This window comes from Dryobates pubescens, chromosome 34 (assembly GCF_014839835.1).
Source record: "Dryobates pubescens isolate bDryPub1 chromosome 34, bDryPub1.pri, whole genome shotgun sequence".
Classification (NCBI taxonomy): domain Eukaryota; kingdom Metazoa; phylum Chordata; class Aves; order Piciformes; family Picidae; genus Dryobates; species Dryobates pubescens.
In genome coordinates, this window is record NC_071645.1 from 978275 (window position 1) to 1247871 (window position 269597).

Below are 269597 nucleotides of genomic sequence, written 5' to 3' on the forward strand. Positions count from 1 at the left end.
CCCCAGCTGCGTCCTGCTGTGCCCTGGGGAGGGACCAGAGCCCTGCTCAGCAGCTGGGGCTCCTTGCTCACAGCAGGGCTGGGCAGGAGCCCCCTGTGCCCAGCCTGGGGCCTGCCCTTGCTGCTGCTGCAGCAGCTCTGCTGGGCCCCTGGCAGAGCAGGGCTCCTGTGGCCTGGCTGCTGGCACCTGACTTGTACCCCAGCTGGGGCTCCCCTGCAGAGGCTGCAGGCAGGGGGCAGCAGCTGCCCCCTGGGATGCTGGGAGGGGGCAGAGGGTGCCCAGGAGGAGGGGCTGGGGCTGCCTGCTGCCGAGGGGGCAGTGTGGTGTTTGGTTCTGTCTCCTTCCACCATCTGATGCTGGCCCCCTTGCCCTGTCCCCTGCCTGCTTTTCAGATCCCCTCTGCAAGAGATCCACCTCCCCAGCCCTGCTGCTTGGAGGCTGCTGCTGCAGGAGGCTGCTGCCAGCTGGCTCTGCCCCCTGGGTGCTGCTCAGCAGGGCTGGTGCTGTGCCCCCTGGGTGCAGCAGGGCCTCCTGTGCTGCTGCCTGGGTGCTGGGAGCCTGGCAGGGGCTGTTCCCACCTAACAGAGATCTATTTTTGATGAACCTCTCCTGAGAGTCTGTGGAGGATTTGTTTTGCTGCTTTGTCTCGGTGCTTGCCCAGCCTCTGTGCCAGGGCAGCCTGAGCCTCCCCTCAGGGCCCTGCTCTCCCTCCTGCTGGCTGCCAGCAGAGCACCAGCAGCCCTGCAGGCACTGCCCCGGGGGAGGAGGTGCTGCCGGTGGCCCTGCTGAGGCAATCCTCAGCGGCTCTGGCCGAAGGGGCAGGGCTCAGCTGCCTGCAGGGGGTGGTGGAAGGCCGGCGGAGTCCCGCTGGAAGCAGGAGGGATGGAGCCAAAGCTGCTTCCCCAGCTCCTGCCGGCAGGGTTTCGCCTGCAGCCTCCTGGCTGGGGGCAGCTGTGGCTCAGAGGAGCCTCTGGCAGCCCGCTGGGTGCTGAGCCCCAGCGGCAGGGGGGCAGAGGGCTGCCTGCTGCGCCCCGGCTCGGGCTGCAGCTTCCTCCCTGTGCCTGTCCGGGCCCCGGGCGCAGCTGTGGCTGCTGTTGTGCCCCAGCTCAGCCTGTTCTGGGGGGGGGTTGGGTGTCCCCCCCGCCGCAGCCCTCAGCCGCGCAGGCTCTGCTCCCCCCTCGCCTCCCCGCAGGCTCTGCTCCCCCCTCGCCTCCCCGCAGGCTCTGCTCCCTCCCCGCAGGCTCTTCAGTCTTGCCAAGGTCGCTGCGGGCTCTGCCCGGAGCCCCTGGCGGCCGGGGGCTTGGTGCCCATTGTCCCGTCGAGAGCCTGGCCGGGGGAGGCAGCGGCAGGGCAGAGGCTCCCGACCGGAGCAGCTCTCGGGGAGGCTTTCAGCCGGCAGAAGGCTTTCGAGGTCCTGTCCTGCCCTTCCTCACGGAGCTGTGACAGTGGTTGGCTGGCTCCGGAGCTCCGAGTCGAGGGCAGGGGGGGCTGCGTGCTGGGGCAGCCCAAGGCCAGCCCGGCAGGGAGGGCGCTGGGGGGGGTGAGGGTGCTGGGGGGGGAGTGGGGGTGAGGAGCCCTCCCTGGCTGTGGGGCATGGGTGGGGGTCAGGGCTTTGCCCTGGAGCTGCTCCCCAGCAGCCTGGGCTGTGTCTCCAGCTCTCTGGGAGCAGCTGGGACCCCCCCAGCCGTGTCCCAGGTGCTGCTGCGCTGTGCCTGCTGGGGTCCTGCCGGGAGCCAGCCAGGCTGGGGGCTGTGCTCTTCTCTTCCTCTCCCAGCAGCCCGGGGTCCAGCTCCGGGGTCCAGCTCCGGGGTCCAGCTCCGGGGTCCAGCTCCGGGCTCCCCAGGGGCACAGGGAACTGCCGGAGAGAGCCCAGCAGAGGGCCACAGGACGGAGGGGGTTGGAGCACCTCTGAGCCCCTGGGGCTGTGCAGGGCTGGAGAAGAGCATCCTGAGAAGGGATCTGCTCAGTGCTGAGCAGTAGCTAGAGGGTGGAGGTCCCGAGGAAGGGGCCAGGCTCTTTTCCGTGGTGCCCAGGGCTAGGACAAGGGGCAGTAGGCACAAGCTGGGACCCAGGAGCTTTCCCTTGAGCTTGGGGAGCAGCTTCCTTGGTGAGAGGCTGCTGGAGGCCTGGAGCAGGCTGCCCAGAGAGGCTGTGGAGCCTCCTGCAGCCCTGCTGGGCACCGTGGTGCTGGGCACCGTGGTGCTGGGCAAGCTGCTGGGGCAGTGCCCCTGGGCTGGAGGCTCTCCAGGCTGCCTGCGAGGGGCTGCTGGGAAGCAGTGCCCAGCAGAGGAGCCCTGTGCCCGCTGCAGGCTGGCAGGGGGAGCCTGGCATGCGCAGCAGCCTGCGTGGGGAGGAGAGGATTTGCTTTTCCTGGCGGCCAGCAGTGCCCTGCTGCAGCCAGGCTGATTAGAGAGCCAGGGACAGGCAGCAGGGCTTGGCCAAGAGGCTGCCCAGCACTAAGCTCATTAAGGGGCTTGGCCTCTGCCTGCCAGGGGCACACTCTCCAGTCCCTGCCTGCTGGGAGCCTGCTGCTCCTTCCCCCAGAGCTCTGCCTGCCCCTGGCACGGCCCAGCCATGCTGGCAACCCTGATGACAGCTCTGTTCTTCGTGGTGAGAGCCTTTGGGCAGGTGAGTCTGGGCCAGCCTGGCAGCAGGGGGCATTGGCTGCTGCCCACTCCCCTTCTGGCAGGGTGGGGGGCACCTTGTGAAGGGGGTGAGCCAGGGGGAACGTGGGCTTGGCTGGGGGCTGGGGATGCCCTGGGTGCCCAGGGCTGTGCCTGGCAGGTCTGGTCCTGCTGCTCTGTGCCCAGGGCTGTGCCCAGCAGGTCTGGTCCTGCTGCTCTGTGCCCAGGGCTGTGCCCAGCAGGTCTCTGCATCCCCAGCAAGCTGCCCCTGGTGCTGCCTTGGGGGCATACCTGGGGTCAGCAGTGCCAGGGCCTTGGGCTGCCCAGCCTGGTGGGCAAGTGCCATGCCTGTGCAGACCGAGCCTGGGAGCACAGGAAATGCTTTGGGGCAGGGAGGGGAGGCAGAGGGCTCTGCTTGCCATGGTGTGGCCCTTGGTGCCTCCCTGGGCAGCAGCTGTGGGCTCAGCCTTGCCCCTGAGCTCTGCTGCCCAGGTGTGGTGCCAGGAGGCTGAGCACCCCCAGCTGGCACAGCCGCCGTGGGTGGTGGGCAGGGGGCTGTGCCCAGAGGAGCAGCTCACTCTGGTGGTCTCTCCTCTCACCTGCTGCAAACCCTCTTGGTGCCAGCTGGGCACCAGCCTGTTCCAAGAGGAGCCTCTGCCATACCTGGTGTACCAGCCCCTGCCCTGGCAGATCCAGTGTGTGACACAGAGCCGCCGCACCAGCCGGGACAGCGAGGTGAGGGGGGCAGTGCCAGGGGGCAGGGCAGTGCCAGGGGGCAGGGCAGTGCCAGGGGGCAGGGCAGTGCCCAGCACAGAAACCAACCCCCCCAGCAGGCCTGGACCCCAGGAGCTGCAGCTCCATGGTAGGGACTGGGGCTGAGGAGCTGAGCCGAGGCTGGGTCCCTGCTGGCTGGGCAGTGCCCATGGGCACCCCTGGCAGAGCCGGGCTGGGGGCACAGCTCCCTCCTGCCTCTCCTTGGAGGCTTTGCCCCAGATGCAGAGGAGACCTCGGGGCTCTGGAGTGCTCCTTAGAGGAGGATCGGTTGGCAGCTGCCCATTTCCCACAGGAGAGGGGGGTGAAGGCTCGGGGGCACCAGCCCTGGTCCTCCAGAGCCTGCCAGCTGGCCCAGGAGGGGCTGTGGGTGCCACCTGTGCCCGAGGGCTAACCAACTCTGCTGGCTTTCTGTTCCCTGCCTTCCCAGAGGGGCCGCAGCTCTCGGCACAGCAGCATCCACTCCCTGCCGGGAGAGACAGGTGAGTGTGGGGCTGGCATGGCTGTGGGCCCCCCGCGGGGGCTGGCATGGCTGTGGGCCCCCCCCGGGGGCTGGCATGGCTTGGCCCCCCCCGGGGCTGCCCCAGCGGAGCCTGTGCCCCCCGGGGCTGGCATGGCTGTGCCTCCCCCCCCCCGGTCTCCTCCTGCAGCACCTCTGGCCCTGGGCACGGCGCCTCCCCCCCTGCCCCCCCTGCTGAAGCCAAGGGCTCAGCAAAGAGGATTTGAGCTCTGCTATTCCGGGCAGGGCTCTGCAGCCGGCAGGTGAAGCAGTGCCCTGGGGCTGGGCTCTGACCTTCCTGCTCCACGGAGCAGCAGCCCTGGCTGGCCTGGGCACCTCCCTTGGGGGCTCTGCTGCCCTGTGAGCAGGGCACGGTGCCCGCGGCTGGTGGTGCTGTGCCACTCTGCTGGGTGTCCCTCGCACAGGGCTGCTGCCTGCCCCAGCAGCTCCCCAGCCTCTGGTGGTGGTGGGGGGCAGGGCTGGCAGCCAGCAGTGTGCCAGGGCAGGAGGCAGCAGTGCCAGCATGGGCTCTGTGTGGCTCTCCCGGTGCCATCTCTCGGGGGGGGGCTCAGCAGGGCTGCCCGGGGGGGGCTCAGCAGCACAGGCTGGCTCCCAGCAGCACTGCTGAGCAGCTTTGATTCAGCTCCTCTCGACCTGCACAGCACTTCCCTGGGGCCGGGGGGGAGGGGAGGGCTCCCCCTGGGCAGCTTGGCTGCTGTGTGCTGCCCAGCTCTGGGCTGAGCCATTCGTGAGTGGGGAGGGGAAGGGAGCAGCAGCCTGGGGATGGGAGGGGGGAGGCTGAGGGCTCGGGGGGGCAGAGCTGTGTAGAGAGAGGACTTAGTGCTGCGGGGAGCCTGGGGCTGAGGGCCCTGCAGAGCTCTGCTGAAGAGGTTGGTCAGGCTGGAGGGGAGAAGGCTGCAGGGAGACCTCAGAGCTGCAGGTCAGTGTCTGAAGGGAGCTGCAGGCAGGCTGGGCAGGGACTGCTCAGGAGGGCTTGGGGTGGCAGCAGCAGGAGCAATGGTTTGAGACTGGAGCAGGGCAGGGTTAGGTTGGGCACCAGGAGGAAGCTCTGCACAGGGAGGCTGGGGAGACACTGGCACAGGCTGCCCAGGGAGGGGGCTGAGGCTCCATCCCTGCAGCCATTCAGGCTCAGCCTGGCTGTGTCCCTGTGCAGCCTGCCCTGGCTGGAGCTGTCCCTGCTGTGGGCAGGGCTTGGGCAGGATGCCCTTGGAGGCTTCCTTCAAGCCTGCTGCAGTCTGTGACTCCCAGCTCTGGAGCTGTGGTTTCACACTGTGCACATCCAGCCCCTCACCTCCACAGCAGAGGGAAGGCCTCCTGCCTGTGGGTGCTTCGTGGGCAGGCTGGGGGTGATGCCAGAGCCCTGCTCTGCCCAGTGGAGCCTGCCCAGGGCTCGTTGTGACGCTCTGGTGTCATCCCAGGCAGTGCCAGCCCTGATGCCAGCAGCGAGACCAAGTTCCTCAGCGACCCCTCTGAGAAGGCAGCGCTGACCATCCAGAGCCACTTCAGGAGGTACCAGCAGCAGAAGCAGGAGAAGAAGTAGACACAAGAGCCACCTGTGCCCTGCTCTGCCCCTCCTCTGCCCTGTCCCCCCCAGATGTGCAGCCCTGGTGACTCAGCCTGTCCCTGCTAGGTAGCTCCTGCTGTGTGCAGCTGTAGGTCTCTGCCCTCTGTGCTGCTCAGTGACCTCCTCCCGGGCCAGGGCACAGCCAGCCTGGGACCTCAGCACCCAGGGAGGACACAGCCTGCCCCCCACTGGGCCCAGCAAGTCTAAGAGCCCCCAGCTGTGTGGCTGGGAGGAGACCCCCACAGCTGAGAGCCGTTGTGGCTGATGGCTGCCAGCTGGCACTTGTTTGGCTCACTGATAGCCCTCTGCTGGGCCACCTCCATTTTGTCTCTGGAGCTGGGGTGGCAGGGCTGCCTCTGTGCCCTGCTCCTGGCAGCTGGGGACAGCAGGAGCTGGATGTCACCAGGAGCATGTGCTGCAGGCAGCAAAGGGAGCAGGAGGTGAGCCATGAGCTGATCTTGGGGGGGAGGTCGCTGTGTGGGGAGCCCTGGGCTCAGAGCAGGGGGGGTGGGACCCTGACTCCTGTGGCTCTCTGTGCAGTCAGGCTCCTTCCTGAGACAGGCCCAAGGCTGTGGGCTTTGGGTTAGTGCCACTGCCACCCACTCCTGGTCTTTGGTCTGCTCCCAGTCTGGCAGGGGCAGGAGCCCAGCAGTGTCTGGGGTTTAACCCTGGATTTTGAGTGCTGGCTGCTGGAGGGTGCAGGGAAAGAGAGCCCTGGGCCAGCAGAGGAGCAGGAGGAGGTTAGCTGTGAGCAGGGGGTGCTGAGAGGGTGCTGTGCTGTCCCATGGTGGTGAGCAGCTGCTGGCTGTGGACAGTTCTGCTCTGACCCCTGGAGTGTGGCTCCTGCAGCCTCTTTGCTGGGTCTGATGCTGGATTTCTGGTGCAGAGCTGCTGAGCTCTGCCCCTGCAGCCCTTTGTGTCCTCTCCAGCCACAAATGTCCTCAGCCCTCTCTTCCCAGGGCTCCATCCTGCCCTGCTTCAGCTTGCAGGTGCTGTGTGTGCTGGCTGCCTGTGCTCAGTGACTGCTGCTGCCTGGGGCTGGTCTGTGGGGTGCCTGGGGAGGGCAGGGCTGCTGCTGGCAGGGTCTGTGAGCTGCCAGGCTCTGCTGGGGCAGCCTGAGCTGGCTGGCAGCAGGAGATGGAGGTCACAGATGAAGCAGAGCATCGTTGTGGCTGGAAGAGCTCTTTCCTGGGCTGTTTGCCTGGGCAGGGCTCTGCACCAGCCCTAACCCCTGCCCTGCTCCTGGGGCTTCTGAGCTGCTTGGGGTTTCTGCACCTTCCCATGCTGGTGTGGCTTGGCTGGACTGCACTCCTGCACCTCCTGGGGGCTCAGCAGCGTGGGCAGAGCCCAGTGCCACGGGGAAGGGGATGTGGGTGGGGGTCTGGGGGGCAATGGTGGCAGCTGGGACTGTGACACTCTGCCAGGCCAGGGGGGTGCAGCTGCTGGGGCTGGGAAGGGGAAGTGTTGCTGTCATGCAGGAGGGAGCCTGTCCTGGGCACTCACAGATGTTCAGCTGTGCTGAGTGCTCTCCTCCTGCCCACCCCCTGCTCTCCCAGCTGAGGCCACTCCTGCCCTGCCCTCAGCCCAGCCTGGGGTGGGCATTTTGGAGGTGCTGGATGGGTGCTGAGCTGGGGCACTGCTGGGAGCTGGGCTGGGCCCTTGGCTCTCTGCACCCTGTAAAGCTTTTTGCTCTCTGATCTGCACTGAAATCTTGAGGCAGATGCCTGAGGAGTGTCCCTGTGCTGGCCTGGGAGAGGGAAGGGGCAGCACTGGGTTTGCTTGGCTTGAAGGCAAAGCTGCATGAGACAGCCCTGAGCTCTGGAGGAGCTGAGGGGGGCTGTGCTGTGGGGGCCTGGGTCTCCCTCAGAGCAGCCAGAGGGTCCTCAGTCACCCTGCAGGAGGGTCAAGTGGCTGTGCAGCCAGGAGCTCCCCAGGGCTCTGGGCTGGTGCCAGAGGCTGAGGTGTTGGTGAGTGCTGGTGCTGCTCTCTGGCCGTGGGGATGTGCTGCCCAGGGAGGTGGTGGAGTCCCCAGCACTGGGAGGGTTTAGGAAGAGCCTGGGTGAGGCCCTTGGTGCCGTGGTTCAGTTGGTGAGATGGGGCTGGGGAGGGGTCTCAAAGGTCTTTTCCAAGCTGGTTTATTAGTCTGTGTTCTGGGTTTGGCCTCCTGGGAAGCAGCAGAGGGAGGGAAGGTTGCCAGCCCCAGGTGCTGGCTGCTTCTGCTGCCAGCTGTGCAGGAGGAGGATGGAACTGGTGGTTGGTGCCAGGCAATTGGTTTGGCCTTGGATTCCTCTTGGGCTCTGCTGGTTGCTTTGGTTTTCTTACCCCCAGCCCTAGCAAGGAGGGTGGCTGGGCTCTGCCTCACCACACTGCTGTGCCCCTGGAGCTGTGCCACGGCTCCCTGTGCCATGCTGTGCCACAATTCACCATGCTGGGTGGCAGCTCTGGCACCATTCCTGGCACTGGGCTGGATTCAGCAGGCCTTGTGCCTCACCCTGCTGCTTCCCAGCTCCACTGCAGCAGAGCAGAATGGTGCTGGGCTTGTCCTGCTGCTCCCATGCAGTGCTGCAGGGTGCTGGGGAGCTGTGCTTGGCCAGATCCAGGCCCTCCTGCAGCTGCACTGTGCTTACCTGGTGCTGCTGGAGCTGTGCCATGGCACAGGGGGGGCTGTGCAGTGGTTCCCCCTTCCAGCCAAGCTTGATGTGGGTCCCTGTCCTGCACCGAGGTTCATCCTGGGCTGGACTTACCTGTAAGCAGTTGTCTGCCACCTGGGGCAGTGGGTGCCAGGCTGCCCTGCTTGGTGCTGCCATTCAGAGAGTGCCCTCCAAGGGCATCCTGTCCAACCCCTGCCCACAGCAGGGACAGCTCCAGCCAGAGCAGGCTGCACAGGGACACAGCCAGGCTGAGCCTGAATGGCTGCAGGGATGGAGCCTCAGCCCCCTCCCTGGGCAGCCTGTGCCAGTGTCTCCCCAGCCTCCCTGTGCAGAGCTTCCTCCTGGTGCCCAACCTAACCCTGCCCTGCTCCAGTCTCAAACCATTGCTCCTGCTGCTGCCACCCCAAGCCCTCCTGAGCAGTCCCTGCCCAGCCTGCCTGCAGCTCCCTTCAGACACTGACCTGCAGCTCTGAGGCCTCCCTGCAGCCTTCTCCCCAGCCTGAGCAGCCCCAACTCTGCTCCCATCCCACCCCAGTGCTCTGCAGGCTGGCACAGCTCAGCCACATTCCCTTGGGCTCCTGCAGGGGGGCAGCTCTGGCACCACTCCTGGCACTGTGCCGGATTCCCCAGGCCTTGTGCCTCACCCTGCTGCTTCCCAGCTCCCCTGCAGCGCAGCAGAACGGTGCTGGGCCTGGGGGCTGCCCTGGCTGGCAGCACCCCCACCCCAATAGAACAAACCAGGTTGGAAGGGACCTTCAGATCACTGTGTCCAACCTATCATCCAACACCCCCTAATCAACTAACCCATGGCACCAAGCACCCCAGCAAGTCTCCTCCTGAACACCTTCAGTGATGGTGACTCCACCACCTCCCTGGGCAGCCCATCCCCAGGGCCAATCTCTCCCTCTGTGTAGAACTTCCTCCTAACCTCCAGCCTAAACCTCCCCTGGCACAGCTTGAGACTGTGTCCTCTTGTTCTGGTGCTGGCTGCCTGGGAGAAGAGACCAACCCCCACCTGGCTACAACCTCCCTTCAGGGAGTTGGAGAGAGCAAGAAGGTCTCCCCTGAGCCTCCTCTTCTGCAGGCTAAGCAACCCCAGCTCCCTCAGCCTCTCCTCCTAGGGCTGTGCTCCAAACCCCTCACCAACCTTGTTGCCCTTCTCTGGACACCTTCCAGCAAGTCAACCTCCTTCCTAAACTGAGGGGCCCAGAACTGGACACAGGACTCAAGGTGTGGCCTAACCAGTGCAGTGTACAGGGGCACAATGACCTCCCTGCTCCTGCTGGCCACACTGTTCCTGATGCAGGCCAGGATGCCATTGGCCCTCCTGGCTGCCTGGGCACACTGCAGGCTCATGTTCAGTCTACCATCAACCAGCACCCCCAGGTCCCTCTCAGCCTGACTGCTCTCAGCCACTCTGACCCCAGCCTGTAGCACTGCCTGGGGTTGCTGTGGTCAATGTGCAGCACCTGGCACTTGGATGTGTTCAATCTCCTGCCCTTGGCCTCTGCCCTTCTGCCCAGCCTGTCCAGGTCCCTCTGCAGAGCCTCTCTGCCCTCCAGCAGCTCAACTCCTGCCCCCAGCGTGGTGTCACCTGCACATTCACTGCTGCTGGACTCAATGCCCTCATCCAGATCATCAATAAAGATGTTAAAGAGGCTGGGGCCCAGCACTGCTCCCTGGGGCACACCACTGGTGCCTGGCTGCCAGCTGGCTGTGGCACCATTCACCCCCACTCAGTGGGCTCAGCCTCCAGCCGGTTCCTAACCCCTCGCGCACAGCGCTGGAGGTGGAAGGGTTTTGGGTGGTTTTTTTCTTCGTGTTGTTAGGGGCAAAACACAAAAGGTTATGAACACAGGGAAGCATTTTGCAAATGGAAGCAACTCCTGTTGGTATCAGAACAGTCCAAAAAAAAACCCCCCACCCCCAGCATGCAAGCTCCTCGAGACGTTTCCCTCTGCCAAGCCACCCCCGAGAGCCAGGGAGGGAGGGGGGGAAAGAAAAAAACCACCCCAAAACACCCCCAAAAAAAACCCCAAAAAGATAACCAAGGCAAGGGGGGGGTGGGGAACCCCAAGAGAAGGAAGTGGCTGAGTCTTTGCGTGCCCCTTCCACAATGAGCTGAGATCTCTCTCTCTCTGGAAGTCACATAATAGATTATATTTGTAACTCTCTCACAGCAAACCTCTCGGTGCCCCTGGGTGCTTGGGTGGGTGATGGGTGGGGGGTGGGGGGGGGTGGGTTTTAGGCTCTTTTTGTTTGTTTGTTCCTTTTTTTGTGGGGTTGTTTTTTTTTTTGTGTTTGTTTGATTTTTTCTGTTTGGAGAAGAAGAAGAAAATAGCTTCATTTATACAAAAGAGTTCGTTATCTACAAGTTTGTTAATTAAATAGAAACGGCGCCGGGGAGGGGTGGTGCTGGGGGTGGGCGGTGGTGGAGGGAGGGGGGTAGGGACGAGCAGGGTCCGTGCCAGGCCCCTGCTGCAGGCCCCCTGCCTCCCCTCCCCCAGCCCCCACCCCCACCCCACCCCCTACACCAAGGTGTAGGACTTGGAGTAGGCTCCTGCCCCCTGCTTCTGCGCCCTGCCCACGCCCGACGTGCTCATCTCGAGGAGCGAGTCCCTGGAGCCCCCCACTTTGGAGTGCGTGGGCACCCGCGGCTCGGCGCCGCTGCCGGCGGGGGCGGCCGGGGGCTCGGCGGCGGGCACCGGGGCGGCGGCGGCGGGCACCGGGGCGGCGGCGGCGGCGGCGGGGCCGGGCGCGGCGCCGGGCACGGGCAGAGTCCTCTGAGGTAAGGTGGTTGCGGCGGAGGCCGGGGGCGGCAGGCCCAGGGGCTTGGCGGCGCCGGGCTCCAGCGTCAGGTGCCGCGCCGGCGCGTGGTAGGCGCGGGCCAGGTTGCGGATGGAGGCTTCCCGCGGCGGCACCACCGGGCACGGCTCGTGGGCGTCCGGCTTGCGGAAGAAGGCCTCCGACTTGACGTAGAGAGGCAGGTTGCAGTAGTCGCCTGCCGGGGGGGAAGAGAGGAGGCAGCTGAGGGGGTGGAGAGCGCCTGCCTGCCCCCCCAGGACCCCCTCATGGACCCGTCTGTGTTGGGGGGCACAGGCCGAGTGCCACCGCTGGCGGCTGGCAGAGCCTGGGCTGTGGCATCCTCTGGCTGCCTCAGAGGGAGGAGGTGTGGCACTGGGTGGGCACGAGCTGTGGATCCATGGAATGGGGCGGCATGGAAGGGACCTTAGAGATCATCCAGTGCCAACCCCCTGCCAGGGGCAGGGACACCTCCCACCAGCCCAGGCTGCTCAGGGCCTCATCCAGCCTGGCCCTGGACACCTCCAGGCAGGGGGTGTGGGAGTCCCTTCCAGGCTGGGGAAGGATCTCTGCAGATCCTGCTGCAGTCAGGTCAGGATCCCAAGGGAAAGCCTTACAGGAGCCCCAGGGAGGCAGACGGAAGCTGCTGGAAGGGTGGGGTGGAAGAGGAAGGTGCTTTGTGCTTCCCCCTTCACAGGAACCATCTCCTTGGGTGGCTTGTGCCAGGCAGGGACAGGTGGGCAGTGCCCAGCCCCAGCCTCCCTCCCCCTTCACAGGAACCGTCTCCGTGGGCGGCCTGTGCCCCGCAGGCAGTGCCCAGCCCCAGGGGTACTCACTCTTGCTGGCACGGTGTGGGATGGGCACGGCCACGGCCTTGCCCCGCTCGCTGTCCTGGGGCTTGGGCGGGGAGGCGGTGAAGCGGCAGATGCCCGGCTCGGAGGGGGTGCTCATGGAGGTCATGCTGTCGGCGTTGTCCGTGGTGCCGGTGGTCATCTGGTCGGAGGAGCTGTCGGAGATGAAGCACTCCGTGATCTCGAACTTGGCGTGCTGCAGCTGCTCCTCCAGCTTGGCGTGCTCGTAGGCGCGGGCCAGCTCCTCGTAGGTGGAGGAGGCGCTCTCGGTGGACACCATGCTGTTCCGGCCCTTGTCTGCGGGGGCACAGCGCCTGTCACCCACCCGGGCGCCGGCCCTGCCCTCCCTGCCTCGCTCAGATGCCTGCAGCCCCCCCCCCCGCTGCCTGAGGAGCCATCCCCCCACCCCACCACGCTCCTGGAGGGGCAGTTTGGGGCTCCCCAGCTCAGGAGGGACAGGAATCTGCTCGAGGGAGTCCCACAGAGGGCCACAAGGATGCTGAGGGGACCTGGGGCACTGAGAGCCCTGGGGGGGGTTAGGGGGGAGAGCAGAAGGCTGAGAGGGGATCTAATAAATGTCAATCAATGTCTGGGGAGCAGGAGGCAGGGGACAGGGCCAGGCTCTGCTCAGCTGCACCCTGAGGAGCAGTGGATGGAAACTGCAGCGCAGGAGGTTCCCCCTCAACAGGAGGAGGAACTTCTGCACTGTGAGGCTCCCAGAGCCCTGGAGCAGGCTGCCCAGAGAGGTTTGGAGTCTCCTTCTCTGGAGGCTTTCAGGAACACATCTAGATGGGTCCTGAGTGACCTGTGCTGGATTCTGTGGTCCTGCTCTGGCAGGGGGCTTGGACTTGATGATCTCTGGAGGTCCCTTCCAACCCCTAACATCCTGTGAGGTGAGAGCAGAGCCCCAGCCCTGCCTGCACCCACCCCCAGGCAGCCTCCTCAGCTAACCTGGAGCTCAACAACTCCCACAGAATGGTCAGGGCTGGAAGGGAGCTCAAGGCTCAGCCAGCTCCAACCCCCCTGCCACGGGCAGGGACACCTCACACCACAGCAGGCTGCTCACAGCCACCTCCAGCCTGGCTGCAAACACCTCCAGGGCTGAGGCTGCCACCACCTCCCTGGGCAGCCTGTGCCAGGCTCTCACCACCCTCCTGGGGAAGAGCTTCTTCCTACCATCCCATCTCAATCTCTCCCCTTCTAGTTTTGCTCCATCCCCCCCGTGCCCCAAACTGGCAGCCCCCCGCTGGGAGCAGCCCTGGCAGCGCTGGCACACCTGTGTCCTGGGAGAGGCTGGCACTGTAGCTGTCGCTCTCGGTGACGGTGATGCCGTGCTGGGACCCCACTGTCCTCCAGTCCGAGGTGAGGGTCCGGGCCGGGGTGGAGGCCTGGCACTTGGTGAGGGTCCACTGGCTGGAGTAGCGGTTGCGGGTGCTGTGGGCAGACTTCACGCTCTTCCTTGACACGGGGTCTAGGGCACAGAGGTGGCACAGTCACAGCAGGTCGCTACCAGGGACAGCCAGGACGCTGTGCCAACACTCCCCACACTCCTCCTGCCTTACCAACAGCTGCTTTAGGGCATGGCCGGCGCTGGGGCCCCAGCACCCCGCTGGCAGGGGACACAGAACCACAGGATTGGGCTGGAAAAGGCCTCCAAGCTCATCCAGCTCAGCCAACGACCCAACCCCACCATGGCCACCAAAGCATGGCCCCAGGTGCCACGGCCACACCTTTCTTGTACCCCTCCAGGGGTGGTGACTCCAACCCTCCCTGGGCAGCCTGTGCCAACCCCTGCCCCCTCTGGCAGCACAGGAATTGTTCCTCCAGAGAGGGCAGGGACCAGCCATGCCGCCCCTGCGCTGCCAGGGTGCCCGCAGCTGCCAGGGACCAGCCACGCCACCCCTGCGCTGCCAGGGTGCCCGCAGCTGCCAGGGACCAGCCACGCCGCCCCTGCGCTGCCAGGGTGCCCGCAGCTGCCAGGGACCAGCCACGCCGCCCCTGCGCTGCCAGGGTGCCCGCAGCTGCCAGGGACCAGCCACGCCGCCCCTGCGCTGCCAGGGTGCCCGCAGCTGCCAGGGACCAGCCACGCCGCCCCTGCGCTGCCAGGGTGCCCGCAGCTGCCAGGGACCAGCCACGCCGCCCCTGCGCTGCCAGGGTGCCCGCAGCTGCCAGGGACCAGCCACGCCACCCCTGCGCTGCCAGGGTGCCCGCAGCTGCCAGCGCCCCCCGCCGCCCCCAGCCCAGCCCCGCTGCTCACTGGTGCCAGGGCGGATGTCGGACATGTCGATGAGGGGCCCTGTGTTCTGGATCAGTGCTGGGTGGTGCAGTGAGACCCCCGTGCAGAAGCTCTGGGGGTTCACCGCCTGGCTGAACTCCGTGTCCGTCACCGGGATGGTGGCTTTGTCGTCCCCTGGGGGAAGAGGTCACAGCTCAGAGCTTGTTCTCCAGCCCGTGCTCAGCACCCACCCCGGGATCCCTGCTGCCAGGAGCTCCACCAGCACCCTGGGACCTGTGGGGCTGGAACTCTGCCTGGCTGCTCTCCACTATCCCCCACCCTGGACAAGGAGATAGCTGGGGGGCTGCCAGCATCGAGGGGAGCAGGACCCACGGGGCACAGCTCTGCGTCCTCTGCCATGGGGACAGCCTGGGGACACTGTGGGCTTCTTGGGGCCGTGCTGCCCCACATCCATGGGGGGTTGTGGAGTCTCCTTCTCTGGAGACTTTCAAGACCTGTCTGGGTGTGCTGCTGTGTGACCTGTGCTGGAGTCTGTGCTCCTGCTGTGGCAGGGGGCTTGGATTCTGATGACCTTCAGAGGTCCCTTCCTAACATCCTGTGAGCTGTGATCCCTTCCCTGGGCAGTGCTGCTGTGGCCAGGGCTGGGCCCCCAGGCTGCGTGGTGCTTACCCAGCTGCTTGATGCCTTCCTTGTCCTCGATGAGGAGCTGCACCCGGGGGATGTCGATGTGCAGGCGGGGGCCCTGCGGGGGGCCCTTCACCGGCGTGTCGAAGCTGCGGTTATTCTTGCTGTGAGGCGAGAGGGGACGCAGGCCTGGCCATTACCCCAGGCACAGCTGGCTCCAGAGGAGCCAGGGCTTGCTGCCAGCCCCCCAGCTGAGCAGCACCCCCCTTGCCCCAGGACACCTCCAGGTTGGGTGCTGGCACCCTCCTGGCAGGCATGAGCAGCCGGCGGCACCGGAGAGCCCAACACAACCTCCTCAGGTCTGAGCCCAAGGAGGGCTGAGCCTGAGTGAGGGCTGGACCAGGCTTAAAAGCACCCAGGACCACCTCCCCATCATCCTCACCCCTCAGGGACTCACCTGATCAGCATCTCAGCCAAGCTCTTGGCATCTGTGCAGGAGACAAGAAACAACACAGGGAGGGAGGCTCTCAGGAGAGCTGCTCACAGCAGAGCCGAGCCAGCAACGCGCAGCTCTGCCGCCTGGCCCCCGTCTCACCTCGCAGCCTCTTCAGCCTCTTCTCCTTCCTCTTCTTGCGGATGATGAAGAGCAGAGCCACCCCCAGCGTGGCCAGGATCACAGGGCAGGCGATGGTGAAGAGCTTCTTCACGTCATCGCCCTCCCCTTGGGCCGACTTGATGGGGGGGATGGTGCCTAGGGCAGAGCACGGGCGGGCGGTCAGCACTGCTGGGCCGGGGGGTCCCCGTCCCCCACCTCCCAGCCTGTCCCCCGCCGCCCAGGCCACCCCACTCACTGCCATCGTAGTCCAGGGTGGCAAACTGGGCGCTCTCGTTGCCGCAGCCGGCGCTGTTGCAGGCCTTCATGCGCAGCTCGTACCAGGTGGCCTCCCGCAGCTCGGTCAGGAAGACCTCGCTGGAGCTGTTGGTGCGGAGGCTCTGCCAGCCCCAGTTGCCCTTGGGCCTGTACTCCAGCAGGATGGCAGTGATGGGGCACCCCCCGCTGCTCCAGCCCTGCAGGTTCAGCCTGGCGTGCGTGGAGTTGATGTGGGTGAAGAGGTGCTGGTCCTTGCTGAAGGAGGGCTCTGCGGGAGAGGGGCCGTCAGGGCGGGCACTGCCCGCGGGGGGCAGCGCGGGGGGCAGCGCGGGGGGGGGCTCACCTCTGCCGTGGGTCTTGGCCTCGATGATCTCGCTGATGCGGCCGGCGCCCACGCTGTTCTTGGCTGCCAGCTTCACCTTGTACCAGGTGCCGCACTTGAGGCTCTCCAGCTTGAAGGAGCGCTCGGAGGAGCTGATGAAGACGTCCTTCCACTCCTCGCTGTTGTCCACCGAGTACTGCAGCACGAAGCCTGCGGGGCAGGGGCAGGGCGCTGAGCGGTGCCCGGACAGGGCGAGGGAAGGGGGTGCCACCAGTGGCTGCTCTGAGCACAGGAGGCTCCACCCCGACGTGAGGAGGAACTTCTGCACCGTGAGGCTCACAGGGAGCAGGCTGCCCAGAGAGGTTGTGGAGTCTCCTTCTCTGGAGGCTTTCCAGCCCCATCTGGATGTGTTCCTGTGTGACCTGTGCTGGATTCTGTGGCAGGGGGGTTGGACTCGATGATCTCCTGAGGTCCCTTCCAACCCCTAACACCCTATGATCCTGAGCCCACCCTGGGGACATCCCATGGGCAAGCTGTGCAGTGCCAGGGCACCCAGCTCACACTGGTTCCTGCCCAGCTGCATGTGAGCAGTGGATCCCCCTCCACTGGACAGTTTGGAGACCTTGAAGAGCATCCAGCTCCAACCCCCTGCCACGGGCAGGGACACCTCCCACCAGCCTGCTCAAGGCCTCATCCAGCCTGGCCCTGAACACCTCCAGGGAGGAGGCAGCCACAGCCTCCCTGGGCAGCCTCTTTCCAACCATTCCACATCAGCTCCGTGGACACCCAGCTCCAGCTCTGGCAGAGCAGTGCTGAGGGAAGGAAGCTTTCTCACACCTGCAGAGTTACTCTGCAGATGGAGGGTGAGGGTACCAGAACCTTCCTGGGGTGGCACAGCTCTGCCCACAGGGCACAGGCCGTGCCCAAGCCCGCCCTTTGTACCCTCACCCTCCGCCCCTCCCCGCGGTGCCTGGCTGCCCGGTGCCTGCCGCTGGTTATTTGTTTGGTGGCTGCAGCATGTTTTTAATATTTCTAATCCAATTATGACCAAATTTATCAACAGAGTCCGCTGGAGTGAGCTGCTGCTGGCAGGGGAGATTTGCTTCTAATTACTTTCATGCTTTTAATTAATTGTAAGCGAGGGCTCCTTCCCCGCTCCCCGCACCCCGCTCCGCGGGCAGCTGCCGCAGCCTCTGATCCAGGAGATGAATCAGAGCAGAAAGGAGGCTCTGCAGAGCAGGGATGCTCCAGGAGCCCTCAGCCTGCCAGGGACAGGGGAGGCTGGGGGACAAGGGGACGAATCCTGCCCTGTCAGGTTGCACCAGTGCTGGGCTGCGGCCGGAGCAGGGAGAGCAGCAGCGCAGGGAGGGGATTCTGCCCCTCTGCTCTGCTCAGACCCCACCTGCAGCACTGCCTCCAGTTCTGGTGCTCCCAGCACAAGAAGGACCTGGAGCTGCTGGAGAGGGTCCAGAGGATGCCACAAAAATGATTAGAGGCTGCAGAACCTCCCTGGAGCTGCTGGAGAGGGTCCAGAGGAGGCCACAAAAATGATTAGAGGCTGCAGAACCTCCCCTGTGGGGACCAGCTGGGAGAGCTGGGGCTGATCAGCCTTAGGAACTTAGCGCAGCCTTCCAGTACCTGAAGGGGGCTACAGGAGAGCTGGGGAGGGACCTTAGACAAGGGCTGGGAGTGACAGGATGCCGGAGGAGGGCGGCTCTAGCCCGGAGCAGCTGCAGCAGCCATACCTCGGATGGAGCTGCCCCCATTGTCCCCGGGAATCCAGGCCAGCGTGATGGACGACGCCGAGGTCTTGGAGACGGTCAGGCGGGGCTGGTCTGGGGGCACTGGGGAGGAGCAAACAGCCTGTGAGCACCTCCCAGGCACCAGCCATGCCCCCCAAATTGTGAGACCCCCCTGCCCAATGAGAGCCCCTGACAGGGGACAGACCCCACGGTGCTTCACCCCACCAAGGGTGGGGACAAGCGAGCGCCCAGGCTTGCTGTGCCCCCTGCCCACATGAAGCAGGCCCAGAGGTGGGTCCTGAGGCCCCCCCAGCACCCCTCACCTTGCACCAGCAGGTTGATGATGATGGTGTCAAAGCCCCAGGTGTTGGTGGCCGTGCAGGTGTAGTACCCAGAGTCCTCTGCTTTGACCGAGCGCAGCACCAGGGTCCCGTTGGCCTGGATCAGCCGATGGCCGTCCACGGTCACAGGGATGGCAGAGTCCTCGCTGCCCAGAGGGGAGAGGGGACGTCAGCCACGGGTGACACAGCAAGGGGAGCGCAGCCAGCCCTGGCCCCCTCTCAGCACCTGTCCTTGGTCCACTTGATGGCAGGGACTGGCTCCCCAACAGAGTTGCAGGGCAGCCTCACGTCCTTCATCCAGGGCGTGGTGACAGTGCCTCCGAAGGAGATGATCTTGGCAGGGGCTTGGGGACAGGGAGGAGGTCAGAGGTCAGCCTGGCACCAAGCCTCACGCACAGCCCCCACAATGTGTCTCAAGAGCTGAGACCACCTGTGCCCTCCCTCCTCTGCCCTGGTCACCCCGGCTGGCCCTTGCTGCGGGCTGAGAGACAGCAGCCAAAGATCCCCGAGGGACAGGGGGCGGCAGGGGCAGGGGGGGGTGTCCCTGGGAGCCGGTGGCCTCCCCCTACCTTTCCCAGCAGGCTCGATGGTGACTTTCTCACTGATGTTGCCGCGGCCGGCGGAGGTGACCGCAGCCACCCAGAGCAGGTACTGCTGCCCGCGGTTCAGGTGGGCAATGCGGTAGAAGAGTTGGTCAGGGCTGGTCTCATACTCACTGGGAGCCTGGGGAGAAGGTACAGCCAGTGTGAGACCCTCACCCCCAGCATCCCCAGCTCAGGTGCCCCAAACACCCCAGCAGCAGCGAACCAGAGGCCAGCACCGTGCCTGGGCTGCCGGCAAGGAAAAGCTTCCTCTGGTCCAGCTGCCCGGCCCTGGGCATCCCCAACGCCACCATGTCCCAACCCGGGGCACCCCTATGCTCTTGCCGGTTGGCAAAGGAGACCCACAGCTCCCCATCACCCAGGAAGGATCCCTGGGGAGCTGCCTTCACCCTCCCAGCCACCCCGGCAGCCACCTCCCCGAGGTGCTGCGGTTCGCTCCGCGGCAGCGCTCCGGCCCGCCCCCGGCAGCGCTCCGGCCCCGCTGCACATCTCCAGTGCCGCCGGGAGCCGGCTGGTGTCGTCATTTCTCCAGGGAGCCGGCGCCCCGGAGCAGATGGCTGCACGGTTTGTTCCCTGCAAAGGACACTTCCCCGGCTGCCTGCCGAGCCCAGCGGGCACTGGGCACGGAGGCAAGCCCTGGGCAGCCGCTCAAACCCCTCTGCAGTCACAGCTGCAGCCACAGGGCCCCCAAAGCCCTGCCTGGGCTCACCTCCCCCATGGGCTGCCCCCATCCCAAGGGATGCTCCTCTGAAGATCTCTGGCCCACAGCCACGCAGCCAGGCTGGGCACAAGCCTCCATCACATCAAAACCAAAGCCAAGCTGCCTGGCACCTGGGCTGCCCTGCCGGGGCCGTGCCGCCGCGCCGGGCTGGACGTGGCGTCGGTGAGCACCGAGGCGGCCGGGCAGAGGCCTCTGCGCTTGTGGGGCTGCCCAGGTGGAGGCAGCCCAGCAGCAGCCACCTCTGTGAATATTGCCTCCTGTTCATCACTTCCCCCCTCCCCAAATGACAGTTTTGACAAGATGCCAGGAAAACAATATCGGATCCCAGCGGTTCTGCGGTCGCTTTGATGAAAAGATTATGTTGCCCTGGAAACCAGAGGCTCAGATAGTGAAATGAGTTTGAGAAGGAGCTTTTGATAAGCACCAGGCTGCAGCCCTCCCATCAGCCTCTCCCTGGCGCAGGAGGGATGGGGCCAGGTTTGACTCCTGGGGCAGCTGCTGGCACCTTCCCCCTCCTGGAGCCGGCACTGAGCTGGGCAGATGCCAGGGGAAGGGCTCAGGGGTGCAGAGTGCCCATGGGTGCCCTTCTAACCCTGCAGGGCATGGACAGGGCGATGGATACAAGCTGCAGCACAGGAGGTTCCACCTCAACATGAGGAGGAACTTCTGCACTGGGAGGCCCCCAGAGCCCTGGAGCAGGCTGCCCAGAGAGGTGGTGGAGTCTCCTTCTCTGGAGACCTTCCAGCCCTGCCTGGATGTGTTCCTGTGCTGGATTCTGTGCTGCTCTGGCAGGGGGCTGGACTGGGAGGTGTCCAGGGGTCCCTCCCAACCCCTAACATCCTGTGAGCCTGTGACCTGGCTTAAGGGACTGTGTGCTGCTGCAGCCCAGCAGCAGAGACCTTTCCTTCTCAGACAGCTCCCCACTCCCCTGGCACATCCAGCAGTTCCCCAGCCTCATGCCACCCCCACTGCCCATCCCTGTGCCCATCCCATACCGGCTGCCCCGAGCCGGGGCTGGAGCAGAAGATTGTGTACTTCCGAATGATGCCGTTGGGCTTGGCTGGGGGCAGCCAGGACACCACCACACTGCTGGCAGAGGAAGGGACAGCCTTGATGCCAGCTGGGGGACCTGGAACTGGAGGAGGGAGAGAATGGCAGAGCACTGGGCAGGAGCAAGTGGAGGCAGGTCTGCAGGGCAGCAGTCACCCTGCCCTTGCCCCACTGCCCTCCACGGGCAGCTCGGGTGCCAGCTGAGCCCAAGGCAGGAGGCTTGACTGCAGCCCAGGCTCTGGTCTAGAAACCATGAGTGGCTTTTAATGGCCAGCTCCTTAATCTGCCCAAGTGGCTCCTGGCTCAGCCTTCCCCTGCCCAACTGAGCCTCCCCAGCAGCTGGTGCTTCCCAGGACGGGTGGGCAGCCATGCCAGCCCCCGGGCCGGGTATCATGCTGCTGCCCAGCTAATGGCATTAAAGTAGGGCAGGCAGGGGTGTAAACATTTAACCATCTGCACTCAGGGGAAAGAAAAAGAGAGGGAGGGAAATGCCCTGCCCCTGGCTGCCCTCAGTGGGGTTCCTCCACAACCCCACAGCCACCTCAGCTCTTCCCCAGTCAGAGCAGCCACAACGTGCTGTGGCACCAGCCAGTGCTCCTGGAACCCCAGCTGCTGGCAGCAAGACCAGCAGGGGCTGGCTCAGGCTCTGCCACCCTCAGGAGCAGCTGAGGGCTGAGCACACAGCTGGGCAGCACCAGGAGCCATCCTCCCACCCCAGCTCCGGGCACTTGCTGGGCCCCTAAGGGCTCCTGCCCAAAGCTCCACCTTCTGCTGAGGAGGTAACTGAGGCAGGCAGGGCGAGGGGAGGGCAGGCAGAGCCCCTGCTGCCCTGGGCAGCCTCACTTACTGTCCTCCTTGGTCTGGATGTAGAGCACGCTGCTGCGGACGCCGTCGCCAGCCTGGGTGTACGCCAGCACCTGCACGCTGTAGTTGGTGAACTTCTCCATGCCCCTCAGCTCCACTCGCTCCCGGGTCGTGGTGATGTTCTGCATCTCACCCCACTCTGCAGCCACGTGGAGCCCATCAGCCCCTGGCCCCGCCCCCCTGGGCCCCCCACCCCACCTCACCTGCTCTGCACATCCCACCCTGGCACCCCACCTCCCCTGCTCTGCACAGCCCACCCTGGCACCTCACCTCACCTGCTCTGCACAGCCCACCCTGGCACCTCACCTCCCCTGCTCTGCACAGCCCACCCTGGCACCTCACCTCGCCTGCTCTGCACAGCCCACCTTGGGCACCCAACCTCACCTGCTCTGCACAGCCCACCCTGGCACCTCACCTCACCTGCTCTGCACAGCCCACCCTGGGCACCCAACCTCACCCGCTCTGCACAGCCCACCCTGGCACCCAACCTCACCTGCTCTGCACAGCCCACCCTGGCACCCAACCTCACCTGCTCTGCACAGCCCACCCTGGCACCCAACCTCACCCACTCTGCACAGCCCACCCTGGCACCCAACCTCACCTGCTCTGCACAGCCCACCCTGGGCACCCAACCTCACCCGCTCTGCACAGCCCACCCTGGCACCCAACCTCACCCACTCTGCACAGCCCACCCTGGCACCCAACCTCACCTGCTCTGCACAGCCCACCCTGGCACCCCACCTCACCTGCTCTGCACAGCCCACCCTGGGCACCCAACCTCACCCACTCTGCCCAGCCCACCCTGGGCACCCAACCTCCCCTGCTCTGCACAGCCCACCCTGGGCACCCAACCTCCCCCACTCTGCACAGCCCACCCTGGCACCCAACCTCACCCACTCTGCACAGCCCACCCTGGGCACCCAACCTCACCTGCTCTGCACAGCCCACCCTGGGCACCCAACCTCACCCACTCTGCACAGCCCACCCTGGCACCCAACCTCCCCCACTCTGCCCAGCCCACCCTGGCACCCAACCTCCCCCACTCTGGCCAGCCCTCACCTCCATCCATGTAGAGGGACCAGAAGATGACTCTGTAGCCCTTGAGCACGCCGTTGAGGGTGCTGCGCGGAGGCTCCGACCAGGAGATCACAGCCACGTCCGAGGTGATGGAGATGGCTCTGACGTTCTCGGGGGGCTGGCTGGGAACTGAGGAGGGGATGGGTGGGGAGCACAATCAGCAGGAGATTCTCTATGCAGAGAGTGGCCAGGCCTTGGAATAGGTTTCCCAGGGAGGTGGTAGAGGTATTCAGGAAAGGTGTGGCCATAGCACCTGGGGACATGGTTTAATGGCTGGGGGATGTGTGGGGGGTGCTGGTGGGACTGGATGGTCTCAGAAGGCTTTTCCAACCCCAAGGGTTCTATGCCAGGCTGAAGGAGCTGTGTCCCATGGGCCAGGCACTGCTGTACCCACACAAGACCCCAGCACGCTGCTGCCCACTCTCCCAAGCTGGCCCTGGAGGCAGACACAGAGAGGTCAGGGAGTGATAGGACTGGGGGGGATGGAGGGGGAGATTGAGATTGGATGTTAGGAAGAAGTTGTTCCCCATGAGGGTGGTGAGAGCCTGGCACAGGTTGCCCAGGGAGGTGGTGGAAGCCTCCTGCCTGGAGGTGTTTGCAGCCAGGCTGGAGGTGGCTGTGAGCAGCCTGCTGTGGTGTGAGGTGTCCCTGCCCATGGCAGGGGGTTGGGACTGGCTGAGCCTTGAGCTCCCTTCCCACCCTGACAATCCTATGATCTATGCTCTGCCTCCAACAGGTGGTTTGGCTCCTCCTGGAGCAGGGCTGGAGGTGTGAGCCCTGTGCTGCTGGGGAGGGGGAAGCTGCCGGTCCAGGCTGAGCTTCCCAGCGAGGGGGGATGTGAGGTAATTAGCTGCCGTTGCCCCTCCAGAGGTACCTCTGGGTCTGAGGAGCGTTTAAGCGCTCATAGATCAGCCTAACGAGCCCCTCTGACAACGATTATTGTTTCAGATTACTTGGGTGCAGGAATGTAAGCACCATGTAATTAGGGGCAGGCTATAATAAACTAATACAGGCAGTCCGTTTGAACAAAATTAAGGTAATATAATTATGGAAAAGACACTGCTGCTAAAACAGGGGCCCTTGAATACCCCGGGAGGAGTGCTAATGCAGCCAGGAAACGAGCCTGCTTTGACAGGCTAACGAGAGCCTTAATTAAGGATGAAAAACTGCAGAGGGAAGGCTCTGCAAAACTTTTTTCTTCTCTCTTTTCCAACCCACTGAGGCCACCAGCGAGGCCCCCCCGGGCAGAAACCTCCCTGGAGTGTCCAAAGCCCACCTGCATGGCCTTCTGGTGGTAGAAAGCCAGTGCCAGGCGTGTGCTGGCATCACGGTGCCCCCACAGAGTGGAAGGGAGCTCCAGAGGGCATCCAGACCAACCCCCTGCACTCAGCAGGGACATCCTCCACTGGAGCAGGTCACCCAGAGCCCTGCTGAGCCTCACCTGGAATAGCTCCAGGGCTGGAGCCTCAAGCACCTCCCTGAGCAACCTGCTGCAGTGCTCCAGCAGCCTCCTGGTGCAGGACTTGTTCCTCACATCCCATCTCAATCTGCTCTGCTCTCATTTCAAACCATTGCCCTTGGGCCTGTCCCTGCAGGTGTTTCCCAGCAGTCTCTCTCCATCCTTCCTGTAGCTCCCTCAGGTCCTGGCAGGCAGCTCTGAGGTCTCCCTGGAGCCTTCTCCAGGCTGAACATCCCCAGCTCCCTCAGCCTGTCCTTGTAGCAGAGCTGCTACCACCCCTCCCCAGGGCAGCTGCTGGTGGGACCATGCAGCCAAGAGCCAAGCCACACCAAGGCTTGCCTGGGCTGGCTGAGGGTGGCTGGGTTGGGGGCCCCTGGGGTGGGATGTGGCAGGAGGGAGCAGGGAAACCGCCCAGCCCACGGCCAGGGCCAGCCTTACCATCCTCCAGCGTGGTGGCGTTGATCTCGCTGGACGATGGCCCTGTCCCTGCGCGGTTGAAGGCCTGCACCACCACCCCATACTGGGCAAACTTCTTGAGGTTGTCCAGAGTGTAGACCTCGCTGTCCCCCGTGGCCTTCATCTCCACGATGCTGTACTGCCCGTTGCTGCCGGGGCTGTTCTCCCGGTACCCGATCTGGTACCCCCGGATCACTCCGTTCTGCAGCTCCTTCTTGGGGGCCTGAGGAACAGGGGTGCAAGGTGCTGTCACACACAGCAAGCTCGCCCCAGGAGGCCTGCAGGGTCCCTTGTCCCCTCCCTGCCTCCCCAGTGGCTTTGCTCAAGCTGCTCAGTTTGCTCTCCCCCCAGCAGCGTTGGGCTGAATGCTCTGAGTGGCAGAGCAGGGCTGGGGAGGAGCAGCTGGGGGAGCTGGGGGTGCTCAGCCCGGAGAAGAGGAGGCTGAGGGAGACCTCATTGCTCTCCACAGCTCCCTGAAAAGAGGCTGAGTGAGGTGGGGCTTGGGCTCTGCTCCCTAGTCTCAGGTGACAGAAGGAGAGGAACTGGCCTGAAATTGTGCCAGGGGAAGGCTGGAGCTGAGGAAAAATGTCTTTGCTGCAGGAGTGGTCAGGGACTGGCACAGGCTGCCCAGGGAGGTGGTGCAGTCCCCATCCCTGGAGGTGTTGCAGAAATGTGTGGCTCTGGCACCTGGGGCCATGGCTTGGTGGCCACGGTGGGGCTGGGTTGCCGGTTGGACTCCATGCTCTGGGAAGGCTTCCCCAACCCAAACAAGTCTGTGGTTAAAGAAGGTCCTTTCTGGAGGCCACCAGACAGGAAGGTGCTGCCTGGGCACATCCTGCTGCCTTCCACCCCAGCAAGGTCTCCCAGCTGGAGCAGCTCAGCAGGAGGAGGGGGAACCCCCCAGGGTGTGACAGCCTTAAGGAGGCAGTGGCGGGGATCGATGCTGAGCGCGCTGCCGCGGAGCACGCGGCGATCGATCAGGCCGATGGCAAATTTATGCTGGCCAGCCCGGGTGATCCATCTGGCTGCTGCACACTCCAAGTGGAGTGACTTATCTCACCACTGAGGCTGATTTGCCATTAATCTGCTTTCCCAGGGCTTAAGGGGAGTCAGGAGGCAGAAGTTGGAAGCCTCAGTTTATTGACTGGCCGCTTGGCTCCCAGCTCCTAACTTCAGGATCAATTTTGGTTTTCATTATGCCCCTTTGGCAGAATAAATCTGGTTCCAAACCTTATTGATCTCTGCTCTCACACCTTGCAGCCCAGGGCCTCGGGTTTTATTGCCTCATCCCCTCGCCCCCCGTGGACACCTCATGAGATAAGGATCTGGTTACAAACTCTGATTAAGGACTCCCTGTGATGGAGCTCAGCTGCCCACCTGCCCTTCAGGTTTTCATTTTCAGCTCACTGAATGGTTTGGGCTGGAGGGGACCATAAAGATCATCCAGTTCCAAACCCCCTGCCACAGGCAGGGACACCTCCCACCAGCCCAGGTTGCTCAGGGCCTCATCCAGCCTGGCCTCAAACACCTCCAGGGAGGGGAAATTCTGCCTGGAAATTTCTCCCTGGGTCCCAGGACAAGCTGCCAGCACAGAAGCTTGGGATGGTCTTTGGTGCTGCCCAAGCTCCTGTGGGCAGGGGAAACCCAAGAACCAGCCCAGCCCCACTCACCTTCCAGGTGACCTGGATGCTCTGGGACGTCATTGGCTGCAAGGTGACATCCATCGGCGGCCCGTCAGGAGCTGCGGGGAAGAGAGGCAGGGAGCTTGTTGAGAAGCAGCAGGGAGAGAGGGCTCAGCGGGGAGAGGGGCTGCAGAGGGGAGAGGGAGTGCAGAGGGGAGAGGGGCTGCAGAGGGGAGAGGGGGCGCAGCGGGGAGAGGGGGCGCAGCGGGGAGAGGGGGCGCAGAGGGGAGAGGGGCTGCAGAGGGGAGAGGGGCTGCAGAGGGGAGAGGGGGCTCAGAGGGGAAACACTCAGCTGAGGATCCCCCAGCCCCCGTGGCCGAGCTGGGGCAGCACCTGCTTCCTCGGTGCTGATGGTCAGCTCCTTGCTGGGCTCGCTGCGGCCGATCTTGTTGAAGGAGTACATCCGGATGCTGTAGACAGAGGCTGGGTGCAGGTCCACGATGTTGGCCTGGTTGATGGTCGGGGAGATGTTCCTTGTGGACTGCTTAAAATCCCAGGAGTCTGGAAGAGCAGCAGAGCGAGGCAGGAGGCTCAGCACCCGAACGCCACTGCGCTTGGAGCAGGCCCAGAGGAAGGCAAGAGAGCTGGGGAAGGGTCTGGAGAAGAGAGCTGGGGAAGGGTCTGGAGAAGAGAGCTGGGGAAGAGCAGCTGAGGGAGCTGGGGGTGTTTGGTGTGGAGGAGGCTGAAGGAGACCTCATTGCTCTTTACAGCTCCCTGAGAGGAGGCTGCAGTGAGGTGGGGGTTGGGCTCTTCCCCCTGGCATCAGGTGAGAGAAGGAGAGGCAATGGCCTGAAATTGTGCCAGGGGAGGCTGAGGTTGGAGATGAGGAACAATTTCTTTGCTGCCAGAGTGGTCAGGGACTGGCAGAGGCTGCCCAGGGAGGTGGTGGAGTCCCTCTCCCTGTAGGTGTTCCAGAAATGTGTGGCCATGGCACTTGGGGCCATGGGTTGGTGGCCATGGTGGGGTTGGGTTGCTGGTTGGACTCAATGAACTTGGAGGCCTTTTCCAAGCCAAACACTTCCATGACTCTGTGATCATGGGGTCCAGAGGAACAAGGAGGCCACACTCAGGCAGGTGAGGGCCCCAGGCTCCTCCAGCTTTCATCCCCAGCCCCCGTGGGGTCTTCCCTCTCCTCGCTGCAGTTTGGTTTTGGCTTCTCACAAATATTGTCTCCTTTAATATTCCCTTTCAGAGGCTCCCACCCAACAGAAATTAACATATTTCATTACTGCTGCTCTCTCCTTCCTTCATCAAAGGAGCTGGGAAGCAGAACATTCCCTGGGAGGCAGCCCCGCACCTGCCCACGCAGCCCAGCCCGGGGCTGCAGCGGCCGCAGCGCAGCCCCCGGCCCCAGCACTTGCCAGCAGCTGGCACAGGGTGAGGAGGAGATGCCAGGCATCACCCACCTGGCTTGTCAGGGCGAGGAGGAGGTGCCAGGCATCACCCACCTGACTTGTTCTTGTACTCGATGTCGAAGCCGGTGATGATGCTGTTGCCGTCGAAGCGCTGCGTCCACCGCAGGTTCATGCTCCGAGCTTTCACCTCGCGGATCTCCAGCTCCGGCGGGTCAGGGGGCTCTGGGGGCACACAGTGGCAGGTCAGGGATGAGAGGCAGAGAAGCCCCACCCTGGGAGCAGAAGGATCCTCGTGGCGAGGTTGCAAGGTGTACCTTGGACGGTGAGCTGGATCAAGCCCCTGTCCTCCCCGTAGGAGTTGATGGCGTGGCAGGAGAAGAAGACAGAGTCCCCGCGGTCCGCTGGCTTCAGCTGCCAACGTTTCAGGGGGAGGAGAGGAACCACTTCAGTCTGAGCTGCCCTGAGCACCATGGCCTGAGCACCATGGCCTCACCTTCCCCCAACATCCCAGCCTGCTCCCAGCACTATGGAGCTGTGCCCATGGGGCAGGTCACCCTCCAAATCCCAGTGCTGAAAATTGCTTCCTAGGGACAGCCCTGCAGAACCCCTTCACCAGCAAGAGCCTCTCCTGCAGGCAGCTGAGATGCGGTGCAAGATCCAGGGGCTTGCCCCTGCCAGCAGCCGGTGGCTGGGTTTTAGCTGGGGCCATTCAAACCGGAAGCCTGGCTCCTTGCAGGGGCCCAGGGCAGCGCTAACTCCTACGCCGGTTGCCAAAGCCCAGGCGCTGGCCAGGTGCTTCTCCTGGCCGCACTGCAGCCTGCTGCGCTGGGACAGACACAAGCAGAGCGTGGCGGAGCTGCAGCTTCCAACAGCCCTCCCTGCCAGACCTGGCTTTGCCACGCTGGGCTCCCAAGTGCAGCGCCAGCCTGCGTGACGCCCAGCGAGGGCCACCCGAGGACCCCCACCCCCCCTCTGCCCCCCACCTCCATCAGCCAGGAGAGGCAGCCTGGGGCTGCAAAGGCCCCCTGGGGGCGCTGACCTTGAGGGTGGAGATGACCTCGTCGCCGTTGTCCTTGGTGGTGATGGCGTAGCGCATGTTGCGGTCGGGGTCGATGACGGTGTCGCCCTTCTCCCAGCGGATGATGATCGGCCGCTCCCCCCGCGCCGTGCAGTTCAGCTCCTTCGTCTGCCCCTTGATGGCGATGGTGGTGTTGGGGTGGGAGGTGATCATGGCCGGGACTGGTGGGGAGGCAGGAGGTCGTTGCAGGATGTTAGGGCTTGAAAGGGACCTCTAAAGGTCATCCAGTCCAACCCCCTGCTGGAGCAGGACCACAGAACACATCCAGACAGGGATGGAAAGGCTCCAGAGGAGACTCCACAACCTCTCTGGGCAACCTGCTGCAGGGCTCTGGGAGCCTCACAGGGCAGAAGTTCCTCCTCATGTTGAGGTGGAACCTCCTGTGCTGCAGCTTACATCCACTGCCCCTTGTCCTGTCCCAGGGTGCAGCTGAGCAGAGCCTGTCCCTGTCCCCTCCCTCCTGACCCCCAGATATTGATAAACATTTACCAAATCCCCTCTCTCCAGACTGAGCACCCCCAGGGCTCTCAGCCACTCCTCACAGGGCAGTGCTGCAGTCCCTGGTAGCTCTCCCTTGGACTCTCTCCAGCAGATCCCTGTCCCTCCTGAACTGGGGAGCCCAACATTCCAGGTGAGATCTCACCAGGACAACGTGTGCCCAGAGAGCTGTCTGCCACCCATGAGTGCCCAGAGAGGTGGCTGCCCAGAGAGGTGGCTGGGTACTACCTGTGAGTGCCCAGAGAGCCAGGTGCCACCCATGGCTGCCCAGAGAGCTGGCTGCCCTGAGAGCTGGCTGGGTACTACCCATGAGCGCCCGGAGAGCCGGCTGCCACCCGTGGCTGGGTACCCCCCTGGCCGCCCAGCCCCGGCAGCGCTGGGGGTAGCTTCCAGCAGGAGGCGGCGCAGCGTGCCCGGAGCAGCAGGGTCCTGGCTGCGTCAGGGAGCTCAGGATCATGAAATAATGAAGCAGATAAATTTTCTAATGCAGAGCATTACAGCAGGGCAGACAATAAAGCGGCAAAGACAAACAAGCCGGCGCAGGCCCTAATGAAGAGAGAGGCTCCAGCCGGGGCCGCGCAGGTATGAATTATTGACTAGGGCTTTACACTCCCGAGGATGAGAGGAAGAATGTTTTCCATCACTGATTTGCATAATTCACTCCCAGAAACCTGGGCAGAATATAGAGTGGGATTGCACAGCGGCCAGGCTGCCTCCGCGCTGCAGATGCCACAGACCATGGAATCGGCCAGGCTGGAATCCAGCTCCGGGCTCCTCAGCTCAAGAAGGACATTGAGAGACTTGAAGGTGTCCAGAGAAGGGCAAGGAGGCTGGGGAGGGGTCTGGAGCACAGCCCTGGGAGGAGAGGCTGAGGGAGCTGGGGTTGCTTAGCCTGCAGAAGAGGAGGCTCAGGGGAGACCTTCTTGCTCTCCACAACTTCTTGAAAGGAGGTTGTAGCCAGGAGGGGGTTGGTCTCTTCTCCCAGGCAACCAGCACCAGAACAAGAGGACACAGTCTCAAGCTGTGCCAGGGGAAGTTCAGGCTTGAGGTAAGAAAAAGTTCTTCCCAGGAAGAGTAATTGGCCACTGGAAAGTGCTGCCCTGGGAGGTGGTGGAGTCCCCATCCCTGGAGGTGTTCAAGAGAGGTGTAGCCCTGGCGGGGTTGGGTTGCTGGTTGGACTGGATGCTCTCAGAGGCCTTTTCCAGTCCAAACAATTCTATTATTATCTTGTTCCAACCCCACGGGCAGGGACACCTCCCACCAGCCCACCTTGCTCAAAGCCACATCCAGCCTGGTCTTTAACACTTCCAGGGATGAGGCACCCACCACTTCTGTGGGCAAACCATTCCAGTGTCCAGCTATGTGCCAGAGGATGGTGGGGGGAGGCCCCATGCCATGCTCACCGCCCACCTGGGCTGCAGCACCCACCATGGCCACATCCCAAGCAGTGACTGCAGCACAGCCTTGGGGCACCACAGATTCCCAGCTCGCAGTGTGCTGGAAGGGAGCCTCAGAGGTCATCCTGCCCAGCCCCCAGCACAGCAAATCCCTCTTGCCGCTGGCAAACACCCCCAGCCCTGCCACCAAGCCGCTCGGGCCAGCAGCTTAGCCATGGCACTGCCACGGAGCTGGGTGCCCAGCCAGTGTGAGAGGCAGGCTGGAGGGGCAGGGGCAGGCTGGGTAAGGCAGAAAGAGAGAGAGGGAGAGAAAAAAAATGCAATGCATAAACAAACAGCAGCGCCGAGTCCCGCGGTAATGTATGGTAATGACAGCCCGCAAAGGCAACACACGCTGCTCTAATGGGGCACCAGAGGCTCTAATGAGCTACAGCTCCATGCCTGGCACTGCCAATGTAATTCAATTAACAGCCAAGGAAACCTCCTCCTCCTCCTCTGGAGCTGCTGCAGTTAGTGGGGTGCAGGGCAGGTACCCACGTGGCATGGACAGAGTGGTGGTGCCCAGCCCGGCTGGCAGCCCTGCCCGGGGGGGGAGCATGGCATAGAGATGGCAGAGAGGTAGGAGGTGGGAGAGTCATAGACACAGAATGAGTTGTTTGGGTTGGAAGGGACCTCCAAGATCATCAAGTCCAAGCATTAACCCAAGAGCAGTGCTCAGATTCATGGTGTGCTGCTGCTGACATCAGCAAGGCTGCCCCTCGATCCTGGGGTCAGTCTTGGGACCCTCACTCCAGGAAGGACTCTGAAGGGCTGGAGCAGGGCCACAGAAGGGCAACAAAGCTGGGGAAGGCCTCAAACACAAATCATGTGAGGAGCAGCTGAGGGAACTGGGGTTGTTTAGCCTTCAGAAGAGGAGGCTGAGGGGAGACCTCACTGCCCTCTACAACTCCTTGAAAGGAGGTTGGAGCCAGGTGGGGTTGGTCCTTCTCACATGCAACAAGTGACAGGAGAAGAGGAAATGGCCAAAATTTGTGCCAGGTTGAGTATTAGGAGAAGTTTCTTCCCAGCAAGGGCTCTCAGGCACTGGAACAGGCTGCCCAGGGAGGTGGTGGAGTCCCCTTCCCCGGAGGGATTTGGAAGCCACATGGATGTGGTGCTGAGGGACAGGGTTTAGTGGCAGTGCCTCAGTAGCAGTGGCAGCATTGTGAGCTCTAGGGGAGTGTTGGGCTGGATGATCTTCCAGCCTCAGCAGTTCCATGGTTCTATGAGAGGCCACCTGCCATTCAGCACCTGGGGACAGGAGGCTGCTTCCCTGCATTCAGCCTTCACTTGCCCCAAGCTGGAAGCTTGGCTGTGGCCACAGCGGCCGAAGGGCCAGCGGAGCCCCACAGGGCTGCAAGAGCTGGGGGGCATCAGCCCCCTTCCTGGCAAGTGGCAGCCCCAGGAGTGGAGCTGCTCCACTGCAGGCTCTGCTCTGCTTGAAATGCAGTTATTGATGTTTGATTAAGAGCAGCTCCCTGGATGTAAACATTTCCACTTCTCTCAGCTGCTGGGTCCCAGGGGAGCGGCGTGCGGTCCGCAGCGGGGGGAGCAGCACTGCAAGCCCGGAGGAAAGCCCAACCAGCTGTGCAGACAGTGCTGGTGGGGCACAGAGACAGCACCTCTGAGTGCTGCCACCCAGCACCTGCTCTGCTGCTTGTGGAGGGACAGCATCGCTGGGACTGACCCTCCAAGGGCTGCTGGGGGCTGCTTCAGGCTGCCCCAAGCCCCCCAGCCTGGCTGCAGAGAAACCAGGAACACCGGCTCCTGCCTGCCAGAGCACCAGCCAGAGCCCTGCTGCTGCGCAGGAGAGCCTGCCTCTGATGCCTTCTGTGCCTGCCCATGCTCCCTGTGCCCAGCCCCTGCCAGCACTGTGCCACACTCCCCCTGAGCCTTGTTAACAGGGCTCTGACACCAGGCTGGTCCCGCTTGCTGGGCACAGATAAGGCTGGTGACAAAGGGAGGCTTGGCATGTTCTGCCATCCCACACCTGACTGGGCCACGAGCCGCCGGTGACAACTGACTGAGAACGGTGACAAGGGCGACAAGGGCTGTGCCTGCCTCCCTCACCCCCTCCTCCTCGCTGGGAGCCAGCTCTGTGATGTTAATTTGATTGCACCTACTGCAGCTTCCTTTCTCTGCTGCTGAGCTGAGCTCCACCTGAAGCAGGAGCTGAATTCCCCTGGCATGGGAGCAACCAGTCCAGAGCTGCCACACAGCCTGTGCCCCACCAGCGGGCAGCTGTGCCTCTCTGCCAGCCCCCTCTGCACACCCAGGCCCCTGGCCACGGCAGTGCCAGGGAGAGCTGAGCGCTGGTCTCCAAGTGAGCGCTGCCCCCCGTGCCTCTGCGTGCCACCACCCCAGCAGCCCCAGCACAGCCTGCAGGGCCCCCCAGGGATGTGTCCCTCTGCATCCCACACTCCCTGCTCTCGACACCCGGGTGGGTGTGCAGCCATCTGCTAAATGCCATTTATCACGCACCGGTGGTGCCCTCACCTGTGCCCACCCCCCGGGCACACACTGCCGTCCTCCAGCATCCCCTGGCTTCACGGTGCCCCTCACCAGTTCCTTTCCAGAGCAAGGGTGGCCATGTCCCCATGGCAGGGCAGGGAGATGCTGCCTGCACCCAGCCAGGCAGTGGCACTGAGGGCTGAGCAGAGGATGGGAAAGCCCCAGGTGTGGCTGCACCACAGGCATGGGACAGGCACAGCTGAGGGTCACAGCCCCAAGCTGGTACCAGCAAAGCTGGGTGATTTCCCTTGCCCCCCACCTAACAAAAGCCATGGAGCTCCTCCTGGCACTAGGAGGTCCACAGATCCTCGGGCCAGGACCATGCACACTGGTCTGCATCGCAGCTCCCTGAAAGGAGGCTGCAGCGAGGTGGGGGTTGGGCTCTTCTCCCCAGTGTCGGAGGATAGGACAAGAGGAACTGGCCTGAAACTGTGCCAGGGAAGGGTCAGCTTGGAGAGGAGGAAAAATGTCTTTGCTGCAAGAGTGGTCAGGGACTGGCACAGGCTGCCCAGGGAGGTGGTGGAGTCCCCATCCCTGGAAGGGTTCCAGAAATGTGTGGCCATGGCACTTGGGGCCAAGGTTTGGAGGCCACGGTGGGGTTAGGATCTTGGAAGCCTTTTCCAGCCCAAACGATTCTGTAATTCCATGCTTCCACCACGAGGCCATCTCGGCCCCCGGAGCCCATCGTGGCGCTGTCGGGGAAGGGGCTGCAGGCTGCCTGCCCTGGCTGCTCCCCTTGCCCACATCAGGCTTTGTTCGGGCTGTGATTAACTTTCCCTTCAGCCTGTCTGCAGCGCTCTGACTTTCCAGGAAAGCCGGCGCTGATCTGGCTGTAATTGGCTGACATTTCACTAAACAAACAACTACCCCCCCCCGAAACGAACCAAAACAAAGAGCTCCGCATCCCGCTTAATTGGCTGTGGCGCTTCGCCGGCACCGATTCATCCCCAACCTTTTCAAAGGCTGCGAGGTCTCCAGGAAATGGAGAAGCCCGTGCATAATAAGGTTACGTGCTCTTCAAGTCAGCAAGCAACCTGTCCTGGGATGCAATTAGGGCAGAGAGCAGGGACACGGCAGCAGATCCAGCTCCCAGCCCGCTGCACGCTCGCCCGGGATTAATCGCCTCGACTTTGTACCTGGCCCCCTTGAAGTGCCTTGTTTGAAGTGGCTCGTTTGGATTCATCAGTCGGTGGGAGAAATTAACCAGCTGACAGGGAGGGGAGCGGAGCCACGGGAAAGCAGAGGCTGGCGGGGAGGGGGAAGCAGCCCTCGGAGAAATGCCTGCCGCTGCCAGAAACCGCAGCGATGGCTGGGGAGGGGAGGAGGGGAGGGGGCTGCCTGAGCGGAGCTGCTCTCCTTGTCTTGTCCCAGGTGAATCCCCAGGTGTCAGACCCTCACCGGCACACAATGGCACCTGGGGCAGGCTGTGCATCCCCTGCCCAGGGGGCAAACAGGGGGCTCCCAGGGCTTCATAGAAAGGTTTGGCTTGGAAGGGACCTTAACGATCATCCAGTTCCAATCCGTGGGCAGGGACACTGTTCACTAGCCCAAGGTTGGTCAGGGCCTCGTCCAACCTGGCCTTGAACACCTCCAGGGAGGGGAGACACACAGCCTCCCTGGACAACCTGCTCCAGTATCTCACCACCCTCACAACCAAGAATTTCTTCCTCATCTCCAGTCTTAATCTGGCCTCTTCCAGCTCAGATCCATTCTCTCTCATCCTATCACAACAAGCCCTTGTCAAAAGTCCCTCCCCAGCTCTCCGGTAGCCCCTTCAGGTACTGGAGGGCCTCTCCAAGGTCTCCCTGGAGCCTTCTCTTCTCCAGGCTGAACAGCCCCAGCCTGTCCCACAGACCCCCTCCGGTCCCACTCCAACAGTTCCATGACCTTCTTGCATTGGGGGTCCCAGAATTGGACATAGGACTCCAAGTGGGGTCTCACCAGAGCAGAGGGGGAGAATCACCTGCAACCCCCACCCACTGTGTCCCCACCACCACATCCCATGGGACAGGGCAGAGTTTAGCCCTGCTGAGCCCAGCCCTGCCTCCAGCCGTGCCGGAGCTGCCACAGGGGAGCGAGAGGAGGCTGGGGCCCTCTTCGCCACCCCCTTGGTGAGGTTTGAATGCTCCAGTCCTAACGACGGCGGAGGAGGAGCTGGGGGATTATGCAGCCTGCCGATAGCCGCGGGAGAGGAATCCAATGAGCAGCGCAGTTCAAAGGCGGCGCCTGACAACACTTCCCAGCCCGGCCCCGGCAAATTAGCCCTGCGAGCTCCTTCCCTCCCGCACGATGTCCATTGATCGCTGGGTTTATTAAGGACAAAGTGCATTTAATAGCAAAAGGGAAGCAGGTCCCTGGAGGAAGGGGATCAATGCCCTCCCCGTGCCCTGCTCATCGATCCCAGGGATGCGCGGTGCCGAGGGCAGAGCCACGCTGAGGAAGAGAGGGCTGCACCGGCCCAGGGGCTGCACCGGGCCAGGCTCTGCTCACAACCTCCCCACCCCGCAGCCACCTTCACCAGGTCCCCAGCCCCTTTGCCACCGTGGCATGGCCCTGGCTACTTACTCTTCACGGTGAGGAACATGGACTTGCTGATGTCTGTGCCCACGCCGTTGCTGGCCTGGCAGAGGTAGTAGCCAATGTCCTCCTCCAGCACGTGGCGGATGAGCAGGGAGCTGTTGGGCAGGATCTGGATGCGGCCCGTGAGGGGGATGGGGTGGTACTGCTGCGGGTTGCCACTTCCTAGGAAGGCACAGAGACACGGAGCTCAGCCAAGGCAGAGGAGCCCTTGGGAGGCTTGGTGCTGCCATACCGGAGGGGGCCTGTCCCCAGCCCCGCGGGGGTGCCCTGCTGCTGTGTCTCATCCCTACCTTTGGCGTGTTTCCACATGACTTTGGGAGGGGGGTACCCATCAACAGAGCAGTTCAGCACCCCAGCTTTGCCATAAATGCCATCTTGGTTGTTGGGTTGCACCACAAAGCGAGGAGGCACTGAGCAAGTGGAGAGAGAAGACAATCACCAGAGCGAAAACCTCACCAGCTCCTCACAACTCCTCCCTGCCCTGCTGCTCACCCTCCCAGCCTGCTTCATAGGATCACAGATGTTAGGGGTTGGAAGGGACCCCCGAAGATCATCAAGTCCAACCCCCCTGCCAGAGCAGGACCACAGAATCCAGCACAGGTCACACAGGAACACATCCAGACAGGGCTGGGAAGGCTCCAGAGAAGGAGACTCCACAACCTCTCTGGGCAGCCTGCTCCAGGGCTCTGGGAGCCTCCCAGTGCAGAAGTTCCTCCTCATGTTGAGGTGGAACCTCCTGTGCTGCAGTTTCCACCCATTACCCCTCGTCCTATCCTGCTTCTGAGGTGCTCCTGCAACGGGGGAGCAGCCTCCTCTCCCTCCCTCCCTTCAGCCTTGAAGTTGCCGCTGCTCCCTACCGTGCTGCCTCTCCACCACCCCCCGCCCACCCCCCGCCCCGGGGCCGGCCCGCACCGCGCACGATGAGCTGTCTCTCGCGGCTGACGGTGGCGGCGTCGTTGCTGGCGATGCAGGTGTAGTTGCCGTTGTGCTTGAGGGAGACGCTGGAGATCTGCAGGGAGCTCATGAACTCCTTGCTCTCGATGGTGACCCCGGAGCCGGAGAGGATGACGTGCCCGTCCTTCCTCCAGGTGATGTGGATGGGCATGTCCCCGGAGGAGACCACACAGGGGATGTAGAGGAGCTGCCCGATGGAGGCTGGCGGGAACTCGAAGGGCTGGATCAGCGGAGGGACTGTCGAGGGGAGAGGCGGAGAGCACGCTGGAGGAGCCCCATCCAGGGACAGCCTTCCTCCAGCAGGGATGGGCTGCGGAGGGGCTTGGGGGAGATGCTTCCCAGGAGGAGGAGCAGCCCAGAAATTAAGGCTGGCTTTTGTTTCCCCCAGGAACACAGCCGGGGAGAGCAGAGAGGACAGTGGGAAGACATCTCCTATCTGGCAGGGCCACCACACTAAGAGCAGGGTGGAGAAACATTTACCTCCCTGCACTGGGGAAAGCCCTGGCCTCCCCCCACCCAGCCGAAATTCCACCTCAGCATTTATCTGCTCGTGGAAAAGCAATTATTAGATGGATGCTTCTCTTAAAGGCCCCGGATTCCGAACCAGCCATTATCTTTCTGATAACTTAATTAGGCAACCGCAGCCTCTCTCTGGCAATGTGGGAGGGGGAAGAAAGTGGAGATGGAGACAATTAGCTTAACAAGGCTCAGCACCTGGTAGATGAGATCCTCTTTCCGCAGTCTCCGTAATTAAATTAGCAGGCTGCCAATTGTCCCCTCGGCAGAAACGAGCTGCCCTCTGCCGCGGGCTCCCTGCACCGCCACGCACGGCCCTGGGCCGCCCTCTCCCGCGGGCTCCCCGCACCGCCACGCACGGCCCTGGGCCGCCCTCTGCCGCGGGCTCCCCGCACCACCACGCACGGCCCTGGGCCGCCCTCTCCCGCGGGCTCCCCGCACCGCCACGCACGGCCCTGGGCTCCCAGCTCCACCCCGGCGCAAAGGGCTCCGTGCCAGGGCTCTGTCCAGCTTGGGTGGGAGCTCTGCGGAGCAGGGGGCAAGCTGCTGGCCACCCCCTGAGCTGCTAACCGCTGCAGGCAGGGCTGGCTTGCCCCTTTGCCAGCCACAGCGACGTGGCTCGGGCTGCCGGAGCCATGGAGCCAGGCTGCCTGTTTTCCATAATTAATGAATAATTAATCGGCAATGCACTGCAGTCTATTGCAGAGCAGGGCCGGGCTTGTGGATCCACGCCTCTCCAACACGCCCCATCGGCCGCCTCTGAGCTGCCAGCAGAAGGACACAGAAGTCTTCCTCCCACAGAGGAGCTCTTCCCTGCCTGAGCTCCCCACAGCCAGAGCTTGCTGCAGCAGCAGCTGGCACCACACAAGGATCTCGCTGCCCATGGTGCCCACCACATAGCCCAGGACAGCACCAAACCCACATGTGGTTCATCAAAACCATGCCCCCGAGTGCCACGGACACACATTTCCTTCAATGCCTCCGGGGATGGGGAACTCCACCACCTCCCTGGGCAGCCTGTGCCAATCCCTGACCACTCTTTCCATGAAGAAATTTCTCCTAATCTCCACCTCACCCTCCCCTGGCACAGTTTCAGGCCACAAGCTCACGGGGTGGCCTGGCACATGTGGCAATAAAAGCTTTGTGGGGCTCCACACCCCCCTGCCCTCCTCTCTCTCCACAGCTCCATCTACTTGCTCCTCTCCACAGAGCTGGCTCTGACTCTTCAAGGGCCTTGGCAAACCTTTCCCACAGGGTTTTTATCCCTGCAGCTAGGCATAAATCTCCAGCAGCTGTGCCAGGGGTGGGATGAAGACATCTGGCTGTGGCAGAGCAGCTCCAGCCGCTCACCTTCCCCATCCTGCCACCGGCCACTAATCACCGCAGTAAATCCTGGCTGGGAAGGGTTTGCTCATTGTTGCCTCCCAGCACACAAACCTCGGCTGAGCTCCAGCAGCCTGAACCTTCTGATGGCATCTCCTGGCGCTTCAGGCACACACAGCCCTGCAGCTGCTCTCTCCACACCAGCCCTGCCCATCTCACTCATCCCAAGGACAAGAGCAGCATCGAGTCATGGAATGGTTTGGGTGGGAAGGGATCTTTCAAGGTCAGGTGGTCAAAGCCCCCTGGAGTCCAATGGGAATGTCCCCAGCAGCACCTTGTCCCCATCACCCCTTGTCTTCTCCAGGGGACTCCTTGCCAAAAGGGAGTCTCCATCCTCCTGGCAGCCTCCCTTTATGTCCTGGTCCATGCTGATAAAGTCTCCTTAAGCCTTCTCTTCTCCAGGCTGCACGAACCCAGCTCTCAACCTTTCCTTGCATGGAGACCCTCCGTCCCTCTGACCAATCTCCAGGCCCTTCTCTGCACACTTTCCAGCCTGTCCACATCTTGTTTGTGGACCAAAACTCACTCACCTCCTCCTTTTGCAGTCAGCAGAGCAGAGGTGGCCATGCCCTGCCCTGCAGACCCAAGGGGAGAGAAGCCCTCCCCAGCCACCCTCAGGTTATCCACAGCCTCCTCTGCTCAAAGCCTCGCAGAAGAGCCTCAGCTAATCAAGTGGTGGCATCGATAATCAGCTTGATGTGCTCTCTTGCTAACCTCGCTCCTAATAAGGAAATGGTGGCTGGAAGGGGAGGGGAGAGGGAAGGAGGGGATCAGAGGAAAATCCAGCCCAGAAATACCCTGCTGGGTGAGCCCCAGACAGACAATTGGGCAGCTCGGTGCCTGGCGTGGCCACGTTGGGCAAGATCAGATACTGCCCACACCACGCTGGGGACGGGTGGGGGTCAGAGCTGGGCATGGGCAGAGGGGAGCAGGCAGGACTGGAGATGGACAAAGAGGAGCAGGCAGGACTGGGGATGGGCAGAGGGGAGCAGGCAGGACTGGAGATGGACAAAGAGGAGCAGGCAGGGCTGGGGATGGGCAGAGGGGAGCAGGCAGGGCTGGGGACGGGCAGAGGGGAGCAGGCAGGGCTGGGGATGGGCAGAGGGGAGCAGGCAGGGCTGGGGACGGGCAGAGCCGAGCAGGCAGGGCTGGGGATGGGTGGAAGCAAGCAGGCAGGGCTGGGGACGGGCAGAGCCGAGCAGGCAGGGCTGGGGATGGGTGGAAGCAAGCAGGCAGGGCTGGGGACGGGCAGAGCCGAGCAGGCAGGGCTGGGGATGGGTGGAAGCAAGCAGGCAGGGCTGGGGACGGGCAGAGCCGAGCAGGCAGGGCTGGGGATGGGTGGAAGCAAGCAGGCAGGGCTGGGGACGGGCAGAGCCGAGCAGGCAGGGCTGGGGATGGGTGGAAGCAAGCAGGCAGGGCTGGGGACGGGCAGAGCCGAGCAGGCAGGGCTGGGGATGGGTGGAAGCAAGCAGGCAGGGCTGGGGACGGGCAGAGCCGGGAGCACTGCTCGCTGCCAGCACAATCTCAGCCAGGCACTGGGAGGGAAAGCATCCGGCTCAATTCATTAGGACTGATAGCTCCCTCAAAGGGGCTGAATAATTGATGGCCTCCAGAAGCTTTTAAGATGTTCTGTGTGCTGCAAGACCCAGGGTATGATTTTTTTAAAAGCCAGCACACAGAGCAAAACACAGCTGAGGGTGATCCGAGCAAAGGTTAGCTGCTTTCATCCGCTGTGTTTACAGCGAGCAGCCTTGCTCCCTGCCTTGTCACGGGAAATGGATACGGCCCGGCACGGGGTGGCTGCGGGTGCGTGGGCAGGCCCAGGTGCAGCCACTCTGGCAGGAGCTGAGCCAGCTCCCGAGGGCTGCCCTACCGCTGGCACAGTGTGCACAGGCACTGTCCCCTCTGCCACGCTCCTCTGCCTCTGTCCCACAAAGGACATTCACACATTGCACTGGGTTGGAAGAGACCCTCAGAGGGCATCCTGTCCAACCCCCTGCCCACAGCAGGGACAGCTCCAGCCAGAGCAGGCTGCACAGGGACACAGCCAGGCTGAGCCTGAATGGCTGCAGGGATGGAGCCTCAACCACAGCCCTGGGCAGCCTGTGCCAGTGTCTCCCTAGCTTCACTGTGCAGAACTTCCTCCTGATGCCCAACCTAACTCTGCCCTGCTCCAGTCTCAAACCATTGCTCCTTGTCCTGTCACTCCAAGCCCTTCTGAACAGTCCTTCCCCAGCCTCCATGTAGGTCCCCTTCAGACACAGCAACGCAGCTCTAAGGTCTCCCTGGAGCCTTCTCTTCTCCAGGCTGAGCAGCCCCAGCTCTCCCAGCCTGTCCCCACAGGGGAGATGCTCCAGCCCTCCAGTGCCCATGGCCTGGCTCCTGCTTACCTTTCACGGTGACGTGGACGCTCTGGCTGATGGAGAGCTGGGGCTGGATCAGCACGCTGCACAGGTACTCCCCTTCGTCCATGCCCTTCTGCACGTCCATCAGCTTAAGGGTCCCGTTCTCAAAGACCACTTGGCGGTGGTTATCGGGCAGCAGCAAAGAATCCTTGTACCACTTGATGGAGTAATAGGGGTAGCCAATCACCCTGCAGTTGATGAAAGTGTCCCTACCGGCTACCGCCGTGATGTTCTTCATGGCTCGGATGCTGGGGGGACCTACATATGGGGCAGGAAGGAAGAGGCAGGCTAGGTTAATTCCGAAGGGCAGGCTGCTTGCATGCAGAGCTGCTGCTACTCCAGAGAGAGCTTCGCAGGCAAAGGAGGCGACCAGAGCAGCCGGGACCCAGCCTGCTTTAGGGTGAGGAGCGGGCTCGGGCTCCTCCCTGAGCCTGCGTGGGGAAAGCTGCTCAGCAGCTGCACCCTCCAGCTCCTCGCCCGCGCCTGGGACAGCTCCGGGCGGCGGCCGTGGCCCCTCCGCGGCGGCCGGGCTGCAGCCAGCCCCACCCTGGATCTCAGGGGCAACCTCGGCGCTGGGGAAGCTGCGCCTGCAGACACCACTGCTGCTCCTCAGGGCAGGCTGGATGGTGTCTGGAAGCGTCTGTGCGGTAGCAGCCGTGGCCATCAGGCGCACCACTGCGGCCAGAGGAGCTCTAGAAGAGATGGGGAATGCTCCCCCCAGGCCACAGCTGCTCTCTGCCTCTTTCAGGAGGAAACTGCCTGTGCTGTGCCAAACGTCCTCGACAAGAGCTGCTTTGGGAGCCTGACTGCTGTTGGCAAACGTATTTCACCTCCCCCAAAATACACCTTCTGCAGCCTCCTGCTGACAAGCCATGCACGGCTGGAGAGCCAGACAGTCCCTGCGTTCTGGCCGGCTCCAGTGCCGGCTTGAAGACCAGGAGAGCGCTGCAGGTGAGGATCTCAACGAGAGGTTTCATGCATCAATAATTACATTGTTCTCCCGGAAACAGCAAACTAATCTAAAGCTTAACCCTATCTTGACTCCTTGACCCGAGGGTGAAGCAGGGTAACAGCTTAGCAGACACTCAGGGTAAGCTGATGGATGGAGCTGCTTGTGCTGGGACACGTTTAGAAAAGGAGCAGGAGAGAAGGAATTAGCATCTTGCTCTGCAACCCTCTCTTGGGCCTGTCTGAGAGACTGCTGCGTTCCAGGGATAAAAGATCCTGGATCTTATCTAGCGACAGCCTGTCAGGAGCTGAGAGAGGTGGAGGGGAAAGGGAGACAAGGGCATGTCCTGCTCTGGCTTCTCCGGGCTGAGGGATGAGCTTGCTCCAAATTTCACAGCAAACGGCAGCAAAACGCAGACTCTCCTGGGACCGCAGCCAAAAAGCCACCAGCTCCGTTTCAGACCTGAGACACAAGCACAGCCCTTCAACCCTCGTTCTCAGGAGACAAATCCACGCTACCTCGGCTCTTGTCTCGCTCCCACCTGTAAGCCTGGGAGCTCTAAGCGGTGGTTATTGACGGGCAGGGGCTCGCACCGTACCCTGCGCCTGCAAGCGCTGCCTGCAACGCAGCCAGCAACACGCTGGCGCCGCAGTAACGCGGTGATTAACGCGGCCATGGCTTTTAGCAGACAAAGAAAACACAGACATGACAAATCAAAGCTCATTCGCCACGATTTCATCTGCTGCCTCATCAGCGTTTGTCATGCAGATCCCTCTGCTGCAGGGAGCCCAGCTCCGTGATGGGACTGGGGGGTATTTGGGAGGCCATGGGGGGACCGGGATGCTTTTGTTGCCACCACCAGTGCCTTCTCCAGCTGTGGGGTACCTTGGGGAGGCTTTTGCCAGCCCACGTGGGGGTTCTGCGGGGTGAGAGCAGGCCCTGATGTCCTTTTGCCCCTGCAAAGCCGAACTGCAGCTCTTGGAGGCCACAGGGCCTCCTAGCTGTTGGCAAAACTCAGATTCACAGATTGCAGCAGGGTGGAGGGGACCCTCAAAGGGCATCTTGTCCAACCTCCCTGCAGGCAGCAAGAACAATTCCAACTGGATCAGGCTACCCAGGGCCACATCCAGGCTGATCCTGAATGTCTCCAGGGATGGAGCCTCAGCCACAGCCCTGGGCAGCCTGTGCCAGTGTCTCACCACCCTCACCGTGCAGAACTGTCTCCTGCTGTCCAACCTAACTCTGCCCTCTGTCCTATCTCCACAGGCCCTTCTGAACAGCCCCTCCCCAGCTGCAGGTCTCATTCAGATACTGAATTGCAGCTCTGAGGTCTCCCTGGAGCCTTCTCCTCTCCAGGCTGAGCAGCCCCAACTCTCTCAGCCTGTCCTTTTCAAGTGGTGGGAGGCTCAACGCTGTGAGCGAGCAGGGCAGGTGTGGGGAGCTTGGGGACCGGGTTTGGGGCAGCTGGGAAGAGAAGGAGGGCACATGGGGGGGGGGGTGGGAGGGTGTCAGCTCGGGGGGGACCAGAAGCAAACCCCAAAGCCCAGTTCAAAGTCCTATTCTGATATTTAAAAGTAGACAGGCACCTCTTACGTTTATTCGCGCTTGGTATTCGGCGCTGCCCACCGAGTTCCGCGCGGTGCACCGGTACACGCCGCCGTCCTTGATCTGCGGGCCGGTGACGTTCATGTGGCTGACGGTGGTGCCGTCCGACATGGTGTACTGGTTGGTGCGGTGCCCCCCGTCCCGCGGCACCGGCTCGTCGTCCAGCGCCCAGGTGACGGTCGGCGGCGGCGCCCCCTTGGCGGCGCACATCAGGGAGAACTGCTCCCCCGGGTTGACGACCTTCTCGCTGAAGGAGGAGACGATGCGGGGGGTCCCATCTAGGGGGCGGCACCCAGGGGGAGGGGCGGTCAGGGAGCGGCAGCCACAGGGCTGCAGCAGTCGACCCGCTGGCAGAGATGGCTTCGAGCTCCTACCCCGGCCCAGGGTGGGGGAGGCCCAGCACGGGCCCTGGTCTGCAGCGTGCGCCCGCAGCCCTGCAGCTGGGACGCGCTGGTGGATGTGGAGCTTGGCCTAAGGGGACACCTGGCACTGCAGGAGCCACCCCCCTTCACCAAACGTCCAGCGAGCTGGATCAGGATGGGGATGCCCAGCGAAAGGCAGTGCCTCAGTCCAGGGGCTGGACAAATCAACCCTCACCCTGGTGCTGCATCCCTAAGCTGCTTGCAGAGGGCTGACCCCCAGCCCAGGCACCCCCCAGCGGGTCTCACTGCCCTCCAGCCACGCATGAAGCCTCCCAGCACAGCCTGGGAGCGTGTGGCTCGGAGAGGGGCAGAGGAAAGCCCCCAGCCCCAGGCAGCCAGCTCACCCTCCAGCGTGATGATGGAGAAGTCCTGTGCTGTCTGGGACTTGCGGGTGGCAAAGCACTGGTAGGCCCCAGAGTGGCTCTTCTGGGCGGCTGTGATGAGCAGGGTCTCGTTGCTGATGCCCCGGATGGAGATGTAGTCATCCACCACCACCAGCTCCGTGTTGCGGTACCAGCGGAGGACGTACTCGGGGGAGCCGCTGAGGGCGCAGGAGAGGATGACGGTGCTGCCGATGCCGGTCTTGAGCTTCTTTGGTGTCAGGGTCACACGCAGAGGGTCTGTGCCAGAAAGGGCAAGAGGGGGACAGGTGTTGGCAGGGCCAGGCAGAGGCGGGAGGCATCTCGGTGTGGCTGGGCTCTGCCTCCCCTGCCCTGGCAGTGCCAGCCTGACTCCAAGTTAAATGTGGCCTGTGCTCAGCTGGGGCTGTGCCAAGCAGGCTCCCAGCAGGCTGCTGGTGCCCAGTCAGTGATGTTCAGACACTCACAGGGTGCCAGGTGGGAAGGGACCCCGAGGATCACCTGCTCCAACCTTTCCAGGTAATGGCAGCGTTGCAGTGAGCTCTCCCAGGACCCTGCCAAGCTGGGTCTTAAATCTGCCCACAATGGAGAGGACTCCACTGCTTCCTTGGGAGAGGATTCCAATGTCCAGCTGTTCTCATGGGGAAACACTTCTGGATTCCAGTGGGAATCTCCCCAGCAGCAACTCGTTCCCACCACCCCTTGTCTTTTCCACATGCTCCCCAGGCCTCTCTCCCTGCCCTGATGGGAGCAGTAAATCAGGAGGATAAACCTCCCGGGAGTGCCTCAGACATTGCTGCGCCCTGAGGCAGCAGCTTCCAGGCTGCAAGGCAGTGCTGCAGAGACTCTCCAAGGCTTCACGTTTCAGGAGGAGCTGGCAGGACAGAAGCCTCCCTGCCGCCCTGCCCTGCTGCTGCCCGCGGGCACTCACCTATGACAGTGAGGGTGCCGGTGACCTCTGCGGAGCCGAAGGTGTTGGTCACCTCGCAGATGTAGGTGCCGCTGTCCTCCACCCGCAGGTCGCTGATGGTCAGCCCTGTGATGCGCTTGGCCCAGCGGCCGTCGGGGGGCAGCGGCCTCCCGTCCTTGATCCACCGCACGGCTGGGTTGGGGTAGCCCGAGGCTATGCAGGGCAGCTCCACCAGCCTGCCGGCCTTCACCTCCCGGGACTGGAAGCTGTCTAGCATCGTGGGGATGGACTCTGCTGGGTCTGAGGGGAAGGGGGAAGGAGAGGAAAGAGGTTCACCTGGTGAAGAGAAGGCAGGGAGGTTCCTCCTCTCAGGGGCACCAGGAGAGCCCCTGGCATGGTGACCCTGACATCGCTGAGCCCAGTTGGTGATGTCCCTGTCCCCATGAGCTGGTGGCTGTGCTGGGCAGCAGCACAGAATCACAGAATGCCAGCTTGTAAGAAGGACCCCAAGGATCATTTGGTCCAACCTTTCTAAGTGATAGTGTAGTTGAAATGAGGTGGCACAGGATGCCAGCCACATCCTCTGCTGGCCATGGTGGCTCAGCACACCCAGGATGGGTGGCACACAGCCCTGGGGTGGAGGAGGTGGGTGGGAAAACACACCTCAGTTGCTGATGGGACGAATAGACTCAGCCCCAGAGGAATTACTCAAGGTGACACCTAATTGGGTGCAAAACACACAAATTCTGTGGCACATTTCAGAATTTACAAGCAGAGAGGCCCATCAGGCAGCTGGCAAAGGAGAAAATTAATCACCAAGTCTCAGGCGTGAAATTAAATTCCAGGGGAAAAAAAGCCTCTTCCCCTGCTCCCCAGCAGAAGGGAAACACCAGGAGTGTACAGAATGAGTGACCAGGGGAGCACCAGGCCAGAGCCAAGCACATGGGGAGGGCACGATCCAGCTCTGCTCCTCAGGGGCTGCCTGCCATGATGGCCACCAAGGGTGGGACTCAGGATCCTCAGTGTTCCAGAGGCTGGGCAAGGTCTGGAGAGGCTCAGCCTGGCAGTCCCAGAGCCCTTCCCTGCTCTCACAGAATGGGACAGGTTGGAAGGGACCACTGAAGAGTGAGTCCAAGCCCACTGCCAGAGCAGGATCACCTAAAGCAGGTCACACAGGAACACATCCAGGAGCTGGAGACTGCTCCAGCCCTGGAGCCCTGGCAGAGCCCTGCTCCAGGGCTCTGCCACCCTCAAAGGAGTTTCCCCTCATGTTTAGGTGGAACTTCCTACGTTCAAGTTGGTGCCCATTAAGCTCTTGTCCTGTCACTGGGCACCAGTGAAAAGAGTCTGTCCCCTCTCTCCTGACACCCTCCTCTCAGATATTTGTAACTCTTTTGTAATCCAGCCCCCCTAAAGGGGCTCCAGGAGAGCTGGGGAGGGACTTTTGACAAGGGCTTGGAGTGATGGGGAATGGATTTGAGATTGAGGAGGGTGAATTTAGACTGGAGATTAGGAAGAAATCCTTGAGAGTGGGGGTGAGGAGACTCTGGCACAGGCTGCCCAGAGAGGCTGTGGATGTCCCCTCCCTGGAGGTGTTCAAGGCCAGGCTGGATGAGGCCTGGATGAGCAACCTGGGCTGGTGGGAGGTGTCCCTGCCCATGGCAGGGGCTTGGGACTGGATGATCTTGAAGGTCCCTTCCAACCCAAATCATTCTATCGATCTCTGAACCCCCTCCACGGCGTTAATTGTGGAAGCCAGGCTGGCAAAAGCATCGGGCAGGGGGTGAGCAGGCAGGCTGCAGCCAAGCAGTGAGCAGCGGCGAGGCTGAGTCGAGTGAACTCCCTCCCGAGCGGAGTCATTTGGGCAGCGAGCGGAGCCGGCAGCGCCGCGGGACAGGCGGCACTGGGGACTGCACTGCCTGCGCCGCAGTATCGTTTGCGTCTTCGTCACATCGCCTCAGCCTGCTCACATCGCCGCCTGTCACATCGCATCCCCTTGCAGCCTGTCGCCTTCCCGTCGGGGTGCCGCGCAGCGCCGCCGCCCGCCGCGGCCAGCACCGGGGGGCTGTGGACTCGGGGGTACCTGCCAGGCAGCACCAACACCCTGCACAGCCCCGACGGGACCCTCCCTCTACTCCCCGATGGGATTCAGAGGTTGATAGAATGGTTTGGGTTGGAAGGGACCTTCAAGATCATCCAGTCTCAAGCCCCTGCCATGGGCAGGGACACCTCCCACCAGCCCAGGTTGCTCATCCAGGCTTCATCCAGCCTGGCCTTGAACACCTCCAGGGAGGAGGCATCCACAGCCTCCCTGGGCAGCCTGTGCCAGAGTCTCCCCAGCCTCACCGGAAAGAATTTCTTTCTGATCAACTAATTTCTTCCTCATCTCTAAATCTGCCCTCCTCAAGCTTCAATCCATTCCCAATCCATACAGTCTGGGGGGTAGCAACGCCACTGCTGCCTCCTGCCCGCCTGGCAGACGGGCACCGTGGTGGGTGTGCTGGGCACCACCATGGGTGCAGGGGAGTGGCTCACCTGAGACGGAGAGCCTGGCGCCGTTGCTCTGCCGCGTCTCGCCGCTGTACTTGTGCTTGGTGATACACCTGTAGGTGGACAAGGCATCTTCCTTCTGCACGTCAGATATGTACAAACCTCCGTAAGAAGTAATAAAAAACCTATTTTCTGGAGACACAAAGGGAGGAGAGGGGTGAGTGAGCCAGCCAAGAGCCAGCCAAGACCCAGCACCTCTCCCAGGCTCTCGGCATCTGGGGCAGGCAGAGCTCCCACACGCACTCCAGGCAGGAGCCAGGCAGGCAAAGTGAATCCCTTCCTCCCTCTGCTTGCACTCCAGTTGCAGCAGGTGAAGCCTTTTGCTTCACCTTCAGGGCTGAGTTTCAGGCAAGCTGGAGAATTGAGCCAGAAGAGGAGAGCAGCAGTCTCCTGTGTGCACCAGCAGCCCCCATGGTCATGGCCACAGCCTGCCTCCACCCAGCACCCAGGCACAGAGCTGGGCTCAGGCTGTCCTTGCACACAGCTGAGATACCCAGGGGCACCGAGTAGCTTGGCCACAGCCTGGTGCAACCAGCTCTGGCCTTGGAGGGGCTGCAGAGGGTGAGCAGAGCGGGTGGCACGCCGCTCTGTGCCGCGCTGCTCCGTGGCACGATGCTCTGCCACGCGCTGCACAGCAACCTGGCAATTAAAAGTGAATCTGTCCTGCTGAGTTAATAATTAACTTAAGTTACTTAGAAGCACACGAAAACAAATAAGGGCTTGAGATGCTGTTTGAGCCCTTGGAGGGGGATGGCAGGCAGCAGGCAGAGAGCACAGCCCCAGGCAGCTCCTGTCACCCTACCCCAGAGCCGGAGCTGACAGTGACTGCAAGCTTTGGCCCCATCTTCTGTGGGGCTTCTGGGGTTTGTTCCAGCTCCAGATGCCACTGAACCTCATCCTGGACTGGGTGGTCCATCCATCTGCCCGGTGGCACCACGTCACCAGCCAAACCATGGTCAAACCCATAAGTGCAGGAGAACCACAAGTGGAGTGCAGGAGGAGATGCCAACCTGAGCAGCCTGGCTGTCCTCTCAGGGCAGGACCACACGAGCCTTACTCTGTGACTGCTCGAGGGGACAGACTGGCAGAAACTGGGGCTCCTCACCCAGGGGCTCAGAGCACATCCCTGGCACTGCCCTGTTCCAGCTGCAGCTCAGCTGGAGGCACTTGTTCAGCTCCAGTTGCTTGATGGGAGACTACTGGGGACTCCAAACAGCCAGGAGCCTACAGAAAATGAGAGCTGGCTGTGGTTAGCAGGGGCAGAGGCAGGCTCACCCTGGAAGCAGTGGGAGTATGAGCAGCAGCCCCATGGGGTGCCACGGGTGCCAGCCCCACACCTCCAGAAGCCTCCTACAAGCTGCAGCCCCCCAAGACATCACAGGATCCACACCTCCATCCCTGCCCGGAGAGGTCCCCAGCCAAAACCTCAGGCGTGGTTTAGCCTCCACAGCGCAGCAGGGCCGCCCCAGTGCAGCAGCACATCTCTGCTGCACCAGTATGCAACTGGGAGCAGATGTGCAGCAGCCTGAGGCTCGGAGGTGCCGAGGGAGTGACACGAGGGGGAGGGGGAGCGGTCCCGCAAGCGCAACTGGCACAAGATGCAAATCAAACATTAATTTTTCATCTCCCATCAAACCAGTAAGCGAGGAATATTGGCTGCACTGGAATTTGAGATGGGGGGAGCCAGTTTCCATGGTAACTGGGCTGTATTTTGCAGAGTGCTCAGCAGCCCCCACCGGGCTCCCCTCCCCACACCCTCACGCACACCCGTGCATGGTGAACCGCAGCCCCGCGCTGCTCCTCTGCAAACAAAGCCCTGCCACAGCTGGAGGAGCCCGAAGCAGGGGTGCTGGGTGCCCCACGGACCTCTGGCAGCAGCAGCAGGGCCCACAAGAACCAAGCCCCTGCCCCGCAGTGAGGCCAAGGGAAGCAGAACCTCAAGCTCCTGTCTGGGCAGTGGGAGATGACAAATCCAAGCCCTGCCTGAACCCACAACCCTCCAGCCTGCTGCAGCCCCTCAACTTCCCCAGCCTCTGCAGCCGAGACGGAGCCTCTGAGCTGGGGCTCCAGCCAGAGCACCCACCCCAGAGACAGGAACGGGCAGGAAATCTGCAGCTAGCAGCAGGCAGCCCTGTGCCGCGCGGCGACGGGAAGCAGCTGTCCCCCGCACGGCGCAGCTTCAGAGCTGCCGTGACAGCAAACGTCAGGGCGACACAGCCTGACAGCACAGCTTCCTTTTGGGTGTTTCTTTTCCTCCCCCCCCGAAAAGGGACAAGTGACTCTGCCAAGGAGTGCTGCGCTGGTTCAGGGGAGAGATGCAGGGCAGCGGTTGATGTAAACGGCTGCGACAGAGCCCGCGCCGGAGTGACTTATTGCTGAGCTTGCCAGAGAGATTAACATCGAAGGTCGCCGAATAAAATCAGATCTTTCTGCCTGCCAGGAGGTGGAAAAGCTTTACGGGAAGCAGAGGATTAAGTACATCTGTGGCCAGGCTGGAGCGATGTGCCTCTCATCACTCTTCCAGCCAGACCTGAGCCGGTGCCTTGGGGCATGCCTGGCGAAGTCCCTCACGCCCAGCCCCGGGCAGCCCCTGGGAGCTCACCCAAAGAACAGCAGCAGGGGGAGAAGGGGGTGGCCACACACAGCAAACTTTGGGAGGGTCTCTTACCGTGTGTGCACACCCACAGAGATGTGTTCTCTCTACTGGAGAGTCCAGCACAGGGCCACGGAGATGCTGAGGGGATTGGAACATCTCTCAGATGAGAAAAGGCTGAGGGAGAACCACTGCACTGGTTTGGTAGGAAAAGCCTTCTGAGATCACCCAGTCCAACCATCGCCCTGACAGCACCGTGGCCACCTCCCAAAGTGCCAAATCAGGCAGCTGGGTCTGGAGAAGAGGAGATCTCATCCATGGTTACAAATATCTAAGGGGTGGGTGTCAGGAGGATGGGGCCAGGCTCTCCTCAGTGACAGGACAAGACGTGATTGGCACAAACTTGAACATAGAAAGCTCCTTCTAAACATGAGAAGGAACTTCTGCACCGTGAGGGTGGCAGAGCCCTGGAGCAGGCTGCCCAGAGAGGTGGTGGAGTCTCCATCTCTGGAGTCATTCCCAACCCAGCTGGACATGTTCCTGTGTGACCTTCTCTCGCTGACCCTGCCTTGGCGAGGGGGGTTGGACTCGATGCTCTCTGGTGGTCCCTCCCAGCCCCCACTGCCCTGTGATTCCCTGCCTCGCCGTTACCGACAGCATCTCCTGCCTCCCCGGCACGCAGCGGCCGTGAAACTCCAGCGGCATTCCCAAGGGGCTCCCAATTTCCAGAGAAAAATTGCAGCCCGTCCTGGCTCCCAGCAACTGCTCCATCCAGCAGGGATTTATAAAAGCAATGGGGTCAGGGCTCCAGCAGAGAGCACATTTAATAGTTCATGAGACTAATGAGATAACTTCCCCTCGGTACTCCGGGGCCGATATTTCCTCGCGCTCTCTGATTTAACTGCGTGGGAATCAATAGGTGCCAGCCCTTATGAATTAGCCCTGCGTGGAGCACTGCATCCCAAAGCATCCCAGGCAAGCCCAGGAGCGGCTGGCTTCTATTCCTGGCCGCGGTTAAAGTGACAAACACCTCCCCTGGGGTGGGGAAGGCACGGAGGGGGAAGCCCCAAAGAACAAAGCCTGGGATTTTCCACTGCTGCTGCCTCAGCACTTTGCTGCTGTGACTGGCACAGGGTTGGCCTGGGCATGAGGAGCCTCCCCAGGGTGGGCCAGCAAACACACCCGGCTGGGAATCTCCATGGCACAGCGTGGCACTCCTTGCCCTGTCTCCCTGCCATTGCTGAATGGAGCAGGGTACCAGGATGGAGTGCCTGGCTGGGGCAGGGGACATGAGGCATAGGAGGGGACTGTCTGAGCTGCTTCTTGTCCCAGCAGGCTGAGCCTTGCTTGGTGCCACAGCAAACACCAGGTGTGGTGGCTTGAAGTGCCCCCCAGGGCAGAAGGGACCTGTGGTGGGTGCTGAGATTAAAGATCCACCCCAGAGGAGCCGAAGGGGAGCTGCAGCTTGAGCCCAATGCAAATTTAATCAGAGCCATGTGACACCCAGCAGATTTATGTCCCTGTTTGCTGCCATCCAGGTTCCAGGGGAGGTGTGTGGCACTCACAAACCTGGTCCCCGGAAACTGTGTCTGCAGCAGTCCCTGCCCTGCTGCATCCCAGGAAGGGCATGGTGTGGGCAGCTGCCTGCCCTGGGATATGCCTGTGCTGTCTTTCATCCTGGGGACCTGGCTGCAGCCCACCGCTTGCTGCTGCAGGCACCAGAGAGGCTTTGCTGACCTGGAGACCCAGATGTGAGCATAGCCTCCTTGGAAGGCCCTTCCTGGCTGGCTGCAGGCAGAGGGGCAGGCAGGGAGAGGCAGGAGCACAGGCAGGGACGAGAGGAGCGCAGGCAGGGACGAGAGGAGCGCAGGCAGGGACGAGAGGAGCGCAGGCAGGGACGAGAGGAGCGCAGGCAGGGACGAGAGGAGCGCAGGCAGGGACGAGAGGAGCGCAGGCAGGGACGAGAGGAGCGCAGGCAGGGACGGCAGCCACACTCCGCCTGCTGCTGCTGCTGGCAGCTGCGGAGCCGGAGAGGGGGAGCGCAGAGGAGGGCTGGAAGTCGGGCAGCCGTGACGAGCTTTCCGCCTCCCCTCCCTAATCTCCTTTGTACGCAGGGCTCCATCTCCTCCCGTGACAGGATTAGTGCCGGGCTCTCATTCTCCTCTCCCAACAAGATTTTATTTCTAATTACGCTGTAATAAAGCCGGGCGCGCTCCCAGGGCTGCTTCCAAATGACTTGTCGACACTCGGCGAGATTGGATCCCAGCCGGGCCGCTGCCTGCGCGCTGCCTGCGCTCATTAGCCATGCATGAGGGAGAGGCTTTCAGAATGGAATTACATTTAAATGGCTTGTCTGAGAGGGAGAGGGGAAACAAAACAGAGAGAGAGAGCGAGAAGCAGAAGGCAAGGTTTAAAAGGAGGATATCACTGTCACCTCCCTGTCACACTGCTGCCTGCCAGCCGTGGTGCCAGGTGCCCGCTCCTGGGTGCCCCAGGGACCCGGTCGTGGCTGGTTCAGCTGGGGATGGGATCCGTCCCCCCTCTGCTGGCTCACCCCTGGCAGAGCCCAGCCAGGCACTGCTCAGCACCGGCTCCCTCTCCAGTGAATCGGCTCCGAACGCCTCACGGAATTGCTGGCAAGCCCCAGCCGGCTGCCAACAACTCGGCACATCCCAAAAGGAAACCGTGGGGGGTTCTGAGCACCGAGGCTGGCTCTGACCTCTGGACTGACGGCTGGGAGAGCCACCTTCTGCAATAGCTGTGGAGAACAGCGACCTGCAGCTGGCACTGCTGGATTGCAGCTCCTGCCCGGCACGCAGGAAGGGACGCAGCTCCCGAGCCTGGTCCCCTCACCACAGCACTGCCAGCCTGCAAGACGACAACAAACAGCACCGAGCATCTCCACCCTGCCCTGCTGAGATGGGTGCCTCGGACACTGAGGGCTCCGGGCTGGGACAACGCCACGGCCAAGGGACACCGACAGCAGCTGCAGTGGTGGTGGCCAGGCTGAACAGCGCTGCCAGCCCCTGGAGCCAGGGACTTCCTTGGTGGGGCTCAGGAAAACGCACGCTGAAATAATTGTGGGACTGGTAAATCAGCTATCCGTGTGGCAGTCCATGGTTGGAGGCAGCCTCAGGAGCACCACAGCCAGACCACCCTTTCCAGACCTCTTCCCAGCCACTCCGGTGCCATCCCCACGGCCAAAATGAATCCCCAGCAGCATGACAAAGAGTTGGCAGCGAGCAGAGGAAGGGAGCGAGGGGGTTCAGGGACACACATCACAGGGAGCAAAAGTCGGTGAATAAATCCCTGCCCTCGCAAGGGATCTGCCGGGCGGGAACGGCCCTGCTGAAGCTCCTGCCCCGTGCCTTGCTCTCCTGCTCCCACAGCAAGCGTTAGCCCCCAAAAGCTTCCACTCCACCTCACAATTAGCATCTCTGTCACTTTCCTCCCGCCGCAACGGCTTCACCATCTGCATTTCTCTCTCTGGGCAAGGAAAGCAGGAGCGAGAAGGTCCCATTTTGTGCACGGGAAGATTTTGGGGGGAGGGGGAAGCAAAGGACTGCGTGAACACAGCTTCAGGAAGTCACAAACGTTCACTTCCCTCCAGCACGCCGAACCCTTGCTGCATTGCTGCTCCCACACTACTTCCCCGCACCCTGAGCAGCGGCTCTGGACCTTCCCCGCTCCACTCGCAGCCTGCAGTCGCTGCCGCCTTGGATGATGCTTCCCAGATACAGGCTCGGGAGTTGGAGGACTTGGGAAAACCACCGTTAGGGAAGATCTCTTCCCATTAACTCCCTCAGAAGCCAGGCGTCCTGCGGGGCTGCCAGGAGTTATTAAATCAAGGGGAAATCACTGAGCAAAGGGCCAGGCTGGCAAGGAGCGTTCCTAGAAGGAAATCCAGGACTACGCGACCCAGGGAATGGGATTCATGCGGGCACAGAGGAGAGCAGGGCTCTCCTGGCTGGGTTTTAATGCACCTCCGAGGCCCCAGAGCTCTTTGCAGACACAGGCAGCGAGAGCCATGCGTGTTTGGGGACACTTCGGCTTGTTTGTGGACGTGATTTTGAAACTGACCCACTTTCCCCGGAACAAACCGAGCAGGAGGAGCTCTCCCGGGTGAAGGGACAGCTCCGCACCCCCGATCCAGGGCTGGCCCACAGAGGGGTCCCTGGCACTATCCCAGAAGGAGGAGGAATTAATCTCCCGAGGTGGTCCGGAGCCGTCTAATACCAGCAGAAAATTACAGAAGAAGCTGAAGAGCATTACAAAATGAATAGGAGGGGACCAGAGATTTCCATGGCTAATCCTGTTAACGAGACAATTTCTTATCAAACTCATTATGTGGCAGAAAGCAGGGGGGGAGGGAGGGGCTGTGAAGGGAGCCTGGGAAAGGGGGGGTGGGGGGGGTAGTGACGGCAGGCAAAAGGCATCCCCAGCACGGGGCTGGCAGGGGAACACCGGGGTTGGCAGGAGGGCACTGGGGCTGGAAGGGGAACGCCGCAGCTCTGCACTGGGCGCATCCCTCCGGCGAGGACTGCGTTCCCCGTTCCGAGGGGAGCTGCAGGTTCCTGGAGTGACATTTAGCACAAGCCAGCTGCGCTCGCAGCCCTCTCCCGGCGCTGAGCTGCGCTGGGCACAGACGACAGCAGGCACCAAGAAATACAAATAAATAATGATAAAAATCCACCGGGATGAGGCTCAGCACACCACAACAGAGCATTTTTTTAACTGGCGTAGTTCTTTTTAACCTGTTAGGACCAGCCTCATTTTCCAGGAGGAAGCAGAAGGAAAGGCTTCGGGCTATGAGCTGATCGTGTCCTGCCTGGCCTCTGCTGCAGTGTGGGCTGGGAGCTCGAGGTGGCATCCCAGTGGGGCTGGGGATCTGGGCAGGGGCTCTGCCCACCGGTCCGTCCCCCCCCCCCATGCTTGCAGCTCTGCCTGCCTGGCACCCGCGGAGCTGGCGCCTGCCTCCTGCTCAGCCATGCAGGAGCGAGGCAGAGCAGCCTGGCACAGCCAAGGGACGCCCGAGGAGGGACAGCAGGGTCCCCAGCAGCCCCTCCGGCTCCTGTCCCCGCCGGTGGCAGGGGCTTCGCCGTGACTTTGTGCGCAGCGGTTAATTCTTTTCCTTAATTTGCTATTTAAGAACCCGCGGAACTCGTCAGATTTCATGCTAATGAGAAGAGAATCTGGATCGAGGACTGTGCAAAAATTTGCATCTCAAAGAGGAAAACAGGAAGTCGCTAAGAAAGGAAAATCCAGCACCGAGGTAGCTCGTAGGGCCATAATTAGGCTAATGCTGCCTCTCCTCTGTCAGCTCATTTCCATCAGCCCCAGGGTAGCAGGGGACAGCAGCAGGCTCCCTCACCACCCTCGCCGCAGCACCGAGGAGCATTTCCCCACCGTGGTACCCAGCCCTGGCACGAGGGGTGCCCAGAGCCAGGCTGGCAGCGTGGGATGAAGCTCAGCGCGGGGAGCAGAACAGACCCACTCCCCCAGGCAGGAAGAGGATGCACATCTGGAGAGGCTTCTCCAACGGCACCACCAACGCCGTGGGTGCCAATTCCCACCCGAAGGAAGACAATCCTGCAGCCCCCTGGCGCCGCCTCAGCCATTAACCTCCTGGTGACTCTGTGCCCCCCCAGAGCAGCCCTACGAGGCGCCCAGCCCGGGGTCACAGTGAAGCCACGGCTCTGCCTGACCACCTGGGCGCCTCCCAGCTGCCTTCACCCTGCCCACCTTGGCACCAGCCGCTGAGCAGAGCCCAATAACCATTTTGAGTCTCCCCCATTTTGAGAGTTTGTCCTGATTCGTGGTTGGGATTTTTTTCCCTATCAATTCCTCCTTCCCCCCCTTTTTCTGTTTTGTTTTAATTGGGTTGTGTTGCTGCTGCAGACAGCACTGTGCAGACAAACTCCAAAGGGCTCTACCCAAGATATTTGCTCATAAAGAATCCATCACGGACGCCAGGAATGACAGAAATGGAGAACACCTAATGAAAACAAAGGGGAAAACAACAGGTACTCCAGTCCTTGGCCATCCATCAACAACCCTGGGTTATTAAAGATACAGGAGGGACCCAAAACCCTCCCATCTGCAATCAGATCTGGGAGAGACAAACACCCTCAGCGGAGGAAATTCTTTGCCCCCACTTCAGCCTGCAGGAGTTGTGGTGGAATTATAATAAGAGTCAGGCTGCAGGATAACACCAGAATTATTTTCCCCACTTACATTGTCAAATGATCATTTTGCCCTGCAGTGAAATCTCAGTAATTATAATGCTGATCCATGAAAGAACAAAGAAATAAAGGGGGGGAAAAAGGCATAAAAAAAAAAGCAAGCTGTGTTTTCTTGCAGGGAGGCAGGGGAGGGGGGGGGGGGGAGAGGCCTGAGCACAGGGTTGGAAGTGTGTCCTTCCTCTCATTAGCCTTCCCAGGGCTGTGCATCCCTCAGCCCAGTGGTGAGAAAGCCTCATCAGAGGGGTGAACCCCTGATATACTTCCACCAGATGATGGGGAAAGGGAGAAAGCATCTCCTGCCCATCATGACAGGATCATGGAATCACAGAAGTGTTTGGGTTGGAAAAGGTCTCTGAGGGCATCCAGTCCAACCAGCAACCCAACCCCACCATGGCCACCAAACCATGGCCCCAAGTGCCATGGCCACAGGTTCCCTGAACACCTCCAGGCATGGGGACTCCACCAGCTCCCTGGGCAGCCTCTGCCAGTCCCTGACCACTCTGGCACCAAAGGAATTTTTCCTTCTCTCCAACCTAAGCCTCCCCTGGCTCAATTTCATGTCACTTCCTCTCCTTCTGTCACCAGATGCTAGGGAGAAGAGCCCAACCTCCACCTCACTGCAACCTCCTTTCAGGGAGCTGTGGAGAGCAATGAGGCCTCCCCTCAGACTTCTCTTCCCCACTGAGAGATAGCATCACCCCCACCAAGCTCTGCAGGGACTTCCTGGCACAGGCTGGGATGGAGGGGACATTGGCTGTGCAGTGAGAGAGAGAAGAATAGGATAGAATAGAATAAACCAGGTTGGAAGAGACCTTCAAGATCACCAAGTCCAACCTATTATCCAACACCACCTAATCAACTAAACCATGCAACCAAGCACCCTATCAAGTCTCCTCCTAAACACCTCCAATGACAGTGACTCCACCACCTCCCTGGGCAGCACATTCCAATGAGCAATCAGAGAGAGAGGAGAGGAGAGGAGCAGAGAGAGAGGAGAGGAGAGGAGCAGAGAGAGAGGAGAGGAGAGGAGCAGAGAGAGGGGAGAGGAGAGGAGCAGAGAGAGGGGAGAGGAGAGGAGCAGAGAGAGGGGAGAGGAGAGGAGCAGAGAGAGGGGAGAGGAGAGGAGCAGAGAGAGGGGAGAGGAGAGGAGCAGAGAGAGGGGAGAGGAGAGGAGCAGAGAGAGGGGAGAGGAGAGGAGCAGAGAGAGGGGAGAGGAGAGGAGCAGAGAGAGGGGAGAGGAGAGGAGCAGAGAGAGGGGAGAGGAGAGGAGCAGAGAGAGGGGAGAGGAGAGGAGCAGAGAGAGGGGAGAGGAGAGGAGCAGAGAGAGGGGAGAGGAGAGGAGCAGAGAGAGGGGAGAGGAGAGGAGCAGAGAGAGGGGAGAGGAGAGGAGCAGAGAGAGGAGAGAGGAGAGGAGCAGAGAGAGGAGAGAGGAGAGGAGCAGAGAGAGGAGAGAGGAGAGGAGCAGAGAGAGGAGAGAGGAGAGGAGCAGAGAGAGGAGAGAGGAGAGGAGCCGAGAGAGGGGAGAGGAGAGGAGCAGAGAGAGGAGAGAGGAGAGGAGCAGAGAGAGGAGAGAGGAGAGGAGCAGAGAGAGGAGAGAGGAGAGGAGCAGAGAGAGGAGAGAGGAGAGGAGCAGAGAGAGGAGAGAGGAGAGGAGCAGAGAGAGGAGAGAGGAGAGGAGCAGAGAGAGAGAGGAGAGGAGCAGAGAGAGAGAGGAGAGGAGCAGAGAGAGAGAGGAGAGGAGCAGAGGAGGGACAGAAAGCAGCGTGGGGGTGAAGGAGGAGAGGGAGGCAAACAGAGCCGACAGAACGCTTGCTCCACAGCCCTGGGCTAAATTACAAACCGGTTTAGTGAGGTGGAAAGCTGCAGTGAGCTGAGGAGGAATATGTGGAAACCATCTGCAGCTTTAAAAAGCATCTCCTTCCCGATCACCCCCCGAACATATTCTTCTGCGGCAAGCAAATAGGATTTGTTGTTGTTGTTTTGTGCAAACTGTGAGGGAAAAATTACTAGAAACATGCAGGGGGGTTTTGCCTTCTTGAGTACTGAGAGGCTAAATATGCCCTTCCTTCTGTTGAGAATAGTAACAGTCATCTTAAAATTAACTTGGGCTGCATCAGAGCCTCACAAACAGTTGCGAATCCGAGGCTGCAGGAAGCAGGAGGAACCTGCGCTGGGGCTCTCCGCGCGTGGAGCTGACAGATGTCTTCCTACATACAGTAAATATAGGTCGGCTTTTCCTACCCAGAGAACTGTGGATCTTAATTAACCAGGCCACTAGCAGCATATGGAATCATTTCTTGCTTTTTTTAATTTTCCTTCTCTCTCTCTTTTTTTTTTTCCTTTTTGCAGCTTGCTTCACTAACCCTTCCCTTGGTGAGGTGGAGGGAGAAGGGGCACGTGCGAGGCACCTGCCACCTCCTCCCCACCTGCAGTTCTGGAGCCCTTGCTACAAGAAGGATCTGGAGGGGCTGGAAGGTGTCCAGAGAATGAGCAGGGGGCTGCAGCTCCTCTCCTGTGAGGACAGACTGAGAGAGTTGGGGTTGTTCAGTCTGGAGAAGAGAAGGATCTGAGGAGAACTCATTGTGGCCTTCCAGTGTCTGAAGGGGGCTACAGGAAAGCTGGGGAGGGACTTTTTAGTGTCTCAGGAAGTGATAGAACTGGGGGGAACGAAGCAAAACTAGAAATGGGTAGATTGAGACTGGATGTCAGGAGGATGATCTCCCCCATGAGGGTGGTGAGAGACTGGCACAGGTTGCCCAGGTTGGTGGAGTCCCCATCCCTGGAGGTGTTCAAGGAACCTGTGGCCATGGTGGTGTTGGGTGGCTGGTTGGACTGGATGAGCTCAGAGGACTTTTCCAACCCAAACAAGTGCATGACTGTGTGCTGGCAGTGTGCCCCCAGCCCTGGGGCTGTCAGGAGAACGTGGCCAGGAAAGGGCCACAGCTTTTAGCCTGTTGGTGAAGCCTGGAGCCGCTGCTGTTATCTGGTGCTGCAGGATCCTCCTAACGAGGTCCAGAGGGCACGGAGCTGCGTGCCTATGGCCCTGCCCCAGCCCTGGCTTTACCCAGGGCAGCCCGAGGGGGTTATTAAAGCTTTGCAGACTGAACCACACTCCTCCTTGTAAGCCACTTCTGGATTAAATTATCTCCTGGCTGCGAGCGCCAGAGACAAACGAGCTAATGAAATTCATGCTGCATTATGATAAAGTCCTCAGGTAGGGAGGAGGGGAAGAGCTGGGGGAGCTTGGGCAAGACAGCAGCCCTGCAACACCCTGATGAGGGCACTGGGGGAGCACCTGCCCTTCACGCTGCTCCTCACACAGGGGAGGCTCTGAACACAAGAGCTGGGCTGTGAAAGCCCTGAATTGGAGGGATAGGAGAGCAGAGCCCAGCACACAGCCTGGAGTCTCTCTCAGGCTGCTACTGTACAGCCACAGTGCAAGAGGAGTGTGAACAGGTGGTGGGGATGCTCTGGCTCCCCAGGAATCACAGAGTGGATGGAAGGGACCTCCAGAGATCACCCAGTCCAACCCCCGTGGCAGAGCAGGGCATACAGGAACACATCCAGATGGAGCTCCAAACCCTCCAGGAGCAGGAGACTCCACAACCTCTCTGGGTGGCCTGCTCCAGGCCTCCAGCACCCTCACACCAAAGAAGTTTCTCCTCATGCTGAGATGGAACTTCCTGGGTTCCAGGTTGTGTCCATTGCCTCTTGTCCTATCACAGGACAGCACTGACAAGAGCCTGGCACCTTCTCCCTGCCCCCAACCCCTCAGACACTGATGCTGCTGTGTGACAGCAGAGCGAGTGAGAAGCTTCCTGGAGCTCCAGGAGGGACATCCCGAGGGCGCAAAGCTCCCTCTGCAGCACAGAGCACTGCAAGAGAGCTGCAAACCCCTGCCCTACCCTGGGAAAGCCAAGGCCTTGTTTTGATCAGCTGAGAAAACCCAAAAGCCTCACGAGAGGAGCTCTAAAAACTCAGGAGTGCAGCGGAAGGATCCCCCCCTGCCGCTCGCCGCCACGGTCCCAGGCGCCGGCGCAGAGAGGCACAGAGCATCCCCTGCCTCCTCCCCTCCTCCCCACTCACCAAGGGAAAGGGAAAAAGAGATAGGGGAAAAAAAAACCCTCAGTGAATGCAACTGGAACAAAGAGCAGAACTTCCTCCCTGCTCATTAGTGCTGCAAAAAGCAACAGAAAAAAAAATCCCCAGGACACAACCTCCTCTGCAGCTCTGAAGTCTGAATGGCTCCGAGAGGCTGCCTGTGTCTGTGCCTTGCCTTTCCCCTGGCTCAGAGCTGGTCTGCAGAGCCCACACCAACGAATTCACCCCAAATCCTCCTGCCCTGCACGCAGGCTCTGCCTCAGGGCAGGCAGATTGCAGCACATGAGTCCCTCCTGCCTGGAGGAGCAGGGAGTGGAACATCTCCAGAGCCACGGAAGCTCCCAGTGGGCTGCTGTGAGCCCTTCTCCATTCACCCACAGCCAGGTGCTGGGAAGGCTCAGGGAGCAGCTGAGGAACCAACCCTGGTGCTGCCTCTGCATTGCTCCCATGAGACTGGAAGGCAGCAATCCACTGCAGAGCACCTCTGGGGAACAGGGAGGCTGGGAGGGGGAGCAGCCCCTTCCTCCCCCCACATCTTATCAATAATTATTAAGACAAGGCAAATGTGGTGACCTAGTTAGAGGCCCAAGAGCAAAGCCAGCCAAGGTGGCTTTGGTTAGCAGCCCAGCAGCTGTGACAGAGCTGTGGTTGCTGTGGGGTCTCAGCATCAACATCTGCACCGCACAAGAAGCAGCAGCACCCAAAGCACCAAGGGGCAGAGGGGCCAAAGGGGCAGTGGTCCTCAGAGTGCTCCTGCTGCAGACCCCAGGAGAGGAGCCTGCACGTCAGCGGATGCACAGGTTGCCAGGGGAGCCTGGGAGAGCTCTGGTACCTGCTCATCTAGCAGAATTTATCTGCAGGCATGGCACCTGGACCAGAAATTGCTGCTACACTGAGCACTCACTGGCTGGGAGCACTCACTCAGGAGCCCTGGCAGCAGGAGCAGCGGTGCCCTGCCCCCCTCGGTGGGGTCTGAGCACAGCAGTGCTGGAGAGCCCTGGGAGCCCTCTCCCTGCCAGTGGGGACCCCCTGCTCCCAGCAGAAAGGCAGCCCAGCAGCTGTCCTGCCGTGGCATCAAGTGGGGCTCCTGACCAGGATGCTGTGGAGGGAGCCCAGCAGCCGAGTGTGTGCCAGGCCCATGCTGCCCTCGGGCAGAGCAGGACAGAAGGGAGCTGAGAGCCAGGGAGACGGAGCTGGGGGACTCTAGGACCACACTCACTGCACACCTCCTGGCTTGCAGCATCTTCCTCAGGTTGCTGTTTCCCAGGGCTCAGCTTAGACTGGTAGGAAATGGCAGCATGCCCACCAAGTCTCTGCCCAGCACTGCTGGCTCCTTACCAACCCTCCAGACACCTCTTAAAATCCTTGCTGATAAACTCTGGCAGGTAGCACCGAGACTCACAGCAAGGAACAAGCAGGGCAGGAGAGCTCTGCTGTGACCCCAGCAGCTTGCCAATGCCATCAGGCTCCACCCAGAGGCTTTGGATTTGGGGAGGTTCAAGACCCATCTGGATGTGTCCCTGTGTGGGCAGCTCTAGGGGACCCTGCTTTGGCAGGGGGGTCAGACTGGATGATCTCTAGAGGTCCCTCCCAACCCCACCCCCTACCCCCCCTTATCATTCTATGAAGACAGCACCAGGCCCCCAGCAGGAAAGCAGCAGCAGAACCCCAGTGATGGAGAGGGGCAGCCCCAGCAGGGAGCTCCCTCAAGTCAAAGCAAGAGGAGCACTGGTGAGGAGTGAAGTGGCCCCACAGCCATCCTCCCAGCTTGCCCAGGGCACTGGGGACACAGAGGAGAGGAGAGCCAAGGGCTGAGGTGAAAATGGATTCAATGAAACAGCCAAACTCACAGCAATGCCAACAGGAAGTGCATGAAGTGATACTCAGCCCAGGGAGTGCATGGCAGCCGCAGCAAGCAGGAAGGTTCCTGGGGAGCAGAACGGGGAGCAGGTCCCTCCAGGCATGGGGGAAGCAGGAAGAGGAGGAGCAAGAAGCCTTCTCCTCCCCACACTGCCTCCTTTATACCGAGCTTGCCATTTATGTGATGGGATACACCTGGAGCCAGCTCAGAGCAGCTGCCCTGGCTTCTGCCCTCCCAGGTGCAGCTCCTGGCTGACTGCTAAGGGCCTGCAGCCCCTGGCTGGCCCAGGACTCTCACCCAGCAATCCCAAGGCACACAGAGCTGCACAGCACCCTTTGCACCCACCCTGTGCACCCACCCTGTGCTCTGGGTGCTGGGGTCCTGGCAGCTGGGACCCCATAACTGGCCAGCAGCAGATGTGTGCAGCCCCCCCCAGCTTTATCTGGGACCTGAGCTCCTGCCACTCCTTGCTCCCCTGCAGTGCCCCCCAGGATGGAGCTCTTCACCTTGTGCAAGTGGGAAAGGCTCTCAGAGGTGCCCACCCCCAGCCCTGCCAGGTCGCAGCAGTGCTCAGGGCAGGGGACAGGAGGAGGACAGCGAGGACGCTGTCATCACCAGCCTGGGGGGACACCTCCTCAGCCACTGGCCTTCTGCCCATGGCTCTCCCCTGCTCTGCACGGTTCAGTGCTGCCTCTTCAGCATCCGTGGTGCCAGGACAGCCTCAGGCCCCGGTGCCAGCTCCAGCAGGCACTGCTGGCCTCGTCCGTGCCGGCTGCTGCAGAGAGGCAGCAGCCCATGCTGGGAAGCCACCATGGCTGGGGCACCCCAGGAGCTGTGCACAGGGGGGTGCAAGGGGAGAGCCTGTGGCACAAGCTGCAGAGGGGCACACAGCCCCCAGCCTCACATGTCTGGCTCCAAAGGTGACAGACCAAGGGGCACTCCCTGCTCATGAGCTTAGTGACAGATCCCCACTAAAGACCTCCTTCACCCCACCCCCCAAAAAACCCCAACCCACAGCCCTTCTGTCTGGGGCAGGGACACAGCTCTCCATCCCTCCCCAGCCTGGCAACGCTGGCACTTGGGCCCTGGCGCAGCCCCTGCCAGCTCTCACCTCCCAGAGCTTGTCAGCCCTGATGGGTGCTCATTATTCACCCCTTCAGCTGCTCTTCAAGCCTTGCTGGCCACTGCTCCCAGCAGCTGCTGCCTCACACACACATCTGATGCTGTGCTGGAAGGGTGATGTGGGGAGCAAGCAGGGGCAAATAGCTGAGCCCCCAGCCCGGGGAGGGCTCCCGATGCTCCTCACTGGCAGGCGACAGCAGCAGGGCCAATTCCCAGCCCCTCCACAAGCAGTTTCCTCTTAAATCACTGCGAGGTTCACACACACTCACTAATTACTCAACCTGCTCCTCTGTCAGATGAATAATGAGGGGAAAAATAATCAGCAATTTGTTCAAAAGCAGAGGGAAGGCTTTATTGCAGGGCTCTGCTCTGCATACTGAGACGGAGCCGCTGCGTCCTGCCCAGCCCTGCGCAGAACAGCCCCCGTGGCACACACAGGAGCAGCCTGCGCCGGGTGCCCATCGCCCAGGGGTGTGGGTCAGACCCCACCGGGACAGGGAGACCTGCTCTGACTCACGGAGCTGCTCGTTGCAAACCAGGTTTGCAGCTGGGTCCAGAGCAATCAGCTTCGAGCTGCTGGAGGTGGAAGGGTCAGGCCAGGCCACAGTGCCTGGACACCAGGAGGAGGAGCTGCAGCTCCTGCTGACCTGAGCTAAGCTGCTGGACAGGGCAGCATCAATGTCTCTTATGGAGCTCGGACCAGAGCTGCCAGCTCGTCCCTGCAAGGCTCCTGCACCCCCAGCACTTCCAGGGCCCATCAGCCACAGCCCCCTCAGCGCTCACAGCAAGCAAGAGATGAGAGCCAAGCAAGCCCTGAGCTGCCTCCTTCCAGCTCCTCTCAGCAGAGCACAACGACTGCAGCAGAGCCCTGCGCAGGACATCCAACGTTCAAACCCCTCCAGCAGACCCAGGGTGGAAGCCAACACGATGCCCTCCCAGGCACCATTTCTGTGCCCACTCCTGATCCCACACAAGGAGGAGAGGGGGCAGAGGGTGATGGGGCTGGCTGAGAGCTCTGTGTTCCCCTGCTCCTGGGACAGCTGTGCCTTGGAGGAGGCGCACTGAGGAGCTTCCCCCTCCTCGGAGTGCTCGGAAGCCCAGCCAGGCCTCGCTCTCTGCAGTGCTGCTAATTACCACGGCGCTTCCAGAAGGCAGGAATAATTAAGGCACCTTCCTGTTCCCCAGAGAGTGAGAGCAGGGCCTTGGTGGATGGCACAGGGAGGAGAAGCCATTTCCCAAACCTCTTTGCTTTCCTTCAGATCTGGGGGCACAGCGTGGTGCCTGAGAGCAGCAGGGAGGATGCTCCGCAGGGGCTGCTGCTGTCAGCATGCACCCAAATCAGTGAGGAGGAGAGAGGGAGAGAGGGAAAACCCTCTGGCATGAGAGGGCTGCTCAGGAAAACTCTGGGTCTTGCTTGCAGAGGCTGTGAGGAGCCAGCAAGCCTGCTCCTGGGGAGCCATCTCAGCCAGGGCATCTCTGCCTCTGCAGGGTAATTATGGCAGAGCAAATCAGCTACCAACAGAGCACCAGAGAGCACCAGCACCCTGCAGCCCCAAACCTCCCAGCACACTGTGGCACCATGGGGCTCTGTGGGCAGCTGTATGGACAGGGCCACCAAGAGGGAGCTCCATGGCCACCAAGAAGGAACTCTGTAGCCACCAACAGAGAGCTCCATGGTCACTGAGAGGGAACTCCATAGCCACCAAGGGAGAGCTCCACAGCCACTATGAGACAGGTCCATAGCCACTGAGGAGCTCCATGGCCACCAAGAGCTCCATGGCCACAGCTCAGGTCTCTGCCCAGCTCCACCTTCCAGACAGGGGCTCCACACCTCCAGCAAAGTTGCAGAGCAGCCTCAGCCTCTCTGCATGGCAAACCTGAGTGCAGGCCTCTTCTGGAGCATAATTAGAGAGGTGAGGGGAGGATGGAAACAAAAGGCAGCAATAAATCACTGCCCTGCTGCTACCCGAGGAGAGATAATTAAGTTTCTGCCTAGAGTGGAGTTGCTGCCAGCAGTCCTGGAAGGAGATAAACATAAGGTGGGAGGCCAGGCTGCGAGAACAGGAGCAGAGAGGGGCAGGGGCTGGGGATGCTGCTCAGTGAGGAATCAATCAGAGAATTGTTCTGGGTCAGAAATGGCCTCTGAGAGCATCCAGTCCAACCAGCAGCCCAGCACCTCCCTGGCCCCCAAACCATGGCCCCAAGTGCCATGGCCACAGAGTTCTTGAACCCCTCCAGGCGTGGGGACTCCACCACCTCCCTGGGCAGCCTCTGCCAGTCCCTGACCACTCTGGCAGCAAAGAAATTGTTCCTCATCTCCAACCTGACCCTCCCCTGGCACAATTTCAGGCCATTTCCTCTCCTTCTGTCACCTGATGCCAGGGGGAAGAGTCCAACCCCCACCTCACTGCAGCCTCCTCTCAGGGAGCTGGAGAGAGCAGTGAGGTCTCCTTCAGCCTCCTCCACACCAAACACCCCCAGCTCCCTCAGCTGCTCCTCCCCAGCCCTCTTCTCCAGACCCTTCCCCAGCTCTGTTGCCCTTCTCTGGACCTGCTCCAGCCTCTCAATGTCCTTCTGGGAGTGAGGAGCCCAAAACTGAGCCCAGGATTTGAGCTGCAGCCTCTCCAGTGTTGAGTGCAGGTGAAGTGTGTCCTCCAAAGCTACAGGGAGGAGCTGTCAGGGTTCCTAAACGTTGGGCACAGGATGGCACAGGGCACCAGTGTGTATCCTGAAAGGGCTCTGCCAGCCTCATCCCCAATGCTCCCTCTCAGGGATCTCCCTCTTCCCAGATCCCCACCACCATCACCCATGCATGGTGCAGAGGGTGCAGAGCTTCTGCTCCTCAGGTACCTGTAGAGGCTCCTCTCTGCCCTTCCCCACAGCGTTTCGAGGCTCTCAGGCAGCACTGTGATGAGCGCTCTCCTGAGGGCACTTCCACAGCTCTGCTGATGCCGTCCCAGGGGACACTGCCCAGTGCCACCCCCGCTGAGAAGTCAGACTGCAAAGCTCGGGCCCAAGGGGGACAGCCCAAAGCCAGCCCAGTGCTGGGAGGGTGGTGGCTGAGGGAGAGCCTCTCCTTGTGCCCCAGCCCGGGGCAGACCCTGCCTGCCAGCACCACGGTGCTCGGTGTCCCTCCTCCCGCCTCTGCTCCCTGCCTGGCCAGGAGGAGCCTCCCAACGCCGGTGCAGGGCCGGGAGCCCCCAGCTGCCATCTGGCCGGCTGGGGAGGAGTTCTTTTTCCTTTTTCCATGCAGATATGGAGGAGGGGGTGGGGGAAGGCTGAGGAGAAACGAGGCTGCAAAATGAATTCAGCAGCAATTATCCTCAAATGTGGCTGGGAAGAGAGGGGAAGGGCTCCAGGGCCGCGTCCAGCTCCGCTTCTGTTCGCTCCCAGCTCCAAGGGGCGAGCAGGGGAGGGGGCAGCAGCTCCTGCCTCGCTCCCCCGAGCATGAGGCAGGCCAGGGGGGGACAGAGTCGGGAGGGAGACAATGCTGCATATTAAAATGCCACAGATGGAGCTTGCTGCGGCCCTTGCAGTCTGCTCAGAGCTTACTGCTGGGCCATATTGTATTAGGAATGGGGGCTGGGGGGCGGCGCTGGGGGTGTTATTTATTTCATTTCTGAAACACATTCCATCCCCTCCTCGTGCAGGATGGGACCAAGCCAGCTCTTGAGCTGCAGCCAGCTTCCCCCAAGCAAGCCCACACGGAAAATGCATCTTCCTCAGTACAAACTGCTCGCAGGAGGTGAATTCCTTCTGCAAATGGTGTTCAGATGAGGCGAGTGATGCCTGGCAGTGAAAGCCCTGCCCGGGGTGAGGTGGCACTGCCAGGTGAGGGCAGCTGGCTGCAGCAATGAGACACACAAGGGAAGAGCTGAGGCGAAGCTGAGGAGGGGTTGGTGGCTCTCAGGCTCCTGCAGCCATCCCAGGATCTCAGAGCAGGATCTGTCCCCATGATTACCATGATGTGGAGACACTGGGACAGGTTGGCAAGGGGGGTTGTGGCTGCCTCCTCCCTGGAGGTGTTCAAGGACAGGCTGGATGAGGCCTTGAGCAATCTGGGCTGGTGGGAGGTGTCCCTGCCCATGGCAGGATGATCTTTAAGGTCCCTTCCAACCCAACCCATTCTATGACTCCAGAGCTGCCTGGTAAGGAGCAGGAGGAGACCCTGTGGCCCTTCCCATTGCTGCAGTGAGAGGGGTGAGGGTCCCACCACACAAAAGGTGCAAGGGGACTGACAGAAAGCTGCCCAGGGAGGACTGCCAGCCCCCTGCCCTCTCCAGATGAGAAACAACCCCACCTGTGACCCCCTGTCCTCACGAGTTCCTCTCTTGCTCTCAGCCTTTCCACATCTCCTTTACCAGCCCCGGCTCCAAGTGCCTGCTCAGGGCAAGGGAAGCAGAGATCTATAATTGATGGGGTGCTGCTGTGTGCAGCCCAGCCCCAGCACCCAGCCAGCTGCTCTGCACGTAGCCACGCTCAGGTGCTGTCACGCCACATTTCCCCCGGCGTGGCAGAGCCTGGCTCCTGCTGCCAGCGTGGGGCCAGCCCCAGCACCCTGCAGCTCGGGGTGCCAGCAGCTGCAGAGCTATCACTGCAGGAGCTCCTGCCTCTCCCTGTGACTCTCCTACCTTCTCCACCCTGCCCTTTGGGCTTTTTTTTTTCATCACAGAATGGTTTGGGTTGGAAAGGACCTTAAAGACCATCCAGTTCCAAGCCCCTGCCGTGGACAGGGACACCTCCTACCAGCCCAGGTTGCTCAGGGCCTCATCCAGCCTGGCCTTGAACACCTCCAGAGAGGGCACATCCACAGCCTCTCTGGGCAGACAGTTCCAGTGTCTCCCCACCCTAATTAGTTCTAATCTCCATTTTAAATCTGCCCTCTCTCAGCTTCACTCTGCTGCCCCCCATCCTACCACAACAAAGCCCTTGTCAGAAGTTCCTCCCCAGCTTTCTTGCAGGCCCTTCAAGGTATTTGAAGACCTCTATAAGGTCAAGTGCTACAAGGGTGCTACTTCCACAGCCTCCTTGTCCTCCTCCTTCTCTGGAGACTTCGAAGCCCCATCTGGATGTGTTCCTGTGTGACCTGTGCTGGATTCTATGCTCCTGCTCTGGCAGGGGGGTTGGACTGGATGATCTTCGAAGGTCCCTTCCAAGCCCTTACATCCTCTGATCCTATGATCCCACCCCTTGTTGCTGGTGAGCCCCCACCCAATGTCCCCAGCTGTGGGCCTTTGGGATGCTAGCACCACTGTCCCCTCCTAGCAGTTCCTCCTACACCTGCAGCTCCTCTCACGCAAGTCGACCACCAGCCGCCAGCCTCCTCCTGGGCAGATGTGACTGCTCAAAGCCGGGGCCAAGCTGCAGCCAGGGGGGAGTGAGGCCTTGGAAGCACGGGACCCGTGCCAGAGGGATGGGAAGAGCACAGCAAATGTCAGTCCCCACATTCACCGTGGGGAAGCGGGAGGCAGGGAAGGAGGGGGCTGCATTTCCTAAGCGCCTGCCGCATCGGGAAACAAAGACTGATAACGACTCTTTTAGTCACCCCTTAATTACACATTCCGGGTACGTTAAGAAAGGAGAAATGCATCTCAGGTCACTGCCTGTCACGGTGACAAAGGCCCGTGATGAGCTCTGTATTCAAAATATTTGCAGTAATTATCAGTGCAGCTCCCCTTCGGGGGCGCGGGGGGGAGGCTGCTGCTTCGCCCGGGGGGAATCAGCTCGCAGCCTGCTCCGGCTCCACCGCACTCCAGATAAATATACTCGTGCCTGGGTGTATTTTTACCACCGTGCCCGCACATGTATCCATGGAGAAGAACCTATAAATGCCTAGCACTCATCTTGGGGGGCTGGAGAGCGGGAGCAGCGGCACAGGGGCTCTCTCTCCCCCTCCCCTGCCAGCGCTGGCAAGAACACCCTGGTGGCTGAGACACGATGGCCTCTGCCGGATTGCCGAAAGTGGGAGCGGGTCCTCTCAGCCCGGGGGTGAGTGCTGCAGCCGCGGCTTGGTCAGATGGAAACCAGCCCTCTGCCGATGAACAGCCCAGGGAAGGAGTGAGATGCTCTGCATGCAAATGGAGACTGACCTTTAATTAGAGCATGAGCGTGCACGAGGGGGAGAAAACCACCAGGGCTTCCCTAGGCACCTTCCCTCTCTCCAGAGCAGCAAGAATCAGTGTCACTACATCAGCAACTCGAGTTTTCCAGGGGGAGCTCCCACAAAACATCCTCTTGCCCGTGCTGCTGCTGAGCCCACCTCCCAGGAAGGCTAAGAGGAGGAGGATGGGTGGCAAACACTGTACCCAGGCTCCCACCGAGGCTGCTGGCAGGACCTGATTGTGAGCGAAGCAAGAGAAGGGCCAAAGGCATTCAGTATGTGCTGCCTGTCCCCCAGAGTTGCTCCTGCCAGCCAGCAGGACACAGAGCAGACCTCCTGCCTGTGAACATCCTCCTTGCTTGATGCAAACTAACCTGTGCCAAGAGCCAAGCAGAGCAAGCCCCCTAAAGCCTTGCTGCCACTAAGGCACACACCAAGGTGCCAGCCTCGTTGGACCCTGTGTCGTTTCCCCCTGGCCAACCTCCCTTGCTGCACGGAGCCCAACACATCCATATGCTGCAGGGCCACCCCTGCTCCTCAGCAAGCATTTAATCTGACTGGACAGGAGCAAAAGGATGTAGATATAAATGGGGCAAGGAGAAAATAGTATTGCTTGAGGTTCCTGGAGAAAGCATCTGGGAACGGGAGACTTATTAATAAATTCTTCTTTGTTCTGTATTGTCTGTGATAAATAGCCACACTCAGCATCAATAACTGCAAACATCCTTGGGAAAGAGAGAGAGGCAGAAACCCATCAGGGCTGCTGAAAGCAGAGAATGGATTCAATTTCAGATTTGAAGGCAAATTTCACCACAGCCCTAAACAAAATTATCCAAGGGGGGGGCCGGCTGCGGCCACACACAGGCAATAAATGGAAGGGTTATGGCTTGCCAAAGCCAGGCAACACCTCCCAAGAGTTGCAATAGCTTCAGCTAAAGGACAAGGCAAACCCCCCCTGCCCCCAACCAACCCAACCCCGTTCAGGAGGATGCCTTTGGAAGAACAACATCGCTGCTTCCAAAGAAAGAAGGTTTTGATTGAGGGAAAGCAGCGTTATGACCCCAGAGATTGCTCAAACTCCCACCCCTTTGCTGGCATCCAAAAAAGTGAACCTCCACGAGATTTTAAGCGCTGCTGAGGCCTCAATAATTTTGGGGGGTAGGAAGGAGAAGAGAGCAGCAGCAAGAGGCATTCCTGATGGCGAAGACGTGGAGAACGCAGCTTTAGGTTTTGATGATTGCATTAGATTGGCTTCCCCCCCCCCCCTTCCTTGTTTTTTATCAGAGAGATGAAAAATGAGCAGCTACCACCTCCTAATTCGCTGCCTGGGGACTGGATTCCTCTCTGCTGCTGTATGAGGAGAAGCACTGAAAGCAGCAGCGTGCAGGAAGCCAGTTAGGTTTGGGGAGAACCCTCCTCACCGTGGCACCAAACAGCAGCTGAGTGCAAAGTGCAGGCACCCAGGGCTCCAGAAAGCCTACTGCCGTCCCCGGGCACAGAGCAAACTCCACGTGTCCAGGTGAACGGCTCTGAAGGCGACACAAATCCAGATGAGCAACTGCACAGCTGCCCAAAGCTGTCGGCCAGCACTGCCCGGCCTCGCTCGGCAGGGATGGGGGGAGGCAGGACCCCCGGGGTCGTGGCACGGGGATGGAGCTAGGGCGCAGTTACACTCCATGGGCTGGGAGAGGTGGACAGAACCCCAGGCCTCAGCGTGGGCAGGGTCTGTTGCGAGCACCCTGGGGCCGGTAGGCAGCCACGAGTCCTGCGGGTCGGTCAGCACCGTGGAGAGCGGCTCAGGACCGCCGGGCGGGCCAGCACCACGGCCAGCGGCCAAGGGACGCAGCGCTGGTCAGCGTCGCGGCCAGCACCACGGCCAGCGCCTCGCCCCCACCCCCCGCCCTCCTTTGAGGCTGCGGGGTTTGGGTTCTTTCCCTGCACCCCCGGCAGCAGCGGGGCTTTCCTGCCCGAGGTGGTGGCACCCTGTGGGCTCTGAGCCTGACGAGGCAGCAGCGGGAGGGAATTCAGCCTCCCAGCTCATCCTCCCCACAAAACCCTTCCAGCTGCCAGGCATATTTCCACCTACGGATGTAGAGGCTTCCCTGGGAAGCTCCGAGGAGTGGGAAGTGCCATCCAAGATGGTCTGAAGAAGCAGCACAACCACCCAGCACATGCACTGTGGATGGGAGGAGATACAAGCAATAGTTTTCCTTTCCCTGATCAGTTTCTCCCCCGAGAGACCACCCGGCCATACCAAAAGCCCACCAACAGCCACAAGCCAGCTTTGCACCTGAAGGGACAGGAGACCTTTGCTCCTGCCCCTTGGCTGTGGGACAGAAGGAATTTGTGCAGACACCTGGGATTATTGGCCAGGTCCAAGCAGAGCAGCTCTCTTCCAGCAACACAGAAAGCTGAGGGCTGCTGCTGCAGCTCCCTTTGGGCAGCACGAGCAAGTTTCAGGCTGTTGTCACAGAAACGAGCACAGCTTGCTGGAGTTCCACCTGACTGAAAGACTAAAGGAAGCTTTGTGCCCAGCAGCCCTGGAGCAGGGCATCCCCTTTTCCTTCTGTGTCAATCCTCTTGCTCTGTAACCACTTTCCCCCCCCTCCTCATGCTTTAACTTGGAGCTCCAGGAGTTCAAAAGGATAAAGTGCATTAAGAGTTCTAATGCTGAGGAAGATAGCAGCCTGACATTTTAATGACACTAATGCTCTGGAATTTGCAGAATGATCACTGTAATGCAGATCTCAACACCACTCCCTCCCCTCTGACTAGAGCCAGCTCGAACCACACAAAACCCCACAGGCTATCCCCTTGCTCGGGGTGAAGAACTCAGCCCCTCCCGTGGTGTCCAAGACAGACACTGATCTCCCAGCACCGTGTCCAGAGACATCCTAGGGATTATCACCTTCTCCCCTATCAGGTCATAGATGACTGCTCCTCAGCCTCCCCCTCCCAAAGAGCTCAGCTGCAGTGACAACTCAAGCAGTGGTGTGAAGACATAAAGGCAGCTTCTAAGGAGCTTGGCTTTTGCTTTGTCTCTGTGCAACACCAAGCACTCTCAACACCACTTTCCCAGTTTGCATCCTGCAGGATCATTCCCAGGGCACTGCTTACACATCCCACAGCTCTGACTGATGCTGCTCAAGTGACTTGGTTCTTTGTACACATCAAGCCTGATATCCATCCTCAGACAGTGCTTGTAAATCAGCAAGGACAGGACACTTGAGGTGGTGCAGGAAGGGACAAATAGGAGAGACATCCTTAAAAACAAAGAGGACAATTCCTGTCCACAGAAACAGGCTGGCAAGATATGGGCAGCAATGAGCTCTGCTGTGATGGCCACATCAGCCCCTGGCACAGATCAGGCTCTGCAGGCCCTGGTTAGCTGCAAGCCTCAACAGCCAGGAGTACTGCAGGACATTTTGGGAGCTCGTGGAATGGCAAATAGCTGTCCCATCCCTGCATGCAGGGCAGCTTTGTGAGCTGGCAGCAGCCTTGGCTTCACCTTCCCCTCCATCCTGTTCCCACACCTGGTGTCCAGCCAGAGGAGTGGCTAAAATCATCTGAGGACAGAAGCAGAGAAAAGCACCGAAGGGAAACACTTGAGTTTGCCACTGAAATGTCCCCACCTGCACCTTCAGGGGTTGCTGCTCTCAGACATGAGCAAACCTCCAGCCACTAAGCACCTGCTCAAGCCACAGAACACTCACTCAAGCCCCTGCTTCTGCTTCCTCGGGGGAAACAGAGTCCTTGCGCTTTCTGCCCCCCTTCTTTTATGCCCAAGTTGATAAAAACCCCTGGATGGGCCACGACCATCAACCCAGCTGGATGTAAAGATTCAGATCTATGACAAAGCTCAGAACTCTGTCAAAAAAAACCCAGAGCCAAAATGCAGCCAAAGCCAAGGCAGTTGGTGAAGTTCAGACCTAGTGATGGGAGGGAAGGAACTGCTTCCCTCTCAGGCTTTGAAACGCGCTCACGCTGCTGCGCAAAGCTGAATGGCAACAGGCACCAGGGTCCTATTCTGGCTTCCCAACCCCTCTCCTGTGCCTGCAGCCCACACGCTGGGCCCGGGCTTAACGAGCAGGAATTTGAAAGGGGAACTCGACAGAGGCTCAAAACGAGCTGGAGTTTGGTGTGCAGAGTCAAAGGCAGCAGTAACTGAGTGGCAGGAAGCCCGAAGAGTAAATGAGAACTGTTACATCTTGTGTCTAATGAGTGACACCAGGGTAACGCTGGCAAATTGCTCACCTGGAGACAGCGGTGCTGAGCTGCTGATGGATGAACAAGCTCTTTTTTTTCCCCCTTCCCCCTCATCAGCACACATCACAGTGAATGATGGAGCATCTCTGCCTGGTGGTGCCCGAGACTGGCACAGTCACTTGCTAAATTCAGTCCTGCTGGTGAGAGCTTGGTAGAAGGGCAAACAGCACCAAGTCAAACCCTCTGCTGACAGGCTGGAAAAGCTCTCCAGGGTGCAGCTGACACCGGGTGTGGGCCTCCCACCTTCGGCTTCTGAATGAAAATCATCAAGGCAGGCAGGATTCATGGAATCATAGAATGGTTTGGGCTGGAAGGGACCTTGAAGATCATCCACAGGGACACAGGCGCTGTCGGGCAGGGACGCCTCCTACCAGCCCAGGTTGCTCCAGGACTCATCCGGCCTGGCCTTGAATACCTCCAGGGAGAGGGTAGCCACAACCTGTTCCAGTTCCTCCCCACCCTCACCGTCCAGAATTTCTTCCCAATGCCCAATCTACATCCACCACGTGAGTGAGGACACGGCAGCGCCAGCGACGCCAGCGGGCACCATCAGAGCGCCGAAGCAGCTCCGAGAGGGATGGTGTGGTGCTGCAGAGCAAGCAGGTCAGATTTAGGTGAAGGGCAGCAACATTCCGGGGGTGCTTCCCCTCCGAGCCGGAGCGCCCTGAAAGCAGCACCGCGTCCTGGATGCGTGCGGCTGGCACCGCCGGGGCACGGCGGCCGGCCCGGCCCGTGCCAGGCAGCCGGCGCTGCCCGTCACGTGGGGAAGCCTCACGGCTGAGCTGCGATGCGTAAAAGGATTTACAGATGTAAAGCCACATCTCGATAACGCTTGGAACAAATCCCTGACATTCTTCACACAGCTCTGCACTAACAGGTTGGGCTCTAGCAGAGTGGAAACGGCAGCTCCCCGCTAGCTCCGGCGGGGCCGGCCCCCGTTTAACCCTTTGAGGGCTTCTCCCCCTGCGGAGAGCGAGGTGGAGCCGATGGGCGGAGGCAGGAGCCTGGGTGCTGACAATTATTCTCTGCTCAGGACTAGCCATTTGCATGCAGTTCATTTGTGATGCAGAAAAGCTTGAACCTGTCATTACCGCTTGGCATCAGCGCGGTGCTGTGAAAAGGCACCGCTCGGATCATGCGCACAGCGCTGCGCCCCGGCGCCTTTAATCTAGGCTAAAATGACAATGAGGGAGAGCAGGAGGGAGGCAGGCAGGGAGAGGGAACCGTGGAAGGCATCTTTGCCATAAACAGGAGTGAGATCCTCCAGCAAGACAGGCACAAGTATGGTGTTCAGGGCTCCCAGGGCCTATGCGGGCATGATGGGGGCAGGCTGGAAGCGAGAGGGTGTCACAGAGCAGATGACACTGGCCCGGTCCCCTCTGGGCAGCTGGCATCTGCCCAACAGAACTATCCCCCAGAAAGGCTCCAGGAGCCACCATTTTGCTGTGTGTACACAGGCCAGCCAGGATGCCCAGAGGTCCACCCCAACAGCAGACCCAGCACCTCCTCCTCCCCCCCATCCTCCCCAAGCACGGTGAGATGGGGATGGCAGCAAAGGCAGGGGAACAGATGGAAAGCAAAGCTCTGCTCCCCATGGCTATCTTCTGCTCCTCCCAACAAGCAGGGCTCACAAATGCCTCCTTGGCCAGGCCAGGCTGATTCAGTGAGCAGGGAGGTGGCACTGCCCTCCCAGCACCCAGCCTCCCCAGCATCTCTTGCCTCTGCCCATGTCCAGCACCTGGCCCTAGGCAGGGGAGCACAAAAGGTGGCAGTGTGGGCAGACGCGGAGTGACCCTAGGGGCCAAGGTGCAGCTGAAGTCCTGCCTGCAGCCAGGGCTTTACCAGCTCTGAAGGCACTCAGAAGCTGTTCTTGCTCGGCAGCACCTCCCTGCTGTGTCAACATCCAACTGCTCTGGGCTAAGAACTCGACCTGCACGGCTGCCTGTGGCAAGGTGTGCCAGATCCTGACCACGAGTGCTATGAAAAAAGCACTTCCCAGAGCCCATTCTGAGCACCAGAGGAGACCTCACCCTCCCCACACCTGTGGGGCAGCCTCCTGCAGCCCAGCCCAGCATCACTGCGAGGCTCAGGTGATTTAGGAGCCCAGATCCCATCACGATTCGTTGCCAGCAGGGAATCCAACTCCCTCGTTACCTTTCAAATGAGCGGAGCTACACATGAATATTAAACACCACCTCCTTCTAGTCCCAGGGAAAAAAAAAGGCAGGCTTTGAGCATCCCTCATTAAGATGCACTGGCCGCCTAGCACAGGGAGCCCAAGAGCCAATTAAGCAGGCCTGGAACAATCCTAAACCGAAGCTGTGTGCCCAGGTCGGCTCCAAGCCGTCGGCAGCGCTGGTGCGGGGGTGCTCCCCACGGTGCCCGAGCCCCAGCTGCTCCCAGGCCCTCTCCCAGTCCATCCCAGCTCCTGTGGCTCTGTGCTACACCATCACACACCACCACTGCTTGCATGAGCTGCTTGATGCCTCCCTGCCTGGGATGGGTCTCTTCCCAAACCTGTCCCTTGCCTGCCAGCCTCTTGTCTCCCTGCTCTGCTTCCAGCAGGGAAGAGGAGAGAGCCTTCAGCCAGGCTCCTTTGCTGACTTCCAAGTGCCATTATTTAGAATCATGGAATGCTTTGGGTTGGAAAGGACCTTAAAGATCATCCAGTTCCAAACCCCTGCCATGGGCAGGGACACCTCCCACCAGCCCAGGTTGCTCAAGGCCTCATCCAGCCTGGCCTTGAACACCTTCAGGGAGGAGACATCCACAGCCTCCCTGGGCAACCTGTTCCATTCTGTCTTCAGTTGAGAGAAAGTTTCCTTTCTCCTCATCTCTTCTCCTTCCTACAGATCATTTGATTTTCTACTGGAAAAGCAGCAGGAGGGGAAGGGAGAAAGACCCCTCCTCATGCAGGCTGGCAGGGTCCTGTCTGGAAGACCCCATCCACCCCCTCTCTTCCCTGGGAGGATTCCACCAGCTCTCACCTGAGTGAGGTTGTGGGCTGGGCCAGGGCGAGGAGCAGCTGGCACTGTGAAGAGAAATGGCCAAGCAGGCACCTGGGAAGGGAAATGGCCTTCCAAAGCCAGGCAGCTCCAACCCAAATCCTCCTGGGCCCAGCAGAGTTTGTATCCACACACAGCAGGATTTCAATCCCAGGAGGCAAATGAGAGGAGGAGGTTGGAGCTGTACGTGCAGGAGGCAGCCTCAGCACAACTCCACTTGCTGTGTGTTAAATAACTCTTCCAGGGCATGAGTTAAATGGCAGCAGAGAGCAATCAGGGGACAATAAATCCCTGGCTGTAAATTCTGGCATTAGGCTGTAAGACTCCAATCATCATTCCTGGTTGGCAAGTGGCCCCCAGCTCAGGGAGGATGTGGGGCAAGCCCAGAAGGGAGGAATGTCCCCTTGGGTCCTGACCCCTCACTGACCATCTTCCAGCCCCACTCGCACTCCCCAGAGGCTTCTGTTCATTTTGTGCCCCACTTCAGAGGCTCCCCAGCGTCACTGGGGCCCCACAGGGTGTTTCCAGCACAAGGAGTGAGGTTTCCAGGTGAGTCCATAGCAAAGCCCTGGAGGCCACTTCCCAAAGCAACAAGCAGCTCTCAGTGCCCTGCTGCCTGCAGTGCTGAGAGCCCTGGGGCTGTCTAGTCTGGAGAAGAGAAGACTGAGAGGAGATCTTATGATTGTTTATACGTATCTGAGGGGTGGGGGGCAAGCAGCAGGGGCCAGGCTCTGTGCAGTGCTGTCCTGTGGTAGGACAAGGGGCAGTGGACACAAACTGGAACCCAGGAGGCTCCACCTCAACATGAGGAAAAACTTTGGTGTGAGGCCTGGAGCAGGCTGCCCAGAGAGGTTGTGGAGTCTCCTGCTCTGGAGACCTTCAAAACCCATCTGGATGCTGTCCTGGGTGACCCTGCTCTGGCATGGGGGTTGGATCTCTGGAGGTCCTTCTCTGATCCCATACCGTTGCAAGGGCAACGAGGCTGGGGAGAGGCCTTGAGCACAGCCCTGTGAGGAGAGGCTGAGGGAGCTGGGGTTGCTTAGCCTGGAGAAGAGGAGGCTCAGGGGAGACCTCATTGCTCTTTACAGCTACCTGAAAGGTGGTTGTAGCCAGGAGGGGGTTGGTCTCTTCTCTCTAGCAACCAGTACCAGAACAAGAGGACACAGTCTCAAGCTGCACCAGGGGAAGTTTAGGCTGCAGGTGAGGAGAAAGTTCTTCACTGAGAGAGCTGTTAGCCACTGGAATGTGCTGCCCAGGGAGGTGGTGGAGTCCCCATCCCTGCAGGTGTTCAAGAGGGGATTGGACGTGGCACTCAGTGCCATGGTCTAGTCATGAGGTCTTGGGTGACAGGTTGGACTCAATGATCTTTGGGGTCTCTTCCAACCTCGGTGATGCTGTGATACCTCACCCTCCCTGCAAAGCCAAGCCCAGGGCCTGCAGGATCTCCTGAGCCCCAGGGCAGGGCGCTTCCAAACTGCTTTAGGGGCAAGGGGGGTGGGAAAGGGAGGCAGGGACCCAAGGTGTCAGTGAGGCACCTTGCAGCGGTGCAGCCCTGCCTGCTGGAGCTGCTGCTGGAGCTGCTGCTGGAGCTGCTGCTGGAGCTGCTGCTGGAGCTGCTGCTGCTCTGTGGGACGCCTGTGATATTTTATAAAGTTAATAACTTTTTGTTAATTGGCTGAGCTCGCAGAGTCGTGTGAGCAATTAACAATAATTACGTTTAAGACACTTAAATTCCAGGATGCACCACAAACACTGCAGCATTCAGCTATAAAAACCCTCGATTGTACATTCAAATTACATTAAGGGCCTGTTGGAAGGAAGAAGCTCTCGGTTTCAAGAGCCCCAGCTCTGCTCTGTTTACACAACGAGGTTACATCAGACCTTGCTGCAGCAGCAGCAGCAGCAGCAGCCCCTTGCCTGTCCCTTGCTCAGTGCCCCTGGGCGCTGTGCAGATGCCAGGCCCTGCTGCCCTCGGCTGACCCTGCCTGGCAGCCCTCAGGGAGGTGACCTCAGCCTCTCCGGCCACGTGTGGGCAGGCAGCGAGGAGCAGGGACTGGGGAGTCACAGAGTCATAGAATGGTTGGAAGGGACCTCTGAAGATCATCCAGCCCAGGCCCCTGCCAGAGCAGGGCACCCAGGGCAGGGCACACAGAACACATCCAGGTGGGGCTGGAAAGTCTCCAGAGCAGGAGACTCCACAACCTCTCTGGGCAGCCTGCTCCAGGCCTCCAGCAGCCTCACACCAAGGAATTTGCTCCTCATGTTGAGATGGAACTTCCTGGGTTCCAGTTTGTGTCCATTGCCCCTTGTCCTATCACAGGACAGCACTGCACAGAGCCTGGGCCCTGCTTCTTGCCCCCCACCCCTCAGATACTTACAGACATTGATCAGATCCCTCTCAGCCTTCTCCTCTCCAGGTTAAACAGCCCCAGGGCTCTCTGCCCTTCCTCCTCAGACAGATGTTTCAGCCCTATCATCATCCTCACAGCCTCTGTTAGACACTCTCCAGTCTATCCCTGTCCCTCTGGAACTGGACCCAGTCCTGCAGCTGTGGTGTCACCAGGGCAGGCATGGTGTGGGGGCTGGCTGCAGCCTCGGCCACCACCGTGGCCCCGGCACCGCTCCTGGGCAGGCAGTTTGGGCCAGTGCTGCTTTCCCTGCAATCAGCAGGTGCCAGAGTGAATTATTGATGCCAGTTCTCAGTGACAGGTGAGGCATTTTATCTCTGCAGCGTTAATAATGCAGCAGTCATGATCCTCCACTCTCAAATGTCAAGGAATTCTCAGGTTACCCTCTCCACGCTCAGAACTTTCCCCCCGGCCTCCCCTGCCTTGTGGCGCCGAGGAACTCACCACCAGCTTCCCACCTGCTCCGTGGCAGATGGCACTGGGCAGCACCCCAGAGCAGGGTCATCCTGCCTCCCCCATGGGACCCCTCCAAGCCCCACCAGCAGCACCTGAGCCAGGAGCCTGGCCAGCAAGTGTCAGACAGCAACAAGAGCAGAGGAGCGGACGGGCAGCCAGAGCTTGCCGCTGCCTTCCAGAGCAGCCCCAAGCACCTCCCTTGCACACACCCCTGCTGCTGCCTGGGGGCTTGGCACAGCTGGTGCCCCTGCTCACGGCACAGGCTTTGGAACTAGATGGTCTTTCAGGTCCCTTCTAACCCAAACCATTCTGTGGCTCTTTGCAAACACCCTCAAGAGGACCAGAGCCACACAATATTGCCCTTAGGGGGTGAGCTGCCATCCTCTGCCCCCACGGCAAGACCCTCTGGCTCCCTGTGCACCACGCTGGACACACACGACTTGTGGACCTATTTCATGCACTCTAGGCACAGAGAAGGACCCTTTCAGAGCCAGGAGGGCATTGGGCTGAGGAACAATAGCAGCCTAATGTCTCCATTTTGAGCTGTGAAGGCGCAGCTGGCGTGTGCCTCCGGCAGGCAAAGGACCTTCCTGGAGCATGGGGGAAGAGCAGGCTGTGCTCACCCACAGGAACAGCAAGATCTGAGCATCCCCAGCACCCCAGAGGGACACAAGCACTGTTTGGCAGGGGCAGCTCAGGAGCCACGACCCCCAGGATGGCAAATCCCACCCAGGCCAGGCTCAGGTAGGGCCAGCCTCCACCAAGCAGCAGAGCCAGGGGCCAAGCCTGGGCGACACAAGGCAGCAGGGAATGTGACAGCCAATCTTGCCCAGTGCCAGGGCCAACAGAGCCCTGCCAGGGGGATCCATGCTGGCCCCTGCACCCTGTCCTGCCCCCAGCTCCTCACTGCCCCATGCAGGGCTTGCTCCAGCCTCTGCATTCCGATGGCACAGCCTGACATTTATAGGGGGAAGTTTTATTCCTGCTGTAAATAACCTCTAATAGTGTAGGTCATTACACTAATTACAGCAGATAATTAATTCTCTGGTTCTTGTTAGACCGCTGCATGCTGCAGGAAGGGTGCAGTTCATTATTCCCCCCTGCAATTATGGCCTCCCTTGCCCTGCCAGCCCCACCTCCAGGATCTGAACACTTCCTCCAAGTTGTTTATCATGCAACCATCGAGCTGCTGCGAGGATGAGGAGGTGGAGGGGCTCTGGCTCTTCCTCACACCCCATTCACACAAACCAGGAGCAGCTTGTGCTGCAGAAGCTACCCCTCTGCCTCACACAGATGCTTTTTGGCCATGGACTTGAAGGGAGCTACGAGAGAGCTGGAGAAGGACTGTTTATAAGGGCCTGTGGTGGGCAGGAACAGGAGCAATGGTTTGAAGGCAGAGCACAGCAGGGTGGGTTTGGGTTGGACATTAGGAAGAGACTCTCTGCTCTCAGGATGGAGAGACACTGGAACAGGTTGCCCAGAGAAGTTGTGGACACCTCATCCCTGGAAGTATTTAAGACCAGGCTGGAACAAAGCCAGCCCAGAGGCAAAAGCCAGCCCCAGGTGCCACTCAGCTAGAGCCAGCCTGGGCTATTCCACCTTGCTGAGCACTGAAGCATCAGCTCACACCCACCCTGATGGGAGCATTCCCATTGCCTCACAGTCAGGGTGAGGAGACACTGGCACAGGGTGCAGAGGGGGTTGTGGATGCTCTTGCCCTGGGAGGTGTTCAAGGCCAGGCTGGATGAGGCCTTGAGCAACCTGGGAGGTGTCCCTGCCCATGGCAGGGAGGTTGGAACTGGGTGACCTTTAAGGTCCCTTCCAGCCCAAACCATTCCAGGATTCTATGACCTGCTTGGCTCCTGCTGGCCCCAGCCATGTGCTGGGTGTGAGGTGAACACACCGAGCAGCATCACCACGGGACTGGGAGCACCCTTGGGGGCCTGCAGCATGTCCCCCAGATCCCAGTGGGATTTTCCAGCGGGCAGGTAGGGCATGGCCCCCATCAGCAGCAGGAAAGCTCTGCTCAGTCACCTGGAAAACGTCCCCTCCAAGAGCCTGCCCTGCTGGTGCCTGTTCACGAGCAGCAGATTGATGATGGCTCCGGCTCCCCAGCCCAGCCTGTGAGCAGGAACAGCTGCAGGATCTCTGGCCGCCACGTACAGGCATCTCCCACCTCCTGGGCACAGATGGCAGAGTAAAGACAACCTGGCACCCGCAGCTCTCGCAGCTCCCTTGTCCTCGGCCTGCCCGGCCCCGTCAAGCGCTGCAGTGGAACACTTGGCAGTGCCAGAGCTGCAGCAAGGGCAGCGCTGAGGGAACAGCAGCTCCAGGGGCTCTGCAGCGCTGGCAGGGCTGGGAGGCAGCTCCACAGCCAGCTGGGTGTTAGACTGGAGATGAGGAGGACGTTTTTGACAGGGAGGCTGGGGAGACCCTGGCACAGGTTGCCCAGGAAGGCTGTGGATGCATGTTCAAGGCCAGGCTGGATGAAGCCTTGAACAGCCTGGGCTGGTGGGAGGTGTCCCTGCCCATGGCAGGGCGTTGGGACTGGGTGATCTCGAAGGTCCCTTCCAACCCAACCCATTCTATGATAGACTCAGCACCAAAAATCCACGGTTGGCACAACCCTGCCTGCCCAGCACCCTGCCAGGGCGTTGAGGGAGGCTGCTGCTGCCAGGCACACAGGTGAGCTGTGGACCTCGCTGCAGCAGGATGCTCGGCGGGTCCCAGGGCACAGCCCAGCCCTGGGGGGGCCTGGGCAGGGCCGGCAGAGCTCACACCTGCTGCTGGAGCAGGGAGAATGAATTTTTTAAAGGCCCATAAACCCCGATGCTTGCAGGCATCAGCTGAGTGCTAAGGAGGATTAGGAGGAACTATCTCCTGTGGAAAGCTTATTCCACATGAATTCCACTGAAGGGATCCTTTCATCTCCCCCTGGAGCATCTCTTCCCCTGGCCTGATGCGCCGTGGCACTCCCCGAGCTCAGATAATGCATCTGCAGGCGGCGAGGCGCCCGCGAAGGCTGACAGCTGTCACCGGCACCGGCTGACGCCGGGCTGACAGGCGGCGGGGACGGCAGGACAGCGACCCCCTCCCGGCGGGACGGCAGGACAGCGACCCCCTCCCACCAGGAAACTGATCCCTTCCCAGCAGGACAGCAGGACAGTGATCCCTCCCCAGGACGCACAGCCACAGTGCCCAGCAGTGGGAGACAAGGTGGAAACCTGTGTTGCTCCCAGGCTGGGTGGCACAACAGGGCTCTGAGTGGCACTGCCAGTCCAAAGTGCAGGCACTGATGCAGTCCTGGGATCAGAGAATCACAGAATTGTTTGGGTTGGAAAAGACCTCTCAGATCATTGAGTCCAACCCCACCATGGCCACCAAACCATGGCCCCCAATGACATGGCCACAGGGTTCTTAACCCCTCCAGGCATGGGGACTCCACCACCTCCCTGGGCAGCCTGTGCCAGTCCCTGACCACTCTCGCAGCACAGAAATTGTTCCTCATCTCCAACCTAAGCCTCCCCTGGCACAATTTCAGGCCATTGCCTCTCCTTCTATCACCTGAGACTAGGGAGCAGAGCCCAACCCCCAGCTCACTGCAGCCTCCTCTCAGGGAGCTGTAGAAAGCACTGAGGTCTCCCCTCAGCCTTCTCTCTACAGTACATGACCACAGGTCCCTCACCTACTCCTCCCCAGCTCTAGTCTCCAGCCCTTCCCCAGCTTTGTTGCCCTTCCCTGGACACCCTCCAGCATGGAGCATGGCCTTGGAGCTGGCAATGGCTCTGGGGGACAGCAACCTGCCATGGACATACCCCCAGCAGCTTTTCCTGCCCAGCACATCTCAGAGCATAGATTCACAGATTGCACTGGGCTGGAAGGGAGCCTCCAAGGGCATCCTGCCCAACCCCCTGCCCACAGCAGGGACAGCTCCAGCCAGAGCAGGCTGCACAGGGACACAGCCAGGCTGAGCCTGAATGCATTCAAGGACGGTGCCTCAAGCACCTCCCTGGGCAGCCGATTGCATTGCCCAGAACCTCTTGAGGAAGGGAAAGGGTTAAAGGGCTGCCATGTCCCCTTCTCCTTTGCCTCAAAGAGGAGAAGCAGGGAGTGCATTAAAAACTGGGTTAAAAATGGCTCTGCTCTACCTATCTTATCTGCTTTGTACTAAAAGCCCTCCAAGAGCGGCAGGTTTTCACGCAGCATTTCCCCCTCTAATCCCCTTTTGTTAGCTCTGATACTGGCACTGCAATGCCAGCCCTGGCCAGGGTGATTTAGGAGGGATTACAAACCCTCAAATCCCACAGTCTGCTGCAGGAGAAAAAAATAAATAATAACAACCATAAAAATGGTTCCTCAAATGAAATTTTACACAGGCAGACACAGGAGCAAAGCACCAAGCCCTGCCCTGGGGGTTTCTGGAGGGAGCCCAATGCAGGGGGGTGGGAAGCCACAGGAGACAGCACCCCCCAGCTCAGTGCCACCCTCTTGACAGTGAGGGTGAGGAGACACTGGCACAGGCTGCCCAGGGAGGCTGTGGCTGCCTCCTTCCTGGAGGTGTTGGAATGAAGCCATTGGGATGGGCTGCCCCACTCCAGTGGTGGTGGAGTCCCCATCCCTGGAGGTGCTCAAGAGGGGATTGGATGTGGCACTCGGTGCCATGGTCTAGTCATGAGGTCTGTGTGGACTTGATGATCTCTGAGGTCTCTTCCAGCCTTGGTGATTCTGTGTTCAAGGCCTTGAGCAACCTGGGCTGGTGGGAGGTGGCCCTGCCCCTGGCAGAGGGGTGGAACTGAATGATCCCTTCCAGGATCCCAACCAAACCAAACCAAACCAAACCAAACCAAATCCAAACCAAATCCAAACCCAACCCAAATCCAAACCAGATCCAAACCAGATCCAAACCCAACCAGATCCAAACCAAATCCAGACCAAACCAAATCCAAACCAAATCCAAACCAAACCAAATCCAAACCAAACCATTCTATCAGTCTACAAATCTCCATGGGCCTGGCACCATGCCCACTATCTGCACCATGGCTCTGGCACCCTTGAACTCAGAGCATGCCAAAAAGAACCCCAACCCAACTTGCAACCCTGGGTGGGGGCCTTGTGGCTGGGGAACAGCAGATGTGCAGCAAAAGTAGCAAAGTGGGGACTGAGGGAAGCTTCTCCTTGCCCCCATCCTGTGCCATGCTGGGTGTGAGGCATTGGAATAGGTAACCTAGGGAGATGGTGGAGTCCCCATCCCCGGAGGTGTTCAGGAGCGCTGTGGCCATGGCACCTGGGGCCATGGTTTGGTGGCCATGGTGGTGCTGGGTTGATGTGGGACTGGATGACCTTTTCCAACCACAGCAGTTCTATCAGCCTTTGATCTGCAGCAGGGCACAGCAGTGCCACCAAAGCCAGCAACAGGAGGGCAGAATGAGACTGGAGATGTGGAATAAATTCTTTCCAGTGAGGGTGGGGAGGCACTGGCACAGGCTGCCCAGGGAGGCTGTGGATGTGCCCTCCCTGGAGGTGTTCAAGGCCAGGCTGGATGAGACCTTGAGCAACCTGGGCTGGTGGGAGGTGTCCCTGCCCATGGCAGGGAGGTTGGTACCGGGTGATCTTGAAGGTCCCTTCCAAGCCAACCCATTCTGCGCCCCTCTGAGTAACTCTTGTCTCCCCCCTGGCCAAAGGGGCTCTGCAGGGCTCCTCCTGCGTGCATCAGCCTCGGTGCTCCCGATGAAATATTGCTGGTGCCACTCCTGGTAATATACATGTCAGAGATGCAACCTCATTGTATTGATCTCTGGCTGGCTGCTGGGGTATCCATAGTGGAATTAATCCATCTGTATTGCCAGGAAAGGGGGGGGGGAAGCAAAAAAAAGCTGGAGAGAAGGTAAAGCTCATCTGACAGCTGCGATTAGGGCTGCGTGAGAAGCGCTTTGCGCAAGGGGCCGAGGCCTGGCGGGGAGCGGGGGGCAGCCTGCCGGCAGCGGCTGTACGCTCGCATCTGCCTAACTGAAGTGATGTCCTACAGGAACTGATGGAGGCCAGACCCAAGCTGGGGCTCAGGATGTCTCTGGCTTCCCCCCCTCCCCCACAGCCTGCCCAGGGCTGCCTGGCGTTGCCCTGGCAGCGGCGCCCCGGCGCCCGGCACAGCGCTCGGGGAGGTGCTGGCAAAGGGGGCAGGAGGTGCAGCCATGGAGGTGGCACAGACCCCAAGGGTGTTGTGGTTCCCCTTCAGAGCATCATAGAATTGTTTGATTGGAAAAGATCCCTCAGATCCTCCAGTCCAAGCAGCAACCCAGCACCACCATGGCCACCAAACCATGGCCCCAAGTGCCCACAGGGCTCTTGAACCCCTGCAGGGATGGGGACTCCACCACCTCCCTGGGCAGCCTGTGCCAGTCCCTGACCACTCTTGCAGCAAAGAAACTGTTCCTCATCTCCAAGCTAAGCCTCCCCTGGCACAATTCCAGGCCATTTCCTCTTGCCCTATCACCACTTTTTGGTTGGAAAAGCCTCTAAGGTCATCAAGCCCAAGCATGACCATTAAATCACATCCCTAGGCGGGTTCACTTCCCTGTCAGCTCCTCAGGCTCCCAGCAGGGATTCACAGAGCTCCATCCTGCATGGCAAAACTCCTTCCTCCACTGCCCAGCAGCCTGCCAACAGCCTGAGCATCACCAGCCCCTCCACTGGGCACCAGCAGTGGGAGATGCCCAGGGGCACACAGCTCGCCCCTCCCCAGGGACCTGCGTTTCAGGAAGGGGCAGCAGGGCACAGGAGGCCCCAGGAGTGTGGCACCTGTCAGGCAATATTAGAACCACTTCTGTTGGCTCCTGCCAGGCCTGTGGAGAGCTGTGAAATATTCATGGTCTCTGCCACTCGCAGGAGGTCTCCTTGGTGCTTCCCTCCCTCTCCCCAGCACTCTGGAGCAGAACCAGGGAGGGAGAGCTGCCACCTCCCTGCCCTTCCAGAGGCTCCAGGCTCAGCAGGCTCCCCAAGCACCCTCCAAAGGCTGTACCACGGAGCCCTTTGGATCCATCCCACTGGATGGCTCCGTGCCTGCCACAGAGCTGTGGGGCAGGGTGGGAGCCCCGGAGGAGCAGGGCGTTTGGGGCACCCCTGCCATAAACCTCTCATCCAAAGCCAGGTCTCCTGCAGCTGGGGATGTGGAGTCAGCTCATCCTCATCTCACTGCTCTCCCCAGCCCCCCGGGTTGGGGCCAAGCTCTTCACTCCACCACGAAATTAAAAGTCATGTGTGCAGCTAAATCAATTAAGATCTTGTTTGCAACACCTACAGATAAATCCCACCCAAGCCGGGGTCTGGCCAGCTGGCTGAACATTTGGCTTGTTCTCAGCAGGATGCACAACAACACAAAGTGCTTAGGAGCACTCATCTCCCAGAGAAGTAAAGCCCCTTCCTAATCCACTCCCTTCCCCCCTCCTCCCCCTCCCCTCTGGACCATGGGGCTGGCTGAGCCCCCCAGGAGAGGGGAGAACATCCTGCTGCCTGCCCCAGGAGGAGGAGTGGTGGGAGCTGATGGGGGCACCTCTGGCAAGCCAGGAATCTTTCAAACCCAGGGTTCCTCTTTGCTGCTCTGGGCATGCCTCACCTTCAGCCACCTCCTGCCCCACGGCACATCTGCCACATCCAAGCTGGCACCACGGGCTGCCACACGAGCTGCCCTGAGGTGCCCAGCCCCTGCCTCTGGAAGGCTGCTCCCGGCCAGGAGGAGCATCGCTGCTGCTAAGCCACTGACAAGGATTGATTGACTTAGTTCCACCAGTTCCAACCTCCTGCTTCCCCCTGGCAGCAAGTCCCTCAAGTCCCCCACGTGAAGCTTCCTGTGTTGGACTGGAGGCTGGGGGAGGAAGAAGGGGAGGGGGGAAGGGCAGGGAAGGAAAAAGGTAAAACAAGCACACAAAAAAACCTTCCACAAAACAACAACAACAGGAAAAAAAAAGGCCCTCAACAAACTCCACACCTTCTGGCAAAACCCAGAGCACCACTTACACAACATCTTCACTCTCTCCATTATTTATAGTGCAACTGAAACATTTATTCCCACACGGAGCTGCCGGAGCGGCGACGACTCCGCTGCAGCCACCCTGCCGGCGCCTGGCAGCCACCCCGGCCCGGCCACGGCCACCAGCAGGGATGTGGGAACAAAGCCAGCCCAGAGGCAACCCCCAGCCCCAGGTGCCACTCAGCTAGAGCCAGCCTGGGCTGTTCCACCTTGCTGAGCGCTGAAGCATCAGCTCACACCCACCCCGATGGGAGCACTCCCACTGCCTCACAGACAGGGCAGGGAGACACTGGCACAGGGGGCAGAGGGGGTTGTGGCTGCCCCCTCCCTGGAGGTGTTCAAGGCCAGGCTGGATGAGGCCTTGAGCAACCTGGGCTGGTGGGCAGAGTCCCTACCCGTGGCAGGGGGCTGGAACTGGATGACCTTTAATGTCCCTTCCAACCCAATCCATGCTGTGATGGAACTGAGCCCAACTTTGCAGCACAGAGATGCCCAAGCGACAGCAGGAGTGTGGCTGTGCAAATCCTCCTGGAAGAGGTTCCTCCAGTGGGCATTAATGATGCTGGCCAGGAGCTCTGCCCTACCCCAGCACTGCCTCTTGCTTCAGTCAAGGAGAAGAAAGAGAAGCTGCACAGAGCAAGTCTCAGCCCTGCACGGGGATGGAATTACAGTTCCAAAGCACAAGGAATAAGGTTCCAGGAGCTCCCATCCAAACCAAGCTGATCCCAGACCCTTGACCATGGTATGGCCATGACCTGGAGCTGGCCCCAGACCTCTGTGCTTGACCCCAGCACAGAGCAATCCCTGGCTCTGCTCCAGCAGACACAACCCTTACACTGTGCCCAAGCCTTCACCACAGGCACAGCTCTGCCCCCAAAACCCCAAACCAAGGGCTCAAGCCTCTTGGTTTGCAACCATTCTCAAGCTCCCCTCCCAGCTAACTCTTATGGGTACCAACTCAGACCTTCTGGGTGTAAACCACCTCTGAGTGAGTGGGAAGAGCAAAGCCTGGGGGCTCTGTCATGGCCCTGTCAACAGAACCAGCTGGTGGCACCCCCAAGACCCACAAACATCTTCTGATGGCAAAGGGCTCTCCTGGCAGGAGGAAGTTAATCACTGGTGGATTATAGGTGGGCTGAAGCCCAGCTGCCTGAGAGCCATGTAAAGCTGATCAACAGCTGATCAATAGACTGATCAATCACCTCCACCAGTAAATACATCTCAAGGAGGCCCCAATCCCATTAGGTGTCCCTGCAGTCAAAGCCCAGCGCCGGGGTGCAGGGGATTAGGGGCAGTGCAATCTGCTGTTGGGAGCACCCAGCAGCCGTGCCCCTGCCAAGGCTGGCAGCTGGGGCCACCCTGCCTGTGAGTGGGCAGAGCTGAAAACCAGCTGGAACCAGCAGAGGCTCGCAGCCAGCTTGGGTGGGCTGGGTGAGGAGGGCCAGCTGGAGCGCTGCACCTGCACGGGACAGGGGCACCCTGCCTGAGGGACACGGGCACTGCCACGGTGCCAGGCAGGGCCAGGGCTGTGTGCCCCTGAGGGACAGTCCCAGGGCAAGGGTAAAGGCCACGGGGCAGTGCTGGCCCAGGACCAGCAGGACACACCATGTCAGCACGCTGGAGGTGCTTCCCCCTCTAATAGGATCTGTGTCTGGCAATCTAATTGCTGGGAAGCAGCAAATGCAGAGCGGCTCTGGGCTGCAGCAAGGATTAGCTCCACAGCCCCAGAGGCCACCTCATTGTTCAGCTCCCTGGCAGCAGCTGTGCCTGTGTGCAGCCAGCCCTCTCCAGCCTGGCCTTGAACACCTCCAGGGAGGGGACATCCAAGACCTCCCAGGGCAGCCTGTGCCAGTGTCTCCCCACCCTCTCTTCCAAGAATTCCACCCTCATCTCCAGCTCCAGGCTGCCCTCCTCCAGCTTCAATCCATTCCCTCTCATCCTATCACTCCCAGCCCTTGTCAAAAGTCCCTTCTCAGCTTTCTTGTAGCCCCCCCTTGGCACTGCCATCTCCAGCACTGTCAGAGAGTGGGCACCCCTGGCGCTTGGGGCTGGAGAGAGCCCCCCAGCAAGGTCCAGAGGTGCTGGCAGTACTCAGAAGGGTTTCACACCCCAGCCCCGGCTCTGTCCTCTCCCCACGAGATGAAATCCCAGGAGAGGGAAGGGGTGGGAAGGTTTGAATGGCACCAGGGAGCCTCTGAGCAAGAATTGCTGGCAAGGAAGTGTGAAGCTTTAGGAATTAGAGCCCTGAGCCACCAGGGACAGAGGCATATTGACTGAGGCCAGAGCCTTTGATAAGGCTGCTAACAGCCTTGCTTTTACATTCATCCCTGCTACAAGCTGAACAAGCCCAGGATGAGTTCAGGCTCCAGCACAGCACTTGCCTGGCTCAACTCAGGGATTACACAGCCTTGTAACTACAGCTCACCTCCTCTCCCCTTCCTTCCCTCTTTCTGTTCTTCCCTGGTCTCAGGTCAGAGCAGCTCTTCCCTCTCCACCTTTTGTTTTGTGCTTTGCCTGCAGATCACACAAGTACCTCCAGGTCCCTCCCACGCTCCATGCTCGGCCCCCTGCCCTCTCCTTTTGTAGCTGTGCAGGAGCAGGGCACCACAACCCTGCTTTGTTCCACTGCTCTTAAGGGATTCACGTACATGGTGTCATCACACACAGCCAGCCCTGGAAAGCTCTGAAATGCAACCACCACCCACCTGCAGCTGCCTTCCCACACACCATTTCTGTGTACAGAAATGCACATTCAGGTCACCTTCAGATGGTGACAAGGTCCAGCATGGGTCAAGGGGTGGCAAAGGGCAGGAGGAGACGTGACATGGAGAGGAAAAGAGGCTGCAGTACAGGAATATTACCCACAGGCTGTTGGCCAGGTCAAAGAGTCTCCAGCATAGAATCATAGAGTGGTTTGGGTTGGAAAAGACCTCTCAGATCATTGAGTCCAATCTTCAACCCAACCCCACCATGGCCACCAAACCCTGGCCCCAGTGCCATGGCCACAGGTTTCTGGAACACCTCCAGGGATGGGGACTCCACCACCTCCCTGGGCAGCCTGCTCCAGTCCCTGACCACTCCTGCAGCAAAGAAATTGTTCCTCAGCTCCAATCTAACCCTTCCCTGGCACAATTTCAGGCCATTTCTTCTCATCCTATCACCTGAGACTAGAGAGCAGAGCCCAGCCCCCCACCTGGCTGCAGCCTACTCTCAGGGAGCTGCAGAGAGCAATGAGGTCTCCCTCAGCCTCCTCTTCTCCACACTGAACACCCCCAGCTCCCTCAGCTGCTCCTCCCCAGCCTTGTTCTCCAGACCCTTCCCCAGCTTTGTAGCCCTTCTCTGGCCATCTTCAGCCTCTCAATGTCCTCCTTGGAGTGAAAGGCCCAAAACTGAACCCAGCGCTCAAGGTTTGGCCTCACCAGTGCCCAGTACAGGGGGACAATCACTGCCCTAAATGCATCCCTCAGCAGGGGGGCATAGAATCACTAAGGTTAGCAGTCTCTGAGATCACAGAGTCCAGCCATCAGCCCAGCACCACCGTGCCCAAAGAAGTGGATCCCATCGGGATGAAGCCAGGCAGTGTGGGATGCCCTGGCTGCGGCTCGGGACCAGGGGCTGCCACGTGGAGACAGCAGCGTCGGGAGCTGCGCTGGGGGGCAGACGGAGGCCAGAGGAGAGGGAGGCAGCAGCGAGAGCCCTGACCCGTGAAGGAGGGGCCGCAGGAAGCCCCCTGGGCTGCCCACATGCTCGCTGTCAGCTCCACACGAGCCGCTGCCCTGATGCCTTCACCTCCCCCCCGCACCTCCCCGCGGGCAGAGCCCGGCCCCGCTTCACAGCTGGAAAGGGGAGGGCGATGCCCGGGCACGTTGGCACCGACACCTCCCCGTGCCCATAGCCCTGCGAGCACGCAGCGGGACGCGGCCGGCAGCTCCAGCCGCGGCTGCGGGCGCCTGCTCCGGCGGCAGCAGCAGCAGCAGCAGCGTTCGGGCTGCGCTGAAATACAGCGGTGGGAAGTCCCCTGCTGCTCCCTGTGCAGCATTTTATCTTAATAACATTTTATCTCGGCTGACAAGCCTGTGTAATGCGGTTTAAAAGCCACGGCTGGGCTGACACCAGAACGGGGGAGAGGGAAGAAAGCTCTTCCCTCCCGCCTCAGACATTTGCTGAGGTCACAACTTTGCAACCTCTGGGCTCTATCTCGCTCGCCAGGCTGGGAGGCTGCTTTGTAGCGAGCTCGGCTCCAGCAGCAGGAGCTCAAACCCTGCTCCTCCCTCCCGTTCAGGGCTCCCGCAACAAAGGCTGCAGCTCCGGCTTCTCCTTCGCAGCTTGTGCCGGGGGAGAGCTTTTTCTCTCCCCCTGCTTCGTGCAGCAAGTGCCAGAGGCTTTGAAGGGGGAGCTGGGAAGCTTTGCCTCGTCCCGAGGCTGGCAGGAGGTTGAGCCCCGTGGAGCCACCTGCCTGTGCTACCAGCAGGGGGGCAGCAGCCACGCTCAGAGGGACAGGTGAGCCCCAGCCACGGCACAACCCTTGCCTGGATGGGCTCCAGCGAAGCCACCTGCACCAGACCCAGTCCACCCCAGCTGCCACCATCTCCAGGGATGGTCCCAGTGCCACAGGTCACTCTGCTGGCTGCAGGCACTGCTGAGCACCTCCAGCCAGAAACAAGACTGGAACCAAACCAAACTTAGGCTGGGTATCAGGGAAAAATTCCTTAGCTGCCAGCGTGGTCAGGGACTGGCACAGGCTGCCCAGGGAGGTGGTGGAGTCCATGTCCCTGGAGGTGTTCCAGCAAGGTGAGGCCATGGCACTTGGGGCCAGGGTTTGGTGGCCATGGTGGGGTTGGGTTGAGGGTTGGACTGGATGACCTCAGAGGCCTTTTCCAGCCTGAATGATTCTATGAAATCCAAGCCAGCAGAGCAGGCCAGAACCCATCCCCTGCAGCCAGCACAGCAGCCCCCAAACCAGACTGTTCCACCCCTGGGGCCACTGAGGGTCAGGTGGATTGAACCCCTCGCAGCAGCCCAGCCCTCCTCAGAGCAAATCCTGCAGCAGCCCCAGGCAGGAAGCCACAAGGGTTAAGCTCTTCCTGCAGGAGCTAATTTAAGGTCAGACAAATCCTGCTGACAGATTATTTTGCACCTAAAGCGTGGCTTGGCCACCACAGCCTGGCAGGACCTGGGGGGCAGTTGGAGGAGCTGGTGGCAGCTCCCTGACCCACGCTGGAGGATGGAGCAGCCCTGGCCCAAGAGCAGGACCGTGGCAAGCATGGAGGAGCTCTGCTCCGTGCCAGGTGAAGCTGCTGAGATGCAGGCAAGGGCCCACCCTGTGCATGCCACAGGAGTCTGCCCCCTCCCCAGCCTGTCACTCTGTCACCTCTGCTTTGCTGTGACAGACAGACAAGCCCCAGCTCCCAGGACCATCAATTATTCACTGCACCATTTCTGAATATTGATGTTAAAAGCAGGCTCCCAGCTCGCCCCTGGCCTCTCCACTGCCACACCACAAACCCCTCCACAGCTCCCACAGAAGTGTGGGGGGCAAGGGGGCACCTCATGTGCCACCAGCATCTCCAGTGCCCTCAGCTCTGGGCTCAGCAGGGGAAACCACCTCAGCCACGGCGTCGCCTGGTGCCCGCCCTGCTCCCGCGGGACTGATCCTGGCACACAGGGAGGAGCCCAGCAGCACGGCGCTGGCAGGGAGGAAGGCTGATGGAAGACAAGGCTGTGTTGGTGGAGACAAAAGCAGCTTGCTCCCTCCTCCCTCTTTCACCAGAGGATATTTGCAAATAAGCATTTCCTGCCTCTGTTTATACAACTTCAGGAGACTTCCAGCAGCAGCCTGCTCCCCACACTGTGTCATTACCCTTCATTAGTGCAATTTCCCAGGCTTTAGGTGGCTGGAGAAGGAAAACAGAGGATAATGCACCACTCTGAGAGCTGCAGAGAGGAGGAAAACAGGGAGGGGAGCAAGGCTGACTTGCAGCCTTCTGGCCAAGGCATTCCCAGAGCTCCAACATCTGCTTTCCTCCTCTCGGCACCCCGCGGGCACCTGCAGCTCCTTGCACCCACCCGGAAGGGCACCGGCTGCCACGGGGCATCGGGGGGCTGAGGCTGTCCAGCCACAGGCAGCATCCTCAGGGGACACCTAAGACCCTCTAGCAGGACGAGGGCACCACCAGCACCATGGTGTGGGGGCTGCTGAGCCCAAAGGGTGCTGCCCACCCCTACCCAGCAGCGGTGACGCTGGGCACATGGGCATGTGGTGGTGCTGGCTCTGCAGCTCCACCACAGCATCCTCAGGGTAATTAGAGGCTGAGCTCACAAACGAGGTGGATGTCAGCACATTTCCATCGTGCTCCTGCTCACTGCTGGGCAAATTAAGCTGTTTCCAGCTCTGCCAACCTCCCTGGCAGCACCGGGAGCCCCTCAGGGCAGAGGCAGAAACCCCTGCAGGCCAACCCCCCTGTGCCCAGCACAGCAGCTGGCAGAGCAGCGTGTGCCCCCCTAGCCAACATCCACCTCTGCTCTCCCATACCAGCCCTGCAGCTCCCACAGGGACATGGAGCTAGGTGCAGACTGCCAGCGTGCCCCTGGGGCAGGCAGCAGAGCACAGCCCCCCCCCGTGCCCAGGGCACAGGGGCTTGGGCACTCTGCAGGGCACTGAGCCAGGGCTTAGGCAGGAAGGGTGAGCCAGATAATGAGGGGTTGAGCACTGCTGGCTTGTTCAGTAACCACAAACAACCCTCCAGAGGGACTGGAGCAGCCCTGCTACACCACACAGACAAATCCTGCTGCTGGGTTTCAGAGCAGGAGGGCAGCTCCGGCTCTGCACACCGAGGAAGAGCAGCAGAGTGCCGCAGGAACAGGCTGCCCAGGGAGCTGGTGGAGTCCCCAGCCCTGCTGATGTTCAAGAAACCTGTGGCCATGGCACCTGGGCACATGGTGTAGTGGCCATGGTGGTGCTGGCTTGAACCTGATGGTCTTTGAAGGCAGAAACAGTTCTGTGATTCCATGATGCTGGTGGAGAGAGGATGCCTTGTGCCCCCCTCCCCAGCCCTGCAGCAACACAGGCAGGGGGCTGCACAGAGCTCCCCCAGAGCTCCACATCCACAGCCCAGTCCCAGAGCAGCCTCACTCCACAGACCTCTCAATCCCCCACCAGAGGCCTGTGAGGGGAGGAGTGTCCAGCACAGGTGGGCAGCTGAGGCTCCACTGCCTCACTCCCATAGAATGCTGCAGTTGGAAAAGCTCTCTCAGACCACCCAAGTCCAACCAGCAGCCCAGCACCACCCTGGCCACCAAACCCTGGCCCCAGGTGCCATGGCCACAGGGTTCTTGAAGCCCTCCAGGCATGGGGACTCCACCACCTCCCTGGGCAGCCTGTGCCAGTCCCTGACCACTCTGGCAGCAAAGCCTTTTTTCCTCCTCTCCAAGCTAAGCCTCCCCTGGCACAATTCCAGGCCATTTCCTCTCATCCTACCACCTGATATTAGGGAGAAGAGACCAACCCCCTCCTCACTTCCAACCTCCTGGAGCAGAGCCCGGTGCTGCTGTGCCCGCTGGAGGTGGCAGCTAGGGAACGAGATCGCCAGAGAGCGCCCAGCTGGGCACAGCTGGCACCTGCCCCCCCGGTGCCCACTCCTGCTGCAAGAGGGAAGGGCTCCCAGAAAAGAGCCCTCGTTTGCAGATGCTCTGAGACCTGAGGCAGGTTTTGGTTTGCCTCCCTGCTTCACACAGCCTGCTTTATGGCCCCGATGATTCCTCCTGCAGCTCGGCCCCGCCGCGGCCCCTCCCCAGCTCACGGCGAGGCCTCCCTGCCCCTCCTGGAGAAAAACCTGGGCTGAAATTGCAGATTAATTAAAAGCTGTAAATTGCAGAACCAGATGTGCTAACTCACAGCCTCAGCCTGCCACGAGGAGGAGGGAAGAAGGGAGGAAAAGAAAAAAGGGGGGGAAGGGAGGGGGGAAAAAAGGGGGGGAAAGGCAGGGGGAAAAAAGGGGGGGAAGGGAGGGGGGAAAAAAGGGGGGAAGGGAGGGGGGGAAGGGAGGGGGAAAAGGAAAGAGTAAAAAGAAAGTGAACAAGGGACAAAGAAGAAAAAAGAAAGGGAAAGAAGAACAGGGGGGAAAAAAGGCTACTGAGAAGATGAAGAGCTCTTGTTTGAGAGTGTGCTCTGTCCCCCTGAGATGTCACATCCAGCCCAGAGCCACGTCACTCCATCCTCACTGTGACCCAGCCAGGACTCCCAGCCTGGCCTTCCAGGCCCCCTGAGATGCTTCACACACACCAAGGAATCACAGAGTGGAAGGGGTTGGAAGGGACCCCCTGAGCTCATCGAGTCCAACCCCCCTGCCAGGGCAGGGCCCCCCCAGAGAAGGTCACAGAGGAACACATTCAGGAACACATCCAGGAGGGTTTGGAATGGCTCTGGAGATGGAGACTCCACCACCTCCCTGGGCAGCCTCTTCCAGGGCTCCCTCACCCTCCTTGTGCTCAGATGAACTTCTGAGGTCCCAGCCTGCACCCCCTGCCTCTTGTCCTGTCCCTGGGCACCACTGAGCCATGCCTGGCTCCATCCTCCTGACCTCTGCTCTTGAAGTATTGGTCAGCCTTGAGGAGAGCTCCCTCAGGGAGCTGTTTGCCCTCAGAGCCCTGCCAGCCTTGCCCTCCCATCCCAGTGCCAGCAGCTTGCTCCCCCAGCCGGGGCAGTGACACTGCTGCTGCTCAGAGCATGCCAGCCTGCTCACACCATGCTCCAGCTCCACATCCACATGCAGGGAGGGACAATGCCATGGAGGACACCCTTCCAAAGGTGGCCTGTCCCTGCCCTGGGGCTGCCCAGCTCCACCTGACCAAGCTCTGCCTTCCTGAGGGCCAGGGCACTGCCAGGGGGAGCGGATCCCACCCTGCTGCCCTGCACAGCTGTGCCAGTCCGGGCTCTAAGAGGGGACAGATGTGATGCCCCCCGGGGCTGGGGACACTGCTTTTGGTGCCCAAGGACATTCAGACATGTGTGACCACCATCTGCTCCTGGCAGAGCAGGAGCCAGCTCGGGCTCCAGCAGAAGCACATTGCCCAGAGCCAGTGTGGGCACAAGGGTCACACTCTGCCCCCTGTGCTGCCACTGACCTGCCCTGAAGGACACAGATTCATGGACTGGGTTGGAAGAGACCTTAAGCATCATGCAGTGCCAAGCCCCCTGCCATGGGCAGGGACACTTCCCACTAGCCCAGGATGCTCAAGGCCTTGGACATGTCCAGGGAGGGGGCAACCACAACCTCCCTGGGCAACCTGTGCCAGTGTTTCCCACCCTCACTGTCAGGAATCTCTTCCTCACCTCCAGTCTCCATCTGTCCTCCTCCAGCTTCAATCCATTCCCTCTCATCCTATCACCTCAAGTCCCTTGTCAGAAGCCCCTTTCTGGCTATCTTCCTGGCACTCCCCACACCCCTCGAGATGACCCTGGTTAGGACAGGGAGAGGTAATTTGCTCCCTCCAGTGCTCCCAGCTCCACTCTGACAGCTCTCCTGCTGGCACAGTACCTGCCCTGCCCCGTGCCCCCTCCTGCTGCCCTCTTCCCATCTCTCCCCAGGCAGGCTACCAGGAGAGGGGCACAGGCAGCAGCCTCCCTCCCTTCTTGAGCACCTCTTTGCTGCAGATCTCCTAATGCATTTCTTGGCCAAGGGTTAGGAGATTAAACACTCCAGGGAAGGGGAGCTGACACGAGCTGACAGACCTGAGTCTCCTGCACATGCATAAGTGCCAGTCCTCATCACAAGGATGCTTATTTGCCAGCCTCGTCCCTATCACTTTGGCTGGGAGTCAATCTAAATAAAGCAAATCCACTCCTCCTGATGGGGAGAGGCAGCTGCTGGGCTGTCAGGAGGTTGAACTCGGCTGGCATCAGTCTGGAGTGGAAGGTGCTGCAGCAACGCTGCACGTGGCACTTGCAGCCCCTCCGGGGCAAGGGGAAGGGATTCTCCTCTGCCTCGAAGCAGCTGTGCCAGGAGGCAGCAGGGAGCCCCACAGCCTTGCCCATGAGGAGCTGGGCTGCTGAATCCTCCCTTCCCTCTGCCCTGCTGAGACCACAGCTGCAGGATTGTGCCCAGTTCTGAGCTCCCCAGTTGCAGAGGGACAGAGAAATACCAAAGAGTGTCCAATGGAGGCTGTGAAGATGATGAAGGAGCTGGAACATCTGTCTGGGGAGGAAGGGCTGAGAGCCCTGGGGCTGCTGAACAGCCCCAGAGGGGATCTGATCAATGTTTATAAACACCTGAGGGGTGAGGGGCAAGCAGCAGGGCCCAGGCTCTGTGCAGTGTCCTGCCCCAGGACAAGGGGCAGTGGACACAAACTGGAACCCAGGAGGTTCCACCTCAACATGAGGAGAAACTTCCTTGGTGTGAGGCTGCTGGAGGCCTGGAGCAGGCTGCCCAGAGAGGCTGTGGAGCCTCCTGCTCCGGAGACTTTCCAGCCCCTCCTGGATGTGTTCTGTGTGCCCTGCCCTCGGACTGGGTGATCTCCAGGCTTCCCCTCCAGTTCCCACCATCCTCTCAGTCTATGATGCTCTCTTCCTAGGGGATAGGACTGATCCCAGCAACCCCACACAGATTTTTTTCCTCCATTGCTGAGGACCATCAATGCCAACAGACCTGCACAGCTGCCTGGCAGTGCCCACCCTTCCCCAGCACAGCTCCCTGCCCACCCAAAACCTGGCACTGCCAAATTTCCCACCTCTAACCTCCCTCAGCCACAGCCCAGGGCTTGCCCATCCCCTTTTCTCCTTCCTTCCTTCCTACCCCTCCAGCGCTTGGCTTCGAGGATTAAGGCTCATTTCAAACGAAGTTTCCATTCTTCTTCCCCCCCCTCCTTGCTCTCCTTCTTTATTCCCCAACTCATTTGCATCACAAAACCAGAAAATTAAACAAAAGCTGCTTTCTGAGTCTCCACTCATTACTCCCTTTACATTTGTTAACATCATTATCTCCAGCTGAAGATGGCAAACTATTATCAAATGTTGCAGAGCTTTTGTAGACCTCTTGCTATATTACTCGGGAAAATTGCTTTAATGCTGATGCTTTCAGAGGGTTGGGGTTTTTTTTTTGCATCAGAAGCCAGAGAGGAGATTGAGCAAGCCCTACCCCAGCGGCAGCCTTGGGTACTGAGGGTGGTTTGCCCCCTTCACATCCAAGCAGAAACACGGTGCTGGGAAAGCAGGGGGAAAGGAGGGGGGGGGGGGGGAAGCAACCACAGAAAGCTTTTCCTCCACCACACAACCTCCCTCTGAGCCTGGGATTCACCAAGCCTCCCTCCTCAGCACCTCCTCCCTTCCCTCAAACACTTTCCTGCAGGAGGAAGGATTGCAGTGGAAGCTGGGATGGAAAAGAGCACCTGGGGAAAAAAGCCTCAAACTGAGCAGTGCTTGGAAGGCTTCAGCACAACAGCTTTGGCTTCACCAAGGATTCAAGGACCTTGGAGGTCCTTTCATAGAATGGTCCAGGCCAGAAGGGATCTCCAAAGGTCATCCAGACCAACCTCCCCACAGTCAGCAGGGACATCCCCAACTAGATCAGGCTGCCCAGGGCCTCCTCAAGCCTTACCTTGAATATCTCCAGGGATGGGTCCTCAACCACCTCCCTGGGCAACCTGTGCCAGTGTTCCAACACAAACAACTCAATGAGTCCAAGGGGAGCCATGGCTAAGGGCTGCAGCCAGGGGTGCTGAACCTCTGTCCTGAAGGGGGGGAAAGAAAATGTGGAGTGCTGGAGCTGCTCAAGGGATCACAGAATTGTTTGTCTGTCACTCACCCCAGGCCTTTCCAGCCCCCAGAGCTGCTCTCACCCAGCACAGCAGCCAGGCCTGTGCCCAGTCCCCACTTGCAGCACAGGAGCTGATTTATGGTGCCTGCAAGAGAGGTCAGGGCTCCACAGGCTCCCATCCACCACTTAATTAAGCTGAAGCAAAACAAACAGAATGAACCTGAAAGCTAAGAGCATGGCTTCAGCTGCATCTGCAGCTGAGAGCTCCAGTCCAACCCTCCCAGCACCTTGAAGAGGCTACAAGAACTCTGGGAAGGGACTTTTGACAAGGGCTTGGAGTGAGAGGGAATGGACTGAAGCTTGAGGAGGGCAGATTGAGACTGGAGACTGGGAAGAAACCCTTGCCAGTGAGGGTGGGGAGACCCTGGCACAGGCTGCCCAGGGAGGCTGTGGCTGCCTCCTCCCTGGAGGTGTTCAGGGCCAGGCTGGATGAGGCTTTGAGCATCCTGGGCTGGTGGAAGGTGTCCCTGCCCGTGGCAGGGGCTTGGAACTGGATGACCTTTAAGGTCCCTTCCAACCCAACCCATTCTATGGTTCTATGAATCTCCTATTGAGCCAGGACTGGGCTCAGGCAGGAGACCAAACCAGCTCTCTGGAGTGGGCAGGGTGGTGACATCCTCCCTGCAGCACTCCTGGTACCACAAGCAGCAAAATGCCAAGGCTGAGGCAGCAGAGAGCAGCCAAACCCTGCCAGAAAGCTCTTAGGAGGTTCAGCTCTCCCTAGGCAGAGTGCTGGGCAGGGCTGAGGGCAGCACACGAAGCCTGGCACGGGAGTGACCTGCTCTGGCCACCCACAAAGGCAGAGATCTCAACAGCCTGAGGGTCACACTTGGTCAGCCGGCCCCTGGGACCCACATGCTGAGGTTGAGCTGACTCCTTTGTTTTCCACCCGGCTTTGGGTGTTGATTTAAAGCTGCCCAAACAAATAATTACAGCCTTATCTGCAGCAGGCAGCAGCATTAGCTCCAATTCATCATTTTTAGCTCCTTTGTATCATACATTGTGGCTAAATAAAGAAGAAATTCAGCCATTCACACTTCACAGGGCGCTGGCACCGCAAGCTGCTCTGGCAGCAGGGTGGAGATGGGCACTTGGGCAAATCTGGGCTCCACTACAACAGAAATGCAACCTCCAGAGGACTCTTCCCTGCGGGGAAGGAGAAGCCCAGGTGGGTTTTGAACAGCTTCTGGGAGGGAGACTCTCAGATCCGCAGTGCTCGAGGTACAGGAGCGATGCTCAGCCACAGAATGCTTGGGAAGGGCTGCCCCAGGCTGGACCACCACTGAGCTGGGGAGTAACAGCCCTGCACCCAGCAGCAGCAGCCCCCTGCACCCAGCAGCCCCCTGCACCCAGCAGCAGCAGCCCCCTGCACCCAGCAGCAGCAGCAGCCCCCTGCACCCAGCAGCAGCAGCAGCAGCCCCCTGCACCCAGCAGCAGCAGCCCCCTGCACCCAGCAGCAGCAGCCCCCTGCACCCAGCAGCAGCAGCAGCCCCCTGCACCCAGCAGCAGCAGCCCCCTGCACCCAGCAGCAGCAGCAGCCCCCTGCACCCAGCAGCAGCAGCAGCCCCCTGCACCCAGCAGCAGCAGCCCCCTGCACCCAGCAGCAGCAGCAGCCCCCTGCACCCAGCAGCAGCAGCAGCCCCCTGCACCCAGCAGCAGCAGCCCCCTGCACCCAGCAGCAGCAGCCCCCTGCACCCAGCAGCAGCCCTAACTAGCTCAGGTTGCTCAGTTAAATCCTGGGGACAATAATCCTTGTTTTGATCACTGCCAGGTCTGACACAGGCTGTCCAGAGAGGTGGTAAGAGCTCCATCCCTGGCAGCATTCCAGGCTGGGGTGCATGAGGCTCTGAACAACCTGCTAGACACTGGCACAGGCTGCCCAGGGAGGCTGTGGCTGCCTCCTCCCTGGAGGTGTTCAGGGCCAGGCTGGATGAGGCCCTGAGCAGCCTGGGCTGCTGGGAGGTGTCCCTGCCCGTGGCAAGGGGTTGGAACTGGATGATCTCAGAGGTCCCTTCCAACCCAAACCATTCTATGATCTGCTTGCCTGGTCCCAGGATAGCACCTACAGCCCTGCAGGCAGTGCCCAGCACTGGGCACCAAGAGAAACATCTCCTCTGTGAGCCTAAGCTGGGCACTGCCTGCACTGGGTACCCCGGGATGGGATGCCAGGCACCGGGGAGAGGCTGGGGGGTGGTGCCAGCAGCTGAGCAGGCAGGGAAGCAGCTGCTTGGGACATGCAAACAACAGGCACGGCTCGGCCACGAGGATTGACAGCTTCAGAGCTGCTTTGGGTGGAGAGAGACCCAGAAGAGGCAAGAGAGGCTCTGCAAAGGCAGGGATAAAAGATACTGCTCCAGAGAACACACAACAAGGCTGAAACCCAGCGTGGTGCAGCCTTCAGATGCGATGGAGATGAGCTGCCAACGAATTGCTCCATCCAGAGGGAATTTGGGCTCTTTAAGGTGGGGAGGGAGGGCTGGGGTGGGCAGAGGTGTCCTGCCCGGTGCCCAGGACAGCTCCAGGACCACCAGAGTGGCACCAGGCAGAAAGGTGCAAGGCAGGAGGAGAGGGAAAGGCTGGAGCCTCGGCAGTGCGGCCAGCCAGAGCGACCCCCCGCCTCACCCCAGCTCTCGGTGGGGTCCTGCCCAGCCCTTTCTGCTCATCCCGCTTCTCCCTGCCCTGTGGTGGCACAGGAATCTCAGCTTCCAAGTTAAAAATAGCCCTGGTGCCTAGCCCTCCAAGGTGCAGGCAGGAGGTGACCTCTCCCCAGAGCCGGGAAGGCAAAGCTAAACGAGTCCCAAATTCGTCTGGGCTGTAAACGTCAATTTTCTCCCTGAAAGAAACGAATGTTTGTGATGAATGTTTTCTTCAGTGCCTGCTTTTGGCAGTGCTGCCATCTGGGAGGGGAGGGGAAAAAAAAAAGGGAAAATTAAAAAGAAAAGAAAAGAAATCTCTGCCACGCTCTCCCTATCGAAGATTTTTTCCTCCTCTGCAAGAAGAGTTCCTCCTCTGCCTCTTAATAAATGGTTAAAAGATTGCCAGGAGTCCAAGGGGCCAGCAGCTTGTTTACCACAAGTGGCTTCTGTCACCAAGTAAAGCACCTTTGACTGATAAGCTTAGAGCCCCTGCCAGGCCACATGCAGCTTCCTCCGCAGCCCTCTAACAAGCAACATTTTCAGAAGCACTTTAGCTATGTTGGGCACTTAGGAGCCTAATCCCTATCGACTCTCAATGAGATTTATGCTCCTGAATGGCTGGCTCGCTTCTGAGCCAGGGCTCTGGGTCATTCAGAGCCTTGCAGAGATCTCGCCCGACGCCCCCAAGTCATTGATTAGCCTTTTAACACCATCCATCAACAACAAAGCTCCGAGTCTCAGCCCCCAGCGTGGGTCCCGGGATCCAAAAGCCTTCCGGAGGGGCTGAGGGTGCATCCAAGAGCCTGGTTCCCGAGAGATGGCAAGCCCCAGCAGACAGCCCGGGGGGGGGGGCTGAAGGCAGCCCAGCACTCTTTAGGGGATCATTCAGAGCCTCGCAGAGATCTCACCCGACACTCTCCCACCCCCAAGTCGCTGATTAGCCTTTTAACATCATCCATCAACAAGAAAGAGCCAACCCCCACCCCAGCAAGCCCCCTGCCAAGCCCTCAGCGCTGTGCACGGGTCCAAAAACCTTCAGAAGAGGCTGAGGAGGCATCCAACAGCCCCAAGCAGTGTGGTCCCCAGGAGGTGCTAAGCCCCTGCTGACAGCCCTGGGGTGGCAGGAGGCAGCTCACCACTCCTTGGGGTGCAAACTGCAAAGAAGTTCTTTCCAGTGAGGGTGGGGAGATGCTGGAGATGTCCAGGGAGGCTGTGGCTGTCCCCTCCCTGGAGGTGTTCAAGGCCAGGCTGGATGAGGCCCTGAGCAGCCTGGGCTGGTGGGAGGTGTCCCTGCCCATGGCAGGGGGGTTGGAACTGGATGATCTTGAAGGTCCCTTCCATTCCATCATGGAATCACACCACATCTGTGTGGAAGAGACCTCCAAGCTCATCCAGTCCAACCCTCAACCCAGCACTGCAGGGCCACCACTAAACCACCTCCCTGAGCACCAGCTGCAGACGCTGCTCTCACACCTCCAGGGCTGACAACTCCACCAGTGCCCTGAGCAGCCCATTCTGATCCTCGAGAACCCTTCCAGGGCGAGGAAGATTTCCTGAGGCCCAACCTGAATCCACGGATCTGAGGAGCTGCCAGGCCCGGGGACAGCGCCGGGGGGCTGCTGCTTTGGTGCTGGGGTGGGTGACTAACCCGAGGGGAACAATCAGATCTTTTTCCAGATTTGGCAAAACATCAGCACAACAACAACAAGAAAAGAACCTAACTAATTACATGCTTGAGCACAGGCACCAGAGCAGTGCCCTCCCTGTATTTTCTCCTAATTGTTCTCCAAGCCTTACAGAGCCACATTTAAATAAAAATGAAGCAGTTATTTAAACTGCAATTAAAGATGGAGAGGTTTTATTTTTAAACTCCAGCTCTCGGCAGCAGAGGAGGGGAAGAGGAAGGGGAGCTGTGCAGGGGACCACCCCCCCACCGGCACCATCCCCCGGGGGCCACCCAAGCCCCACGGTCAGGCAGGCTCTGGAGCCGGGGCACAGCACCCAGCGGGCGCTGCCCCCAGCACTCCCCAAAGGTTGCTTTGCTCTCCGTGCCTGGTGCTGGCAGCTGGCACAGCCCTCAGCAGCTCCCCAGCTGGCACTGACCCCGTGCCAGCAGCCCCAGTGGCTCGGCGCAGGTATGGGCAGCAGGGTTTGGGTTGGGAGCCCATCAGAGCCCTCGCCCCGAGCAGCTCCTCCCAGCAAACGCTCGGCCGCGGCCCGGAGCGTGCGGAGCTGCCTCTGCGGATCCCTTTGGGGGGAGGCACCGGCACGGCTCCGCTCACCAGGTGCCCACCACCACCACGGCCCAGGGTGCCCGCCAAAGCCCTGCCCTGCTGCCCCTGCGGATGTTCGGGCCGGCACCGCAGCCCTCGTTGCCCAGCCAGGTGGGCACCGGGCAGCGTCCCGTGCCCGGAGCGGGGAGCATCCTCTGCCGGGAGGGCGGCTGCTGGGAGCGGGGCTGGGGAGGGAGGAAGGGAGAAGCAACCACAACAAAAACCTCACCCTCTCCTTTCAGGAGGCAGCAGAATTTATCAGCCTGCAGCCCTTCACATCTGTCTGCTCATACAAAATGAAAGAGGCTTTGAAAAGCAGAGGAGATGAAATAAAGCTGTCTGTGTGAGCGAGCTGGCATCGCTGCCGCTGCCACCGCCGCAGCAATAACGACCCTCATTGTTCCTGCATCTGCCTGTGTGCGCGGGGGCACGCCGGGGGGAGGGGCGTGCACACCCTCCCCCCCAACACCCCCCCTCCCCACGGGCAGGCACCCCAGCCCTGCTGCCTGCTCAGGGGAAGCTGGGCACATAGCTGCCAGCCTCCCCAGGGGGCACCGTGGCAGTGATGGCACAAAGCAGCTGTGGCTTCAGTGCTGGTCCCTCTCCCTCGACTGCCCATCAGGAGGCCCCAAGGGCAGGTGGCTCAAGCTCATGAAAAACCTGTGGCTAGCAAAGAAGTTTTGCCCTGTACCTGGTGCCACGTCACTTGGGTTTGCTGCAGCCATCACTGCCAGGCTGCCCTGGTAGGCAGAGCTCCCCTGGGGACACCAGGAGCAGAGCCAGCACTGCCTGCACTCTGGTAGGTGACAATTAAATGGGAGAGTATAAAAGCAACAAGATCTGGGGCAGGGAGCAGAAGCTCAATGTGTCAGCAACCAGCTGCTGGAGGGAAGCTTCTCCCTCCAGATCCATCTCTTGGGCTTTTCCAAGGGGGATTTGGTGCTTTCCAAGCCCATCGAGCTGGTGTCAACCCTGCAAGAGTGCTCCAGGCAGAGGAAGTGGCTCCCAAGGGTCCCTCAGGCAAGGTGGCTCAAAGGTGGCCCACAGCTGAGCATGGGCTGCAGCCCCTGTGCCCAGCATGCACACAGAGTGGGCACGACAGCGCCAGCCTGAGCTGCTCCAGTGCCCACAGGGACTCCCAGCCCAGAGGATGTCACCTGCCCTGCAGCAGGGAGGTCTTGGAGAGGCACAAAACCTTACAGTTCAGCAAATGCCTTGTGAGCAGGGGACAAGACCACCACAGCCCTTCTAATTCAGCAGGAGCTGTGTCCCCTGAGCTCGGTGATGCTGGCAGCAAGGAGCAGCAGACACGTGGAGCAGGAGACCTCATTATGCAGCTCAGCTCCAGCACGAGCTGGGCCTGTAACCTTCTCCAAGGGCTGAGTCTCAGCAGAGAAACCTCTGGGTGATGTGAGCCCCAGGGTCTCCAGGCTGCCCCAGGCAAGCCCAGCTGGCTCAGGAGGTCAGGAACATTTGTCAGCACAGGAGGGCAATCAGCCCTTCTGAACCCCTCCTGCATGGGTCACTCCCCTTCCCTGCACGCTGCCAACGCTCCAGAGGATTCTCCTCTTGTTCCTAACTTCTGTCCAGTGTCTTACAAACCCACAGTCTGCAGTTCCTGAGCCCCCAGCAGCTCAGGCAGGTACGGGGCCAGCTGTGCAATACAGGAAACAAGCCTCTTGCTAGGTCTGCATTAGGCACCAGGCAGATACTTACAGCCCACCTGCCTCTGCTCCCATCCATCCCTCCCTCCCTCCCTCCCTCCCTCTGTGTGCTGTTTTGACCCTCCCCTGGGTCACAGCTGTTCCTCAAGGTGGCTGAAGTCCTGCACTTGCAGGTACACAGAGATGGCAGCTCCAAGAGGAGCTTCTCTTCTGTACCCCATGCCTTGGTGTGCCCTACTTGGCTTCATGCTCTACCATCTCACAGAGCTTGGACCAGGGGCAAGGACACCACACAGGCCTGGGATGCCAAGTGATGGATCAACAGCAACTCTTCTTTCCCCAAACCCCTCCACAGTCTTCCTCCTCTATCCCACAGAGGACACAGCCAAAGGTGCCCCAGATGGAGCATCCCCTCCTGCAGAAGCTGCAGCAGGAGAGCAGAGCAGCAAACCACACTGGGTCAGGACGCCTCAAGCTCACCTTCAGGCAGTCCCTCATGGCCAGCAGCCCTGGAGCCTGCAAAGGAGACACCTTGCACCAGGAGAAAGGAGCAAGGGCTGCACCCAGGGCAGGAGCTGCTGGAAACCTACAGCTGCAGACCCTCCATCCCACCTGCTTGGTTCACAGCTTCACAGACTGCATCAGGTTGGAAGGGACCCTGAAAGGGCATCTTGTCCAACCCCCCTGCAGCCAGCAGGCACATCTCCAACTAGAGCAGGCTGCCCAGGGCCACATCAGGTCTGCTCTTGGATGGGACCTCAACCACATCCCTGGGCAACCTACGCCAGGATCCCACCTCTCTCTTCCTGCTTGTGCAGGGCTCCCAGCATCCAAGCACCCAAGAGCTGCCCCTGAGCATCTCCCCAGCCACAGGAAGGCCACCACGGTGCCCTGTGTGCCCAGGCCAGCTGGCCCTGCCCTACAGAGCCCCAGCAGCGACCGGGCACTGGCACCACGCTGCTCACCAGCAGCATCTTCCTTGCTGGCCGCGGTCCCTGGCTGGCTGTGTGTGTGCATGCGTGTGTGAGATTGTCTCCATCGTGACTCTGCATTATCAGGGCTGTAATGAGTCCTTGTTAAAGTGGATTTGATGGAATAATTATATTCCAAAAAAACCTGCAGGAAAAAGCTCTCTCTCTCTCTCTCTCTCCTCTCCCCTCTTAAAGGGCAGGATCATCAAAACGTTCTCGCCACATTATTTGCAGTCACACCTTCTGCTGCATCTGCTCCCTTTAAAAAATCTCTAACTCCAATCTGATCTGAATATATAAATCTGAATTATCACAGCAAAAGGAGATGTGCTCACACCTTTTTTTATCTGTTGCCATGGCGATTAGATAAAATTCACGCCAAGTCTCTGGGGAAGGATGAAATGATTTCAGACAGAATCTCACCCCACTTGGTGAGAATAACGCCTGGAGCTACTTCCCTCTGTAACAGGTCTGGGCACATGTCACAGCCAGAGAGGGTGGCAAGGGGTGGTGGTGGGGGGGGAGAAGCCAGGACCCCTCTAGAGATCTCGGGACCGACGGAGGAGAAGGTTTTGCGGCACCCGCAGAGAGCGCGGGGTCGGACAGCGCTGCCTCGCATCACATCAGGCTGCTGCCTGCTGCGCCGCAGCCCGGCCCCGGCGCAGCCACACGCGCGGCGGAAAGGACAGGTCCCTGCCACCTTCTGCCCGGTGGGCGCAGCTCTCCCGCTGGAGCTGCCCGTCCACATCGCTCTGCACAGGAGGCAGAGGCAGCCTCGGGCGCCCTCCTCTCCCCCAGCGCGCCGGGAAGGTCAGGGGCAGCCAGCAGCCTGGCGTCCTGCCGCGGGTGGCACTGGGGACACGGCACAGGGTACCTCACGCCCGGCCACGCTCTGAACCGTGGGCTGCCTGCTGCCAGGCACCTCGCTCCGAACCAGCCAGCACCACTCTGCATTCAGGCAGCACCGAACCAAAAGGCTAAGGGCTGCTCAAGCTCCTCTGCAACTTCTGTCCCCAAGCCCCCTCGGCGTGTGACAAACACACAAACCAGAGCTGCCTTCTGCCTCACCGTGTTTACTCCTCCCAGCTTTCAGCTTTCCTCCTGCAGTAACAGGGGACTGATGTCCCCCAGAAGCAGCCTGCTGACACCAGGACAATGCTGAATTATCCAGGTCCTGGCTCTTCTGCCCCTTCTGCCCTCCCTCCCAGCACGCAGCACCCCCAGGTCACACAGCTTCACAGAGGGCATTGGGTTGGGAGGGAGCCCCCAAGGGCACCGTGCCCAGCCCCTCTGCAGGCAGCAGGGACACCTCCAGCTAGAGCAGGCTGCCCTGGCTGGGTGCTAGCCTCACACTGCTCCCCAGGCTCACCACAGCTGGAGGGGGATGGTGCTGGAATTTGTGCTCCTCAAGCCTCTCAGATTCCACAGGAAAACGCAGCAGGAGGAGGCAGGGGCTGGGAGGAGAGCCCTGGATGGCCACACTTGACCACAGGAAGGCTGCTGCAGGTTCATTTCCCACCTCTCCAAGCAGCTGCTGAGAGGAGTTTCACAATCCTGTGAGCGGCCTTGGGCACCACAGGGGCTGGGACAGGAAGGTCAAACTCAGCTCATAGCTGAGCCACCACAAACAGGTGAGGTTGGACATTTCCTGAATGCCTTAAAGCTTCAGGAACATCCACAGAAACCACCTCCAGCTCCCCAGAACTCCTTTTGGGGTCAGTTCCACCCCTTTGGCAAGCTCTCTGTTTTGCTCCCCAGAGAAAGGACCATCCCTGGAGGTGTTCAAGAGCTGCATGGCCATGGCACTTGGGGACGTGGTTTAGTGGCCATGGTGGTGTCAGGGTGCTGGTTGGGCTGGCTGATCTCAGGCCAGAGGAGTGCTCCTGGGCTGGCCAGAGCAGCAGATTCTCTGGCTCCATGGCAAGCCAAGCAGTGCTCCCCTGACCCCCAACAAACCACTTCACAGCAGGAATTTCTCCCTCTTTCCCAACAGCTGAGGCAGAGGGGTCTGAAAACAGAGAACCAGCCAGGTTGGAAGAGACCTCCAAGACCACCAAGTCCAACTGATCACCCAGCTCTAACTGATCACCCAGACCATGGCACCAAGTGCCTCCTCTAGTCCTACCTTGCACACCTCCAGGGACCTCAGCCCCACAGCATCCTAGATGATCTTTCAAGGTCCCTTCCAGCCCCTAACATTCTGTGATGCCCTGGGCAGCCCATCCCAATCCTGCTCAGCAGCAGAGCTCTCCTCCTGCTGCCATTCCTCCCCCCACTCAGAGAGATCAAACAGCAGCAGCAGAGTTTGCAATCACAACCTGGCTGCCAAGTGTGCTCCGCACAGCCCCTGCCGGTGCCAGCGCCGCCCGCGCCGGTCCGGCGAGCCGGGCTGCACGTTTGCAACCAGCCTCGGGAACCAGGAGCAAGATTGCTTCTGCTGAGAGCTACCAGCAAAGGGGAAAAAAAAAAGGAAAAAGGGAAAAAACAACAACAAGCAAATGGGTTTTTGAGAAGCCTGTAATTTCTGCACAACCCTTGACTCTGCTAAACACACATCTTCAGGCTCCCGGCACGGCGAGGCGCAGAGCCCAGCCGCACTAACGATGATTTATGGGCAGGGCAGCCTCCCATCAAGGATTTACCTCTGATTCCAGGGTAAGTTACCATCTTGCCAAGTTAACCAAATGATACAGCTCCCCACCCAAAGCCCCTCCTGCAGCCTGGCCGTGCGGAGACGGAGAGCAGGCAGAGCGCTCCCTGAGCTGGCTTCCAGAACTTTGAGTGCTGGCAGCTGCACCTGGTGGGGAGGTTGGAGGAGGTGATCTCTAAGGGCCCTTCCAGCCTGAGCCATTCTGGGATTTTATGATCTTTGAGGGGCTGGAGGGTGCCCAGAGAAGGGCAGCAAAGCTGGGGAGAGGTCTGGAGGACAGGGCTGGGGAGGAGCAGCTGAGGGAGCTGGGGGTGTCGAGTGTGAAGAGGAGGCTGAGGGAGACCTCAGTGCTCTCTGCAGCTCCCTGAGAGTAGGCTGCAGCCAGGTGGGGGTTGGGCTCTGCTCTCTAGTCTCTGGTGATAGAAGGAGAGGAAATGGCCTGAAATTGTGCCAGGGGAGGCTTAGGTTGGCGCTGAGGAAAAATTTCTTTGCTGCCAGAGTGGTCAGGCACTGGCACAGGCTGCCCAGGGAGGTGGTGGAGTCCCCATCGCAGGAGGGGTCCAAGAAACGTGTGGCCATGGCACCTGGGGCCAAGGTAGTGCTGGGTTAAAGGTTGGACTCAATGATCCCAGAGGTCTTTTCCAACCCAAACAATTCCTATCATCTCCTTGAGCAGCCCCACCATGTGCCTCTACAAAGACACCCTGGCCAGGGGCTCTGATGGAAAGAAGCAAGAGGAGTGCTCCTGGGCTGGCAGGAGCAGCAGCAACCCCAGACACATCTCAGAGCTCTCTAACCCCAACAGTGCCCACCAAGAACACAGCAAAACCTCACCAAAGGGCTGCCCAGGCCATGCATGGAGCTTCTGAGAGGCCCAAAGCTCCCTCCCCCAAAACCTGAGCTACAAAATAGTCCACTTTATGGAGGAGAAAGCAGGGAGGCCATGGAGAGCAGGGAGGCCATGGAGAGCAGGGGTTTCCTGGGAGAAGAGTCACTTCAGAAGAGTTTACTGCCATGGAGAGGTGTGGATGGAGGCTTTTCCTGCTCCTGCAGATCAGGACTGCTCATCACAGCTGCACCAGGACTTGCTGGGAAGATTCCCCAGCTTCTAGGGGAAGCACTGGGAGGGAGTTTCAGGAAAAGCAGCGAGTTTGGCACACTGGGGTTAGGAAAGAGCAATGTGGTATGCAGCCAGCCCTGCTTCTGAAGGAGCTGTGGCACCTCCACAGCGCTCCTCCCCACCAGGAGGGTGGCCAGGCAGCTGTGTGTGCACATCTGGGTGATCACCACCCCAGCAGCACATCTCCTTGGCCGGAGGGACCACACTTCAGCCCGCTCAGCCCTCACGCTGCTTGCTGTGAGCAGCAGGGACCTCCCCTTCCTCCCCTGCCCGGCTCAGCGCTGGGACAGGAGCAACAGTTCAGCAGGGGCTGAGAAATGACCACGGGTTTGGTACCAGCAGAGGCACTCTGGGCTCTGACAGCAGCAGCAAGGCACACACAGGGAAAAAGAAGCCTCAGGCAGATCCTCTGTTTGCAATCCAACGGCAGAGGATGTTTGCTTGTGTTGACTCTGCACTGTAACACAATTTATATGTTCTGTCTTTAGGGTAATTATTGCTTTAGAATGTTAAAATCGTTCCACCCTAATTAAATCATCATATTAAAATGAGAAAAAAAAAAAGAAAGAATAATCCAGTGCCACAGCAAAGTGCAGAACTCTGCTGGGGGAGAGCAGCCCAGGGCCCAGGCCGCTCGGTGCCAGCCGGCCCTGCTCCTCACAGGGCCATGGGCACCACTCTGCCCCCGGCTCACCACCCTGAGTGTCCACCACAGCCCTGTGAGCACTGCAGGACCTTTGGAACAGGGCCCCCTGGACCACCCAGAGCTTTCCCCCCTGCTAAGAATGGGACATTCCCATAGCATTCCCAGACCCCCCAGAAGCTCCTTACACAAGCTTGTGGCCGGGGAGGTGGTGGAGTCACTGTCCCTGGAGGTGTGTGTGGAATGTGTGGGACTGGCATGGGCAAATGTGGACATTCTTCAGCAAGAGAAGTGGGAAGGGACCCTGAAGATCAGCTGGATCCAACCACACTGCCAGGGGGCTGCCCTGTCTGGGCAAAAGGCTGCTGTGGGCATGGGCTGGCTGCTGCTCAGGGAGAGCTCCTGGCTCTGAACACCAAGCCAAGGCTGACCACGTCCTCCAGGTGAAGAGTTCCACGTTGGATCTCATCCCAAGCCTGTCAGGAAGGGGTCAGTGCTGGGGAGGAGAAGCTCTGCACACTCAGATCCTGACCACGGGCAGGCAGCTGGCTCCTGGCCCTGGTGCTGCCAACCGTGACAGGCTCTGTGCCAGCCAGGGCATGGCCTTGGTCAGGAGAGGTGGTTGTGCTCCCTGGGCAGTCACTCAGCCAGGTGCCCTGCTGTGCAGGGGGCTGCATGCAGACCCTGCTGATGCCTCACAGCCCCAGAGCTCAGCTTCCCCTTGCCCACCTCCCAGCACATGGGCAGTGCTGAGTCAGCAGATGAGCTGAGCTCAGGAGGAGCAGGCTGCCAGCAAGAGCCAGCAGAGCCTCAGGGCCCCCTGCCACCCCCCTCCAGGTGAGGCACTCTGCTCCTCCAGCTCCTCCAGAACAACACACCCCTGCAGGAGGGACTACAGCAAATCCCCTCTCACGCTCCCTCAGTGCTGCCCCAGAAGTGCCAGGCTTGTGCCCTGCTCCTGGTGGCATCTGCACCCTTGAGTCTGCTCCCCCAACACCTGGTACCGCCTGCCCTCCAGCCCCTGCTCCCCAGGGTGCTGCTAGTGCAGCAGTGCCAAGGCCTGGAGGAGCCTGGGGACTTGCTGACCTGCAAGCAGATGCCAGGCTGGGAGCAGTCACTCGGGGCAAAATCCTCTAACTCTCTCTGGATCCCCCTGGGGCTGTGGCTATTGATCACTTTACTACTAGCTTACACAGGCTGTGCCAGGCAGCCAGAGCTGCCATCAATACAGGCTCTGAGGAGGGAGCCCAAAGGTCATCCTGGTACACAGGGACACAGCGCTGGCCCCACGCTGTGCCCAGCACCTGCCCACAGGCACATGGGACATGGGGGGCAGGCAGCTGGCAGGCACTGGCACAGGGAAGAGGGGCATGGTGCTGTTTTGACTGAGTTCCTTTGCCCATGGCTGAAGCACTTGTGCAGACCTCCAGAAGCTGGAATGGTTCTGGGGCATCACCCCCACAGCAGAGTCACAGAGTGCCAGGGTGGAAGGGACCCCAGGGATCATCTGCTCCAACCTGTCCAGGTGACAGCAGAGCTGCACTGAGCTGGCTCAGGACCCTGCCAAGCTGAGTCTTCAACCTGACCAATGCAGAGGACTCCACTGCTGCCCCTGGGAGATGATTCCAGTGCCCAGCTGTGCTCATGGGGGAACATTTTCCCCTGGAGCCCAAAGGGAACCTCCCTAGCAGTTCCTTGTCCCCATCACCCCCTGTCTTCTCCATGGCACTCCTGGTCAGGAGGGTGTCTCCATCCTCCTGGCAGCCTCCCTTTATGCCCTGGCACTTGGCCATACCAGCACCAGTACCAAGCAGCTCCAAGTGGGACATGCACAGCCCGGGCAGGCTTTGCTCCTGCTGCCAGGCACACCGAGAAGCCAGGCTGGGGCACATCTGCCACCATACCACACACCCCTGAGCCCAGAGGCACCCAAAGGACCAACCACAGCGCCAAGGAGAGCCTGAACACGACAGATCTGCTCACACCACCAGAGGCTCATCACCAGAAGCCCTTCTTGGGCAGCACCGGGGCGGACGATAAGCCGAGAAGAGCCCTCCCAGGGCGGCGAGTTCCACACCGAGAGCCAAAGCAGGCCAGGCTTTGCCAAGAGAAGGGAGGCTGCTCTTACCTGGGATGATAGAGACGGTGTCCTTCTCCCAGGAGACAACACTAACATATTCCTGCACTGAAGAGGGGATGAGGCACTTGAAAACAGCCACGTTTCCACGCATCGACCTTTGGTCCTCCACCCGAACGGTGTACGGCTCCCTGAAAACTGTGGAGGAGAGAGCAGATGGTTGGGAGCCTGACAGTGCTGCAGGGAAACACACTGCCTTTTGCTTCAGTCCCACGGCTCCCAAACAAACCAACCCACCCAGCAGCACGCTGCTGCCACCCAAAACACTCGGGCAGGAAGCAGCTTTCCCCTGGGATCGCGGGCTTGGGCTGGGCGGGCGGCGGGGGAGGGTCCGCCCCGGCTCCTGCCACGGCGCTCAGCATCGCCGGGGCTTGCCACCGGGGCTTGCCACCGGGGCAGGCTGCTGGCTTGGGAGTCATCGAAGCTGCTCAGGCAAAGGCTGGCAGTAGCCAGGTTTCAGGACAGGGACACCAGAGCTGCAATGCTCAACCTCACACCTTGGAGAGAATCATCCCCCTGCTGCAAATGCAGCTGGGAGGGACAGCCTGTGATAGAGCCTGGCAGCCCCCCAGACCCCCCAGAGGGATCGTTGGGGAAGCAGAGGACAATTTTCCAAGCAACAGCACAGTGAGAGCCATGAGCTGTCCCCATCATGTGCCCGATTCCTCAGGGAGATGCACATCCCTTTGACAGCTCCATGCTGCTCCCTGGACCGGTGACAAGGACTCCCCAGGGCCACAAGGCTCCAGCAGCACTCACTAGATGAGGCAGAGCCACCCCAGCCTCTTCAGAGAGACAAAATGATGCCACCGTGGCCAGTGGCACAGGCAGACACCACCAACTCCTGGAGGCTGAGCCTAACCCTCAGGGAGTGCAGGTCCCTCCTTACTGTGACAACTGTGCCCTGCAGGACCAGGACAGGTCCTTCCTTCATCACCTAGCAAGACCCTTCTGCCAGAGCAGGAGAAGCTCAACAACCCTCCTGAGGCAGAGCTCCTCAGCAGCCCCCAAAGGAAGGCACCCAGTGGTCACCCATCCTGCAAACGTGCCAGCAGGAGAGGGTGACATTGCTCCCAGCTCGAACCCCAGGGCTCCACACACCGACTCTGCACCCAAGCAGACCAGCAGTGAGCAGAAGATGTGAAGTGCAGGCTGCAGAGAGCTGGAGAAGCCTCCCACGGGGAGGGACCCCCGAGACAAAGCAGATTAGGCAGCAAAAGCCTCCTTAATCACACGGAGCAGGAGGTTTATTCACAGGCTTTAAAGGCCAGTGGGGACCAGGAGGAGCACTCAGCCCAGCCTCCTGCAGGCTGACCACGGCTGCCCCAGCAGCTCTGACCCCGGCCTCTGGCTGCCACAGGGAGTAATTGCCACCAGGGTGACCTACGGCCACAGCTTACAACTTTCCCTTGGCTGCAGAGATGGCAGAACCTCATCAGCAGGGAAGGGACCCTCCAAGGGCATCCTGCAGGCAGCAGGGACAGCTCCAGCCAGAGCAGGCTGCACAGGGACACAGCCAGGCTGAGCCTGAATGGCTGCAGGGATGGAGCCTCAGCCCCCTCCCTGGGCAGCCTGTGCCAGTGTCTCCCCAGCCTCCCTGTGCAGAGCTTCCTCCTGGTGTCCAACCTAACTCTGCCCTGCTCCAGTCTCAAACCCTTGTCCACTGCTCCCTGTGCTCACCAACAGCTCCTTCAAAGCTTCCAGAGGTTTGCTCCATCCCTCCCCTTTCCAGCTGCATTTATTTGCTTCACAGAGCTCTCTTTGCCTTCCCTTGGTGCTTTGCCATAGAGAGCACTGGAATGCAACTGGGACACAGCTGACCAGGAGGGAACAGAAGCAGGGGAATGTTTCACAACCTCTTCCAAATGCCACAAAGCTGAAGCAGCTCAAGCTGCCACAGCTGGAACCATCCCCTGGTGGCCCTCAGGGTGCCCCACGTGTGGGCCAGCACCACGCACCCATGGCTGCTGCTAGCTGCACCAGCAAAGGGCTCTTAGCTGAGTCCCACCAGCAGCAGGGATTCATTGAATGGGTTGGGTTGGCAGAGACCTTAAAGATCATCCAGATCCAACCCCCCTGCCACCAGCCCAAGTTGCTCAAGGCCTCATCCAGCCTGGCCTTGAACACCTCCAGGGAGGAGGCAGCCACAGCCTCCCTGGGCAGCCTGTGCCAGTGCCTCCTCACTGGGAAGAATTTGTTCCTCATCTCCAGTCTCAGTCTGCCCTCCTCAAGCTTCAATCCATTCCCTCTCATCCCATCACTATGGATCCATCCAGCCCAGCCTGGACAAGGGCAGGGCAAAGGCTGCTGCCCTGGGGAAGCCCAGCCTGCGGTGCCTGGGCACCAGCGTTCCTGCAGCCCATCTGCTGCCACCCTGCATGCCAGGCTGTGGCTTCTGGGTAACCTGGGTGTGCTGGTAAATAATTGACCCCCGGGGAGGGGGTTAATACTCATTTGCCCTGCAGTACAAGGCATTAAACCACAACCCCCTGTAGTCACTTCTGTCATGTTCCCTCTGCTAGCCTCACTTTTAATAGGTTACATAATGAAGCCGTTCCTGGGCTTTGGCCCTCCTCAGCCTGGTCAATGATTTACTATAATGGCTTTGGCACTTGGCTCTTTGCCACAGGCCTCCTCTTCTTTTGGGTGTTTTGGTTTATTTTAGCTTACTAAGCCTTGGCAGGCTGAGGCTGGATGGGAAGGGACAGGCTTGAAGAAAGCACGAGTGGGACACGAACCCAGAAGTGGTCCTGCTCCTCCTGCAGCTAAGAGAAGCTCCCACCTGTGGCTGGGGGTCAGGGGGGGATGGAGCAAAACCAGGAGTGGGTAGATTGAGATTGGAAGTCAGGAAGCTCTTCCCCAGGAGGGTGGTGAGAGCCTGGCACAGGCTGCCCAGGGAGGTGGTGGAAGCCTCAGCCCTGGAGGTGCTCAAAGCCAGGCTGGAGGTGGCTGTGAGCAACCTGCTGTGGTGTGAGGTGTCCCTGCCCATGGCAGGGGGTTGGAGCTGGCTGAGCCTTGAGGTCCCCTCCAATCCTAACAATTCTATGATTCTATAACTGGGGGTTGGGCTTGAAGATCTCCAGAGGTGTTTTCCAACCCCTAACATCCTGTGTAACAGCAGCTCAAAGGAGAGGACCACTCCTGCTGCCAGGCTGCAGCCTCACCACAGCCTCCAGGCACTCACTGGAGACCCTCATGCTGCACATCACTTCCCTGCTGGCCACCCCAGGCCTCTCCTAGGCAGCAAGCAGCCTGAGGCAGAGCTGTCTTAGCTGGGGCAGGATGCTGCTTGGCAAAGATGTATTGGCAGCCCTGCTTACCCAGCACACCTATGAGGAGAGGCTGAGGGAGCTGGGGTTGCTTAGCCTGGAGAAGAGGAGGCTCAGGGGAGACCACCTTGCTGTCTACAACTACCTGAAGGGAGGTTGTAGCCAGGTGGGGGTTGGTCTCTTCTCCCAGGCAACCACCAACAGTCTCAAGCTGCACCAGGGGAGGTTCAGGCTGGATGTGAGGAAGAAAATCTTCCCAGCAAGAGAGATTGGCCATGGGAACGTGCTGTCCAGGGAGGTGGTGGAGTCACCATCCCTGGAGGTGTTTAGGAAGAGACTGGATGAGGCCCTTGGTGCTATGGTTGAGTTGATCAGATGGTGCTGGGTGAGAGGTTGGACTCAATGAGCTCAAAGGTCTCTTCCAACCTGGTTGATTCTATTCTATTCCCCTGCCCTCCTCCTGCTCTCCACCCACACAGCACCCACTAATGCCCTCCAACAGCAGCCCTGCTTCTGTGCTGTGCTCCTGGGTGGGCAGCAACAGCGCCCATTGGCAGTGCCTTGTGCCAGGGCTGCCAGAGCAGCCCAAGGTGCAGGCAGAGCAGCACCTTAGCCCCGGCAAGGCAGTGGGCACTGGGTCCTGGCAGAGATGCCAGCAGCCTGCTCCCCTTCCAAACAGCCCAAATCCACCACCCCAACCCCAGCAGGCTGCCAGGGGGAGCCAGAGCCGCGCTGCGTGCGCAGAGGAGCGGAGCAGGGCAGAGCAGGGGCAGCGGCGGGTGCCAGCCCCACGCCCGGGGGGCAGGGGGGCTCCTACCTGCTTTGACGCGGATGTTGGGGCTCCTGATCTTGCCAGCCGAGTTCTCAGCTGTGCAGAAGTAGTCGTTGTCGTGGATGAAGCTGTTGAAGGCTGATGGCGAGAAGGGGTAGAGCTGCAAAGTCCCATTGGCATGGACGTGCCTGATGTGGGGCACATCGTAGATGTCGTCGCCCGTGGCCAGGTACCACCGGAGGACGGCGCTGGGTGACCCCGCGGCCGGGCAGGGGATCACCACCCCCACTGTGCTGGAGAAGGTCACCTGCTGGATGGAGTCGTTCACAAAGTAGAGGCTGGTTCCAACATCTTCAGCATGTGCTGCAGGGGAGAGAGCAGAGCCGCCGGGGCGGGAGGGTCACCACGGGCATCGCCCGGCCCCCGCGGGCACAGCCGGCGCCCTGGCACCCCTTGTCCCCGGCCTCCCCCCCCAGCAGGGGAGCACCAGCTGGAAGCGCAAAGCCACCTTCACAGGCTGGTGCTCCTGCTGGCAGCACGGATCAGGGATCACAGACACCCAGCCAGGACAGTCAGGGGCTGTGGGAAAGGTACCCAGGGCAGCCCTCAAGGCTTCCCCAGCTGGCACCAGGTCTGACCGTGCCTCAGCACCCACAGGCCTGAGCACACCCAACAACCACCCGAGCACCACAAAGCAGCACCAGTTCCCCTGCAAAGCCTCATGACCCCCAGGCTGGAGCCACAGCCAGCACCCCAGTACCCCATCAGATCCCCAGGGCAGCTCCAGCTGCCCATCAGGGATCAGGGCAGAACCCTTCCCATGACAAAGCTGCAGCAGCCCTTGGAGAGGGGCAGGAGAGCTGGGTTCAGTGCTGCTCCCCACTCCCAGAGTCAGCAGGAGAGGAACCTGGTCCCACCTCACCCAGAGCCCAAGCTGCAGCCTGGTGCCAGGCATTCCTGCACAGCCCAAAGACCAAGAGGTGCCATGTTCAAAGGCATGGTCCAAGGCAGAGCTTGCAGCAGCCCAGATGCCCAGGAGCAGCTCCACAGGGCACTTCCCTGCTTCAAAACAGGGGACAGGACCTTTTCATCCAACTTGTACATCCATAGAGATCATCCAGTGCCACAGGGACACCTCCCACCAGCCCAGGCTGCTCAAGGCCTCATCCAGCCTGGCCTTGAACACCTCCAGGGAAGGGACATCCACAACCTCCCTGGGCAACCTCTTCCAGTGTCTCCTCACCCTTGCTCTGAAGAATTTCTTCCTCATCTCCAGTCTCAATCTCCAATCCATTCCCTCTCATCCTGTCACTCCCAGCCCTTGTCACAAGTCCCTCCCCAGCTCTCCTGTAGCCCACTTCAGGTACTGGAAGGATGCTCCAAGGACTCCCTGGAGCCTTCTCTTCTCCAGGCTGAACAGCCCCAACTCTCCCAGCCTGTCCCCATAGAGGACAGGAACTCCTCCAGTCCCTCCTTCCCAACCGAAGCAAGATGGGCTATAAATAAGGAGGAGGAGCCCCCAGCCACTGGGATCTGGTTGCTTTTTTTAGCCTCACTCTTGGCAGGCTGGTGCAGGGCCGGGATGGGGACGCAGCCCTGGGCGGTGTATTAATAGCTGGGGCTGAGCGCAGGGCTGCCGGCGCCGCCCAGCCAATGAGCAGATCAAAACCAGCCACGGGGGACCCTCCCTGACCTCGATTTCTTCACTTGGGGAGGAGGGGACAGGAGCAGGGAGAAGGAAAGCCTCCCCTCCAAGGGTGGCCTCGTGGCTGCTTGCCCAAGGAGAGGCTGGGTGAGCATCACTGGCACCTCAGCATGAAGCATCCTCCAGCAACCTGGTGAGGCTGGGCACCTGGCTTGGTGCTGTGCCACCAGCCCAAGAGTCACAGATTGCATCAGGTTGGAAGGAAAGCTCAAAGGGCATTTTGTCCAAACCCCCTGCAGTCAGCAGGGACACCTCCAATTAGAGCAGGCTGCACAGGGCCACATGAAGTTTGACCCTGAATGGCTCCAGGGATGGAGCCTCAACCACAGCCCTGGGCAGCCTGTGCCAGTGTCTCACCACCTCTTGTGCAGAGCTTCCTCCTGATGCCCAACCTAACTGTGCCCTGCTCCAGTTCCAAACCATTGCTCCTCATCCTGTCACCCCAAGCCCTTCTGAACACTCCCTCCCCAGCCTGCCTGTAGCTCCCCTTCAGATGTTGAAACGCAGCTCTAAGGTCTCCCTGGAGCCTTCTCCTCTCCAGGCTGCACAGCCCCAACTCTCCCAGCCTGTCCCCACAGGAGATGTGCTCCAGCCCTCTGAAGGGAAACCCCAAAGCTCCTCACCCTGTCCCAGAGGAAAGCCACCTCCAACCTCCTCCCACCTGGACACTCAACCTCAAGCTCTCTTCTCAGCACCCATGAAATCAGAGGTGAGAGCATTTGTTTGCTGTTCTCTGTGGACTCTGCACCGAATCATCACCTCAAATGCCAAAGTTTCCTCCTCTGCCTCCTCTGGGCTCCACTGTCCCACACCAGGGGCACTGCACAGCCAGAGCTGCCCAGCGAAGCTCTCCACATCCCGGATTAGCTGCCTGGCAAGGTCTGGTGCTGCCACCACACCAGACAACAGATTTATAGGTCAAGGAAAGCACCTCCAGATCTCCCCATGCACCAGCTCCCCACGTCCACGCACAGGTAGGAGCAGACAAAGCCATTCCTCCTGCCCTCCCTCGCTGACGAGCAGCAGGACGAGGACCGGAGCAGCGAAGGCTCCAGCCGGGCTGCGCGGAGCTGCTGCGGGGCCACGCTCGGCCCTCTGGATGTCATTTTGTGACATCTCCAGGCTGGTTTGTCGTCATGAATCAGCACTTCCCTTCATCAGAGCAGCACGGTGCTGCTCCCCAACAGATGAAAGAGGCAGAGGCACGTTTGCAGGCGGAGGAGGCAAACAAAGCCCTCGCCAGCAGCAGCCAAGCTATTTGTGGCAACGCCTGTCGAGAGCAGCAGAAGATGGCTGGAGCTGGGGCAGGCACGTGTGAGGAGCACAGCAAAAGCCACCCTTCCTCACCCACCAGCCTGGCACCAGGAGGGCTCAGCTCTGCTCAGCACCCCAATGACCACCCAGATCTGCTCAGCTCAGCACCTCCGCCCCAGGTCCAGACCACAGCTTCGATTCACCCAAAGGGAAACACTCACAGGTTGCAATGGGTGAGAAGGGAGCCTCAAAGGGCAGCTTGTCCAGCACCTCTGCAGGCAGCAGGGACACCTCCAGAGCAGGCTGCCCATGGCCACATGAAGTCTGTTCTTGAATGTCTTTGTCCAACCTCCCACAGGCAGCAGGGACAGCTCCAGACAGGGCAGGCTGCCCAGGGACACATCCAGGCTGATCCTGAATGGCTCCAGGGACGGAGCCTCAACCACAGCCCTGGGCAGCCTGTGCCAGTGTCTCCCCAGCCTCATGGTGCAGAACTCCCTCCTGATGCTCTCTAGGACTTGAAAAAGCAGCATCTTTGAGGTGCAAGAGGAGAATCACCTGCAAACAGGTCCCTAGGAGGTCCTGTCCCAGGTTCCCATCAAACAGGAAGAGGCAGCTGGAGAGACAGAGTCCCAAGGGGTGCTGGGGACAAGGTGCTGCTGGGGACAAGGTGCTGCTGGGGACATCCCCATTGGAATCCAGAAGAAAATTTGTCACCTTGAGCACAGTTGGACACTGGAATCATCTCCCACAGGAAGCAGTGCCCTGCATTGGTCAGACTGAAGACTCTGCTCCCAGGGTGCTGAGCCAGCTCACTGCAACTCTGCTGTCACCTCGAAAGGTTGGAGCAGAGGATCCCTGGGGTCCCTTCCGCCCTGGGATGCTGAGGCCTGAAGGCTACGACAAAGACCAGAGAGCATCCGCAAACCAAGAGGGCAACACCTTCCCCCCAGACAGCAGCCAGGAAGGCTGGGAGGTGGATGGGTGAGGGGCTGGGGTTTGAAGAGTGGAAAACAATCCCTCCTGAAGGGAGACACTCAGCTCTCCCTCCCAGCTCTTTTTTCAGGTCAAAGGGAGAACAGGCTTTTGCAGAGGAAAATGGAGGTTATGGGATTGGCAATAGTTATGTGACAGACGCAGAGAGTTAAATCCAGATAATCTCCTTTACCATTTAGCATTGAGCACCAATCCCTAATTCCATGTTTCATAAAACTGTCTGCAAATCACCCAGGAGAGATTAAACATTTCAGAAATAGTGGCTGCAATATATTTTTAAACCAGAAAGCACCGCTCGCATCTGGTCAGCTCTGCTGACCCTAACCTAAATACCCAGGGCATTAATTCACAGCAACCTGCACAGAGGAGCCAAAATGGAACAGTTTCTGCTGGGGGGGGGGGGGGGGGGGGGGGGGGGGGGGGGGCAGGGAGGGAGGGTTTGCAGAGCAGGAGTGGAGGAACCCAGCCCGGGAGAGCAGCTGGGAGCCGCACAAAGCCCTGCGCGGGGCCGGCCGCAGCCTGGGCTGGCTCCGAGAGGCAGGAGCTGGAAGTTATCAGAGTGCAATCTTCCCAAATTGTGCTAAATTACAACCTGCAGCTGCTGAAATATTAATCTCTCTCTCTGAGCTGGGAGAAGCAAGTCATTTTGCTATCATCATCCCCTCGGAATATTTGCCAGCCTGGATGGCTGGGCTCCCCAAACTCAGGTACCCGCAGCAGCGGCGCAGCGGCCTCGCCTCTAACCCCCCAGACTGTCCCCAGGCCACCTGCTTCTGGAAGAGGCAGCCAAGAGAAGCTCGAGGAGGGCAGACTGAGACTGCAGATGAGGAAGAAATTCTTGAGAGTGAGGCTGGGGAGACACTGGCACAGGCTGCCCAGGGAGGCTGTGGATGCTCCCTCCCTGGAGGTGTTCAGGGCCAGGCTGGATGAGGCCCTGAGCAGCCTGGGCTGCTGGGAGGTGTCTCTGCCTTGCTAAATGACCTTTAAGGTTCCTTCCAACCCAAACCACTCTATGAGTCTATGAGATGTAGGCACAAGTCCTGTGTGAGCAGTAGCAGGGGCTGAACCTCAGCCTCTGTACCCCAGAAGTGCCATCAGAGAATCACAGAGTGTTAGAGGGTGGAAAGGACCTGCAGAGATCATCAAGTCCAAGCCCCCTGCCAAAAGCAGGATCACCCAGGGAGATCACCTCCCCAAGGCACTGCCCAGTGACATGATCCCTCCTCTCCTCCAAACTTCATGGGGAACATCCCACCCTTTGCTGTGAGGTGGATTTAGGGCTGCTCTCAGACAATGACAAGCTCAGTGCCAGTGCAATCAGAGCCTTTTCTCCCGAGCTACGAAGCTTTTTCTGCCCATGATGCTCAGACATCATCAGGACTCCCCACCAGTCCCATGCCCACCCCAGCCCAGATAGTTCCTCCAAGCTGAGCAAGGTCCTTTGCATATTAGACTGTGTGGAACTCCAGCAGAGATAGGGAAAGGCTACAGGAGTTGTGTTTCAAGGGTGCTCAGGCTCTCCTCTAGCACGGGGATCCAGCCTGGGCTGATTCCTCAAGGGGTGGCAGAGGTCCATGACTGCCCACCTGCCACCCAGCAGAGGGACTGCAGGAGCCACCAGGGCTTTTCCAGCCAGCAGCTGGAGGGGCTGCAGGGCTGCTGTGCAGAGCAGCAGGGCTAATCACTACCTCTCACTCCTTTGTTATCCTCATTAAGGGGGTTTGACACCTGCCCTGCTCAAGGGGAAAGTGACCTGAGGCTTGGCACGCATGGCAGGGTGGGAATTACAGGCAGGTGGCAAGTCCTCATCTTTCCCCTCCTCTGCCTGAAGACACAGCAGCGATGCCATCACATCCTGCCTGCCCACTGGAGCAGTCCTCTGCCTTCCCTGCTACCAGCTTCCTGCAAGCCCTCAGCCCTCATCCTCAGGACACTTTTAATGTCCTTTCTCCTAATGAAGGGAGCAGCCTTGGAGCTGACAGAGCCAGAAGTGGCATCCCCCAGCACCTCAGAAGGGGTGGGGAGAGGAGTGGTTAAGTTGAGGTGAGAAGCATGAGGCTGGCACCCTCTCAGGAGGGGCACACATCCTGCCAGGAGCGTGGTGCAGCCATGCAGGATGCCATCCCTCCAGCCCAAAGGGTTAAAGCCATGATTCCAGCCCAGAGGCTTCCCCCACATCGTGGCCAGGCTCAAGGGGTGTGGAAATTGTGCCATGAAACAACAAGGAGGGCCTGTGGCATTCAGCTGGTGCCCAGCACAGCGATGGTCAACACCACAGCACCTTCCCTGCCCTGGCATCCAGGTTCAGCCACCACAGGAGTGCCAGTCCTGTGGCACAGCCCCTGTGGCCTGAGCACCGTGGCCCTTCCTGCCTGGCAGCCAGCACCACCGAAGGGCACTGCTCAAACAGGCTTGGAGCTGCCTGCTCCTTAATGCATCTGCATGGAAATTAGGGCCTGAGCCACCTCCAGCGATTACGCCAGCACCCAGGCTGAGGCTGTAACCCTTGCCTGGCACAAGGAGAGCTCTCCCCGATGATGTGCCCGGCCCCTGCACCTCCCACATCAGCTTGCTGAGGTACCAGCCTCACCACCCCATCCACACGAGGGGCTGGCCTGGAGCTGAACATCCCCCAGCTCTGCACCAGCTCCCAAACTCCCCAGCTTGCCCAAGCCTTTCCCAGGGGCCCTCTGCTCTGGGGGTGAGGAATGATGCCAGGCACCACAGGCAATGGCCTCTGCCTCCCTTTCCACAGTCCACTTCCACACCTCAGCCATGCTGGACACAAAACCTGAGGAGCTGCAGACAGGTCCCAAGGGAACATCTGGTGACGCTACCAAGCCAGGGTGACAACACAATCCCCCTCTGAGGCCAAGGCCAAGGCAAGCAGGTACAAGGGGATCCACACACACCTGCTGCCAGGCTTTCTCTGGAGCCACTGCTCCGTGCCATCTGTGCCACAGGAGGATTTGCCCCAGCAGGGTTGAGAAACGAGGGGAGCCCATCAATGGAGAGAGCTCCAAAACCTCACCTGCACCTCCTCATCTTCCCCCTCCGGTTGTGCTCAGTCCCCTCTCTGAGAGAGAGGCCAGCAGAGCCCTTTCCAAGAGGCAGCAGCAGCTGGGGCAGGGAAATGGCTTTCCTAAATACTTGGTAGAAGGGCTGCTGGCAAATGATGGCGGCAGCAGGCAGACCGCCCCTGCTGGGCTCGCTTGCTCCAGGATCCAGGCGCAGGGAATGGGGGACTCGCAGCATGAGGGTTATGTAAAGCCACTCCAGGAGCAGGAACACTGCTCCCAGACCCAGCGCTGCCCAAGCCTCCCAGGCAAGCCTCGCAGCGACCGCGGCGACGGAGCATCTTCCTCCTGCGTGCCCCCCTAGCAAGCCAGGCTCTGCGTGGCGGGGTGCAAGATGGCCTCACGTTCTCCATGGCACAGCTCAGAGCCCGTGTGCTGCCATGGCAGAATTCCTGCCACAAAGAGAAGCTTCCAGCCTTATCCCTGCGCTCGGCTCGCCAGCGGCTCCAGAGGAGGACGGAGCACTGCCCACCCCTCCAGACCAGGGCTACAGGGGTAGGGTGCAGAGCGTCGCAGTACAAAGGTGCCCTCTGCCATGGCTGCCCAAGACGAAGCCCCCGGCCGCTGAGCGGCCCCCAGCTCTGGGAAGGGCTGTGCCACGGCACGTCCCTGGCACCCACGCCGGGCACTGCCTGCTCCTCCGCACGACCGACCCACCCAGAAACCTTGGGGTTGCCTCTCTCTCCATTTCCTCACCCGAGGGCAGGAGGAGCTGTGGGACTTGGGGCAAGTGACCACTGCGGCTCCTGGCGCCAGGCACTGCTGGGCTACCCGGCGAGGCTGAGCAAAGCCTGGGCACGGCGAGGAGCGGGCAGCACTGCAGGCTTCTCTGCCGCGCATTTAATGAGGCTTCCATGTTTCATTTCAGAGACAAACGAGCGCTGTGCCACGCTGGGGGGCCGAGATGGGGCCGAGCCGAGGAGGCGCAGGCTGCGGAGCTGACTGCACCCAGCGCCGAGCAGCACGCAGCCGGAATGCCAGCGCAGGGCGGGCGGCACGGGGAGCCAGCGAGATCGCGCAGGGAGATGCTGTCCCCCCAGCTCCAAACCTCTCCCTTTCCACCACCCTGCTCTTCCTCACACCGCTCACTTCCCCTCTTCCTCTGCCAGGCCATCTTTCTGCTCAATTCCCTTTTCCTTTTGCTACCTCTTTTTTCGGTTGCTGTTGATTTTCCCAGTGCAGGGGCGGGGGGGGGGAAGAGAGAAACGAGCAGCTCCAACCCACCCAGGGCATCGCTAAACTTCAGCGGTCTCCCCTGGATCAAGTGTTTATTTGCTTTCAGTTTCTACTTGAGCTCTTGTTCTACAGCAGGAACACGTTAAAAGGATGTGCTTCGGTGCCCAGAAATATTAAGTATCTGAAAGGTTTATCATGCATTAAGCAATTCATTATATTTCTTCTTCTTCTATTTTTTCTCTCCCCCCCCCCCCCTTTATCCTATTATTATAATGAAACTTCCATTGTGCTGCTGTCCTCTCTTTGGAACCGTTTCGCTTTAACGCTTTCCATCACCAGCACTGCTCAGCACTGAAGATTACATTTTTGTTCCTTAAAAACAATAAAAAAAATAGAGAAGATGGGGGGGGGGGGGCGAAAAGGAGAAAATGAGGCCACGAGGAGTTGTGCTAATGGAGGCTTTTAATTTGCTCTTCTCCAAAGAGAGAGCTCTGTGGGGAAGAGATCTTTCTTTTTCCTTCTTACCGAGAAGCTAAGGGCTGAAACCCTGCAGAAGCCACAAAGCCAGGGCAGCTCTTGGTTATTTTGGTTATTTGGTAAGGACGGAGAGGGAAGGGGGGGGGGGGAGGGGGGGGTTTTAGAAATTGCAGCAGCCTCGACGGTTGTTGGGTTTGGGTTTAGTTCCCCCCCACCCCCCCTTCCTTCCCCCCTTCTTCCAGCACAGCAAAAAAATGCAAATGTAAGCAAAGCAGAGGCTGGCACGTTCGGCTCCGCAGCTCCCCAGCACAATAGCGATTTGGGGGGAAAAGCTCCCGAACGCAGCTCTCGCTCTCTCTCTCTCTGCTCCCGCTGGAATCCAGCTGCTATCCCACAATTCCTGATCGATGGAATAATTGATCACCCCCACAGAAGCGGGCAGGGTGCCCTAGTAAACCTCCGTAAATATGGTTTCATATATATATATATTATTTTCTTGCAGCGGATTAGCGCCGAGTGGTTAAAGCAAGGGGCAGCAAGAGGGGGTCTCGGGCGAGGAGGCAGCTCGGGCCCCCTCTCCTCTCTTCCACTTGTCTCCTTCTCCCCTAAACGTCCCCCTTGCTGTTCCCAAATGTCACCACCGCTAATTAGGGCAGATGTCATTTCGCATCCTCCGAGCGGAGGGTTTCCAAGAGGTGGGAGCTTCCCCTTGCCACATCTGCAGGTCAGGTCATGTGCAAGGTGGCAAGGAGGTGGCGATTCGGCACAGGAATGTCACTTAAAATTCCTGCAGATGGGGAAGGGGGCAGATCCTTTATGTAACCCCGGCTGGCCGCGGGGCCAGGCGCCGCGATTGAACCGCCCGGGCTAGGAGCAGCTCCTTCCCTTCCTTTTTAACTGCATCTAGAGACTCGCTGCAGAGTACCACCTCTATGGATGTGGGCAGCCTTCCCTTCATCTCCAACTTCAAATTCAGCTCTAAATCTTTATGTGTGCATCTCCTCCACGCTCGTTTCACGATTCCTCATCCCTCCCCTTTCCCCCCCGCCGCCATCCGATTCATGCCGAGCCGCCGGGTTGCACCGGGTGCAGCATTCCAAGAGGGAAGGATGCGATTTCCAAAGCATCGCTACATCTCCTCTGCCTTACGGGATCAGGCTAACGCTCCAAGTTCTCCCGGGAAGCGGGGACGCGGAGCCGCGGGGAGCTCCGGTTCCCAGCGCCGGCCCGGCGATGCCGCGCACGTCGATTCCGCCTTCCAGCTCCCTGCAGCCACCCGCGGACCCCCGAGAAGCGGTTCTGGGATCGCTCCGGGACGCGGCCCCGCTCCGCGCTACCTGCACCGCGCTCTGTGCTCCTCTCCGCCCGCGGCGGGCGCACCGAGAGCCCCGCCGAGACGGTTCGTCCCGTGGGAGAGCACCGAGAAACGCCGAGTCCCGAGGTCGGTCCCCCGGAGGGGCTGCACAGAGAGCACCGGGGAGCTCCGGGGACTGCGCACCGAGAGCTTCGGAGCCCCGAGACGGGTGCGTCCCGTGGGGGAGAGCTGAGAGCCGCCTCCGGCTCCCCCGGAAAGGCTGCGCCGAGAGCTCCGGGGACCCGGGATGGGCTGCACCGAGAGCTCCGGGACCGATTTCCCCGGAGAGGCTGCACCGGAAGCCTCGGGGAGCTTCGGGGACCCCGCGGACGGCGCACCGAGAGCCGCGGAGCTCCGAGTCCGGTTAGTCCCGAGAGCCGAGACCTGCTTAGCCCCAGCCGTTTCCGGGGCCAGCCCGACGCCACCCAGCCGGTGCCCGGCGACCCCCTTCGTCCATCCCCGCTCCGTGCCCACCTACCTTTCCGCAAAGAGTACAGCAGGAGAAAAGTTACCAGCCACATGCCATAAAGAGCAGCCGTGGCCCCGGGCTGCGGCGCAATTGCGGGCGGTGCGGTGCCCCGGCGTGCCGCGCTCCTGCCGCCGCGCTGCCAGCCCGCCGGAGGTGCCCACAGCCCCGCTCGCCGCCGCCGCCGCCGCTCCTCCTCCTCCTCCGGCCCTCGCCCGGCGACTGGCGGCGGGAGATGGGCCGGGCTCCCGCACACTCCCCGCCCCGCGCCCCGCTTCCCGGCCCCCCGCCGAGGGCAGCGCCCCGCTCCCCCTTCTTCCTCTTCCTCCTCCTCCTCCCACTGTGCGAGCATGGGGGAGGGGGGACAGCGCCGAGCTGCACACCCCGCACCCGGGTAGCACCCGTGGACAGCTGCCAGGGGGAGGTTACCGTGCTGGCCACACTCCACGGAGACCCCCAGCTCGCTGCTGCACCCCTGCCAAGCTGGAGGCTCCCCCCAGCCCCTGGCAAACCTGCAGCTCAGCCCCAGGGTACTCCACACCCTAGCCCTGAGGCTGGGCCGCCCAGGACCTGCTGGTCCCAGCACCCTTCTTCAGGCATCCTGGACACATTCTAGCAGCCTGAGGACAGGAATTGGGTTTTCATGACACGAGCAGCACCGTCCTGCTCCAATGAACTCTGCTGGGCCTAATCCTGCACTACACGTTCATCCTCTAACCAGCAAACAGCAAATAAACACTGGGGGGTACTGCTCCACTTTAGAGGGTATTTAGCCAAGGCTTAATTCAAGGGCAGGATCTTGCCCCCCAAGACCTAGTCACACCAAAGGCAACTTGGACCACCAGAGCCATCCAGAAGGTCTTTTCCTGAAGTGGTTAGAGCAGGTTTGCCTTTGCTCTCCAAGAGAGCCTTTCCAGTTTTCTATTTCCCAGCAAATTGGGATTGAAGCACTCAGGTCTCAAGCAAAACAGCAAGCATAAAAACCAACCAAACAAAACCCCCAAACCACGTTATTAAAATAAACCCAACAGATCTGGTTGAAAACCCCAGGAAGAAAAGAGAAAGAGAGGACAAAAGGCAGCAGCCCAGCAGCTCCTTGCCCCTCCTGAACCCACAGCAGCTCATTGCAATTCCTCACGCCTGGAAGTCCCAGGGAAGAGTCAGAGCTCTCACCCACACCACCGAGGTGGTCCTGGCACAGCGTGGGCGAGCGGTTCCCATGCCACACGGCTGAGGAGCACGGAGAAGCTGTACACCCCCTGCCCCGGGCCACCCTCATTGTGGTGCCAAGCAGGACGAGGCCAGCTGTCCCCTGACCTGTGCACATGCACCCACCCAGACCTCAACACCTAAAGCAGAGGAGGGAGCACACGCTGTGCCCGTGCTGTGTGGGTCCAACACACCACAGCCTTCCTCCTCCTCCTCCTCCCCCTCCCTGAGGATGTGCTTTCCCCTTCCTCGCTGCTGCCAAGCTCCATAGCTGTCACCACCCCCTACTCAGCCCGTTCCTGGGCCACCTCAGTAGCTCTGTCACCGTGTGTGGGTGTCCCCAGCACACAGCCCTCCCACGCCTGCATGTGCTGCTCCCTGGCCCCCTGCCACTCGCTCGTACCCCTGCCCGTGCCATCCGCATCCCCATGAGGCAGCAGCTGATGCAGAGCCGGTGCCCACGCACCCCTCCAGGAACCGAGGTGCATTTCAGCTGCTGCCAACAGCCCCATACAGATGTTAGCTGGCACTTGGCAAGGAAATTGGTATTCATGCCCACACCCGAGGCAACAAGCAAATCCCAGGCTCTGGGGAGCCCCAGCCACATGCCAGGCATCTGCCCCCTTCTCTCGCTGGCAGCTGCAGCAGGATGGCAGCATGGGCCAGGCTGCTAACAGGAATCTTCCAGCCACAAATCTGCTACAGCACTCTGCTCTCCATCAAGCAATGTGTTGGATCCGGGTGCAGTTTCCAGCCTCCTACACTCGGGAGTGAATGAAACAGGGGTGCGTGGGCTGGCAGGGCACTCGCTTGGCATGGCACCCACAGGGCCTCGCAGATCTCCATGTGAGGAACATGTGCAGGGGGAGCAGATGCTACTCGTCAGCTCATTTTTAGCTTCCCCCGGCTGCTCAGCATCCCCAGCGCCTTTCCTCAGCGTCCCTAGCTCACAGAATCAGCCTCTGCCGTCAGCGCCAACCTCCCCCTGCCCAAAGCTCCTTCCTCCAGGGCAGGACATCTGCTGGCAAGCTGGGAAGCAGCACAAGGAGCGACAACCACTGACGGCTCGCAGGGTGGACGAGCAGCCCCGTGTCACACCCGGGGAGCCGCAGCCGGTCCGAGAGCCGCCTGCACCGTTCCTTGCAGCCCTGTTTGCTCCTCCGCTGATTGCTCAGCCCAGGCCATTTGTCAGCCTCCCGTGCCCAGACACACACGCGCAGGCCTGGCAGCGGTGGGCAGGCAGCCAGGCACTCCCCGGAGCTGGCTGCTGCCAGCCCACACCTGGGCCTCAGCTCCTGCCCAGCAGCCACCATTTGGGCTCCCCGCAGCTCCCGCATTTGAATAGGGGGCAGGAAGCCTTCGGGCACAGCCTTTGCATGCCCTGAGAGCTGGCATCCTGCTCACACTCACCCCTTCAGCAGGCTGGGGTGCCCGGTGCCCACAGACCCTCTTAGCCAGCCACATGCTTTTCCCCAAGGACATTTCTTCCACTAATATGGAAAACCCACTCCCCATACCCACATGCAGAGGGGTGTCTGGGGAAAGCAGCCAGAAGGAGGGTCCTGAGAGCCCCCTCCCCAGCTGCTGGGGCCAGCCACAGCCCAAAGATTTGCCCTGGGCTGGGGAAAGGATCCTGCAGAGGAGCACAGAGACCATTCCTCCCTGCAGTACCCCTCGGCCAGGGCACACTTCACCTCCCTCCTGCCCCCAGCCTGCTGGCCTCAGCTGCCCTCCCAGACAAATCCCAAGAGGAAGCAGCCAGGAAAACCCCAGGGTTCCTTACCTGGCACCAGCCGGGCAGCCACAAAGCACTTCCCACGCAGCAACAGCTTAGCCTCACGGCGCCCCTCTAGCCGGCAGGGCCAGCCCACTGTGACCTTCCACTGGGACAAGCTTTGTCCTGCACTACCAACCCGGTCCCGCCAGTCAGGCCCACAGAAAACCCTCTGATGAGGGAATAGGCTTCAGCTGTGCCGCTAGCGTGGGCAGGGGTGGGGGAAGGACCCTGACCAGCAACACCTGAGCCCCCAGCCCCCAGCACAGCCTTGCACTCGCCTGTCCCTGACCCCCCTGTACAGCCCGGGCAAGGGGCAGCCTCCTCATCCCCCAAGGATGGCTCTGTGCTGGTGCTGAGCTGGGACAGATCCTACCTACCTCAGCTGTGGGCAGGGCGCAAGCCCTTTCCGTGCCTCAGTTTCCCCAGCGGGCACCGAGCCGCTGCCGTGTGGGGCGGCTAAATAACTGCCCAGGAGTCAGCGAGGTGCTCGGACTTGGGTAACGCGGGCTGGCAGACTCCCGAAAAGCAGAGGGTGGCTCCCTGAGCCTCTGGGACGTTGCACTGCAGCCCAGGGGCTGCGGGAGCGAGCGGGATCCGTGCCCGCAACCGTGCCGAAGCCGTGCCCGCTGCTGGGCTGCTCCGGGACCTGCCGCTTCCCGGGAAAGGATCATTCCAGGCCAGAAGCTGGATTTCTGCTTCCCCCTAGTGTCGCAGCGCGGAGTGGGCACCGAGCCTCGGCTTCTCCGGGGCTCAGCTGTGGCTCCTTGTCCCCGTGCCCCGCGCGGTGCCCCGGGCAGGTGCCCCCCATCAGCGGCGGGCAGGTGTCCCCCGTGCCAAGCGAATCAGGAGCACAAGCAGGGACACCTGCGCGGGGTGCCAGCTCCCGCCACGGAGCAATCCGGCAGCACTCTGGGGTGCACAGCGAGGCGAGGGTGCCCAAGGCGTGTGCCTAGGGCTGGCAGGAGCCCCGACACCGAGCGGTGACCAGGATCCGTGTCCTTCCCAGCCCCGGGGCAAGCCTGGTGGCACGGGAGGCTCTGCAAAGTTCCAGCAGGTCTTAAGACCTGCAGACTGCACTCACGAGGACCCTTTTTTTGCTTCCCACCTCCCTCCACCGTGAGGAGTCAGCCTCTGCCGAAGCCGAGCTGCTGGGCTGTGCGCCCACGGCACCGCCGCTGCGTGCCCAGGCACCAGCCTGGCACCAGGGCGGCCGCCTGGCATGGTGTGAGTGGTTATTGCCTAGAAACCATGGCCCTGGGGCATGTGCAGCAAGGAAATGAGGGCCGGGGTGGCACTGGCTTGGGCTGGGGTGGCACTGGCTTGGGCTGGAGGCTCAGCTCCGGCCGTGGAGTGTGGCTCCTCCCGCAGCCACGGCGCTGCCTTTTTGGGAGCAGAACAAAGGGAGGAGGAGGCGGGGGGCTGGCTCCCTGCCAGCCTGGCCCCAGCTCTCCACTCATCAAGGGTCCCTCTTTGGCTCCATTAGTCACCATTTGCTGCTCTCCTCTTTTAACTAATGAGAAGCCATTTTGCATTCACATTTCCTCCCGGGCCAAATGCATCCCTGGCATCGCAGAGATGGTGGAGCAGTGCTGGCAGGCTCCAAGCCTCCCTGGCTGCTGCTCCTCGTGTTCCTGCCCCTGTGCCTCTCCTCCTCACGTTCAGCTGTGGAGGAAGCACGAGAGCTGGCCAAGCCAGAGCCATCCAGAGTTCCTCTTCCTCACACCTGTCCACCCAGCAAGGCAAACAGGGAACAAGCAGTGCCAAGAGGAAGCTGTTTGGAGCTGGAAGCCTTCCCAGAGGAAAAGGACACTCCAGTTGCCCACTGTATTATCTACCCAATCCCCTTTGTGTTGTGGAAAAGATTTACTTTGAGAAGATTAATGGCTCAGGGCACTGTGAGAGAAATCCTCCAAGATTGCCTGGTTCAGAGGAGAAGAACAACACCTCCTTGCCCAGGCAGCCTGTGGGCACAGGGAAAGGGCTGCAGGGCTGGTGCCAGTCCCATGAGCCACCCTCTGAGCATAGGCAGTGGCTGGAGGGGGAGGCAGCTGAGCTGAGACATGGTGGCCTCTCCCTGTGGCTTTCCCAGCTCCCTCATCCCACAGCTCCTGGTCTCAAGGTGCAGGCTGTGAAGGTGTGGAGAGAAGCAGAGAGTGCTGCCTCCTAAGTGGCTCATGCTGTGTGCCAGCCCAGCACCCCTGCCCCTGGCACAGGGAGGCCACATTTACTACACATCACAGCATTCCCTGGTGCTCTCCCTGGTTCCAGGTTCCCTGACTCCATCCTAGAGAGGACACAACTGAAGTGTTTGAGCTCTGACAGCAGCCTGGCACTCCAAGCATATCCTCCAGTGCCAGCCTGCAGGTGTGACAGTGTGCCCTGCCCAGCATCCCCTCGCCATGGCACAGCCCTGGGGTGCACAGGGCTGTGGGGGTGTGGGTGCACACGTGGGGGTGTAGGTGCACACGTGGGTGTCCACAAGCCGTGCAGGGTAATGCTATTAATGCCATCTGGTGCTGAGACAGAGCTGCCCTGCCCAGCAGCCAGACACAGCTTTTCACTCCCCTTAATCTCCAACCCTGTCTGTGGGGCTCTCCAGGGGGCCAGGGGGCATGAACCCTGAAGGGCATCACCTCCTCCCTCAGCCCTGGCATGCTTGGGCACAGAGGAAAATGGAGAGCCCTGGGCCTAGAGGGTGTGAGACCCCTGCCAAGCATGGGGGCATGGGGTGGTGGAGTCAGCGTCCCTGGAGGTGTTCAGGAAACGTGTGGCCGTGGCTCTTGGGGCTGTGGTTTAGTGGCCATGGTGGTGCTGGACTGGGTGATCCCAGAGGGGCTTTGCCAAACAAAACTATCCTGTGACTCCATGACTCTGTGTCCTGCACCTGCCTTCCTGGCTGCTGTGACCCTCTTCAGGGGGACACAACCACCCTGCTGAGCAGCGGGAAGCGAGCAGGGCCAGCTCGGCTGGGAGCAGAGCCTTCGGCGTGTCCCTGCGGTCCAAGGGGAGAGCTTTCCCCCCTCCACCCAAGGGCTCTGGTTCCTCTTTGCTCTGTGCAGAGTGGGTCTTTCCTAGTGGATCAGTGTCAAGTCAAAATTACATTGCCAAATAATCTCCTTACCGTGTTAAATAAGCACCTCAGAGCAGACAAACGGCACGGATTTTGTCTGATAACCTTCCCCCAGCTAATCCTGTTCGGCTGCCGCTCGGTGACCTCCACCGCAGCCCAAAGAGGAGGCAGTTTCTCCTCCACCAGCTGCCCTGGCACGGTCGAGCTTCCAGAGCACTGCAGCGGGCACAGCTGAGCCTCCCCGCGGGGCTGCAGACCGGGCAAGGGGCTGCAGATAAAGAGGAGACCCTCCCTGAGCTGGGTAAGAGCCACGACCTGACCCCTCCCCACCCCGCGGCGCCGCGACCTGTGGGCTGAGCGGGGGCCAGCAGCCCCCCGACTGCCGGAGCTGCCGCTGGGGCTGCCTGGCCGGTCGCTAGATGTCTGTGTTGCACCGGCTCAGCTCTCTCCTCCTTCACCACCCCGGCGTGGGAGGTTTTGCTCCGGTTTGGTGTCGGAGACGTCCCTGGCTGCACCCGGAGATGAGAGCGGCTGTGAAACCAAGGAGCTGGCTGCACCACCCCAGCTCCACTCTTGCCCAGATCAAGCAATCTGGCCTGGTTTCAGCTGGGGTAGAGCTCATTTTTCTTCTTAGTAGCTGGGGTAGTGCTGTGTTTTGGATCCAGTCTGGGGTTTGGCACGAGAAGCACGCTGATAATAGCCTCGTGTTTTCAGCTGTTGCTAAGGGATTGAGGACTTCTCAACCTCCTGCCCCAGGAGCTGGGAGGGAGCAGGCACTCCAGCAGCCCGTGCCCACTCCTGCATCTGGCACAAGCAGCAGCCTGCAGAGCATGGGGTGCTGCTGCAAATCCCTCGCTGGGCATCCCCGGGGAAGGGCACATGCCATGGGATTTGGGCACCCACAGCTGGAAAAGCAGCCAGGAGCAGGAATGGGTGTCCCCCCCCACCCCCGTGCAGCCCCCGGTGCAGAGCCAGAGCGGTGCCAGCCGGCTTCTTGCTGCCAGGGGCTGTGCAGAGGAGCTCGCAGAAAACCTTCCCTGGGTCTGTGTTGGAAGATGCCTACAGGGCACAAAAGTCATTGGTGCCAGGCCAGGAGAGTGGGTGATTCAGATGCCTGGGGCACAGAGTTTAACCTCTCTCAGCTTGAACTTTATTAGCCAAGGAACTGTTGCTGGCTGCAGCGGAGGGGAGGGCACGAGGGCAGTTTGTGCTCTGGCCTTGCCGGGGGGGAGCAGGGCAATGGATCCACTGGAGCGGGGCAAGGGGTGGCTCTTGGCAAGGACTCCTTCTCTTGGGATGAAGCTCAGCTCCCATGGCAGCTCTGCAACCAGAGTGGGAGGTGTTAGATGGGCACCAGCTCCCCTGCTCCTGAGACAAACCCCTGTGCAGATACTTCTCTGAAGTGCAGAAGCCTCAAAGCATTGCTGCCTGGCTGCATCCTGAAACCTACCTGCAGCTACAGGTCCTCGTTGGTGTCCTGTCTGTGGGGTGAAAAGCATGGCTGTGATGGGAGGGACTACAATCAACCCCCCCCCCCCGAGCCTTGTCAGGATGGGGAGCAGAGATGAGGCTGCCTGCAGGCCATGCAACACTCACCTCCTCTTCTTCCCTCCGCAGTGGAACCGCTGGCCTGGGGGCAGAGGAGCGACTGAGACCTCTCCTCACTGGAGCCTTCCTCCCCTGCCCCACCTCACTCACTCCTCTCTGCCCCTGCCCACAGGCTCATCCCTCACTGGGGACCAGCAACTTCAGGTCCTGAAGCTTCCTCAAGCCCCCTGCAGCATGGTTCCCACTGGTGTGGGGTGACACTGACCCCACTCCCACCAGCCCTGCCTGGCCAGCCCCTCTGCATCTCCCCGAACCTGCAGCCCTCAGCACTGCCAGCAAAGCACCAGACAGAGCCTGCTCGGGTGTCTGCCTGTCTGTCTGCCTGTCTGTCTCCCTAAGCTGCCCCTGCCATGCCCAGTGCAGGCAGTTTTCTCCTCTTCCTCCCCAGACCCTCTGGGCAACGCCGCTGGGCACAGCAGAGCTGCTGCAGCTGCCCGTGGCCCCGCAGAGCCAGGCAGGGCTGCAGGGTGCCCCTGCATGCCTGGCATGGGGTCTCTCTGGGAGGTCTGAGGGCTCTGGGAAAGCTTCTTTCTCTCTCTGGAAAGGTCAGAGCAGAGTTTTCTCTGCTATTTTTAATTGGTGACCTTCTCCCTGAGGGCCTGGGCACTGGCAGGGAAGCACTAAATATTTACGTGGTCTCCTTCCCAACTCGCCTCTGCTGGGAACTTGCCTGGCTGCAAACTTCCCAGGCAGCCCCAGCTGCAGGCAATGCCCACCTCCTGGCACCGTGGGGTAGGGTCTGCAGTGCCCCTGTGCCCTGGCAGCCTGCCAGCACCTGGCACCAGCTGAGCAGGGGGGGGAGAAGGGGCAGCGGAGCTGAGGGCAGCGTCCAGCCCTCCCAAGGCACTTACTGAGGATGATGAGGAGCCCGACCACAAAAGCCACGACGGCGAAGATCAGGCCCCCGTTGCGGATGGTCTCATAGTCTGGGGAGGAGGAGAGCCCAGCAGGTGTCAGCCTGGCTGAGGTGTGGGGCTGAGCCCGCAGCACAGAGCCCACGGGCAGCTGTAGGAGTGGGCTGCCCACCCCGCTGCCCATCCTGTTGCCCGTCCCGCTGCCCGCAGTGCCCAGGCTGCGTGGGCACTCACTCACCGTAGCTGAACCTGTCCAAGCCCTGCCCTGGTGCTTGCTCTGGAAAAGAGGAGAAACCCAAGTGAGAGCCAGGGCTGGAGCCTCAGGCTCGAGGTGGGTGCCTGGACAGGGAGGCGAGGTGGGAAAGATCAGGGAGGCAGACTGCAGGCAGGAGCACTTCCACTTCCCTAAGCACAGCCAGGAGAAGGTTCCCAGATCCCCGTTTTTCACCCCAAGAAGTCTGCAGTTCCTGGTGCAGGATGCTCTCACGGGATGCAGGGGAGCCCTCGAGCTCCAGGTGAAGCTCCAGGTCAGGGACTCACCTCCTCTGCAGGCAGCAGCTGCTTGCTGCTCACAGTGCCCCTGGGAAGTGGCACTGCCCACTGGGCTCAGCGTGCCGGCGGTGGCTCTGCACCCGTGGCACCCAGCAGCCCGGCACCAAGGTGTGTCCCGGTGGCTCCCTCCCGTGCCAGGAGGCTTGCCCTTCTGATGGCTGCGTGCCACCCCTCCAGCCACCTTACCTGACTGTGCATCCCTCTGCCAGGAGCCATTTGGAAGGAGAGATGCCCCCGAGAAGCCAAACACCAACTGGCACCGAGGTGCCCGCGGCTGCCGAGGATCCGTCCCTGTGCCTGCCCTGAACGCTCCTCAAGAGCTTCCCACCATCACCACGCAGAGATGCCCCCCCATGAGGGCACCTACCCTCCCACCCTCTGGGGTGGGCAGTGCTGGCTGCAGGCGCTCCCCGGGGCACCCTTACCGTCACCCATGGTGTCCGGCGCGCCGTGGCTCTGGCTCTGGCAGGGGGCACCCCGGGGAGGGCACATTAATTGGGAGGCAAACCTCATTAAACATTAACGGCCTGCTGCAGGCTTTATCACAGTCACGAGGGGAGGCACAGGGCCGCTGCCCGCCAGTGGGAAGGAGGCCCAGGAGGGGAGGGCCGGGCACGTACCCACCGTGCCAGCAGCAGGGAGGGCTGGGCACCCCAGAGCCACGGGTGTCCCTGTCCCAGCTGGGCACACCTGCCCTTGCTTTCCAAACATCTGGGCTTCACCTCCCCCCATCCCAGCAGAGAGATGGGCTGTGACCACCCATGGCTAGAGACAAGCGGGCATCGTGCCCCATCCTTGCAGCCTGGCACTACAGGTCCTCGCCACAGACAGGTCAGTACCTCCCAGCTCAGCACCGAGCCGTGCCAGGGGGCCTGGAGCACCCTAGCACAGCACCAGCCACGGTGCATCCCTGCCTGGCGGTGGGTACCAGGACTATGTAGCCCCTCAGGGCTGTGCCAGCCCTGGCTGGCACTGCCAGCTGCCAGGTGGGCTGCTCAATCCAGTCTGCTCTGATCTCACGATCAGCGAGAGGCTGTCACGCGCCCAGGCTGATCGCTGCTGCCATGGCTGGCTGGAGCTGGCCCCAGGGCACTGCTCCCCTCGCCATGCCCAGGGCTTGCTGGAGGAGTGTGGGCACCCACAGCCCACCACAGCTCTGTTCTGGCACTGCACTGCAATGCCAAGCCCCTGGAGGGGGGATGTGTGGTGCCACCCTGGCACTTCTGCTGTCATGCAGCTGAGAGTGCTGAGCACCCCCCTGGACCATCGTGCCAGTGCCCACCTGACAGGCTGAGGGACAAGGGGACTCTGTGCCCACGTGCCCTGGGCAGTGCAGCTGGGACAGCTGCCCACACACTCCCTGCCCCTGGCTGCTGTTGAAACTGCTGCTGGCTGCAGAAAACAAGCAGCAGGGAGGGGGCCTGGACAGCCCTCTGCTGCTGCCAGCACAAAGCCTCTCTGTGCCGCTCAGGGGGCGAGGTGCCGCTGCTCTCCCCTCCTCCCCAGCCTGGCTGCTGGCACTGCCCTGCACGCAGGAATGATGTGGGAATCATGGAATGGGAAGGGTGGGAAGGGACCTCCAGAGATCACCCAGCCCAGCCCCCTGCCAGAGCAGCAGCACCCAGAGCAGGGCACACAGAACACATCCAGGAGGGGCTGGAAAGTCACCAGAGCAGGAGACTGCACAGCCTCTCTGGGCAGCCTGCTCCAGGCCTCCAGCAGCCTCACACCAAGGGAGTTTCTCCTCATGCTGAGGTAGAACCTCCTGGGTTCCAGCTTGCATCCACTGCCCCTTGTCCTGTCACAGCACAACACTGCACAGAGCCTGGCCCCTGCTTCTTGCCCCACACCCCTCAGATATTCATAAACACTGGTTAGATCCCCTCTCAGCCTTCTGCAGGCTCAGCAGCCTCAGGGCTCTCAGCCCTTCCTCCTCAGACAGATTTTGCAGTCCCTTCATCACCCTCACAGCCTCCATTGCACACTCTCCAGCCTATGCCTGTCTCTCTGGAACTGGGGAGCCCAGAACTGGACACAACACTCCAGCAGTGGTCTCACCAGGACAGAGCAGAGCAGGAGGAGAGCCTCCCTTGACCTGCTGGCCACACTTCTTCCCCACCAGCCTTCCCCCCAGGCCTGGAGCCCTGGCAGAAGCTGCACCCCAGAGCTGATGCTGCCAGGCACCGATTCCTTCCTGCCTGGCTGCCAGCAGGGAACACACCAGGCCCTCACCACACTGGCCCAGTTAAAAGGAAACACAACAGCTCTGTTTATTTGACACCAGTCAGGACTTTGCCATTTGCACACACCACAGGGATTGCTTTGTTTCGTGTGAACACCGACGGGCACACCACGGGCACCAGGGGCACTCCGACGCGGGACATGAGGCACACAGCTGGGCTCAGGCTGGGCTGGGTGGGGGCTGCTCTGCCCAGGGCAGGCAGGAGGGGAGCAGAGCTCTCTGCCCTGGCCAGGAGGAAGGCAAAGCTCATGGTTCTGGAGACACAACCCTTCCACCATGGGCATGGGACAGAGAGAGCCTCCCAGTGCCAAGCACGCAGGGACACAGCCTGAGGCAGGGCTGCTGCAGAGGGGTGGGCACAGCAGAAACCTCCCTCAGAACCATCCTGTTCCTGGCACACAGACAGCACTGCAGTGTGTTTCAGTGCACCCTGGGGGGTGCCCTCTTGCTGCCCACACTGACTCTGCCACGGTGAGCACCCCTGACCAAGCCAGCAGCCCCCAGCCCCAGGGGAGGCTGGACTTTGGTGTGCCCACAGGCTCGGGGAAGGGGCCAGGCTCACAGGTTTGCCTCTGATGGCCCCGGGCAGCTCTTGTTGCTGCTCCCTGGGGAGAAGGGGCAGTGGGCACCAGAGGGCTGACAACATGTAAGCAGCACAGGACAACATGCAGGGCTGACACGAGTGGCCATGCCCTGGGCCACGGCACAGGGAGTGACAAAGGCAATGGGAAGGGCAGGGAGCGAGAGGAGGAATTGTCACTGCCCCTTCCCTGCCAGGGACAAGCACGGGCAGGATCCTTGCTGCAGTCCCTGTTTCTCTTTAGCCCTCAGGGACTGGGGAACCTGCCTCCCCTCGGAGTGCCGGCGAGGAGCTGGTCTGTGCTGGCTGGCAGGGTCCCTGCTGTGCAGCCAGCCGCGGTCACAGTGTCACCTGCTGGGGGATTCCAAGGGCTGCTCTGCCACCACAGCCTCTCCTCACACTCAGAGCAGCATCCCACACCCACGGCTTGGCTTGAGCCCGGGACACAGCCAGGGGAGCTGAGCAGGCATGAAAGGGGAGCTGCCTTCAGCCTCAAATCCAGCACCCTGGTGCCACCACCCAGGGAAGCGGAGCGTGGGATGGCCCTGCCTGCCTCGTCCCCCACCATGGCTGCCCTTGGGCTGGGGGCACGCAGGAGGATATTGCTGAGACTGCAGTCACAGTGGGCAGGTCCCCAAAGCGCTGTGGGACTGGTCCCCAAGCCCTGCCCAAAGCCAGCTGGGGGGTGAACCATCAGCACCTTGCCCATGGCACCGCCTGGCACACAGAGTGCTGGTTCTGAGCAGGGCAGCGCAGGGTCCCCAGGGCTGCGCTGGGCTCCGTGCCCCACGGTGCTGCCCCACTCCTGGCTGCCCAGCGCCTGCCAGCCCTAGAGAGCCCCAATCACACGCACAGCACGAGGAGGGTGAGGAGGAAGTCACTATTACAACATCAGCAAGGACTAGCCCTAGAGGTAATGATCATCTCACATCGAGGGTACACACCACGGGAGGCAGAGAGGGCGTGGGTGAGTCGGGTTAGTGAGCAGAGAACCGGTGCTGGAGTAGAGAGGGTGGCACAGACACAGCAGCTTTGGCATCTCCTCAGAGGGACCTGTGGCTGCCAGTTCAGGTTCCTCGCAGGCCGCTGGCACCTGCGGTCCGAGCGCCTGTCCTCGGGTCTCTGGCTCTGCGTGGGGAGGAGAGCAGCGAGTCAGGCTGGGAGCTGCTCCCCTGCCTTCCCTTGCCCCCAGCACAGCCTCCAGCATGGGCTCCCGAGTTCCCTCATCTCCACACCACAGCCCTGGGGCTCAGAGTGCAGGCAAGGAGCAAGACACCTCCCGGGGACTCGAGCTTAGTGCTCCAGGGACCCTAAAAACACAACCCTTCGGGGTGCAGGACCACAAAGGAAGCAACTGCAGCCCGAGGGAGAATCCAGGTGGATGCTCCTTATCCTGTGGGGCTGCCCAGGGCTTGCCAAGCACAGGACACCCAGGAGCTCACCAGCACTGCAGCTTTCCCTGCCCCAGTCCCTACCAGCTCCTGCGCCACGCTGGGGCTGCAGAGCTGCCCAGAGCCCACACACGGAGCCCTGGCTGCTCCCCACCTCCTCCCCAGCACCCAGGCTGTGGCAGCCCTGCTGCCACCACACGCAGTGGCAGCCCCGGGACTCACCGCATGGCTCTCGTTCAGTTCTCTGCTTTCTGTGCCCCTGTTGCTGCAAAGGGAAGAGAGGAGCAGCTGGCAGTGCCCACCTGGAGCCTGGTGCCCCCCGGGCAGGTGGCTGCAGCAGCCGCAGGGGTGGCCTTACCGTTAGAGGTGATCAGGTTCTCAGCTTGAGCCTCCTCATCCCCTGGAGCTCTGCAAGAAGAGGAGCACAGTGAGAGCAGCAGGCACCTGTGCCCTGTGCCAGGGGTGGGCTGCCTGCTGGCACAGGGACAAGCCGAGGAAGGTGCCCTAGGGGCATGCAGGGGTGCTTTGCCCCTCAGCAGCTCTGCAGCAGAGTACCCCTTGGCTTTGGGCACCTGAAAGGGATGCTCTGAGAGCACAGCTACAATGATGCCAGCTGCAGAGAGAGTGGGGAAGGGCTGAGTGCCAGGCACAGAGGCCCTCCAAGGGAGGTGTGCCCCCCCCAGGCTGCCCTCACTCACCTGGGCTTCTGGTTGAAACTGCACCTGCACCTCCTGCCTGCAAGGGGACAGGAACACCATGAGCATGGCCAGAGCAGGAACAGGCCAGGGCCCTTCCCAGCAGCCCACCCCCTATGAGGACAGCCCCCGGGGCCTGCAGCTGCCCCCTCCCCAGCTTACTGAGTATGAGCAGAATGCCAACGGTGAACAGGATCACGGCAAAAACCAGGCCCCCGATCCTCAGGCTCTGGTAATCTGCAGGGAGGAGACACAGGGCTTGCTGCTGCTGGGCTCAGGGAAGGGGGCAGCCCCCACCCCAGGTCCCTGCTGGCACACCCAGCCTCACCGTAGTTGAAGGGGTCCTCCTCCTCCTTCTCCTGGGTGGCCACTGCAAAGAAGCAGACAAGGAGGGGTGAGGTGAGCAAGCTGAGCCCCTGAAGCCCCCACGGCCCCCCTCCCAGTGCCAGCGCCCCCTCCCACAGCCCCACATCCCCAGGGCTCCACAGCCTTTCCCCATGCCCCTGCCACCTCCAGCATGCAGGAAGCTCTCGGTACCCACCGTCTGCCAGGGCTGCTGGCACCATCAGGGAGCACAGGAAGATGAGTGCTGCCTCCATGGCTGCTGAGAGAGAGGGGAGAAGCAGGCATCAGCACCTGGTGGGGGGCACCGAGGTACACAGAGGGACTAGAGGCAAACTGTGCCCAGTTATGGGCACAGCCCTTGCAGCCTTTGCCACGGGAGAAGGAGCCAGGCTGGCCCTGGGAAACCCCTGGGGGCCAGACCACCACAGCTGGTGCCATAGCTGTGCCCATCCTGCCAGGGAGACGCTGCAAAGGAAGGGTTTGAGCTGACAGACAGACAGACATTTTGTGGCATATTTCTCTGCACCTGGCATGGGTTTCAGCACAGCCTCAAGGTAGCATCGCAGGCAATGGGGGCAGCAGGAGGGCTGTGATCTCTCCACCAAGGTTAATGCTGTGCCCTTCACCTAGAGCATTCGTTAATTTGTCCCAATTAGCAGGGTAATTATGGCACAATGAGGCCAATGGCCCTGGTGGGACACAACTCACAGCATCTCCTGCCCTGCCAGCTCCCCACACTCCCCTGCAGCAGCAAGGAGAGACCAGAAGCAACCCTTGGGCCCCTCACAGCTGGCACCCACACACTGCCCCATGCAGGGGCACCTGGCTGCAGCACAAACCCTCCTCTGAGGGTTGCCAGCCTGGTGGCCGCAGCTGTGAGCTCCCTGCCAGCTTGGACAGTGGTGCAGGTCTCCATGCCCCAAGCTGCTGCACCCAGTTGGGATGGGCACCCTTGCTGCTGGGACTGGCTGCCACCAGTGCCACTGCCATGCCCAGGGAGGGTCCTGACAGCTCCAGCTACCTGTGAACTGGCCCCAAGCCTCCTTCTCCTCCTGAGGGGACAGGGCTCCTCTCTGCCTTGCCAGCTGGCACAGGGCACTACAGACCCAGACACTTCTTCCTCTTGCCAGGAGTAGAGGAGGGCTTGGCATTCCTGCCTCCTTCAAGGGAGCAAGGCAGGGGCTCTGGGGCACGGAGGGAGGCTGTGTGCCCGCAGCTTGCCCGCACACAGGGCTCTGCTCATTCGTGCTTTGCTGCTGCCAGGCAGTCACCCAGTGCCCGGCGACAGGGCTGGGTGCCCATACATGGTGCGGGAGCGTGCAGAGGGCTCGCTGCTGGCACAGGAGAGGGAGGGAGGTTATCGGGGGGCCCTGCAGAGCACTGATAGCAGCGAGTGCTACAGAGCTGCAGCAGCTGCTGCGCTGGATTAGTGCCGATAAGGAAGGGGCCCTCGACAGAGCAGGAATTCTGCTGCCTGATGGATGCAGATCCCTGGCGTGCTGCTGTTCAGCCCCTCCGGAGCCTGACCTGATTCGGGTGCAGCCTCCAGCGCAGCCTACCTCAGCTGCCCCGGGCTGGCTCCTCAAGACACCAGGGTCCCCCAGATCCCACCACAGCCCCTTGTCCCGGTTAGTGCTTTGAAGGTGCCCAGGAGCAGGCTCAGCAGCACCCACCAGCCTGCCATGGCTGGTCCCAGCAGCGTTTGGCTCCATGGTTGGTCCTCAGTGATGCCTTCATGAGCCCAGCTCCCGAGGAGCCTGCCTCCAGCACCAGGCTCGGCCCCATGAAGATGGGGAGCACGTTTCCAGGAGCCTATTTATTCATCACAGCAAATCACATCCCATGGTAATTCACGTCCTTCCCTCCCCTTCCACGTCTTGTCCTTTGGAAGCCGATGTGTTTTCTCTGCACGCTGGAGGGTTTCATTTCCCTGCCTGCAGCTGCCGCTGCCATTGTGTGGAGCGGGGCCGCGCCGGAGCACGCCGCTGGCTCCCCGCACCCGGACAAGCCCCCTCGTTAGCTGGGGAGCGTCAGCCTGGGTAATTACCAGGCCCCAGCAACACCTACAAAGGACCCAACAGCTGGCGCTACGCTAACTTCGAGCTGCACATTCTCCTCTGCCCTTTATCTCCCGTCCTTTATCTATTCACCGCCGAGGCTGCCGGCGCCAAATCAGCGTCGTTACCCAGCACCAGGCTGCTGGGTGCGCACAAGGGGATGCAGCACAGCACATGCCAGTGCCAGATGAAGGGTATTAATTGCCTCTTCTAGAGTATTAATGATGCCTTTAGTTTCTGAACAAGCCATTCATCAGCTCTCGCTGTTTATTTCGCTGTTATTTGACTACCCCTGCAGCAGCAGCTCCTCAAGTGGCATTCCCTGGAGAGCATCCCTGGGGAACATTGCATTATTCACACCCATCCCCTGCCCTGTGCCACACCACCCCAGCCAAGGTGGGGGTAGACCTCTCTGCCAGAGCCAAGCTTTCCTGCCTGCAGCCCCAGTGTGCCAGCCATGCTTACCCTTTCACAATCACCTCCTGCAGCAGGCAGCCCTGGCACCCTGAGGGCACCATGCCCCATGCCAGCCCAAGTCAGTGAGCCTTCTGCCCTCACACCTTTCCTGTTTTGAAGTGACAAATGATGTGTGGTTGAGGCTCCATCCCTGTGGAGACATTCAGGATCAGCCTTGATGTGTCCCTGTGCATGCTGCCCTAGCTGGAGGTGTCCCTGCTGCCTGCTGGGGGGCTTGGATGAGATGAGCTCCGAGGCTCCCTCCCAACCTCGTGCAATCCGTGAGGCTGCGACACCCGGGGAGGTGCTCTACAGCAGCAAGAAGCTCTGCTCCACTCACCACAGCCCAGGGACAGGGCAGGAGCCATGTTGCTGGCTGCCTGCTTGTCTTTTGCCAGCACTGCCAGAAGAGAAGCTCCCCAGCTCCGGCGCTGACCAAGGCTTCCCTCTCCCCCCTCGGCAGCTGCCCGGGGCAGAGGGCCAGCGTGGGGCCCTGCCCAGCCGCAGCCCTTGCCTCCAGCGCTCCGCTCAGCTCCCTGCTTCTCGCCGCGGCAGCGTTTGCTCTCCCAGCCAGCCAGGCGCTCAGCACACATATGTTCTTTGTTTTCCTAGCTCGATCCCTCGAATTCACAACTTCCGAAGCTCCCCGGCGCAGGAGGAGGTACCCGCGGGGATTGGCAGTGCCCTCGCTCGACAATACAAACACAGCGTTCTGGAGCAGCCCGGTCCTCCTCCTGGGAGCCATATGCTTTGTGAAGTGCCACAGGTTTTTTTCCGGGGTTGTTTCAAGCTGGCCCACCCACTTTTCCCCCCCCCCCCCCTCCTGAGAAGCTGAGATAAAGTGAGAAGAGCAAACAGTGCCGAGGAGGCGCTCCCCGCCCGGCGCTCCCTGCCCGGCGCTCCCGCTGGATCCAGCTGTGCCTGGGCACAAAGGCAGCGGAAGAACAACAGCTGCCGGATGAGCGAAGGCGGCCCCCCGTGCCCGGCCACGCTGGCACAGCCGCTGGGCACAGATCTCTCTGTTTTCTGCCCCGGCAGCGACACAAAGTTCGCAGCCACCGAAGCCAGCAGCCAGAGGGAAGGGGCAGCGTGGGACGTTTCTCAGGCAGCCGGGATCAAAGCAGGGATTTTTCCTGCTGCCTAGATACAGAGGGAGTCTGAGCGGCTCAGGAAGCAGGACGGCAGCGCCCACAGCTCTCCCTCCCTCTCACCTCGACCCAACCCGCAGTTCTAAGAGGGAAACCCCAATACTGACACCCCCTCTCATCCCTGAGAGACTCCCGGAGCTGGGGGTCACCCACACCCACGCAGGCACGGCTCACAGGCACCAGAGCTGGCCAGATGCCCCCCTGCCAGGCTCACAGCCACCATGCTTTGCTCCGTGCAAGGCACAGCCACGGCTCTCCCTCAGCCTCTTGCTCCTGGATAATCTCCTCCCAGCAGTTGTGCCGTCGGGTTGGTGTGTGCATGGAGATGGTGTGTGGGAGAGGGGGAAATCCAGGCAGGCAGAACCAGTCTCTCCTGCCCTCAGAGCAGCTCTCCCCAGCACAACAATCCACCCCAGAGCAAGGCAGGTAGGTTCCTAATGCTGCTGAACCTCCAAGTCCCCTTTCCCTCCCATTGTTTTGCAGAGATCTGCCCTGTCAAGTCTCAGCTATCACAGCACAACGCAGGGCAGCCTCCTCCTTCCGTCAGGAGTCCTCAGGGCATCTCCTGAAGATCAGACCTAGTTAAAATCTCTCGTTTCTGTGCAGAGCCCCCGAAATGGTGACAGCAGTGCTCAGCTGCCCCGGGGCGCTGCAGAGCGGGGATGTGTGAACGGACATCCCCAGCCCCGCACGGATGTGCTCCTCTGCCATTTCACGTCAGCATCAATCCGGCTATTAGGGAGCCTGTTGTTGTGCCTCCTGCTGCCGAACGCAGGGGGAGCAGAGATTCCCAGCCCTCAGCCAGCTGGTGTGGGGGGCACTTCCCCGATCTGCTGCCCACTCAAGGGCTGACCAGAATGGAAGGCACAGAACTAACTGTGCCGAGGGGAAATTGTCTCCTGGGGGTTTGGGGCTGTCTCCTCAAAGCAGAGGATTGTCAAAAGAAACCCCCACCAGGGGCCCCAGAGACCCAAACTTCATCCCTGCTTCTGCAAAACACGACTCAGATGGAGGCAGCCATGGCCCAGCTGTGGCTGTGTCAATGACTGCAAGAACACAATCACTGAACCACGGCTGAACCCCACCCTGCAGCCTGCACCCCAGCTTTAAACTTGCCTCCTACAGGGCTTCTCCCAGCCGCAAGCAACTGGTCCCAGAACATCGAGGAGCCTCAGCCAAAGCTGCTTGGCCAGATGCAGCTCAGGCACCCACCCTGACCATCCACATCTCCCCAGACATAAACGTGGCAGGCGTGGAGCAGCGAGGGCAGTGCTTCAGCGAGGCAGACCACAGGGAGTGCTGAGCTAATGGCTGCCTGGCAGGCGGGAGGCAGGAAGGGAACCCAGCCCTTGGCGTTGGGAAGCAGCAGCAGCAGCAGGCGCCGCCACCCCCCGTCAGGAGCTCCTACCCCCAGTTGCTTGAGGTAAGCAGTGCTGTGAGCCCGGCCAACACTCCTGCCTGCACTGTCCTCTCCTCCCACCACCCCCCAGCTCCCAGGCTCCAAGTGGGGCACGGCCAGGCACCAACAGGGCAGGAACCGAATGGGTCAGTCCAAAGCAGAGGTTGCCTGGCAGGTCCTGATGGAGAGAGAAATCCAAATCACCAGCGAACACTGAAACAGCAGCTCCAGAGAAGCTGCTTCAAGCTCCTGTGTGTCCTGGGGTACCTCCAAGCTGCCAGGCTCAGCAGAGCACCAGAGCAGACATTTTCTCTGCTCTCTCCAGTCACAACCACCACCGAGCACAAGGCAGACGCCGGTCCCCGCCGGCACCACAGCCACACACCACAGAAGGGAGAGCCAGGCGGGTGGCACAGCTAGGCAGGTGGCACAGCTCCTCAGCCAGACACCTCCACACTGCCTGGCATGAGTGGTGCCTTCCCTGTGCAGCCTCTTTACGCTTTGGAAAGCCACCAAGAGCCAGAAAGCAAAGCCAGGGGTGCAGCGTGGCACCAAGGAGTGGGTCCTCAGCACCAACATCTAAACTCCTGGCACACCACGATTCCCCACCATGTTTGACCACAATAAGCTTAAGGAAGCAGCAGGAGGCACGGATCTCGAGAAAGGTGCGGGCAGACCCCACTGTGTAGGCAGGGGATACCCTCAGGCATGCCAACAGGTGGCCTGGCACGGCAGCGACTGCTCTCCGCGCTGGCAGCCAGCCCTTGCTCACTCCTCTGCCTCGGAACCACGCTCAGGCAGGAGGCACTCTCCGTGCTTGTCTCCATTCCAAACTGGGAGGGAAACCTCTCAGCAAGACTAAAAAATCCCCGCGGGACCCAACAGCGCCTTTGGAGCACCAGGGGCTTGCTCAGACGAGGGCTCCGAGTCCTCGTTCACGCACCCCAGGCTGCCCCTTCACGCTGCAAAGCTTATCCAGGTCCATCCACACCAACCACCTGTCACTTCCCCTCCCACGGGGATATTCCTGCGTGATCCGAGTTCCACCACATGGGCTCCCAGCTCTCTTTCTCCACGGAGCGTTGCGCGCTCTCCACCCGCCCGAAATGCGTTCTCCTCCGCTACACCTCCCCGAGATGAAGCACTCGCTGCTGGGGGGACCCCTGAGGCGTTACCCCAAATGTTTAAGCACAGAACCCTGCATGCTGCCACAGTTGGGAGAGGAGCATCCCCCCAGCCCCGCCCGCCCGAGAGTGCCCGCGGTACCTCCCGGTGCTCCCCGCTGGGCATGGCTGGTCCGCGGGGGCATGCTCCCCAGCACGGGGGGCTGGTAGCCAGGCAACGGGGGGACCAGGGAAAGCACGGTACCGGCGTTGCCATGGCAGCCGCCACGGTCGGGATACGGGTCCCCAAGGCGCAGGGGCGATGCCCCGGGGCACCGGGGCGGGGGGGTCGCTATGGCCGGCTAGGCGCTGTCGAACCCCAGTTCGGCGGAGCTCCGAGCCGGGCAGGACCCTTCCAGCACCCCCGGAGCCGCTACTAGCCCAGAGCCGCCCCCCTCCCCTCCAGGAGCACCGCGGGGCCGGACCCACCTTGAGCTGGCCTGGCCGGGCCGGGCCGGGCCGGACCGGGAGGGGCTGCAACTGCGGGCGGTGCCGGTGGGAGCCGAGCGGAGCGGGCAGCGTGTGCGCGGAGCGGGGCTGCCGCACAAAGGGGAGCGGAGTGGGGCGGGCCGGGGGCGGTGCCTGCCGCGGCCGGGGGGAGCGGGAAGTCCGGCCCGGCCCCCGCCGCCGAGCGATGCTCGGACCGAGGGGAGCTGGCGCCGCCGCGCCCCGGCAGCCGGAGAGGCTCGTCCGGGGCCGGGGGGAGCCGGTCCTTCACCGCTGCACACCCCCCGGGGACGTGCCCAGACAGCTCTGCCTCATCCACGCACCTGCAGTCGGGTCCCGGCGTGTGCCGGCTCGGGGCGGGGGGCGGTGTGGTTTGCTCCTCTGGTGTTGAGAGTTAGCTCCCCAGAAGATCTCAGCGGGTGCAGGGTGCCCCAGGGAAGGGGCAGCGTGCAGCAAGCTTTGAGCCACCTCTGCCCGCAGCGGGCAGCAGCCTGGATTCTGCCCCGTGTCGTGCATCTGGCATGGGGCTGGCCTTGGGCAAGCGCTGAGGCTGGCAGCAAACCTGCACAGCTGCACTGGCATCACAGAGCAGAGGCCGTGCCCGCCTGCCTGCTGCCACCTCGGAGCAGAAGGCATAGCTGGGGAAGAGGCTGCCAGGCCAGGTGGGCGCCGTTCAGAGGGCTTTGGTCACATCGTTCAGTAGAAGCCTTGGGGGAGGAGGCACCAGGGGCACTTCCAGCCTGGCTTGGCTTGGTGATGGTACCACCTGCTTTGGTCTCCAGCACGCTCAGGACCTGCAGCTGGCATTGCCACCTCTGGCTCTGCAGGAAGCCAGAGCCTGTGGGGGTCACCCAGAGCAGAGCAGAGCAGGAAGCAGCACGTACCTCTGACAGCCCAGACGAAACACTGTCTGACAGGAGAAGGCTCGGACCCACCCCTGCTGTGAACGGATGCTCTGTCAGAGCTCCGTGGCAAACAACCAGTTGGTTGCCATCAGACAGCTGGGCACGCTGGGAGGGGCAGGAGCTGGGTGACAGGGCACAGCACGGGCCCTGGAGGGAACACCCATGCCTGGGGAGCTGCTTGTGGCCAGGGAGCAGCCTGCTGACAGCCACAGCAGGGAGGGAAGCTCTGGTCCTGGCTGTGCTTGGAGCCAGCAAGGCAGCTGTGGGCTCTGGCCAGGGCCACCACCCTATGGCTGTGGGCATCTGCAGCAGGAGCAGAGGGAGCTGAGCTCTGGAGAGCTTTGCAAGCCACAGCACCAAAACTGCCCCCAGAGCTGGACACTCTGTCAGATGGGTGCTGAGAGCGCTGCAGGGCAGTACCTGACTGCCATGGTGCTCCAGGCTGGCACAGCCCTGCCTGCTGAGCTCCTGCTGTGGCCCTGGAGAGCCATTTCTTGCCAACAAACACCCCAGCAGGGCTGGCACCACCAGGCTGGCCCAGCCCCTCATAACTCAAATGCAGCTGAGATAGACATCAGGCAGTAACAGCACACAGCCCATTGTGCTTCCCAGCAAATCAGGAGCAGAAAACAAACCAGCCCTGGCATTTCCAGGCAACTATTGGGAAGGGTCAGGAGATATGGACCAAGACAGAGGAGCTGGACAACGTCAAGGCTCTTCAACGTGTAGGGATGACACCACCGTGCTGTCAGACACCCTGCAGGGAGCAAGGCAAGGGATCAAGCAGCTCTAATCAAGTTTTGGGCTTCTCTGACCCTCCCCCATTAGTCAGCTGCTATTAGCCACAGCACACAGTGAAAGATTCTGATGCCATGGTCATGCCCTGGGGCCTGCAGTGAGCAGGGTGGGCCTGCAGTGAGCAGCCCCCAAGCCCCAGTGCAGGCTGGGGCTGGGGCAGGCAGGTGGCTGGGGCTGGAAGGGCTACTTCATCTTCCCTTCTTTCAGTTCTTCATCTGCAGATTTGCTCAAAGCAAGGAGAATTGGGGCAAATAAATGAAAATGGCAGCATAGGTTTTTGTTCTGTACAGAGCCAGGTCGAGGGAGGCCCTGCTGGGAGGGGTGGAGGGCAGGGTCTGCTCCCACCGAGGGCAAGGGGCTCCAGCAGCTGCCAGTGGCAAGCAGCAGCTCCCAGAGCCACAGCGGTGGGAGGGCTGTGTCCAGGGCAGGGCTGGCCTGGCAAAACGTGGCCAAAGCTCTTGCTGGTGTGATGTGGATTAGCAGTGTGGGGGCCAGAGAGGTGATGCTGGTTCCTGCTGATCTCCTGCTGTCAATGAGTCAACAGGAGCTTTGCCAGCAGCTTCAGCAGGGGCATGATTTCATCTCAGCCTGTGTCATCTTACAGCGGAGCTGTCGTCTCCTCTCTGCGCTCTCGGGGCAGGGAGGCCAGGCAGGGGGTAGGGCAAGGAGCTTCTTCCCTCCAGAACTGCCCCCTGTGGATGTCTTTGCCTTAAAGAGCAAGGAAAGGGCAGGAGAGGCTGCTCTGCCCTTCCAGGGAGCAAGGAAAGGGTAGAGGCTGCTGCTCTGTGGGGCACAGCATGACTTGGTGAGCGGAAACCCCAAGATCCTGGACAAGCTTTGGATGAAGATAAGCTGGGGCTGTAACTTGAGACCCACTGGAGTCACAGTTCAGTCAGACAACCCTGGGGCCATCCAAGGCCAGGCTGGATGAAGCCAAGCCTTAAGCAACCTGGGCTGGTGGGAGGTGTCCCTGCCTGTGGCAGGGGGGGTTGGAAGTGGATGGTGTTGAAGGTCCCTTCCAACCCAAACCATTCTATGAATCCCTGAACCATAAACCAGAGGAGTCATGCTGGGCTTGCAAAGTGCCTGGTGGGTGGCAAGGCAGCCCTGAGCCTGGCCAGGACCGTGGGAGGAGCAAGCAGCGGCAGGAGCTGTGCAGAGCCACGTGGCTGCATTTAACCCAGCGCCATCCTCCTGCCTCAGGCCAGCAGCATTCCCTCTGCTGCCTTCCCGAGGAGCCGTGGTCAGAGCAGCTGCAGGGAGCTGCAAGCTGCCGAGGGTTGCAGGCACCAGTCAGGCACAGCCAGCGTGGGTGTTGCTCAAGCTGAAGTTTGGTGACTCCGTGCCAAGGGATGATGTTAGCGAGGTGGAAGGGAACCAATCCCAAACTCTGGGAAAGAAAATAACATTGCTGTGGGGAGAGATCATCGCTGAGGACATGTAAACAAAGCAGCTTTGACACAGCAGAGCAAAGAGCTATAAAAGGAGAGTTTGGGAGGGGGGAAAAAGACCTCAAAGCCACCACTAATGGGCAGTAATTCAGCTGGTGCCCTGCAGACGGTGGCTCTGTCGCTCAGGCTCCTGGGGGACACCAGCCTGTGGCTTCCACAGCAGAGAGGAACATGGCAAGAGCCTGCCCAGATGTGGGGCCACCCTCCACAGCCCTCCTCTTGGGTGATGCTCAGCAGTGGGTGCTCAGCAGAGGTGGCTTTGCCAGAGCTGCAGGTCCTGCCAGGCTGGGATGGTCCCAGGAGGCTCCTCGGGGCCAGGCTGGCACTCACCACAGCTGTGCTCCCCCAGCAGCTGTATGGACAGCAGGACTCCTTCGCTTAGCTGCTCCCCAAGCAGGGCTGGAGCCATGTCCCAGCCCTCTGCTTCCTCTGTGTGATGCTGGCTTTGGGGGGGAGCAGAGCACAGCAGCCGTGGCCAGGCAGCTCTGTGTGAAACTAAATCACTTCTGGTTTGAAAACTTCAGCCCCTGGACAAACACAGCTTAGCTCTCCCTGGGCTTGGGGGGAGACACCACTGCCTGGCAGCCTTAGAGCAAAGAGATTCCATTTGTATTAGGGGCTGGAGTCGCCTCTCTGCTTGGGGAGAGCGTTTCAGAGAGCAGGAGAGCCATAACCTCTGAGGAGCTGAAACCCACAGTAGGTCCTCCAGGTGCTGAAGTGGCAGCAGCCTCAGGAGCACAGCCCCAGCAAGATCAGCTCTGGAGAGCTTCCAGCTGGTGGTTTGGTGCTTCCCCAGAGCCCACACTCCTGCCATTGGCCTTTCTGTGCTGCCAGTGCCCATTGCTGGCTCCTGTCCAGCTTCTCCCCCACCAGCACCCCCAAGTCCTTCTCTGCAGGGCTGCTCTCAGCCTCCTCACCCCCCCAGCCTGCCTTGCCATCAAGGATTGCCCCGGGGAGGTCGCTGCCTCTGGTCTCGGGGAGCAGCAAAGAGGTTCTAAGACAGAGTGAAAGCTGTGTCCCGGCCTCTGCACAGCCCTTCGCCGTGGGAGGTTTCTGGGCTGCCGCTTTGCAAAGCTGTTTCGGGTCAGGCTGACTCAGTGCTCCCAAAAGGCGACGACTCCCATTGTTTTGGGGCAGGACTAGAGCAGCGCCAAGCACCGCCCTGTGCGTGGGGACCCGCTCCGGGCCCAGGCAGGGGGAGGTGCTTTTGGCTGCTCTTCAGAGCCAGCCCAGCCCTGCCGATCCCAAAATTCGGCAGTAAACCACAGCACTCTGCCTGCCTTCGCAGCAGCCGGTTCGGGGAAGCCGAGGGATGCTCGGAAGGGGAGGGGATGTGCTTTGCAGCCCACACACCCCCAGAATGTGTCACCTTCACTTCTCAGGTAGTCTCTGCAGCTCCAGAGCCTGGAAACCAGAGTCTCCAGCACACTTATGGGAAATGAACCTTCCCAGTCCAGCAACAACCACGTGGACCCAGTCTAAGGGGTGCTGGTAACGCCTGGCCCATGCCATGTCCAACTCCGGTGCCGTGTAGGCAACTGCTGAGCTCAGCTCCTCTGCAGGACACTTTGGGCACCACAGCCCTGAGCTCAGCTCCTCTGCAGGACACTTTGGGCACCACAGCCCTGATCTCTCCTCTGGGGCTGGCTCCCCACACCACACCTTCCCTAGGGACAGACAGGGTGGCCATTGCCCTCCCGTGCAGGCAGCTGGAGCAGCAGAGGCAGGCTCCTGAGGGAGCTTCAGAGCATCCAAGCAGGGCGAGTGAGCTCCTCAGAGCACCAGAGCACTCCTGCAGATGTTTCCAGCTGGGTTATAAAGAACCACTTGCAGGTAGCCTTTCATCCTCCCAAGGGAAACTCGAGGCTAAATGCTCACTGCTGCCATTCCTGCAGCGTGGAGCCACGGCAGAGGCTGTGCAGCCCTCCCAGGGAAGGTTTCCTTCTGCTCCACTGCATCCACAGCCTGCATTTTGGTACAGCTCTCCCCTGAGCTCGTTCCCACAGAGCCCTTCCCAGAGGCTTTGCCCACACACAGCTCTGTGCCCACATTGCCTCCAGACCTGAGCATCTGCTGCCAGCCAAGACCCAACCCACCCTTTTCTCCCACCCAGAAGGTGAAGGGCAGGAAGGGTTTTTACCTGAGGGCACACAGCTGCAGCCCCCAACTCACCTACTGTACACCAACAGCACACCCATGGACCCCCAGCAGCATGCTCAGCCTTGGCACCAGGACCAGGAGCCAGGAGGAGTGGAACAGCCCTGGAGCACCACAGTGTGGTCTCCAGACAGGGCCTGGTGCAGAGCTCTGTCCTCTCCAGGGGCCCCTTTGCTACCTGGGCACTGGGGCTCCCCTGCTCCCTTCCCAGCCTGTCCAACAGAGCCATCTCCATGCAGAGCACTACCAAACTGTTTATTGAGAAGAAGAGGAGGGGTGGCCAGGCTCCCCAGGACCCCTCTGCAGTTGGCCACACCTCTGGGGAGAAGTTTGCAGCCTTGGCAAAAGGCAGGCAGCCTCTGCTCACCCAGCAGGCACTGGCAGTGCCAACCTGGGGATCTCCTGTAGCAGCTGACGAGCTCCAAAGCAACCCTGGGGTGATGTGGGCACTGGTTTCCATGGGGGGGATGTGTCCCCACTCTGGTGTGGCCAGGGAGCTGAGGCTGTGCCCAGGATCCCTGCCTGATCAGCAGCCAGAGGGAGGAGGAAGCAAATCCAGCAGGGTCACTGAAGAAGCAGCTGGGACAGCCAGGGACTGGCTCATGCCAGCTGGGCACTGGCTGGGCACTCTCCACCTCAGCCTTTAGCTGCTGCTGCCTACTGTCACACCTCCTGCAAGCAGACCTGCCCCATGCCCATGCCAAGCTCCTCATGAGGGCAGAGAATGGGCAGTGGCTCAGGGCACATCCAGGGCATGGAAAACCAAACAGGTTGGCACTCCTGCCACGGGGAGGGCATCAGCTCCCCAGAGCCATCTGCAAACACCACCCCTGGGGGTGCTCAAGAAACCTGTGGCCATGGCACTTGGGGCCAGGGCTTGGTGGCCATGGTGGGGCTGGGTTGGATGATCTTGGAGGCCTTATCCAACCCAACCCATTCTGGGGTTCTAAACCCCACAGCAGCTGCTGCTCCTCTCAGGGGGTGATGCAACTGCACCTCACGCTGCCCCCTTCGCTCTGCCCTGCCTGAGGAGGGGCAGCGTGGCCTGGCAGGTGTCAGCAGCACGGCACACGGCTGGGACCGTGCCCACCACACCCCATCCTGCGCCCAGAGGTGGCACAGGTGCAGCCTGGCAACAGCATGTGGAGGAGGAGAGCCCTTCCTCACCGTGGGCACCCCAGTGCTTGCCTGCTCCTCGCTCCCATCCGCAGCCTCCACCAGCTGGAGGGGCAGTGCCAGCGGCCCCACAGTCCCACCAGGAAGCACTCGTGACACCCTGTCTGGAGACATCTATTTGCACCAGGAGAACCACAGACCCGGGGGGAGCAGCCAGCAAGGCCAGCTGCTGGCACAGGCTGCTGCCCCCTGCCTGCTGCCAGCCACGAGGGTGCTTTGCCCAGCTGCTGCCAGGCCGCCCCCCGCACGCCGGCTGGGGGCACAGGCACTTTGCAGGCTCTGGGGGGGCAGTGCCAGGTCCCTGGCTGCGTGGGCAGCCCTGAGAGAGGTGGGGGGGTCTGCTGGTAGCTTCATGCCCTGGTAGTCACCGAGGGCAGGGGCCCGTGCCAACCCGAGAGGCACAGCCCAGGCAAGGCTCCCTCCTGGCCTTAGTCGTTCTCACTCTGCAAAGGAGAGAGAGTAAAGGTGAGGTGCCAAGGGCTGGGGGGCACCCACGGGTGTCCCTGGCATGCCACCTCACCTCCATTTTGCTGTAAATCCAGCTGAGGAGCTTCGTCACCCGGGTGTACACGCCAGGCTTGTTCTTCTGCCCACAGCCTGTGCCCCAGCTCGTCACCCCTGCCACGTACCAGTGGCCGCTGTCCTCGCAGACCAGGGGTCCTCCGCTGTCCCCCTGGCACAGAGGGGCAGGGCAGTAAGGAGAGGGGACAGGAGATGTCCCTCTGCTGGTACCCAGCCAGGAGCGCAGGGCAAAGCGGGGGTGGGCAAAGCGGGGGTGGGCAAAGCGGGGGTGGGCAAAGCGGGGGTGGGCAAAGCGGGCAGGCTTGCCAGCCCCACGCCTAAACACCCACCGCAGTCAGCGGCCCTGCGGCTGGGGAGGGGCCTGCTGGCAGGGCAGGCTGCCCGCTCCGTGCCCACCCAGGCAGGCTCCGTGCCCACCCAGGCAGGCCCCCTGCCAAAGCCGCCCACGAGGGGCACGGAGAGTGGCAGGATGCCAGCTGGGCAGCGGGGCGCACGGCCGTCTGCACCGGTCCCGTGCCAGCCTTACCCGGCGGGCTGCACGCCCCCTGCGCCGGTCCCGTGCCAGCCTTGCCCGGCGGGCTGCGCGCCCCCTGCGCCGGTCCCGTGCCAGCCTTGCCCGGCGGGCTGCGCGCCCCCTGCGCCGGTCCCGTGCCAGCCTTGCCCGGCGGGCTGCGTGCCCCCTGCGCCGGTCCCGTGCCAGCCTTGCCCGGCGGGCTGCGCGCCCCCTGCGCCGGTCCCATGCCAGCCTTGCCCGGCGGGCTGCGCGCCCCCTGCGCCGGTCCCGTGCCAGCCTTGCCCGGCGGGCTGCGTGCCCCCTGCTCACCTGGCAGGCGTCTTTGCCCCCCTGCAGGTACCCGGCACACATCATGCGCGGGGTCAGGTAGCCCTCGTAGACCTTGTCGCTGTTGCAGACCTTGTAGTCGATCAGCTTCACCTCTGCCTCCCGCAGCTTCGGGGAGGTGTTGTCTGCAAGGCAGGAGAGCTGTGGGGCAGGGGGAGCTTGGTGTATCCCCCAACCCCCCGCCCAGGGCCACCAAACCATCCCCCCCGAGTGCCACAGACACAGGGATCATGAACACCTCCAGGGATGGGGACTCCACCACCTCCCTGGGCAGCCTGTGCCAGTCCCTGACCACTCTGGCAGCAAAGGAATTGTTCCTCCCCTCCAACCTAAGCCTCCCCTGGCTCAATTTCAGGCCAGTTCCTCTCATCCATCACCTGAGAGTGGGGAGCAGACCCCAACCCCCAGCTCACTGCAGCCTCCTCTCAGGGAGCTGCAGAGGGCATGGAGGTCTCCCTCAGCCTCCTCTTCCCCACCCTGAACACCCCCAGCTCCTTCAGCTGCTCCTCCCCAGCCCTGCTCTCCAGAGCCTTCCCCAGCTCTGTTGCCCTTCTCTGGCCCTGCTCCAGCCTCTCAGTGGGTGTGAGGAGCCCAAACCCGAGCCCAGAGCAGCAGAGCAGAGCTGTGTGAGAGGGCCCGGGGGGGCTGTGGCCCGGGGGGGCTGTGTGCTCCCTCACCTTCGTTCTCCCTGGTCTTCCCGAAGCCGGTGATGAAGCAGGACCTGCCGGTCTGGAAGCGCTGCCCGTGCATGGGCAGGCAGGCTGGGCGCACCTGGGCTGCAGGGGGCAGCAGGAGCAGCAGGCAGGGAGAGAGCTGGGAGTCACCCGGGAGCCAAACGCCCACCGCAGCCACCAGCCCTGCAGCTGGGGAGGGGCGTGCTGGCAGGACAGGCTGCCCACTCCGTGCCCACCCAGGCAGGCCCCCTGCCAAAGTTGCCCACGGTGGGCACGGGGAGCAGCAGGATGCCGGCTGCACAGCTGTGCGCCCCAGGCCGTGCCAGCCTGCCTGGTGGGCTGTGAGCCCCCTGCTCACCTGGCAGGCATCTTTCCCTCCCTGCAGGTGCCCGGCACACATCATGCCAGGTGAGGATGTGCCACATCCCAGCCAGGGCACAGCGGTGTGGCCGCAGCCGGGCAGGATGCTGCAGCCGGGGGCGGCTCAGGGGATGGCTCTGCAGGGCTCTACGCTGCCCCTTGCCCCTGCCCACCCCCAAAACTCTCTGCCCCCCCCCCCCCCAACACCAGCCCCAGCCAGGCCTGGCCTCATGGCACAGCGAGCTGAGAGCCCCACCTGAGAGCGTGAAGGGCCTGGAGAGCCTCATGAGGGCGATGTCGTAGTCGTCGTGGTCGTCGCTGTAGTTGGAGTTGATGATGACCTGGGACACAGGGATGCCCTCTGCCTGCTGCTTCAGGTCCGAGACCCCTCCATACACCTTCCAGTCGTCCAGGATCTTCATGCTGTTCCTGGGCAGGGAGGGCAGCGAGGGGTGAGGCCCCGGGCGGGCTGCTGGCAGCCGGTGCCCGCCAGGCTGGGCGCGGGCGGCGCGGGGCAGCAGCACTCACATGAAGAAGCAGTGGGCGGCGGTGAGGACCCACTGGGCGTCGATGAGGGTGCCCCCACAGATGTGGATGGGGCCATACTGCACGCTGACCTGCCAGGGCCATTTGCTCACCGAGGTCTCCTTCCCTCCGATGATCCTCCCGGAGATCCTCTGCCCGCAGGCTGCGGGGAGAGCGGGGCTGAGACAAGGCAGCCTGGGGGCAGGCGCACAGCCCCCACCGCCCCAGGCACCAGCCAAGGCCAGGGGAATGCTGGAGGGTGCCCTGCTTGCCTGGCCCTGCCAAGCAGAGGAGGGCAGGGCTCCCCAGCATGCCTTGGCAGTGCCCGCCCCTGGCCAGCCAGCCCCTTACTTGTGCAGCGGAGGGAGACGTACTTTCCCGTGAGACACTGGGAGCTGGGGGAGAGAAGAGGGAGAGGCAGCCTCAGCCCCAGCCCTGTGGCAGCAGGGCAGGGGCAGGAGGTGGCACTGCCTGGTACCTGTTGAGGCTCTGCTGGATGGTCTCTCGCTCCTCGCTCACAGTGAGGCTCTTGCCGGAGAGGTGCAGGGGGATGTACTCTGTCTGAGAGGCACTGGGAGGGGAGAGGAGAGGGACAGTGAGGGTGCCCCCAGCTGGGCACCCACCACCTGCACCTGCTTGGGCACTGAACTCAGCTGGGGACAGGCTGGAATGCTCAGAGCTGGACACAGCCTCCAACAGCAAGCACAGCACTGGGGGGAACAGCAGAGTGCCCCCAGCCAGGGCAGGAGTAACTCCCAGGGGGCTGGCAGGTGCCCAGCACCCCAACAGGATGACTTCCCCAACACAAGATGGACAGGGACCTGCTGGAGTGGGTCCAGAGGAGGCCACAGAGATGATCAGAGGGCTGCAGAACCTCTGCCATGGGGCAGGTTAGGAGAGTTGGGGCTGCCCAGGCTGGAGGGGAGAAGGCTGCAGGGAGACCTCAGAGCTGCAGGTCAGTGTCTGAAGGGAGCTGCAGGCAGGCTGGGCAGGGACTGCTCAGGAGGGCTTGGGGTGGCAGCAGCAGGAGCAATGGTTTGAGACTGGAGCAGGGCAGGGTTAGGTTGGGCACCAGGAGGAAGCTCTGCACAGGGAGGCTGGGGAGACACTGGCACAGGCTGCCCAGGGAGGGGGCTGAGGCTCCATCCCTGCAGCCATTCAGGCTCAGCCTGGCTGTGTCCCTGTGCAGCCTGCTCTGGCTGGAGCTGTCCCTGCTGTGGGCAGGGGTTGGGCAGGATGCCCTTGGAGGCTCCCTTGCAGCCCAGCACAACCTGTGACTTACTTCTGGAAGCCCAGCTGCCTGCAGGTCTTTCTGGAGAAGGACTCATTCCAGGCGCTGCTGCACACCGGCAGCCACTGGCTCTCCTCGCTGGAGTAGACGTGGAGCAAGGACTGGTCGGAGGCGAAGCGCACTGCGGGCAGGGAGCAGGGGGTCAGCAGCACCCAGACCCCCAGGGTCCCCTCAGCCCCTGCACCCCTGGGGGGTCTCACCGCAGCCCAGCTCGTCGCTGCGCTGGGAGCAGTCCACGACTCCGTCGCAGCGCACGGGGCTGTCCCTGCAGCTCTCGGCAGGCTCCTTGTAGATGATGCCAGTCTGGGACCTCCAGAACATAACTGGCAGCAAGGGAAGGGCACTGTGAGGCCAGGGCTGCTGGCAGGCCCTTGAACACCTCCAGGGAGGGGGCATCCACAGCCTCCCTGGGCAACCTGTGACAGTGTCTCCCCACCCTCTACAGAATTTCTTCCTCATCTCCAGCCTCAATCTCCTCTGTCCCAGCTCAAAGCCATTGCCTCTCATCCTTCCACTCCCAGCCCTTGTCAGAAGTCCCTCCCCAGCTCTCCTGGAGCCCCTTCAGGTACTGGAAGGTTGCTCTAAGGTCTCCCTGGAGCCTTCTCTTCTCTGAACCACCCCAACTCTCCCAGCCTGTCCCCACAGAGGAGGTTCTGCAGCCCTCTGATCATCTCTGTGGCTTCCTCTGGACCCACTCCAGCAGCTCTGTGTCCTTCCTGTACTGGGGACCCCAGAACTGGAGGCAGTGCTGCAGGTGGGCTCTCAGCAGAGCAGAGGGGCAGACCCCCCCTGCCTTGTCTTCGGATGCGTGCAGCCTGCGCAGTGCTCCAAAGCCCCCAGCCGCAGCAGCTGGGCGTCGCCGGGACCGAAGGGACTTCCCGGTGCCGGTGCCTGTTCTCCACCCACAGGCTGCTCCCTGTGCGCTGCGTCCTGCCTCCTCACCCCGCGCTCGGAGAGGGCAAGCGTGGGTGCTGCCGGAGGTGCTCTGCCGAAGCAAGCCCGGGAGAAGGGAAGCATCCTGCAGCCCCCTTCCCCCCAGGCACCACTGCAGCCCCCGCAGCACATCTCCGTTCCCTGGCAATCTGCTCCTGCCTGTCCACCAGATGTCAGGAACAGCCAGGAAATGGGAAGAGCACAACTGCTCCCTTCGGGCCCGGGGCTTTCCCTGGGGCACTCCCCAGCCCCTGCTGACCCCCGGCCCTTCTGAGCTGTGCCCAGCCCCTGCTGACCCCCGGCCCTTCTGAGCTGTGCCCAGCCCCTGCTGACCCCCAGCCCTTCTGAGCTGTGCCCAGCCCCTGCTGACCCCCGGCCCCTCAGGATGTCCCCCTTAGTGCCAGCTGGGACCCCACTCACAGAGCAGGATGAGTGCGATGAGCAGCACGATGAGGATGGAGACGCAGAAGATGAGCGCAAGGCGTCGCTGGCTCATGCAGGGAGCTCTGAACATGGAGGATCCTGGCAGCAGGGCACAGACAGCGCTCAGGGGGAGCAGACTGCCTCTCCAGAATGTCCCCTGGCACCCTGGCCTCCCAGAGTGCCACAAGATGTGGGTGAGCTGGGCCATGCACACCCCACACTGTCTCACGGCATCACCCCTCCTGCTCCCCTGCACCCCGCACACCCCCAGGGAAACACAAGCCTGGGGCTAGGCCTTGTGCCCGCAGTGGGCACAGGTGCCCTCTCCCTGCCTCCCTCCATGCCTCCCCAGCTGAGGTGGGACAGGGGCCAGGGCTGCCAGAGCCTGCCCTTGGCACCATCCTCTTACGTGGGCTCTCACAGGTCGTGCAGGCGGCAGAGGCTGTGCTGGGCTCGGGGCTGTAGGGCTTGAAGCTGATGCCAAGGACACTCTCTCGGGGCTGTGGAGCTCGGGCACCGAAGATGTTGCTGACTGTGGAGGCATGGAGGCTGGCAGGGACACTGCTGGTCTGTGAGCAGGGGACACTGTCACTGCCAATCACCACTGCCCCCCCGGCCTGCCCCCGCGGCTGCCCCCCAGGTGCCGTGGAGCCAAGCTCCCCAGCACGGCACCAAGGTCCCTGGCATGGCACTGAGCTCCCCAGCCTGGCCATCCCTTGCCACTGGTGGCTGTTCTTCCCCAGTGCCACCAACCACGTGGAGAGTTACCGCTGCAGGGCCTCTTTCTGTGCCCTCCAGCCTGAGCTGTGCCCTGCCTGGCACACACCTTACCCCCTTCAGGTAGCTGCTGGCCAGATTTGCCCAGCTGCTGCCTTGGATCAGAGCAACCAGCGGGGTGTTTGGCATGGGGTCAGCCACGCTGTGGCCCAGTTCCACGGGGCCAGTGCCCCAATTTATGCATCTGGCCCTAATTAGCCATTTGAAAAATACACTGCAATTTCCAGCAGCTGTTTAGTAACACTTAATAACCATCAGTGTCCTCCAAGCCCTGAAACGTCCTGCACCCTGGAATGCTGCTCTGCAGTTGTGTCACTCCTGGTCCATGCATTTGCTTTGCTTCCTTTCCTCCAGACACCCTCTTCCAGGAGCTCCATCAGCACTCAGAGCCTCTCCTCCTCCTCCTTCAGAGGGGAGCCCACAAGAAGTGCTGCTTCCTCTGCCCCTTGTAAGACCCCAGGCACAGCTCTGGCAATGAGGAGCAGCTGGGTGCCTCACAGGGACAGCAAGGGCGCTGCCAGCCAGCACTGGGCACTGCCAGCCCAGCCTGGGCCTTGCCCTCAGCAGGTCCTCAGGGCCTCTCAGCTCCACACAACCACGTTCAGCTCAGGCTGCTCAAGGGGAGCCACAGCAGTCCAGGCTCTCTCTGTCCCTGCAGACACTGTCCCACAGCAGGGGCACCCCCGGGAGAAGCAGAGCTGCCATCCTTTGGCAGCAGAGTGTGGCCACCTTGGCACCCACACCCCGGCCCACCACCCTGGCACCACTCACTGGCCAGGAGGTGGACTCCAGACACATGGAGGTGGCTTTCCCCTGTGACAGAAAGCTTCCCCTGCCCTGCCTTGGCAAGCCAGCCAGCAGCACCCAGGCTGGTGCCTGGCTCTGGAAGGGGCAGAGCGAGCAGGGAGCCAGGGGCAGAGCAGGAGCCACCAGTGCCAGCTCGTCCCTTTCCAGCTGGATTTTTCCCTGCCCTCGTGTTTCCTGCTGGGACTCAGGAGCCCTAATGAGCAGGTCTGGAGCCTGCTCAGGCCGGTGCTTTGTGAGAGGCTGTGCCCTCTCCGGGCGGTGCTGTCACTTCCTGGGCATTATCCCCTGAGTCACACACCCGGTGTGGCCACGCAGCCTCCTGCCAGGCTCTGCCCCTGGCCTGAGCATCGCCAGGGACATGCCACCTCCTGAGCTCTGCCTCCCAAACTGCTCCCAGCCCAGGCACAGCACCCCAGGCTCCCAGGGAGCCTGCCTGGCCGCCTGCCCTGGGCAGCAGCGAGGCGCCAAGAGCCACCCCCCGGCACGAACCTCCTCCTGCTGCCTGCGGGCCCCTTGGCACGGGCCACATCCTCACTCAACACCAGGGGACAGGGACCCAGCAAGCAGCTCCCTGGCTTCTTGCATGCTCAGGGAGGAGCAGAGGCAGTTTCTCTTTCACAGCATCACCCACCCCCTTCTCAGCCCTTCCCCCCAGGCAGCCAGAGCAAGCCTGAATTTGCTCAGCCTGCAGCCCAGGGCCACATTTCTCTGTGCCTGACCTTCCCAGCAGCCGTGAGGGCAAGCCCAGGGCAGCCGTGCCCCCGGCTTGCCTTCTCATGGGCCCACCCAGAGGTGCCAGGGAGCCCAGGAGAGCCCCTCAGTGTGTGCTGTGGGTGGGCTGGGCTGGCACAGCAGCCAGGTTGCCCCAGCAGTGTCCTGCCCCTGAGTCTGAGCAGCCTCACTGATGGGATTCAAGCTCCTGCAGCAGGCATCACCCCGGCAGACATCCCTGGGCATCTCAGTGCCCCTTGTTAGAAAGTGCTGGGCAAGAGAGCCAGAGCTGCAGCAGGTCCTGCACTGCAGCAGGTGCTGCACCACACCAAGGTGCTGCACCACACCAAGGTGCTGCTCCCCTGCTGTGCAGAAACAAAGCAAGAGGTGACCCCAGGGGCAGAACTTCTCCTGCCCATGTGCACACAGGAGTTCTGCAAATGCCCAGAACAGTGCCAGGCACCTGGGCAAATATTTGCCTGCTGCCTCCAACACACCCAATGCTTCACACAGCTCACTCTGCAGCAGTCAGAACCCTTCAGCTGTCATCTCCAGCTCTGCTCAGGACAAACCTCTCCACAGATTCACAGGATGGGTTGGGCTGGAAGGGACCTCAAAGCTCATCCAGTTCCAGCCCCCTGCCACGGGCAGGGACACACACCTCCCACCAGCCCAGGCTGCTCAAGGCCTTGAACACCTCCAGGGAGGGGGCATCCATATCCTCCCTGGGCAACCTGTTCCAGTGCCTCACACCCTCACTGCGAATCCATCACACCAAGGAACACAGCTCAGCTTCCCCAGCCAGGCAGCGCCGCAGGGTACCGAAGCACTCCCAGCTCCGGTGTGCAAACTCCAATCAACGCTTTAAATTGCTCCTATTATCCCCCAGCAGGAAGCCCAAGCACCTTTTCACACCTGGCTGAGCTCTCACCTATTTTATTGCTTTCAGAGTCTAAAGTCCGAGGTTTTCCTTCGGGTCTGTCCCAGCAGCTAGCAAACAAAACCCTTTACCACAGCTCCCAGTAACCAGCGCAACTGGTTGCAGCTTTCGAGCCAGGGGAGGAGGCAACAAAGAGCAGCAGCTCCAGGATGCTGTTTCTGCCAGGAGTGAGCCTTGCCCCTGCCACTGCTGCCCACAAAACCTTTACTCATCCTTTGCTGGCCTTTCAGTAAAAGTCAGACCCGGAGCCATGCCTCTCTCACGCCTGGCTGCGGTTTCAGCCCTTCCTCTGATCTCCTCTCTGAAAGGCTCCGGCAGCCACAAAGGTCTTCAGCACTGCTGGGGGTTGCTGTGGGGAGGGGCAGCACCACCAGCTCCTTCCCCTGGCAGGGCTGGCTTCAAAATAGCTGGGGACAAGGGATGCTGGGGACAAGGGGGGACTTGGGCCAGCCCTGCTCGCCTCACACCCAGCCCAGCTGCCTGCAGCCTGGGCCCTTGGCTTAAGCCGTCTCTTCTCTCTGGTATCAGGTGATAGGGCAAGAGGAAATGGCCTGAAATTGTGCCAAGGGAGGCTTAGGTTGGAGATTAGGAACAATTTCTTTGCTGCCAGAGTGGTCAGGGATTGGCACAGGCTGCCCAGGGAGGTGGTGGAGTCCCCATCCCTGGAGGGGTTCAAGGAACCTGTGGCTGTGGCACTTGGGGCCGTGGTGGTCTCAGATCAATGCCTGGACTCAATGCTCCGGGAGGGCTTTTCCAACCCAAACAATTCTCTGCTTCTATGAGCACAGCCCCCAGCTCCTTCCCTCTTTGCTCTGCTCTCAGGCTTTGAGCAGAGCAGAGCAAAACCACAGAGAGCAGCACCACAGAAGCCTCCACACAGCGACCTGCTCTGTGCACTGACCTGCTGCAGCTCAGCTCCGTGCTGCAGAGGAGAGGCCACCAGGTCCACACCAGCAGGGGACGGTCGGGGCCGGGCTCAGGATCCAGGGGTGGTGTGGAGGGAAGGCAGCCAGCACTCAGCCACAGGAGTGGGAGGGAGAGCGGAAGGAGCCAGGCAACACCTGGGGTGTTGCAACTGACCCGGGGCCCAGCCACGTCCCAGCGGAGCAGCAGGACACAGCAGCTCCCCACAGCTCGGAGCATCCAGAGCGGAGGGAGGCAGCCTGGCTGGAGGGAGCTGCCCGGGGAGGTGCTGCCCGGGGAGGTGCTGCCCCTCCCCAGCGCTCCCCGCCGCTCGCAGCCCTCTCGGGGGCAGGGACCTGGCTCCTCCACCTGCTCGCAGAGCGCCGTCCGCAGCAGCTCAGGTCACCGAGCACACAGCAGCAGCATTGTGCTCCCAGGCTCCCCGTTCCCCCCACCCCCAGCCATCCTGCAGCTCAGCTGTGCCTCCTGCCGGGGGACAGACCCCCGGCGCTGGGGACAGGGCAGGAGGATGCTGCCGGGAGCTGGGTGCTGCCAGGGGGCGGCAGGGAAGTGCCACCCCCGAGCGGGTGAGGGCCATTTTGCAAGCGCAGGTGACAACTGAGTCAGCTCATGGGCTGTCCCTCGCCGGCACCTGCAGCCCTTCTGGCAGACCATGCTCCAGGGGTGAGTAATCCCTGCTCAGCCCATTCCACAGATGGGCACACAGGGCACCCACAGAGGAACCCACCTCTCCTGCAGCTCCAAAGCCAAGGGTGGCACCTGGGACTCCTAATGGCCCATTTAAGCCCAGTGACAAAGCCCAGGTGGCCCAGTGGGGATGCCCAGTGTGGGGTAATCACCTCCACGGGTGGGCATCCCAATTCCTGCCCTGCTCCCACCGAGATGCAGTACTGCTGCCCACTTTCAGGGCCACCCAGAGCCGGGATGTGGACACTACAGGGCAGCACTGGTGACCCAGCCAGCACCTGGCATGTGCCCACTCTGCCCCTGCTCCTGGCTGCCTCCAAGGCACCTGCATGCAGGAAGGGAGTGGCTGTTAGAGCTGGTCCTGCCCCCCCTCGAGCTTCATCCACCCCATCACTGCCAGTTTTGTCCCATTCCAGCTGCTACTGGCACTGCTGACACGGTGGTTGCCTGCTGCCCTCACCAGTGCCCAGCCAGGAAAGATGTTTGCCCCATGACAGGATGCTCAGCAAGGCTCCACAACCAAGACTGAGTGAGCCTGAGTCACCCCAGCTCGAGAAGAGGATGGAGAAAGCTGCCAGGAGAGTGGGCAAGGCACAGCAGTGGGGGCCAAGGCCACCAGCGTGCTGCCACAGCTACCATGCCAGCCAGAAGGCCCAGGAGCACGCAGCTCCCACAGGTGCCAAGTGGCACCGGCTGGTCTCCCTGGTTCTCAGGCCCAGGGGCACAACACCGCCCCTGCCAGCAGGGATGCTGCTGGCACTGCTGCTCTCACCACGTACCAAGGGGTGCCAGAGGCAGCACACCACGGGCAGCTCACCCCAGAGCCTTCTCCTGCCGCCAAGACAACGCCTTGGGGAGGCAGAGGGGGAAGCCAGGCACCCCCCCAGCCCCGAGCAAAGCCCCCCCGGGTACCCCGTGCCAGGCCGGGGTCAGCTGCCGGCGCCTTACCGGTGAGGTTTTCCCGTCCATGGGCAGGGCAGGGCTGGGGTCAGCGCCGCGGCTCTGCCATCCCTGGCGGCGCGGCCGGCACTCGGGAGCGCAGGCACAGGGCAGGAGGTGTTTGGCGAGCTGGGGCTCGTACGTCAGTGCCAGCGCCGGGCGCGGAGGGAAACCAGTCGGACCTGCCCGGCGCCGGCGCTGCCTCTTTCCCAACTGCTCCAGGCACAGCCTGCACAACACCAGCCCCGTGCCGCCGGGGGCCGCAGCAGCTCTGCCGGGGGACAGGCTGGGAGAGCTGGGGCCGCTCAGCCTGGAGAGGAGAGGGCTGCAGGGAGACCTCAGAGCCGCAGTTCAGTGTCTGCAGGCAGGCTGGGCAGGGACTGCTCAGGAGGGCTTGGGGTGGCAGCAGCAGGAGCAATGGTTTGAGACTGGAGCAGGGCAGGGTTAGGTTGGGCACCAGGAGGAAGCTCTGCACAGGGAGGCTGGGGAGACACTGGCACAGGCTGCCCAGGGAGGGGGCTGAGGCTCCATCCCTGCAGCCATTCAGGCTCAGCCTGGCTGTGTCCCTGTGCAGCCTGCCCTGGCTGGAGCTGTCCCTGCTGTGGGCAGGGGCTTGGGCAGGATGCCCTTGGAGGCTTCCTTCCAACCCAATGCAGTCTGTGAGCCTAGGCTGTCAGTGCCAGCTGAAGGTGGAGAAGAAGGGAAGTCCATGCCCAGCAAAACCCTCTCTGTGCCCCAGGTGACTGAGAACCCCCAGAGTGCAGCCCCAGAGGCTTTCTCCCTCCTTGCTAACGGGAGGATGCTCTTGAGTTGTGCAAGGAGAAAGCAGCAGCCTCCCACATCCCCTGTGGGCAAGAGCTGGGGAATGCTTTGCATGACCCAGAACTCACAGTTGGGAGAAATGGGCAATAAAATATCCACATCAAAAGGGGAAGGCTCAGCCTCACTCTGTGCTCCCTGAAGTCCAAACAGTTTCATGTGTTTGTTCACTGCTGCCCAGGGAGGCTGTGGCTGTTCCCTCCCTGGAGGTGTTCAGGGCCAGGCTGGATGAGGCCTTGAGCAGCCTGGGCTGGTGGGAGGTGTCCCTGCCCCTGGCAGGGGCTTGGGACTGGATGATCTTGAAGGTCCCTTCCAACCTGAGCCACTCTGATTCTGTGTTTGCTGGAACCCAGGCTGCTCCCAGCTTTGGCCAGGGTGGATGAGCAGCCTCAGGGCTGAGAGGTCATGGCAAGAAGTGGCCTCCTCCTGCAACCTCTCTGATGGCCCAGGAGGCTCTGTCTGGTGGTGTGGAGCCCCCTGTGAGCCCCATCCCAGCACTACTTCCCAGGCACGTATCTCCTGGTGTTATTCATAGCACTCAGTCCCTTATTCATCCAGCTCCCCACCCACAGCTGCTCATCACGAGGGCAGGAGACAGCCAGGGCCAGCCAAGCTGGAAGGAAATCATCTCCAAAGCTCTCTTGATTTCAAGGCTGAAAAGCCCAGGATGGATCCTGCTGTCCTCTCCACTCTGTCCTGGGGCTCCCCATCCCATCCCTTCCCAGAGGAGTCACTTCCTGCCCTTCTGCTGCTCACAGCCTGGGGCCAAACCTGGGCAGCCAGAGAGGGTTGCCTGGAGGAGATGACTGATGCTCAGGGCACAGAATCAGAGTGTGAAGGAGTGGAAGGGACCTCAAAACATCACCTGATCCATACTGATCTGGGTGTTTGCTGCTGATTTCTTCTGGCCAGGTCATTGCCAAGCCCTGCACCTACCTCTCTCCAGGCTGTGTCCCCAGACAGCCCTGAGCCAGCCTTGCCCCTGTGCCTCCCTCATCCTCTTCTGAAGAGGCCCTCTCAGAAAGCAGCTTCAGGTGGCAGCTCCAGGAATGTTTCCTTGCTGATGTTTCTCCAAAGCCACCCACTGCAAGCAAGATACAGAGAACTCTGTGCCTGGCCTTGACCTCAGAAGCCTGGTGTTAAATGTCATGTGTGTGCAACACCTCCTGGGTGAAATCCTCACAGCTTCTTGCTGGTAACTGCTCCTCTGGGCACTGCTGCTCCCTCCCACCCAGCAAGCCAAGAGAGCCAGGCCAGGAGAGCCCAGGAGCTCCTCCACTCCCTCCAGGCATGAGGGAACTGGGAAGGGAAGAGGGTGACCCTGCTCTGCCAGGCAGGATGCTTTGCCCTGCAGCAGAGCCAGCCAGCATCACTGCCCACACCTGCCCCTCTGGGGCTGGGCAACCCTCCCTGCCACCCTGGGCAAGGTCCCTGGGGGTGGAGGGCAGGGAAGAGCTGCAGCAGCTGTGCCAGGTGTCCTGAGGGATGGGTTTCTCTGTGGTGGTGTCACACTGCCCAGCAGTGGCCTGCAAGGAGGCATTTCAGGGTCAGTCACATCCCTGGGGGAGCCACTGGGGTCCCAGCCCCACTCCAGCCTCACCCAAGGGGAGCTGCAGAAGCTCTGGGCCACGATCTGCTGCCTGGCTCTGCCTCAGGTGCTTTCCAGGTTATTCAAAATACAGCTGCTGCTACTCAGAGATTACTCAGTGGCTGTGAAGATGCAAGGGAAAGCTGGCAGTGCTCTGGGGGGTTAACTCAAAACCTCTCCCTCAGGGCTGCTCCTTCCTGTGGGGTTTTGGTTTCAGGTGCTCAGCAACACCTGATGCAAAGCAGGGCTGTGGTGAGCACCAGGCCCCTGCTGGTGCCAGGGCTGTGTGCTGGGCAGGAACTGCTGCACCCACCTGCTTCAGGCTGCAAGGGCAGGCCTGTCTCTGCCCTCCTGGCCCTGGGGGTCCCTCGTGGACCCCTTTGCAGCAGAGCAAAGGCAGCAGGAGACACCAATCCTGCAGTCCAGGGCTCATAGAAGGGCTGGAAGGGACCTCTGAAGGTCATCCAGGCCAAGCCCCCTGCCAGAGCAGGGTCACCCAGGGCAGGTCACCCAGCAGCACATCCAGGTGGGTCCTGAAAGAGATGCCAGGAGAGGAGAAAGCACAGACAAGACAGGGACCCTGGGCAGCAGATGTGGGGGGCAATGCCACACTGTGCCAACACCACACTGTGCCAACACCACCAGCTCTTCCCCTGGCACCTGGCAGTGCCCACCCTTGTGCAGCAGCAGCTTGGATGCCAGCACAAGCAGCAGGGGGCGAGTGCAGCACTCCTGGGCTGGGCATCCAGCAGCACGTTTGTCCTCAGCCTGTTTCATGTTCCCCTAAATTGCAGCTGTTTCTCCCAAGCCTCTGAGGCACCTCCTCTGCAGGGCCAGCCCCAGGAGGTCCTTTCCACAAAGCTCCTTCCTCCTTTGTTTGTTTTTTTTCGGTCCTGTTGCTTTCGGGTTTCAAACCTTTAGACAAAGCAGGAGCTGTGGCTTTGTGTGGGGTGAGCTGTGGGGCTCCCAGATTCACTGGCTGCCAGGTCTGACTCACCAGCTTGCAGCAGGCTGCCAGGACATCAGGTGGTCCCCTGCAGAGGGAAGAATAATGCCTGAGGTGGGGGGAAGGCAGGGAGCCGCTGGAGCTGTGCTCCCCTGCCCATCCCTCAGCAGGGGCAGAGCCTCTCTCTGCCTCCAGGCACCCCCCAACACCACCACCGGGATCCTCTCTGCCTCCAGGCACCCCCCAGCACCACCACTGGGATCCTCTCTGCCTCCAGGCACCCCCCAGCACCACCCCCCCAGCCCAGATTGCTTTCTCTTGCTCTTTTGGTCTGAGTCCTTTCCACTGCTTCCCCAGGGGGAAATTCTTTTCCTTGGCACAAGCTGCTCTCCATCCCAGGGCCCCTGGCTGTGCACTGCAGCCTGCCAGCAGGCAAAGCTGAGGGCTGGCAGCCTGCTTGGTGGCAGCTCAGGTCCTTGCACCCACGGCCAGCACCACCAGGCAGGCAGGACAGGGCCGTGGGGCCGGAGCCTGAGTGTGGAGGACACCAAACAGCTCAGAGGTTGTCACTTGGCCCCAGAAATGGGGAAAAGCTGAAGCAGTCCAGGCTGAGCCCGAAGGAAGGGAGAATGGGAAACCCCTCCTGGGTCTCCAGGGCTGGCCAGGACCTGGCTGGCTTCAGCTGCTGGCAGAAGTGGCTCAAGGGGACGCCGCCAGGCAGCACAGATCACCCTAGGCGCTAAGGATCCCCCCTGCTCCGGGCTGGGCTTTTCACACCCCACCTGACAGTGAGGCACAGCACGCATCATCCCCTCCCGTTTTCCCTTCCTCAGCAGGGAGCTTTGCTCAGAGAAGTCCCCGGAGCACTTCCTCCAGGGCTGCGGGCAGGAAACGCTCAGCGCGGGCGGGAGGGCAGCAGAGGCTGCGTGGGTGGGCGGCAGAGAAAAGTGGAAGTGGCTACGCAGCTACTTTCCTCCCGCTGCGCTAACGCCTCCGAGACGTCACCCGGGGCCAGCCCACGGGGGAAAGAGGAGAGCTGGGCGCCCTGCCGCCGCGCAGACGGCGCTCGGCTCGGTGCCCGCAGAGGATGCTGAGCGGGCATGGCCCCCTCCACCGCAGCCCTGGCGCTCTGCGTGGCACTGCTCCTCGCCCGGCCGGCAGACGGTGAGTCTCCTTTGCCCATACCCCGCTGCTCCCTAACTCCCCGCTGGCCGTGTGGGACCCCGCAGCTCCGGGCGGGCTGCTCTGCTACCCTCAACCCCACCCGAGGTACTGGCACCGGGCCGGGGGCACCCAGAGTGGGCACTGCTTGGAACAGGACACAGCCAGGGCTGCCTGCTCGGCCCCCACCTTTCTTTGCTGCTTGGGAGCCTAGAGACCATCAGCCCTGGGGCACGAACCTTGCTGAGCCCCACCAGCGTCGACCATGGTGTCTCGTACCGAGGCGAAATGCCCCAGCTCTTGGCACAGCTGTTGCTGGCACAGCCCTTTGCTGCCAGCCATCCTGCCTGGGCAGCGGGGAGCTTTGGTGCCTGCCGAGGGAACCGGAGCCGAAGGGGAGGCAGAAGTTACCGAGTGATGCTCTGCTGCCAGGCGACCCGCAGGAGGTGTGCGCAGGGCTGCTGCTCCCGGACGGCGGAGGGGCAGAGCCGGAAAGCTGACTCCAAACGCGAGCGGCGCGGCCAGGCAGGGCTGCAGCTGCCGCAGGAGCCGCTCCGGGGGCAGAAAAGCGCCGAGAGCCTCTGGGCTGGGCTGGGGGTGAAGCTCCGGGAGAGTCATGGAGGAGGCTGTTGGGAAGAGCTGTGCCCAGCCCCGTGCCAGGCAGCCCTCACTTAGCCCTCCCCTCGGTCCCACAGGTGAGGGGCTGGCACAACCCACGGACGTGCGCTTCGAGGCAGAGATTGGGCACCACCTGCTGCGCTGGGGGGCTGGGCACAACGCCCCTGGGCACGTCCAGTACCAAGTGGAGCACAAAGTGTGAGTACAGCAAGAGGGCTCCAGCCCTGCCCGGGGGCTGGCGTCAACAGCGGTGACCACTGAGCCCCTGGCACCTGCCCGCACTGCTCTCATGCCAGGTGCTTCTCCCCACAGCTATGGCACCAATGTCTCCTGGGCACCCATCCCAGCCTGCATGAACATCTCAGGGCACTCCTGTGACCTCACCTACTACACCCTGGATCCTGCCCACCGCTACTACGCACAGGTCAGGGCTGTGGCCGGCAACCTCGCGTCCCCGTGGCACAGGACCAACTCTTTCTCCCCACGGGAAGGTAGGGTCAGGCATCTGCTCCCACCCCATGGCTGAGGGGGGTGGCAGAGGTCAGGGTGCCAAGCTGTTGGGAAGAGCTTTGGGACAGAGGAGAGTGGGGATGTCTCTCTCTGTGGGCTGGGACAAACCTGGCACAGGTGGCAGCACCGCGAGGAGCGGCCACAGCTCTGTCCACCGCCGCCAAGGCTCCGGGAGGTGCAGCAGGAGGAGAAGCCTCTGACGTGCTCCTCCAACCCTTTTGCTTGCAGCCAGCCTGTGCCTGGCAGGCCAGAGCCTCTCTGTGAGGGGCAACACCATCCACGTGCAGCTGCAGCTGCTGCTCCGGGTGGGCAACCTCAGCATCAGGTACGAGGAGATCCAGCAGCACGCGAGGAGGTACTGGGTGCACGTCAGGAGGACGCAGGACAACTGGACGGTGAGAGGAGCTCCTGGGCTCTTGCTGGCCCCAGCTGGCACTCCCAGGGCTGCCCAGGCTGGAAAGCACATCTTTAAAAGCACAGCCTCCTGTAAAGCTTCACTTTGAGCTTCCCCACAGCCACAGCCTGGCAGGGAGGGGGCTCGGGGGGCTTGAGGGGAGACCTGGTTGCTCTCTACGGCTCCCTGGAGTTGTCAGGTGATAGGAGGAGAGGAAATGGCCTGAAATTGTGCCAGGGAAGGCTTGGGTTGGAGAGGAGGGAAAAATCTTTGCTGCCAGAGTGGTCAGGGACTGGCACAGGCTGCCCAGGGAGGTGGTGGAGTCCCCATGGCTGGAGGGGTTCAAGCAACCTGTGGCTGTGGCCCCTGGGGCTGTGGTTTGGTGGCCCTGGTGGTGCTGGGTTGAAGGTTGGACTGGAGGATCTTGGAGGCCTTCTCCAACCCAAACAACCCTCTGGTTCTCTGATTCCATTGCAGTAGGTTGCCAGCTTTTGCTGGGGGGTTTGGGGTCTAGCTGCTGTCAGCAGTGGGAGACTTCCCCCAGGGAGCGGTGCAGGAGGAGGGAGGAAAGCACAGGGCCCAGCACTCCCAGAGGGGCTGGGGGGGCTCCCAGGTACCAGCCCAGTCTCTGCTCTTTGCAGTACAAAGTGCTGGAGACCAGCCCAGAGTTCAACCTCAGCAGCCTGCAGTGGGACACTCAGTACTGCATCAGCGTGGAGCCCGAGGTGGCCAGCAGGAGCACCAAGGCTGCCCGCACCCAGGAGCAGTGCATCACCACCCACCCCAGGGACAGTAAGTGACAGTGTCCCTGCTGTGGCCTGGGACCCCCCCTCACCCTGGGGACTCCTCTGTGTGCCCCTGCCCAGGGCACCCAGCGCTCTGCCTCTCCCTGCTCAGCCAGGCACCTCCTCTCTTGCAGGGGGCTCAGAGCTTGTCCTGATCATCGGCAGCTCCTTCTTCCTCACCCTCTTGCTCCTGGGTCTCCTGGGGGTTCTGCTGCTGTGCACCTACCTCAAGAAACCTGTGAGGCCACCATCTGTCCTGGTAAGGCAGCTGGGCAGGGGGCTGCAGGCTCAGGCAGTGGCTGGGAGGGGCAGGTGATGAGCAGGGACGAAGCACAGCTCACCCTCTCTTGTCTCTCTCCCCAGAAGTCCTTCATGAAGCAGAGCTCTCTCTGGCTGGAGGAGTCATCCTCGTCCTTGGGCAGCCCAGACCCCATCCAGCAGCTCTTCCTGTGCCAGAAGGAGCCCCAGCAGGACTGTGGCCCCACCGGCAGGGCCCAGCTGCCTCTGGAGGAGGGCTGGAGGCCCCCAGCACGGCCTGAGGACCAGATGTGCTTGCTGGGACTGGGGGCCATGGGGAGCAGAGACAGCAGCTGCACCAGCACTGACAGTGGCATTTGCCTGCACGCCTCCTCCTCTTCCTCCCAGCTCAGCTGCTCCTCCAGCCCCGGGCCCCAGGGCTCCAAGCAGCAGGAGCCCCCCAGTGAGGACAGCGGCGTGGGTCTGGGGACCCCCGGCCCCACACCCTGCTGGGGCAGCGGGCAGGGGAACCCCACCGAGGCCAGGCTGCCCCACGGCCAGGAGCTCAGCCTCTGCCCCGCTGCCAGCCAGGACTGTGGGCACGACGTGGAGTTCCGTGGCTACCTGCAGCAGCCCAGGGGCAGGGTGGAGCCAAGGCAGGACCCGGCCAAGGGGCTGCCCTCCGCGGGCTGGGCAGGACCCCTGCAGGGCAGCGGTGACTCCGTGCTGGATCTGGAGAGCTCCGAGCTGGCTGTGGTCAAGGGCTATTTGAAACAGTCCTCTCCTGAGCACCCCCACAGCCACCTACAGGACCTTGCTCCCTGGGGGGCCCCCTGGGGGCCCACTGCCTGGGATTTGTCCGGCCAAGTGGGGCCCCAAGCCCCCGGACTGCTGAGCTACGAGGCTCCAGGGGCTCCTTTGGCCTCCAAAGCTGGCCCCGAGCTCCTGAAGTCTCCTTTTGACCTGAGCACCTTCAACACTGACCTCCTGGGGACACTGCCCCTCATCTCCAGCCTCAGCACCAGCAAGTGGCTCGGGGTGCAGATGAGCCCCCTGAGCCTGCTGAGCGGGGGCAGCAAGGACAGCCGCCTGTGAGCCAGCCCTGTGCCAGGGAGCTGGTGCCCACCAGCCCTGCATGCCAACCCAACTACCTCATCTAGACACTGCCCATGGGGAGCAGCTACTCTGATTAGCTGCTGCCAGCCCCTGGATGGCACTGCCTCGAGCTGAGTGGTGCCCAGGGAGCGCCAGCTTAGCTCCTTCTGGGGCTGCTTTGTCCCCAGGAAAACCATGGCCAGCCCCCAGCACACCCTGCACCTTCCCTCCAGCCAGCCTGGGGGGGTAAAGCTAACGAGGCAAGGGGCCAGAATGTGCTGGGGGGGCTGGTCCCCACTTTATCTGACCACCAACCCAAGGATCTTTGGGTCCCCATCACGTCTGACAACCAAGCCCAAGGAAACTGAGATGTTTCCAGGGGCTGCCCCTGCTTTGTCTGCCCTCCCAGCAGCCCAGTGCAGGGCATGCAAGCCCTGGGCTCAGGACAGGCCACCCCTGGGGCTGGGGACAGCCCTGAGCTTCCCTCCTCCGTGGGGGAGTGGCTCCAGCTGGCATCGGTGCTGCGCTGCCACCCGAGGCTGTCACAACACAGAGCCCGAAAGCCAGCAGCAGCCTGCCCTCTGCCCTCCTGCTGCTGAGGGCCTGGAGCTCACACCCTGGCTGGCTTCACTTGCAGGGAGCAAAGAACCTTCCTGAACCTAGGGAGAGACCCTCCCAGCCTTCAGCCCTGGTGGCAGAGGCCTCAGGGAGCCATCTGGCTCCCCTGGGGCGCAGGCCAAGCGCAGCAGCCGCTGTGTGAGCCAGGGCAGCCTTGCCCACCCCGTGATCCATGCTCTAAACTCTTGCAGCCAGACATTATTTATTCTATTTAATGTGTAAATACAGACAGGATGTGGCCCTCCTGCCTTTGCTCCACTCGTTTGTACATCCCCTGCTAAGGTCAAGCTGTGCTTTCCCTTCTCAGGCAGGGGCTGTCCCCCGCAGCAGAGGGCTCTGCCTCGCAGGGGGAAGGACATCTCCCCAGCACAAGAAAGGAGAACAAATCTTCCCCACCCCAGGAGTTTCACTCTCAGCTGAGGGCCAGGGCAGCTCTCCCAGGTGGATGCTGTGCTGTGGGGAAGCAGCTCAGGGGATGTCTCAGGAAGGGCTCTGGGTGTGCAGCATCCCAAGGGGACCACACAGCAGGCAAGGACAAGGAGTACCCCCAGGGCAGAGCAGGTCCCACACGAGGAGGAGCAGCAACAGTTGGTGTCAGAATGGAAAGAAGATGAGGTGGGAAGAGCTTACCATGAGCTGCCTCTGCCTGCTGCCAGCTCACCAGAGGCTTTCCCCAGCACTCAGTTGCTTTCCAAGAAGCTTCACTGCAGGGCAGTCCCAGGGAGCTGCTGAGGTGGGGGGGGACCAGCTCGGGGAGTGCTTGTCTTGAGCTGAAGGCAGGAATCAGAGCAGGGAGGAGGAGAACTCCTGGCGCTTTGCTGCCTTTCTGGGTGCCCACTGCCAGCTGTCAGCATCCTTCTGCCCCTCCTTTCCAGCCTCTCTTCTGCCCCTGAGCATTTTAGGGCTTGGGGATTTTCCCTTTCCCCCCTCAGCTTCCTCTGAGCAGCAGAGTCATCAGGGGAGCAGCAGAGTCATCAAACGGCAGGAGGGGATTTTTTCCCCTCCTCCTTTCAAGCCCCTGACGTCAAGCTCTGTGGCCGGATCCTGCGCAGTGCTGAGTGCTGCCGGCTCCCGCTCACCACCCGTCGAGGGGCGGCTGGGAGGTCACATTTCCCTCTCCCTCCTCCAGGCTCTCCTCCTTTCGAGCGAAGGCAGAGGCGCTTGTCGGCAAGCCCCAGCCCGCACACGCAGGTCGGCTTCGGGCCGGTCCGGAAAGCCCAGGGGCTCACATTTCCTGGCTTCAGCCGCAGCCCAGCGCTGCGAAGACCTCTGGCTCCGAGTCCCTCCTGCGAGCAGCCTCCTCCTGCTCCTCCTCCAGCAGGGATCACCACACCTTGGCTGTCCCAGCGAGGGGCTGCACCCCTGCAAACAGCTTCCCCCTCCCACCCCCCCAGCGTGGACCCTCTGCAAGTGCTGCACATTTCCCACAGCAGGGCCACAGAGCCCCCAGCATGGCACAGAGCCTGTCAGGAGCAGCGCTGGGGAAGCAGAAGGGAAGGGGCTTGGGACTGGCCACCAGCTCCCTGGCAAGCTGGGCTGTAGCTTGGGGCTCTCCACTCCCATCTTCACTGCCCCCTCCCTGGAGGTGTTCAGGACCAGGCTGGATGAGGCCTTGAGCAGCCTGGGCTGGGGGGAGGAGTCCCTGCCCATGGCAGGGGCTTGGGACTGGATGAGCTTGAAGGTCCCTTCCAGCCCAACCCATTCCATGGTTCTGTGGGGTCCCTGCACACCATGGGGGTGGACTCCTGACTTCTCTCCCTTCTCCTTCTGAGTTTGCAACGAAGCAGTCCCCAAGCCCCACTGCCTCACCCCTCCCTGTCTGCTCTCCCAGGGCCAAAGCAGCTTCCCAGGGCTGATTTTGTGCTCCAGGCACCTCCAGGGCCGCTCGCTCTGCCAAGGGTGAAGGCTGCTGGGCAGGAGGAGGCCACCAGAAAGTCCAGAGGGGGTTTCTGAGGAACTCAGAGGGGTTTCCTTGCACTGTGAGTGCAGAGCACAAATTCCCACATTGGCTGAGGAGGGAAGTCTGCAGCACTCTCACTTCCTTACAGCCTTCTCCCCTGCTGCACAGAACCAGCCCTGCAATCCTGGGGCTCCTTGCCCAGCTGCATGTCCATACTCCCCCTGCCCTGTGCACCAAGAGCCTGGCACAAGGTCTCCTGGGCATGCAGGCAGCTGGTCCCCAGGAGCATCTCCAAGCTGTGGGGAAGGTGAATTCTCTCTCCAGGATGCATGCTGAGGAAGCTTGGGGTAAGGCAGCTCCCTCTTGCCCCCAGCTCAAAGAAGGGGAGGCTGTGCCAGGGCACCAGCACAGGGGTGGCAGCTGGCACCAGGGAGGGTCAGCAAGAGGAATGCAGCTGCAGGGAGCAGGTGGAGCAGCTCTTTAAAAACCAGAAACCACAGAGTGAGTTTCAGTAGAAATCCAACATTGCCAGGGGCTGCTTTTAACAGAAGCAAGAGCAGAGGAGTTCCCCTGGGCTGGTTTTGGTTGCTCTTTCTGACTCCAGGGTGGCTGTGAGCAGCATGGGGAAGGGCTGCAGGAGCTCACTCCAGCTCTGAGCCACCTTTGCCACCAGCCACTTGTCCAGCACCAGGCCAAGGGCAGCAGGGCATGGAGAAGGAAATGCAACCCAAAGCCTGCATGGGGGGAGCTGGAGCAGGGCAGGGTTAGGTTGGGCACCAGGAGGAAGCTCTGCACAGGGAGGCTGGGGAGACACTGGCACAGGCTGCCCAGGGAGGGGGCTGAGGCTCCATCCCTGCAGCCATTCAGGCTCAGCCTGGCTGTGTCCCTGTGCAGCCTGCTCTGGCTGGAGCTGTCCCTGCTGTGGGCAGGGGCTTGGGCAGGATGCCCTTGGAGGCTTCCTGCCAGCCTGATGCATTCTGTGAATCTGTAAAATCAAACCAGAGCCCAGGGGGAGCCCCCAGGACCCCACAGCCACGGGGAGGACTTTTGAAGGAAAACCCTTGGGGCTTCCCCAGGGAAAGCTGCGAGGAGGAGGAGGAGGAAGCACGAAGCTGTGGAACACAGCTCCCCACAGAGGCTCCCACCGTGGGCTGCATCAGGGGTGCCAGGGACCTGCCCACCCCGCAGTGGGCAGGGAGGAGCTGGGCGCTGCCCTACCTCCAGGCCAGGCTGGCTCCTCCCTCAGCGCCCCCGGCCGGGGAAGGGCTTGTAGCCGCTGTCGGCGCTGCTCAGGGCTCCGCTGATGCTGAACGGAGGCACCAACTCCACTGCCACCGACCCCAGCCCGCTGCAGGGATGGCAGAGACATCAGCGAGCTGCCAGCCCTGCTCCAGCCCCTGCCAGGCCTGGCACCGGTAAGGGTTGGCAGCACTTTGGCACCGTGCAAAGGGAGCGCCCAGCCCACCCCGGGTCCCCACTCACCGCGTGTGGTAGAGGCTGAAGACAAAGTCGGGCCCTGGGGAGGTGGGAAAGAGAGAGGTCAGGGCTGTGCGGTGCCAGGAACTCACCTTTCCTTTGCCAGGGGATGGGCAGGGTTGTGGGCATGGGCAGGCAGCCACAGCAGGGCATCCCCCTGCATCCTTCTCCTTGGCCTCTGCCCACCTCCAGCTGGCCCCAGAGCCACCCTGCCGGGGGGGGGTTCCCCATCCCTCAGGGAGCAGCAGGCACCAGGCGTGCTCCCCACAGCCCAGGCCCTGCAGCCCTGGTCTCTGAGCACCCCCTGCCCAGGGCTGCCTGCCCCCCGGCTCTGCCCCCGCTCACCCCGGCAGCACTGCCCCCGCTGGTACCAGCGCAGGAAGGCGTAGCCCAGCAGCAGCAGGGCCAGCAAGCCCAGCCCCACGCCCAGGGCCGTCCCAAGAGCGCCGAAGGACTCCTGCCCTGGAAAGCAGAAGGAGAAAAGGCTCTGCAGACCACCACCCCTGGCAGCAGGGGGTCCTGACCATCCCTTGGGGGGCAGGGAGCAGCCGTGGGGCTGGGACACAGCCCTCCGCCCTCTGGCTGTGCTCCACCAGGCTGATAAGAGCTGAGGCAAAGAGATTGTTGCTGTGCTGGAAGCTTTTGCTGCGCTGGAAGCTTGTGCCACCACCTCTGCCGTCCCCAGGCGAGCTGGCAGCAGGGATGGTGACCTGGGAAGGGCACCCAGGGAGGACCGAGGGCAACCCACTGTCCCTCACCCTAAAGAGGAGAGGAATGGCTGCAAACAGGAGCCCAGAAGCAGGATTCTCATCTGTTCCCACTCCTGGCCTCGCTGGGCGCTCACCCAGGCACGCCTGGTGCCCATCACGCTGTGCTGGGCAGCTGGGCACCCTGGTGGTGCCACTCGCCCTGCGCACTCCGAGCGGAGAGGAGCGGCCAGGAGCCCAGGCTGAGGCTGTGCCAGCGCTCACAGCCGCGCAGCGCCGTGCCCCGGGCAGCCCCATTCCTGGGCTGGCAGTTCCCTCTAGAGGATGCAGCTGTCAAGGCAAGCAGCTGGCATCGGGCAACGACAGGGCCACGCAGGCCCTCTGCACCCCTTCCATCCCTCCTGCCCACGCTGCAGGGGCTGGGGAAGTCCAGTGCCAGCCGACGCTCCTGGCATTGCCAAGGGGACAGCAAGGTGCCCTGGCACCACAGCCACGACTCTGCTGATGCCAGGCTATGTGCTGCACAGAGCACATCCCCCACAGGCCATGGCACAGGCTGGGCACCACAGGACCTGCAGGAGAGGGTCAGTTGGTTTAAGATCATCAAGTCCACTCCTTGACCCAGCGCTGCCAACCACCCCTTGCCAGCTGCTGCCAGCTCCTGCTCCCCCAGGCCGCTCAGCCAACACCACCTCAGACCCTTCTCTGCTGCTACAGTGGGCACTGGCATCGGCCCACCTCACAGAGGGCACAGCCCCTGGCACACCCACCTGCACCCCAGTATCCCCACAGGGCCTCCCTAACCAGTGAGCTGCCCACTCAGTGCCAGTGCAGCCAGGCAGCGTGGCGGTGGGCACAGCAGCCAGAGCTGTGCCAGGAGGGGACAGCAGGGTCTGCCACCACCCTGGCACACGGTCAGCCCCACAGTGCCCCCCTGCAGAGGGCTGGGGGTGCAGTCAGGCGCAGGGTGCCCGCAGAGAGGGCTCAGGGCATGTGCCGGGCACGGAGCCCGGGTGCTGTGCCCTGCAGCGTCAGGAGCGAGGTGACAGCGGAAGAGGCTTGAGCTAAGAGCAGCTAAATTTAGCCAGCTGCCTGCGGGGTGAGCACATCTCCCCTGTGGTCACACTGTTTACACCGGCGGCCGCGGCCCTCCCCGCTCCTGCCGCTGCCCGCAGCTCTCGCTCCACCCGCTGGGCGCCCCGAGCCGCCGGGCAGCGCTGCCAGCCCGGCGGGACCAGCCTGCCCCCCGCGCTGTGCCAGGGCTGGGGCAGCCAGCGCTGCCTGCCGCTGGCGCCCCGGGAGGGGGAGGTCAGGGAGGCTGCCGCGGGGGTGAGTCAGGGCCGGAGCCGCGGCGCAGGAGCGTGGCGCAAGAGGCTCCCTGAATCAGCCTGCTGCCGAAACTGCCCCGGCCCCGACGCCTGCCGCGGGTGGGAGGACGGTGGCTCCGTGCCCGGCCCCTGCCCCGCGCCGGGCATGGGTGGCACTCCCTGCCCTGGCACCCTCAGGAGCGGATGCCCTCCTGGCCAGCCGGATGGCTCCAGGGCAGAGCCCCAGCAGCGGCCAAGCTGCATCTCCACGCAGGGGTTACCAGGCCACCAGCTGTGCCACGGAAGGTGCCCAGCTCTGCTCCCTAAGGGGAGGAAGCAGCCACCACCAACTCACCTGCCTGGAGGTCTGTGCCCAGAGCAGTGCCACAGGAGCTGCTCCCAGCTCAGGCTGGGTGGGGGCTGCAGCAGAGCCGGGTGTGTGCTGGAGCCTGGCACATCCTGCCCGTCCCCTCCTCTCTGGGTGACACAGCTGCCTTACTGGCAGTGCCACAGCAAGGCTGGGCACTGGCCCTCACCCACTGGTTCAACTGGTTCCAGGGGAGAAAGCAGAGGAGCTGCAGCAGACATCAGTCCTCATGCAATGGAGAGCACATCTGCCGTGCCCCAGCCCGGGGTGGCAGCTCCCAGTCCAGCCCAACCTCCTCACCAGCACAGGGTGGGCACCATGCCTGACCACATGGGAAGTTTTGCCCTCCTGATGCTGGTAGGGACTGGCACCCTGCCAGAGGCTGAACTGGGAGCCCCAGGGGCAGGGACACCCTGGCAAGGTAGCTGTGTCCTCTGACTGCCACCTCCTGGCACAGAGCAGCAGCCAGGAGAGGGACAGGGTGGCACTGAGAGCACAGGCCTGGGGACTCAGGGATGCCCACGGCAGTTACGGCCTTATGCAGCCAGGAGGAGGAGGAGGGCAGGAGCCCAGGGTGAAGAGGCCATTCCTCACCCACTGCCCCCAGGCAGAAGCACTTACGGCTGCGTTCCATCCTCTCCTGATGCCCAGGGTCGGCTGGCACTCACCCCCTGCTGGCAGGAAGAGGCCAAAGCATCTCCTGTGGCTGCAGGTGGAAGGTAACAAAGAGAGAGAGAGAGAGAGGAAATAACCAAACATGAACAGCCTGGGAGCTGGGCAGCCAGGGCTGAAATTCCTCCCCACCCGGTGCGTGGTTTGCCTGGCACAGCCTGCCCCAGTGCCACTGGCACAGGGCAGCCAAGGCAGGAGCCAAGCCCCTGAGCAGGCATCCCGGGGAGCATCTCCGTGCCAGCTCCCAGGGGCAATGCCTGGCACCCGTGGGGCTCTTGGCTGTGGTGCAGAGGGGATGATGCTCATTGTAGATCCTGAGGCCCTGGCAGCGCCTGGCTCGGGCAGGCTGGGACTGGTCCTCACTGGGCAGGGCAGGGGGCAGGGTGGATGCCCTGGGAGGCTGTGCAGAGCCCTGGGCCAGCCCTGCCTGGCCCCTGCCTGACCCCAGCCGGAGCCGGTGCCCGGAAGGCTGCGTCGTGCCAGGGCGGGGGGCAGGGCAGGGGGCAGGGCAGGCTCCCAGCCGCACTCCAGGAAGCAGAGCCCCGAAGGCACAGGCAGCTGTGACACAACCTCTGCAAACCTCTGCTGCTTCCTCAAAGCCTTCCTCAGCCTCAAAGGGGAAGAGCTGCTCCTGGCTGTGCCACCTCCTGCCCCCACGGTGCTCCCAGGCTGCTCTCCCTGCCATGGCAGCAGGGCCAGGCACGCCCAGGCTGGGCAAGAGCTCACTGCACCACACTGCATCTCACACCACACTGAGTGCCCACACAGCCTGTGCTGCCCCGTGGCAGTGCCCCCTGTGCCATGCCCCTTAGCCCCGTTTGTGAGCTGCAGGCTCCCACAGAGGCTCTGGGCAGCCTCCTGCACAGAGTGCAGCTGGATCTGCCAGCTGCCACTGCCCACCCTCCATCCCATGGTCAAGGGGCACCACAGGGGCCACGTGGGCAGGAGCTGAGCCTGCAACCTGCCAAGGCTCCAACACCTCCTGAGGTGCCTGGGCCCTCAGCAGTGGGGGTGAGGAGGGTGTCCCTTACCTGCAGAGCCACAGGCAGGTAGGTGCCAGGATGCCTGCTCAGGGTTGTGTCACCTTGGGCTCCCTGGCCAAGGAGCTGCCGGTCTGGGACGCTCTGTGGCCTCCCTGCTGGCACAGCTCACAGCCCTGGCGGCAGCAGCAGCTCTGCAGACCGTTGGGAAAGCTTGATTAGAGCAGAGGGTAATTAGCAGCTCTGCAAACCCTGCACACCCACCACTTCCAGCCCTTCCAGCCAGCCACCAGCAGGGCTGGCTTCAGCTGGCAGCCTCCATGACCCCAGCCTGCTCCCTGTGCCAGGCTGGGGCCAGGGGTCCAGCACACCCGAGCTGGGTGCCCACCCTGCAGCCACAGCCAGCTGCTGCTCCCCCTCCCAGGGTGATTCTGGGAGAGCTTTGCATCAGGGAGGTGCACAGCACCACGGGCAGCTTCAGCACCTGCCCATGGGCACAGCACCTTGCCAGGGCAGGGTGTGGGGCCTGCAAGAGCCCCTCTGCCCCTCCACCCCTGCCAGCCCCACCTGGTGCAGCTTCACTGAGCTCATCCAGGCCAAGGCAGCTGCTCTGCAAGGGGTCAGGGGGTTGTGAGAGAGTGGCACAGCCATGCCTGAGCTCACACCGTGGTCACCCCCCATGCAGAGCCAGCCTGGGCACAGAGCCCTGAGCATCCACAGGGCCCATGGAGCACCCCAGTGGTGTAGGAACAGGCAGGCAGTGTTGTCACAGCACTGGGGACAAAAGCTGGGGAGAAAGAGGGAGGTTTGTCACAGGGGAAGGTCTGGGAGGCCGTGCTCAAGCCTCTGCCCAGCGTGCCAGGACACCCCCCCCCCCCACTGTCACAGCCACTGGGCAGGGGGTGGGCACCTTGCTCCCTCCATGGAGCAATGACTGCCCACAGCCTGGCCAGGGCAGCAGCCACTTGGCAGAGTGGGACTCCTGCCCACTTCCCCCTTCACTCCATGCTGGCCCTACCAGCAGCTCCTGCCAGCCACGACCCTCCCCGCGGGGCTGGGCAGGGCAGGGCCACCCATCCCGAGTGACCCCGGAGCACCTCCCGGCCCTGCAGCCTGCTGTGCAAACTCTCCTGCTTTCCTCCTCCACCTACCAAGCCCTCTGTTTGAAAACAGCCTGGGTGCCAGGCGGAAGAGCCCTGGCCGTGGGTTCCTCTTGCCACCGGGAGAGCAGCGGGAGGAATCCTGCTCTGTCAGTCAGGGCGCTCCTGATAAGCTCCCGGGGTGCCAGCGGCGCCGCGGGTGAGTCACGCTGCCGGCGCAGATGCTGGGGAGGTTGGTGCAGGGGCTGGGGCTGCTGACAGACCGGTGTTGGGTTACAGAGGGAATCGTAACTCCTGTTTCACAACTCCCGGGGTGGGTTTTAAGGCGTTCTCGGCCGCTCCTGCCCCACACTCGGCGCAGCGCGGCCGGCGGCGGAGCAGCCGCAGGGGTGCCAGCGCCGGCCCCGGGGCTCCCCGGGCATCAGGGCACCCGCTGGAGGATATTTGCTGGGTTTCTGCAGGCCAGAAGACCGCGCCAGGGCTGGATGAACATGGTGAGTTACCGACAGCTCTGCCGACCGCTCTGCCCCATCCCTGCGTGCCAGCCCTTCGCCCCAGGAGGGGGCAGCCAGGACCCCGCACACCCCAGGGCTGGGGTCTCTCACAGCCCAGCTCTGCCAGCAGCAGGGCAGGAGCCATGAGACAGCCCAGGCTCAGAAGAGCTGCTGCTCCCTGACCCCCTCAGCACCCAGGCAGGGACCAGCTGTACCCATCTCCACCCCTCCCGCGACTGCTGGAGGTGGCACTGGCTGTGCCCATCAGCTCTCGCTCCCACATTTCTCTGTGGACTAAAAGCAGAGAAGTAAGGCAGCAGCACCTCACAGGAGTGCTCTTGAGGACCAGATGCCCTTCTGGAGTGTCTTATCCACCCCAAGAAGGGGCTGGTTCCCTGGCACTGCCTGGGCAAAAGCCTGGCACCCCTGCCCTCAGCAGGGCACTGCCAGTCCCTCTGCTCAGCACAAGGGACACGCTCGGCTTCCCACAGTGCCTTTTGCAAGCAAGGCCCTGGCCACCAAACCCCAGCCTGGCATGCAGTCCCTCCCTAGCAGGAAGAGGCTTCCTTGGCAGAGGGCAGCCACACATGGCACATCTTGCTGGGCACTTCAAAACCCTTCCCCAGCCATCCCTGGGGACATCGTCCCCGGCGGGGTGGGGACCTCCCCCTCCTGCATGCTGGGACAGCTCCTGCAGCCCTGCAGCCAGGGAGAGAGCCCCAGAGCCGAGCACCCTGCACCCTCTGGGGATGGGCTCTGCACAGCAACACCCCTGGAGGTGTTCAAGAAGCCTGTGGCCTTGGCACCTGGGGGCATGGCTGGGTGGCCATGGTGGTGCTGGGCTGCTGGTTGGACTCAGATGATCTTAGAATCAACCAGGCTGGAAAAGACCTCAGAGATCATCAAGTCCAACCTATGGCCTAATCCCCAGCACCTCCTGACAGCTAAACCCTGGCTCCCAGTGCCACATCCAAGCCTTTCCTGAACACCTGCATCTCTCAGAGGGCTTTGCCCACCCACCCAACCCTATGATGCCATGTCAGAAAGGAGCCTGGCAGCAGATGTGATGGGCACAGGTACAGGCAGGTGATGGGCAGGCAGGGCAGCAGCAGTGCCCCTCACAGAGCCTGGAGGAGCTGTCGTGGCCAGGGCCCTGGCACTGCTCCTTCAGGGACCGTTAGGATCCTATTATCCAGGTCATGCCCAGTCCAGCTCTGTGGTGACACAAGAGGTCAGCATGAGGAGGGACCAGCCCCAGGTGCCCTCAGCTGGCTGTGCTGGAGGACGTGGGTGGTGTTTGGGAGCAGCAGGCCTGGTGTGGCAAAGCTCCCAGGGCTCCTGCACGCACCAGGTGCCGTGGAGAAGATCTGGCAGCCAAGATGGGAGACCCAGCAGCCACCTTCCCCTTCCCATCCTTCCCTCCTGCTCCCAGCAGGTCCCAGTCTCCCTGGCACCAGGAGCTGGGCTCCGTGCTGCCAGGAGCTGATCTGAAGCTGGGATGCCCTGGTAGCACTGGAGTGTCCTCACAGGAGCCAGGAAGACCCAAGGGGCTGTGCAGAGCCCATGGAGGAGCTGGGCACCAGGCACAACTTGCCCATGCTTGGCACTGATGCCAGCTCAGCCCAGCTGTTTGACAAAAGGCCCCAAGCACTTCCTCAGAGGAGCCAGAGGGCTGCTTGCTGGGCACAGCCACATGCCCACAGCACTGCCAGCACTGCTCCTCCTTGTTCCCAGGCTGAGGAGCAGCCACTGCTGAAGCCACACAGGAGGCTGTGATGGGGCAGTGGAAGCTGAGCTGGCAGCTCCTGGTGTGAGCCCACAAACAATCATTTGGCAAACCCCTGCTGCCAGAGCCCTTGTGCCTGGCTGGACTTGCTCAACCACAGGGACATGGAGAGGGAGGGCTCCACCACTCCCTCCTACCCAACCTGAAGCTGGAGCTCAGCCTCCCCACAGCCTCCTGACCTCACCCCACCGCTGTTCTGCAAGGGGCTGAGCCCCAAGGAGCCTCTGCTCTCGTGTGAGACACCAAACAAACATCTCCAGCCCAGAGCAAAGCCTGGAGCTCCACAGCCACAGGAGCAGAGGCCTCTCAACCCTGAATTCTTCTGAGCTGTGCACCTGCATCCCTGAGTTCCTTGCAGTGGTTTAAATCTTCCTTACCTCTGCTCCTGCTGGGTAGAAGCCCTGCAAGAAAAATCATCTCCTCTTACCTCTCCTGGTGGAGTCCAGAAGCAACAGCAGAGGAAAGAGCTTGCTCAGGTCTGGGAGGGCACTCGAGGGAGGAGAAGAGAAGTGTGCTGCTTCCACCACCCCAGCAAGGCAGGAGAAGGCTTTCAAGCTGCAAACTACCAGGAGAGAGCTCAGCAGCGTGGCCCAAGCACGGCTGAAGAGCAGGGCAGCAGGAAAGGACAATCCAAACACCCCCAGCCCCAGGGCGGGGGCTCCGGTCCCTGCCCAGCACCAACCCTTCCACCACGAGCAGGGGCAGCTCCCTCAGCAGCGGCTGGAGCAGCTCCCGGGACCTTTCCCGCTGCCGGTGGGCATCTCCCACAGCAGAACGGTTCAGAGGAGACGAGGAGGGACCACCGCCTCGTCCGGCCCCGCCTGCCCGCAGGGCTGTGTTTGCTGCGTGTCCTAGCAGCAGCCTGCCTGCCCTGTCCCCACGGGCTGCGCTCCTGCCGCAGCAGCCTCCTCGGGAGCGCTCAGCCTCCGCCGCTCGGTCGCTGACCCCAGGCTGAGCCTGACCTGAGCGGCGCAGCCCTGCGGGCACCTGGATTCGGGCTCAGGGCTTCTTGGCACAAAGGGAAGTGCCACGTTCAGGATGCCTGCGACTTCCCCAGCCTCTGCTGCGCCAGAGCCAGCAGCAAGGCAGCACCAACACAGTTACTGGAGCAACGCTGCTGGTGCCCACGGGAGCCACCCAGCCAGGGACCCCAGGTGGCAGCAGAGCCCTGCGCTGTCGCACCAGGACGTGCCAGTGCCTGCTGCCCCCTCCATGCCCAGCAGCTCTCAAGCAATCCCAGCTGCGGGTTGGGGCAGCCGAGCTCCTGGTGGGCTTCAAGCAAGCCAAGGAGAGAGCAGCCTCCATCCCTGCCCCTCTGGGCTGCCCTGCCCAGGGCGGTCATGGCAGCAGTGTGCTGGGCACGGGAGCTGGCACCAGGAATCACCAGCTGGGCCAGGCTGCCACAGACCTTTCCCACCTGTCAGCCCATTCCTGGCTGGGCTCGCAGCTGGCTAACTGCCTCTCCCCTCTGCTTTGCAGGACCTGGCCTCCGAGCGGCTGAACGGCAGAGGTAATGCCCGCGGGAGCCGGGGGTGCTGCCAGGCTGTGCCAGGCGACGCGGGGCCACGCTCCTCTGTGTTGCAGGTCCCAGCACTCGGCGCAAAGCCTCCCCGGCGCGGGAGTCCTTCAAGCGCATCGGCATCCCCGTCCTGGCGCTGCTGCTCAGCCTCACCTGCCTGCTGATGGTCGGCTTCCTGGGTACGGCTCCTCCCTGCCTCAGCGAACACCTCCTGCCCCCCAGGGCTCAGCCACCTCCTTGCTGAGCCCCCCAAAGCCAGCCCTGAGCCTGCCCAGCTGAGCTCAGCACCCAGCTCCCCCCTCCCAGTGTGGCCAGCAGGTCAAGAGAGGTTTTCCTCCCCCTCTGCTCTGCCCTGCTGAGACCACAGCTGCAGGATTGTGTCCAGCTCTGAGCTCCCCAGTTCAAGGGGGACAGGGAAAGAGCTGTGAGCATCCAATGGAAGCCAGGAGGATGATGAAGGGGCTGAAACAGATGTCTGAGGAGGAAGGGCTGAGAGCCCTGGGGCTGCTGAGCCAGGAAAAGAGAGCAGCCCCAGAGGGGATCTGATCAATGTTTATAAACACCTGAGGGGTGAGGGGCAAGCAGCAGGGCCCAGGCTCTGTGCAGTGTCCTGTGACAGGACAAGGGGCAGTGGACACAAACTGGAACCCAGGAGGTTCCACCTCAACATGAGGAGAAACTCCCTTGGTGTGAGGCTGCTGGAGCCTGGAGCAGGCTGCCCACAGAGGCTGTGGAGCCTCCTGCTCTGGAGGCTTTCAAGCCCCACCTGGATGTGCTCTGTGTGCCCTGCCCTGGGTGCTGCTGCTCTGGCAGGGGGCTTGGAGTGGATGATCTCTGGAGGTCCCTTCCAACCCCTCCCATTCTGTGATCCCCTCCAGTCAAGCTCTACCTGGACTACCACTACTTCTTCTGCAAGCAGCCCCTGAAGCTGGTGAGGCTGCAGCAGGTGTGTGATGGGCAGCTGGACTGCCTGCACGGCGAGGATGAGGCCAACTGCCCCCAGTGGGTCCCTCAGGGGCCACCAGCTGAGGGTGAGTCCAGGACCCCCTGCTGGAGCCGCGCAGGGGCCGGGAGCTGCAGCAAGCCTCTGCCTGCTGAAGCCTTTGTGTCCCTCCCCAGCTCGTGTCTCCAAAGACAGATCCATCCTGCAGGTGCTCAACAGGAACACTGGAGCCTGGTCCTGCATCTGCTATGACCACTTCAACCTGGGGCTGGCAAAAGCAGCCTGTGAGCAGATGGGCTACAGGAGGTACAAGGCTGCTTCCTCCACACCTCTCACACCTTCTCCATCCATCCATCCCTCCCTCCCCCTCCCTCCCACCTTCTCCAGCCTGTTTTACATCCATCCCCCTCCAACCTTCTCCATCCCTCCCTCCCCTCTCCCATCAGAGCTCTCTCCAGGCTGGGCTCTGGTTATTTATGAGGCACTCAGAGCTCTGCACTAATGCTTTTGGTCCATCCCCACCACACAGAGCACTCTGTGTGCCTCGGAGCTGGCTGCTCACGGTGCTAGATGCCCTGGCAGCCTCCCGTGTCAGCACAGCCCTGTGCCCATTGTCCCTCACTCTGTCCCCAGCCCAGGGGCACCCTGCCCTGCTCCTGCTGCTTGGCCAGGGCAGGTGCCAGGGAGAAGGGCAGCTCTGGTGTCTGAGCCCTGCTTGGAGCCCCAAGAGAGCCCGAGGTGGCACTTTCCAGCCCCAAAACTCAAGGACAAAGGCTCTAAGCCCCAGCCTCAAATGTCACAAGAGGTCACTGCAGTGACACCCCCGAGCCCCCCCGGGGGCCTGCAGCTCCCTGAACAGCAGGGGGTAGTCTCCCTTCCCTCAGCCCTGTCCTCTCCCAGCACTGGTGCCCGCTGGCAGCACACCTGGCACTGTGCCCCCCCCCAGGGTGGCCCTGCTGACTGTGCCCTCCTGTCTCTCAGCACCCCAACTTTCCGGGAGGAGGAGGTGGGCACAGGGCAGCCCCTGCCTCCCCGAGAGCTTGTGCTGACCAACGGCAGCCTGCAGATGCCTGAGCCAGGCAGGTGAGTGCCGGGGCTCTGCAGGGTCCTCACCGTGCCCCGAGTCCTGCCAGACCTGGTCACCAAGCCACAGCCCTTCCTCCCTCTTCCAGGAAATGCCTCTCTGGAAGGGCCGTTTCCCTCTTCTGCTCCAGTGAGTACCACGCTGCTGTCTGTACCTTGTGAGGGTCTCAGGCCGCTGCAGGTCCTCCGTCCTGGCACGGCCCCGCGGGGCTGCGCTGCGCCCCCAGGAGCTCAGCTCCGCCCCAGGCCCTGCTCCTCCCCATGCTGCTGCGCATCAGAGCGATCGGCTTCCCCTGCTGCTTATGAAGGCAGCACGAACCTCCCTGAAAGGAGGCACCCAAGGCAGTTGTCCTAAGCAGCTGCTTGGGTGGGTCTCATTTAGCTGATGAATTGCCTCTGTCGGTGGGCCCTGGTGGGCTGCAGAAGTCAAAGGGACACTGGCACAGGTTGCCCAGGGAGGCTGTGGATGTGCCCTCCCTGGAGGTGTTCAAGGCCAGGCTGGATGAGACCTTGAGCAGCCTGGGCTGGTGGGAGGTGTCCCTGCCCGTGGCAGGGGGTTGGGACTGGGTGATCTTGAAGGTCTCTTTCAACCCAACCCATTCCACCAACCTGTGAACCACTTTGAGCAAGCCTGAGAATGGTTTAGGTTGGAAGGGACCTTAAAGATCATCCAGTTGCAACCCACCCTGGGCACACAGACCACAGAAGTGCCAGGGGGTGCCAAGGGTGCCACGAAGAGGGAGGCAGAGCAGGAGCTGTGTGGCTAACGTGCTGCTCTGCTGCTGCCTGGCAGGAGGCTGCGGGGAGAGCGTGAGGACCCCCCGCGTGCTGGGGGGCACACCGGCTGCCATCGAGGCCTGGCCCTGGCAGGTCAGCCTGCAGTACAGGAAGGAGCACATCTGTGCAGGCAGCATCATCGACCCCAGCTGGGTGCTGACAGCAGCACACTGCTTCAAGTGAGTGCCACCTCCCTGCTCAGCTGGCACCTGCGTGCCAGGGCTGCTGCGGGTCCTCCAGGCCTTTGGGTCTAAGGCGCTCAGCTGTGCCCCGGTGAACTGTGCCCAGCTCTGGCACCTCCAGCATGAGAGGGACAGGGACCTGCTGGAGTGAGTCCAGAGGAGGCCACAGAGATGATCAGAGGGCTGCAGAACCTCTGCCATGGGGCAGGTTAGGAGAGTTGGGGCTGTTCAGCCTGGAGGAGAGAAGGCTGCAGTGAGGCCTCAGAGCTGCAGTTCAGTGTCTGAAGGGAGCTGCAGGCAGGCTGGGCAGGGACTGCTCAGGAGGGCTTGGGGTGGCAGCAGCAGGAGCAATGGTTTGAGACTGGAGCAGGGCAGGGTTAGGTTGGGCACCAGGAGGAAGCTCTGCACAGGGAGGCTGGGGAGACACTGGCACAGGCTGCCCAGGGAGGGGGCTGAGGCTCCATCCCTGCACCCATTCAGGCTCAGCCTGGCTGTGTCCCTGTGCAGCCTGCCCTGGCTGGAGCTGTCCCTGCTGCCTGCAGGGGAGGGTGGCAGAGATGCCCTTTGAGGCTCCCTTCCAGCCTGATGCCCTCTGTGAAGCTGTGAGCCCTCAAAGCCACCTTCTGCTGCCCAGTGCTGAGCAGGGCAGGCTGCAGGCACAGCCCCAGCAGGGTGAGGGAGGGCAGCAGTGCCAGAGGTGTCTGTGCACAGGAACAACCCCATCATCCAGAGCTGGCGAGTCAAGGCTGGCTCCAACCTGCTCTCGGGCACTGCCACCCTGGCTGTGGAGAAGGTTTTCCTGGCCCAGGCGACTCCTGCGTCCCCCAGGGACAATGACATTGCCCTGGTGAAGCTGCGCTCCCCCCTGCAGCTCTCAGGTGAGCTCTGGCACCGACCTCCCCCCTGCAGCCCCTGCTGGTGGCACTGAGAGCTGGGCTGGGGGAGCTGCACCCCGGCCGGCCGCGCTCGGTGGGCACCAAGTGGCTGCGCCTGGGCTGCCCTCCTGAAGGTGCTGTGGGGAGCTGGCACACGGCCCCAGCGAGGGGCACCTTCCCCACCAGCCCCCCCAGGCACCTCCTGCACCTCACCTCTCCCAAGCAGACAGCTGCAGGCCCATCTGCCTGCCCTACTTCGACGAGGAGCTGGTGCCAGGCACACCCCTGTGGGTGATAGGCTGGGGCTACACGCAGCAGCGCGGTGAGTGGGATGGCACGGGGGTGGGCACCACGCCTGGGTGAGGCCGGGGCAGAGCCCCCCCCAGCGCTGCTGGTGGGAGGGGATGGGCTCCCTGCTCGCCTAGGGCTGCTGGGGAGCCTCTCTGAGCAGCCACATCTGCGCAGGCAAACTGTCAGACACCCTGCAGCAGGCGGAGGTGAGGCTGATCGATAAGGAGAGCTGCAACCTGGCTGCCTACCACGGGGCTGTCACCCAGAGGATGCTGTGTGCTGGCCTGCCCCAGGGAGGGGTGGACACCTGCCAGGTGAGGGCTGGGCTGGGCCCCACCGACCAGCCACTATCAAGTCTGGGGAGGAGCAGCTGAGGGAGCTGGAGGCGTTTAGTGGGGAGGAGAGGAGGCTGAGGGAGACCTCATTGCTCTCTGCAGCTCCCTGAGAGGAGGCTGCAGTGAGCTGGGGGTTGGGCTCTTCCTGTCCCCTGTCTCAGGTGACAGAAGGAGAGGAAATGCCCAGGGGAGGGACAGGTTGGAGATGAGGAATCATTTCCTTGCTGCCAGAGTGGTCAGGGACTGGCAGAGGCTGCTCAGGGAGGTGGTGGAGTCCCCATGCCTGGAGGGGTTCCACAACCCTGTGTCCATGGCACCTGGGGCCATGGCTTGGTGGCCAGGGTGGTGCTGGGTCGCTGCCTGGCTGCTCTCAGAGGGCTTTGCCAACCCAAACCACTTCTGTGATCCCACAGAGGAGCCTCTGGGAGCGGCTGCGAGCTGTGGCGGTGGGCACTGAGCTGAGGGCTCCTCAGCCCCTGCTCAGAGGCTCTGTCCTTGGCAGGGGGACAGCGGAGGGCCCCTGCTCTACCTGGGGGGGCACTGGCAGGTGGTGGGCATCGTCAGCTGGGGCCAGGGCTGTGGCACCCCCAGCACCCCTGGCGTCTACACCAGCGTCCGCGGCTACCTCAACTGGATCTACAGCGTCCGGAGGGTCAGTGCAGCACCACCCACGGCTGCTCCACCACACAGGTTTTGGGGGGCGGTGGGGAAGGGCTGGGGCAACCCCTTGGCAGCTCCACACAGAGGGCAAATCACACTGGTGGCTGCGGGGGGTGGGCGCTGCAGGCAGGCAGCCCCCTCGAGTGGGTTCCTGAAGGACGTGGCTGTGCTCTCCCCCTGCCTTTGGTTGCCCTCTCAAAGTTTGCCATTTCTTCTCTCTCTCCTTCCAGTCAGAGCTCTGAGGCCTGCTGGGACAGGTCTCTCCTCTCTCCCCGAGCTCCCTCCCTGTCCCTCAGCACTTGGCCCCCCCCAGCCCTGGCAGGAGTGGATCTCCGGCGGCGGAAGGCGAGCGGTGCCTCGGGAACCCTGCCCGGAGGGCTGGGATGTGGTGCACCAGAGGCCAGCCAAGGGCCAGAGGGCAGCTGGGGGGCGATGGCCACTGACACCACGGGGGAAGCTGGGCAGCTCCAGCTCCCTTCCGGAGAAGGATTAATTTATTGTCCTGTGCTGACCCCGCGGCGGCAGGAAGGCTCCTGGGGGGCTGAGCCGCTGCCTGCTCCCTGCTGCGGCACAGGCAGAGCTGAGCTCTCATTAAACCAAACCGGTTGGTTGTTGTTCGCTTTTTCAGGCAGCCTCGGGAGGCTTTGTCCCTCTTGCTCGCGGGGGTGTTTGTCACCCTGCCCCCAGGCTGTGCCCCAGCAGGAGGCAGGGACCCTTGCTGGCTCTCACAGACAAGGAGCTGCCGCACACCGAAGTGCTGCTGCACATCCAAGTGCTGCATGGAGCTCAGGCACTCGGTCAGACAAGCTGCTGGGCTCGGCTTAAAGGAGTGGAAGCAGAGGAGGAGGTTAGGCAGGATGTTAAAATTGGCTGGAATTGACTTTTCCTCCCCTGACCTCAGCCTCAGGAGAAGGGGGGCTGGTCTCCCAGCTCTCAAGTGATAGGATGAGAGGAAATGGCCTGAAGCTGTGCCAGGGGAGGCTTAGGTTGGAGAGGAGGAACAACCTCTGTGATGCCAGAGGGGTCAGGGACTGGCAGAGGCTGCCCAGGGAGGTGGTGGAGTGCCCATGCCTGGAGGGGTTGCAGACAGCTGGGGCCGTGGCACCTGGGGCCATGGTGTGGGGGCGGGCTGCTGGTTGGACCCCAAATCTTGGAGTCAGCTCTCTGCTGCTGTGGGCAGAGGCAGGGCCTGAGCAGGCAGCCACAGGGAGTGTCTGTAGTAAACATCAACTTTATTAGATCCAAGGCAAAGCTAAGGAAACCTCTGCGGTGCAAAGATGTGCTGGAGGGCAGCGCACAGCCAGGGCCCCCCCCCCGCGGCCTGCCTGCGCTTCTCTCCTAGGTGCAGGTGCTGGATGCTCACACACAGGCGTGTCTGTCACACCACACACCTCCCCAGGGCCTTCTCCCCCTCCCCACCCCAGAAAACCCCTTCAGACCCCTCCCCACCCCCTCCCCAACCCCTTGTGCCAGCCCCCTGCCGCCGCAAGTGCCGGTGCCAGCCCCCGGGGCTCAGCACAGCACCCACAGACAGGCGGCCCTGGGGTCACTGCTGCAGAGACTGCTCCTGGTGACTCCTTCCAGCAGCCTGAGGAGCAAAACATGCAGCATTGCATATCCTGGGGTAAGTGGACTCGTGTCCAGATACCAGCTAAAAAAGGCCAACAGGGCAGGACAGCTACAAAGAGTCCCTGGGAAGTCCCTTCCTCCCCTCACTGTCCTCTCCAAGGATGGGCGGGGGGGGGAGGGCTCTCCTGGGGCCAGAGGGAGGTCTCACACCTTCCTGCCCGCTCTCACCACGGCCATGGCACGGTCACAACCCCCTGCAGGTGCAGAGGAGGTGCTTCGGAGTGCCCCAGGGCCTCGGAGCACTTAGCCAAGCGATGCAGGGAGCCTCACCCCTCCTGTGAGGTAGCTCAGGTTTGCTGTCCCCATGTGGCAGATGGGGGCACAGAGACCTCAGGTGAGGGTCCCAGGGATCCTCAGAGAGGGGACCAGGATCCCAGGGACCTGGTTCCTGCTTGCCCATCTAACCAGCAGCCAAGGAAACCAGCGTGGAGCCCACACCCCTCTCCTGCCCAGTGGCATGGCCCAGCTCCAGCTGGTGCCCCTGAGCCTTGGCAAGGTGCTCTCCATCCTGGGCAAGCAGGGTCTGAGCTCTCCCACCACAGCCTCCACAGAAGGCAGCACTGATTCTCACCTTGTTTTGCCTTGGCCACCAAACCCTTGCCTACCTTCTGCTCTGGCAGCTTTGCCAGGGCGAGAGCCCCTGCAAGAGGGAGGTCAGGGCTCAGCCTGGGCTCCCAGCCTCGAGTGGGGATGGGGAGCTGCCTGTCCTGCAGCCTCACTGCCACACACTCACAGACAGACAGAACCAGGGAGTGAATCTCATCGTAAAGGACATCACCAACCTCAGTCACAGACCAGCTCGTGGCTCAGGCTCTGGGCTGCCCCAGTGCCCCCTGCAGCACCCTTCACACAGCCCCTCTGGCTCCTCTGAGGGGCTCCAAGCACTTTCCAGACATCAGCCTCACAACCCTACTGTGAGGTAGAGCAGAATTATTATCCCCTTTTACAGCTGGGGAAACTGAGGCATGGAGAGGCAGAGCGACTTGCCCAAGGTCGCCCAGCGGGCCAGTGGCAGGCCCGGGAGCAGGCTGGCACTGCCCTGGCACAGCTCCCCTCGCCAGGGCTCCCTCCCTGCATCCCAGAGGGGTGCCACCCTGCTCCTGGGGGGGAGAGGGAAGCACAAGCTGCTGACTTCCCACGGGAGCCCAAGGTAAGAGATGTCGGCGCAGCGAGCTCGGCCTTGGCGAGCTGGCACAGGCAGCAGCTCTGCTCTGAGTGCCAGGCTCTCAGAGGGGAGGAGGAGCAGGAGCAGCAGCAGCACAAGCCCAGGGAGCACCTCCCCTGAGGGCTGGCTCGGGGGAAAGCTCTCCCCTGTCCCTGTGCAGGGGCAAAGGGAAGGTGAAGCAGGGAGCATCACCCTGCCACGGGCTAGCAGCGCTCCCGGGACGTGCCAGCCCTGGCACGGGGGCAACTGAGGCACCTCGGGGCCAGCCTGCCCACAGGAGGGTGGCACCCAGCTCTGCTGGGACAGGGTGGCAGCCCTGACTGGCACCGACTGGCCTCGCGGTTCTCAGGTGTGCTTCAGAGGAGAGCTGAAGCCCAGCCCCGCCACAGCAGCCCTGCTCCCTGCCTTCCTCGCACGCCGTGAGGGTGACAGCGAGGCAGCAGCCTCCCCCTCTGCCCTGAGCTCCACTGCCCCGCGACCCCCCTGCAGCAGACAGGCAGCCCCCGCCCGCCCCAGCTCAGCACCGCCAAAGCCAGACAGGATTCCCCAAGCTCCTCACAGCCTCTGACCCCCAGACCACCCCCCCGGGAGCATCGCACACGCGGCACAGCACCCACCTGGCTGCAGACCGGGGCGCCCCCCGGCGCCCAGCACCCTTCCTGCCCGCCCAGCACCTCCTGCCCTGGCTCAGAGCGGAGCAGGCAGCTCCCCCTGCGCCAGCAGCGTCCCGGTCCGAGCCCACCAGCAGCTCCCAGCCCCCGCGGCAGCCGAAGCCCGTCCCCAGAAGCAGTGCAGGTTGCAGGCACGTGTGTCAGGAACATGTCTCAAGCGTCGGCAGTCCAGAAAGAAAAGAAAAGGGCAAGGTTTGTGCCCCGGCCCAGCCTCCCCCGCCGCCGGGCGGGCGCGGGCAGGGGGTGCCACTGCTTCATGCCTTCGGTGGTGCTTTTTGCTCTGCCTTGGAGCCGGCCAAGCCGTTCTCGGTGTTGTCGTTCCCCGACGAGCTCACCAGACATTCCTTCCTGGGGGAGGAGCACAGGGCCAGCTGACAGACCCCCAGCCCCCACCCCCCCAGCCCCTCTCACCGCCGCCCCCCGGCGCCGCGGTACCGCTCGCCAAAGGGTGCCGGGGCTGCCGCCCGCACTCACTTCCCATCCTGGGTCTTCTTGATGATGAAGAGCACAACCCTCTTGATGAGCATGAAGAGGATGAGGAGGCCGATGAGCCCCCCCACCACGCCCACGATGATGAGGGTCACAGTGTTGTCTGTCTCCACCACTGCAGGAGAGAAGGTGCTGAGGGGCCCCAGGAGGGGGGCAGCTGCAAGGCTCCTCCAGGAGAGCAGGGACCCCCTCCACCAGCTACTGCCCCACAGCACAGAGGGGCACAAGGCTGGGACTTGCCCTTCTGGGGTGCCAACTGCCTCCAAGGATCAGAGGGAAGGGACCTCTGGGGATCATCCAGTCCAACCCCCTGCCAGAGCAGGGGCACCCAGGGCAGGGCACACAGCAGCACATCCAGGGGGGGGTTGGAACATCTCCAGAGCTGGAGACTCCACTACCTCTCTGGGCAGCCTGCTCCAGGGCTCTGCCACCCTCATGGTACAGAATTTTCTCCTCCTGTTTAGAAGGAACTTCCTCTGTTCAAGTTTGTGCCAATCACCTCTTGTCCTGTCACTGGGCACCCCTGAGAAGAGTCTGGCCCCATCCTCCTGACACCCACCCCTTAGGTATTTGCAAGCATTCATAAGAGCCTCCCCTCAGCCTCCTCTTCCTCAGGTTAACCATCCCCAGCCCTCAGCCTCTCCTCACATGAGAGCTGTTCCAGAGCCCTCAGCCCTGGGCATTCAGTCCATGGCCACACCTGGCAGCCAAGGAGGGGTCAGTGCCTGCACCCCCAGTGCCACCACACAGGAGCTGTTCCAGAGCCCTCAGCCCTGGGCACTCAGTCCATGGCCACACCTGGCAGCCAAGGAGGGGTCAGTGCCTGCACCCCCAGTGCCCCCCACCCCCACACTTACTCTTCTGGACCACGGTGAGGAAGATGGTGGCGTTGTGCTGGGCGTTCTTCTCCTTGGGGTTCTTGACGTGGCAGGTGTACTTGCCAGCATCACTGAACTCCACACTGTTCAGCACGATGGAGATGTTGTTGTCCTTCCCCGTGGTGGAGCCCACAAACTCCACCCGTGGGTTGCTGCTCACCACCGTGGGCTCAGAGGTTTTGCTCTTGATCTTGCCTTGGTAAATCTGCAGAGGGAGGGAGGGAGGGAGGCAGGGCCTGGGCTCAGCCGGGCTCCCCACCGCCCCCAGCTGAGGGACAGCTCCCAGGGGTCCTGCCCCAGCTCTGCACACACAGCCAAGCGTCCCAGCACACCCCAGCATGGCCGTGGAGGGGCAGCTGAAGCAACAGGGCCAAGCTGCCTTGCCCTGCAGCAAGGGTGCAGACCACACAAAAGACAGCAGCACCCCAGGGCATGGAAGGTTCCCTTGCTCCAGGGCCACCCAGGGCTGGCCAGCACACAGGGACAGCCCTGCTCCAGCCCAGCCCTGCTGCTAAGGAGCTGAAGAGCAGAATATGCCCAGCAGGAAGCTAATTGATGCAGAACCTTTTGGATTTCAGAGCCAGGGCAGGAGGAGGAAATGCAGCAGCTTTGGGCCTAGGTGCAGACTTGCAGCTGATCACTTTGTGATCAACTTAGGCAGAGAAATGAGCCTGTGGGCAGCAGGAAATCCAGGCCAGCTTTGTGCCAGAGGCACAGAGGTGCCAGGGAATCCCCCCCCTGCTTGCACAGCCCCATCCCCTGGGAGCTGGAGATGCTCAGAGGGATGGAAACTCTGTGAGAGGAGAGAGGGAACTCTCTGGGAGCCACAGTGCTGGTTCCCAGCAGGAAAACACAAAAGGACCTGCCAGGAAAACAGGCAAGGCCCAGAGAGCCACCCACCAGCTCTGTGGAGTTGAAATACCAGGTGAAAACCAGGTCCTGGAAGCCAATGCAGGTGGTGAAGGTGCAGGGCAGCAGGACATTGGAGCTGTTCAGAGCCATCACTGTGTTGGTCTTCCCCACGGACACCTCCAAGGCGAAGGCGACGACGACGACCTGCAGACCTGGCAGGGAGAGGGGAGGAGAGTGAGGACACAGCCCCAGCACGCAGCCCAGCCTGCTCCTTCCTGGGGTGGGATGGGGTGGGAGGCAGCCCAGGCTGCTGCAGGGCTCTGCTGGGGCCGATGGGGCAGAGAGAAGAAGGTTCTGTGTAAGGGGCCATGGCCCTGGGGCAGCACCGGCCATGGGGATCCCACCCCAGGGAGCATGTTCCAGCTCCTGGCTCCACCAGGGACTCACAGCACCCTCACCCCCCTCACAGCCTCAGCCCAGGGAGCATGAGCTCAGCTTTGCCTCCCTCCCACGGGGGTTTGTTACCCTTTGCCCCCTTGGGCACGGCACACACCGGTGCCCAACCCCAGGACAGCTTGGCAGAGCCAAGGGACCCACTCCAGGAGGAAGGGCAGGGGCTGGCTGGCACCCACAGAGCCAGCTTGCATTCAAAGGGAGCCATATCATCACCACGGCTAAAGTATGCAAATGACAGCCCTGATTTGCATGTTATCCACAAGGCCTTCAGCTCAGCCTTAAAGGGGGGGTGGGAAAGAAAAGCCCAAAGCAGAGCAGAGCTCTCTGTTCTTCAAGCAGGGAGCTGGAGCACTAATTAGCACTGCTGTCCTGGACAGCTGCCACTCCACTGTCCCCCAGCCCAGCCAAGGTCCTTGAAGCCCTGTGAGGGCCTGGGAAGCAGCCCCCCTCACCCTGCCTGGCAGAGAGCTCCTCTCCTGCTGTAGCTGACAGATGACCTTCAAACCACAGAAGGTGGCTCTCCTGCTCCTCTCCTCCCTGGCAGCAGGGAGGGGAGCACGGGGGAGCAGGTACAAGCCTGGTGGCAGGAGCCATGGCTATGCCTAAAAGCCCCTGGGGTCTGACACTGAGGCCTGGCAGTGCACCCCAGTGCAGCAGGCTGAGCCAGCAGTGTCCACACAAACCCTTCTTGGGGGGCACAGGAATGGTTTTGCTCCAGGCCAGCCCCAGCAGCCCCACTCCCCATCACACCAGGGTGCTGCCTCCTGTCATGTGGTATGGATTGGGTTGGAAGGGACCTCAAAGGTCATCCAGCTCCAACCCCCCTGCCAGGGGCAAGGACACCTCGCACCAGCCCAGGTTGCTCAGAGCCACATCCAGCCTGGCCCTGAACACCTCCAGGGAGGGCACATCCACAGCCTCCCTGGGCAGCCTGTGCCAGAGTCTCCCCAGCCTCACTGGAAAGAATTTCTTCCTCATCTCCAGCCTCAATCTGCCCTCCTCAAGCTTCAATCCTTTCCCCCTCCTCCTATCACAACAAACCCAAGACAGGACACAACCCAGCCAAGCACTCTGTCCCCCCCTCCACCAAGGGGACCCAGCACTCCCTACACAGCTTTGCTCTGGCAGCCCAAAGAGAGGGGGCACAGCTCTCCCACACAGCTTCAAACTCCTTGCCCTGGGCTCTCCTCTGGCTGCAGCCTCCTCAGCTGCTGATTTATTCTCCCACTCAAGCCGGCGCTAACAGCTCCCCAGGCACGTCGCAGCCCAAGCCAAGCCCAGAGCCCTGCATCCTGGGCTTCGGGCCCTGCTGCAGTGCTGCATCGCAGGCACTGCAGGGAAGGAGTTATTTAACTTCACAAAGAAGCTCTTCCCATTTGCCTGAGAGGCTTGAGCTAACGTCACGGGAGCAGGTCCCCGCCAGATGGAGGTCTCCTGCTGCAGTTTGTCAGGCTCGGAGGCCGGCCGCGGCGAGGCTTCCAAAGGGGAACTTCACCCGGGCAGGAGTGCCCCGGGGGGATCGTGCCGCTACCCGGAGCGAGCGGAGGGATGCCTGGCCCTGCAGGTACGGCTGAGTGGGCAGGGAGCTGCAAGGGGAGAGCCACTGCCAGCAGGGACCATCCCCTGCGGTCTGTGACACTTCTGATCCTGTCTGCCACCACGAGCAGCTCAGGAACGTAGCCTGGCTTGAACGAGGGGGGGTGGGCGGGGGCTGTGGGCTCAGGAAGGCAGAACTGCTGTGTCAGCACTAAATAAAGCACACAAACCACGCTGGCAGCTGACTGCCTGAACCTGCCACACGACACTTACCCAGATGCCCAAACCTGCCTCACTTTGCACCCCCCAGGGCCTCAACCTCCAGAGCGTGGGGCAAGCCCCTCTGGGGGCTTCAGGCACAAGGTTACCCCAAGAGACTGGGAAGGGCATCTGGGAGCAGCCACTCCTGGTGCTGCCAGAGCCTTGGCTGTCTGCTCCTTGCTCTTGCAGAGAGTGAGCTCCTCGAGGAGGGGTCCCAGAGCCAGGCAGCTCAACGTGCAGCAGTGCTGCATCTGCAGCCCAGGACCCAAGCCCAGCCCCAGCAGCAAGAGACCCCCAGGCCAGCCCAGAGCAAGCTTTTACCCCATGGGGTGCTGGCAGCCCCCTGCTTTTGCTGCAGCCCGTCAGGAAGGCAGCCTGGGAACCCGTGTGCTAATGGAAAGGGTGTACAAGATAGACCCCAAGAGCCACAGGGCACCTCCACCACCTGTGAGGAAGCTTCTCTGCACAAACTCTCACTGCCCAGAAACACCACCACGACCTCCTGGCACAGCCAGCCATGCCTGGCAGCCTGGCCAGGCTCCTGTCCCCCGAGGCTGGGCTGGAGGAGCCCCCTGGCCATCCTGTGCCCCAGAGCAGGACACATGGGCCTCACCCCTCCTGTGGGTACCGATGGCAGGAGGTGTGTGGCAGCTCCTTGGCGCTGCCAGGAGCCCAGTGCCACTCCCTGGAAAGCACAGCATGCCTGGAAGCTGCAGAGTCCTGCCCCAGCACTTTCCCACCTCCAGGCTCCCAGCCCTGCCTCAGCGACCTGTGGGACCAGGTTCCCAACTCCACAGCCTGCACCCCAGACCCGCAGTGCCTCTGGGGCTCTCCTACCACCCCAGTGCCAGCCCCATGCCACAGGTAGCCCACGCTGCATCGTTCTGCACCCAGATCCTGCAGGGAGCCAGGTACTTACATGTCTTTTCGTGTCTCCAGCTCACTTAAAACACACTTAAGAACTATGCCCTCTAAAGCACGTCCCGGGGGGAGCTTCCTCACAGCCAGAGCTGCAGAGGCAGCAGGTTCCAGGCTCGCCGTGCCCGCTGGCACAGGAACGACCAACACGAGCAGGAGTGCGGCAGGTGCGTGAGGGCTGATGCAGGTGGTTGGAAGCAGCTCCAGGCGTGGCAGGAGGGACGGGCTGGCCGCAAGCCCCTTCCTCCACCCTGCAGCTCGGGGGGGGGAGTCTCAGGCAGGGCCGGGCATCATGCTGCAAGCAGCAGCCCCGCAGCGAGGGCTCGTCCCCGGGGAGAAGCGCATGCGATGGTTGCCGGACGGAACGAGCCGTAACGAGGACGACCTGTGGGTGCCGGCGGCCGCGCCGAAGCCGTGCATGGCTGCCCCACGCCTGCTCCCCGCTTCCCCTGCGCGGGCAGCCGCGGGGCCCGCTCGCAGCGCCGGGCAAAGCGGGGGTGCAGCCGCAGCAGCGCTCCCGGAGGGCAGCTCGGGCGACGGCAGAACCGCTGCGGGCAGGGCAGGGGCTGGAGAGCGCTTCGGAGTCCGCTCGAAGTCACCTTGGACAAGTCACTTATCCTCAGTGCTTCGGGGCTGCAGAGCAGAGAGAGCCTCATCAGCGCCGGGAGCCCCCCCCGCCCCGAGCGCTGCCCGGGGCCGCCGCGGTGCGGGGTGCGGAGCAGCCGAGCGCCAAGCGGGGGTCACCGCGCCTCGGGGCGGGGGGGTGCTGGAAGCCGGGGCCGGCCCCACGACCACCCCGCACACCGGGCTGCCGGGAGAGCCGGGGGTGGGCGGCAGGCCAGCGGCGGTGCCCGGGGCAGAGCGGGTCCCCGGTGCCCCCCCGGCTGTCCGGTGCCTCCCACCGCGCCCCTTACCCAGCAGCGCGGCCAGCAGGCGCGGAGCGGGGCGGCGACGGGCGGGGGGCGAGCCCGGGGCCATGGCTGCGGGGCGCTGCGGTCCGGTCCGCTCCGCTCCGTGCTGGCCCGCAGCCGCCCGGCTCTGGCCGCCCCCGCCGAGGGCGAGCAGAGCCGGGCGGGGCCGTGCCGGGCGGGGCCGCGCTGAGCCCTCCCCCGCGCTGCTCCGCGCATTCCCGCACCTCCCCCCCTCCAGCCCCCGGGGGCGCCCCTTTTTCTCTCTCCACATCGCGGGGGCGCTGGGCTGGGGGAGCACGGGTTGGTGACTTCCCAAAGGACAACTGCAGGGGCTGGAGCTGGGGATCAGATTCTGCTCAGTTGCACTGAGCAGGGTGATCCCCGGGCTCCCTGCCCCCTCCCAGCACCCCCCTGCCCTCTCCCCCCCCAGCAGAGAGTTGTGCAGATGGGCAGGGGGGCACGGGGCACGGCTCTAATGGGCAAGGCTGCAGCAGGCTGCACCTGGCGCCAATGGCAGCACTGAAATTGGATTTTGCTCACGGTGAGATGGTTCTGGGACAGCTGGCTGCACACACGTTCACATCTCGGCAACCTTTTCCCCACCAGCACATCCATTAGCCCCGACCTCAGCAGACCACAGCCCCGGCGCTGGGTGGTAGGGGCCCTCCTAATGGAGGCCTCTGGTGATGTGGTGGCCAAAGATAGAGCTGTACCCTTGTGCCCAGCTCCATTAGGCTGCCAGGCCCCGGTGCTGAGCAGCAGCTTGCTGGAGGTGACGCATCCCCAGAAGGGGCTGGGTGGGAAGGGGGAGGGGGTGATGACCTGCTCGTGGGGCAGGAGCAGCACTGAGTCTTCCTCCGGGCTGGCACAAGGCACAGGTCCCAGCACAGCTCCTGCCAGCAGCCAGAGGAGGCTGCACCTCCCTTACTGGTACAGAACTACATCACCACCTTCCCGACCAGGGCTGCTGCTTCTCGGGTGTGAGAGCAGCTAATCCACAGGGATTTTGTGTCCGGGGTGCCTCTGCCTGCCAGCTCCAGGGCACCTTGAGGCACTCCTCACCCCCACTCCAGCTCCCTTTGCATCTTACTTGCCTTCTCACCTGGCCAGAAGTGTGAAGCAGGAGGAAAGATGGAAAGCAGGAGGCTTTGCAGGGCACGGGGACATCCCAGGGGATCCTGAGAAGATGCCAGCAGTGCCTGTGGGCTGTGGAATTTGGGCTGCAGAGCTGGCAGCAGAGACAGGAAAAGTACAGGCGGAGCAGGCTGGGCAGTGCTGGCAGCCGGTGCTGCAGGAGCAGCCGGGCAGAGTACTGCTGATGCAGCAGGAGGTGTCTGGGGGGAGCCGCTGTGATGGATACGGCTGGGGGATGGACACCGCCAGGTAATGGATACAGAAAGGTGATGGACACGGCTCGGTGATGGACACGGCCAGGTGATGGTTACAGCTGGGTGAGCAGAGCTGCAGGCGCCGGCGGCCAGGCAGGAGGTGTGCTGAGGCGGGAGGAGGAGCGCTGCCTCTGCTGGAGCCTTGCTAATTGTGTGGGGGTGGCACACCTCTGAGTTGCAGCTCAGCGGAGAGGTCCGGAGGGGGGCAGGGAGGGATGCCTGTCAGCCCTGCAAGGGAGCGTGGTGGCTGCTAGGGCCGCGGTCACGGGGGCTGAAGCGAGGGGGCAGCTGAGGTCGAGTCTGGACCCTCCAGCATCCGGCAAGCAGGACCAGAGGGACCTGCAACAGTGGCACCCATGCCCTGCTGCGGGGAAAAGCCATCACGTGTGGACTCCTTCCTGGGATGCTCAGGTGTCTGCCAAGTTTGCTTCCACAAGGTGAGTAAAGTTGGGGGCAGCCACTCTCTCCCCCTGCTGAGCATCCCTGCAGAGGCTGTGCTGCCTGCTCGTGCTGCCCCCCACTGCCCCCCACTGCCCCCCGGGCCAGCCCTGCCCTCCTGGCCCTGCTGCCCCGGGGCTCGGAACGGGCGCTGCCTGTCCCGGGGACCTGATGGAGCTGTCACACTTGGCAGCTCTGCCTGGTCTCGGCTGACTGAGCTGGTGAGACATCTGCTGCTGCTCTGCTCTCCCATAGCCCAGCCTGGGTGAGCTGTGTGTGCCCTGGCAAGGGAAGGGCACCCACAGCAGCTGGCCTCGGGCTTTTGGCGCGGTGCTGCGATGCCCAGCATGGCACCCGGGATTGTGTGGCTCAGCGGAAACTCCTTCTGCTGAGCCCAGCGCAAGGCTGCTGTGTCTGGTTTCAGGCAAGGTGAGCACCCTCTGCTCGGGCATTGTCACCTCCCAGGGGACAGGAAGAAGGGCTCAGCTGTGCCGCCAGCTGGCTCGGAGCCTGCCAAGAGGGTCACAGTGGCTGCCAGACCCCTGTGTAGCCCTCACCTGGCACTTACAGAGCTGGGAGGGTTAAAGCGCCAGGCTGTCCCCAAGGAGGGCTCCTGCTCCCCCCTCCACGTGGGGATGGAGCCAGCAGGGCAGGGCTGAGCAGAGCAGTTGGGCTGCAGGCTCCCAGCTCAGTGCAGCAGGCGCAGTGCTGGCCCCGGATGCCCTGGGGCATCCTGCTGGGTGCAGCTCCAGCCCCACCGCCAGCAGCAAGGGGAGGACAGCCCTGGCCCCCTTCCACAGCTCCCAGAGCCAGGGAACGCTGGGCTACCTGGCCAGGAGCAGGCAGAGCCCCCCTGCCGATGGAGGAGGTGGCAACACTAGAACAGAGCTTCCCATCAGCACCTTTTATTTACTGCAAGGTCCTCTGGCTGTGACCTTTAAAAGACAATTGGCCTGGCAGCCCGGGAGCTGGCAGCCCGGGAGCTGGCAGCCCGGGAGCTGGCAGCGGGGAGGAGAGGCTCACAGTGAGCAGGCACTGCAGGACCACCCCAGCTGGGCCAGGCTGGGAGCTGAGCGAGGGGTCCCGGGCACACAAACTGCGGGTGAGTGCTTGGTTGCCTTTGTCATCCCCAGCCCTGCCTTGCCTGCAGCTCTCCCTCGGAGCTTTCCCCTCTCGCTGCCTCCTTCTCCCTGCGCTGAGCTGTCCTGACCGCTGCTGCTTCGGCTCCCCCAGGCAGAGCTGTCTGTCCCCCCGGGGTCAGCAGCTTCCTCCACCCCTTTCAAGTGCCCTTTAATACAAGCAGGGCAAGGGGAGCGGCATCCCCAGGCAGCCACTGCAGAGGCATCTGCGAGAAGCACGCAGGCAGCCACCCTGTGCCTCAGGAGAAAGTTTCTCCCTGAGCTGGCACTGCCCGAGGCCACCTCCACCAGACGTTGCCCAGCTCTGGTTTTCCAGCGCTGCCCTTCTCATCCCTCAGCAACCAGAGTTCGCTGCCCCCTTTCCAGCCCCACGAGGAGGGCGGCCAGGCTGCAGTGGCATCGTGGGGACAGCAGCTCTGGGCTCCCTCCAAGGCTCTCTGCACAGCACGGAGCAGAGGTGCCCGCCGTGCCCTGCCCTGCTCTCGATCTTCAGTGCCTCCCATCCCACCTGGCCCGAGCAGACAGACCGCTGTGTCCCCTGCTCGGGGGCATCCGTGCAGCCCTGGCCCTGGGCGGGGGGAGGGGTTGCAGCCGCTGCCCCCCGGTCCCTTGCAGCGCTGGAAACTCACCCTTGAATCCCGCGGGCTCTCCTCTGGCATCCCACCGTGCCAGCCTTCCTCCCGAGCTTCTTGCCAGTCACTCTTCCCGAGGTGTCACCAAACTGCCAACCCGAGGGTCCTCAACCCCTTCGCCTAGGGCTGTCCTTGCCCTTCCATCGGGGTGGGTGGGCAGAGCCGTGTGCCCCCTTCCTGAGAGCTGCTCCTCTGCAGCAGCGAAGCTGTGCCCTGCCAGGGGCCAGGGCTGACTGCAGCCTGGCTGGGCTGTGCCCCCAGCAGCCACCCAGCGCCGCTGGGCTGTGTCAGCAGAGGGCATGGGAGGTGATCTGGGTGCCTACTCTGCAGAGTTAGCCCCACAGGCAGGCAGCGAGGTGTGCAGGGCGCCGTGCCCGGGCCGGGCACTGCTGGTGCCGCTCAGTGCCACCCTGCTGCTGGGAGCAGCACGACCACAGAATGCCAGGCGGGAAGGGACCCCAAGGACCAACTGGCTGAGCGAGGTGAGGTCGCTGGCAGCGGGCAGGGGCAGGCAGCAGCAGCCCAGGAAGGTGGCAGGGGAAGGGGAGATGTGCCTGCCTGTGTGAGGGCTTGGGAGGTGTGGGCATTCAGGAGCCCAAACCGAAGGGCAGCTGGCAGAGGCATGAGTGAGGAGGACGGCTGGCAGAGCTCCCCTCAGCCCCTGTCTCCGTGGTAGGGAATTGATGGATGTGCCAATTAACTGTGCCCCAGCTGTGCCCTGCTGCTCCAGCGCCTCGGCACAGCACTGCTGGTTTGCTAAGGTGGAGAGCAGCCTGGTTAGGGGTGCCCATCACCTGGCACATGCCCTGGGCTCTGCTGGTGCCCACTAAGCCTTACCTGCCATGCCCCAAGCAGCTGCTGTGGCCATTTCCCTCCAGAGCAGAGATGGAGGGGTTCAGCACCCCTGAAACCCCAGTGCAGGGAGACTCAGGCAGCACCAGGAGCTCTCACACCCAGCACTGCTCTGCCTGCTGCTGGCTCTGTGGCAGCTCCTGGGGGCCGAGCCGTGGAAGTCCAGGCTGCCCAGGCCTCCCTTGGCACCCAGAGCAAACCTGGTGCCGCAGCGGGTGCCAGCTCTGGGCACGCTGCCCCTTGGGGGGCAGAGCAGGGGGAAGGGACCCTCCTTTTGCCCCACCTGCAGCACAGAAGCACCGAGTGCAGAGTTTTGTGTTTGGTTGTTGTCTTGTTGAGCTGTACAAAGAGCAATACAAACATCCTGCCCGGGGCAGAGTGTTGGGCAAAGCGAGGTGGCCAGGAGGCGCAGCCCGAAGCCAGAGTCAGACCCGAGCAGCCTCCTGGGGGTAGCTCTGTATTTGTAGGCTCTGCTGGGTACAGCTCTGTACAGAGGCATTGGCGAGTTGCAATCCAAGGACAGTGCATGAGAGAAATGAAAGGCAGATGCAGGGCTGGGCACGGGCAGCAGCCTCTGGCCGCGGAGGTGCCAGCCCAGCCCCTGCGGAGCCGCGCAGGGCTCAGCTTCGAGCAGCAGACGGTCCCGGGGAACCTGCCTTGCGGCCAGCTCCCTCTTGGCACTGACTGGGAAAAGCCATCCGTGGGGGTGGGGGTGTGTGCAGGGGGGCAGGCAGCCTCTGCCCGGCCCTCCCCGGGCAGCAGAGCCCGCGGGAGAGGGGGCAGTGCCCGGCAGACATGGCACATTCCTGCGGCAGACGGGAAGGGGAGCGGCGCAGAGCCCAGCGAGGTGGAGCAGGGCGCAGAGGGCAGGGGGGGCTGGGCACAAGGCGCTGGGGCAGAGCAGGGAGTGCACGGCCGTCCCTCCATCCCCGGGGCACCGGTGGGATGAAGGGCTCCCTTCTCCCTGGCAGTGCTGCTCGTGGGTGACACAGGGGACCCCCATCAGGTGGTGTCCCCTGGGGCTCCATGCGCTGCCCCACTTCCCACCTGCCACGGGGGAAGAACAGCCCAGGCAGGGCCTGACAGGGGGCACTGCCCTGGGTCATTTTCCCTGTCTGGCCCACAAGAGGCTCCAGGGTGAGCCCCTGGCATGCTCCAGCCAGCACAGCTCGGCTGCCAGGTCTGGCACAGGAGGCAAAGGGGCTTGCCCAAGGGCAGGCAGTGAGCCCAGTGCAGGCAGGACCACCAACTGCCAGCCCTGGGGCTCACTGCATCCCCCTGCACTGCAGCGTGGTGGGACCAGCTGGGGTCACTGCCTGCTCACACTTGCACCCCATGAGCTGCCCAGGCCACTGCTCACCAGGAACGAGGGCAGGGCAGGGGCTGGGGTGGCTGGGCAGGCTGGCAGTGCGTTGCATGGCAGTTACAGACTGAGCAGTGCTCTGCAGGGAGGCTGGAGGGGACAGGCTTGGCAGAGGTGACAAAGCTGCCTCTGGACCCTCAGTTGTGCCCAGTTCTTCTCAGCTAGTGCCCAAGACCTCCTCTTGCTCCCAGCAGCTCTTTGTCCCTAACAGCTGCACCCCAACCCCACTGCCTGGGATTGGCACAGCAGAACGTTTCCCATTTCCCATCACCCTCCCCAGGAGGGTAAACCAGCACAGAAAAAAGTCAGCCCAGCACCTTTGGCTGAAGTGCTCAGGCCCAAAACCAGCCTAAGAGGCAGAAGGGCTACATCCATCACGCCCCAGGAGCCCCCAGCAGCTCCAGCACCCAGCCAAGCTCAGAGCCAGCACACATGGACTGGTGGCCACCGCCTGGCCAGCGGCTCCCGAGCCGGCTGGGACAGTCCCTGAGGAACATGAGCTTCTTGTCACAGCACCCTCAGCACTGGCACACAGGATTGGCAAGGAGGAGACAGGGCAGCTCTTGGGGATTCCCTGGGGATGGGTACAGCAGCACCCACGCTCTGGGCACAGCAGGAACGCCTCGGGGGTGAGACGTGGCCCCGAGGGCAGAAGCTGCTGGCCCCTGGCTCTCTTTGTCTAGCGGGGACAGGGTGTGGTCACCTGGGCACGGGGCTGCCTGACCCCACTGGGACAAACTGGTCCCAGCTCAGCCTCAAGGGGCAGCCTCGATGCGTTTCAGCCACCCTTCCCCAGCCCTGCCGGCTGCGGCCAGGCTCCGGGGGCCACCTTCTCTCCGCGCCCTGCTCCAGGTGGGTTGGGTACTTGGATGGAAGGAGGAATGCTCTGGGGAGACAGAAATCCTTGCTCTGGGAAGCACATCGAGGGGGTCACGCTGTACAGGGGTGAACAGGGAGGAGCAGCCAAGGGGGGGTTGTTACTTGGTGCCCTCGTCTGGGTTGCCTTCACCATCTGTCTTCCCTTCCTCCTCTGTCTTCTGGTCGTCGGTGTTCAGCCTTTGCTGCTTTTTCCGGCGCACACATTTCACCACCATCAGCACCAGGATCACCACGGCCAAGAAGCCCCCCACAGAGGCACCCACGATGACAGCCACCGTCGAGTCGTGCTTCGGGGGCTCTGGGGAGACAGGGCAGGGGGCTCAGGACGCGCAGACCTCGCCTGGGACAGGCGCCAGGAGGGGGCAGCGAGCCGGAGGGGCTCCCGGCAGCCGAGCGCCCGGCAGCCGAGCGCCAGCGCCTACCTTTGGTGAGCACTTTGAGGCTGATGCTGGCGTGGCCCCGCTGCCGGTCGGGGGGGTTCAGGACGTAGCAGTTGTAGGTGCCCTCGTCCTCCAGCTGCACGTTCTTGAGGGTGAAGGAGACGTCGTACTTGGTGGGGTTGCCGGTGAACTCCACCCGGTTCCCGAAGCGGTCCAGCTGCTTGTTCATGATCTTCGTCCGGAACTGCAGGAACTGGGCAGCCCCCGAGGCACAGGAGGTGAGACGCTGCTCGGCACCCCGCCTGCTGCCCCCACCAGGCAACCCCACCCCTACCCCACCCTCCCCTGCACGTCCTGCCCTGGGCACATGCCCACGCCGCACGCTCGCCCCTGAGCTGGCCAGCACCCGCCCGGCTCCGCGAGTGGCACGGTGCCTGCTTAGCTCTGGCCACCAACAGCACCCAGGGACAGGGTGTGCCCTCCCCACCCGGTTCTGCCACATGGGGGCAGCTGGCTCTGTATGCACACAGGCTGGTCCTAGGGCCCCTGAGCAGACCCCCAGCCCCGGAGAGACTCACCAGCTCCTCCGAGCAGTTGGAGCACTCCTGGTAAGTCCAGTTGAGGGAGAACTGCTTGTTCTCCACCTTGTAGCAGGAGTTGAAGGTGCAGGAGAGCTTCACAGAGGAGCCATTCAGGGCATTGATGGTGGCAGGAGCCATGACCTCCATGCCCAGTCCCGTGGGTGCTGCCGCAGGCACAGAGAGCGAGAGCAGAGATGCAGGTGACTCAGAGAGGGGGCACAAGCAGCCATGCTGCTGGGCTGTGCCCATCTGCCCGTCCCACCCTGCGCCTGGCTGGCAGCACAGACCTCACCTTCAGGCCTTGGAGTGCCTTCAGGGCACAGACCACGCTGTGGCCAGCCAGGCCCAGGGTTCCCCTGCGCAGCAGTGACAGGGGATGAGGAGGGAGAAGCCGCATCCCTTGGCCCTGCTCTGCAAGGGCTGATGGCCCCTCTCTGTGCCACACCTGCCCTGATTGTGCCCTGATGAGTTCTGCTGCCTGCCCTGGAGGAAGCTTTCCTGCTGCTTTCCTGGTTGCAGCATCAGCAGGCAGGGCTCAGTGCCACATCCAGGCAGGAGCCGATGCCTGCGCTCAGCAGATTCCTCTCTTGGCACCACAGCAGCAAATGGGGGCAGCCTGGTGGCTGCAGGGGGAATGCAGAGGCTCCCCCCCCTGTGCTGCTCACAGAAGCACTCTCTGGCTGGGAATGACCAGGTCAAGATCTCAGCCACCACGGTGGGGACAAGGCCAGTCCCTGTACCCTGACCTTGCTCTGGCAGAGAACAAAAGGTTGTTACCCAGTGCAGCTCGCAGGGCAGGAGGGCTCACCCAGGGCAGGGGCAGGGAGGAGGGGTCTGCACCCTGCTCCCCTTCCCTGCACCTCCCCTAGTCTGCTGGCACCCAAACCCAGCACCTGCATGTTCTGCCCAGCCTGTACAGGGGGGTGTGCACACCCAGCCAGGCTCCTGTGCAGCCAACAAGCTGCACCCTCGAAGGCTAAGCCCCTGGAAGCAGAGGGATGAGCCCTGGGAGGGTGCTGGGAAGGACGAGGGCGGCTGTGGCACCCCACAGGGCTGGGACAGTGACCCTGCCAGCAGGTGCTTTCCCATCACCTCACCTCTCCCCTTTGGCTGCTGCTCTTTGCTCTCAAACCTTCTTCCTGAGGTGCTCCTGAGTCCAGCCCTGTGGCCAAGCTGGATGCATGTCAAGGCTGCTCCGCTGGCTAATCCGCTCCGTCTGCAAGCAGGGCAGGAAAGGGGCCAGGCTCTGCAGCCAGGGAACAGAGGCTTTTCCAAGCTGCAGACAGGGCTGCTTTGACCCCACAGCATCCTGCAGCCAGCTCTCTGGGGGCAGAGGTGCCCACCAGGCCTGGCCAAGCCCCTGGAGATGGCTCCCTGCTCGTGAGCAGCCGTGGTGAGCACTCAGTGCAGGGTGCTGGGAGCCAGGGCTGGGGAGAGCTGGTGCCTGGGTACAAGTTGCAGCATCCAAGGAGGGATGAAGTGTCCAGGCCTAAGCCACTGTCCCAGCCTTGCTGCCCCATCACAGCCCACCCCCTTAGATGCCTCCAAGAGAACCTTGTAGGGGCAAGACCCTGCCTATCCCAGAAGGCCCTTTCACAGGCCCAGCTGGAGGGGTCCCTTGCACAGAGGCACTGCCCTTGCACTGTGCCCTGTGTGCCTGCAGTCGGGTGGCATCGCTTTGTGCTGTGTCCTTGGGGTGCCCCAGGGCTCTGGAGAGGGCTGAGGTGCCACCAAGGGGCTCTCTCAGGCTCTGCAGCAACCATGGGGCAGCCCTGGCCAGGGCAGGAGCAGGGCACAGCAGAGGGTCCTCACAGGCAGCCAGCACACATGCTCTGGCAGCTCCTACTCTGCCACAGCCACCCAGCGCTGGGGGAGGGGGGGACAACAGAGGTGGGGAAAGAAACCCCTGAAAGCCCTGGGACAGTGTCCAGGCTGTGTCCTTGGGTGCTGAGCAGGCTCCCAAGCACTCTGTCACCCTACACCCAGGGCTGGGGGGGGAGGTAAAGTTACCCACAGCCTCCAAAGCCCTGGGCTTTGCCTCCTCCTGTCCCCAGCCTCTCTCCCACAGCAGGAGCAGCCCGGCAGGAGCTGCAGGACGGTGCGAGGAGCCCTGCAGGGAGGTGATGCCTTCCCTCATCCCGATCAATACAGCCCCAGTCCTGCTGACACGACGCTGCCGGCCGCGGGGCCGGAGCACAGAGACCACACATCCCCCACGCCCCATGCAGCACCCCCGGCCCCTCGCCGGCCACCCCCGACAGCCAGCCGCGGGACCACCACCAGGCACAGGCAGCCCACCGGCCGCTGCCATCCCCAGCGAGGCAAAGCCACAACTGCCACCCCCCACCCCCCGCCCTGTGCCCACTGCAGCCCCGCCTGGCATGCAAAGAGCCCAGCGCCGAGCCAAGCCCTCCAGCAAGCAGGACACGGCGGTTAGAAGGGAAGATGCGGTGGCACCGTACCCCCCGCCCTGCCCGAAAGGAGGTCACCCCCGGCTGGCAGGCTGCCGCAGGGCACCTTGCGGACCACCTCCGTCCCCAGCCCTGCGGCGCAGCGGCGCTGGCTGCTTCCCCGGGGACGGGAGGGGGCTCCTCGGGGCTGGCATGTGGGGCACGGCGGAGGGCGGGAGGGGACCTCCTGGCCAGACAGGCTGCTTCTAGCCAGCCTGGGTGCTGGTCCCTGGCAGCCTGGTGCATGCAAGGGGTCAAGTTTGACACTTACCCAGCGAGAGGAGCAAGCTGAGGCCAGTGAGGAACAAGGTGGGCTGCGGGAGCCAGGCTTCCGGGCTCATTTTGAAGGCTATTTTTTAGTGTATGGAGAAGGACCTGGTGTTGGTGTGGATTTTGGTGGTTGGTTGGTGGTGGTTGGGTGGGTTTTTCGAACGCCCGGGTTATGTGCAGGTGACATAAAACATTAGAGCTGCTTTATTCCCCAGCCCAATATGGCTGGAGCGGTGCTGGAGCAGGCAGGCAGTAAATGCTATGGTTGGTGGATTTCAGCAGGGGAAGTGGGAGGGCAGAAAAATTTTCCCCTGAACAGGAGGGGAAGGCTCCTGGCGCTGGAATGCTGCTCCCTGCTCCCGGGGTCTGCTCCTGGGGCTCTGCTCCGGGGGCTGTGGCACACAGCAGCTCCAGCAGCCTGCTGAGCGCAGGAGCTGGGTCCTGCCGGGAGTCCCTCTGGCCGTGCAAACTTGCCAAGCATCACTCAGAGCGTCTCTCCCCCTCCAGAAAGGGCTCAGGCGCTGTCCCGCAGCGCAGGCCTGACCCTGAGGGTTCCCACGGCCCCTGCAACACCCTGGTTTCAGTGGGGACATGCAGATGTGCCACCCCTGCCTGGCTGGAGGCTGGCAACCCACCCCTGCTCACACCAGTGGCAGCAGCAGTTGCCACTCCTCAGGGTAGAATAGAATAGACCAGACCAGTTTGGGAGAGTCCTTCCAAGATCAAGTCCAACCTCTCACCCAGCACCATCTGATCACCTAAACCATGGCACCAAGTGCCCCATCCAGTCTCTTCCTAAACAGCTCCAGTGATGGTGACTCAGGAGTGCCCTCCTGCTGCCAGGCAGAGAGCAGGGGCACTGAGCTGGCCTGGGGAGGGCAGAGGGTTCCACAGCGTCAGCCTGCACAGCAGCCTGCCCAGCATGCCCAGGCTGAGGCACAGCCACGAGCAGGCAGCCTGCAGTGGGCACTACACCCCCAGTACCTTGCCCACTTCCAGGCCAGCACAAGAGCAGAGCCCTCCCCTCCCAGGGGTACTGGACTGCCAGCACCACTCAGCACCATCCCAGCTCAGGACCGTGCCCTCTCCATCCAGAGCTGGGCTGCAGCACTGCCTGCATTTAGCCCTTACCTGGCTCTTATCACCCAGGTACTCCTCCCCAGCCAAGAAAGGGGATCAGAAGAGGAGAGCAGAGGTGAGCCCTGGGTTGAAGTGGGTTTCATGAAGCAGCCAAAGCGTCAGCAGTGCCAATAGACAGTGCCTGAAGTGATACTCAGCCCAGGGAGTGCATGGTGGTCACAGCCAGCAGCAAGGCAGCCCTCAGGAGGAGGAGGAAGAGGAGCAGGGTCAGCAGGAGCCCAAGCAAGAAGCCTCCCCCTCAGCAAACTCCCCCCCCTTTATACTGAGCATGACATTTATGGGATGGGATTCACCTGGAGGCACTTCAGGTCACTGACCTGGCTGACTCCAAACTCCTGCAAGCCCATGGGTGGCTTGGGATGGTTCCAGCAGCACCAGGAGAGGGATGCAGGGTGGCTGGGTTTGATGCAGGATGATGCAGCAGGATCAGGCAGGAGAAGGGCCAGGGGCGTCCTGGAGCTACAGCACTTCTCAGTTCCTGTGCACCTGAGCTCTGAGGAGGACAGGATGGGGCAGTGGGAAGGCAGGAGGGGCAGAGAGCTGCTCTGCTGCCCAACCAGCTCCAGGAGGGCAAGGGGGGCAGCCAGGAGAGCAGGCACCAGAGAAGTTCCCCGGGCGAACACAGTCAGCCTGCTTTGCAAACACTCCCTGCAGACGTTTCCCAGCCACGCTGGGCAGGCAGAGCACTCTCTGCTCTGCTGGAGCAGGTCCTACCACCCTACAAAGGGCCGTGGACCTCACCCCTAACCCCCTCCCGACAGCCCAAAGCCAGCCCGGCTTGCAGAGCCCTGCTGGAGTCCCTCGGCATCGGCCAGCAAAAGCGAGGAGGGTGGCAACGTGAAACGAAGCAGTGCGGGCGGCGCAGGCTGCGCCGCAGTCCCCCATCCCCGGGGCCGGTGGGAGGTGGGCAGGGGCTGCACCTGCAGCTGTCACACAGCTAAATATAGGGCAGCGGGAGAGCTGGCACTGCCACCGCGCCGCCCCGGGGCCCCGGCAGGGGCTGCTGGGCTCCCCCCCGGGCAGGGCAGAAGTGCTCACCCATAGAGAGGGTGCATGGGTGGCGTGGGACACCCCACTGCCCCCGGGGGTCTGCCCCTTAACCCCTGCAAGCCAGGGCAGCAGCGAGGTTCAGGACAGCCCAGAAGGACCTCTTCAAACCCTTCGTGGCCCATTTGGGGTCCCTGTGCCCTGGAGGCAGCGAGGCAGGCATGGGTGCCAGGTACCGGCTTGCAGGGGCTCCTGGGCCACGGGCCAGGCAGATTTGGGCACAGGTGGGCACCACACACTTCAGCAGGATGTAAAAGGAAGCCAGGCACAGGGGAGACTCCCTGAGCTTTATTATCTTCAGCAGATCCCATCGGCATGGCTCCTGCTGCATCTCCCCCCTCCCCCCACCCCCTGCCAGGCTCTCCTTGCAGATCTGATCTCAGGGTCCGGAGCTGCACAGGCCAGGACCAAAGCTGGAGCGTGGAGGCTCTGCCCACTGTGCCCTCTCTCCAGAAACCAGGAGACAAGAGCCAGAGACAGGGCTGCCCTGGTCCTGTGCCAGCAGCTGTGGGGTGGGCAGCGTCCCGGCTGTGGCACGGAGCGCAGGGGAAGCGCCACCGCCTCTTGAGGAAGGGCTGGCAGCAGAGTGCTGGGGTGCCCGGAGGGGCAGAGATGGCCTCACACAGCTGCTCACAGCCCCAGCACGGCTACTGCTCCCCCTCCGGAGCTCTGGGAAGTGCTGTCCCTGCTCTGCTGCAGGCTTCCTCTCTCTGTCCATCTCCCTGCGTCCCCTCTTGCATCCATTCTGCCGGGATCACCCTCCTGGCCAGCTCCACGTAGACGCCGTTCTCCCGGAAGGGAGAGGGATGCTGCGAGGAGGAAGGGGCAGGGCATGAGTCTGGGTGCAGGCAGGAGGCAAGGGACACCACTGCCTGGTGTGGGGACTGAGGGGTCAGGCCCTGGGTGCCACCACCGTGGGGAGGGGGTTCACCAGCCCTGCAGCTGCATGCCTTGCCACGGCTCAGGGCAGCTGCTCTCCTCCTCACCATGGTTATGTAGGTCTCCTCAGCCCTCTTCTTCTTCTTCTTTGCATCTTGTTCAGCCTTGGGTTCCTCAGTGCCAGGGATGGAGGAGTAAAGTGCTTCCTACCAGGGGCAGAGCAGGACACTTGACACCAAGCAGACCCCCAAAACACAAGAGCTGCCTTAGCTCCTTCACAGGACTAGCACCAAGAGCCACGGCTGCCCAGCAGCCCTGCACACTCCATCCCTCCCCTTCTCCTGCCTCTCCTCTCCCCCTTTGGCTCCCACGGCTTGTGGCCATGTCCTAGGACAGGTCCCCTCCACTCAGCTCAGCCCCAGCTCTCACCTCGGGTTTGTTCTTGCTGCCATCGTTTCCAGTCCTCTCCAGGGCCGTGTTGGCTGCAGACCTTGAGGGAAGGCAACAGCGGCGTCACCTCCGGCAAGAAGCATCTCCTGCTCCTCCTGCCCCCAGCCCTCCCTCTCCTGGGACAGCGGGATGGGTCCCTTTGGACGCGGCACAGGAGAGCTCAGGCGGCGTGGGGCAGGGCAGGGCTGAGTGACACTAGAGGGCAGCAGGAGCCTGCACCCTGCTGTGGGCACTGGCATCGCGGCGGGCTTGAACCCTCCGGTCCCTGCAGCTCCAGCCCTGCTTGGCCTGGCCGAACAGCGCAGGAAGGCTGCCAGCAGATGCTTTGCTCAGCCCCAGAACCCCTCAGCTGGTGTCGGTACCTCCTCCTCAGGCTGAGTCCGGCCAGGAAAGCCAACACCACGGCCACGCAGCCGCCGCCCGCGGCCGCAGCCCAGAGCCTGGAGTCTCCTGGGGCCGCGGAGTCCTGGGCGCCCGCCGCCGCCTCTTGTCCTGCCGGGGAGACAGCAGGGCAGGGGATGGTACAGGCGGAGACCCCAGCCCTGCTGCACAGCAGCCAGGGCGGCAGGTTCAGGAGCTTCCCGCAGGCTCTGGGTGAGGGCAAAGCGCGCAGCGGGGCGGGGGAGCAGTCACCTCTGTGCCCGGCGGGGCGGACGAGCAGCACGGTGTGGTTCTTGAAGATGCTGCCGCAGTTTCGCAGCCGGATCTCGCACACGTAGCTGCCGCTGTCGTTCACCCGCAGGTCCTGCAGCCGGATGGAGCCATCCCAGCGGGAGATGTCCCCTTGCCACTGTGCCCGCTCCTGGAAACGGCCCACAGGGATGCCCCGGTTGTTGTAGTAATAGAACACCATCTCCTCCTGCCAGGGCACAGACAGCGGCGGGTGAACGGAGCCCAGCAGCAGGGCAGTGCCCTGTGCGGTGCCTTCCCTGCTCCACGCTCTCCCCCTCTGCCCGGGGAGGCCTCCCCACGCGGGAGAACCCAGCTGCCTCCCACGCTGCCCCGGAAAGCCCCAGGGCACGGCACCCAGCGCGGTGCAGGGCCGTGGGAAACGGTGGAGGTGTTCCTCCGCTCGCTGGGGAAACTTCCCTCCTCCCTCGGCCCGGGCTGGGCTGACGGACTTCCCACAGCCTCCCGACGGCACCAAGGCTGCCCGGCTCGCCCTGCCCTCCACCTGCCCCCCCCAGCACGCAGCTCCACTGCCCACCCCCGCGGTGCCAACCCACCTTCTGCGTGCCATCTCCTGCCAGGCGCAGCCAGTCCACTTTGGCCATGGTCCAGCCCCGGGACGCCAAGTCTAGGAGGCGGCACGGCAGCAGGACGGAGTCCCCCGCGCCGGCCTGCAGCAGCGGCTGGGTGAGCACCCAGGCGGCCCCGGCGCGGCACGGCTCTGCCGGGGACAGGGACAGCAGCATGAGGGCCGGCAGGACGGCCGGCCGCAGCCCGGCCAGCCGCAGCCCGGCCAGCCGCAGCCCGCCCGTCCCCATGGGCCGCTTCCTCTGCGGAAAACGCTGGGGCGGGAGGCGCCGAGGGGTCCGCAGCGCAGCGGGGAGGCCCTGCCGCCCGTGCAGGCAAAGCCTCTCGCTGAGCCCTGCCCGTGGCGTGCCCGGCGTGGGGGGCAGCTCATCCTCCCAGCCCCCCGAGCCGGGGCTGCGGCGCTCGCCCGACCGGCGAGTGGGGAAGCACAACCCCAGCCCTCTGCGTCTCCCAGCCAAAGCCCGCAGCTCCTGCAGGGCTGTTCCTGTGAGTCACTGGCTGGGAGAACCTGTGCCGCTCTCATCTGCACCGGGCCGGGGGCAATTCAGCTGCTCCACAACGAACTTCAGTTCCTCCTTCCCAACCTGCCCATTTGGCTTCCTCAGCCCTTGCTCACAGGCTCGTGACCTGGCCTTGGACTTGTCTGGCCACATAACTTAGACTGGAGAGTAGGACAGTGAGGGTGGAAAGAGGCTGGCACAGGCTGCCCGGGAAGGCTGTGGAGGTGCTCAAGACCAGGCTGGACGAAGCCTTGAGCAACCTGGGCAGGGGGGGGTTTGGACCTGGATGATCTTTATGGTCCCTTCCAACCCAATCCATTCTGTGATTCTCCAGCTGCTGCTCAGGGTTTGGCTGAGAAGCTGGGCAGTGGGGGGGACAAAGGCAGCAGAGGAGCATCAAAGGGCACAGGGCTGGCACAGGGCTGGCACAGCCAGCAGCAGGCTGCCGCCGCGGTGGGCTGCGAAGCGTGCGGCAGGAAGGGGAAACAACTGCGAGAGAAAAGGTCCCTGGAGCTCCTGCAGAGAGACTCTGCATGCTCTGGCAGGAGCTGGTGAGCAGAGCAGCTGAGCTCAGGCAGTTGTTTGTCAGGAGCTGATTCAGAGGGAGCTGCTCAGACAGGTCTGCTGCTCCTGCTGCCTCCCCGCTCCGCTCCCTCTGTCCGCAGCCGCTGTGGGCTGGGCCCTGGCAAGGCACCAACTGTTTGTCCACTGCCCTGTGAGTAATAGATGCAAAGTGCTGCAGCTTCCCTAACTGGTTTCTTTAGGTCTTGACCAGCTGTGCAGCTGAAAATGACAAACATTTGCCGGTGGAGAAGAGCAGAGGAGCCAGTGGCCCCGGGCAGAGCCAAAACCGGTGCCTGGGAAAGCTCTCCCTGTATTGAAACCTGGCCAAGCAGCTGCAGAGCCTTCAGAGCCTGGCAGAACACGGACAGGAGCTATCCAGGGATGCCACTGCATCCTGGAGCCCGTGTGTGGGCTCTGTGGGAAGAGAATTTGCTGCACCCAGCAAGTTCCCAGTGCCCAGGAGCCCAACTACTGCTGCCAGCTCCACGCCAACCCCCCAGGGGTTCTCCCCACGGGAAGAGAGGAACCAGTGGGACCTCCAGCAAAGGCAGGGGGGAAAGCAGGCAAGCACAAACCACCAGCATGACCTACAGCTTACCCAGCCACGTCAGCACCAGAGTCAGGCTCAGCAGCACCTTCATCTTACTCTAGAGAGAAGAGCAGAGGTGAGGTGAGCATCAGGCCCCCCCGGGGCAGGGCACCAAGCTGAGCCCCTGGGCCAGGAGAAGGCTTCCTTCAGTTCTGCTGCTGCTCAGATGCTCAGCCTCCTGGGTCAGCCACGGTCAGCTGGCAGCCTGGTGCTCAGTGAAGCACAGATGTCAGCTAGGTCTTGGTTTGAGAATGCTCTGGGGAGGAAGAGTGAGCTGGGGGAGGGCTCAGCCTGAAACACCTTTGCTTTCTCCCCACCAAGTAATGAATCCTTCCTGTGGGGGTTGAGAGTCTCTTGCATCTGAACTGAGATGTTCACAGATGAGCTCAGCAAGCACTGAGAGGTTGGTTTGTGCTGCCTGCTCTGAGAGGCCTGGCCCTGAAAACATGGAACCCTTGCTCCAGAATCAGTCCCCTCGGTGCAGGGTGCTGGAGAGAGCCACAGGAGACAGAGCCTCCTCCCTGGACCTGTTCAAGGCCAGGCTGGACAAGGTCTTGAGCTACCTGGGCTGGTGGAAGGTGTCCCTGGCCACCAGTTCCAACCATCCAGTTGGAACTGGATGCTCTCTAAGGCCCCTTCCAACCCAACCCAACCCAACCCAACCCAACCCAACCCAACCCATGCTGTGAGCCTGAAAGAAGCAGCAAGGTGCCCACCTGCTCCTGCCCCTTCCATCCTCTGGAGCAGCCCCAGGGGCTGTGCTCCTGGGACACCAATCTTCCTATGGCCCTGGCACCCCTTGCAGGACTGACAGTGACACCAGGTGCAGAGGGCAGCAGGGAGGTGCCAGAGGCCCTGCCAGCTCCGTGCCCTCACCAGGGAGCTGCAGGGACAGCCAGGGTGGCTCCGCTCCTCCTGGCCACCGCTGCTCAGCCCCCAGGAAAGCCTCCAGCCCTCTGCAGGGCCAGGCATGCTCCCTAACCCCTTGTTCTTCCCAAGGGCATTTCTCTCAGAAGCACCCTGAGACAGGCTCAGACAGGGACTGCAGGCCCAGGAGGAGCTGCTGGAGGAGCCAGGGGTCTGCTCCAGGCTGAGGAGCAGTCCCCACAGCCTTCCGCTCAGCAAGGGCAGAGCGGCTCAGCCCTTCAGAGCAGCACAGCATTGGTTGGGTTGGGAAAGCCCTCTGAGAGCATCCAGTCCAAGCAGCAGCCCAACCCCACCCTGGCCACCAAACCCTGGCCCCCAGTGCCACGGCCACGGGTTCCTTGAGCCCCTCCAGGGATGGGGACTCCACCACCCCCCTGGGCAGCCTGCTCCAGCCCCTGACCGCTCTGGCACCGCAGGAATTGTCCCTAACAGGGAGAGAGTTTTTCCCCACCCTCCCCTCCCCCCACACAAGAGTGGCAAGGAGGGACCTGCAGAGTGCTCTGAGCCCTGCCTTCCCTCAGCCATGGCCTGCTGGAGGGCTGGGCCGGGAGGGGAGAGCCGTGCCCGCCGCCCTCGCGCCCCACAGACAGCACGACTGCCGCTCGGCTCCACGGCCCTGCGCTGCTGCCCTGCACAGCCTGCTGCTCTGCTCAGAGCTCTGAGACTCCAGCAGGGCTGCCCCCACCCGGGATCACCCCTCTGCAGGACCTGAAAGGGGAACCAGCCTCAAGGCAGCCCCTCGGCAGGCAGAGCCTCTGTGCGGCGTTGAGGCTGCTCTCAGAGCTGCTGCAGCTGAGCTGCTCAGCTCCTTGCCTGCCAGCAGATCCTCCCTGGACCTGTCACTCTCTCTCTCAGAAGGAGTTCTGCCCTGTCTGGGAGCAGATCTTTGCAGGGTCTCCCTCTGTGCCAGGCAGCAGCAGAAGACAGCACCCAGTCAGCCAGGCTGCTCTGCCTGTTGCAGTGCTGACACATCCAGTTCCTTCCCCAGGGTAACTGCCTTTGCTAAGCAGACTGGGGGAGGGGAACACACAGATCCCACCCTGGAGGTGCTCAGGGCCAGGCTGGATGAGGCCCTGAGCAGCCTGGGCTGGTGGGAGGTGTCCCTGCCCCTGGCAGGGGGTTGGCCCTGGGTGATCTCCGAGGTCCTTTCCAGCCCCAGCCACTCTGTGCAGCTCTGAATCCTGCCCCCCACATCTCCCAGTGGGAGCAGAACCTTCCCCAGCTCTCTTTTCAGGAGGAAAATAAACCCCCAAACAGCTGAAAAAGTAAACATGATGGCAGAAACCACTCACCCAAGTGTGGCTGGGGGCAGCCAAGTTGCCTCCTGAGCAAAGGGCTCTCCAGTGACTAACTCAGAGCCTCTGCATGGGCTGCTGAAGCCTCCTGAGGATGTCAGCCTGAGGCTTCTCTCTCATCAGCTTCTGCTTTCAAGTCACATCTCAGGTTCAGCTTGGTCACTTTCACTGAGGAAGTTCAAAGCTGGAGGTCCTGACACATCAGAATGGAGAAGGGGCTGGGACAGAGAGCTGAGAACCCCCTGCCATGGCCAGGGCCACCTCCCCCCGGCCCAGGCTGCCCCATCCAAGCAGACCCTGGACACCTCCAGGGAGGGGACAGCCACAACCAGCAAGCCAGCACCACCCAGGCCACCAAACCCTGGCCCCAAGTGCCATGGCCACAGGTCTCTGGAGCACCTCCCTGGGCAGCCTGGGCCAGTCCCTGACCCCTCTGGCAGCAATGAACATTTCTCCTCCTCTCCAACCTCAGCCTCCCCTGGCAGAGTTTCAGGCCAGTTCCTCTCCTCCTATCACCTGAGAGGAGCTAAATCTGGCCCAGGGTAGCTGAACTCAGAGCTGCCATCCCAAGTGGCCTCTGAGCTGCAGAACCTGCCATCTGCTGAGGGCTGAAGGTGCTCAGGGGCAGATCTGACCCAAAAGGGAGCAGGTCCCCAGTGCCCCTTTAGCAGCTCTATGCCTGCAGCTCGACCCTGCAGGCTGCTGCAGCTGGGGCTGCCCCTGCTGCCTGCAGGGGGCTTTGGGCAGGATGCCCTTGGAGGGCCCCTTCCACCCCAGTGCCATCTGTGAACTGCAGCGAGGGCTTCAACAGCACAGGAGTGCCACTAGAGGGGAGCCGAAGGTCCTGGCTGCAAGGCAGCCCAGCTCCAGGGCTCTGTCTCCCCAGGGATGTGTTTTCCTCCTGCCTGCAGCTCAGGCCTCAGCAGCTTGTGCCTCCCCAGCCAGCCCTCTCCTGAGAAAGGATGTTGGTGGGTTCTGCAGCCTGAGGAAGTGGCTTTGCTGTTCCTCTCTCGGCCCCAGCACATCACTTTGGGTTCTCTGTGGAAGTGAAGGACTCCCTGGTGCCAGCCTGGGGCTTTGCCTGCAGCCTGTGGGAGCAGTGGGCTGGATGCTGGGCAGGTCCTCCTGCTGCACAGCTCCAGTGGCCCCCTGGGAGCTGAGGGCAGGCAGCTGTGCAGCTTCACTTCCCCTTCCCTTGCCAGCTGGCTGAAGGTGCTGTGAGTGCCACCAGAGCTGCTTCTGGGCTAGAGAGGAGAGCTTGGGAGAGTCAGACTGGCTGTGAGGAAGAAGCTCTTCCCCAGGAGGGTGGTGAGAGCCTGGCACAGGCTGCCCAGGGAGGTGCTGGAAGCCTGGGGGTGTTTGCAGCCAGGCTGGAGGTGGCTGTGAGCAGCCTGCTGCCGTGGGAGGTGTCCCTGCCCATGGCTTGGTGGCCACAGTGGGGCTGGGCTGCTGGTTGGACTCCCTGATCTCAGAGGGCTGTTCCAGCCCAACCTCTCCTCTGATCCTGTGACTCAGCCAAACAAAATCCCTGGCCCAGAATGGAGCAAAGGAGTTTATTGATAAGGGCACCCCAAAGCCAAGAGTAAACCTGGAGCAGGTGAGAGAGGAGCCTGAGCAGGGCTGCTCAGCAGCAAGCAGCAGCTGCTCAGAGCAGGGCTGGGAGCCCACTGCTCCCTGCTGTCCACTGCTGCTGCAGCAGGAAGCACTCTCTGCTCCCAGGCAGAGCTGAGGCACCTCCAGCTGCTTCCCTGGAATGCCAGCCAGAAAGGAGAGAGGAGGAACAGGGCTGCTGCTGCCCCTGGAAAGCTCCAGTGGGCACTGTGGGAGGCAGGGGCTGAGGTAGCTGGGGTTATGTGTCCCCAGGAACAGAGTCCCCATTTCTGACTGCAGACCCAGGGGAGCTGGATGTGAGTTGTGCTTCACCCCTGCAAGGAGGGAGAGCTGCACCTGCTGCTGCAGCTGCTGGGCAGCTGAAAGGGAGAAGGGAAGGGGAACCCTGGCACCCACTGTGAGCTGAGGAGCAGGAGGCAGCAGGCACAGCACAGTGATCCTGGGACCAAGTGGCAGAGGAAACCAAGCAGGAGTTAGAAAGCAGGAGAGGGTCTCTTGGCCCCAGGGCAAAGGATGCCACACACCAGCTCCAGCTGAGCTGCTCCCCAAGGGAAAGCAGGCAGGAACAGGCTGGCAGTGCCCAGTGCTGAGCACTGCTGGCAGCTGGCACTGCTCTGCAGCTTCAGGCAGTGCAGATCCAAGGGCACAGCCAAGGGGGAGTTCAGCAGGCACAAAGGAGAGAGGCTTGCAGGTCAGCTCAGAGCCATGCCCTGTGGGCCTGCTGGCACAGCTGGAGGCACCAAAGCTTCCTCTGCAGGCCCTGCAGAAGGGAGGGTGAGAGACTGTCAGAAAGGCTTCCCAAGGGGGTGTTTGGTGCTTCAGTCACAGGGATTGATCCTCTCAGCAGCCCTCTTCCAGTCCACCAAGATCAGAGCAGGTCCTGCAGTCTGCCTTGGGGGCTGCAGCAGCCCTCACCCCCAGCTAGCCTGGCTGGCTGTGCTGCAGCCTTGGCCTTCCATCAGTAGGGATCTTCCTCATCCGTGTCCTGGGCAGGAGGAGAGAAGCAGAGGCTGAGCACTGGGACAGGAAGCACAGCACAGCTCAGCCACACTCCAGAGCAGCCCTGCAGGGAAGGCCCTGGGGGTGCTGGGGGGGAGCAGCAATGGGCCCTGGCAGCACAGGAGGCCAAGGGCAGCCTGGGCTGCAGCCAGAGCAGCTTGGCCAGGGATGGAGAGAGGATCCTGCCCCCCTGCTCTGCTCTGGGGAGAGCTCAGCTGCAGGGCTGGAGGCAGCTCTGGAGCCCTCAACACCAGCTCTGATGGAGCAGGTCCAGGGGGCTGAAGCACCTCTGCTACAAGGGCAGCCTGAGGGAGCTGGGGCTGTGCAGCCTGGAGAGGAGAAGGCTCCAGGGAGGCCTCAGAGCTGCCCTCCAGGACCTGCAGGGAGCTACAAGAAGGCTGCAGAGGGACTGCTCCCAAAGGCCTGCAGGGCCAGGCCCAGGGGCAGTGGTTTGGGATGAGAGCAGAGCAGGTTGAGATTGGATGTGAGGAACAAGTCCTGCCCCAGGAGGCTGCTGGAGCCCTGCAGCAGGCTGCCCAGGGAGGAGGTTGAGGCTCCAGCCCTGGAGATGTCCCAGGGGAGGCTCAGCAGGGCTCTGGGCTGCCTGCCCCAGGGGAGGATGTCCCTGCAGGGGGTTGGGCTGGATGCCCTCTGGAGCTCCCTCCCAACCCAACCCATGCTATGCTTCTGAGTCTCCTGAGCTCCTGACAGCAGCTTGGATGCTTTCCAAGAGGCCTCTGGGCTGGGCTCAGCCTTCTCTCTCCCCAGCAGCACTAAAGCAGTGCTGCCTCCAGCATGCCACTGGCAGCAGCCCTCCCCCCTCCCACAGCCCCTCCCCCCTCCCACAGCCCCCCCTCCCCCAGCCCCCCTCCTCTGCATGAAGCACTGTGTGCAGCCCACACAGCAAAGCCAGCTGGGAGCCTCCCTTGACATCCAGGGGGGGGCTGACAAGCTCTACCTGCTGCTCCCAGCACCCCCTCTGAGCACCCAGGGTGACAGAGCCACATCTGCTGCCAGCAGCTTCCACTTACCACACAGTTCAGGCACCAGGTTTTGAGCTTCCCTGAGCAGCTGCCTCTCTCTGGCTGGTCAGGCCTGCAGAAGAGCACAGGGTCAGGCTGAAGCACAGAGCTTGGCTGGAGCCCAGGGCTCAGGCTGGAGGCCAGGGCTCAGGCTGGACCTCTCCCCCCACAGCCCCCTGTGCATCCCAGCTCTGCCACACTGACCTGAAGCCTCCATCCTGAGGCTCAGCCTTGTGTGCAGAGCAAACCCAAGCAGCACACAGAGGCTCAGCTGCACTTGGACTTTCCACACCCCACTGAAGGGCCCTGGCTGCCCAGAGCCCTGCTGAGCCTCCCCTGGGACATCTCCAGGGCTGGAGCCTCACCCTCCTCCCTGGGCAGCCTGCTGCAGGGCTCCAGCAGCCTCCTGGGGCAGGACTTGTTCCTCACATCCAATCTCAACCTGCTCTGCTCTCATCCCAAACCACTGCCCCTGGGCCTGGCCCTGCAGGTGTTGCCCAGCAGTCTCTCTCCATCCTTCCTGTAGCTCCCTCAGGTCCTGGCAGGCAGCTCTGAGGTCTCCCTGGAGCCTTCTCTTCTCCAGGCTGAGCAGCCCCAGCTCCCCCCCTGCTGCAGCCTCTGATCATCTCTGTGGCCTCCTCTGGACCTACTCCATCAGCTTCATCTCCTCCCTGTGCTGAGGGCTCCAGAGCTGGACCCAGCCCTGCAGGTGAGGTCTCAGCACAGCAAACCCCTCACTCCTGAGCCTCTGCAGGACAGAATCCTCTCCAGTTCAGCCTCCTTCAGGCCCTGGCACCTCTGCCCAGGCCACCAGAGGGGCAGCAGCTCCACTTTCAGTGGGGTTTGGTGGTGAGGGATCCTTCAGAGCACAGCTCCCCCCCCAGAGCTCACATCAGCAGGAGATCTTCCTGGCTGAGGCTGAAAGGAATCCAATTACAGAAGTGAAAGGCTTCCTAAGCCTCAGCTGCTTCCCTGCAAAGCCAAAGAGGATCTGCAGCACTCAGCCTGGGCTGCAGCAGGGGATTGCCCAAAGCTGCCTCACCACTGCCTGGGGAGAAGCAGATTGCAGAGGCTGAGAGCTGGGAGCTAAGGGAGGAGGAAGCATCCCCTGGCCTGTGCCAGCAGGCAAGAGGAGGCAGGCTCCAGCTTCCAGCCAGGACTTACTCATCAGAGACTTCAATGGAGGATTTCTTACAGCCAGGCTTCTGCTGCTGCTTCTCCTTCAGCACTCCAAACTTCCTTCCCAGCCTTGCCAGCAGCAGAACCACCACCAGGGTGGAGGGGAGGAAGACCAGGATGGAGAGCAGCACTGCTGAGGTGAGCTGGAAGGGAAGGCCTGCAGGGGAGACAAAGAGCAGCCCAGCTCTGCCTCTGCTGAGAGCACACAGCCACAGGAGGCTGCAAGGGGCCTCTGCAGGTCACCCACTCCAGGGCAGGGCCACAGCAACACAGCCCTGCCTGGAACAGCTCCAGAGCAGAGACCCCACAGCCCCTCTGGGCAGCCTGCCCCAGGCCTCTGCCAGCCTCACAGGGCCAAAGCTTTCCCTTCTGTTCCCATGGAACCTCCTCTGCTCCTTGGCCAGCCCTGGGCAGAGCCTGGCCCCAGCCCTGGGCAGAGCCTGGCCCCAGCCCTGGGCAGAGCCTGGCCCCAGCCCTGCACACCTCTGGCCCCAGCACTGAGGGCAGCCTCAGGCTGCTCTGCTCCCAGCCCAGAGCTCCCTGGCCCCGCAGGGAGCTGCTCCCCTGCCCTGTGCCTCTGAGCTGCACTCTTGCAGGCAGTTCCCTGAGGCCCTGCTTGGCAGAAGTGGGCACAGACTAAGTGCAGGACACTGCCAAGGCCAGCCCCTGTGGCAGGCAGCCAGGCAGGCTGGGGCTGGAGCCCCAGGGGCTGGAGCCCCAGGGGAGGCAGCTTGCCTGCAGGGCTCCCAGCACCCCCCCAGCACCTCAGAGTGCTGGCTGAGCAGCAGCAGAGCCTGCAGGGGCAGGCAGCTGATGACACAGCTCCCCCACAGCCTGGGCTGCAGATCTGGGGCAGGCCTGGCATGCAGGGCAGAGGAGGAGGGGCAGCATCCCTCAGCAGCTCTGGGCTGGGGCACTGATTTTTAGCCCTCTCTCTCCAAAGCATCTCACCTGCTGCCTCTGCTCTGGGCAGGGGGAACTCCAGGGCAAGTGCACTGCTGGCAGCACAGCTCCCCCTTGGCCCTGCCTCCCCCTGCTCAGCTCAGCCCTTCTCAGTGCAGCTCAGGGAGAAGCCCCAAACGGTGCAAGGGGCTTCTGAGATCACCTCCTGCACCCCCCTGCCCCAGGCAGGGACACCTCTCAACCAGATGTGCTGGCTCCAGGCCTCATCCAGCCTGGCCTTCAACACACAGCCCCAAGCTGGGCCAGGGGAGGCTCAGGCTGCCTGTCAGGGGGAAATTCTTCCCAGTCAGAGAGCTTGGCCATGGGGCTGTGCTGCCCAGGGAGGTGGTGGAGGCCCCAGCACTGGAGGGGGTTAGGAAGAGCCTGGCTGAGGCACTCAGTGCCATGGTTTAGGGTGAGAGGTTGGCCTGGATGATCTCAAAGGTCTCTTCCAACCTGACTGGTTCTGTGTTCTGTATCCACCCCCAGGCAGGAGGCAGCCACAGCCTCCCTGGGCAGCCTGTGCCAGCCTCCCCACCCCCACACTGAGGAACTCCTTCCTCAGCTCCCCTGACCCTGCCCTGGCTCCACAGCCCTCTCAAAGCCCCTCTGCAGGCTGTGCCTGCTGCTGGCAGAGCTGCTCACCCCTCTGTGTCACCAGCAGTGCTGTCTGGGGGATGTTGTGGTACATGTCAGGGGGGTTCTTCACGCTGCAGATGAAGGTGCCATTGTCACTCAGCCCTGGGTTCTGGATGGCTATGGAGGCATCCCCCCTGGCAACATCCCCCAGCCAGGAAATCCTGCCCTGGAACTTGCCCTCTGTGGCTGGGTAGGGCACAGCCTGGTAGTGGAAGATCTGCAAGGAGGCAAAGAGAAGCAGCACAAAGAGGCATCAGCCAAAGCCTGCTGCCAGTGCTGGGTGAGGAGCAGAGCAGAGCACCTCTTGGGCAGCAGGCAGAGGCCTGCAGGTGAGGCAGCACTCACAACACTGCTGCTGCAGGAGGCCTTTCCAAGCCCCTTTGAAAGCTCTTGAGTCAGCCTCACTTCCTGACACCTCCCAGGCTTTCATCCTCAGCCCTCAGAGGCCATCAGCACCCTTCTGCCCAGCCTGGAACCCTCTGCAGGCCAGCAGCAGAGCAGCTTCCCTGCCTCCCTGTGGCTCCTGAGCTCCTGCTGGGCTGAGCAGAGGCTCAGCAGACCTCCCTGCATGCCAGCACCACCCCTCCGAGCCAGACAGGACTCTGAGCACTCAGAGGCTGCTGAGAGGCCAGCAAGAGTCACAGAGTGCCTTGGAAGGGACCTTGAAGCCCCCTGCCAGGGGCCCAGGCTGCTCAAGGGCTCACCCAAGCTGGCTGGGAGCACCTCCAGGGAGGTGATCCACGACCCCCCTGGGCAGCCTCACTGCAGCTGTGCCTTTCTGCTGCCAGCCTGCAGGGGCCCTTCCCAAAGGGCTTTCAGCCTGGAGCAGTTGTGCTTAGATTCCAAAATGCTGCCAGCAAACCAGCAGGCAGCAGCCTCAGAGGCTCTCATCATCATCATCATCATCCTCTTCAGCCTGTCCCTGCACACATCTCCCTCCCACACCAGGACACTCCAGCAGCACACTGCACACCACAGCCCCTCAGGGGCAGCTGCCCTTCAAGCAAGGCACCCAGCAAGTGCTTCAAGGTGACTCCACACACAGCTCCAGCAGCCAGGGCAGCCCTGGTGCCCACCCCCAAGCTTCAGCTCCTTTAGCATCGCCCTCAGGTGCATTTTGGCACTCAAGACCCAAAGGTGGTGGTGATGAGGAGAGTCCCAAGGCTGAAGGGGTGAGCCAGCAGAGCAGTGCAGGCAGAAGCCCCAGCAGGCTGCCAGCCTGCCCAGGAGCCTGCAGCAGCAGGAGAGTCCTTGTGCCACTCACTGTCTCCATCTGACCCCCTGAGAGGGGCCTGTATGTCCAGTCCACCAGCAGGCTCTCACTGATGGGAGAGCTGGATGTGAAGGAGCACTTCAGCAGGACTTGCTCCCCCACAAAGGCTCTCACAGTAGGGCTGGTGCTGATTTCCAGGGCAAGGGCACTGCAGGCACCTGCTGGAAGGAGCACAGAGGGCAAGGATCAGGTTTCAGCCAGCCCTGGGGTGATGCCAGCCCCAAGGTGGCAGCCCAAGGCCAGCAGCACAGTGCTGAGTGCCTCCCCACCAGGGCAGGGGCTGGAAGGGGCCTCTGGAGGTCAGAGCTGATCTCCAGGGCAGGGCCACAGCAACACAGCCAGGTGGGTTTGGGATGTCTCCAGAGCAGGAGACTCCACAGCCTCTCTGGGCAGCCTGCCCCAGGCCTCTGCCAGCCTCACAGGGCCAAAGCTTTCCCTTCTGTTCCCATGGAACCTCCTCTGCTCCTGGGCCAGCCCTGGGCAGAGCCTGGCCCCAGCCCTGCACACCTTTGGCCCCAGCACTGAGGGCAGCCTCAGGCTGCTCTGCTCCCAGCCCAGAGCTCCCTCAGCCTGGCCCCACAGGAGAACCTGAAGGTCAGAGAAGAGAAAGCAGCAGCTCCCTTGGAAGGGTAGAGGTCTTGGGTGGTATGTACAGTGCAGGTGTCCACTCAGGCATCCACTAACTCACATCCTGCTGCCTCTGCAGGCTTTTAAGGCAGTTTGACTTGGCTCTTTATTTTCTGGAGGTCAGAGAAGGGAAGGGATCCTATGGAAGGGACCTCAAGGATCATCCAGCTCCAACCCCCTGCCATGGGCAGGGACACCTCACACCACAGCAGGTTGCTCACAGCCACCTCCAGCCTGGCTGCAAACACCTCCAGGGATGAGGCTTCCAGCACCTCCCTGGGCAGCCTGTGCCAGGCTCTCACCACCCTCCTGGGGAAGAACTTCTTCATGGAATCATAGAATCAATAAGGTTGGAAAAGACCTCAGACATCATCAAGTCCAACCTGTAACCTTCCTCACAGCCAATCTCAATCTCCCCATTTCTACTTTTGCTCCATCCCCCCCAGTCCTACCACTCCCTGACACCCTCAAAAGTCCTTCCCCAGCTTTCCTGGAGCCCCCTGCAGATCCTGGAAGGCCACAATGAGGTCTCCTGGGAGCCTTCTCTCCAGCCTGCACAACCCCAACTCTCAGCCTGCCCCCATAGGAGAGGTGCACAAACAATGGTGTTGGGTGAGAGGTTGGACTTGATGATCTCTGAGGTCTTTTCCAACCTTATTGATTCTATTCTACCTGAGCCACAAGCAACCAGCTGAGCCCACAGCCACACTGTGCTCCCACGGAGCCTTCAGAGAGACAGCAATGAACGTGCAGGGGAGACCTTTTCCCCCTCTCTCTCTCTCTTCATGTGAAGGTTTCTGCACCCCGGTTCCCATTGCTGCTGTCCCTCGGTGTGTGCCTGCCTTGTGCAGCCGGGGGGATGAGCTGACCCTCGCCCGTTCCGAGCCTGAGCTTTGTCTCCTTTGGTCTCAGTTGTGTGCACATCGCCAGGGGCAGCCTGTGCCAGGCTCAGCCCAGCCTGGCTGCGTCCCTGCGCAGCCCGCCCCGGCTGGAGCCGTCCGCAGCGCCCAAGCCGAGGCTGCCCCGGCACGGCTCGGGGCTGGCCGCTTGCACTCCAGGACCCGAGGTCTGTCCCAACCTCATCGCTGCGGTGCCTCTGGCTCCGCTCGCCCGGCACAGACCAACCGCGCCCGGCCCGCAGCGTCCCGCAGCCAAGGCTGCCTGCCCTGCCCTGCCCTGCCCTGCCCTGCCCTGCCCTGCCCTGCCCTGCCCAGGGGCTTCGCTCCCCCCGCGGCTTCTCCTGCCGCTGCCAGCCCTCCCCGCACCGGGCACCGACCGCCCCGCTCCGGCCCTGCCCGGAGCTCCCAGCCCCGCCGCTCCCCGTTACCCAGCAGAAGCAGGAACCCCCGCGGAAGGAGGAGGAAGGGCAGGGGGGAGCCGCCCCCGGCCGCCGCCGCTGCGCCGCCGCCGCCGCTCCGCATCCCGGCTCCGGCCCAGGGCCGCAACATGGCGGCGCACCTGCGCGCGGCCCGACAGGTGAGGGCGGGGCCAGGCCCCAAGATGGCCGCCCCGCGTCGCCATGGCAACGGCCGGCGCCGAGCTGGGGGCACCGGCACCGGCACCGGGAGCAGCCGTAGCCACGGGAGCAGCCGTAGTGCCGTTCCGCGGCCCCGGGAGCAGCCGTAGTGCCGTTCCGCGGCCCCAGCCCCGGGAGCAGCCGTAGTGCCGTTCCGCGGCCCCGGGAGAAGCCATAGCCCCGGGAGCAGCCGTAGTGCCGTTCCGCGGCCCCGGCATCATAGACTCAATAAGCAGTTCTAGCCCCGTTCCGCGGCCCCAGCCCCGGGAGCAGCCGTAGTGCCGTTCCGCCGCTCCCGGGATCGGTTCTACCCTTGTTCCACGGCCCCAGCCCCGTTCCGCCGCCCCGGGATGGGTCCTAGCCCCGTTCCATGTCCCCGGGAGCAGCCGTAGTGCCGTTCCGCGGCCCCGGCATCACAGAGTCAATAAGCAGTTGTGGCCCCGTCGCACGGCCCCGGCAGCAGCCCCAGCCCCGTTCCGCCGCTCCCGGAGCGGAGGTAGCCGAGACGGCAGCCACGTCTTTGGGACACAGGAATCTCTGCTCTCCCAGCCGCGCTGCCCGGTGCCGCACGCCGCCGCCGAGCACGCCGCCGCCGCCGCCCTCCACGTGGCTCCTTTATTTATGGCACACGGTTGAAAACAAAAACACAGCCACAGACAACGTGGCCAGCACCTCACGGAGCAGAGCTGTAAAGCCATAAAGATACTCTCTACCCAGACAGACTTGCTGGGGGCAGGGCAGGGGCTTGGCGCTGGATGAACACCGCAGCAGCGCCGTGGTTTCTCACTCACCCTGGAATGTGTTTGGGTTGGAAAAGCCCTCTGAGAGCAGCCAGTCCAACCAGCAACCCAACCCCACCACGGCCCCCAAAACACCTCCCCCAGTGCCATGGCTACAGGTTTCTTGCACACCTCCAGGGATGGGGACTCCACCGCCTCCCTGGGCAGCCTGTGCCTAGCCCTGAGCACTCTTGCAGCAAAGAAATTGTTCCTCATCTGCAACCTATCCTTCTCCTAGCTCCACTTCAGGGTGGAAGGGAAGCCTGCAGCAAGCAGGGATTAGGGGGGGGCTTTGCCCCATTGAACTAGATCAAGGGGCTCCCTTTCTGAAGGAGAATCAATCTATCAAGCAAGATGTGCTGGGGGGAACCTGGGCAAGAAGCAGCACCCACAGGCAGTGGTGGGATGATGCTGTTGCTGCTGGAAGCCTGATGCCCTGCCAGCAGCTGCCACCCCACAGAGCAGCAGGAGGGTGCCTCAGCCTGGCCAGCACTGCTTGCTCAGGGCAGGCTCTGAGCTGGACCTGCAGCCAGCTCAAGGGCTGGAGTGTCTGCAGCGGTGCTCAGGAGGCTGCTGAGCAGGGAGGGAGGAGCAGCATCCTGTGTGGTGGTGGGAAGCGGGGAGGCGAGCAGAAAGGAGGTCACTGTGGGGTTGTGCTGGGAACAGCTGAAGCGTGTGGCTGCACAGGAGGCAGCCACCTCAGCTACTGTAGCTGCAAAGCTGCAGGAGGTCAGCGTGAAGAGCATCCCCTAACACAAAGCAGCAGCCATTCCCTAGCTGTTCGTAGCTGCCCTTTACAGCAGCAAAGGGATTGAAAGCATGGTGTAGCCACAGGCTGCTCCTGTGATCCCTCTCAGGCCATCTTCCTCCTTGTGATGTCAAAGGGCAATTTGAGGGAGGGAAAAAACAAAGAGGCAGGGCAAGACATGAAGCACCTTGCAGCATTTAAGGTGCAAGAGCTGTCTGAGCAGAGACTATTCCGTGGCTGAGCACTCGGCTCTCCTGGCCTTTGGGTCAACTCTTCTGGCAGGTTGTCGCCTTCAGAGCAGCTTTCTCCACGCTCTGCCGGCGGGGAGATGAAAGGGAAGCTCTTTGTTCATGGGGCAAGGTCCTCCTGCTTTCCTTCAGTGAAGGAAATTGGCATCTCCTGGTCCTGTCGCCCTCCTTCCTGGCAGGACTTTCCGGTTGAGCAGGGATGCCACGCTGGGCAGCACGAGGCGTCTGTAATTCAGCTTTGTTCCACGGTCCCAAATTACCACCTCTCACCCTGGGCTTTGGAGGCACCTGAGAAGAAAGGGCAGAGGGGAGAGCAAAACCAGGCTCATTACTCAGGCTCATTGTTGAAAACAGAAATGGTTAGAGGCAACTGCTGACCTCACAAACGGAGTGGAGGGGTGGGGGGAAACACCAAACGATGCTGAAACCTTTCAGCAGAGCCAGCAACTCTGGAAGGAGTTTTAAGTCCTCTGGTGGCAATTTGCAAACAACTGAGATCAAAGGAACCAAAGCTCAGGTTCAGAACTGGTGAGGGTCAGCTCATCCCCCCGGCTGCACAAGGCAGGCACACACCGAGGGACAGCAGCAATGGGAACCGGGGTGGAGAAACCTTCACATGAAGAGAGAGAGAGGGGGAAAAAGGTCTCCCCTGCATGTTCATTTCTGTCTCTCTGAAGGCTCCTTGGGAGCACAGTGTGGCTGTGGGCTCAGCTGGTTGCTTGTGGCTCAGGTAGAATAGAATCAATAAGGTTGGAAAAGACCTCAGAGATCATCAAGTCCAACCTCTCACCCAACACCATTGTTTGTGCACCTCTCCTATGGGGGCAGGCTGAGGGAGTTGGGGTTGTGCAGGCTGGAGAGGAGAAGGCTCCCAGGAGACCTCATTGTGGCCTTCCAGGATCTGCAGGGGGCTCCAGGAAAGCTGGGGAAGGACTTTTGAGGGTGTCAGGGAGTGGTAGGACTGGGGGGGATGGAGCAAAACTATAAGTGGGGAGATTCAGGTTGGATGTCAGGAAGAAGTTGTTCCCCAGGAGGGTGGTGAGAGCCTGGTACAGGCTGCCCAGGGAGGTGCTGGAAGCCTCAGCCCTGGAGGTGTTTGCAGCCAGGCTGGAGGTGGCTGTGAGCAACCTGCTGTGGTGTGAGGTGTCCCTGCCCATGGCAGGGGGGTTGGAACTGGATGATCCTTGAGGTCCCTTCCATGGGATCCCTTCCCTTCTCTGACCTCCAGAAAATAAGGAGCCAAGTCAAACTGCCTTAAAAGCCTGCAGAGGCAGCAGGATGTGAGTTAGTGGATGCCTGAGTGGACACCTGCACTGTACATACCATCCAAGACCTCTACTCCTCCAAAGGAACTGCTTCTTTCTCTTCTCTGACCTTCAGGTTCTCCTTTTCTGTGCTGTTATTAAAAAGAGAGGGGGAAAAGGTTAAAAAAAGAGGGGGAAATGCTAAAAAAACAAGGCCAAATCAGCATCAGATGTTTTGAGCAGCAGAGACACCTTCTGAGGGACATCTGGCATACAGGGCATAAAGGCAGATAAGATACCAGGCATGCTGCATGCATGGAGACCACAGTGTCAGGTTCATGGAGAGATCATCTGCCAGCTGCCACCACAACTGCTGGAGAGGCTCCAGAGGAGGCCATGAAGATGATCAGAGGGCTGGAGAAGCTCCCCTGTGGGGACAGGCTGGGACAGTTGGGGCTGTTCAGCCTGGGGAAGGCTCTGGGAAGACCTCAGAGCAGCCTTCCAGTACCTGAAGGGGCTGCAGGAGAGCTGGGGAGGGATTTTAACAATGGGTTGGGAGTGCCAGGAGGAGAGGGAATGGATTGAAGCCTGAGGAGGGCAGACTGAGGCTGGAGATGAGGAAGAAGTTCCTTGCAGTGAGAGTGGGGAAGACTCTGGCACAGGCTGCCCAGGGAGGCTGTGGCTGTGCCCTCCCTGGGGGTGTTCAGGGCCAGGCTGGATGAGACCCTCAGCAACCTGGGTGGGTGGGAGGTGTCCCTGCCCCTGGCAGAGGGGTTGGGACTGGGTGAGCTTTGAGGTCCTTTCAAACATAAACCATTCTATGAGTCTATGACTGAATCCTTCTCCAGGTGAGGAGACTGTGAAGAGGAGGAGCAGAGTGAGGTCTCCCAAAGCTCCCTCCTCCCGGGGCTCTGCTCTGCGTGCAAGCCAGCAGCCCATTAGCGCTAATTACGCCGGCAGCTTCGCATGGCAGACGCTCGGCGCCTGGTCCAAGCCAATGAGTCAGGCTGGCTGCAAGGATACTTGAGGAGCTTCCCCGGGAGCCTTCCTGCCCTGTGCTTACAGTTCAGTGTCTGCCACCTCGATGCCCTTCTCCTCGGCTCTCTTGCGCCGGTGCCGGCAGAGGATCACCGCGGTCACCACCACGATCATCAGGACGCAGGCAGAGCCGATGGCCACCGCCAGGAAGTGGATCTCTGAGAGGTACACTGTGTGCAGAGAAGCATGGACATGGAGGACACACAGAGTGGCTCTTGGTTTGAGCCTGGGAGCACACCCCCACGGGCATCACTTGCCCCCAGGCTCCATTTTCCTTGCATGCATTGGCTCCCCTCAGGCTCTCTCTCCACAAGTCCTTTACTCCATCCATTTCTCCCAGACGTGGAAGGCCATCCAGGCTTTCACACTGCCACAGCCACACTGACCTCCCCGGCACAAGAGGGACGTGGGCCTGCTGGAGAGGCTCCAGAGGAGGCCACAAAGATGATCAGAGGGCTGGAGAACCTCCCCTGTGAAGACAGGCTGGGAGAGCTGGGGCTGCACAGCCTGGAGGAGAGACTAGAAGAGACTAGAAGAGACTAGAAGAGACTAGAAGAGACTAGAAGAGACTAGAAGAGACTAGAAGAGACTAGAAGAGACTAGAAGAGACTAGAAGAGACTAGAAGAGACTAGAAGAGACTAGAAGAGACTAGAAGAGACTAGAAGAGACTAGAAGAGACTAGAAGAGACTAGAAGAGACCTTCAAGATCATCACGTCCAACCCAAATGGAGGATAGAGAAGGCTGCAGGGAGACCTTAGGGCTGCATCTGAGGGGGGCTACAGGAAGGCTGGGGAGGGACTGCTCAGAAGGGCTTGGAGGGATGGGACAAGGGGCAATGGTTTGAAACTGGGGCAGGGCAGATTTGGGTTGGACATCAGGAGGCAGATTTAGGTTGGGCACCAGGAGGAAGCTCTGCACAGGGAGGCTGGGGAGACACTGGCACAGGCTGCCCAGGGAGGGGGCTGAGGCTCCATCCCTGCAGCCATTCAGGCTCAGCCTGGCTGTGTCCCTGTGCAGCCTGCTCTGGCTGGAGCTGCCCCTGCTGTGGGCAGGGGCTTGGGCAGGATGCCCTCGGAGGGTCCCTGCCAGCTGCGGCTCCGAGCTGGGCTCTCGGCCTCACCTTTCTGCACCACTCTGAGCCGCACCTCCCCGATGGTGCCGTAGAAGTCCGGGGGGTTGTTCACCTGGCAGGTGAAGGTCCCATTGTCCGTGGGCTGCAGGTTCCAGAGGATGATGGAGGCGTCGTACTGCTCCACGTTGCCGTCCCAGGTGACTCTCTGCTTGAAGCGCCCTGCCGGGGGCTCGTAGGGCTCCCTCAGGTAGCGAAACACCTAGGGGAGAGCAGCTGTCAGCGCTGCACGCCAGGCAGCCCAGCCAGGGGGCATGGAGCAAAACTAGGAGTGGGGAGATTCAGATTGGATGTGAGGAAGAGGCTGTTCCCCATGAGGGTGGTGAGAGCCTGGCACAGGTTGCCCAGGGAGGTGGTGGAAGCCTCAGCCCTGGAGGTGTTTGCAGCCAGGCTGGAGGTGGCTGTGAGCAACCTGCTGTGGTGTGAGGTGTCCCTGCCCATGGCAGGGGGCTTGGGACTGGCTGAGCCTTGAGGTCCCTTCCCAGCCTGACAATTCTGGGATTCTGTTGGTGAGGAGCAGCTCCTGGAAGCATGGCAGCAGAGCTGATCCCAGGGCATCTCCAAGGCTGTTTCTGAAGACAGTGCCTTGTGCTGTCCAGAGAAGAGCCAAGAGAACGATCTGAGGAGTGGAAGACCTCCATGTGAGAGGCTGAGAGAGCTTGGTGTGTTCAGCCTGGAGAAGAGAAGGCTCAGGGGAGACCTTATCACCATGGATCAAGGCTGACTACCAGGAGGATGGAGACTCCCTTCTGGCCACCCCTGCAGAAGCCAAGGGGTGATGGGGACAGGGAACTGCTGGGGACATTCCCATTGGACTCCAGAGGAGAGCAGATGGACACTGGAATCATCTGCCAAGGGCAGCAGTGGAGTCCCTTCCAGGGGAGCACTTTTCAGGCTCAGCTTGGCAGGGTCTTGGGCCAGCTCATTGCAACTCTGCTGTCACCCAGACAGGTTGGGGCAGAGGATCCCTGGGGTCCCTTCCAAGCTGGCACTCCGAGGAGCTGTCAGTGCTGAGCACCAGGCAGTCTGTGGTAGCAGCAGCAACGTGGAAGTGGGGCAGCAGAGCTGCCTTCACCCAGCTGCTCCCAGGGGAACTCCAGGGCTGTTTCTACAGACAGCTCCTTGTGCTGTGTGCCCAGGCCTGGCCTTTGGGCAGTCACAGAGCTGACCTAGTGCTGGGTCTTGGGACTGCCGCACTCGGGCGAGCGTGCAACGGTGCAATGCAGCATTAAGGCTTCACTTACAGGCTCATGAGAGCTCAGGTCCTCGGGCTGGAAGTTCCAGGTCACTGCCAGGTTTGGGCTAATGGGGCTGGTGCTGGAGAAGGTACATTTTAACCTCAGCTTGGTGCCGTTCACAGCCTTCACCTCCTTGGCAGTGTAAACCTCCACGGCCGCCGCAGGCCACAGCGCTGCAGGGGGAACAAGAGAAGAGGTTAGGGGCGATGGAACCTGCCCAGGTGTAAGCTCAGCACTTCTCCCTATCTGCTTGTAGTCTGCAGGGCTGCCTGCTTTATCTGTCCCTGTCAATGTTTAACCTGACAGTGAGAAGCAGGCAGATAATGAGGGAGATGATCCTGGGCATGCAGGATGCAAGAGGTGTCCCCCACTGTGCTTCCTGGGTGCTGCTCTTAAAGCTGGCATTCACCTGAGCTGCTGCTGCAGCTCTGTGTAGCCTCACAGCTGAACACTCACAGATCTGATAACTGCTTGGGAAAGAAAGGACCTTTGAGGAGGAATTGTCTAAAGGGACAATAGCTGGAGGGAGGAGGGCATGAACAAACCTTCTCTATGGGATGAGGACAAACTCCTCCATGGGGACAGGCTGGGAGAGCTGGGGCTGTTCAGCCTGGAGAAGAGAAGGCTCCAGGGAGACCTTAGAGCAGCCTCCCAGTGCCTGAAGGGCCCCAGGATAGCTGGGGAGGGACTTTTGACAAGGGCTGGAAGTGCCAGGGTGAGAGGGAATGGATTGAAGCTTGAGGAGGGGAGATTGAGACTGGAGATTAGGAAGAAATTCTTTCCAGTGAGGGTGGGGAGGCTCTGGGACAGGCTGTCCAGGGAGGCTGTGGAGCTGGAAGTGTTCAAGGCATCGAATGGGGCCTGGAGCAAACTGCCCTAGGGGAAGGTGTCCCTACCCATGGCAGGGGCTTGGAACTGGATGATCTTTAAGGCCCCTTCCAACCCAACCCATGCTGTGAATCTATGAACTGAGACATCCGGGAGGGGCAGTGCTGCTGCGGACACCACCCCCCCTTTAAGCACAGCCTCGCTGCTGACTGGCCCCCAGGGTCCCAGACCACATCTCGTGTGCCTTGTGCCGCTCACAAGCTCTCACAAGTGCCAGGGACCTGCTTGAACTCGCAGACTGCTTCAGCCAAGCAGCTCCCAGAGGAACTGCTGAGCCCCATTCCACAGCTGCCGTTTCCCTTGCTAGAGCCTTCCCTGAGGCACTCCGGTGTCAGCAGCCTGAGTGCCCTGCAAACTGCTCTCCTTGATGTAAGAAGCACCCATCAGGAGGTCAAGAGCCCGGCTGGGCAGCTCTGGCTCCAATGCAATCACTGCGAGAAGCCCCCCAGGACAGCCTCAAGGTAAAGTCAAGTCTTTGTTTATCAAAGCGGCAGCTTCTGTTAACCAAACCACCACCGGCTGCCACTCTGAAGGACAAAAAGAGGTTAGCATCGCTGACTCGGTGCTGGCCTGGGAGGAAGACAACCAGCAGGACACAGAAGGAATTGAAGGGGGAAATAGGAAACCCGCAACGGTGGTCTCCAAGTTCCCACTTCCCCCCTCCTCCCCCTGCCCACTTCAGCTCTCTCTGGGTTGGTTTCCACCTCGCAGGGCTGCGCTAAACACCTTGCTGCTGCTGGGGACATCCTTCCCTGCTCCTAATCCTCTGCTTCCAATCCTCTGCTCCCTCTTTAGTTTCCTTTGCTTCAGCGGTCGAATTAACCCAGCAGAGAAGGAAAGGGTTGATGATTTCCTGCCTCTTGGAGAGGAGTTAACTCATCCCACTTTGGTTCGAGCAAGCAAGAGAAAAGACCCCAACAAGCCAAACCTCCCCCCAAAACCTTACAAACAGAGCCCCAAGACCTCATCCAAACATAAAGACCCCCAAAGAGAACCCAAACGAACAAATCCCAAACAAGGAGACCCCGAAGAATCCCAAGCAAACAGAACGACCCCCAAAAACCTCTCAGCCCAAACGCCACCCCCCAAAAAAGACAGGACCCCCCCCAAAAAAACCCTCTCAAACAAAGCCGAACCCTCCAAAAACCTCTCTCAGCCCAAACTCGAGCCACTAAAACACCTCTGAAACAAAACAGGACCCTCCTAAAACCCCTCTCAGCCCAAACTCCGCGCTCCCCAATCCCTTCTCAGCCCAAATAATCAACCCCCGACCATTGCGGGGCGGTAAAACGCGGCCTCGTAAAAGGCCAATCGCCGCATTTCCTGTGCTTGAGAATCATTTACAGCCAAGGACTTCCTGGCCGGATTTATTTCTTCCCCCCCACCTTTTCTTTTCCCACAGGGAAATAAATAACTGAGTGGACGCCTGGAATGCCGCAGCACCGAAGGTGTTCGCCAGCGAAAGACTTCCTTGGCAGCCATCGAAGATTCGGAGCCAAATCTTTTCCGCCTTTACACAACTTCAGAAGCAAATAAATCAATGCATTTGAAAGCGGTGGGGAAATGAGACCTGCCCGAGGTGGTGCTGCTTTGGCAAGGGGGGGACTGGACTCGGTGATCTCCAGAGGTCCCTTCCAGCCCCTGCGCAGGGTATCCGTGTGCTGATGGATTTGAGATCAAGGATCGCAGAAGCATTCGGGTTGGAAAAGACCCTCAGGATCACCAAGTCCAAAGCGATAACCCTGCTCGAATGATGGTCTCCTCCCATGCCGTCTTTGCTGGCCACAGGAAATTCCTACAAGCGTCAGGACTGGAAGGGAGCTCAAGGCTCAGCCAGTTCCAAACCCCCTGCCATGGGCAGGGACACCTCACACCACAGCAGGTTGCTCACAGCCACATCCAGCCTGGCCTTCAACACCTCCAGGGCTGAGGCTTCCACCACGTCCCTGGGCAGCCTGTGCCAGGCTCTCACCACCCTCCTGGGGAAGAAATTCTTCCTGACATCCAATCTGAATCTCCCCACTTCTAGTTTTGCTCCATACCCCCAGTCCTATCACTACCTGAGACCCTAAAGAGCAGCTCTGCTGCCTGCCTGGGATAGTTGCGGTGGGAACCCTCTCCACCCGCCCGGGATCGCCGCCCTGGGAACCCTCTCTACCCCCCCGGGATCGCCGCCCTGGGAACCTTCCCAAGCCGCCGCCGCTGCTGAATAATCTCTAAGAGTCCGGTAACAAAGACAGCGAAAAAAGCAATACCTAGGACTAAAGTTCACCTTCCTGGAGGGAGGGGAGAAGATGTGCAACCGGAGCTCAGAATGAGCTCAGTGTTCACTTTCCCCCTGAACACGCCTAAACCTGTTTGTCCGCCGATCTCAGTCACTTCGTGCCACTCGCGGCCAGCCCCGGACCCAAAGAGCCGCAGCCACCCCCCGACCCCCTCACTCCCCTCCCCAGCTTCTGCGACTCCTGCAAAGCCGCCGAGCGATCGGGATGATAATGAAGGGATCAGAGGAGGGAAAGCGAGACGGCAGCAGAGGCCAGGCGGCTCCAGGTCTCCTTACCTCGCAGTTGCAATGCCAGGAAGAGCAGAGCCCGCAGCCAGCTGGGGCCACGCATTGGCAGCGGGAGGTTGGACTGCGCAGGCTGAGCCGCACCGAGCATTCGTTTCGGGTTCTCACTACCTGGATGAAAGTTGAGGCTCCCCCCTCGCCGCCCCGAGTCTCCCCAGCAGCGTAGAGCAAATTCCTTACTCCGAGCGCTTCCCTGCCCCGGCTCCCAAAGGCGAGGCGCGGCCGGCCCGGCTCACCCCTGGGTGTGAAACAAGGCAGCTTTTCAAGGCAAGTTTTAATTTCTTCGGCCTCCCATATTCCTTTGCTCTTTTGTGTTGCAATCATCCCTCCGCCCAGCTCCCACCTGAAACCACTCCCCTCCTGGGGGAGGTAATTCGTGTTCCTGGAAGAAAGGGTGAAGGTGTTTCGCGACAGCCCGAAGGAAGGAGGGGCAATCGTTTGACAAAAACCTGCGAACACACTGCCCCCCACCCCCAAAAAAAAGGCAACCCAGAGCAGGGAGCCCTCCGGCAGCGACGTGGGAATGCATCCAGAGGATGGGAAATGCCCTCCTCAAACAGATACCTTGCAGGGATCGCTGGGCTGGGGCTGGTTAGCCTGGAGAAGAGCAAGCTGGGGGGCGGGGGGAATCTCATCAATGCTTACAAATATCTAAGGGGGGCGTGTGTGTCAGGAGGATGGGGCCAGATTCTTCCCAGGGGTGCCCAGTGACAGGACAAGAGGTGATTGGCACAAACTTGAACAGAGGAAGTTCCTTCTGTACCATGAGGTTGTTGGAGCCCTGGAGCAGGCTGCCCAGGGGGGTGGTGGAAACTCCATCTTTGGAGACTTTTGAGGCCCACCTGGATGTGCTGCTGTGTGCCCTGCCCTGGGTGCCCCTGCTCTGGCAGGGGGTTGGACTGGATGAGCTCCAGAGGTCCCTCCCAACCCCTAACGTTCTGTGACTGTGAGTCCGTGGAGTGCGCTCCCAAATCCCCTCTGCTCTCGCAGCCTTACGAGCAGCTCTGACAGCTCCCTCGGCTCCAGGCAGAGGGACAGGGCAGGGCAGTGCGCTCCCAGCCTGCCCATGCTGGAAGCACAGCTTGGACAGGCTCCTGCCCCACTGCCGTGGGGGTCTTCCCCTGCATCAAGCTCAGGTCAGGAGCGGGAGGGCTCCCGGCGGGCGGCAGCAGAGCAGGCTGCGAGGGGCAGGAGCGCCCTCTAGCGGCGCCAGGCCATCCCTGCACCTGCTGGCGACCCGGGGGGCGGCAGAGCCTGGGGACCCCTCCAAAAGAGGCACAGCAGAGGCACAGCAAAGGCAACAGCAAAGGCACAGCAGAGGCACAGCAGAGGCACAGAGTGGGCCAGGGGCAGAGGGGGCTGAGCACAGGCTCTGAGCTCCCGCTGCCTCTGCATGGCTCAGGCTTTCGGGGTCTCTGCTGCACCTACCCTGTTCCCTCCTGCTTTTGGCAGCTTTCTCCAGCCTTCCCCAAGCCCTTTACCGTTTGGGAGGGCTGCTAGAAAGAAATAAAGCAGATTGTATTGCAGGTGCAACTGGTGAGTCCCAGCGCTGCCTGCAAGCGTGGAATTGCTTTTGCAGGCTGGTGGCACCCGAAGAGAAACAGCAAGGCAGCAAAGCAAGGTCCCTCCTGGTCCCAGAGTCAGAATGGTAGGGGTTGGAAGGGACCTCTGGAGATCACTGAGTGAAATCCTCCTGCCAGAGGAGGATTACTTAGGGCAGGTCACCCCCATGTCCAGGTGGGTCTTGGGAGTCTCTAGAGGAGGCAGTGTGGTGGGGCAGCGTGTCCTGGAGTGCCTGCTGGGAGCAGAGCATCACCCTCAGGGCAGAGGCTGACCGAAAGCCATGGGCTTTACAGCCTGGCACTTGCAGGCTCAGCTCTGCTGGCTCCACAGCATCTCTAGAAGCTCAGCTGGTTCCATTTCTGGCTCCTTTGTTCATTCCCTCCTATTGCTTGCAGTAGTTTCGACTTCAAAGCCTCTTTGAAAAGCTGTTGGAGAGCGAATCTAATCCAGGCTCTCCTGCTGCTCCTAGGGCAGACCCTCTGAGGCTTGGGCTGGGCTGGTGCAGAGCAGCCACCACTTGCTGTCAGTGACGTTCCACGCAGGGGTTTTGAGCCTCCACACTTCCTGGCATGTGCTCATTTTGTCAGACGTGTTCTGTGCCTTCCCTGCCTGCTTGCAGCTTTCAGTGGAAGCAGTGAGTCTCCCCAGCACTGCTCACCCTGCTGCTTTACACAGCTCTGGGCGGGGGGGAAGCCTTGGGCCTCTTTCTCCTGAGACCTCGAGGAGCCAACATCTTCGTCCCTCCTCCCCTTGGTGCTGCCAGCCTGCTGTGGTAGAGAAGAGCAAGAGAAGGAGCAACCTGAGGATGAGGCTGGAGAGGTCCTTGCCTCTCCTGGGGCTCCTGCTGTGTGGGGGTGAGTAGTCCAGGGGAGCAGGGGGTGGCTGCCCCAGGAGAAAGCCCAGGGCTGCAAAGTACCTGCAGCCACAGGGTCCTGCAGCTGGCTCCTGCAGTGCCTGGGGAGCTGCTGCTCCAACCCTCTCAGGCTGGAGGGAGAGAAACCAACCAACCACCCTAGTGAAGTCTGGCTTCCTAGCTGCTTCCCCAGGACACCTGGGCTCCAGACCTCATGCAGCAGGGCTGGAGCTCCATGCAGTGCTTTCTGGGTCCTTCTGTGGGGCTTGGGTTTGGCCATGCACCTTCCTTGCCCCGTTTGGGGGGAGGTAACTTCAGCCTCACGGCGGCAGGCTGGGAGCGGTGCCAGCCCCCAGCAGGAGCTGATCAGCTTTCCTGCCTCCTCTGGACCCTCTCCCCCTGTCCCCCTCGTGGTGGGGGGCTCTGAACGCTCCAGCTGAGGTCTCTCCAGAGCAGGGCGGGGGACAGAATCCCTTCTCCACTCCTGCCGGTGCAGCCCAGTGGCTAAGTTAATTAACGCCGATTCTTCTTTCTCTTGTAGCTGGCACCGCGGCTCAGGAGGGTAAGTGCTTTTTGGCTGCACTCTTAACCGTTTAGTGCCTTAAAAAGAACCTCCCTGAGGGGGAGGTGAAGCCACAGCCCCTTCAGGACGCCGGGTGGGGAGGGACCCCCGGGGAGCAGCTTGCCCCAAGCCTTTCGGAGTCAAGCAGAAGAGATCCGAGTTCTCCGAGGGGGGAAATGTTGCTCCTCGCTAATCGCCGCTGATAAAGCCGAGCTGGCAGCGATTGTCCCTAACGATTGCTGCTGCTCCCCGGGCAGCGCTGGCCCAGGTCCAGCAGGAAGGCAGCCGTGAGCTGGCTTCTTAACGCTCCTCTCTCCCTCCTTTGCAGGTGATGATGAAGCAGAGGGAGGTGAGGGCCCTCTGCCAGCGCTCTTCATTACTGAGCACAACACAAAGGCTGCAGCTGCCTCGCAGGGGAGGCAGAAGGCTCGGAGCCCAAGCAGGATTTCAGGAGGGGAAAAAAAACCTTTCCTGTTTGTTAATTGCTGTTGTGGTCATGGATCGGGGTGGGGAAAGAGCTACAGTTCGCCTCTGCTTGCTGGTGGTGGTCTGCATGTGCAGGGCCCAGCAAGCAGAGGGGTGACAGGCAGGCGGCCAGGCTCTGCCACACGGAGCTGGGCACTCCCTGAGGGCCCTCGGAGAGAATCAGCGAGGATAAAGGAAAGGATGGCTGCAGGAGACACAGGCAGAGGGAGCTCACATCCGACCCTAGCATGGGCTGGCTGGAAGGGAGCTCCAGAGGGCATCCAGCCCAACCCCCTGCAGGGACATCCTCCCCTGGGGCAGGCAGCCCAGAGCCCTGCTGAGCCTCCCCTGGGACATCTCCAGGGCTGGAGCCTCAACCTCCTCCCTGGGCAGCCTGCTGCAGGGCTCCAGCAGCCTCCTGGGGCAGGACTTGTTCCTCACATCCAATCTCAACCTGCTCTGCTCTCATCCCAAACCACTGCCCCTGGGCCTGGCCCTGCAGGCCTTTGGGAGCAGTCCCTCTGCAGCCTTCCTGTAGCTCCCTTCAGGTCCTGGAAGGCTGCCCTGAGGTCTGACTGGAGCCTTCTCTTCTCCAGGCTGAACACCCCCAGCCTGTCCCTGCAGCCCCCATGACACAATGCAACCAGGGTGGGCTGAAGGGTGGGCAGGGAAGGCTGCTCAGAGGCTGTTGCTGATGCTGCTTTCCCTTCTCCTTGTCCCCATTGCCAACAAAGAATTCCTGGTGGAGATTTCTGGCACCATGGTGACAATCACCTGTCCCTTGGCTGAAGGCTCAATCACCTGGGAGCTGCCTGGGAGAAAACCAGCTGAGAGTGGGGAGAAGTACACCATACAGGACCATGACAGCTCTCCTGTCAATGTGACTTGTGCCTCAGGTGCTAAGACCCGTGAAATGTACCTGAATGCCAGAGGTGAGGAGAGGGCACTGGCTGGCTGGGCTCCAGGGGAGGGCTGCACAGCTGCAGGGATGGACAACAGGAGCTGAGAGCTGATTCTCAGCGTGCTGGGCTGGGTGGTGTGGTCCTGCTGAGGCCCTTCCTGCTCTGTGAGGGCAGCAAAAGAGCCCAGGAGCACATTTTTGGCAGAGGGAATCCCCCTCCCCTCCTCTCCCCACCTTCTGCAGCCTTCAAGCTGGCTGCATGTCAGTGGTTCCCCAGAGCTCCCTCTTGGTTTGCACAGCTTCTGCCCTGCTCCAGAGGCTTTTCTGGCCTTGCAGAGTGGACTCCTGGGGCACACAGCCTGGTTCCTGTGACCCAGCAGCCAGGGTTGAGCTTCCCCCAGCCCTGACAGAGGGATGGAAGCCTCTGAGCCCCTCGAGCCTTTGGCAGAGGGTGGGAGGGGGTGGTCCAGGAGATGTTTTGCACCATGCAAAGAGCAGAGGGTAGGGAAGGAGGCTGCATCCCCCCAGCCCCCTGGCCGGGTCTGTGCTGTTCCCTTCCTCCCTGTCTGCTCCTTTCTCCTTCCCACCCCCAGCTGAAGCTTTTCTGCTGGGATGGGGAGGGAGGGTGCCTGTCTCTGAGCATCTCCACCTCCCCTCCTGGCAGTGTGCACCAACTGTGAGGAGCTGGATGCCTTGGCAGTGACAGGGATCATCACTGCAGATCTCCTCATCACCCTGGGGGTGCTGATCCTGGTCTATTATTTCAGCAAAGACAGGAAGGGGAGAGCCAGCAGCAGCCCTGGCATCCGGCAACGAGGTAAGAGCCGTTCCAGGGGATGTCCACCAAGCACTAAGCATCTGCCCCAGCTGAGTGCTGCAGCATCCTCTGTGCCCTCCAAGACCTCCCCCATAGATCCCTGGAATGGTTTAGGTTGGAAGAGACCTTGAGGATCGTCCAGTTCCAGCCCCACTGCCACGGGCAGGGACACCTCCCACCAGCCCAGGCTGCTCAAGGTCTCATCCAGCCTGGCCCTGAACAGCCACAGCCTGTGCCAGAGTCTCCCCACCCTCACTGGGAAGGATTGCTTCCTCATCTCCAGCCTCAGCCTGCCCTCCCCAAGCTCCAATCCATTCCCTCTCATCCCCCCCCAAGCCCCTGGTGTGCAGTGCTTGGGGATGCTCTGTGGGGAGGTCCCCCCCAGGCTGTGCTGGGTGAGCCAGCACCCAGGGTGACCTCTGGCTGCCTGTCTTGCAGGGCCGAAGATGCAGCGTCCTCCCCCTGTCCCCAACCCAGACTATGAGGTATGGAACAGCTGCCCTTACCCCCTCTCCCCTGGGGGGGCTGGGGAGGGAGAGGCAGGGAGGGAGAGGCAGGGAGGGAGAGGCAGGGAGGGAGACTCTGCAGCTGCCCTCCGAGCTGAGGGCTCCTGGCGCTGAGGGGGGTCAGAGCCTCCTCTCCTGGCGCTGGGGCTGCAGGGGGTGGGCAGCAGAGCGCAGCCCTGCCCCAGCTCTCTGCTGGGCCTTGCCCCTGGGGGGGTCGTGTGCTCCAAGGCCAGGTGTGGCCCCCCCAGGCTGAGCTCTCTGCTGCTCCCACAGCCCATCCGCAAGGGCCAGCGGGAGCTGTACGCAGGGCTGCAGGCCAGGGGCTTCTGAGCTGCCCTCGCAGGACGCCTGACCGGCGGCACCCAGGGGCCAGGACCTTCTGCCCAGCTCCCTGGGGGCTCTCTGCATGCCCTGCCACAAGGCATGTGGGGGTTGAGCTCTGCTAGCAAGCTGGCAGACTTTCTGCTCTGGCTGGCAGGGGGGAGTGGGCTCTGTGACCTCCAGAGGTCCCTTCCCACCCCCAGCAGCCTCTGCTCCGTGGCTTCTCTGGTCTGAGTCCCTCCTCTGCCTTTAAAGACTGGGACTCAGCAATAAAATGGCAGCCAGCACCCCCAGCTCTGCACTGCAGATGACTTCCTCTGTGGTTTTGTCTCTTAAAGAGTTTGGTTTGTGATGTTCTCAGGTCAGGAGCAGCCTCAGCCAGGCAGAGAGCTGCTGTGGGGCAGTTAAGTTGGCACAGCAGCTCTGTGCTGCCTCACCTTGCAGCAGCCCAGCTGGGGAGGGCAGGAGCAGACTGTGCCAGGGCTGGGGGGGGGGACACCCAAAAATGGAGGGCAGGGGCAAGAGGAGCTGGGGGTGGGTCTGGGGGCAAGAGAAAGACCTGAGGTGCCCTGCACTCAACACCTAGATGTTAAACCTGCCTCATCCTGAATGCTTTGGTTTCCAAAGACCTTGAGAAGGGCCCAAGAGAGGCTGTGCTGCCTGGGAAGGTCTCTGTCCCAGCGTGGGCTGAGAGCCACATTTCTGTTGGGTTTCAGAGCAACAGCTCTGAAGAGAGGAAACAGCAGCAGGGGGTGGGGGGCTGGGGGTGGTTTCACCCTTGAGTTTCAGCATGGGGAGATGAAGCCCCAGGCAGATTCATGGCTTCAGAGTGCTGTGCTGAGCCTGCAGGATGTGGTTTCAGAGGCAGCACAGCTGGCAGTACCATACAAGGCACCAAGCACCTCGCAGGCTGCCACCCCCCAGCAGCTCTGTGCCCACCCTGGGTCACCCTCCCAGCCTCTGCAAGGCAGCTCTGCCCCAGGGGTGCCTGCCCACAGCCCAGGGCCACGAGTGGGATGGGAGAGGCTTGGACCACTCTGACCTAAACCTGACTTCAAGCCACAGCCTGATGCTTCCTGCCACCTCCTCTGGGGCTGCTTGTTTGCCTCCTGGGTGCCCCAAGCAGTGCCAGCCCACACTCTCCTTATCTCCCTGGCATCAGTGCCCACCCAGTGGCAGCAGCTCTTGTGCTAGGCTGCCCTAGAGGAACTCCTTTGGCCCCCCAAGAGGGAGGTGCTGAGGAGCCTCACAAGCAGAGCAGCTGCCAGTGTTGCCTCTGCAGGCTCCTTGCCTTGTGCAGGGCAGCCCCAAGCCCCCTGCCCCCTGGCTTCTCCTGCCCTGGGGGTGAGGTTTTACCTTTGCTCACTGCTCTGAGATCTGATGGGGACAAAGGTGCCATGAAGCTGGCAGGCTGCTGGCCACAGCAGCTCCTACCCAGCTGGCTTTGGAGACCAGAGGCAGGTGCTGGCAGATGCCACCTGCAGTGGCCAGAGCAGGCTCAGCCTCCCCTGGAGCAGGTTAGAGCAGAGGAACCACCCAGCCACTGCTCTGCTCCTGCCAGGAGCCCAGTGCCAGGCCCTGCACTTGCAGGGGAAGCAGCCTCCTGCCCTCCTCCTGCCAGCCCCCAGCTCTGCCCAGGGCAAGGAGGCTCCCAGACCCCTGGAGCCCCCACTCTGGAAGAGGAGTTAAGTGAGACTCTGCCAGGGCCAGGGGCAGCAGCCCTCTCCCTTCACAAGCTCCCTCAGCATCAGCAAGGGTCCCAGGTGCCTCCTGGCACAGACAGAGGGAGACTTACAGCTCTGCAGGCATCTAGGCAGATGGCATCCAGCCTGCACCTTCCCCAGCAGCTGCACAGCCCCTGGGCCTCAAGACAAGGGCAGGGAGACCATGGGAGAGGCTCATCTTTAATGAGAGGAACACAGAGGGGCAAGGGGGAAGAGCAGAGGGCTACAGGCAGCACCTCCCGGCAGGGAGCTTGCAGAGACGAAGAGCCACAGCCTCCTGCCAGCTGGGAGCTTCCAACAGCAGTGCCAGGGCAGGGTCCTGGTGCTCCTGGGCATTCTGGGGGGCAAGGAGTGCCAGGCCCCAGCCTCTTCACACCTCACCTGCGTGCCTTGGCCGAGGGCAGCTGGCTGTACTGCCCCTCGCCCCGCTCGCCAAGGGGCTGCAGGGAACAGAGGGAGCAGGAGATGCAGCTGGCTCTGCCAGCCCTGCAGAGAGGGGCCAGGGGAAGCTGGCCCAGCCCTCTCTTTGCCAAGCTCTTCCTCCCTCCACCCCCAACCCCAGAGCTCAACAACCCCCCCAGAGTAAGAGGCAGGGGGCAGCTGAGCTTGCCCAGCCCCTGGTGACTCAGGAGGTGCCCAGTGTTCACAGCACCTCGGTGCCCCAGGGCACTGAGTGCCCCCCAGCAGCCCTGGCAGCATGGCCATGCTGGTCCCAGCACCCAGCCAGCCCCACCCAGAGGTGCTGGAGCCCACCCTTGCGTGCCCACACTCACCTGGTACAGCTGCTCATTGGCAATCAGGTTCTGCCTGTCAGAAGCTAAAGGAAGGAAGAAGGTGGCCAGGGGTGAACGTTTGCAACCCAACCCAGGCAGCTGGGCTGCTTTCAGCCCTCTGCTTTCCTTTGCTCAGGGCAGAAAGCCCCTGCAAGGCCTCAGATGTCCCTTTGTCCCCAGCTGCTGTCCTTGGGGTGATGCTTTGGGGACCTTTGTGCCTCCCCCTGGGAAGCTGAGCTAGGGGCAGGAAGGGTGCAGGGAGTGCTCACACAGCTGCCTGCCCCAGGCACACTGTGCTGGCTGCTGCCTGCAGTCAGTGGGCTGTGTGGGCAGGGATGGAAAGCCCCCAGGTGCCACACAGCTCCAGCAGATCACAGGAGCACAATGGGAGGGCTTGGGAGGGCCCTCCAGAGATCATCGAGTCCAAGCCCCCTGCCAGAGCAGCAGCACCCAGAGCAGGGCACACAGAACACATCCAGCTGGGGCTTGAAAGCCTCCAGAGCAGGAGACTGCACAGCCTCTCTGGGCAGCCTGCTCCAGGCCTCCAGCAGCCTCACACCAAGGGAGTTTCTCCTCCTGTTGAGGGGGAACCTCCTGGCTTCCAGCTTGCAGCCCTTGTCCCGTTCCTGGGCACCACCATCCTGCCAGCCACCCCTTGGACACGAGCTGTCCTTCCAGCAGCAAGACTCCTGGCCTGTGCTGGTGCCTGCTGCTGTTCCTCCCCAGGTGCCCAGGCATCCCCCAGCCCTGGGCAGGCAGCAGGGCTCTCACCTCGGGATGTGAGCCTCCTGTCCTGGCCAGAGATGCAGTAGACAGCCACTGCCAGGAGGATGGTGGCCACCACATCCGCCACCACGATGCCAGAGATGGTAGCAGCGTCCACCTCGATGCAGTTCTGGCACACTGCAACCCCAGAAGGAGACAGACACTGACAGGGGGGCCACAGCCAGGGCCCTACCCACCCCCCCAACACCTGCCCCCCGCAGCCAGGGCCTCTCTCTGAGCCCAGAGTGCTCAGGCAGCTCTGCCAGCCCAGAGGGAGAGCTCACAGGGTGCAGTGGGTTGGAGGGATCAGAGCTGTGTGGCTGGGACTGCTGCTGGGGGTGAGTGACTGTGCTCCGGCAGAGCATCCATTCCAAGGGCTTAAGGACAAACAACCTCCCCAAAGTTTTTTGAGCAGCCCCAAGCAGAAAAGTGCTGAGAAGGCCAAAAAGAAATTCCCTGCTGCAGGGGGGGTGGGCAGGGGACAAGGTGAGGGAGGAGGGGAGAAGGGTTTCCTACAGTCACAGATGGCATCAGGTTGGAAGGAAGCCTCCAAGGGCATCCTGCCCAACCCCCTGCCCACAGCAGGGACAGCTCCAGCCAGGGCAGGCTGCACAGGGACACAGCCAGGCTGAGCCTGAGTGGCTGCAGGGATGGAGCCTCAGCCCCCTCCCTGGGCAGCCTGTGCCAGTGTCTCCCCAGCCTCCCTGTGCAGAGCTTCCTCCTGGTGCCCAACCTAACCCTGCCCTGCTCCAGTCTCAAACCATTGCTCCTGCTGCTGCCACCCCAAGCCCTCCTGAGCAGTCCCTGCCCAGCCTGTCTGCAGCTCCCTTCAGACACTGACCTGCAGCTCTGAGGCCTCCCTGCAGCCTTCTCCCCTCCGGGCTGAGCAGCCCCAACCCTCCCAGCCTGGCTGCACAGGGGAGGACCTCGCAGCTCTGAGCGGCTCCGGCCCTGGGAAGCAGCTCTGCAGCACTCACTGCGGTAGTGCAGCTGCAGGTAGGGGCTGGTCTTGCCGTTTGCTTTGCAGGCGTAGCTGCCTCTGGGGTCGCTGTGAGCTGCCCCCAGGTCCAGCAGGGTTTCGTTTCTGTCCTCAGGGTCGCCCTTTTTCCGCCAGCTGACGGGAGTAGCTTTGTCCGTTTCACACTGCAGGAACACCTTCCCGCTGATCTCTTTCACCCTTACCTTCTGTCCTGTAAAAAGGAAAACGAGAAGAAAAAAAGGAGAGCAGAGAGCTTGCCAGCCGAGTTCTCCACCCTTGGGAGTGCTGTAGGGAGCTGAGGGTCCCACTCAGGGGGATGAGTGCTGCAGAGAGCACCCCGGGAAGCTGTCCCTGAGCAGAGCAAAAGGACACCACGCACAAAACAACTGCACAGACAGCAGGGTAGGCAGCAGAGAAGCAGCCCGGAGCTCAGCTGGTGGCACAGGGAGCTCCAGACCGCCACAGCACTGGGCTAGGACAGGTGAAGCCACCAGAGCAGCCCTGCCCTCGGGCAGCACCCCGCCAAGCCACTCGTGTTCCATCACGGGCACACAGCTCCCATCGAGGTGCCACCATTCCGAGCCCCAGCAAGCCACGGGAGAAGGTTCCCAGCCATGCCCAGCACGGTGCAGACAGCTGCGGTGTAAGCCACGCGGGGGGCAGCGCAGGCACCACGGCAAGCGCCCCCCGGGCACGGCTGCCGACCCCGGGACTTACCTCGGACACCCCAGCTGGCCACGGCCAGGCTGGCGAGGAGCACCCAGGTGCCCAGGGCTCTTCCCCTCCGCATGGCACAAAGCGCCGCCGGCTCTTCGCCCTGCTCGCTGGAGAGAGCTGCTCACCGCCACCCACTCCGAGCTCTCCGTCGGGTACCGGATGCTGGGGGCTGGAGCCTCCCTTCCCCGGCAGCGGGGTGATGCCTGAGGTGCCTCAGCCCTGCCTTCGCACCCCAGCCCCAGCCATGACGCCCACGGGAAGGCAGAGGAGGAGGAGGAGAAGGAGGACAGCGGGGGCTGAGGTCGGGGGTCCTCCAGCAGCCACGCAGCCTCCTGCAGTCAAAGGTCCTCCGCAGCTGCTAAGGGTCTGCCCCTAGTCAAGGGTGCTCTCACAGCCACGGAACCCCACGGCACCCGCGGCTCCCCCTGCAGCCATGCAGCCTCCAAGGGTCCCCTCGCAGCCGTCAACCCTCAGCAGCCGCCAGAGAACCTCCAGCACCCAGAGGTCTCCTCACAGCCATAGTCCCCCAGCATCCGCGGGTCCCTCTGCAGTCGCCGCTCCCTCCACGGCCACGGAGCTCCCCCGGGTGCGACCCCGCAGCCATAGCCCTCCAGTATTCACAGGTCCTTCCGCGGTCACCGCTCCCTCCACGGCCACGGAGCTCCCCCGGGTGCGACCCCGCAGCGCTCCAGCCTCCGCAGGCACCCCCGCCCCGCAGCAGGAGCGGAACGCGCCGAGCAATCCTGTCCCGCGGCGGCCGCCGTAGCGGCCGCGCCCGTCCCGTGGTGCCGCGCGGCGGCGGCGGGCGCTGGCCGGGCGGGAGCGGGGCCGGGGCCGCAGCCATGGCGGCGCCGAGCGGCTCGCTGGTGGCAGCCGTGCTGGCCCACTCGGGCCGCCTCGACAAGGAGGACCTGGGCACCCGCATCGGCAGGCTGTCGCGCCGCGTGGAGGACCTGAAGGCAAGGCCGGCAACGGCGAGAGCGCGGCGAGGCACCGGTCCCGGGGCGGGGTGGAGCGGCGGGCCCGAGGCGGCCGTCCGGCGGCAGGGCTGAGGGCGCTGCCGCTGCTGCCGGCTCCGCTCCGGTCTGAGCGTGCGCTTGGCTGGGGTCCCTGGCAGTTACCCCGGGGGCAGGGCGCCCCCGCTGCGGCCCCGGTGCGGCCTCTGCCCGCTGCTGCCGGAGGGCCACCCGAGAGGGACGGCGCCCCGAGCCTCCTCTTCTGCAGGGGGAAGTCTGCAACATGATCAACAAGAAGTACAACGAGTTCCTGCCCAGCATGCAGAGCGCCGAGGAGCTGGTGGCGCGGGTGGAGGGGCTGAGCAGCAGCATCGAGCTGCTGAAAGCAGGCATCGAGAACGAGGTGAGCCGAGCCGAGCCGAGCCGAGCCTTGCCCTGCCGGCTGCTGCCCCTGCAGCCTGCATCCAGCTTCATCCCCAGCTCCCCCCTCCCCGGGCTGCTGAGAGCAGAGTGGGGAAGGAGGTCACCAGACTAACCAAGCCCTGGGTGAGGTCACTCCTGAGACTCGGCTTTAGGTGACACATGCTGCAGAGGTGTGTGGCACATGCTGCAGAGGTGTGTGGCACAGCAGGGCTGGCAGCAAGGGAGTGGCCACAGCTTGCTGCTCGCTGTTGTGGAGCTGGGAAAGGGTGGCCCAGGTCCTGCAAGGGAAAAGAAAGGGTGGCCCAGGTCCTGCAAGGAGAACAAAGGGTGGCCCAGGTCCTGCAAGGGGAACAAAGGGTGGCCCAGGTCCCCTGCAGAAGGACAGAAGGATCAGCCTGGCATGCTGTAAGGTGTGGCACAGCTATGGGAAGCATAGAAACCCAAATCGTAGCTCTGCAGCCTCCCTGAAGTCCCTGAGGAGGATGTGAGCAGCCCCTGCAGGCTGTGCTGCAGCTCCTGCACCCTCTGGCTGTTGCTGCTTTGGTTGGTTTTCCAGCACCTGGGGCCCTGGAGCAGTGCTCTGGGGCAGGGTCACCTCCAGCATGGTGAATGGCTGTGATGAAGGAAGGCTGCAGTGCTGCTGAGGCTGCAGTGCCTCACAGAGCTTTTAAACAAAGCTTCAGGCTACCAGAAACCAAACACACCCCAGACCCAGCCCACCCCAGACCCAGCCCTAAACCCAACCCACCCCAAACCCAGCCCTAAACCCAGCCCACCCCAAACCCAACCCAGCCCAAACCCAGCCCTAAACCCAGCCCACCCCAACCCATCCCAAACCCATCCCAAACCCAACCCAGCCCCAACCCACTCCACCCCAAACCCACCCCAAACCCAGCCCAGCCCAACCCAACCCCAGCCCACCCCAACCCCAGCCAGAGAGCAGAAGAGAGGAGAGTCCAAAAAGGGGAAAGGGGAGCAGCCACTTTCTCAGTGTGCCCCTTGCCTGTAAGGGTCTTGCTCTTGGATGGAGCCTTTCCCCCTCCTCTCCCAATGATTCCAGCAACAGGAACCCTCTAGGCCTGCTCCTGAGCCCTCTCCCTGTGCCTGCTGAGGGCTGCTGGCTGGGGAGGAGGGGCAGAGCTCTGCTGCCTTCTAGGTGCAACGAGATCTCACCGTCGCTGTGGCTGAGTTCACTGAGCTGAAGCAGCAGCTGGAGAGAGACAGCCTGGTGCTGAGTGTCCTGAGGAAGCTGCAGGAGGTGAGGAGGAGACATCCCCCCCAGGCCTGGGGTGGGGGTGGCTGTGCAGTGACACAAAGGCCTCTGCTTGTGTTGCAGTTTGATGCAGCTATTAAGGAGTACAACACTGCCTTGCTGGAGAAGAAGTATGTGGTGGCAGCTCAGCAGCTGCAGAAGGTAGGAAGGGCCTCTGAGAGTGACAGCTTGGGAAGGAAAACACCTCCCAGAGCATCCAGCCCAGCCTTCAACCCAGCCCCACCATGGCCACCAAACCCTGGGCCCAGGTGCCATGGCCACAGGTTCCTCCAGGCATGGGCACTCCACCAGCTCCCTGGGCAGCCTGTGCCAGGCCCTGACCACTCTGGCAGCACAGAAATATTTCCTCCTCTCCATCTTAACCCTGCCCTGGCACAATTTCAGGTCACTTCCTCTCCTTCCTGACACTAGGGAGCAGAGCCCAGCCCCCACCTCCCTGCAGCCTCCTCTCAGGGAGCTGCAGAGGGCACTGAGGTCTCCCTCAGCCTCCTCTCAGGGAGCTGCAGAGGGCACTGAGGTCTCCCTCAGCCTCCTCTCAGGGAGCTACAGAGGGCACTGAGGTCTCCCTCAGCCTCCTCTCAGGGAGCTGCAGAGGGCACTGAGGTCTCCCTCAGCCTCCTCTCAGGGAGCTGCAGAGGGCACTGAGGTCTCCCTCAGCCTCCTCTCAGGGAGCTGCAGAGGGCACTGAGGTCTCCCTCAGCCTTCTCCACACCAAACCCCCCCAGCTCCCTCAGCTGCTCCTCCCCAGCCCTGCTCTCCAGACCCCTCCCCAGCTCTGTTGCCCTTCTCTGGCCCTGCTCCAGCCTCTCAATGTCCTCCTTGGAGTGAGGAGCCCAGAGCTGAGCCCAGTCGTGGAGCTGCAGCCTCAGCCCCTTGCTGGTGTGTGCAGGGCCCAGCTCTGCCCTGAGCTTTGTGCCTGCTGCTTCCCCCCAGGCCAGGAGCAGCCTGAAGGCGCTGGAGTCCCGCAGGGGCTTTGAGCTGAAGATCCTGAAAGCCCTCAGCACAGAGCTGACAGTGCAGACCCAGAACATGCTCTACCACCTGGGAGAAGAGTGGCAGAAGCTGGCTGTGTGGAAGCTTCCTCCTTCTAAAGGTGCTGAGAGCTGTGGCTGGGTGCAGTGCTTTGGCCTCGCTCTTTGGTGTCCAGGAGGGAAGTGCAGGGCCGGCCCTGAGCTGGGCTCGGCTGGAGGAGCTCTGGCAGCAGTGCTTGGTGGCAGTGCTCTTTGGAGAGCACCCCCAGCACCCATCCAGGGCTGGCAGCAGGTTCTAAGCACAGCTTTGAAGCCTCACCTGCTGCTTTTGTGGTGTTCCATGGGAAAAGGTTGGGAGCACAGCTCAGAAGGGTTCACAGAGCCATGGAAGGGGTTGGGCTGGAAGGGACCTTCAAGATCACCCAGTGCCAACCCCCTGCCAGGGGCAGGGACCCCTCCCAGCAGCCCAGGCTGCTCAGGGCCTCATCCAGCCTGGCCCTGAACACCCCCAGGGAGGGCACAGCCACAGCCTCCCTGGGCAGCCTGTGCCAGGCTCTCCCTACCCTCCCTGGCAAGGATTCCTTCCTCCAGGCTCAATCTGCCCTCCCCCTGCTCCAACCCATTCCCTCTCCTCCTGGCACTCCCAGGGCTGCTCAGGAGTCTCTCCCTTGCTGTCTTCATTGAAACAAACTTTCTCTCTGGAAAGAAACACCCCCACCTTTGCCTTTGGATGTGCCTTGGAGTGGGGGGAGGAGGAGGAAGCTGCTGCTGGGCACTGAGGCTCTGGAGCGCAAAGTGACCCAGAGGAGACTCCGGATCGCAGGAGGCCAATCCTCCCTCCCTCCCCTGCAGCATGGGGGCTCCACAGCCCCTGCTGAGGCCCTGGTGCTGCTTTGTGGCCCTGGGGAGAGGCAGCCCCTTGCTTTAGCAGCAGCTCCTCAGCCCTGCTGGCTGCCAGAGCCCCCTGTGACCCCCAGGTGCTTCTCCTCCCTCCGCAGAGAGCGGCCTGGAGGCAGCGGCGCGCTCGGAGCTGCACCTCCGCACGGTGCCACCCCAGGAGGAGGAGGTCTCTGGCCCACCCCTGGCTTCTGTGCTGCAGGCATTTGCTCTCCTGGGGGAGCTGCAGGCCAAGCTGAAAACATTTGGTAAGAGACCACAGCTCCTGATAAAGGCAGCTGGGGGAGCCCCAGAGCTCCTCCCGGGTGGGCATGCAGAGCAGTGCCCTGGGAGAGAGCTTTGGCACCTCCGAGCCTCTGGTGCTTGGCAGCAGGGAGCTGCAGTCCTGGTTCAGCCTTTCCTCTCCCTTTAGTATCTTTCCCCCCCTGTGCCTGGTATTTAGAGGGTTGCTCCAGTTCCAGTTCCTCCTCAGCTACCAAGAGCAAGGCTTCTGCTGTCAGGCAGCCTCTGCCCTTCACCCTGGGTGTGGAGAGGCTGGGCAGGGTGGCAGGGCCTGGGACAGGATTCTGTGCTGCCAGCTGCTGGCTTCCCACTTCAGCTGGGAAGGCTCTTGGGTAGGCCTCCCTCTGTGCCTCACCTCAGGCAGTGCTCTCACTCAGGGCCACCTTGTTCCTGGCTCCTGCATGGCAAGGAGGTGCACCCAGAGCAGTCAGGGCTGGGCCCCACTGCAGCAAGCTGCCTGCCTCCTGCTGTTGGGAATCACCTCTCTGCTTGTCTGTCCCTCAGGCCAGCTGCTGCTGAAGCACATCCTGAAGCCTCTGGTCTCCTACCCTTCTCTCCAGCCCCTCACAGAGGAGCACTCAGATGTCTTCATCCTCCGTTTCAGCCCCCAGGAGCCTGCCTTGGATCCTTGCTCCCCTGTGGAGGTCTTTGAGAAGATCAAACTTGTCTTTGAAGTGCTCCACAAGTACCTGCTGAGTAGGTGGCTTCTGCCTCTTGGCCTTGGGCTGAGCTCCATCACTGTGGGGGGGTAGTTGGAGCAGAGGCTCCCCAGCAGAGCTGGTGGTTCAGCAGTGTGATGGCAGAGGTCTAAGCTGCCTCCAGTGTGGATTGCTTGGCACCTTGGCAGCCTGAGCCAGCAGCCACAGGGCTGGGAGCATGCAGGAGGAGTCTCTTGGGGGTGGGGGATCAAGGGGCTGAGGTTTTGGTGGAGGTTGTCCTCTTACCAACCTGATCTGGGCCTGCCACAGGGCTGAAGGGTACAGGTCCTGGTGCAGCCCAGGAGGATCCTCCAGTGGCTGCACCCTGAGCTGCTGGAGCAGGGCAGGCAGTGGAGCTGCTGGGCAAGCAGGCTCAGCTCACACAGCTCCAGCTGGCCCTGCCTGGGGGGTGATCCCCAGCCCCCAGCCTGGCTGGGGATAGCATCTCCAGAGCAGAGGGCTGCTGCTGTGTGGCAGGAGGCACTGGGTGAGCTGCTGCAGGCTCTGCGCAGGGCAGTCCAAGCCTCTCTCTCTTCTCTGACTCCAGATGTGCCCCTGGAGCAGCCTGTGGGGCAGGCAGAGGAGGGCAGGCTGAGCCTGGCAGAGCTGCTGGGGGAGCTGATCTGGGAGGAGCTGTCAGACTGCCTCATTCACAACTGCCTGGTGGATTCCATCCCAGCCAACAGCAGTGAGCTGGAGCACTACATAGAGGTAGGCCTCCAACCCTGTCAGATGCAGCTGGTGGCAGTGCCAGGGGGCAGCCTGCAGGGGAAGCTGAGCTTTGCTGACCTGCAGCTGTGTCTCAGGGAAGCCTCTTGCCCTGGGGAGCTCAGGCTACACTTGGCCAAGGCCTGGAGACTTCCATGCTGTCCAAGTCCCTTGCCTGAGGCTCTGTGAGAGGCTGAAGGTGAGGAGGAGGAGGCTGCTTGCTCAGCTGAGTGCTGTGGTTGTGGTTAGTGACCAGAGGGGGCTCCTGCACAGGCCACAGACAAACCAGAGCCTCCTGCTAGCAGAGAAGGCCAAAGGCTGCTCCTGGGGCTGGAGCCAGCAGCACTCAGCAGAGCCCTCCCAGCCCTGTGCCCCAGCTCTGGCCCAGGGCAGAAGCCTTTGGCTGCTGTGGGTGAGGCTGGCAGCAAAGCCCAGGGGGCACACAGCTGCACTTCAGACATTGTGTGCTGGTGGCCCCCAGCTGAGCCAGCTCCTTCCAGAGGGGGGGTTGGACTCCAGAGCTCCCTCCCCCTCTGTGCCAGCACTGCAGAGAAGCTGCTGGGGGCCTGGCCCTCCCCAACCCCCCAGGCTCAGCCCCTGCCTGCAGCTGAGGGGAAGGGTTTGCCCCCTCCTGCCTGTGCCCCTTGGGCTGTGCCACTGCAGAGCCTCTCCCTGCTCTCCTCAGGTGATTCAAGCCACAGAGGACTTTGAGAAGGCCTTGAAGGAGATGAAGTTTTTGAAGGGGGACATGACAGACCTCCTGAGATATGCCAGGAATGTCAACTCCCACTTTGCCAACAGGAAGTGCCAGGAGGTGATCGTGGCAGCCCGCGGCCTGATGACCTCCGAGATACACAACACTGTCAAGGTGCTGCAGCTCCCTGCTGCTGCTGGGGGGGGACAGCAGCTCAGAAAGCTTGCCCAGGACCCCCCCTGCTGCTTGAGGTGCTGCATTGTTTGGGATCATGGCAAGAATAGTCCCCAGCCAAAGAGTTTGAAGCCCACTGAGCAGCAGGATGTGTCTGAGCACAGCCAGAGGTTGCCTCCCTGGGCTGTGCTACCAGGAGAGGCAGAGGGCTGCCTGCAGAGTTCTGTGGGGGGCAGCCAGCAGCCCTCCAGCAGCCAGGGGAGGCTCAGGCTGGTTGTGAGGAGGAAATCCTCTCCCAGGGAGAGAGATTGGCCCTGGGGATGTGCTGCCCAGGGAGGTGGTGGAGTCCCCAGCACTGGAAGTGATTGAAGGGAGCCTGGATGAGGCACTCAGTGCCATGGTTGGGTGGGTGAGAGGTTGGACTTGATCTCAGAGGCCTGCTCCAACCTGGCTAAGTCTGTGTTCAGCCTTGGGGGTTGCCTGCAGCCTGGTGTTGAAGCTGGGTGTTGGGCCTGGGTGGTTCAGTGCCCTCCAGCCTTGCCCAGGCTCCTTCCTGGGGGCTCTGGGTTACAAACTCCTAGGGAAGAGGCCTCTGAGGTCAGCCAGCAGCCCAAGCCCACCATGGGCACACAGTTCCTGCACCCCTGCAGGCATGGGGACTCCCCCACCCCCCTGGGCAGCCCCTGACCCCTCTGGCAGCACAGAGATTGTTCCTCCTCTGCAGCCCAGCCCTCCCCTGCCACAGCTGCAGGCCAGAGCCTCTCCTGGCACCTGAGACTGGGGGAAGAGACCAACTCCCCCCTCACTCCAACCCCCTTGCAGGCCCATCAGCCTCCTCTCTTGCCCACCAAAGACCCCCAGCCCCCTGCCCAGCCCCCTGCCCAGCCCCCTGCCCAGCCCTGGCCCTGCCGCAGCCTCCCAGGGCCCTCCCTGGAGCCGAGGAGCCCCAAACCGAGATCCTCTTCTCTGCTTCTCCCTTAGATCAGCCCTGAGTCCGGCATGGCCTTACCCAAGCTTCCTGAGCCGAGGGCAGGAGCTCACCTCAGCCCCCCAAAGGCTGCTGGGGCTCCTCCTGCTGCTGTGGGGAGCCTGAGGGCCGAGGGCAGGCTGAGCCAGCACACCTTCGCCCTGCCCGCCTGCCGCGTCAGCGCCTCGGTGCAGCAGCTGATGGAGCTGGCCTACCACACCCTGCTGGAGGCCACAGCCAGCACAGACCAGTGGTAGGAGCTCCCTCCTGCCTCTCCTCCTGCCCTGGCTGGCACCAGGCAGCTGCCAACACATGGGGAGGGCTAGGAGAGAAGTGACCGGGACCAGGCACGGGGAGAGAGCCCTGCAGAGAGAGAGCCCTGAGGCTGGGCAGCAGCTGCTGCAGAGAGAGCCCTGCAGAGAGCCCTGCAGAGAGAGAGCCCTGAGGCTGGGCAGCAGCAGCCCTGAGGCTGGGCAGCAGCAGCCCTGAGGCTGGGCAGCAGCAGCCCTGAGGCTGGGCAGCAGCAGCCCTGAGGCTGGGCAGCAGCAGCCCTGAGGCTGGGCAGCAGCAGCCCTGAGGCTCTGCAGCAGCAGCCCTGAGGCTCTGCAGCAGCAGCCCTGAGGCTCTGCAGCCTTTTGGGCTTCAGTTTTGTTGCAGTTTCCTGCAGGGAGAAGCTTCCTGGGGGCTCTGGGGGTGCAGTGCAGAGCTGGTGGCCATGGTGCTCAGGGTGGGACAGACACCCAGGCAGCTTTCAGCTCAGGGCTGTGGGCAAACCAAAGCCATCTCCTGCCAGGGCAGCCCTGCTGGGGGGCAGCCCCTGCTGGCACAGCTGAAGCAGGAGAGGTGCCCAGGGCCCTGCCTGCCCTGCAGTGTCAGGTGGTGAGGCAGAGCTGCTGGGCAGGGGACACTGCCCCCTTTGTTCCTGGGGTGCCAGGGCTCTCCCTGCAGCTTGTCCTTCCCACACTCCACTGCCAAGGTCAAAGCCCTGAGAGGCTTCCAGGCCCTTGCCTGTGGGGCTGCCCCTGCCAGGCTGCTCTGTGTGCCACTGCTGCCAAAGCCCTGGGGGGGAGGGGGCTGAGGGAGGCCAAACTGACAGGAGCCCCCTCCTCCTCCCAGCTGTGTGCAGCTCTTCTACTCTGTGAGGAACATCTTCCAGCTCTTCTATGATGTGGTGCCCACCTACCACAGGTGAGTGGGATGGGGGGAGGGGGGAAAGGGGGGAGGGGAGCTCTGCTGGAGCCTCTGCAGGCTGCACAGCCCCAGCCCCCTCAGCCTGCCCCCCCAGCATGGCAGGAGCCCAGAGAGCCAGCTCTAAGGGACTCCATTTCTCCTCTCCTCCTGGGGCAGGGAGAGCCTGCAGAAGTTCCCCCAGCTGGCAGCCATCCACCACAACAACTGCATGTACCTGGCTCACCACCTGCTCACCCTGGGCCACCAGTTCAGCTACCACCTCACCAACGTCCTCTGTGATGGAGCAGCCACCTTTGTGGACCTGGTGCCTGGCTTCAGGAGGCTTGGTGAGAGCAGCTCCCAGCAGGGCAGTGTGCTGGGGGAGCAGCTGGGGCTGCACCCTGCCAGCTGCCCCTCAGCCCCTTCAGCCCCAGCTGCTCCTGGCTGGAGCAGGGGAAGGGTCCCCAGGAGCCCTGGGCAGGGAGGGCTGCTGGGCTGGGAAGGCTGAGAGTGGCTCTGCAGGGCCTGGCTCTGAAGTTGGCTCTTTGGAAGCTGGCTCCTGCCCCCTGCTGTCCCCCCCCAGAGTTCCAGGAGCAGGCTGAGATCCAGGGAGAAGGTCACAGACTGCACTGGGCTGGGAGGCAGCCTCCAAGGGCACCCTGCAGGGCCAGCTCCAGCCAGGGCAGGCTGCACAGGGACACAGCCAGGCTGAGCCTGAATGGCTGCAGGGATGGAGCCTCAGCCCCCTCCCTGGGCAGCCTGTGCCAGTGTCTCCCCAGCCTCCCTGTGCAGAGCTTCCTCCTGGTGCCCAACCTAACCCTGCCCTGCTCCAGTCTCAAACCATTGCTCCTGCTGCTGCCACCCCAAGCCCTCCTGAGCAGTCCCTGCCCAGCCTGCCTGCAGCTCCCTTCAGACACTGACCTGCAGCTCTGAGGCCTCCCTGCAGCCTTCTCCCCCCCAGCCTGTGCCCATGGCAGAGGCTCTGCAGCCTCTGCTGATCCCTGTGGCCTCCTCTGGGCCTGCTCCAGCAGCTCCCTCTGCCCCTTGTGTCCATGGCCCTCAGCTCTCTCAGGCCCTGGCTCTGTGGCTGGGGGTTGTGTCTGCAGTGCCACCCTGCAGCCAGGGCCTGGCTGAGCCCTGGCAGCCTCCTGCCCTGCTGGGCAGAGTGGCTGAGTGCTCCTCTCTGCTGGCTGGGGCTGCTGCAGGCATGGAGTGCTTCCTGGCCCAGATGAGGGTGCAGAAGGGAGAAATCCTGGAGAGGCTCTCCAGTGCCAGGAACTTTTCCAACCTGGATGATGAGGACAACTTCTGTGCAGCCAACAAAGCAGTGAGGCAGGTAAGGAGGGCAGCCAGAGCCCCCAGCCCCTGGCTGCACTGCAGTGCCCTCCCTCCTGGCAGGCTTCTCTGCCCCCTGGGCTGTGTCTTTGTGCCACTGCCCTTGCTCCAGGTGGAGCTGGGGAAGCTTCCTGCTGCTGCTGCTGCTCTGTGGGCAGTGCCTGGCTCCTGCTTTCCTCCTTCCAGGGGGGGCTGGCCCTGAGGAGCCTTCATGGCCCCTGCCAGGGCAGGGCTCTCCTTGCCTCTGCCTCTCTCCAGCTGCTTTCTCCCCCCAGCCTGCTGCCTCTCTTGCTCTTCACTGATTCACAGGGTGGGTTGGAAGGGATCTTGAAGCTCAGCCAGCCCCAGCCCCCTGCCCTGGGCAGGGGCAGCTCCAGCCCAGGCTGCTCAGGGCCTCATCCAGCCTGGCCCTGCACCCCTCCAGGGAGGGCACAGCCACAGCCTCCCTGGGCAGCCTGTGCCAGAGCCTCCCCAGCCTCCCTGCCAGCAATTCCTTCCCCATCTCCAGTCTCACTCCTTTCCCTCTCACCCAATCTCTCCCAGCCCTTGTCACAAGCCCCTGCCTAGAGCCCCCTTCAGGAACACTCAGGCTGCTCTGAGGTCTCCCTGGAGCCTTCTCTGCTCAGCCCCAGCTCCCCAGCCTGTCCCCCCAGGGGAGGTTCTGCACCCCCTGATCTCCTTCCTGGCCTCCTCTGGTCCTGCTCCAGCAGCTCCAGCTCCCTCTTGCTGCTAACACAAGGACCAGAGAGTGCTCTGGCCTGGCAGGCTCCTCCCCAGCTGCTCTCTTGCAGGTCCTGCACCAGCTGAAGAGGCTGGGGAAGGTCTGGCAGGATGTGCTGCCAGTCAATGTCTACTGCAAGGCCATGGGGACCCTGCTCAACACAGCTCTCTCAGAGATGGTCACCAGGATTGCTGCCCTGGAGGTGAGCACAGCAGCTGGAGGCCTCTGCAGGCTCCTCCCTCAGCAGGCTGCTGCTCTGGCCCAGCACAGGACAGCCAAGAGCCTGCCTGCTGCCCCCTGCCCTTGCTCTCCCCTCCAGGACATCTCTGCAGAGGATGCAGACAGGCTCCACTCCCTCTGCAGAACCATGCTGGAGGAGGGGCCCCAGGTCTTCACCCCCCTGCCTGAGGAGGAGAGCAACAGGAGGTACCAGGAGGAGGTGCCAGTCTATGTGCAGAGCTGGATGACCTTCAAGGAGCTGATGCTGCTCCTCCAGGCCAACCTGCAGGAGATAGTAGATCAGTAGGTGTCCTCCTGCCCCCTCTGCAGCCCAGGGGCAGGGAGCTGGGGCAGGGCAGGGCCCTCAGGGCACCCTGAGGTGAAGGGCAAGGATGTGGTCAGGGTCAGATCCCTGCTCCTGGGGCTCTTCCTGGCCCCTTCCAAAGCTGCTCCTCAGCCCAGCTGCCTCCTGCAGAGGAAGAGGAGGAGGAGGAGGCCCTGCTGAGACACAGGAGGCAGGGGAGAGCCAACCCCTTGGCTCCCCTGAGCTGAGAGGCATTTCCCAGCCAGCAGCCTGGCCTCCTGCACTCCCAGGGCCTGCTTCCTCCTCCCCACTGGCAAGGGGCAGGCAGCTGAGCTGGGCAGGAGGAGCTGCAGAGCTCCTGCTGGTCCCTGCAGCTGGCAGCAGCCAGCCCTTCCCTTCCTGCCCCAGGCTGAGCTGGGGGGCAGCAGCTGGGGGGGGGGAGGGCAGCTCCTCTGCCATGCCCTGCTCAGTGCTGCCCCTGGCCCCCAAAGGCTCCCAGCTGGCCACTAACCACTGCCCTGGGGGGTGGGAGAGTCCTGCAGAGGCTTTAGGCTTACTCTGGAGAAGGAAGAGGAGAGAATCACCTCAGCCCCTGCTGCTGCTGGCTGAGCAGCTCTGCCCTCAGGCTGCTCCCTGGCTTTGCCTCTGCAGCCTGGGGGGGTTGGTTTGCACCCCACAGCTGAGCAGCTTGGGTCAGTCCAGGTCTCTCTCTCTCTCCCCTGCAGGTGGGCAGATGGCAAAGGGCCTCTGGCAGCTGAGTTCTCTGCAGCTGAGGTGAAGAGCCTGATCAGAGCCCTGTTCCAGAACACAGAGAGGAGAGCAGCAGCCCTGGCCAGGATCAAGTAGCTCTGCCTGCTCCTGCTGGGGCAGGGGGGAAGCTGAGCTCCCTGCAGCTAGTTCTTTGGACCTGACCCTTCTGAGCTGTCCTGAGGGCAGTGCCTCCTGGCAGGGGGAACCTTCCCCTAGCTGCCTGAGCACAGGGCTGGCTCTGGGAGCTTGGGGCCAGAGCCCCCAGGGTGGCTACCAGCTGGCCCCTGCCTGCTCCTGCTCTGCCAGGCCCAGGGGCTTGGGGTCAGGCTGCTGCCAGGCTGCCCAGGGGGTGCTGTGCCCAGCTCCAGCTCTTTGTGATCTTGGCTCCTGCTCCAGGGGTGCAGCCTCCAGCACAGGGCAGTGAGTGGAGCCCTGTGGGAGCAGGCCCTGCTGGCCTCCCAGCCCAGCAGCTCTTTGCCCTCATCCCAAGCTTGCTCCTGGAGAGGGACTTCTCTTCCTCACCCTTGGACCTCCCTCTGCACCTTCCCATCAGCTCCTCTGTGTCCTGCCTCCTGCAGCTGCCAGCCCAGGCTTCAGCAGCTTCTGATACCCTTCTGAGGCTGCTGAAGGGCCAAACCCTTGCTCCTGGCCCCCTCCAGAGCAGACCTCAGGGAGTGAAACCTCAGCAGGGGGTGGGAGGGAGAAGATCCTGCTGGGGGTGAAGCACAGACTCCCCCTGGCCAATCAACCTGGCCTGGCCTTGGCAGCCTCCCTGCAGCAGCTGTGGGAGCCAGGGCAGCTCCAGCCCCTACCTCCCTGGGCAGCTCTGGCTCCTCTTGCTTGCTGCCAGCAAACTTGCTGCCCTTGGGGAGGAGTGACAGGCACTGAAGCACTCCAGGCCTTCTCTTTTAAGCTAAAAAGGGCTGGAGTGGGGAGCTGGGAGGAGTGCTCCTCTCTCTGGAGGGAGACACTGCCCAGCAGCAGCCAGCAGAGCAGCCCAGAGGCCAAGGTGTGCCCCAGCACAGGGCAGCTCCTGCCAGGCAGTGCCTGCAGCCTGCCCACAAAGCCTTTGCCCACAGAGCTTCCCCTCTCACCCTCTCTGCTGCCTCCTCCTGGATCCTTTGCTGACTTCTCTTCACCTTTCCAGAGCAGTTCTGCAGGGCCTGAATCAGGGCTGGGCCTTGATGTGGCACCCAGGGCATGGCCCAGCTCAGTGCCTGCCTTGCCTGCTGCCTCAGCCTGGCACAGCCTTGGCAGAGGGGCAAGGAGCTCCCTCTGGGCCTGGCTCTAGGTGGCAGGCAGGGTGAGAGCAGCACTTGGAGCCCCCAGCAGGGCAGGAGGGAGCCAGGAGGGCAGGGACTGAGCCCCCAGCAGGGCAGGAGGGAGCCAGGAGGGCAGGGACTGAGCCCCCAGCAGGGCAGGAGGGAGCCAGGAGGGAGGGAACTGCCACTCAAAACCTCTTCCTCTCTCCTCTTCACCTCCCAGCAATGGCTCTGAAGGCTGAGGATGTTCCCACAGCACTTGGAGCCCCTGGGGCCCCCCTGGGCTCCTTTGCCCTTCTCCCAGCCAGCCACCCCCCAGAGCTCAGCCTTCTTTGCCAGCCCCTGGGGGGCTGCTCCAGGAGCTGGCCTTGGCTGCTTGCTTTAATAAACTCTTTCTACTGAGCATGGCTTTGGCTCTGCTGCTGCCTGCCAGGGCACTGCCAGCCCTGCACTGCTCTTCACTTGGGAAGGGCCCAAGTGCTGCCTGGGGAGGCCTCCCCTTGCTCTCTTGCCAGTGGAAAAGCCAAGCACCCAACCAAGCACAGGCAGGAGGGACCCAGGAGCAGCAGCAGAGGCTGTGCAGAGGGTGCTGTGCCCAGGGGGGCACAGGGAAGGGGCAGCAGGGTGCAGGCCCTGGCTCAGGCTGCCCTCAGTGGTGTGGTGACTCCATGGCAGCAGCTGAGCCCAGGGGGGTTGGGCTGTGCCCCCAGCTCAGGATGCCCAGCAGGTGCCAGCTCAGCTGGGCCTGGCACACCAGGGGGCAGAGCCTGCAGGCTCGGCTCCTGAGCACATCTCCCACCTGCTGCCCCCTGCCTCCCCCCTGCCTGCCACTCCAGAGGCACCACCTGAGCACCCCCCCCCCCCCCCCCGAGGGCTGTGCCCAGGGGCAAGGAGAGATTCTGAGCTGGGGGAGAGCAGGAAGGAGCTCTCTGACCACCCCCCAGCCCTCCTGCCAAGCACAGGCTCCCAGGATGTGAGGGGGCTGGAAGGGTCCCCAGGAGGTAACTGAGCCCAGGGCCATGGAAGGCAGCACAGGAGCAGCTCCAGCTGGGGCTTGGGAGGCTGCAGGAGCTGCCTGCTGGGATGGCTGAAGGACAACTTCCCTGCCTGCTGTGTTGGGGAGGTGCTGGGCAGGGGCTGCTGGGCTCCCATCACCCAGCAGGGCTCCCCCCAGCCATGCAGAGGGGCAGCCTGCACCTCCCCAGGGGCTGGCTCTGCCCCGGGGGGCTTTGGCTGCCGCACACAGAGCAGGGGAGGTCAGGCAGCAGCTCTCGGCTCTGGTTTGCCCCCTTGCTGCAAGATTCCTGCCTGGCACCCTGCAGGAAGGCTCTGGGACCCCTGCCTTTGGTGCCAGCTGCCCCCCGGGGGTGGCACAAGACGCTTCTCTCGCCCAGGCAGAGCGGGAGGTGGAGCAGGAGCTGCCGCAGCCAGCCCAGCCGAGGGGCTGCCGGTGCCCGGCTGGCATCCTGCACTGCGCGGGGAGCGCCTGCGGGCACCTCCCGAGCCTGCCAAGGGCTCTAGGTGGTGCTGGAGGACTAGGGAGCGGCAGCGGCAGCAGGAGAGCCAGCGGCAGCAGCAGAGCCAGCGGCAGGGCTGCGCAGAACGCAGCCTGAGCATCCTTCGGCCGCAGCTGCCCTGCCCCGGGGCTCAGAGCCGGGCCAGGGCTCCCCCCCGGGGCTCTCCTCCTGCCGCCAAGCAGCAGCCCGAGGTCGCCGCAGGAGCAGCGCAGGTCACCTCCCCTCCAAGCAGGGCAGGGGGCTGTCAGGAAGCCAAACTCCACGGGAGAGAAAGGAGGAGAGGGGCCGAGACCACAGGCAGGGCAGTGCGAGGAGCCTGGCCGTGAGCAGCAGACCCCCGAGGGCAGGCAGGGGGCTGCGGGGGGAGGAGGACAAAGCAGCACAGCTCCTGGAATCGCAGCACTGTCGGGGCAGGAAGAAGCCTCTGGGCTCACCTGAGTGCAGCCAGCAGCCCAGCACCACCCTGGCCCCAAACCCTGCCCCCAGCTGCCATGGCCACAGGGTTCTGGAGCCCCCCCCCCCAGGCATGGGCACTCCAGCACCTCCCCGGGCAGCCCCTGACCACTCCTGCAGCACAGAGATTTTGCCTCCTCTCCAAGCTGAGCCTCCCCAGGCACAGTCCCAGGCCTTTCCCTCTCATCCTCTCCCCTGGTAGCTCAGCTCCCACCTGCCTCCAACCTCCTCCCAGCTACCTGCAGGGCACTGAGCTCCTTCCCAGGGCAGTGGCCCAGCCCTCCCCTGCCAGCTGGAGGATTTGCCACTGCAGCTGGCACGGGGAGAGGAGCAGGAGGAGCCTGGGCAGAGCCAGGCTGTGCCCTGGGCTGGCCCCATGTGCCAGCAGTGGCTGCAGACAGGCAGCCTGCCAGGAGATACGGCGCCCGCTCGCTGCTCCTGCCGGCCCAGATGAAGTCACCAGCTGATGTCATGGTGGCAGAGGGGCTGCTGGGGCACAGGCAGGCAGCTCAGCCTCTGCTCAGCCTCTCCTCTCCCCAGCAACAGCACAGAACACAACCCAGGACAGAAACCAGCCCAGAGCTGAAGTTTCCAGCAGCTCCTTGGGCTTAGAGGGGCCTGAAGTGCAGCAGGGGAGGGGGCTGCTCCCCAGTCCCTTCTGCTGCTGCTTTCTCCCACAGACAGCTCTGTGCCAGGGGCTTCTTTGGAGCCAGGCTGTGCCCACCTCCCCTTCCTCACCCTCTGCAGCACCCACAGAGGCTCCTGGCTGTACCTGCAGGGCATGGCCTGCAGCTGCCCTGAGTTGTTGCTCCTCTTCTCAGCTGCCCAAGGCTCACTGAAGTCCATGCCAGAGGCAGCAGTTTGCCACTCCTGGCTCTTCCTCAAGGCCCAGGACAGAAGTGCTGCACCTGCAGGACCTTCTCACACTGTGCTCTGCCCCGGGGCTGGATCCTGGGCAGGGCTCTGGGGCTGGAGGGCATCGAACCCAGCTGCAGGCAAAGCCCTGCCAGGGAGTTACCTACCTGTGGATGCAGACAGGTCCTTGGCTCTCAGCAGGAGGAGGACCTGATGAAGTGAGCTCCCTGCACTCAGGGGAGGCTTCCACACTGCTGTGCACTCCACCTGGCAGTGCTGCACCCAACTCTGTCACTGCTCAGCAGGCAAGAGGTGGCTGCAGCAGGAGGAGGACATTGCTGCCACCTTTGCCTTGCAAGAGGCTTGAGGCCACTGAAGATCAACCTCCTCCAGAGGAAGAGGGGAGAGGAAGAAGCTTCCCCCAGCCAGCAGCAGCCTCACCTCCCTTGGCTGTGTGCTCAGGGGGGGTTTTCTCCCCCTCCAACCAGACACCAAGCCAAGGCCAGTGCTGGTAACCA

The 269597-nt window shown here is 62.0% G+C and overlaps 11 protein-coding genes and 1 long non-coding RNA gene across 15 annotated transcripts; 5 read left to right on the forward strand and 7 right to left on the reverse strand.

The window, feature by feature from the left end:
• The first annotated feature begins 2492 nt into the window (after nucleotides 1–2492).
• LOC128898876 (uncharacterized) lies at nucleotides 2493–3888 on the forward strand. The gene is made up of 3 exons (XR_008463009.1): nucleotides 2493–2628; nucleotides 3249–3359; nucleotides 3826–3888. It is a non-coding gene; the product is annotated as an uncharacterized LOC128898876 (long non-coding RNA).
• Nucleotides 3889–10658: 6770 nt separating this feature from the next.
• Nucleotides 10659–128169, reverse strand: DSCAML1 (DS cell adhesion molecule like 1). Of its 2 annotated transcripts, XM_054176087.1 has the most exons (33): nucleotides 127981–128169; nucleotides 117509–117826; nucleotides 113414–113560; nucleotides 47327–47473; nucleotides 44813–45091; nucleotides 43867–44142; nucleotides 43082–43378; nucleotides 40532–40804; nucleotides 36201–36479; nucleotides 35579–35698; nucleotides 35274–35450; nucleotides 28225–28424; nucleotides 27500–27596; nucleotides 27279–27407; nucleotides 26164–26331; nucleotides 25819–25889; nucleotides 24131–24371; nucleotides 22216–22362; nucleotides 21140–21295; nucleotides 20238–20377; nucleotides 18489–18642; nucleotides 18146–18263; nucleotides 17902–18065; nucleotides 17582–17680; nucleotides 15858–16046; nucleotides 15495–15782; nucleotides 15239–15394; nucleotides 15101–15131; nucleotides 14689–14807; nucleotides 14041–14193; nucleotides 13060–13254; nucleotides 11769–12080; nucleotides 10659–11131 (listed from the first exon to the last, which is right to left on the reverse strand). In XM_054176087.1, exons 1-33 carry the CDS (start codon nucleotides 128021–128023, stop codon nucleotides 10659–10661), a joined length of 6156 nt encoding a protein of 2051 aa, XP_054032062.1. In that variant the 5' UTR covers nucleotides 128024–128169. The 2 variants fall into 2 exon arrangements, with proteins under 2 accessions (XP_054032062.1, XP_054032061.1); XM_054176086.1 differs by lacking the exons at nucleotides 10659–11131; nucleotides 11769–12080; nucleotides 13060–13254; ... (20 more) ...; nucleotides 35579–35698; nucleotides 36201–36479 and having other exon boundaries at nucleotides 40660–40804; nucleotides 43089–43378; nucleotides 127981–128126.
• Nucleotides 128170–135238: 7069 nt separating this feature from the next.
• LOC104298846 (uncharacterized) lies at nucleotides 135239–145579 on the reverse strand. The gene is made up of 13 exons (XM_054175998.1): nucleotides 145145–145579; nucleotides 142488–142550; nucleotides 142275–142316; nucleotides 142109–142183; nucleotides 141950–141986; nucleotides 141610–141659; nucleotides 141490–141516; nucleotides 137464–137553; nucleotides 136725–136763; nucleotides 136484–136558; nucleotides 135621–135654; nucleotides 135475–135505; nucleotides 135239–135345 (listed from the first exon to the last, which is right to left on the reverse strand). The coding sequence occupies exons 1-12, from the start codon at nucleotides 145395–145397 to the stop codon at nucleotides 135481–135483; spliced, it is 810 nt and encodes a 269-aa protein (XP_054031973.1). The 5' UTR covers nucleotides 145398–145579; the 3' UTR covers nucleotides 135239–135345; nucleotides 135475–135480.
• A 9976-nt stretch (nucleotides 145580–155555) lies between these two features.
• Nucleotides 155556–166899, reverse strand: TMPRSS13 (transmembrane serine protease 13). Its single transcript, XM_054176101.1, has 13 exons — nucleotides 166812–166899; nucleotides 161427–161586; nucleotides 161015–161116; nucleotides 159862–159984; nucleotides 159653–159782; nucleotides 158849–158941; nucleotides 158722–158765; nucleotides 158374–158533; nucleotides 158102–158274; nucleotides 157489–157587; nucleotides 156794–156936; nucleotides 155969–156121; nucleotides 155556–155891 (listed from the first exon to the last, which is right to left on the reverse strand). The coding sequence occupies exons 1-13, from the start codon at nucleotides 166830–166832 to the stop codon at nucleotides 155877–155879; spliced, it is 1416 nt and encodes a 471-aa protein (XP_054032076.1). The 5' UTR covers nucleotides 166833–166899; the 3' UTR covers nucleotides 155556–155876.
• Nucleotides 166900–171255: 4356 nt separating this feature from the next.
• Nucleotides 171256–175177, forward strand: IL10RA (interleukin 10 receptor subunit alpha). The gene is made up of 7 exons (XM_054176132.1): nucleotides 171256–171319; nucleotides 172012–172132; nucleotides 172247–172425; nucleotides 172673–172839; nucleotides 173480–173630; nucleotides 173758–173882; nucleotides 173987–175177. The coding sequence occupies exons 1-7, from the start codon at nucleotides 171256–171258 to the stop codon at nucleotides 174953–174955; spliced, it is 1776 nt and encodes a 591-aa protein (XP_054032107.1). The 3' UTR covers nucleotides 174956–175177.
• A 9062-nt stretch (nucleotides 175178–184239) lies between these two features.
• Nucleotides 184240–193347, forward strand: TMPRSS4 (transmembrane serine protease 4). The gene is made up of 13 exons (XM_009902007.2): nucleotides 184240–184576; nucleotides 187842–187872; nucleotides 187947–188060; nucleotides 188760–188912; nucleotides 189001–189130; nucleotides 189806–189907; nucleotides 189997–190037; nucleotides 190704–190863; nucleotides 191578–191744; nucleotides 191968–192063; nucleotides 192207–192346; nucleotides 192870–193019; nucleotides 193258–193347. Exons 1-13 carry the CDS (start codon nucleotides 184304–184306, stop codon nucleotides 193267–193269), a joined length of 1569 nt encoding a protein of 522 aa, XP_009900309.2. The 5' UTR covers nucleotides 184240–184303; the 3' UTR covers nucleotides 193270–193347.
• Nucleotides 193348–196307: 2960 nt separating this feature from the next.
• Nucleotides 196308–202882, reverse strand: SCN4B (sodium voltage-gated channel beta subunit 4). 2 transcript variants are annotated; one of them, XM_054176183.1, is made up of 5 exons: nucleotides 202797–202882; nucleotides 198760–198923; nucleotides 197839–198064; nucleotides 196967–197096; nucleotides 196308–196840 (listed from the first exon to the last, which is right to left on the reverse strand). In XM_054176183.1, exons 1-5 carry the CDS (start codon nucleotides 202858–202860, stop codon nucleotides 196747–196749), a joined length of 678 nt encoding a protein of 225 aa, XP_054032158.1. In that variant the 5' UTR covers nucleotides 202861–202882; the 3' UTR covers nucleotides 196308–196746. The 2 variants fall into 2 exon arrangements, with proteins under 2 accessions (XP_054032158.1, XP_054032159.1); XM_054176184.1 differs by lacking the exon at nucleotides 202797–202882 and adding an exon at nucleotides 201884–202157.
• A 5416-nt stretch (nucleotides 202883–208298) lies between these two features.
• On the reverse strand, nucleotides 208299–213425 carry SCN2B (sodium voltage-gated channel beta subunit 2). 2 transcript variants are annotated; one of them, XM_054176152.1, is made up of 5 exons: nucleotides 213167–213425; nucleotides 211543–211691; nucleotides 210443–210609; nucleotides 209907–210117; nucleotides 208299–209782 (listed from the first exon to the last, which is right to left on the reverse strand). In XM_054176152.1, exons 3-5 carry the CDS (start codon nucleotides 210590–210592, stop codon nucleotides 209583–209585), a joined length of 561 nt encoding a protein of 186 aa, XP_054032127.1. In that variant the 5' UTR covers nucleotides 210593–210609; nucleotides 211543–211691; nucleotides 213167–213425; the 3' UTR covers nucleotides 208299–209582. The 2 variants fall into 2 exon arrangements, with proteins under 2 accessions (XP_054032127.1, XP_009897519.1); XM_009899217.2 differs by lacking the exon at nucleotides 211543–211691 and having other exon boundaries at nucleotides 208300–209782.
• Nucleotides 213426–234717: 21292 nt separating this feature from the next.
• On the reverse strand, nucleotides 234718–241634 carry MPZL2 (myelin protein zero like 2). The gene is made up of 5 exons (XM_009899329.2): nucleotides 241496–241634; nucleotides 238054–238220; nucleotides 236801–237011; nucleotides 235704–235848; nucleotides 234718–234792 (listed from the first exon to the last, which is right to left on the reverse strand). The coding sequence occupies exons 1-5, from the start codon at nucleotides 241593–241595 to the stop codon at nucleotides 234732–234734; spliced, it is 684 nt and encodes a 227-aa protein (XP_009897631.2). The 5' UTR covers nucleotides 241596–241634; the 3' UTR covers nucleotides 234718–234731.
• Nucleotides 241635–243872: 2238 nt separating this feature from the next.
• Nucleotides 243873–247520, forward strand: LOC104299250 (T-cell surface glycoprotein CD3 epsilon chain). The gene is made up of 7 exons (XM_009899438.2): nucleotides 243873–243921; nucleotides 244462–244482; nucleotides 244811–244831; nucleotides 245682–245879; nucleotides 246513–246665; nucleotides 247104–247150; nucleotides 247445–247520. The coding sequence occupies exons 1-7, from the start codon at nucleotides 243873–243875 to the stop codon at nucleotides 247499–247501; spliced, it is 546 nt and encodes a 181-aa protein (XP_009897740.2). The 3' UTR covers nucleotides 247502–247520.
• Nucleotides 247521–249400: 1880 nt separating this feature from the next.
• On the reverse strand, nucleotides 249401–253022 carry LOC104301766 (T-cell surface glycoprotein CD3 gamma chain). Its single transcript, XM_054176133.1, has 5 exons — nucleotides 252451–253022; nucleotides 251732–251944; nucleotides 250761–250892; nucleotides 249990–250033; nucleotides 249401–249656 (listed from the first exon to the last, which is right to left on the reverse strand). The coding sequence occupies exons 1-5, from the start codon at nucleotides 252521–252523 to the stop codon at nucleotides 249594–249596; spliced, it is 525 nt and encodes a 174-aa protein (XP_054032108.1). The 5' UTR covers nucleotides 252524–253022; the 3' UTR covers nucleotides 249401–249593.
• A 257-nt stretch (nucleotides 253023–253279) lies between these two features.
• ZW10 (zw10 kinetochore protein) lies at nucleotides 253280–265259 on the forward strand. The gene is given in 16 exon segments (XM_054176056.1): nucleotides 253280–253409; nucleotides 253675–253809; nucleotides 254986–255087; nucleotides 255166–255243; nucleotides 256036–256207; nucleotides 257072–257218; nucleotides 257757–257948; nucleotides 258498–258661; nucleotides 259344–259526; nucleotides 260508–260746; nucleotides 261610–261681; nucleotides 261841–262010; nucleotides 262869–262999; nucleotides 263790–263921; nucleotides 264039–264241; nucleotides 264968–265259. Coding segments are annotated over 16 exon segments (2358 nt in total). The 5' UTR covers nucleotides 253280–253292; the 3' UTR covers nucleotides 265089–265259.
• The last annotated feature ends 4338 nt before the right edge of the window (nucleotides 265260–269597 follow it).

What these genes read in the sequence shown, in the direction of transcription:
- LOC104301766 (XM_054176133.1), bottom strand. Translation starts at nt 252,523, where the DNA reads ATGCGGAGGGGAAGAGCCCTGGGCACCTGGGTGCTCCTCGCCAGCCTG. An exon ending in GGCCAGCTGGGGTGTCCGAG is followed by an intron (nt 251,945 to 252,450) that starts GTAAGTCCCGGG and finishes TCCTTTTTACAG; the next exon opens with GACAGAAGGTAAGGGTGAAA. An exon ending in CAGGAGGCTCACATCCCGAG is followed by an intron (nt 250,034 to 250,760) that starts GTGAGAGCCCTG and finishes TCCTTCCTTTAG; the next exon opens with CTTCTGACAGGCAGAACCTG.
- SCN4B (XM_054176183.1), bottom strand. Translation starts at nt 202,860, where the DNA reads ATGGCCCCGGGCTCGCCCCCCGCCCGTCGCCGCCCCGCTCCGCGCCTG. An exon ending in CCTGCTGGCCGCGCTGCTGG is followed by an intron (nt 198,924 to 202,796) that starts GTAAGGGGCGCG and finishes TCTCCCTGCCAG; the next exon opens with GTCTGCAGGTCGTCGTCGTC. An exon ending in CCTCACCGTGGTCCAGAAGA is followed by an intron (nt 197,097 to 197,838) that starts GTAAGTGTGGGG and finishes TCTCTCCTGCAG; the next exon opens with TGGTGGAGACAGACAACACT.
- TMPRSS4 (XM_009902007.2), top strand. Translation starts at nt 184,304, where the DNA reads ATGCTGGGGAGGTTGGTGCAGGGGCTGGGGCTGCTGACAGACCGGTGT. An exon ending in TCAGGGGCCACCAGCTGAGG is followed by an intron (nt 188,913 to 189,000) that starts GTGAGTCCAGGA and finishes GTCCCTCCCCAG; the next exon opens with CTCGTGTCTCCAAAGACAGA. An exon ending in CTCCCCCCTGCAGCTCTCAG is followed by an intron (nt 191,745 to 191,967) that starts GTGAGCTCTGGC and finishes TCTCCCAAGCAG; the next exon opens with ACAGCTGCAGGCCCATCTGC.
- MPZL2 (XM_009899329.2), bottom strand. Translation starts at nt 241,595, where the DNA reads ATGCTCGGTGCGGCTCAGCCTGCGCAGTCCAACCTCCCGCTGCCAATG. An exon ending in CCTGGCATTGCAACTGCGAG is followed by an intron (nt 238,221 to 241,495) that starts GTAAGGAGACCT and finishes TTCCCCCTGCAG; the next exon opens with CGCTGTGGCCTGCGGCGGCC. An exon ending in ACCTGAGCTCTCATGAGCCT is followed by an intron (nt 237,012 to 238,053) that starts GTAAGTGAAGCC and finishes GCTCTCCCCTAG; the next exon opens with GTGTTTCGCTACCTGAGGGA.
- IL10RA (XM_054176132.1), top strand. Translation starts at nt 171,256, where the DNA reads ATGGCCCCCTCCACCGCAGCCCTGGCGCTCTGCGTGGCACTGCTCCTC. An exon ending in CCTCGCCCGGCCGGCAGACG is followed by an intron (nt 171,320 to 172,011) that starts GTGAGTCTCCTT and finishes TCGGTCCCACAG; the next exon opens with GTGAGGGGCTGGCACAACCC. An exon ending in TACCAAGTGGAGCACAAAGT is followed by an intron (nt 172,133 to 172,246) that starts GTGAGTACAGCA and finishes TTCTCCCCACAG; the next exon opens with CTATGGCACCAATGTCTCCT.
- DSCAML1 (XM_054176087.1), bottom strand. Translation starts at nt 128,023, where the DNA reads ATGTGGCTGGTAACTTTTCTCCTGCTGTACTCTTTGCGGAAAG. An exon ending in CAACATCCGCGTCAAAGCAG is followed by an intron (nt 113,561 to 117,508) that starts GTAGGAGCCCCC and finishes TCTCCTCCACAG; the next exon opens with TTTTCAGGGAGCCGTACACC. An exon ending in CATCAACCTGCTGGTGCAAG is followed by an intron (nt 17,681 to 17,901) that starts GTGAGGGGTGCT and finishes GCTCCTCCCCAG; the next exon opens with TGCCCCCAGACCAGCCCCGC.
- LOC104298846 (XM_054175998.1), bottom strand. Translation starts at nt 145,397, where the DNA reads ATGTGTGCTGAGCGCCTGGCTGGCTGGGAGAGCAAACGCTGCCGCGGC. An exon ending in CGGGCTCCTCATCATCCTCA is followed by an intron (nt 135,655 to 136,483) that starts GTAAGTGCCTTG and finishes CTCTGCCCCCAG; the next exon opens with GCCAGCGGTTCCACTGCGGA. An exon ending in TGCGGAGGGAAGAAGAGGAG is followed by an intron (nt 135,506 to 135,620) that starts GTGAGTGTTGCA and finishes TTCACCCCACAG; the next exon opens with ACAGGACACCAACGAGGACC.
- TMPRSS13 (XM_054176101.1), bottom strand. Translation starts at nt 166,832, where the DNA reads ATGGACGGGAAAACCTCACCG. An exon ending in CAGGCCCTTCACGCTCTCAG is followed by an intron (nt 157,588 to 158,101) that starts GTGGGGCTCTCA and finishes TGCCCCCTGCAG; the next exon opens with CCCAGGTGCGCCCAGCCTGC. An exon ending in GGGGCAAAGACGCCTGCCAG is followed by an intron (nt 156,122 to 156,793) that starts GTGAGCAGGGGG and finishes CCTCTGTGCCAG; the next exon opens with GGGGACAGCGGAGGACCCCT.
- LOC104299250 (XM_009899438.2), top strand. Translation starts at nt 243,873, where the DNA reads ATGAGGCTGGAGAGGTCCTTGCCTCTCCTGGGGCTCCTGCTGTGTGGG. An exon ending in TGATGATGAAGCAGAGGGAG is followed by an intron (nt 244,832 to 245,681) that starts GTGAGGGCCCTC and finishes TTGCCAACAAAG; the next exon opens with AATTCCTGGTGGAGATTTCT. An exon ending in TCCCCAACCCAGACTATGAG is followed by an intron (nt 247,151 to 247,444) that starts GTATGGAACAGC and finishes CTGCTCCCACAG; the next exon opens with CCCATCCGCAAGGGCCAGCG.
- SCN2B (XM_009899217.2), bottom strand. Translation starts at nt 213,236, where the DNA reads ATGAGCCCGGAAGCCTGGCTCCCGCAGCCCACCTTGTTCCTCACTGGC. An exon ending in CCAACTGCTCGGAGGAGCTG is followed by an intron (nt 210,118 to 210,442) that starts GTGAGTCTCTCC and finishes GGGGCTGCCCAG; the next exon opens with TTCCTGCAGTTCCGGACGAA. An exon ending in CCTCAAAGTGCTCACCAAAG is followed by an intron (nt 209,783 to 209,906) that starts GTAGGCGCTGGC and finishes CTGTCTCCCCAG; the next exon opens with AGCCCCCGAAGCACGACTCG.